The sequence below is a fragment of the Perissodus microlepis genome, chromosome 22, assembly GCF_051167445.1.
Source record: "Perissodus microlepis isolate ML-2025 ecotype Zambia chromosome 22, ASM5116744v1, whole genome shotgun sequence".
NCBI classification, from domain to species: Eukaryota; Metazoa; Chordata; class Actinopteri; order Cichliformes; family Cichlidae; genus Perissodus; species Perissodus microlepis.
The window spans coordinates 14966888-15226358 of record NC_140481.1 but is presented as its reverse complement, the minus strand read 5'-3'; the positions used below and the strand labels follow the sequence as shown (position 1 = coordinate 15226358).

The 259471-nt window shown below is 40.3% G+C and overlaps 16 protein-coding genes, 3 long non-coding RNA genes and 2 pseudogenes across 24 annotated transcripts; 14 read left to right on the top strand and 7 right to left on the bottom strand.

Annotated features, from left to right (window-relative positions):
* Positions 1 to 639: 639 nt before the first annotated feature.
* smarcc1b (SWI/SNF related BAF chromatin remodeling complex subunit C1b) lies at positions 640 to 8938 on the bottom strand. Its single transcript, XM_084919224.1, has 28 exons — positions 8680 to 8938; positions 8262 to 8381; positions 7874 to 7959; positions 7700 to 7781; positions 7518 to 7610; positions 7330 to 7399; positions 7167 to 7236; positions 7005 to 7080; positions 6564 to 6689; positions 6179 to 6261; positions 5984 to 6090; positions 5824 to 5883; positions 5658 to 5686; positions 5428 to 5543; positions 5269 to 5340; positions 5072 to 5185; positions 4633 to 4786; positions 4418 to 4528; positions 3264 to 3323; positions 2869 to 3127; positions 2663 to 2734; positions 2527 to 2573; positions 2339 to 2441; positions 2101 to 2243; positions 1633 to 1767; positions 1327 to 1459; positions 1066 to 1152; positions 640 to 978 (listed from the first exon to the last, which is right to left on the bottom strand). The coding sequence occupies exons 1-28, from the start codon at positions 8845 to 8847 to the stop codon at positions 911 to 913; spliced, it is 2844 nt and encodes a 947-aa protein (XP_084775350.1). The 5' UTR covers positions 8848 to 8938; the 3' UTR covers positions 640 to 910.
* Positions 8724 to 13665, top strand: aste1b (asteroid structure-specific endonuclease 1b). 2 transcript variants are annotated; one of them, XM_084919225.1, is made up of 8 exons: positions 8751 to 8829; positions 9085 to 9193; positions 9473 to 9735; positions 10191 to 10457; positions 10573 to 11576; positions 11672 to 11903; positions 12033 to 12225; positions 12529 to 13665. In XM_084919225.1, the coding sequence occupies exons 3-8, from the start codon at positions 9498 to 9500 to the stop codon at positions 12863 to 12865; spliced, it is 2271 nt and encodes a 756-aa protein (XP_084775351.1). In that variant the 5' UTR covers positions 8751 to 8829; positions 9085 to 9193; positions 9473 to 9497; the 3' UTR covers positions 12866 to 13665. The 2 variants fall into 2 exon arrangements, with proteins under 2 accessions (XP_084775352.1, XP_084775351.1); XM_084919226.1 differs by lacking the exon at positions 9085 to 9193 and having other exon boundaries at positions 8724 to 8829.
* On the bottom strand, positions 13173 to 20878 carry LOC146362769 (kelch-like protein 7). Its single transcript, XM_084919227.1, has 12 exons — positions 20409 to 20878; positions 20178 to 20280; positions 19559 to 19652; positions 19337 to 19461; positions 19087 to 19262; positions 18817 to 18991; positions 17615 to 17757; positions 17106 to 17346; positions 16681 to 16882; positions 16491 to 16588; positions 16189 to 16372; positions 13173 to 15791 (listed from the first exon to the last, which is right to left on the bottom strand). Exons 1-12 carry the CDS (start codon positions 20535 to 20537, stop codon positions 15626 to 15628), a joined length of 1836 nt encoding a protein of 611 aa, XP_084775353.1. The 5' UTR covers positions 20538 to 20878; the 3' UTR covers positions 13173 to 15625.
* Positions 20879 to 21245: 367 nt separating this feature from the next.
* LOC146362768 (uncharacterized) lies at positions 21246 to 23899 on the top strand. The gene is made up of 4 exons (XM_084919228.1): positions 21246 to 21635; positions 21980 to 22061; positions 22167 to 22388; positions 22477 to 23899. The coding sequence occupies exons 1-4, from the start codon at positions 21582 to 21584 to the stop codon at positions 22872 to 22874; spliced, it is 756 nt and encodes a 251-aa protein (XP_084775354.1). The 5' UTR covers positions 21246 to 21581; the 3' UTR covers positions 22875 to 23899.
* A 904-nt stretch (positions 23900 to 24803) lies between these two features.
* hycc1 (hyccin PI4KA lipid kinase complex subunit 1) lies at positions 24804 to 47631 on the top strand. Of its 4 annotated transcripts, XM_084919425.1 has the most exons (12): positions 24804 to 24979; positions 35977 to 36058; positions 36716 to 36817; positions 37202 to 37381; positions 38218 to 38298; positions 38378 to 38493; positions 39158 to 39253; positions 39940 to 40056; positions 40415 to 40502; positions 42649 to 42811; positions 43887 to 44230; positions 45526 to 45639. In XM_084919425.1, the coding sequence occupies exons 2-11, from the start codon at positions 36008 to 36010 to the stop codon at positions 44183 to 44185; spliced, it is 1293 nt and encodes a 430-aa protein (XP_084775551.1). In that variant the 5' UTR covers positions 24804 to 24979; positions 35977 to 36007; the 3' UTR covers positions 44186 to 44230; positions 45526 to 45639. The 4 variants fall into 4 exon arrangements, with proteins under 4 accessions (XP_084775551.1, XP_084775548.1, XP_084775549.1 ...); XM_084919422.1 differs by lacking the exon at positions 43887 to 44230 and having other exon boundaries at positions 24805 to 24979; positions 45526 to 47631; XM_084919423.1 differs by lacking the exons at positions 24804 to 24979; positions 43887 to 44230 and adding an exon at positions 25019 to 25315 and having other exon boundaries at positions 45526 to 47631.
* Positions 47632 to 48591: 960 nt separating this feature from the next.
* tomm7 (translocase of outer mitochondrial membrane 7 homolog (yeast)) lies at positions 48592 to 57046 on the top strand. Its single transcript, XM_084919882.1, has 3 exons — positions 48592 to 48759; positions 54813 to 54861; positions 56670 to 57046. Exons 1-3 carry the CDS (start codon positions 48657 to 48659, stop codon positions 56683 to 56685), a joined length of 168 nt encoding a protein of 55 aa, XP_084776008.1. The 5' UTR covers positions 48592 to 48656; the 3' UTR covers positions 56686 to 57046.
* A 530-nt stretch (positions 57047 to 57576) lies between these two features.
* LOC146362765 (interleukin-6-like) lies at positions 57577 to 58998 on the bottom strand. The gene is made up of 4 exons (XM_084919881.1): positions 58818 to 58998; positions 58591 to 58692; positions 58335 to 58487; positions 57577 to 57929 (listed from the first exon to the last, which is right to left on the bottom strand). Exons 1-4 carry the CDS (start codon positions 58980 to 58982, stop codon positions 57726 to 57728), a joined length of 624 nt encoding a protein of 207 aa, XP_084776007.1. The 5' UTR covers positions 58983 to 58998; the 3' UTR covers positions 57577 to 57725.
* A 15196-nt stretch (positions 58999 to 74194) lies between these two features.
* On the bottom strand, positions 74195 to 77619 carry LOC146362764 (uncharacterized). The gene is made up of 2 exons (XR_014799143.1): positions 77532 to 77619; positions 74195 to 75696 (listed from the first exon to the last, which is right to left on the bottom strand). It is a non-coding gene; the product is annotated as an uncharacterized LOC146362764 (long non-coding RNA).
* Positions 77572 to 125591, top strand: rapgef5a (Rap guanine nucleotide exchange factor (GEF) 5a). Of its 2 annotated transcripts, none has more exons than XM_084918523.1 (26): positions 77572 to 77935; positions 88447 to 88497; positions 90941 to 91047; positions 91603 to 91724; positions 94787 to 94964; positions 100219 to 100300; positions 100437 to 100485; positions 100621 to 100706; positions 104018 to 104197; positions 109678 to 109823; positions 110780 to 110880; positions 114046 to 114124; positions 114226 to 114370; positions 117398 to 117489; positions 117625 to 117655; positions 117906 to 117984; positions 118205 to 118354; positions 118553 to 118650; positions 119282 to 119404; positions 119880 to 120058; positions 120177 to 120267; positions 120348 to 120398; positions 120515 to 120602; positions 120680 to 120744; positions 121446 to 121500; positions 122042 to 125591. In XM_084918523.1, exons 1-26 carry the CDS (start codon positions 77792 to 77794, stop codon positions 122158 to 122160), a joined length of 2691 nt encoding a protein of 896 aa, XP_084774649.1. In that variant the 5' UTR covers positions 77572 to 77791; the 3' UTR covers positions 122161 to 125591. The 2 variants fall into 2 exon arrangements, with proteins under 2 accessions (XP_084774649.1, XP_084774650.1); XM_084918524.1 differs by having other exon boundaries at positions 77573 to 77935; positions 100621 to 100694.
* A 1544-nt stretch (positions 125592 to 127135) lies between these two features.
* On the top strand, positions 127136 to 128298 carry LOC146362762 (uncharacterized). Its single transcript, XR_014799141.1, has 3 exons — positions 127136 to 127468; positions 127734 to 127795; positions 127871 to 128298. It is a non-coding gene; the product is annotated as an uncharacterized LOC146362762 (long non-coding RNA).
* Positions 128299 to 128395: 97 nt separating this feature from the next.
* Positions 128396 to 129904, bottom strand: LOC146362761 (uncharacterized). Its single transcript, XR_014799142.1, has 2 exons — positions 129110 to 129904; positions 128396 to 129024 (listed from the first exon to the last, which is right to left on the bottom strand). It is a non-coding gene; the product is annotated as an uncharacterized LOC146362761 (long non-coding RNA).
* A 3771-nt stretch (positions 129905 to 133675) lies between these two features.
* On the top strand, positions 133676 to 135074 carry LOC146362760 (lactose-binding lectin l-2-like). Its single transcript, XM_084919369.1, has 2 exons — positions 133676 to 133788; positions 134131 to 135074. Exons 1-2 carry the CDS (start codon positions 133701 to 133703, stop codon positions 134562 to 134564), a joined length of 522 nt encoding a protein of 173 aa, XP_084775495.1. The 5' UTR covers positions 133676 to 133700; the 3' UTR covers positions 134565 to 135074.
* Positions 135075 to 143959: 8885 nt separating this feature from the next.
* Positions 143960 to 144419, top strand: LOC146362759 (lactose-binding lectin l-2-like). Its single transcript, XM_084918959.1, is given in 2 exon segments — positions 143960 to 144012; positions 144014 to 144419. Coding segments are annotated over 2 exon segments (459 nt in total).
* A 10926-nt stretch (positions 144420 to 155345) lies between these two features.
* On the top strand, positions 155346 to 157381 carry LOC146362758 (galactose-specific lectin nattectin-like). Its single transcript, XM_084920136.1, has 2 exons — positions 155346 to 155528; positions 155890 to 157381. Exons 1-2 carry the CDS (start codon positions 155441 to 155443, stop codon positions 156321 to 156323), a joined length of 522 nt encoding a protein of 173 aa, XP_084776262.1. The 5' UTR covers positions 155346 to 155440; the 3' UTR covers positions 156324 to 157381.
* A 10868-nt stretch (positions 157382 to 168249) lies between these two features.
* On the top strand, positions 168250 to 168720 carry LOC146362757 (lactose-binding lectin l-2 pseudogene; annotated as a pseudogene).
* Positions 168721 to 174959: 6239 nt separating this feature from the next.
* LOC146362756 (ladderlectin-like) lies at positions 174960 to 176279 on the top strand. Its single transcript, XM_084919390.1, has 2 exons — positions 174960 to 175047; positions 175689 to 176279. Exons 1-2 carry the CDS (start codon positions 174960 to 174962, stop codon positions 176117 to 176119), a joined length of 519 nt encoding a protein of 172 aa, XP_084775516.1. The 3' UTR covers positions 176120 to 176279.
* A 5944-nt stretch (positions 176280 to 182223) lies between these two features.
* On the top strand, positions 182224 to 183392 carry LOC146362755 (lactose-binding lectin l-2 pseudogene; annotated as a pseudogene).
* Positions 183393 to 188854: 5462 nt separating this feature from the next.
* Positions 188855 to 196036, top strand: cdca7l (cell division cycle associated 7 like). Its single transcript, XM_084919664.1, has 10 exons — positions 188855 to 189055; positions 190628 to 190771; positions 190862 to 190962; positions 191271 to 191496; positions 191635 to 191700; positions 192775 to 192957; positions 193322 to 193477; positions 193615 to 193764; positions 194675 to 194811; positions 195535 to 196036. Exons 1-10 carry the CDS (start codon positions 189008 to 189010, stop codon positions 195554 to 195556), a joined length of 1233 nt encoding a protein of 410 aa, XP_084775790.1. The 5' UTR covers positions 188855 to 189007; the 3' UTR covers positions 195557 to 196036.
* A 5062-nt stretch (positions 196037 to 201098) lies between these two features.
* On the bottom strand, positions 201099 to 209694 carry sp4 (sp4 transcription factor). Its single transcript, XM_084919524.1, has 7 exons — positions 209019 to 209694; positions 208666 to 208736; positions 207323 to 207673; positions 206031 to 207231; positions 205145 to 205343; positions 203870 to 204069; positions 201099 to 203574 (listed from the first exon to the last, which is right to left on the bottom strand). The coding sequence occupies exons 1-7, from the start codon at positions 209023 to 209025 to the stop codon at positions 203303 to 203305; spliced, it is 2301 nt and encodes a 766-aa protein (XP_084775650.1). The 5' UTR covers positions 209026 to 209694; the 3' UTR covers positions 201099 to 203302.
* A 22288-nt stretch (positions 209695 to 231982) lies between these two features.
* sp8a (sp8 transcription factor a) lies at positions 231983 to 237574 on the top strand. The gene is made up of 2 exons (XM_084919260.1): positions 231983 to 234698; positions 235202 to 237574. Exons 1-2 carry the CDS (start codon positions 234678 to 234680, stop codon positions 236399 to 236401), a joined length of 1221 nt encoding a protein of 406 aa, XP_084775386.1. The 5' UTR covers positions 231983 to 234677; the 3' UTR covers positions 236402 to 237574.
* Positions 237568 to 257297, bottom strand: itgb8 (integrin, beta 8). Its single transcript, XM_084919259.1, has 16 exons — positions 256650 to 257297; positions 255671 to 255756; positions 251704 to 251875; positions 250771 to 250877; positions 250201 to 250340; positions 249797 to 249962; positions 247160 to 247318; positions 246945 to 247040; positions 246678 to 246770; positions 245504 to 245644; positions 243801 to 244215; positions 243453 to 243675; positions 243227 to 243330; positions 241504 to 241626; positions 240303 to 240469; positions 237568 to 239210 (listed from the first exon to the last, which is right to left on the bottom strand). The coding sequence occupies exons 1-16, from the start codon at positions 256741 to 256743 to the stop codon at positions 239085 to 239087; spliced, it is 2412 nt and encodes an 803-aa protein (XP_084775385.1). The 5' UTR covers positions 256744 to 257297; the 3' UTR covers positions 237568 to 239084.
* Positions 257298 to 259471: the final 2174 nt, after the last annotated feature.

Genomic DNA, 259471 nt, shown 5'->3' with positions numbered 1-259471 from the left:
TAGACTGAAATCTGGTGCCTGTGGAGGCCGGTTGAGTGAACTGAACTGATTCTAGAAACCAGCTGAATTAAACTTTGTGATATGCCCCTTTATCATATGTCGCTTCAGTTTCCTGTTCTTGTCTGGCAGGAGTGGAGTCTGGTGTGGTCTTCTGCTGCTGTAGCCCCTCTGCCTCAAGATTCAACGTGTATTCAGTGATGCTCTTCTGTATAACTTTGTTGTAGTGAGTAATTTGAGCTGCATCCTTCCTGTAAGCTTGAATCAGTCTGGCCATTTTCTTCATTATTACCTCATTATTCAAAGCAGATGAGGCGTTTCCACCCAGAGAACTGCCACTCAATGGAATTTTTTTTTTTTTAACCATTTTTGTTAACTCTAGAGATGGCTGTGTGGGAAGACTACCCCCCAAATTAACTTTAAACTTCAGCAGATCCTCTTGACGATTAGGTGTTTGCGTTAACAAGCCATACACATAATGATAATGATTTCAAAGCTCAAATCACAGGCTGTAATTTAATTTGAAATGATATTCTGGCACATGTGTACCGCCAACATGCCAATGGATTGGAAGGTGGACCACTGCAAATAGCACAAAGTCACAAAGAAACCAGCTGAACGAGGATAAAAGCAACAAAACTGTTTCATAAAAAAGAACCTTTAATGAGCAGAGTTCAGTCTACAGATTTCTCAACTCTGACATCAGAGCACAAACAGTTCACAAAGAGTGGATGAGCTGCACTGTTGAACAAATACACATCAACTGTGTCTACCTGTTTGCGAATCCTTCAGTGTTGAAATGAAACTACTGAAGCGTTGCAGAGTTTAATTGTGAGCAGCTGTTCCAGATGCTTGGTTTAGATTGTAAGAGGAGTGATGTATTCACACCTGCACGTGCTGTTTTCTGATTAGTTCAGCTGTGACTGGATGATGGAGGACCAGTGGGAGCTGGTGCTATCCCATCAGGTTGTGAGGGTGGGTCTGAGATAGTGACAGAAGAACTTTGTGTCAGTACACTCCAAAATAATATAAAATAATAAATCTAGGACAACAGCGGAAAACACTCACACATGCCATTTGGAGCTCCAGGGTGTCGAGGAGCCATTGTTTGGGCATTTCCTCCTGCAGGCATCATTCGGTTAGGAATGGACTGGCCTAGGGAGGAAAAGGGATTAAAATTCAATGGCAGACTAACAGACAGGACTGAACCGATTTCTGTGGCAGTGGATGCACCTTACAATGTGATCATGTTATGGGTTTTATATAAAGAATTGAAGGGTTAACCATATTTATAGACTGATAGGATGCTTTCGGTGTCCATGTTCAGACCTGAATGCTGCATTGTGTAACCCGGCTGCCCCTGCTGCTCCCTCTGCTGGCGAACCTTCATCTCCACCTGCTTCAGCTGCTCAGTGTGGAAAGTCTGTCTTTCCGTCAGCAGCTGCTGCCGCTGCTGCTCTAACTGCATGGGACACACATATGCACAGGTGTTAAGTACTGTTTTTGGTTTCTATGTGGACACAAACCTTTCAGAGATCTACTGGAGTGTGGAATTATAGCTCACAAATGAGCAACAAGACATGGAGTAGTTAAGTAAAGTTTCCCTGTATAATAGAAGACATCGTTATCACTCACAGCCTCTTTCTCGCGGTCCATGATGGTTTCAAGTTCTTCGAAGTGTCTCAACTTGATCTCCAGCTTCTTCATCTGGGTCTCCACCAGCAGAGCAACCAGCGACTTGATCTTTCTCTCTTCTACTGCTGCCAAATGCTTCAAATACAGAGTAAAAAAAGACAGTGATAGAAGACAACAGTAGTTGGTATGGTGGTTGTAATAGCTAAGAATGTAGCACACGAAAAACAACCACAGGAAGTGGAGACAAACACTGGGAAGTATACAGTATATTCTTCATATATCCCCAATCAATTATATGCAAAGTGGGAGAGTTTCCTTCAAGTAACCTTCAAGATATTTTACATCTGTTTTGGTTGCTAGGAAACCTGTGGAATAAATGGAAAAAAAAAACCAAACCCTCCACTTAAGCATTTCTTTAGTTTATATATGCACGATTGGTTGGATTTTAAGCCAGTGGGTGGGCTTTACCTTGGCCTTCGTGGCAGCCGAGGACAGAGCTGCTGCTGCTGCCGTGGCAACGCTGCCCTCCACCAGCTCCAGCTCCATCACTCTCCTCCCGTCGTCCCCATCCCCCTCCCGCCGGCCTGCATTCTCGTCGCCATCTCCCCTTGCTGAAGCGCACACGAGAAAATTTCGTTATTAGAGCCGCTGATGCGTATATGCATACATAAGATGCATATTCACTGTAGCGCACATATTGATGTACCATCTCTCTCCTCAGCAAGTATATTTTCAGCATTTTCTCTTTTGACTCCCTCCACTTTTGGCAAGCTGGGTTCCACCTGGAGCCCGTCAGTCCTGACAGTAACCTGAAATGCAAACACACGCTCAAGTTAAGCAACATACTCCACCAGCACACACAATAAACTCTCTGAGCTCCTACTGGTACATTACCTGATGAAGGTTAGAATTTGGCTCCATTTTTTCTGCATCTACCGCTTCTATAAGATACAAAGCAATAAAATGTTACATTATGACAGCACAGTGAGAGAGTAATGTGCAATTTTGCCTTTCTATATTTCAGCATTACCATTCTTTTCTGGCTGGTTCAACATTTCAGAGGCTTTTTCCGTCGATTCCTCCTGCACTTTAGAAAACTCCTCTGAAAGCAGAAAGCAACAGTCACAACACACATTTCCCCTGTTTTGCAAACATTGTGTATACGATATACTATCTCAGAGGTACTTAAAAACCTAGATTACACAGAAATGAACCTTCTTCCCTCTGTAGTCTTACCCAATGCTGCCTTAGCTGCGGCTGATGCCACACGAGGATCCACCACAGATGCCAGAAAGGCCACGGTGCTCATAACAGGGTTCTCTGATTGGCTGAAAGGCACAGGCTGATATGCCAGTGGACCAAGAGAGGCCGAAGAGTCTTCTAGGTAAGGGTCTTCTATCGGCAGACGGAGGAAGTGGAGGATACATTCGTCCTGCGTTCTGGAGCCCACGTGCTCTGAAACTTTGTTCCAGTCATCTCGGTAAACCTCTAAGGCCTGAGATACGTAGAGGTGGTGATAGAGAGACCAAGACGAACAAGGCTTAAGGGCTTACGTAAAAGATCTCATTACATAAAAGATCTCATAAATAAAAAATGCAAAATGCATGTGACGATAAAGTTACTGGTCTTACCTCTAACAGCAAAAGAGTCTCCTGCTCTGTCCACTCTCTTCCTGCGCTCGCTCCTTTAGTCTGAGACAAGTATCACAAATATGACAATAATTTAAGAATAAAGCCTGTATAACACTGTTATAAAACACATTATGGTCTATTCTATGAGACACAGCGGAAGAGTGTCTCTTTTAAGGAATTTTGAGACTTGCTGTTAAACAAACCTCTCAAATTAAGACGCATCTTCAAGATTTATAACACTCCGCAAAAGTCTTGAGCTACACTTTAATACTTTGCTAGAAAAATGGGATAATGGGATGTGGATGCAGCGATTTATTAAAACATGTACACATGCATGGAAAAACTGACTTTGTACAATTATGATGAGCTTCAAAGTTTATATTTGGTATGACCACCTTTATTCTTTAACACACCCTGAACAGTGTGTGAATGTGAGAGTGAATGAATAGTGGAATTGTAAAGCGCTTTGAATGTCTAGAAAAGCGCTATATAAATGCAATCCATTAACTCTCTTAGGCAGCTTTCTTGCAGTTTCTTTAAGTAGTCTTAAAGAATAATTCCCCAGGCTTCTTGAAGGACATTTAAAGCTCTTCTTTGGATGTTTGCTGCATTTTGTTCTGTTCTCTATCAGGCCTCCACTTGTCCGGTTTGCTCAATTTCTTTAAGGACACACTGCACACCATGCTTTGAAACGCCAATTCATCAGCTAAAAGCTCTTTCAGAATCACCTTGTTAGTGTAAAAATACTATTTTTATGTCTGTCAAGCTGTGTTATCTTTAGCATTTTTCACAGATTCGACCAAAGAAATGAGAACAAATTCTGTATTTTTGCGTCAGGCTGCAAGACACAAAGTGCCTGAAGATACTGGTTGTGTCAGACACAACACTGGTTCATCCCATGAGTTTGGTGCCTTTTTATTATTCATATGTCAAGTGGTTTAAGTGCCTTAAAATGATACTTGAAAAAGTACCCACTTTCGAAAGAGAACTTTGGACAGAAAGTCTGGAGAACTATTTCTCAAGACTTGGCACCATGGAAGCACAACATAAAGAAATGAAAACTGGATCAAGACTTGTACTGAGCTGTAGTTGCTCTTTACCGTAAGCACCATTATAAACTATTTTTTAAAATTTTTGTATTAACAGTGTAGGACCTTAGGGTGTTTCTTGGCGTAGATGTCAGTACGCAGACCAAAGTTTTGGCAGTCTGAAGGTTTCTCTCTGCTCTTTTCTGGGAAATACAACATGTGCTGTGAAGCTGACACCTGCGGAAAAAAGTAAGAGTTTGTCGGAAAATGTTTCACGTGACAAAAACTGTGTTTTAAACTTGTCTGTGCTGAGAGCTTTGCGCAACAGCAACACGACAAACCTGGAGCGGTTTGTGTTGCAGGGGGGCCAGCCCAGATGGCGTGTCAGCGAGTACGTTGAAGTGAGGGGTGGGTGGAGGTCCCATAGGGAGAGGCCTGCTCTCTGCATCCACTTGGTAGTTAATCAAACCCCACTGCTCCAGGAATGCATGAACCCTGGACACAAACATTTGTTTCATATTAATTCTAATCTGCTGTAGCTGGAACAGCCCCTATAGCTCAAACACATGTAAATACATTAACAAACTCAACATGTTTTAGACACAAATACTTATTAACTACAGAATCATTAACGACACATATACCACCTACTGCTCCTTTCCAGCATTAACAGATTTCATTTACTAACACATTCACAGATGAACACCTACACACTAAACCTAATTTAGCAGATGCGGCAGACACACATGACAGCAAACACCCACACGCACAAAGTTATACCTTATGAGGGCACAAACGTCTCCAGTCAGGTTGCGTCTACAGGATGTTGAACTGAGGTATTCCTGGGGGTTCAGCCGGTATGTGTCGATCATGAAGTTACGATATGCCAGGTAGCTGCAAAGGTGTAAAGAAAGCTATACTGAGGCCTTCTCCATCATCTGTAATAGCGGTAAAGTCTAAACATCAGCAGTACTCACATTTCAGGAGTTTTTGACTTGTTCTTCCCATTGAAGAATTCAGGGAGTGCACGTTTCTCTATCGAGTGAATGCTGGACAAGATGCACAGGGAGCTTTTAGGTCTTTTGAATAAAATTAAGAGGTTCAGCATACAGGTAAATGCAAATACATATTTTTACCAGTTGTAATTGAACCATGATGTGTAGCTCGGTATTATTATGTGATGTGTTTGTTCTGTGATGTTTTCCTCTCCCTCTGATAGGCGTGGGATCTCTGCTCTTCCATCCTCATCTTCCTAAAGAGAGATGAGCAATACACAGAGAAATATTACTTTTTCAAATCTGGAAACTAAACCCAAAATTCCTACAATTAGAAACGTTTTAAGTGAGAGAAATGACATCATATTTACCCGTCCTGGGAAATCATCCTCCTGGTCGTCTGAAAAAAAAGACAGTGGTTACAAGGATGTAAAAAACAAAAATCACACATAAACATAAGAATGACATATTTAAAAAAAATATTTTAATGTTTCGAGACTTCTCTGTATGCATTTACGATGGCACAAGCATGCCTACCTAGGTCAGCCATGATCCCTCCTTTCACTGGAGTGTTCTCACTGTCCTTCTTAAGGTTGACTACATAGATTGGATAAGAAAATATTAAACACATTTAAACACTTTAAAGGAAATGTACACATTTTTAATGTGTTTTGGACACTGTCTTCAAGAGTTTCACCATTCTTGGGTAGTATGACCTCCTCCATGTTAGGCACAGGAATCGGGTCTTCCATGTCTTTGGTCAGGTCCTCTTCTGGCTCTTCGTCCTGTTGTCCACGCCTTCTCCTGTGTGTGAGCACACAAATCAACAGTGATACCTTTTGTGACAACCCAAAAGAACAGCCCCTTATTAAAAGAAACACCTATGTCTTACCCTTTCTTTCCTTTCTTCCTGCCTTCAGAGGAGGGAGGGGACGGGGAGCGCCTTCTCTTTTTGGAGGGTGTAGACTTTGGATCCTGTAACAAAAGGTTAAAGGCAGATGGATATAAACTAAAAACGGAATAGAGACTATTTTGAAAAAAAAGAGCAGGATTTGCAACTTTGTATCTGACAGCTGTTTTTCATCTCTACGAGAATTGTCTGAAATGGGAAAAGAAGCGCGTCTGCTTACAATTCTGAGAACAAAAGAATCACACAACAGGATCACACCTGCTTTTTGCAGTTGATTAAACTGTTAACACGTAAGCATGCATTAATAAAAGGGGAACTCCTTCCTAAGCCTACAGACCAGTGCCATTTTTTACTACTTCACACAAACCTGGTCGTCTTGGAGGTGAATACGCTGCCGGAGGAAGACTGGCACATTCCTTTCGTCCACACAGTAGTCTTCCTCATTCATCCATTCGTTGAAAACATCCGTGTCCAGAATCCAACCAGCATGGACCTGGAGAACACGCACGCACACACACACACCCACACAAATTGAATATTAATGAGTGATGCATACTTCTGTATCTCATCAAGTGTAAGAAATGAATACAGAGCATGCTAAATGAATAGGATTCAGTCAGCTGTAAAATTTCTGTAAATTTTTTAGACATTATATAAAATCATCTATTATTTATAGTACGCGTGGTTCCTTAATGTCCCCGCTGACAATCACATTCTGTCTGACAAAGAAAACTGAAGACAAACATCACTCAGTAACTGCAGCAGTAACTAACTCCTGACAGCATGATGTATGTGGTGCCACACTAACCCTCCAGGGCCTTTCTGGATGTGGCAGCTCTTCAACCTCTCCCTCAACATCACTCGATGACAGCCAACTATCATAACTGTAAGAGACAAGAGACGTTGTCACTTCATGCTGGTCAAGTGTTGTGTGTGAGCACCTGTGTGTGTGTGTTTGTGCTTGCTTTACCTGTCAGGGTGCATGCCCCAGTGTACCAAGACATGCTTGTCTTTCCGCATGACAGGACGCATCCATTCATCTAAAAACAGATGTGTATACAAAATGTATTTAAGCTAAGTGGTAGGCATCATAACATCAGCAAACACATATACACATACAAACTTTAACTAACCTTCCTCTGTCAAGGGAGGGCAGGGATATATGTGATGACTGGCAAGCGTTCTGTCCTCTGTAACAGTACCCTGCAGGGGGACAAACTGTGAATCAGTAGCACTGAAATCCAACTACTGTATCAGAGCTACATACATTTAGTCTCACTCTGAGCTACAAATAATCTCCTGCTTATTTGCAGTACTTTACCTGATGTTTGGTGATGATGCCAGTTAGTCTGCCAGCCAGATCCTGATCCAGTGTAGGGTCCAGATATACGACAGGCAATGACATGCAGTTGTTCTGTTGTGACAAATATTCAAGTTCGTGAAGGAACAGTCCTTGGTGTGTATGTGTGTGCAGTTGTGTGTATTGAGATTTGCGGTTTTCACCTGGATCAGTGCTTTTTCAATTGTACCAAACATCTCCACGTTCCTCTCAGTCCTTGATGGATTCTGTAAGTCAAACCTTCGCCTGTGTGAAAATAGGTAGAGAACAAAGAGATATTAAGGACACAGGTGGAAGCAAATGAGATCTGTTAGGGATCGTATTAGGAAACTACCCACCAGCCCTGATCAAACTTGAACTTGTAAGCTGTGCCAAGAATGTGGCAGAGTCCATCACCTGGTCGCAAGTCAAGGAAGCACTGTGCCTGTAGAGAAATCAACAAGGTTTTCTTGTGGGTTTGGGTCATGGACGTGAACAACTTTCATATGTGTGTGTTGTTGTTGTTTTTATCCTCTTCACTATTAAGTGTCACGCATACTTAAAGGCAAGCATTTGCTTCCACAGTTTTAAACTCATCAATCAATAATCAGTCTACTACTACTTTAATACTCCAAGTACACTACAAAGTCAAAGTGAGGCACTTACAGCGACTTACAAGCCAATTCTATCAGGCATTTTAAAGTCACTTGTGACGACAATTGGATAGACAGTGAGAGATAGACTCACAGGCAGCTTGGTGAGTGCAGGGCTGGTAGCTTGTCGGCCAAATGCATCCTCTTGGAACTGGAGAAGCTGCAGGGTGACTGCAGCCAGGACCTGGCAAGATGGGGCATCCGCCAGAACATACTAACAAACAGAGAGGGTTTGAAATTAGATAGGAGTAGAATTTTTATTTATAGTGCCACTCAATACTCTATTATATACACAAGCTTAGGGCTGTATTTACATGTGATACGACTGCGCTAGATTTGCACTTCACGTTTGTATATTTTTCCTTTTGTGCAGGGTCCGCTGACTTAATTTCTCTATATCTAGACAGCCAGTGTGAACACGTAACCGTATGTTTACGCTGTAACCCACTGGACTTGCTAACAGGGAGGGGGAGCGGCTAGCATCTTGCTTAGCTTCCTGGTCGGCTAACTACCTTTTTGTAGTGCTTCCCGATCCACTGTCTCACCACTTCCAGCTGGGCTAAAGTATCCGGACTCTCCCAAAACCTAGCGGACGGGCTGCTGTCTTTTTTTCGGTGTGCAAATGCACCGGGGGTGGCTTGGCTTGTCCCGGGAATCCCGAGGTTTGTTCCTCCGGACATTATGGTCGTAATAAAACGTAATTATTTTTCAAACGTGAGAACAAAACTGGCTAGCGCCCTCGCTAGCGTTTGCGTTCTCGTGTTCCCTCGCGAGAACGCAAACGCAATTTAGCGTAAGGCTTTTCAAATTAATTAAAATTTAACTGTCATTATTCTCTACAGTGTTGTGGCTTTATTTGCGCGTGTTCTTTGCTGATTTTTTATATAGAGGAAAATTAGATATTATCGTGTTTACAGAGGAATACACACGTTTGTTACTAGCCGGGAACTTTATTTTGAAGTACAAGGAAGGAACTGCGCAAGACAGAAAAACACTCAAGCAAGTAAAGAGAAGAAAGTGTCATTGGTTAGTACAACTCGTAAACATTTACTGCTCTACTAAATACGGCTGATTCTGGATGTCATTTGTCGTCAGTTACTCAGAGCTTTATGTTGCAATAACTTCCGATGAGTCATAATTTTCCAGCCGACAGTCTGTGTGTCTGTTACTTCACATTGGAGCGAACTGTGACTCCTGTCATTTTCTGGCAGTTACCTTCCGTTTATTGCATGATTGCACAGAAACTGTCTTTCGTGCATTTTAACCATCGTGAGTACCATTATCTTATACATCATCTCACTCTAGGAACTCGTCCACGCCCTGAGATGTAATGGGTGTCCATGGTCTGACGACCTTTGTGGAGGGGAACAGACACTTCCTACAAGATGTGAAGTTTAGGGACAGTCGGCTCGTTATCGATGGCTGCAGTCTTTATTTCCGCCTGTACTTTAGCCACGGATTGGATCAGCTGCACGGAGGGGACTACGATGCCTTTGCTTCCCTGCTCACCCAGTTCCTCACTGCACTGGCAACCTGTAACATCCAGCCATATGTGGTTCTGGATGGAGGTAAAGATGCTTTATACAAGGCCGTCAAGTTAGGATGTTTCAAGTATGTACTTTTCTAGACATTTAAAAAAGGGGACAGCTTACATTATTTCTTTTTCTTTTTATTCTTTTTATTCTTCTTTTTTAAGTTCTCTGTATTTGGGTACAACATCATCTAATATCTTCAATTTAAGTACTCACCTCATTTAGTAAACATTCCCCTTAATTTCAATAGGACATCTTAACTTCAGTCATCTTTATATTGCTTTTCATTGTAATAACAGATAGGTCTGTAGCTTATTAAATCATTATATCATTGAACTATATTAGATTTTTTTATCCTTTACCTTTTCATGAATGCTTTTGTTGCTTATATCTTTAATCTGCACAAACCTAAAGCAAAAACCACTTTTCACATTAAATATTGCTATAACACCTGCAAACATCTGTTTTCCTATCTTTTTAATTATTATTAGGGATGGACCCCAGTAACAAGAAGTTTGATACTCTACGCCAGCGCCTGCAGTCCAGGATAAAAGAGGCAGACAACCTCTCTCACGGCCGCAATGGCTCTGTTCTCCCCATTCTTACAAGAGACGTCTTCATTCAGATCCTCATCCAGAGTGGAGTCCCACTCATCCAGTGTCCAGCTGAGGCTGACTGGGAGATTGCATGCTTGGCACAAGAGTGGAAATGCCCAGTGCTGACAAATGACAGTGACTTTTATATCTTTGACCTTCCAGGTGTGGGTAGTCTCTGGACTTTAACACAGATTCAAAATAGCCCTTTGGTGGTAACAGTATTTTGCAGTATGTATTTTCTCATGTGGTATCTATCTCAATTGTTTTCTGATCTTAGGAGGTTATCTGCCATTCCGTTTTTTCCAGTGGACCAACCTTAACGGTAAAGCCTCGCAACGCTACATCTTAGCTCGCTGCTACACCACTGCCGGCCTGTGTCGCTTGTTCGGGGGCATGAACCCCGAGTTGCTCCCTTTATGTGCTGTTCTGACTGGAAATGACTACGGAACTCCAAAAGATACTGAAACCCTTCTTTCTCTGTTAGATGCAAGTCTGTTAAGGAGAGGTGGCGGCAGGGGTAAAGGTAGATCACCCCCTTCTCGTATTGAAGGCCTCCTTCTTTGGCTGTCCTCTTTTAAAACTGTGGCTGAGGCCTTAGAAGAAGTGAGCAGCCTAATGGGGGAGGAAGCCTGTAAGGGCAAAAGAGGGCAGAAGGGTGGTCTCGCATCCAGGCTGCTGGCATGTATGCAGGAGTACCATATCAAGGCTCCGAGCTCTGTGGCCCGCTGGTTTTCTGGAGGTAAGGCATTTCAGGGAGGGCAGACCTCTGGGCCGGCACAGCTGCCGGAGTGCCTGTCGACAGCAGCACTTCAGGGTCGGCTTCCTCCCTTGGTGCTTGATGCTTTGGTGATGCGCAGGGTCCTTCTCATCCCGCAGGTGGAGAACAGTAAACTAGCTAGCAGCCACTGTAGTTCTAGAGCCATTCGGCAGGCTGTATACGGGATATTACTGCACAGATCTCAAGATAATGTAACTGAAGGAAGAGTTGGTGGTACACAGCCAATGAAGGGGCCAGGAGGTGAAATACAAGATATGAGGATGCAAGAAAACAGACAGGGAATGAGAGGTGGGAGAGGGCGAGGAGGAAGGGGGTGTGGAGGTAGGGGTCAGAGCATGAATGCAGCATTTAGCAAGGAACAAGCAGCTGGGTCATCAACAGTCCAGGCTCAGGGCGCTCCCATTTCTGTGGAAGAGTATGATCGCTTGGACCTGAACTTGAAGAAGATGGAAGTGGAGGCAGTCCCACTCAGAAACCATGTACACCTGGCTGGACTTGGTCAGGTAAACATTTTTCAGAATCAGTATTTGTTTTGCATCTGTCTGGAGTTAGAAGTTTTCCACATGATCTGATTGTATTTTTCAATATTTTTTTCCAGGCTCCTGCAGCAGTCCGACTTGGTGCCCTGTTACAAGTTTTGGGCGTGAACCAGTCAGCCTTAGTTTCCGTTCCTTTCCACCTGCAGCTGGCTGTAGCTGTGACAGGATTCTGGTTTCGAGAGGCCACACCGACACCCTCACAGCCCCAGGTGCAAGCTTTGGTCCTAGGCATGGTTTATGGAGAGGTCTTCTTGAACACACAGCTTGGAGCTATCCACTATCAACACACTGGTTAGTTGGATTGTATCCCTCCTGGTTTCTTCGACATGGTTAAAAAGACTATTATGCCTTAGTAACATGCCAAACTTTCATTTTCCTTGTCATTACCTAAAAGCTTGTATTTGCTTTCAAACACTGCAGTCCCGCAGCCAAACTGGGCTCTGGAACATAAAGTGTGTGCAGGGCTGGATCGACAACGTGTGAGACCAGGTGAGAGACGGGGAGTAGATATTGGAATGGCTCACAGTTTCAGCCAATGGCAGGCCTGCCTTTGGAGTGCACTTTGTCTAAATCAGCTACTGCTGCTGCCGCTGCCAGAACCTAATCTCTCATGGTAAGTACTGTATGTCAGGGACATACAGTAAAAGAAAATGGTACTCTGTATGCATTAGAACTAGAGGTGCAACCAACAAACAGGAGCTGGCAAGGAAAAAGAGAATTATCTCTAGATTTACATGTAGAAAGCTTTAATTACATTTGAAGTGAGTTTGGAGTTTTTCTGCTAAGCTTACACAAATGGGGTGATAATAATTATATGTGATATCTGTCCACAGTTATACCACGATGGTAAAGAGTATTTTTTTAGAGTACATTTTTGCATCTTTGTTGCCTTGTTCTCACTCCCTGTGTCTCTCAGGTTGTTCAGTGGTACGCTGGTGCACGGCCTCGTCAGGTATCTGAAAGGAGGCCGAAATGCTGAGTCTCTGCTGCCTGGGGGATCTTTGTCTGCGCAGCTCTACTCCTCCCTGCTGAATGCTGTGAGGAACTGCAGTTCCAAAGCCACTCACTCATCCTCAGAATCAGGGAGGAGGGGGAGAGGCAGAGGGCGGGGAGGGAGAGGAAGAGGAAGAAGAGGGAGAGGTGGAAGAGGAAGAGGAGCTCAGGGAGGGGGGAGAGATGCTAATGAGATAAACAACCGGTTTGCTCTCCTTATGAGCGAGGAAGAGTCTGATGATGACGATGAGGATTATTGATAGGGAGACAGAAAAATTAACAGATGGATAAAAGACACTTGCTCGGGGGCCAAATTAAGGAAGGCCTGTCAGTGGTTTACAACAGTTGCTCAGGGAAAAATGACAGCTCTTAATGTTTACCACTGTGTATGTTGCACTAATTTAACTTCCTCTAGTCATAATGTTTAATTGTGCATTGCCATCTCGAGTAATGTCTGTAAAGACATACATTCATATCAGAACATCAGTTTTTCCACAAATTACACAATTTCAGCATCATTATGCATCATGAGCTTTTATCAAAGTAATCTTACTCTAATGAATGCACTTGTTTTCAGCTTCCCAGTTTTATTTACATATTCGAGCACAACATTTAAACAGTTGTCAGTAACATGAGCAGAAAGTTGTATGGCAGCTAATGAAAAAGTCTGGAGCATTTTATAAAATCTTACATTTTCTTCATTTCATTGCAGCTGCCTTATGTTTCACTAACTTGGTGCTCTTATATTTTTAATCATATTTGTATTTGAAAAGGAATGGAAACGTGTTTTTAAACCATCACATTGAGCTATGTGTTTTAATTGTAACTGCTTATAGCTAAGAATAAAATGTTAACGCTTTCTCTTTAAAGGCACAACACAAAGCTACTGAACAGTAAGATGCTACACTAGTGTTAAATCAGCACACAGCCAAGAGTTAAGTACTTACAGATGCTGTATCTACACTTTGACACAGAATATTTTACAGCCTATAAAAAATCTAATTTTACAGTGTTTTGTATAAGGACCAAACAAAATAAAATAAAATAAAATATAAACCCAGCCAGTATTTGACTGGTTTTTCTTTCACAAACTGATTTACACACATTAAAGTCAAACAGCAAAAAAGTTACACCGTAACAAGAAAATGACATGTGAATATACAATATGAAATGCTCACACAGCAGTTCAATGGTTAGCACTGTCCCCTCACAGCAAGAAGGTCCTGGGTTTGAATTGACAGGACCTTCCTGTAAGCAGCCAAACTACAGAAGTGATAAAAAGATAAGCAAACAGAGTAAACCACATAAACTAAGAAAAACATTAAAAAGCATAAGAACTTTTTTTTCGATGAATTTGGGAAAACTTCCCACTGGCCCTTGAAAATTTGCACATGTCCCTCAAATGCTATTTTCTGAGCACTGAAAAAGAAAAGTGTTTAAAATTACAGTTAGGTCCATAATTTGTTGAATAAAGAAACAATTTATGTACTTTTGCTCCTGCACACCACTACCACCACATAAATCAAATAATCAAGATGTGACTGAGGTTCAAGCCTTCAGGTTTAATTCAGGGGGTTTAACAAAAAGTTTGCATTAACTGTTTTGGTATTGCATTTTTTTTTGCGCAGTCCCCCATTTTTTAGAGGTTCAAAAAGTAATTGGACAATTGGCGATCATCTAGTTTCATCACTAGATGAGCCCTGTTCCATTTCAATTTCATGACATGTGACACAGTCATTATATCTAAAGTTGATTCAAAGTCTCAACATTTGTATTTTATAACTCTTCACTGTTTTTACATAATGAGGCCCAAAGAGATGTTCATACTAGTGAAGTATCCAGAAACGCCAAAATACACCTATCAGAGAGATGGCAGAAACTTTAGGAGTGGCTTTTTAAAAAGAAGGAATGCACCAAAGGGCCAAAAAGACCACAAAAGACAACTAAAGTAAACGATGACAGAATTATTTCTGCGGCTAACAAAAACTCCTTCAGAAAATCTAAAGAAAACTATGCTAAAAACATCTAAAAGAGCCTGTACAGGTCTAAATAAATCTTTGGACAGATGAGACCAGGATGAATTTGTACTAGGATGATGGGAAGAGAAAACTATGGAGAAGGAGAAACAGGTCATGATATGAACCGTACCACATCATCTGTCAAAGATGATGGAGGCAATGTTAGTATGGGCGTGTTTGGCTGCAAATGAACCACGGTAACTAGCATTTGTTGCTGCTGTCACACCTGAAAAAGCATCAGTAAAGCATCAGTAAAAGACGTTAATTACTTAGGCTGCCATTTTCAGAGGCTCCAATGTATGAAAATGTAAACCCCTCTGAATTATAGCTGCCAGTCTGATCATCTTGATTGTCTAATTCAAAATATACTGGAGTTATGTACGGAGGCACAGTTACAGTTTGTCCAATGAATTACTGGATCCAACTGGATCCATCCATCCATGCAACATCAAACAAAAATGACCTTACATACACCCACGTATTTCAGCTATGTTTATATGTGAATTAAAACATTCAAAGACCAAAGTTAGAAGCAACATTTCTCTCTCTCATCCAGAACACAGACCCTGTCTGGGCAACAAGATGCAAACAAAAACTACCCACAGCTCATCACCGAGTCCTGCTGCTCTCTCACTGTTGCTGCCATTCACTGAGCAGTAGGTAGAGACAGGTCAACAGTGTGACAGCAGTAGAGTTGTTGGCAGGCTTTTTAACAGGCCTTCAGATGAATATCTAAATCCCAAATTTTAAATCCTACTACCTATCCAGAGAATGGATAGATGAAACTAGTGTCCAGCCCAAAGAATTAGGACATAAAATTTTGGAGTAGCCAAAAGGAAACTGCCTACTTCACTGGTTAAAGAACATAACCACTTTACAGCCTTACCCTTACTATGAGCTCCTTTCTGAAAAACAAGCCCACAGAAATCAGTTCACTGGCTGTCAGAACTGTCGACAAGCATCACAACTCAATATACGAGTACGCTTAAACTACCTCTACTGCTATGAGGATGATGAGGCTGAGGAAGATGATGCGGCAGTGGCTGCAGCATGTGGCTGAGAGTCTATGAGGTCCATGTCTTCGTCTTCGTTGACTCCGCAGGTGTCGACCACACAAATCAGGCAGCTTGTGACGGGAAACGCTCGCACCTTGTTGCAAGTCACCCACCTGAGCGAAGAAGAAAATCAGAATATTTCGATTCAGCGTTTAAACAAGTTACTACTTAACTGTATAGATTTACAGCCTGCGTTGCCCAGGTGACTGAATTGAACAATGTTTTGTGAAGAAATGCAACTCAAATGGTTTGACAGCATGTTTATGAGTATTTTTTTACTAGTATGATTATTAGCTAATACGCTATTACACCTATTAGCAATATATACCCAGCTACAGTAACCACCAAAAACAACTAAGGAATTAATGAATGAAATAGCCAGACCTGAAAATTTAATGAAAATGTCAATGAAGAAGGTGGTCATGCGGTGTTCACATACTACTGATAAAGACTCTTCAGCAGTATCAATCAAATTGTATTATTTGGGTAGTATTCAGTTAATAACCCAACCTGTCAGTATCAGTGTGGTATTCCAGGGTGTGTCCAAGGCGTCCCACTCCTTGGAATCCTGCCAGCACATAGATGATATCACCAACTGCCGCACACTTCACAGTTACACCTCGCCACGGCATAGGTGAAGCGCCACGCCACTCGTTAGTTGCAATATCATAGTATTCAACCGAGTCCAGTCCACCTAGAAACACACACACAGACAGTTGTGCATATGATTGCATATTAGGGCCACTGAAGGTAGGAAAAAAATGACGGGGAGTGCATGGGCGGTATAAAAATCTGGGGGGACGATGAATTACCTATTGCTCCCTGCCCTCCAACAGCATATATCCTGTTGTTTACAACCACCAGTCCGTGGTTCTTCCTGGCCTCTCTCATCCCACATAACTCCCTCCATCTGTGAAAGGCAAAAATTGAGTGGAGCAGGCCAATGGCACTTTAAATGGACACGTTAAGAAGCGTTGTATGTTATATGTTTGTTTGACTCACTGTTGCGTGTTGGGGTCGTAGACCTCACAGTTGTTGAGCACTCTGCCAGAGACATTGTTCCCCACCGTTCCTCCACAAACATAAATGAGCCCGTTGGCCTCCACGGATCCATGGCTGCAGCGCGCCATCAGCATACTTGTTTTGATCTGCCATGACTCTGTCCTGGTGTCGTAGCATTCGAAAAGGTCCAGGGCTGAGCTGCCTGTAGGCACATGTTGGTGGTCAGTCAACCGTGAAGAAATCATTATCTATGCTTTAACAAGACATCTTTACTATTTAAATGTTCCTACTTTTTTAGAGAATGTAATAACAGTAGCACAAACCAGCTTACTTTCCCCATCCCATGTCTGCATCTCTTTGGGTAGTTGCACAAGATCCCAGAGTCTCTCATTTTTAAATCTTTTCTCCCCTCACTTCATGCTTACCTACTTCTGATCCCCCAGATGTATAGATCTTTCCCTGGGCAGCGCAGGCAGCCAGACTGTCGCGAGGTGTGGGTGGACCCAGCTTGGAGTACCAGCTGTCCTTCAGGACGTTGTAGCAGTCCATACGCTTGATGGGAAAGAGCTGTGAGCCACCCAAAATGTAAACCACATTGTCCCAGAAGACAGCTGTGGCGTCACGGCGCTTTTCAAAGGGGCAGCGGATGTCGGTCCAGCTAGAGTCCTGTATGGAAAACCATAGTAAACATTCCCAAATATGATTTCAACAGACCTGACTAAACTCAAGTCTCATAGAGTGTTTTGTGAACCAAAGAACGGATTAGGTGCCTGTAAAATTAAAACCTTTTTTTTTTTAAAAAAACAAAACAATCTTATCTTTAGCTTATTAATTATACTGTAATACTCAAGAGCACATATCTGCACTCCCTTTAATTGTTCTTTGGTGTGATTGCCCCTGTGACTATAACTCATTAGCATTTGCAGCCCGGTACCTTCGGGTTAAAGTAGCGGCAGGACTGAGGCTGTGAGCCACCAAACAGAGCAATGCGGTAGTCGTGCTTCTTGCGTCGTGGCCGACTGCTCTCTCCCAGGTCTTCACGGTCTTCCAGGGAGAGCAAGTGGTAACGCATCCCACCTTGGAGAAAAGCATTGGTTATTTTGTTTTGTGTGTGTGCTCAAGTAAAGCGAGCAGCCCTTTGAGGTAATGAAATACCCAATATATGTTATACATCTATCTTTTGCTATCATAATAATGTATGATGTAGATCATTTAGATTAAGATTCAGCACTTCTACGACTCCAGGGCATGCATAGAATTATCAAGTCTTTCAAGTATTTCACATTTTGTTTTAGAGGGTGTTAGACTTGGATAAAATTGGAGTGAATTTATTTTCCACAATTAATCAAAATGCAATAATCCACAATGACAAAGTAAAAGGAAAGAGTTACGAAATTTCCCATTTACTGAAGTATTCAGATCCCGTATTATGAGCTCTGGTGGAATCTACCTGTTAGTGGTTTATACAGTTTAACTCGTCCCTCTACAAGCAATATAATAATTGGACTGGACACAATTACTAAAGACTCACACCCGTCTGAAAACAAAGAGGTGAAGTTGAGTTGAACTTTCCGCAGACCTGTGAGACAGGACTGTGCCAAAGTATAGATCTGGGGAAGGATTACAAATATTTTTAAAGCACTAAAAGCAGCCTCAGCCATGCTTAAATGGAAGAAATTTTGAATAACTAACAGGCTTCCTGAGTAATGTGAAACAGAGCGTCTTAGTTAAACAGGTGGCTAAGACCTCAAGAGTAGGCCTGCAGGGAGTTCACCAAAAAGCAGCAGATAAGTTCAGTGTTTTGGGGAAAGAAGTCACTGAGCAACTAACCTTCTGAACAATTCTGCTGAGAAAAATTAGAGAAACTTCCAAAAGCAAGGGCTCTAGGATAATTCCAAGTAGACTGGACCCAAGGGTGCCGCACGAGAAGTCTAAATACTTACATATAAATGAGATATTACTCCTTTAATGCATTTATAAAACATTCTTAAAACCTTTTTTTTGCCAGTGTGGACTGCTTGTGCTTTTTTTGTCTATCGACATGAACGAGACAGTTAACTTTGTCTGCTCATTTTGTTCACTTGAAATGTAAAATTTGTACATGCGTGCATGTGTTTTTAATTCCTTCCTGCTCACCGATGACCATCTTGAGGCACTGTGGATTGTCCTGGATGAGGGGCTCGGCCTGGACAGTCTTGGAGAGGAATGTTTTGGAAACCAGTGGAAAGCGAACACACCCCAACACCTCCACCATGTACTGCTTTCTGTTACACACATCATACTTCAGCCAGCGCACTGCAGCATCATAAATCTGAGCACAACGCAACAGAAGAACATGTTAACAAATTTTTGGTGACAGACGTCTTCTTTGGCACAAATATATTTAAAGGATGTATACATGCGTACCTGGGCCTCAGCACGGACGGTGAGTTTGTCCTGGTGCAGCAGATGTGTGAGCTGCGCAACATCCAGTTGCAGAAATTCATCCAATTTATAGACTTCAGTGAAGTGAATCTGAAAAAAATCATCTGCAGCCACCTTCAGCTCTGGACAGTCCATGCAGTCTGCAAGGGCTGAAATGCCTACAGGAGAACAGAACAAGAGTAAGTAAATATCATGTGTAACACAAATGGAAGATTTGTATTTGTGCAATCACCTAGGCAGTTTGTTGCATCAATCTGTCCTTTAAGGAACTCCACACACATCCTCTTCACAGGTTCAATCTGATACTGATTGGCTGCATCCAGCAATGACTGGACATTACTGCTGTTCACGGAGATTCTGACACACACACAAACAAAAAACAAACATGCCTCTCTGAATAAAATTGCTTCTGTTTTTTTTTTCTGTAATAATTAATTTGATACACAATTCTTACCTTGCAGTGTAGATAAATTCAATCAGCAGCTCAATAATCTCAGGCTCAGCACTCCTGAGCTCCACCTCATGGGACATTGACTCCATCATTCTGGCTAGAAGTAAAGAAAATATAACAAACACAAATATAACAAGTGTACTAGCACTACATGACAACATCACTGTCGGTGTGTCAAGATGGGAAGCAGTAATAAATAGATTATGCATAAAAATACATAGTAATCGTTATAGGGGTGGTTATAAACTTTCAGCTTTTGTGCCATCTTTATTGAGAAACGCACAATCAATGTAATTACTTAAATAGACTAATTCCTATGTTTGCCTTTATTAGATTAGGAGTGGGCAGATGACACTAAGTAAAATATTCAGTTTTTCTGCAGTGAGGACACAGCCTTTGGGGTGTGGAGGTGCAATACATGCTCTCCTGGCATCTACTTTTACATATAAATTTCTTTCCTTTTGCTCATTCAACTTTTAAAAGCCAAAAACAGGAATCCACAATTCTGATTATTTATGCAACATATATCTGCATCTACTACCTTCTAAAATATAATAAGAAATCACACTCTTGCTCCCCCAATATGCCGCCATTGGTCTTGGTTTGTGTTTGTCAGACTTACTGGTGAACATGAGGCTAAAGAAGTGGCTGGCAGCAGCAAGCACCACTCGGTGGGCAGGGAAGTGCTTTCCCTGAACCACCAGGGTCACATCACAGAGAGTACCCTGCAAATCACACGCAGTAATCAGGTGTCAGAACAGAGGAAATGCCTAATGTAAAGCCCTCTTAAAGATATTCAGCCTGGTACTTTTGGTTCGTGTTCCCTCTCTCTCTCCCGCACACACACTCACACCTGTTTTCTCAAATTGTTCATGACTCCCATGATGCTGGACAGTTGCCTGTACTCCTCTTTGGTGGCACATTTTCTCTCGCCCTTCTTTTTTGAGCTTGACGCCTTCTCTGGAGAAGCCATCCCCGTCATGTCAGTCTGACTACTTGACGGAAAACGAAGGAAAAAATGAAGGATTTGGCACCAACGCTAACAGTATGACTATGGCGTACAGCTGTAGTCTCTTTGTTGTCGCCTAGCTACAGGCAGTTTTCCTGCAAACCCCGACAGCAGCTTGTTGTGAATGTATGAATTTAAAGGCCGACAACTTCACGGCGGCTTCTACATATGGATAAATTAATTTGTCTGCCAGGGGTTAAAAAACAAAACAAATAAGCACAACGTGTTAGCTTAATTGTTCATTCGTGTAGCTAGAACTCAATTTTTTCTGGTTGTTGTGATGCTCTTCTTCTGCTTCTTCTTTTTCCGTCTTTTTCGCCTTCTTCTGTGGTCTGCACAGACTGTCGTAATGCTGCCCCCTGTAGCCTGGACATAAATTGTATTACAACTCTGAGACCAAGAAGAGTTGTGAAATAAGCCCAGCAGTTCCCTTTGGTTTTCATAAACAGCAGGTGTGAATAAAACATAAAAGTTTCTCTATAGCTCTATAGTACAGTTGGGATACAGTTAATTTCACCTGGAGGAATAATATGTCAGTGTCTCCGAGTAACTGTAGAAAAGGCTGTTTCTTACAGTCATGTCGTGTCTCCAGAATAGGTGGGACGAAGCCTATATAGGTTATAATAGGTTGTGGACTAATTATAATATAGGGGTTTTTTTTAGTCAGGGTGTTTGTTTACTGCACTAGTTATTGCTCTGGTTGGACTTTAGCTGTATATTAACTGTATATTTCTGCGAACTCTATTATTCAGAACAAAACTGTAGTTTTATATCCTATCGGACAGGCATATCAAAGCTGCTTCAGCTTTGCGGCATGCAAAGCGCATGCGCTGTAATAGCTCACCTGTCGTTGCACCTTTTGAATTCTTATCTGTACAACAGTGTAAAATACAAAACCAGGAAGCTTTTCTTTCCTCGACTCTCATGACGCTGACGTCACGGAGAATGCGGACTACAATTGCCTTGTTAGAAATAAGTGACCTGAAAACAAACTGAGAGGCCACAGAGCCGCAGAAAATGTTCCGTTTATGCTGTTGCTGCTTCTCTGGCGATAACTCCAACAACAATGAGGTATGTGTTTATGCGCTGCACTGGGTTTTATGGTGTCTTTATAAGAGCGTAAAGTGGCTTCCTTAGAGTTTAGCAAGGAAACTATACAGCTTCGCTTCGCTCGATTTTTCCATTGCAAGTAAAATGATGGGATCCTCTTAACTGCTGTAATGTAGCATTACTGGGTCTTCACCTAATAATCTACTTTTGTTGGGGATTTGAAACATAATTATTATAATATTGAAGCTGAGTTTATGATCACATCATTGCACTGGTACACATGATCAAATATGCCTAATATTTGTGGCACAAGAAGAAGAAAAGAAAAAACACTATGTAAATAAAACCAACTTTCGCTGTTTCAGAGACGGCCTCTCCTGGATTCCCGACGCTCTGAAGTCAATAGTGCTGAATCCGCCAGGCTGAGCCGTTCATCAGCGGACAGCGGCAAGTCATCTCAGTCTTTTTTTTAATACTTATAAAAATGACAGATGAATTTGATCCACCTGTTTTTCTTGCTGTGTTACTCGTGCTTTCTTTTTTTCTACTCAGATGCACAGACTGTGAGACGGATTGGACGGCTGGTGATGAGGCGAGTGTGCGTGCCTGAGCTGGATCAGAGGTTTTTGGAGATGGCTGAGACCTTCAACAAGCAGCAGGAAGGCTACGAGGCCATGGTGCAGCATATAAGAAACCTCCAGCAGAGCTGTGACTGTTCCCATGATGACACCCTCGCTTTTGTTCAGTGTTTGGGGAAGATTAGAGAGGAACAGGGTGAGTGACACATACTTTTTAACACACGCTACATGGTAGCTGATGCCTCACTCCCTCCCCCATTTTTTAAAAACTCATGTACTTCCAGAACCAACATACCAGGTCTCTCTTAAGATGAAGGGCTACGACTTCTTCCTCAGTGCGGTTCCTGTGAGGTCTGAGGGCGCAGGTGAGGGGAAACCGCTTCCTCCACGTCTGCAAAGGGCTCAGAACGAACTGAAGGGTGCTTCTGACGGCACCAGGATGACCATTTCAAAGGGGACCACCCTTCAAGAGCTTATCGGCTGGTTGCTCCGTAGCCATGATAAAATGGCTGAGCAAGTGAAGAAGGCAGCAGAAACTTACCAAGAACAAGGGAGACTTAGTGAGAACCTGGAGGAGAACATGAGGGAAGTGAGGAGGGCCAAAGAGTTGTCTCAAGGATACAGACAACAGGCCACGGCAGTTCTCACTGAGGCTGCACAGATAGCAGGGGCTCAACTGTAGTGCACATACCTTTCTAAAAGTTTTGTTTTAACTGACAACAATGCGGAAGTACAGCATTTCCATGGGTTATCTCCATAAATATCCCCACCAATCGTATCAAGACTGTCATATCTCCTTTTATTATTTGATTATAATAGAAACGTATAACACTTTAAATAGGTTTAAAGTGTTTTTTTTATTTTGCGTCATTACATTCTGTCATATGTATTGTTAGAGTGGTAGATGCTCATACTTAACCTTGCTTAAGGTTCTAATAATGAACTCTGGATGTGTGTAACTGTGTAAAAGCCAAAAGCTCAAGCTTCAAACTGTGTTAAATATTCCATTTTAGAATTTTTTTTTTCTTCTAGATTTAGCTTTGATGATGTTCTTCAATGTAAATTGTGAAGACTTTGAATATATTTGTGTATCTACAGTGCATAATGCCATCAAAGGTTTCAGAGAATCTGGACAAATCTCTGTGCACAAGAGACAAGGCTGAAAATCTGAATGCACGGGATTAAACGCACAGTCCTGTCATGGAAATCACTACATGGGCTCATGAAACACTTCTAGAAATTATTGTCTGTAAACATGCGTTGCCATGTCATTCACAAATTTAAGTTAAAGGCGTATCATGCGAAGAAGAAGCCATATGTGAACATGGTCAAAAAACCCTGCTGTCTTCCCTGAGGCACTTAACCTGGACTGAGGCAATGTGGTCAGACAAATCAAATCAAAAACAGGGAAGCTCCATCCTCTGGACTAAAGAGACAATTGTTGCCAGTGCTCAGTTCAAAAGTCTCCACTCTCTGGTGGTATGAGGATGTATGGGTGCCTGTGGAATTGGCAACTTGTGTAGTTGAAAATGAGGACAGTAGGTCCCCTTCTTTCCCGAATACATGTAATTTCACTAGCCAACATTAGGGGGCAATGCCGCTTCACTTTTATCTAACAACCGCTCATCGTTTCATACTCATCAGACTTTTAGAAATAGCACCGCAATGACAAAGCTTGTCTGAACTCCAGAATTAAATTTATAAACGTGCCACTACTTTGTGTGTGTGTGTGTGTGTGTGTGTGACTTTTACCAGAATAGGTTCACTGATTTCTGCGAAGCTTTCCCTCAACTCTGCCTGGACTCTGCTTTAACAGATTGCGAACTTCATGCCTGGTATGTTTCCCAGACATGACAGAGCTGATATGATATGACATGAAAGCTCACTGCAACAGCAGCTGAAAACTAAACTGGAGGTTTGTCGTGATTGTGCGTGGGATGTTTTACTGTTTCAATATACGGACTTCTATTAACTGATTAAAAACCGCAGCTTTCCCACTGTTATTAACCTAAAAGCCCACCAACACATGGTCATATGCCATGTTGATAATTAATTTCCAAAAATCCATTGTTCTAAAGGCTATTGTCACATGGTCATTTATTGTTTACCAGAGAGGGACAGTTTTGGAGCAGTGTTTCTGTCTTTGGCTTTGGATTAATTAGGTGTAAAGTGTGATGTAAAAGAGAAGCAACACCAACACTTCCTTTTTTATGAAAATACTCGGCAAATAAAAAGAACAAGGATCAAATAGAGGAAAATCTTGAATATAGGCCGTGGACCCAATTTTAGTGAAATATAATGGTTAAAAATGGTAACTGGATATTTTAATAGTTTACTCATTAACATTCATATATTTAGTAAATAATCAAAATCGATAATTAATATCCTGCAAACTGTATGTTTTCTTATACATACAAATCTTCATTAATACCAGATTTGACAAATCACTTGGCTGTCAGAGAGCGGTGACTGACTGGGACAACCTACCGTGATCGTGGAAATTATTAACTTGCGGTCCTCGTGTCTAATTTGATTGGATGGTTTAGTTGGGCGTGCGGCAATTGGATTATATACTTCTCTCTTATTGGCTGAGAAGCCTGGCATTCAGTGTAGAGCGCGTCCTCTTCTCTAAAAGGTAGTCTGAGTGGAGAAAGTAATGAAGATGGAAGGAGGTGATGTTGTTGAATTATTGAGGAGATTTATGGAGTAGCGAAGTGATAGCCGTTTACTCGTCCTAGCGGAACGACGGAGGACGGTGATAGCAGGAAGCTGATAGATAGCATGCCAGTAAGTAAACAGCAACTTCCTCAGTTTGCCTAGAGTCGCCCCTTAGCTGAGCCAGCTAACTAGCTAATCTGTAAGCAACCGTAGTGACAGCTCGAAGTCATTCAGCAAGGCGATATAGAGAGAGTGTGACGGCTTGGGATTAATTTTAGGTCTCTCCCTCATACGGGCTAAAAAATGCTCTGAAGAGAACGGCGGGAGAAAGCTAATGTATTTTTTCCATTGAGCTAACAGTTCACCGGGACAGAAATTCTCGGGTTTTTTTTGTTTTTTTAAACAGAAGGTGTATAACCAGTGTTGAGGGTGTGAGACTAGCTGGTTAGCAGCGCCCAGGAACAGGTAGGATCCTACTTAAATCAACTAAATAATATGATATGACACAGCAGGCGGGGGGGCTTTCCAACTTATCATAGTAACGACATATTCTTTGCTACCATTTTGCTTCTGTCCCATCAGTCGTGGAGGCAGACTTTGTACCTGTCTTTATCCTGTTTGGTAACAGCTGTGTGCAGGTGTGTGCACTTGTTATTCCTCAGGTGATTTGTGTTCGTGACAGGGGAAGAGAAACCACCACAGACGGGCATATTGGATAATGCGTTGTTGGGATTTTTCTAATAGCTGTCATGTGATGCAGCTTTTCTCCACACCACTCATCCTGTTCTGGGGCTTCCTGTATAGGGGGGCTGGTGTGAAGCCACAGAGCCTTGCGAGTACATGCTCTCAGAAGTTTAAAGCTGCTTGTTTTACTTCTCTGTGACCTTCGCAAAAAAGGCTTCTGCTGTTGTGGCAGGTTTTTGTTTTAGCGTTTAATTCATTGTTGTCCTTTGCTTACCGTGTGTGTGTGTGTGTGTGTGTGTGTGTGTGTTTACCTTTGACCTTAGGCGGAGGCTGTGCCTAGGGTTTGTTGGTTGGGTGCCCTGTCAGTGTAATGTCATTTGGGTGGGTCTGTGTGTGTGTGTGTGTGCGCGCGCAGACACAAGTTTAGGTTTGTTAATGTGTGGCATCCATGGCTGCAAGTGTTTTAGGGCTCTTAATGCTTTTTGACAATGAAGCACAGCAGGTCATGGAGCAGAAAGATCGTGCAGGCTCTGCTGTCATCTGGCATCATGGACAGTCGTTCGTGCCAGAGGGCTCATGAAATTTCCTGGCAATTTGAGCGGTGAAAACTGTTGCAGTCTCTTCCATTTTTTTTTATTCTGTATCTTTTGCACACACAGGCATGGCATGGGTTAAGCTGTATTTTGTACTTATAAATGCCATTATATGTAGCACTTTAACTCCACAAGAAACCTTGAAAATCAAGCTAATTGTATGCAGGAGGCTACAAGTGAGTTGCCTAACTGTAACAGGATGAGCTGAAACAAAGCATGTGGTGGGGAAAGAAAAGGAAGTGTTAAAAATGGAAGGAAAAACAAAACCCTTATTTTAATCACTTGCTGCAGGAGGATGGAGAATTGGAGGGGCAAGATGAGGGATACATCACTAGCTTAGAGGCAAGAGAGGAGAGCGTAGGCTGCTATAAGAGGATTCCTCGGTGTTGGGTCTCTCTCTCTGTCTCTCTCAACAGTGAAAACCACACGCAAACCACAGACTCTGTTGTCATTTCTACTTAGCTACCGGCAGTCCTCAGCTATATGTTTGCACGGATGAAAGAAAATAGAAGCAGAAAAACAGACCCCCGCCTATCCCCTTTCCCCCAAAGCTACATGAAACCTCCTATTGAAGAAGACTTTAGGGGGAGAGCAAGGTGGGAGTCAGTGATGCAACAGAGTTAAGGTAGTCCAAATAAAGAAGATGCCAACAGACAGTGTAAAAGAGAAGTGATATAAACTGAAGAGAGATGTCAAAATAAAATGTTAAAGTCTTCTGAATGGTGTAAATTACTCTTAGCGGGAGGTGGGGTCAAACTGTGAGCTCTGGGCGTGATGGAGGCTCTTTCGTCTTCCCCTTTTTTGACCACAGTTGCACAACCCTGCCTTTAACTTTGCTTTTACAAACCACAGTGTAGATTACAGTAGTTCCTTAATAACTTCTGTTTCTGTTCAGGTTAAACAGTCTTGTTTTTTAGTTCCTCTTTTTGATACTAGTTGCTTAGTATAACAGTTAAAGTGTATCTGAAGTCAGGTGTGGGTAATTTGCTACTGTAGGTTTTATTTTACTTTATTACATTCATTTTTATAGTTGTCTTTCATTCCTTTAGCTTTTCTTCCTTGGTGTAGCAGTGTAAATAGGATTCTCACTGTTTTACTAAGCAGCAGTTTCTGTAACTAAACCCTGTACCACAGGAAAAAGCAGCTGGGGCAGCTCAGTCACTCTTAAAACCAGCCGCTTCGTCATTCTCTTTTCTTCTCCCTTCCATTTAAACGTCCACTCCCATTGGCCTAAACAACTTCCTCCAAAAAAAAAAAAAGAAGAAAAAAAAGGAGGTTCCGATTCCGAAGTATGTGTGTAATGGGAAATGATGTAATCAACAGGCAGATATGTATACACGTGTGTGGGTGTCAGCCTAATTCATTCTCACACTTGGACATGCTTCATCTCTCACCCTCTCTGCTCCAGCTCTCCCAGACACGTGTGTGTGTGTGTGTGTGTGTGTGTGTGTGTGTGTTCCTTTTCTTTTAAATGTGGCTTTTGTATGAAACCATGTGAAGGAAATACTGGGCTATTGCATGTCTGCCTCAGGTGTTGTGCATCAACGCTGTAAGATCATCAAGCTCACAGCAAGGATTAGAAATGTAAACTCAAAGCCTTTGTTTTGAAAGAAGTCCTTGGAAGGAGGAGTCACAAATAAGCTCATTTAGACTGGCAGCCCAGTGTGTGTTCGTGTGTGTGTTTGTTAGTTCAAGACAGTAGTGTAGGTGTAAAAATCACAGGGAATGAGCTGTCAACTTCTGCTAGCTCACAGGAACAGGTTTTGTCAAACCAGACTTTGAATGAACACACTTGCACAGGCACACTTGTACAATCCATGACACATCCTCTGCTGCTTTCTGCCATGTAGCTGGCTCTGTCAGCTTTTTGCATTTCTATGGTTAAACTACTTAACATGTAGGATATTCCTTGAGCTCGTCTAGGTCACAGGGACGTAGCTGTGTATGTATGTGTGACAGTATCATTCCTTATCTCATGTGTTTCTCAGAGGCTGAGAGGTTGCCAGGGGCAACAAACATCGACCCCTGATGAAATCTCTGCTTTTATAACCCCCACCAAGGAAGTTTGGCAGTTGGCATGACTGAGTAAAATCTAGCTGTTTCTTATGAAGCTTAGTGAGAAAACTTTCACTGGGTATATTATTTTTAGTTAGTCAGTTTGCAAATAATCCATTGCTGTGCCCCCACATTTCCATGTGAGAAAGTATTGTAATGTTGTAATGAGCATTGTTGTCACAGAGTAATATTTTAAATTACTAATGTTAGATCAGAGGTGTCTGCTCTCTGAATGTGCTTCTAGTGCAACCTGGTGTCGCACTTCTCTTGAGTTATCCACCCCTTGAGATTTCTTTCATACCAAATCACAGATATCACTATCCCGCTTTTAATTTAGTCATTGATTTCTGCTCTATTTATCTTCCTGGACTGCCCATCTGCAACTCTTCTCCCTTTATCTCACATCTACTTCTTTAGCACATCATCGATTTGTTGCTGTTGCTTGTCAAGCCTGCTCTGCCGCCTTATCTTTGACGCTGGTTTATTCATGTGTTTACTGGTCAGCGTGATTGAGTTGCACAGAGAAAACTCATCAGCTATTGCATCATTTTTGTTCAAGGGTGCTCCCTCCAGTTTGTATTGATTTCTGTCTTGATTAGGGAGCCTGTAATGACACAGAGACCACTAACAAGTTAGCCAGACCTAGATGGAAGGTAAACACCTGCTTAATGACATAATTATGCTCAATAGTGTACTCCCAAGACAATTACATTTCTATTTTCCTCCACCAGATGATTGAGTCTGCCTGCAGTTTGTCAATAGAGGCTAGAAGTCTTTGAAACAGGTTATTATTTGCTGTGTGCATCTCTGTCTCTTGTGGTTTTAACGTAGTTTCAGATTGCGTTATCATTATATCTGTGCGTGTGCGTCGCTATAGCATAGTATTATATGTTGCTTTGTGTGGCGGAGGTGTGGTCCCGGGCGCGGCTGCAGGGGAGGAGTGGTGCAGTGAGCTCAACGGGGCGGTGCTGGAGATGCCGGTGAGAACAGCTGATGGCGATTTGGACTGATGGTTTTTTCCTTCCCTTTTTATAGTGAGACGGAGAGGAGTGGAGGGAGAGGGAAATCAGCTGGGACCGACAGCTGTCAGACTGTGTTCAGTCATAACCCAGGGAAAACTATAAATAAATGTGGAATCTGGTGATAAAGACCTGTGTGTGTGTGTGTGTGTGTGTACCTGTATGTAGTGCATTTCACACTTTGCAATATTATATCGATAAAGGGACATCAAATATCAATATTTTATAAAATAAATAAAATTACTCTAAGAATGCCCATCTCATGCCAACCATCCTGAGATAACATTAGCCAAGCAAAGTTGCATTAAGTCAGCTCAGCTGAAAAGCCAACACACTTTACTTGACAAAGCTACCTCTAATTCAGAGCAAGGTAATAGCTCAGTCACATGAGCAAAAGATAAGATGGCAACCTCTTTGCATCTAGAAAAACAATCTTGTCTTTGTTTTTGTTTTTCCCTATATTCTCTGACCTGTTGCAGTTTGTGTTGAGTAAACGGTTACCCAGAGCTTATGAGCGTTTCACATCCACTACCACTTATGATCGCAAGTAGGGCAGGGCAATATGGCCAAAAATATTTATCATTATATATATTTGAAAATTTGTGATAATGATATAATTAATGCAAGACAAAATACTTTACAACTCCACAACTTTATTAGTGCAAAAAAAAAAACCCATTAATTTATTTTCACTTAAACAAGCAGCTGTTTTTATGTGCATTAAAGCTGTATAAAAATGTAACGGTACAAATGCAAATTCCTTGCTGACAGTTTAACCAAAAGGCATACATATCTTTCGGACCATAAGGTGCACGGGATTATAAGGCGCATTAAGCAAAATAAAGCAGTCAGATAAGTCTAACTTTACTCAACTCATTCTTCTTGCTTCCTCCATTTCTGTACCATTGACTCATTAATGCTGAATTCTCTCACAGCTGCTCTCTTCCCATGTTCTACTGCGTGACTGATAGCCTTGTATTTAAAATCGGCTTCATACGCATGTCTCTTGAAATGTGCAATTCACTTGTATTTTTATTTTTATACATACATATTTCTGTAACTTCTGTCGGTGCTGTGTTTTTTTTGGAACCGAATTTCCCAGAGGAACCCACCCGAGGGATTAATAAAGTCTTATCTTATCTAACAGGTGCCATTTTGGAGTCCTTATACACATACAATCCGGTTATATTATGTTGAAGCGCAGTACGTATTACTCTGTGAGGCTCTTGACTACGGTAGCCGTAATGCTCCGACAATCCATCAAGCGGTGCAGCTTTGTAGCTTACCAAAGTTGTACTAAAACATTTTTTGACAGATTTCTGAGCGCTGTGTACCACACAAAATCGGTTTGAGGTCAGTAAGCAAAACAGAATTCATACATAAAGCCCACCAGATTATAAGGTGCACTGTCAATTTTTGAGAAAATTAAAGGCTTTTAAGAGTGCCTTATAGTCTGAAAAATACAGTAATAACGACAGTCCACTTGCATGTTCTACAAAAAAAAAAGTGCTTTGGTGGCTATCTGACGGACAAAAACCAAACCAGTTCCACATATCTGAAGTTGCACGTTTTTACAAACCAATTCTGGTTCATCCGTTTCATTCACTGATCCGCGTTTTCACTTCTCATTCTCTGTAGCCACTATGCTTTTTCCACCATGTGCGTACCAAAACAAAAGCACTGTGCATGTGCATTTTACCCATATTCTATCGTGATATTTCATTTTCTTGTCATTGTAGCTTGGCTGATAAGAGGCAACCTTTCTGCAAACAGTTGCTGTCTGACTTGGATTGACTAAAATCACTCTCAGAGAGATTGTTTGTTTAAGGTTTGAAAATAATTGCTGTCTAATGTATAAATGCAGATGGATATCCAACATGTTGTCATTAGTCTGAATGAGTCTTTGTTAGTGAGCACAACTCGAAGGGACTTGACGCAACAGGCTGTCAGCTGGTTGCATTCTGATTGTATTCCTATAGAACATTAAGGTTGTTGAGCGCAAATGTAATCGTTAAATATCAATGTCTGCCTATGCAGACAGCAACATATGTCTGATTTCTGATGATTTATCATAATTAATTGTTACATTATCAGAGAAATTGCATGTAATTGCCATCTTGACCCCATTTATTTGCATGATGATATCAGATTGATTTAGTGAAATGTTGGTATTCCTGACAATCTCATTATATCGTGATAAATATTTTTGGTCATATCGCCCTGCTCTACTGATAGGTCAGTACTGTAGATTTCTGGATCACTGTTATAAAATGGCAAGAAATAATAAGCCATGTTGTGAACATGACCCATGTTCACGTTTGCACATGAAGATGAGAGAAGCACAGGGAGGATTTTAAAGCACAGGGTTTTTTAAAAAAAACAACAAAAAAAAAAAACAAAGGGAGCTTGAAAAGGCCTTTCATATACAGTTTATGAAATAACTGAATTAAAAGCCTGTCACGTCTTCATCACACTGGTTAAATGACACAGACGCAACAGAAAAATGGTGATCAACAAGGCCGATATCAGCTGATGCCAATGTTCACCTGGCGCGTCCATGAATCCTTGGTATGCTGATCCTATCTTGAACTACTTGAGTCATAAAGTTGAAAAGATTAACAATGTATGACTGATGTGTCATTTGACTGGAAAAAAAATCGACCTGGGTGTTGATTTGAACATGTTATTCATTCATGGTTTTTTTTTTTTCCAGCCTCCTGTTTTGTAACAGTTTCTGTCACATGTTTCTGTGAAGGCTACTTGTAAGTTGAGCTGGCTACTTCCTTATTTGGCTCTTTGGAAATTATAAATGGCCTCTGTTCTCCATTTCTAACTGGTTATTAGACATATTTATTGATGTGGTTTCAATGACAAGAATAATCTGCATATTAAGGGTGGTCTGACTTCTTCTTCTTAGTATTACTTAATTGCGTGTATCCTTCAATGTTGAGCTGATTTGACTCTTAACCCTTTTCCATTGTCTCTACATTATTATTCTTTCTGTGTATCTTGTTACTGGCCATGCATCAAACTTTGTCACTGCAGGTTCTTCCTGCTGCTGGGATTGAAGGCAGATATATCACATAGATAGGCGGCAAGGCTGGCAGCTGGTGATTGTAGCTTTCACGTGTCTTTTTCTGGAGCCATATGATGCAGATGACATGCCCCAGACGCCAGTGTGGGCACAGTAGTTGGGTTAAAAGTGATTCTGTAGGAGGAGGAAGAAGTCCTCTGACAAGTCTGACTCATCCTCAGTCTAATCACACTCTTTATTTTGTTACTCAAGTTAGTCTGCCATTAAACAGCATATGCTGGCTGTCCTCGTTGTCCTCATCAGTGTTAAAGAGCAGAACAACAGGCTACCACAAAGGACTAATTTCTGTAAATGGAGGCTATTCTGCGTTATAATCCTTCCACATTTTATGAGTCACTGGCTCCCCTCCCCCCTCGTCATTCCTGTCATTGGTGGAGTCCATAAATAGACACCTGGCTGTCATGAAGGGACCAAGCACTGAAGTAATACAAAAAGAAGCATTTGAATGGATGAAAAAGGCATCTGGAGGCAGAGAGGATGAGGAAAGAGAAATGATGTGTGGGAGGATAAGTGGATGGGTAAAAGAGGGACAGGGAAAGGAAGGCACAAAAATCAAATAGCATAAAATGGTAATTTAAAAAAAAAAATAGTTATTTGTGCTTCTTGGGAGATTTTCTGATTAATCTGTCCAGTAATCTATAGAATGTGGGTTTTGTATTTATTTTAAAGAGCATTTCCTTTAACAGAATATGTTGCGTAATGTTACCTTTCAAAGCCAGCCTTCTACCTGAGGTGAAAGTAAAGACATTTTTAATAACCGCTTGTGTATCTTTTCATCTAAGAAGTGAAACATTGGAGTAGTGTTAAATTGAAAATATGCCATCTTCCCTGCACCAAATCTTAGCACATTTTTCTGTGTGACGGGTATGAGCATAAAAGGACTCTTTCCTTCCCTGTTTTTCTTTTTCCTCAGCCTCTTTCACCAGACATACCAAACATGGAATTTGAGTCTGCATTCAGCAGTCAATTTAGCCTTGTACTTGCAGTCTCAGAGTGCGCACACAACGCAGGCACCATTCACTGAAAACACAGGATTCATCAGAGAGGCACAGAGGTGGTATCTGGCCTGCCATGGTCTTACAGTGATAGTCACACTGTAGATTTGGTTAAGGGGTCGTCAACATGTACATATGTGTTGCTCCAGTGATACAAAAAAATGTGACATTTAAGAAGTAAATATTTAAAAATGTGATTTATGCAGATGCCTCTAAAGAGGATGGTGTTAGGCAGACTCTCACTATTGGTTCATTAGGAAACTGCTGCAGGGATTTCCATCACATTAATGGTCATTGTTAAAATTGATTTTTTCCTTCCCACTGTCACCAAGTGCTTGCTCAATGGGGCTATCTCATTGTTGGGGCTTCCTCTGTTATTGGAGGGTCTTGAAGCAACTGACTGTTGAATTGAAGTCCATGACTTTTCACTTACAAAGCCCTACAGATATATCAGCGAATATTATGTATTTGTTGATAATAGGGCATCAGCATTTAGAACAGCCAATAAATGAAAATTCAAAGTAAAGAAGACACATGTAATTAACAATGTTTTGAGTGCTTATGTTGAATAGTTTGTCCACCAAAGGGCATTCGGTGACTTCCCTGTTTGGCAGCACACGTTTGGAATGCCACAAACCTGCTGATCTGAACAGAGTTGGGCAGAGGCTAGACAAATTTGTGACAATAAAATAAGTTTATTTTTTAAACTTCATTCTCATGTTTTTGTTTTTTTTTCACACAGACTCTTAAATAGCAGCACATAACAAATGTATATATGGTTCATGTGTAAAGAGGAAAAAATATCTGCTGATTTAACAAATTTTTAATTGGCAGATATTGATTTTAGTCTTCTATTAGTCAGGGTCTAATTGCATAGACTGTGCAGGATGGGTTTAGTGTGTGTGTGTGTGTGTGTGTGTGTGTGTGTGTGTGTGTGTGTGAACAATGATGCCAGTGATTTAAAAAAAAAAAAGATCTAATTTATAGTAAAACTAACAATTAACCAGTTCCTACTGTATAAGCGTGCACTTTCCTCAGCTTCTCAGTCGGATCCATCCCTTGGTTGTAATATACAGTTTGAATACACCACAATGCTAATTACGAAACTGGTCAACTTAACAAGTCACAACAAGACTTTAAATGGGTGACATCATGAAGACAACAGCCAGCTTTGATGTGAAGTGTATGTTCCCATAGCTGTTAGCGTGGCTGCAGTCTTGTTGATATAAAAGCAAAGTTGTTACATTTGTAAAATGTCTTGTTTACGCAAGACGATTAAGAGCTTATAGTTTTAGGCTCAAGTCTTCTGATTCCCAAAGTGGTGATGGAGTTTTGTGACTTTATTTATATAAAAAGTGAATTAAAACTGGTAATAGGATGTAGTTAGTTTGTGACAGTTCTCATTACTCTGACCTAAATTTACTTCTCTTGTATTGAAGCTTCTGTCTTTTGCATATGATTAGGTAGAGTGAAGATTTAAGATTGGATGGGCCCCATGGGATTTTCTGGTCTTTAAGTGGGCTGCAGTACTCTTGATTTTGGGGGTGGTTGTACTAAACTATTAATAGAACAACACAATCGGACTCACATGTACCTATGGAAGCATTAACATCTAGCATTCATAGTTAAATAGAGGTGTTTCTCCATAGAGAAAATACATACATACATACATACATACATACATACATACATACACAAATATACTGATGTAGATATGATCCTTAAGGAGTCTTATACACTTTTTGTTTTGTTTTTTTAAATTAAACTTAATTAAAATTTGTGAAATTGAGTGAACAAATACTACTGCGTTTTAATTACACCCAAACTGCAGTAGATTTAGAATTGTGGTTAAACTGTCTTTTTAATTTTTCTACAAGTTTCTGCAAGTGACTGCAGGGCATATAGGATGAAAAGGCAACAAATAGGAGTGTGCAGTAGGAGCCATCTGATACTGTTTCTCAACAAAGTGAGAATTAAAATGACAACAAAGGAGGCAATAAGTGAAGAAAGAAAAGGGTGCCATTGGAGTTTCAATAGAAAAGAAGCCACATGCATGGCGTACAGGGTGCTCAGAGAGTGTGAATACTGTGATGGACTGGAACCGATATTAAAAATAACAAACAGGAATGGAGGAAGCAGAGATTTCATTGCATCATGAAAATGTCAGCTGAAGTAGGAGAGGAGCCTCTCCGTCTGTCTGTTTATGGACATATAAACTGTAGCGCCTGTTCAGTATCTGCGCCTGTTCAGTATCTGCATTCAGCCGTGCCATATTTCTTATTCTCGTCAGTGCTTGAAAAGAGAAGCCAGCCAGGTTTCTCTGTGTGGGTGATTTATGATTTTTATTTATTTATTTTTTTCGATTTGTAAGCCTAAGTTGAGAAGGCGGCGCCTGCAGAGGTGTGCGTCTGGAGAGCAGTGAGCGGGAAGGAGAGACTTGCTGTTTGATGTGTAACAGAATTTTTTTTTTTTTTTTTTTTTTTTTTTTCTGAAAGTTACCAAAAATAAAAAAGAAGGCTGATAGATGTAGTGGAGCTTTGTTCAAGTGTGGACTGTTTGTATGTGTTCTGTATATTTGCGGTCATAAATGTTAACATTTATTATGCAGAGTGTATGTTTTTGTTTGTTTTGTTTTAATCAGGGTTTCCTTTTTCTTTTTCCTTTTTATTTTATTTTATTTTTTTAGGTAGAGGTAACTCCACTGCAGATGAAGGAACATGTTGGCTATGGACCAAGGAGTGGTGGAGGACTGGCTGTCAGAATTTAAGGTAAAGCTTCATTTTCTGTATGAAAGTGTTTGTTTAGGCAGGGAAAAAAATACTAAAAAAGCCATTTACCTGTGATCTGTATGCAGTACATACTCTGCTTCTTATTATTGACAGGATTTATTTCACACATAAACAAACACACTTTGAAGTGCTTCGCTACCAGAAAATTGCACGCTCCTACTCAAATATGAGCATTTGCTGTTAGGTGACCGGTACTAGAGCTGCGGCTTAGTGACGAATATTAATGAAGGAGCAGATGAGATTTTTTTTTTTTTCTCCTGTGTGAATGTGTGAGGACCAATCTGCTGTCATGTCTGTAAAGTTGACCTCCTAATATAACCAGCTCAGTGTGACAGACAGTGATTGTGGTTAAAGAAGCTGTCAGGGTCTCTGCAGGATTTCACTGCTATTAAAACGTCATTTCAGAAGCAGCAAAACCAGACTATCAGTCTGCTTTGCTGCTAAATGGCAGATTTTATTAATAAAAAAAAAAAAGGATTGAGATAGAGAGATAGATATATATAGAGAGATATAGCAAATCAGTGTAAATAATATGAATTTGTGTTTGTCTTTTCAGTGTTTGCTTTTCAAACTGAAATGCTGTAAGACCTAAATGTGTAGCATGTTAAACTTCAGCTGGTTACATATGTGTTTCAGACCCTTCCTGACAGTGCCGTCTCCACCTATGCTGCCTCACTAAAAGACAAAGGTGCCCTGGTCCCTGCACTCTACAAGGTCATCAGAGAGAACTACAGTGACGTATGTAGATATAAATCTTTTATTAACTTGAAAATTAGATTGTAAAAGTCTGACCACCCAACCTTTAACCAGTACTTAGTATTTAGTCATGTGTTCAGTCCGACCATTTACCTGCTTTGTTTTTGTTATTGTTATATTTTTGCTCAGGCTTGATAATCTTGTGTTTATGGATGTGTCAGATTTGCAAACACACTGCGTTCCTCAAGCAGTGCTGTGTTTATACCCTGATCTTACCGTTGAACCGTAGATGCTAGTTGCAAAATTTGTTGCAAATGAGTTGGCAGTTCTTGTCTCGTGATTTTTACTTTGTTTTTTATTTTAAATGTTGTGGCCTAATTGTATGCCATGTGTTTTTTTTCTCTTTTGGATATGTGTCCCATGCAGTTACTAGAGCCAGTGTGTCACCAGTTGTTTGAGTTTTACCGGAGCGGTGAGCCGCAGCTGCAGCGTTTCACGCTACAGTTCCTGCCAGAGCTCCTGTGGAGCCTCCTGTCCGTCAGCGCAGCCAGAGACCCCCACACCTCCGGCTGCATCGAGGCCCTGCTGCTAGGCATTTACAACCTGGTGAGGGAGAGGGTGAAGCACTTGTAGCAGTTGTTTTCTAGTTGCAGCGATGAAGCTCACGGGTGATCGGTTTTATTTATTTTTTTACTAGAGGCGAGCTGCTCTGGTTGACGGCAATAAAATGTATCTAGTGTTTTAAGTGCACAGTAAGGAAAAACACTAGAAAAGTCCTTGATCCTTACCAAGTGGAAATTATCATGCAATTTGCCAACAAAGAGGACTTAACTGCTCAACTATTTCAGGGATCTGCGTCATGAGTTTTGAAAGATTACTTTCTGCCCTTTCTGCCTTGTTAGACAGCCGTGACAGGAAATACGGGGGAGGAGTGGTGGAAACAGTGACTTTGCACATATACACTGATGGACAACATCCTTGCAAATGCCTTTTTTCATTTGCAGATAGATGGGAGCATTAGAAGTGATTAAAGTTTGAGTTGTATTTCATCCTTTTCAGCTCCGAGTGATCTATCAGCAAAGTCCACTGTCTCCTCACTTCCTCTCTGAATACCAGAATAGGTCAGCTGTCACTCAGCGTACTGGCTGGTTCCCATTAATCTGTTTGACATTAACATGCACATAGAGGGGCACCAAAACCCCGCGGTTTGTGCCTGTGTGAGCACGCATGCATACATATGAGTGCACACCAACAAAGTGTCAGTAGGGAAATGAGACCCTCAGGTTTATACACAGCCACCCACACATGGCGGATGACTGTGCTCGAAGAGATCAGCACACACTCTTTAGAGGTTTGAGGGCAGACGCAGATGGAAAAAGGGCTTTTTTATTTTTGCTTTCGCCCACATAAGTTTTCCCTCTTCCTGTCTTTCTCTTTCACAGGAAATAGTTGATAAGGATGGACAGAGTAAGGTGTTATCTTTTACCGTCCCTTCCCTCTCCAAACCCTCAGTTTACCATGAGGTGAGTGTGTCCTTCATTCAAAGTTGTGCCACGGTTGTTTCTGCAGAAATGTACTTACATAAACTGTATCCACCTCTAGCCTTCAACTATTGGCTCCATGGCCCTTACCGAAGGAGCTCTAGCTAACCATGGGCTGAGCAGAGTGGTGTACAGCGGGCCTCACCTCCAGAGAGAAACCTTCACAGCACAGAACAGGTAAGACAGTCATGTTGGTTTTAAAATGTGCTTTACCTGTAGCAGGATGTCAGTCTGTTCGTTTTCAAAGTGGCAGCAAACACCAGCTAATTAACAAAATAAGAATGCACATAAAAGAAGATGGAAAATCTGATCAAAAAAGGTACTTTTACTTATTCATTTGTGAATGCATGCTTTGTATTATAGCCTAAAAAGGACATATTACCTTTAATAACAAACTGGCTAAAACAGATTCATGATGACTTGTGTACTGATGGGGAATTAAGCTGCTGCCATGGTTTTTTTTATTTTAGGGTAGCTTCAGCTGTGGCCTGTGGCAGTTGTCTCTGCCTTGTTACATTTAAACTTGTTATATTGCCATTAGGGTTTCTTAAATTATACTAACTGAGATGAAAGACTGGCGGCCATGTTGGCCTGAACTGAACGTCCTCTGCCTTAACCATTTTTAATTTTGAGTCAGTTTAACAAATCGCTTGTTTTCCAGTTGGAGAATTCTTATTAGACAAAAAAGTGGTGCATTTAAAGATCCCACAGAAATATTTTGAATGTTTTGGTTCTTGTTATCCTAATCCTATCATATCCTGTACAGATGGAATTTCAGGTTTTAAGATTTTGGTGTGTCTTACGTAACGTGCCATTTCAAGGGTTTGTTTGTGTTATTGAGATTTGAGGTGCTGACCTTCCTCCTGCTTTGCTACAACGCCGCTCTCAGCTACATGTCCTCCACCTCCCTGCAGTCCCTCTGCCAGCTCAGCTCCAGGTAAAATATATACACATAAACACACACATGCCCACGAGCATTAGCATTTGTAGCATTTGTGGGTCACTACAGCTGGGTCAGACGCACACAAACTGCTTTCCAACTTTATAGCTTGCGTTGCTGAAGTTCTAGGTAATATTTTATGGAGGCAACTTACAAACACACACACCCACACACGCATGCGCGCACACACAACCGCACACGCGCGCACACACATACACACACACACACGTTTGCAAGTTGCTGCTTATCTGATCCTCTTATAGACTTTGCTGCCAGAGAGAGCCAAGATATCGCTATTTGGCAAAGAGCTGCAGTGTACACACATCCCAGCTCAGTAATCTGAGCATTGGTCTGCTGAGCTAAAGAGAAGTCATCGGCCTCGATTTCTGCCTAACTGTTTGCTGTGTTAGCAGCGCTGTACAATGCATAAAGCTTCTAATATACAGGTGTTACCTCATGCTTTTTGACTCCTCTGAAGCTTGTTAGATGCATGGTGTGTGGGGGTGTGGCTGTGGTTTAACTTAGAATCTTGCTTGGTGAGTTTCACATCAGCTCAGCTCACCACACAGTTAAGTAAATGGCTTTAAAGGTGCTGCAGCTAAGTGGCCCACTGGAGTGGTTTCTCTGCTTCCGTTCTTACTCATCTAAGCCTCTCTAATGTGTTTTTATTGGTTATGTACCAGGGTGTGTATTTGTGGTTACCCACGGCAACAGATGCGGCGGTACAAAGGCATTAACGCACGGCTCACAGTTACATCAGAGTTCCTGGTTCAGCTCATCACAGGGATCCACTACGCCTTGTGAGTACAAACGCACACGCCAGCACACAGTGAAAGTTCTCATGGCGTCACAATGTCAAAGTTCAAGTTGCGTTGTTAAAAAGATTCCACAGAGACTGGGTACAGGAAGCTCCTGATACTCGTTAAGATAATTAGTGCAGACAGTTTATGTTCCAAGCTTACATTTTATAAGTGATGTGAAAACGTAATTACAATCTTTTCTGTTGTCTCAGCTAATTTCTTTAAATTGTACTTATTTCAGCATGTCAGATTAAAATAAAAATGATAATAACAATAATCCCTTAATCTGTTTTAGACTAACAAACTGTGTGTGTGTGTGTGTGCGCGCATGTGTGCGCACATTTCTGCCCCTGTGTAGGTGTAATGGTGAAGTTGACCTGGGATCCAAAGCACTGGATGACGTTCTGTATCGAGCCCAGCTAGAGTTGTTCCCCGAAGCCCTGTTGGTGGGTGCAATGATATTTTTCTGCCACTATCACACCTCCTCTAAGTGTGTCTCTGTGTCTTTAAGTGTAAGAGAGAGGGGAGAGCATGTGATGGTTGTGCACATGCTGGCTTCTGGTTTTGTTTCATGCACGGCACAGTATACGGCATTGTCTTGGTGTGTGTGTGTGTGTCAGTCAGAGTGCAAGCAGAGTGTAATCCCACGAGATTATTTACATGCTTTCCACTCTGCTCCGTTAAGCTATAATCCTTGCGGCCCAGAGAGTAGAGGATTGAACCCGCACTTACAGTATTACTACACAGTTCAAGGTGTGCTCCTTCACAACAATCAAAACAAACAGCATTTACACTCATATTAGTAACAGTGGTGATGGTTTATTTTATTTTTTTCCCGTGTAAAGGAGTTGCACATGTGATACTGTGGAAAGTTTAAAATGTCAATTTTGTGTTGTCGGTTTCTGTGTTGCAAGTGGAATACACCAGGTGGCTGCTAGCTTAGCGTGACGTGGTGGCGTGTCCCTCATGAGACCAGTGTGCCGAAGCCTCACAGACAAAAGACATGTTGTGTTGTGATTATGAGTCTTTCTGCCGTGTGTTACGTGCTCGACTGTTAGGAGATTATTAGTGCAAGTGCCCCGTGAGGAGCACTAGGAACAAAGATTATTGTATAAAGACTTGTGAAATCCATTTCAGTGTGAAACACAAGGCTTTGTTTTCCTTCTTTTTATTTTGCTTCTTCCGTTACTTAATTCCTGCATGTCTACTATGTGCAAGTGAAATTATTGATGAGATGTTGTTGGATTAGCCACTTGACAGAACATCAGCGTGTACTTCATGTCCATCCTGTGCTTGGTTGATGGGGTCAGTTTTCTAATGTAGTTGAAGCAGGGATGCTCTGACATAATGTCTGAATATCATATGTTGGCTGATATTGGTCATCAGGAGCAGAGCTTCTCCTGTTTCACATCAGGTTTTTGTTGGCTAAGTGAAATACTTAAAACTGATTTTTTATTATTATTATTATTATTATTATTATTATTATGTTAAGTAGAATACGTTAGTATCAACATCAGCTATCAGCCCAATTGAAGGCTCAGTGTGTGTACATCCTAAGTTGTGCTTGCTATACATTAGTACTGTTTTATTTTTTTGGTTGTTTTTTATGTTTTTTTTTTTTGTGCCCAATAAGAAAAAAACAGAAATGGAAATGAAAGTAGAAACTTTCTGTAATTTTTGGAGCTGTAAAATAGCATACACCTGTAATATCGACAGCTTTGTAACTTAGCTTAAAAACTCAAAATTTGGCAGTGCACAGTAAATCCTCGGCACTTGATCTTGCATAAAAACATAATTATAGTAAACACTTTTAAAATGGTAAAAATTCTGCTTATGTTATTTTTGCACTAATGCAAATTCACACTAGCTTTCGATAACAGTTAGTTGTAGTAAAGCTGCTTCAGCAGAGTTTTATGCCACCTGAGCCTGAATGCAACACGAGACTGCTGTATTCTTCCATCAGTTTCAGTTCACTTCATACTAAGATTAGTGTGTGTAAAGATGTTGGGGCATAAACTTTTTTTTTTTTTTTTTTTTTTTTTTTTAATAAAAAAAAAATGTCTGAATACAGCTGGTGTGAAGTGTAACAGGTGTCTGACTAATGGTTAACCATGACCTGGGACATAAATTTACCATTGCCTTCATAAACCATAACTGTCTTTAAACCCAGAAATTTTAAACATTACCTAAAAAATAAAACTTGAACTTTGAAACGTAAAAGAGCAAACATAGACAACAGGCTGTAGTTTGTCTATGAACTTTATTACATTGTTAGATGATTGTGATAATATAACGACATCTGCTGTGCAGCTAAGGAAGCTTTCTGGCAGAATTGGAATCAATTGAACTATAATTAAATTTAAATTAAAAACTATAATAAAATTATTGGTTTTTGGGTTATTTTTCCATCTTGATGGGTGCATAATTTCAGTGTGGCCTTCATCTGTGTGCTGGCTTGTTGAACTATGCACTCAGTCATCAGAACTTTGAGAACCCCCATGATCTAAGGCTCAATGTCTTTCTCCTAAAATGTGTTACAGAGTAATAGACTGAACTGTGAAGCAGTAAATGTGTGATTCTTGTTATCTCCAGGTGGGTAACGCCATTAAGTCATCACTGCACAGTGCAGCACTGAAAAGCAACAATAAGGAGGGTGCGCGGAGTATTCAGGTGGAGATCACACCTACCTCCTCGAGGATCTCCCGCAACGCTGTTACCTCCCTCTCGATCAGGGGACACCGCTGGAAGAGACATGGTGAGACGCATACACAGGCCTAACGCAAACTTACCAAACAAGAGTTCCTACACGCTTCTCTCATGTTTTAAAAAGAAAAAGGTAAAACCAACAAATGAATTTAACACCAAAGGAGAGAGCAAGAGGTTTAGATCTCATCATGCGCTTTCCCCTTTTTCACTGTGTGACAGTCGACGTGTTGTTGTCATCCCTCATGGAGCCCCTCAAGATCATAGATTGCCCATCCTCAGCTTTCTAACTAGTGCCGTCCCTCTCCGTCTTAGAATCTGCTCATTGAAAACCACCGCTTCCTGTCTGATTTCTGAGAATACTCTTGAGATGCTGGCAGCACAGGGACAGAACAGCCTGCCAGGCAGACAGATTCAGCATGCCACATAAATCAGATCAGACAGAGTGCAGATAGTGTGTTTTTAAAGTAGGATACTGGTGGAAAATGTGTGTGTGCTTATCTTTTGTGCAGTTTCAGCCTTGTGCCGAAGACTTTTATTAATATTATAATGACCACAGAACAAATGAATCAGACTTCCATTACCCTCTAGAGTAAATGATGGCAGCCTCTTTGTGGTGCAGAACTAGGAGAGGGCTGTTCTCTTTTCCCAGTGTAGCTACGTCTGGGTAAATTACAGCCTTGAGCTAGTTTAATAAGTAGGTTTCACATTGAGTCTAACGCCTGCTTTTTCTGTCACAGATCGTACTTTTGTGAGTTTATATATAAAGCTTTTGTTATGAGCAGATGATGGAGGAAAACAGTATTAAGTATTCATTTATTTGCGAGGATGCACAGTGATCTATGAACAGTATTATTTCATTTAAGTGCTGTGTTCGTATTCACTCCCATTTAGCATGTACGTTGACCATGTGTTATGTTCTGATCACTATGATTTGTTTTTTATTTTTATTTTTCTGCCATTACATTGATTACCTGTTTGTCTCTGTGTTTTTTCTGTTGTGTCTGTGATTTTTTTTTTTTTTTTTTTTGTTTTTCATGTACCTCTGCATGAAATGTGCATGTGCGTGCGTGTGTCTATATGTTTGTGTATTGTTTCACTACCCCGTCCATGCACCCACCCACCAGCGGAGAACCAGGAGGTGTGTGTAGACGGTGAAGCTGCGGTGGGGGGCGTGGCCATCCCAGAGATCAATGTAACGGGCGTGAGCGGTGATCGAATGCCCAACGGGGACTCCTTGCGGCCACGCCCCGATGGCCGTTCCCCGACAGACGGCGACATGATGGGTGCCACCTCTGAGGTCAGCATGGACCCCCGAGGTCATGACTCCAGCATACGCCTGGAGGTCAGGAGGCAGAAGTCTGTGAGGCGAATGGTGGAGAATGAGGGTTCTGGGTCAGCCTCCACAGGGAGGAACCAGTACTAAGGTCCTACCCCTCCTTCCCCTTGCCCCACTCATGGGGTAACCTAGGTAACCAATTGTGGGGGTGTGGTCTAAAAAAGCTGCATGATCTCTCTTTTTTTTTTTTTTCTTTCCCCCCCTTTGTACCTGTTTGCGTTGGGTTCTACCCTCCTCTCACTGTGCTGCTCCTCTCATCTGTCTATTAAGCATCATTCATTTTTACTCTCTCCTTTGTGGCTAAAGCTTCTTCATAAAGATCTCCTGCTGGAATTTCTAAAGGGCAAATGAATTATTTAAGATGCCACTGAATAACAGATCAATAACCTAATAAAAAATGCATTAAAGTCAAAGGAATGACATGTGCTTATGATGAGCGAGTTGATGACATTAAAAGCAGAGCATTAATCAGAGAGGGGAATAGTAACGGTGTTAAAATGAGACTTTCCTGATCAGTGAAGGTCACCCCAAAAGCCTATACTCACTGATAAGTCATGATGACCTTGAATAAAAAGACCTAGATATCTTTGTTAGCATATCGAGGAAACTCCTGTGTTTTCGCCACAGTTATCAGAGACCTTCTTGGTCTGTTTGCCTCGACACATTACCCCAGGTTGCACCTGGTCACAGATTACTTCCTTCTGACTGGTAGGTAGGAACTGAGAAACGATACGTTGGTCTTGAATTATGTGCTTTCGCCATGTTTAAATTTAGAATCCAGTGAGTGCATATTTGTTTTGAAGAGGTTAAATCTGAGCACGAAAGACTGTAAGTGTAACAAGACCTGCTTATCTGTTTTTCAGCTGTTCTGGTGTTTGTGTTACAGTGGTAGCATCAGATTAGAAATGTGTTTGTGAATGTGAAGGTGGTTGGAAGCTCACACACAGTTGTGGATGCATGAATTCAAGAAAACAGGAAAAGTTTTCTTGTGTATTTAGAGTTAGTGAAGAGAGAAAAAATATTTAGGGTGTGCCTTGGTTTGCTTCCCTTACTTTCCCTTCATGGTCTTTCATAGGCTTTGCTCTTAGATGCTGTCCTTTCCTGCTTTTGGGATCAAACATGCACTCCTCTGCCACTAAATTACTGACTGTTGTCTCACAGAGCTGCTGGGTCTCTTAACCTGTGTACTGTACCTGGACTTACTGTTTCTGGTCAGGTGGTGAAAGATTGCAGTGTGAGGTCGCCACCTGCTGGACAGTGATAGACCTCCTCTGTCATCCAGCAGCATGATATTGTGCAAAATTCAAACACAAGCCTCTAAAGGATTGATTGGATTAGACTGGATGACAGATGAGATTCTTCACTTTTGACACGTGTGCCGTTTTCTCATGTTTCTCTTGTTTCATCTCCCCCTGTCTATCTCACAGACGCAGTGGATCTGGGTTCCCCGGATGAGCTGATGGATATTTCGGAGGTGGATGAAGGGGTTTGGCCAGGTGGCGCGGGGCCTGACATGACCCCACCCACCATCACTATCAGCAACAGTGTCACAACATTGAACCTGGGGGCCAAAGCCATGAAGAAGTGTCGGCTTGGCGGGCGGACCAGCAAGGACAAGGAGGCGGGCCCTCTAATGCCGGGCCGGGCCGCCAGCGAGAACGCAGAGCTGTCTGTTAAGCGGCTAACGCTCACTTCCAGCCAATCGGTGCCCAAAGCGGGAGCCCTCACCAGCCTGACGCGCACCGCCAGCGCCGTTTTCTCACGCTCCTTTGAGCACGTGGCCAGCGGCAATGCCCCTCCCTCAAGCAACCACACCGCCTCTGAAGCCGGCCGCTACTCCTGCAGCCTGCAGGAGGAAGGCTTGGCGTACTTGAGTCCAGCGCCAAATCACACACAGCGCTCCCCCAGCATTAGCGTTCATCTCGGCTCTGACCTTTGAACTCAAGTGTGACTCTTGACTCATCTCTGATCCTGTGACCCCATACCTGTGACCTGGAACTCCAAGCCATGCTAACTGCAGTTGACTGCAAAAGAAACACTCCAGCTGTTTCCCCCTTGTCACTCCATTTTTTTTATTTTATCCCCCCCCAGTGTCTTTAACTCTCTGTGCTGTGAAATGCCGAGCGCAGTCAGAGGCGTCGAGGACGCCGCTTCCAGCTTTGTCTGACTTTTAGCAGTGCGCTCATGACCTGGACATAACTGTGGTCGTAAACGAGCGTGCTTAAAATTCAAAATCACTAAGAAACTATGTGGAAAAGTACTTCAAAAGTGATCTAATCTGTATTTGTTGCCCTCTGCATGGCTTTTCCATACATCCATCCTTACCGCCCAGGTTTGTTAAAGGGCACGTGTTGAGTGCGCGAGCATGTTTGTGAGTGAGTGTGTGTGCGTTGACTTTATCTGTACGTACAACTGTTTTTAGATAAAAAGGCTGCTGATTGATGAAGTGAAATAGTTGATTCTCCTAGTTGGAACACTGTTTCTACTACTTTTATAAAAAATAATAATGATGATGATAATAATGGATCCCTTCCCATAGCAATACAAAACTGTTCTATTCAGTGTTTTTTATATTTTGGGCTGTTTACTGAATCTTCCTTCTGTTGGCACTTATCAGAAGTTATGCCTGTGCTTTATTCTTCCTAAAGAGAAACAAAAAACCTACAACTAAAACATTAAAAATCAACCAGTATCATTAAGAATCTGGTCTTTATGTTTACAATCACACAGTATTCTCATTAAAGATGGAGAAGCAATATTACCCCTGCCCCACCAACCCCCCCATCCCCCTCGCTCCTTCCTGAACTGCTGTGTATTTGATGGCAAAAATTTAAAACGAAGACAAAGAGGATTTGGGTTTTTAATGGATGATGGCTGTGTGTGTGATTTAAGTATTAAATTTTGCACATGGAAGAACAAATGAGTTGTGTTTTTCAGCGCTGGTATTTTCTTATTCATGAGAAAGTTTTGACTCTCAAACATTGTCTTTCCCTGTAAGAGAAAAATGCTTTGTTGCTCTTTTTTTTAAAGGTTCCAAAGTGATTAAAGAATTTGGTACTTCACAGTAAAGTTCCGCTGACTCGACCTTAACTGTGGAAGATCGTCTGAAGCAACAGGGCATCTTTCCCGTCCTGTGATCCACTCACCATTCCACCTGTTTGTAGTGCTTTAGTGACGTGTTTCTTGTGCCTCCTCTTGTCGTTCATCACTGCACAAGACATGGTGATATTCTCTTGTACCAGCAAACAAATAAAAACTCCAACCATCAGCTAATTTTGATGTCTTAAATCAAGCGTTCATGCTGCTCGACCCCCAAGCAAACTTGTAGTCTGTTGTCTGTATACTAGAGCTGTGTGTCTATAGCGTGGTGGGACAATAATCATGTTTTTCTGTGTGTGGTTTAACAGAATGTGAACGGGTAAGCTGTTGTTGTACATCATACTGTTGTACTCAAGACCGGTTAAATTGGCCTTTCTACGTCTGAAAATAACTCACTGCTACAACTTCTGGGAATAAAGTGTTTCTATATTTCACTTTTCTGCTCTTGTGTTTGTTTTTTCTGCTCGTCACTAAACATCACACTAATAAAGTCACCTGAAACCCTTTCAAGTTTTTATATAAAGCATGCACATACAGGACTGTGACAAGTCTGGAGTCACCCCTCATTTCTTATTTATAAAGTGATCTTGAGCAGTAGCTCTCTAGCCATGCAGGGAGAAGACATGCTGAGGTACACAAGAACTGGACTGAAAATCAGTAGATACTGATGACCCCAAACACACTGCCAGTGTAGTGGAAATATACCTGAATAGAAAAAGACACAACACAATGCTGCCAGTGATGGATTACTAAAGCAGTGTGGGATCATTTTGACAGTGAGCAGAACAAAATGTAGCCAACATCTGGAGAAGAGCTTTGAATGTTCTTCAAGAATCCTTAAGACTACTTAAAGAAAGGACAAGTAAGCTTGCCTCCGAGTGTCTAGGCTGTGTTGAAGAATAAAGGATAAAGGTCCTAGTACAAGATATTGACTTTCAAGCTCTGTGTTTGCCTGCCTTACTGTATTTCAATGTGTCTTTAGGATTTTGTGCATCTGTCAATAAATAACTGCTCCCATTTTTTTTCTAGCAAAACTGCTCCATAGGTACAGTATATAAGTTTAAACCATGTGTGTGATGTGATTTGCTTTCTGCTGATCTTTATGGTTGTCTACATCCACAGTGGAGAAGAACATTGCTCCAAACTATTGACTCTGGCAGGGCCTAATGTTAGTTAAACGGTCTTATCGACTTAATAAAGTTTTGGCTTTAATTAAAGCCAAATCCGCTCAAAGAAAACTGGCATAATCAGTAAAATCATCTCATCGAGAACATGCTATCTGTTTCTAAAGTTAAAGTGTGGCAGTTTAGCATGTAAACTCCAACCAGCCGCCGCTACACGCCCATCCACAAGGAGGCGTCCTATGACAGCTGGAGAAGGTAAGTGTTTAGCTCTTCAACGTCACTTCCTTTTCCCTGCCCTTGGAAGCAGCACGAGACTGTCTGTTCGGGATCATAACATGGCTAAACTGAGCAAAGAGAGCAAACAGCGGCTGCAGCAGCTGTTCCAGTGCGGCCAGTTTGTCATCCGATGGGGTTTTATTCCAACCGTGCTGTACCTCGGTCAGTATCCGAATAGGAGTAAGGGGTATGCGGCGAGATGATGCTAATGCTAACCGGTTAGCTCAGCTTCTTAGCATTAAACTGTATTTTCTTTTGTCCCGGTGAGGTTGACGTGTTGTATTGGGGCCCTCGTTAAAACAGCATATTAAACATAACATGATTAATAAAATGTTGCGAGCCCCAGTTTTATTTTTTTTAAAAACTGAAGTGTCTCTAGTCTATCAGCTATGGCTTTGCTGTACGTTGTAGAGGAACTCATGTAGCATGAACTAATGCTATGGATTTGTATGGCTAACCTGTTGTATCAGCAAAGCTAAATGCTTAAGCAGGGCTCTAGACTAACCTTTTGTCACGGTTGCACTGGTGCACCTAACTTTTTTTCTCATGCGCACCAGCACAAAAGTTAGGCGCACCCAAATTTTTCAACTGCATCGCTTAACAGCGCAGTTTTACATGTCCACTTTTCTTTGGGGGGGGGGGCGTTGCTGTCATTTATAAATGATTAACAATCTTGTCAACACAAAGTTCTTTATTTGGAGCACATTTCTGCAAGAACGATAAGTTACTGAAAAAGTGCTTGTGCTTAAAGTGCGTTGGCACTCTTTGGCAATATTGTAGGCAATGTTAAACTTAATCATCACATCGGCCTCCTCTGACGACCTGTTTGCTGCTGCCTGCCGCTGAAAGGCAGTGAGGAAAGGGGACACTTGGGCAGTGCATTTATCGCAGCATATGTGTTTTCTGGATACGCTTTGCTTTTTGATTGATGGCTCCATGACAGAGCACTGGCTATGAATTTCAGACGGATCAGGCCTTAACTTAACAAAAAAATGTATCAATAGTTCTTTTCATCTTTTCTAATTACTCACAGCTACATCTACTTCTGTCAGGCCTAGGCTACTCACTAGAGCTGGGTATCTTCACTGATTTCTATAATCAATAATAATAATATTTTGTCAAAGCGCGGACCCGATGACGCGTCAGAATCAGTGAGCTTTCGGCTTTCAGCCCCGATGGCGTGTCCGTGTACGGGCCCATAGAGGTCCCGCCCCTGACTATCTCTGATTGGGACACACAATAGTGGCATGACTTTTTTTCTTTTTTTTTTTATTACTGGAACAGCTGGTCACACCGGCCAAAGATTTTTGTAGTTGCACCATTGAAAAATTTGGTTACATTCGTTAGGCTAGGTCTTAATGCTCAATTCCGATTTTTTGATCAAATCCGATTTTTTGTCTGGTTGTTCACACTACAAATAAAATGTGACAGCAAACGTACACTAGTGTGAACCCTCAAGCGGCCCGCATGCGCAAAAGAAGACGTCACACAAACACGCTCTGTTTAGACCCAGACCAAACAGTATTGTTTGACTGATGGCCCTAAATATAAAGACTTGTTTCGGACTTTATGTTTCCCAATTTTGCTTTAAATTATAAAGTTATTTTGTTATTTACATATGGCCTAATAATTATCCCTATTGCTGTTTTAGTGAGGAGTGGTGCTTCAAAGGATAGTTGCAGATTTCTGTCAAAATCTGCAGATTATACAGTACAAATAAAATAACGTTTCTCCAATGTTGTCTTCCCAACAGTTTCACTAACATCAGCTTAGACACTCTGAGGCAAGCTTACTTGTCCTTTCTTTAAGTAGTCTTAAGGATTCTTGAAGAACATTCAAAGCTCTTCTCTAGATGTTGGCTACCTTTTGTTCTGCTCGCTGTCAAAATGATCCCACACTGCTTTAGTAATCCATCACTGGCAGCATTGTGTTGTCTTTTTCTATTCAGGTATGTTTCCACTGCACTGGCAGTGTGGTTGGGGTCATCAGTATCTACTGATTTTCAGTCCAGTTCTTGTGTACTGGATGGTCAGGAAGTGTTCGGGCGCTTCTCCAGCGCTGATAATTGGCGTCTGGCTTGTCAGTGACGTAAAAGACGGATGTAATGTGACATGACCATTCAAACAACAGTCGCTTTCTAAAACATCAGATATGTATCGGATTCAGTACCACATACGAAAGTGACCCAGATCGGATTTGAAAATATCAGATTTGTGCTGTTCAAACTATTATACCATGATCAGATATGGGTCGCATAGGGTCAAAATGTCAGATTTGATGCGCTTTCGCCTGTAGTGTGAACGTAGCCTTTGGTGTTTTTTTTGTTTTTTTAAACCAGTGCTGATAAGGCAGGTAAAGTAAGTATGGAGATGTATATGAGCTGCTCTAAACACGTGTAACATATATTCACATAGGCCGTATATAAATATAAATGTCTCTTCTGAATTTTAAAGCAAAGCAGGCCAAGAAAATATGAGCGATTTTTAAAAACGACAACAACCCAAAAGCCCTCAAGCAGTCAGCAACAAAACGGGGTCTGAATTTTAAAGGCGAAAGGTTATCTCTTTATCTTACAAGAAGACCCAAAACACATCACTTGTCTCTATGTAAATCAATAAGATTTCAAAATTGCCCAAACAGCAAGTTTACTGATATTGATATATCTGGTATAGGCCAATATTGGCTCTTATTTGTTGCCCACTTGCAAACATAACGCCAGCGGTGGAACCCTACTTGAGGTTTTTAGAAAAAGGGAAGGATGATGGTTTATCATGGCATTTACCACACATAGAGTTGATTAGGTGGCCTGCCCAAGTAAAGTAACAGACCCCTGGTATATTTTCTGACTCATATTTTTTTTTACATTTTTATTCTTTTAAATTTGTGGACAGTCCCTTCACTCTTATTTTGAAAGTTAAGTTTATGCTAACCTGCTAGGACTCCCATGTTGTGCCCCCACCTCCGCCACAAATGCATATCATTCTGTTTGCAGCACTTTGCTGACTATGCGAGTTGAGTTCCCTTCTGCTTTAATGACGTAAACTGTGACCTTGTGTGCCTTACGGGTAACACGTCCCTGTGGTAGTAGATTCAAAACAGTTTTTCTTCAGACATTTCTGTGATCCTGAAATAGCTGGCTGTGGTTTGGAGGAGTGTTGGGGAAGACCTGTGCATCACTGTATTTGGGAGCTTTGATGGGGAAGTTGAAACTTTTGCATGGCTGTGGTTTGGATTTTGTGGGGGAAGTTGACACTTGTGCATGTGTGACCATACGCCTTAAGAGATTCCCTCAGTATATTGGAAACACCAACAGTGATGTCACACTTTCTCTCATTTCCCTCCTGCTGAGCCTTTTCTGCATGTGCAACTCATTTACTTGAGGAAGAATAGTCTTAAATTAAATACATGCTGCTGTTGGGTTACCACCATTTTATATATATTTCAAGCAAGTTAAACAACTAGTATATTAAATGATGAATGTTTTCACACTATGGCTATACCACATATATTGTGTCAGATAATGTTACGCAAGAGCAAGAGTTGTGTCAGCCTCCTATGACAATTTGGTGCCTAAACATGGGGCTACTTCAACAGCCTCCAACATCTTTGCAAAAGATACAAGAAAACTGAAAGAGGCAAACGTGTTTCACCACTTGAGGCAAAAACATAGTCGATATGTACTACGAGGCTACAAAGGAGATACTAGCAGCTGGTGATGTACCACCCAAATGGAAAACCATTTACAGCACTGCTGGAGCGATCACTAGTTAAGTTACACATGACAGGAAGAGCAAGTGGTGTTGTGAAACAAACTGAAGTAGTTGTCTGTGAAGGTTCTCAGTCAACTGAAGTAGTTATATGGTGGAAAAGCAGGACTTGACAGTGGGGGAGTCTGGCTAGGCCACTCCATGACCTTAATATGCGTCTTTAGCCCCTCCTTTGTTGCCTTGACAGAATGTTTTGGATCATTGTCATGCTGGAAGACCCACCCACGACTCATCTTCAGTGTCCTGGCTGAAGGAAGGTGGTTCTTTTCCATGATTTTACAGTACATGGCCTTGTTCATTGGACCATCAATGAAGTGAAGTTGTCCTGTACCCTTAGCAGAAAAACATCCCCAAGCATAATGTTTCCACCTCTGTGCCTGACTGTGGGGATGGTGTTCTTTGCTTCATACTCAACATTTTTCTTCCTCCAAACAGCAGGTCGAGTTGATGACCACACCACTTTCTCCTAAACCTTCTCTGAATAATTTAGATGTTCACTGGCAAACCTTAGACTGACCTTTAGATGTGGCTTCTTGATGCCAGGAGCGTCTGTAATTGATTGGCTGTGTGGCATACAGAAGACATTCTGTGGGAGCCCGAATTCTGGATGGGTTGTAGGGGATCAGCATCACAGGCCGCTTTTGTGCTTACATTTAACTTACGCTGTGACACTCCTGTTGCACCATAATACTGCTGCGGATGCTATCGGCACTTTCTTTTAATAAATTCACACTTCAGATTAGGAAGTGTGTCATCAGTGACAGCTCAGTGGGAAATATCTATCATTTACTTCCACTTGTGATTGCTGCTGCCTGCAAGCTGCAAGCGGAGCAAAAAAAAAAAAAAATAAATTTTCTACATTTCCGAAATCTTGTTACGGAAAACTTTCTTGAAATATCGTGATGTAATTTGAAGGCTACGTGGCCCATCCTGGTTTCACACATGAATGAGTACCTTCCTGCACTAAGCTCAAATCAGGACACTCTGGATGATTTCAGAATGAAGGCGAGGGTGCTGAAGGGGTCGAAGCATACAGGAGCTGTAAAGTTGGTGACGATTTCACCGGACACCTACGTGTTCTGTTATCACATGGAAACAATCAGGCATCACTCTGACTTTGCACTGGATAAATGGTAAATGGCCTGTATTTGTATAGCGCTTTACTAGTCCCTAAGGACCCAAAAGCGCTTTACACATCCAGTCATCCACCCATTCACACACACATTCACACACTGGTGATGGCAAGCTACATTGTAGCCACAGAGGAAAGGCTGCCGGACACTGGCGCCACCGGGCCCTCTGACCACCACCAGTAGGTAACGGGTGAAGTGTCTTGCCCAAGGACACAACGACTGAGACCCGTTGCCTACTGGTGGTGGTCAGAGGGCCCGGTGGCGCCAGTGTCCGGCAGCCTTTCCTCTGTCAGTGCGCTATACAAATACAGGCCATTTACCATTTACTGTCCAAGCCGGGGCTTGAACCGGCAACCTTCCGATTACAAGGTGAACTCCCAACTCTTGAGCCACGATTGCCCCACGATAGATTCTGATACACCCGTATGTAATTAAACTTAAACACAGTGTCAGAGACGTCTAAGTTTGTTTAGACCCTGACAGGTCTAAACAAAACAGCCAAAGAAATCAGGTTTTACCCTTGATATTAGGAGAGTGGTAACAGGAGGCTATTTTTCGCCTTCTGGGATCCTCTTATCTTTTTTTTGGAGAATGTCTTGCGTCAGGCTCAACTACTTCCTTGACTTTAAATGAAGGCAGAAGTATTGATATCAGGGGATATGAATTTGTAGTCTTCTGCTGCTTGTGGAATGATCTGATCTAAGCTAGTTTAATGAAAGCAGGATGTTTTGCTGGGTCTGTTTGCATTCTGCTGACGCACTGTAATCACTGAAGTAGCAAATGATTTGCTTCATTAGTTCTCAACAGGACAGTATTTTTACTCACTGTGGCTCGAAACTAGTTATAAACCACAATATGAGTAAAACCGGTGCTCAAATTCATATCTCCAAATTTGAGGGACCACCCCCACCCCCAAAAAAATGCTTTCAATAAGGGGGATTTATGTTTAGATCTTGCCATCATCGTATTTCTTTTCTCATCTTTAAAGTTTCGGTATATTCTCTTTTCCTCTGTCATGTGTGCACCAGCGCTTCAGCACTAATCGAGCCCCACTCATTTGAGCTTTTACATTCAAGTGAAAATAAACCTAAATGGTATGGAGCTGAGCAGTAGAATAGTGCACTTTACATGAGTTATTTACACATTATAAAGTGTACAAAAGAAGTTATGTTCAAGGGGTACAATGTGGTTTTGTGTGGGGAAAAATATTGCACACGAGGACTGCACTGAAATTCAAAACTGTTGGTGTCTTGTACATTTGAGTGTGCCTTACAAGAATCACCTCGTAATTCTTATTTATGGTTTTCACTTACAGGTTTCAAACGAGGAGCAGATCCAGGGATGCCTGAACCTACTTTCTTAAGGTAAGACGAATCGGTCTGAGATGTGTGTAATAAAATAAAGCATCCTACTCCTAGATCCAAAGTCAAATAATACATCGGTTTTTTTTGGGGGGGGGGCGAGCTCCTGACCAACAAGATTTATGTCCAGTCTCATGAAGTAGGGTCATTGTAGGGATTATTCATGTACACTTAGACCATGTACATAAGGATGAAAATACATTATATGTCAAAACAGTTCATTCTTTAAGTAAAACTGCCCATTTAACAAAGTTGAATGATTGCTTGAAGAGAAAAGGATGTGTGATGTCTTAATACCTGCCTTGGAATACTGATGTGAGGCTCTTTTTAGTCCTGTAAGAATCTCTTATCTTTTTTATTTCTGTTTTTTTAATTTCTTTTTTTTTTTTTTTTTTTTAAGAACCTATTGCATCATGTATGGCTTGTCTGTTATCTCAGTATAGATAAACAGGAAAAAAGGTAACCTATATTTACCAGAAACTGAGCTGCTTGTTGCTCCTCCTCTGCCTCCCCAGTCTCAACAGCCCGTTGCTAATAATATCAGTGTGTTTGTTTTTACTTTATATAGAGATTTGATTTTGTTTAAATATGAGAACAAACAAATAATTCAATATGAAATTATGACTTTAGCTAAGCTGTGGTCATTGTTTTCAATATTATAGAAATTAACATGTACATTTAGTGTCTTTTTTAGCATGTATGACGATGCTGGTCAGGTACAGGGATGGCACTGAGAATAAGTGAAAAAAGCAACCTATGTCCAAGGAAGACTTTAAAAGACTTTCAAAAAACTTGGAGAACTGTTGCTCTACACCACTTAAAAAAGTTACAAGAAAGTCTGGCTGCTTGGAAGCAAAATATAAAGAAATGAGAGTCGGCACAAGACTTTTGCACCGTTCTGCAAAGCATTTAAACATGATGTACAAGTGGTATGATAGCAAAATTCTCTATTTTGCATTTTAGTGGATTATCTTAAAATCATGAGACGTAAATAGAAGTGTTTTTTTTGTTTGTTTTCCAGGACTTTAAAGCCCCTTTTCCATCAGTACCTACTCGGATCGACTCGGCACAGTTCGCCATGGTTTACAGGGTTTTCCATTAGGTCATAGTACCTGGTACCATGTACTTTTTTAGTACCTGCTTGGCCCGGGTTCCAACGATCCAAACACATATTAAAATGTGACATCATCAGACTGTATGCCACCGATTGGCTGGTCAGTAACGTCACTCGATGGAAACAACTCTGTGTTCCCCGAGTCTGACAAAAAGCCACGGACCGAGCAGTAGGTTTATTCTTGCCTCGACATCCACCTTTTATGTAGCCTTTGTTTTGCATATTAATTACGTCGCGGGACGCTTTGATGCGTTGCTGTGATGACAACCACACACGCTGCGTAGTACTGAATATAAAGGAAAACCAGTCAAGTCGTGGCCGATCCATGGCGAGTCGATCCAAGTAGGTACTAATGGAAAAGGGGGTTAACTGTTTCATCCCATGGGGGGATGTGGGGTTTTTTTTTGTTTGTTTGTTTGTTTTTTAAATGCACTGCATTCTGCTGAGCTACGCTAAACAACATCCTGTACAACTCAAAATTGTTAAGTTTTCAGGACTTCAGTGTGTTAGCAGCCCATGTAACATAGTTACATAGTGATAGTTGTGATAACGTTTGTAAGCATGTTTTTTTTTTTTTTTTTTTTTTTTTTTTTTTTTTTTGGCAATGCTGTTAATACATCACACTATTATTTCCTCACTATGTCAGTAACATATTTCCAAGGATGTTTTAATATTGATTTTCTTTGTTGTCCTCTAGCTTGCTCTGGGGCTGAGGAACATCTTCACACGACCAATCCCTAACCATCAACCAAACCATGTGACCCACCTGTGACTGGACAAAATGGACTTCTTTTGCTTTCCCCTCTAAAAATAATAATGATCAGATGACATTTGTACATTGTTTCTCACTATCTGTAAAGTAACGATTGGATGTTATCCATTTCCATGTAGTCTGTAACTATGGGACATGTACAGAGATGTGTGAACAGGTTTGTCCCTTGAAATACATGCTGATTGGACTATCAGTTGGAGGGTTATTTTTTGTTAATGCGAAGCACTGATGTTTGTTTCCTGTTTTTTCTTAGTTTTTATTTGTAATTTAACATTTCTGAAAATAAATCCTCAAAGAAATGACTCTTTTCTTCCTTAATATAAACAATCCAGTCGCTTTCATGCAGAAGAAACTGATAGCAAATATTTTACTGAGCAATTATAAAGTTTTGATATATCAAATGTATCAATCTTACATGGTAATGATGAGTCATAGTCATAGATTAACGGGAACATTTTCCGTCCACCTTTAAATGTGTGTATATAAATGTGTTGAGTTGACTGATCTAAATCTAAGTGTCAACATTCATGCAGTTGCAGAATGTGCTGCTGCGTTGAAATGTGTGAAATGTCGGGGAAAGAATAAGTCCTTGCTTTTTATGCAAATGATTTTTTTTTTATTTCAGCATATGCAAAAAAATAAAGTCAGTTGTGTTACATAAGAGATCACTGTACTGTAAAATTCTTTAACAATAAATAGTAATCAGCACCAGAAATGCTAATTACAAGTACAGTGCAAATTGTATTTACACTGCATTTCTCCCGCACAATAGATTTTTCTCTAATAAATAATCTCTACCAATTATAAATAAGATAAATAAGAATAGCACAGCAGGTGATTCTACATACACAGTATGTTGCTGTGGGGCCTGCTATACCCAGAGGAGGTTATGATCTTGAGAAAGTAGGAGTGTCAAAACCATCCAGTTTTCCCTGAGCTATTATTTCATAACTGAATGTAATTTGAGCATTATTCATCTTTTTAACAACTGGTATCCGCTGATTGGTTCAGTTGCTTTTCCATTCTACAAACAGCTCTTTTCCCCTCACTCAGGAATGCTTTGAGGGCTCTCAGGATGCTGTAGGCGTTCAACATGCTGTGGTAAGGATCTGGGCTGTTGACCTCCTTGAGAAGCTGCTCCTCCTCACTGCTGGTCAGCGGTGTGACTTGATTGCTGTTTTTCATCTGTGGGTCAGAAGAGATGGTAGAATGAGGTGTTATTTAGGAACAGGACGCAGAAGTGAAAATGTGACAGTATTAAGATAACAGGCATTCTGGTGAAATAGTGATGTAGTATGAGAGGTGATGTATTTAATTGAGATTTTGTGCTACCTATCACTTCTGCTCCTCTCACATTTACAATAGAAATGTTGTTACTGGGCTTTGTGACAGCTAAAGGCAGAGAAGTCACCTTCTATTGTGAATTTTACTTTTAATATCTGTATGTAGTGGATTATTTTTTTTCTGAAGTAAATCTACTTTATTCTATCAGTCTTCCTAACATTACTGACAGGAAAAACCCAAGAGACTGCTACAAAGTCAAATTTGACTTTTCCTCGGAGGATAGTTAAAGACGCGTGTCAAACCCACCTTTCCTTTGACCATGCCGGCCAGGTCGATCAGAGTGCCGATGTTTGACGGAGCGTCGGAGAAGTTCAAACTGCTGCGGTACTCCTTCTCTACGTGCTTGAGTAAAACCGAATAGATGAGCAGACCCTTGGCCAGCGTCTGGAGACAAGTCTCCTGCACAAAGGAGAGAAGAACAGCCCGAGTTATCGAACTAACCCCAACCCCTCCACCGACCTTTGTTAGTGACAGCATTAGAAAAAGAGAAAGGAGCTCTCACCTTTCTGAACTTGGTAATATTGCAGTGCTTCGGGATAGAGGCGGGGGTGTGGGAGTCCAAAGCTTGATCGCGATTCTCCAGAGTCTGGAAATGGTGCTCAAACTGATAGAAAAGAATTCAAATACAATTTAAATATGCTGGAAGTATTTTAGAGTCCCAGGGGTCCGAGAGAACCCCAATCGGACTTGATGACACCTGTTAATCATAGTTAATGAGCAGGCCCTTACCGCTTTCTCGTATTCTTGAGCTGAGTCAAAGAGTGACCTCCATATATTAAAAGGCTTGACAGTGGACATCTCCGCCTCCTCCGTCTCCTCACCTGAGAAGTCACCTGCCACACTTCCGTCTTCAATCGGAGCGCCGGAAGCGCAGAGAAGCAGAGCGGGCAGCATCACCGCAGAGAAAACGTGCACATCTGCTTGGGGAGACAGAACAAGAATGAACGAACGAATGAATGAATGAAAAGAGGAAGATACGCAGGAAACTCGCGCACCACAGCCTGCAAATTACTTACTGAATATAGAGGGCATGGTGCGCTGCTGGGAAGCACTTGTCAAGTTTCCGCTGATGCTGAAGGCTGCCAGGGCCAGAAGGAATTGGCTTGCATCTGAGATGCGCTGTTTTTATACATTCCTCAGACGAATGGGATTTTCCAATCCCGACTTGCAAAACGGAATTAACAGTAACTGCGTCATGAAGATTTGATGAAGATTATGAGTGTCTTCAACAGGACCAGTTGATCCTTATTATAATCATTATTATTATTATTTAACTTTTTATGAATTACTGTTATTATTATTACTGTTGTTGGTGGTGTTTGATTGCTATTATTGAATTTTTTTTATGTATTATATATTTTATATATACCGGTTAAATGGCACTTTTATAAATAATAATAATAATATATATATATATATATATTGTGTATTTATTGTGTATTTATTATTATTTATAAAAGTGCCATTTAAGTAATTTTTTTAAGCAAAGATTGGAGAAGTTATAAAGCACAGAGAATCATCATGTAAAAAAATCCCTATGATATTTTCAGCTCAAGAATTTAAAGGGAAAATCCTTCTAAAACCAAACATTTGCATAGCAGCATTCCAGTGCATTTAGCTTGTAGCAACTTTATATATCAAATGAAATAATGAATAAATAAATAAATGAATAAACAATGCGTAAATACATACACACATACATAAATACACTGCACAAGCAGATGAAATGATCAATAGATGGAACCCCATTCATTATCTTGTACAGGAATTATACATTTATTTGCATCACATGAAAATGTGTCTAAGCATATAAATGTACAGTTGTAACCAATGTAATGGGAGTTATCTGAAAAAAATACACACTCTCTTGTGTTAGATGTGTGAAAGCAAAAGGAAAGATTAGAGATTCACGAGGTAAAGCTATGATTTGGCAACTACTTAAGTACATTTTGACAATTGGTCTGACAAAACTGGGGTGTCACTGAACATAGTATTTATCAGACAATCAACTGAGTACTAACATGCATTTGAAGTTAAAAGGGGTTCTGCCTTATTTTCCCTATAGAATAATTGTGCCCTATATATCTGATAATATCATGCGTCATAATAAATCAGATAACAATTTACAGAACAGCAATTTTTTCATACCTTTAATACAGTTTGCTTTACAAACTTTCAGCCATAATAATTTTAGAAAGACTTTAAACATTAGCAGTTTGCCATCTTTCATATGTACACATGTAGACTAATAAAATTGGTATTTATTTATTTAAAACATTAACATTTTATTTTGTATTACTATAAAATGGGGATTTCACATTTTCAGTGAAAATACACAGTAAAAATCCTGCGAAATAAAATTGCTTTCTGTCTCTAAGGAAGCTGTGCTAAGTCTAGAAATTTCAACAGAGTGACCTCAGTGAAGTAGCTCGTTAAAGGAAGAACTGCTGAGAGATTTTACTGTTATCACAGACAAGTGTGTAACTAGCATATCCTGAAAATGCAATGATAAAGCATGATGACCTAAATAACACAAATATTTCCCATCAGCAGAATATAAAGGTTGGAAAGTTTAAAACCCATTAAATCATTTAGTGTTTTGATAAGACAAGTCATTGCTCAGTCATGTTCAAAAACGACAGCTTTTCAAGAAAGCCAAACCTTTTGAAGATAGTGGTGGGAAAGATATGTAGCTATGCATCGAGTAGATTAGGCTGTGACTTCACAAAAGGCCACTCAGAGGTTGTTAATGTTACATTAGACTCACATCCAAACTTTTAGGAAACCTTTTGATTTCAGCTTCTGCGGGAGAAAAAGCAATCCAAGATAAATCTACTTCAGATTAAATATAAGCCTTATTTTACCGTCATATTGATATTACACTTTTATTTCCTTTACTGAGTAAACAGTACTGTGGAGTGAAGAGAGAGTGTGGACCCAAATTCAGACACTGGCAATGGACTTAACTGAAACGTGCCTTTAATTGTGGCAGAATCAAAACACAAAAGCGAAGAAAGACAAAGACTAAACTGTCAAAGCCTAAACTGGGAGGAAACTAGAAACAAGTATAAAGAAACTAAAAACATGAGACATGAGACATAGGAAATGCAGCGGTTGCAGAAGATCTGGCAACAAGCAGCGGATGACATGGGTTTATATACGCACAGGGAGGACTAGGAAATGAGACACAGGAGGAGAGCACAGCTGGGAGAAATCACATACAATGAGACTAGGTGAAGCAAAACTGAAAACACTAACAAAGCATGAGACTGTCAAAATAAAACAGGAAACATGAGACAGGCTTGACACTGAAACCAGGAGAAGCACAGACATAAAATGATAACTAGATGAGACGTAACACAAGGAACACAGGGGAAGCACAGAGACAGAAATCAAGAGATGGAGTGATGAATCCAATTAAGAACTTTTTTGGATCAAATCTTCATCAATATAAATAAAAGTACAATGAGGTACAATAGCGAATGTCTACAGCCATCTGTAAAACATGGAGGCTCTGTCATGGTTTGGTACATATCAGACAGTAATGTTGGAGATCTTGTCAAAATTGATGATAAGAATGGATAAAAGTACCATCAGAGTTTGCATAACTGAACAGAAAACACGCAGTGGAGCACTATCAGTCATGGATTAGCCTCCCCAGAACCAAGACCTTAACATCACTGAAGTAGTGTGGGATCATCTTTACTGAGAATAGAATAAAAGAGAGCAGGCATCCAAAGAAGAGCTTTGAATGTCCTTCAACAAGCCCAAAGACCACTTAAAGAAATTACAAGAAAGCTTGCCTCAGTGTCCAGTCTGTGTTGAAGAATAAAGGGGTTCAAGCCAAATGCTGACTTTCAAGCTCATTAGAATTGTACAAACTCTGCTGTTGCCTTACATACTGAATTCCCATTTTTCAAAAAAATCACTGCAACTATTTTCCAGTTTCCTCACAAATAATAAAGAAATGACCAATGGTTCAACTGTCTTCCACAGTACTGCATGAGCCTGTACTTACATCTTCACTTCAGAGATTTGCTGGAGCAAAGTGCTCTAATGGGGTGATACAGTACTATAAGGTCATTAAAATAAGATGGGGCCTGATTATTCAGAACCTTGTATGTGATGAGAAGGATTTCAAATTTATTTCTGGATGTAACAGGAGCCATTGAAGAGATCGCAAGTATTGGAGAAATATGCTCTCATTTTCTACTCCCTGTCAGTATTCTTTCTGTAGCATTTTGGATCAGCTGAAGTATTGTCAGGGAGTTTTTTTTTTAGGACATCCTAATAAGAAATAATAAATGCATGAACTAGTTTTTCAGTGTCACTCTGAGCCAGGACATTTCTAAATTTTGAGATATTGTGGAAATGAAAAAAGGAAGTCCTACATATTTGTCTAATATGCAATTTGAAGGACATATCCTTAAAAAACAATGGCTCAAAGATTCCTCACACTGTTACTCGAGGCCAATGTAATGCTATCCAGAGTAAGCATCTGGTTAAATACCATATTCCCAAAATTTTATGGCCAAGTACAATAACCTCAGTTTTATCAAAATTTAGAGACAGAAAATTAGAAGTCATAGATGTCTTTATGTCTTTAAGACCTTCCTGCAGTTTACCTAATTGGTGTGCATTATCTGGGTTCATGGATAGATAGAGTTGGGTGTCATCTGCATAGCAGTGAAAATTACTTGTAATGATGCTGCCCAAGAAAAGCATATTACGTAAACAGACTTGGTCCCAGCATGGAACCCTGTGGAACTCCATAATTAACCTTAGTGTAGAGGACTCTCCATTTACAAGAACAAACTCTAATTGCTGTAATAAAATATTAGGTAATGAAATAAAATATTAGTATATAAAACACTGTTAAGAAGATCATTTGTAACCTTCACTGAAACTGTTTCTGTACAGTGATTCGCTCATAAACCTGACTGAAGCTCTTGAAAATAATTAAGTTGTTAATTAGCTGTTTTACAACTACCCTATCACGAATTTTTGAGTTAAAATGAAGGTTGGAGATTGCCCTATAACTAGCTAAGACAGCTGAGTCAAGTGATGGCTATTTAAGTAGTAGTTTAACGACTACCAGCTTGAAGCCCTATTGTACATAGCTGATTAACAGAGAAAGATCATATTTAAGATTGAAGCATTATTTAATTGTTGGACTTCTTTGAGCAGCCTTTGTCACGATTCTGGGTCGGTTCGACCCAGCATTCTGAGTTTATTATGTTTTGGTTTATTCTTGGATGATCGTTTTGTTACCTTTGTGATTTGTTGGTTATTATTTGAATTCTATGTTTCTGTTTATTCGTGTTTAAGGATTTGTTCTTCGGTTGTGTCTCACGTTTAGTGTAGTTCAGGTTCCATGTGTTATTTTCTGTCTGCCTCTCAGTGTCGAGTCTGTGTCTTTGTGTAGTGATTTCGTGTTTCCTGTTTTATTGTGAAGGTCTGCGTCTCATGTGAGTGTATTCAGTTTTACCTCCCTTGTCTCATCTCGTTAATTACTCCCAGCTGTGTCCCCCACCTGTGTGTAATCTCCCACTTGCCGTGACAGCCTTGTAGCAGTGGGGTCTAAAAGACACGTTCATGGTTTGGAGAATAATAGAGTCTATATAAATAATGGTGGTATTGAAAGTAACTGTACATAATGTTACATCAGCCTAAAATATGAGACTCATCATCTTATCAGTAGTTCTAATGTTTTTTAGTTGAAATTCTGTTTGTTGTAACACTTTGTTACCTTTTCCCCACAGATGGATAGCTGTTTAGCTGTGCCTTATAATAACATGAAAAACAGGACGTCTCTCTTTGAGGCCTCTGTAATATTTATCTTTCTTCACTTTCTCTCTTTGAGGTTCAATGCAATTGAAAGATTTACTCTTTGTCGCAACAAGCTTACAACAACAGTTACAACTGTTCTCTGTGTTCAAATAAACTAATGTCAGAAAAATTGGTGAATTTTACATTTTTTGTATGTGAGTGTGTTTTATCCTTTGTTCTCTGTTCTTTGAGAGTTTGGCTTAGAAGACAAAAGATTTTCAAATCTGTTCAGTACATTGAAACCTGGCTGGAATATGATGCTCATAACCCCAATCTAGACATGAGCTTTGTTCTTTACATGGAATGTGTGTCAAAATCAAAGATTTAATATTGGCCGTATATGTCATTTCCTTTTCTTTTAATACTTAAAGAGCCCAACTTCCTCCACCAGCGTTTGGTTTGTTTTTACAACTTTCTTTCTTTCTTAATCTTCTCCTTTCATGGACCAATTACATGCAGATACATTTCTTGCATTCACCTCAGCAAGCTGTCTGGAGCGCTTCAGTTCACCAGCTCAGTGTGAGGTTTATAGTCAAAATATGCAATTCTTTCTAATTTTCCCCTGTTACTATATTTGGAATGAAACTTTCCCTCTGTCTGCTGGGATTACTCAGTGGAGAATCAAATGAGAGAACTCCTGAACTGGCTTAAAACCAAACAAACCTAAACAACAGAGTACATGTAACATGCCGTTACATGTTTTTGGCCAGAGATGTTGTAAGAATGGGTTTATTTCCACTTTTGATTGTAGAGTATTTTGGTACTTTCAGTGGACATTCTGAGGCTTTAGAATAGCTCAGTGGTTGTGGGGTCGTGGGTGTAGTTATTGGGAATTGCCAGTCTTGACATTTGCATCCCTAATTTCAAGACACGATTTCATATTGTTAAATCTGTAAGGTTTGGGGAAAATATAACTGCCACAATTCTCAGATGCATTCACCGGGTTTAGTTTACGTGTGATTATCCTGGTTGTTTTTCTCTGGAAAGAAAGTCTTGCAAGCTATTTCTCTCATTTCTGCTTTTTTGTAGTTGTGACCAAAGTCATTTATTTTCTACCACAAAAGTCCACAGCACACCACAGACTGTCTTCTCCTTGGGAAATAAAAAAATCTACATTTTATTTTATCCTTCATCTAAATATTAAACAAGAGCTTATAATGCCACTTATTGCTGTGTTGTAGCCGCCCAGTACGTATTGAGATTATTTGTTTAGGATATGTGTGTGTGTGTGTGCATTTGGAAGTTCTGTACTTTGTTACTTTGCATTTTAAAAGGGGCTTACCATCTGCTACACTAAGCACCTTGGAGTACATTATGATTTAATGCATGCTTTTCCTGCTGCTCCAAGACAACCGTTTCTTATATTTTCTTAGTTTGGCAGTCTAAATCTTATATCTATATATATAGAGAGATATATATAGATATATCATATCTCTCTATATATCTCTCTACATATCTCTATGTGCTAAATGAGGTAGTAGTTTTGAAGCAGTGTATGTCACGTTCAAGCTAAAGACATAGGGACTTCCTGTGTGGTTTGTACTGATTTACATGGAAAGAAAAACTACATCAGCAAGAAACAGGTAAGCATTGTGAGCTAAATTAAAATGAATGAAACAATCTTTGTATAAAACCTGCCGACTAAACCAACCAGGTAACAGTGTCTGCTTTGAAGAAAAAAACTAAAACTAGAATCATATGTACATAAATTATAAGAAAATAGCAGAGAGCAAGTCTCGTGTCAAGGGAAGTGAAACTGTTAAATAATTTGAGACGCTGACTCAATGTTCGACCTTCATGATTAAAAAAAAAAAAAAAAAAAGTCAGTCCTGGGGTCAAGTGGCCCATGGGTGATGCAACTGACGATGCAGTTGTACCTCCTCTTTACATCGTTAAGTCACATGTCATATGTCTAGTTCATGACAGAGGACAGAGGTTGCTAATCCTTGTCAGATTCTCAAAAAACAAAAACAAAAGTAAAAACAAAACAAAACAAAAAAAAAAAAAATTATTATCCAGAATATTTGCTGCCCATCATCTACAAGAATCCTTTGGACGTTTCCTGTCTCTGTCACATTTTGTCTAAAATCTAAAAAGATCAATAAAATGAAAGCAAGGAGTAATGAAATTGGTTGCAGCAAGCACTTTTTTTTAACTTCCCATTTTTTCATTACAAAAAATAACAAGTAAGGATGTGACAACACAAAAGGAAATGAGCTTTCCTTCTCTCGAGTGCATCAATCTGTAAATGCGAAAGTAAACTGAGTCAAATAAGCTGATCTTGGGAAAACTATGGCAGTGGAATGATTTAACTTGAAAATGATTTAACTTGAAAATTACTCATTCACACTCATAGTGGTTTCCAGATTTGCTTTCTTTTGACTAGTCTTAAACCTGCAGCTCCTTCTACTGAAACCACTTTGAGTCAATGTTGAGGTGAGGACTCAAGCTGAAGCTAATTACTAATTATGACGAAAAGAAACATGCATGGTTTATCGTAACATTTACAGTTAGGGACATAACCTTTTGAACTCTACATCACCAAAGTGGATTTTAAATTATACTATTACGCTGTAACTGAAGTGCAGGCTTTAGGTCTTTAATAAAAGTACTGCATCAAATGAAGATACAGCTATTTTTTTTATATACAATCCACCATTTTCAGAGGCCAGGTGAGGCCTGTTCCCTTTTATTTCATGGCTAATAAAGATCTGGAGTTGATTCCAAGTGTTAAAGATCCAAATGGTAGCTGAACGAAGTCCCAAGAAATGACGGTGTAAATCATGGGAGCCATCAGTAAGCTAAAAAAAAAAGAGGGAAAAAAAGAAAAACAAATTTTACCTTTCAGAGAGAAACAAAACAACAACAAAGAAACAAAAAACTTCAGGAACGACAAAATCAATCATCTGCTTCATCCATTAAAAGAATAAATGCACTGGGCAAATCAGCAACTCTAAAGGACCTGAATAACCACTGAAGATCACTAAACTAGTGAGTGATGGCAGAATTATTTCCTTGACAAGAAACCCCCCACAGCAAGTCAAAAAAAACCCAAAAAACTGTTGAGAAGGCAGCTGTATCATTGTCAAAGTCTGAAAGAAAAACAAATCACAAATGGAAATACAGAGGGTTCAGAATAACATGCAAACCTCTGGTTACACTGAAGAATACTTGAGAACAAGAAGGCCAGATTAGACAGAAAAAATCCAAATAAGCCTACACAGGTCTGGGAAAAAACCAAGATGAACATGAGCTAGAGTAATAGTTCATAGTAGAGGAAAATATGCAGAACCAGGGAATGGTGAAGCAGCAGGATGGTTTGTGAAGTGTACAGGGCTATACTCTGCTCAGATTCAGTCAAATGCTGCAAAACTGATCTTACAGCACTTCACAGTGAAAACTGATAATGACCTGAAACAAAAACTGAAAAAAGCAAAAACCAAGAGTTTCTCAAGGCAAAGAAATTGGATTTTCTTCAATGGCCAAGTCACCTGATCTCAACCCAACAGAGTGTGCTTTTCAGTAACTCAAAACAAAACTGGAAATAGAGCCCACAAACAAGCAGCAACTAAAGCTGTCTCCAGTAAAGGCCTGGCTCATCATTTCGAGTGAAGGAACACAACATTTGATGATGTCTATTCGTTCTAGATTTTAAACAGTCAATGACTCCAAAAAAATATTTGTTCAAGTATTAAAAACAATCTTTATGTTTGGAAATATGTTGCAATATGCAATATTTTTAACACTGTGAATTGAAGTTGAAACCCTTCATGTCGATCACATCATAGTTGCTCGATTACAAAAACTGCAGCATTGTGGAAATACTTGGATCTAACTATATAACATCCAGTATCTGTTCAGACAAGTCTATCCATGTTCCATAGAAATAAAATGTGTCTAAATGAGTAAGATCCCCTTTTTTTCCTTTCATTATCAATGAAACTTACATTCAGGGAAATTCAGTTCACTTTTCTTTTGCATTGGTTGTATTGGTTGTATGTGTAAAAAAGTCAAACTAGCAGTCATCTTTAAACAGAGGGGAATATCTGTTTTTGACAAATAATGTAATAGTGAGACTGCATCGACACTGAAATTCCAACATTACGGATCCTGTTCATTTTGATTACCTCACAGTATACAGTATATGGTTGCATTGCCTTACAATAAACATAAAAGTAAGAGCTATGATTCTTTCTCTGCCTGTGAGTCGTGGCTTATTCACAGTAAATATGCCACAAATATCATAGGTGTATTGGGACTAGTTCTAGCCCTCGAAAGTGCTCAGGAGATGAAGAATCTAAATAAAAATATACAAAATACAGTTGTGGTCAAGATTACGTGCACTCATCATGGGCATGAATGTTATGGTAATTTGGAGCTGTTAATGATTTCTTTGAACTGTGCTTTTTCCAGGGTTGAATGATTGTACACCATACATCTTTAATGACTTTCAAAAACAGGAATGGGGTGCACAAGACTGGAGTTTTATTAGGTAAAAAAGAAATTATACATGTAGGCTTAAATGTCTCTTAGGAATTTGCATCTCAAAAATATGCAATCAGCTGCCATAATTCTGTCTGGATATTTGACCAGTGTTCTTGGCATAATTGGCAGAATTTAGAGTTAATTCACATTGTTTGGTTTCATGGCATAGACCCAGGTTTTAAGGTTCACACTCCCTTGCTACCTACCAGAGTCCTCGAAGACACAATAGACTCTTCCTGTGGAGTTGTCTGCTTCCCCCAACTTCCTTACTAGACCCCCACCATTTGTCTTACTGTATGAGTGTGAGACATGTTAAAATCCAGTGGCACCAAGGTATCATACAATAAAATAATGTGATTAAGCGTAGCCCATACATTTTCAATAGGGTTGATGTCAATGCTTTTGCAAACCCAGTTTTGATGTGTGTTTTGGATCATTATCCTGTTGCAACACCTAGCTGTGTTCAAGTTTCAGTTTGCTAGCTGCTGATTTGAAGTTGAGTTATGAGATTTTGGAGTCCTCCTCCTTCATTATTCCATCCACTTTGTGCAGTGTACCAGTGCCACTGTCAGCAAAACTGCTCAAGAACATGATACTACCACCACCATGCTTGACATCTGGTACAGTGTTCTTAGGTTTGAAAGCTCTACCTTTACTCCTCTTGTCATTGTGGCCAAATATATTAGTCTTTGTCTTGTCCATTGACCATCATGTGAGCAGCTGGAAAATTCAGTCTAGTTTGAAGGTGTTGAATTTGGAGCAACGAAGCAGGGAAGCAGGAAGTAAAGGCTGAGCTATGCCAAATTGCACAAGAAATGAAAATCAGCGGCAGCAGGGCTTATGGAGTGTTGAATTCAGTTAGGAAATTGTTGGGTCAAATCATTATCAGTATTTACAACAGTCATAGATTGGCCTCCCTGGATCTCAACATTATTGAATCAGTGTGGGATTATCTATACTGAGAACAGAGAAATGACAAGAAAGCTTGCCTCAAAGAGTTGAGACTGTTGTAGAATAAAGGTGGTCATACCAAATATTGTCCTTTAAGCTATTTAGAATTGTACAAACTATACTGATGCCTTATGTAATGAATTTACATCTGATTGCACGTTTCAACAAATCACTGCACCTTTTCACCATTTTTGTTCTTTGAAGGTTGGCACTCTCTCAGACCATGGTCATGTACATCTGGCTTCCCTGTGGATAGTGATGCTAGTGTGCTTTTAACACTGTGTAGATTTGAGAAAATCCAAACAGTTTTTGTTCCTTAAAGTCACTAAAGATGCATGCTGTGCAATCATTCCACGCCAACATTGTTATAAACACAGTAGGTGGGAACAGTATAAAGTAAACTCATCAAACCCTCCAAAGTTTGACCCAGGGCTCTAAGGAGATGAATTATTTATACAGACAAGTTCATTACAGCTGGCCGAATGTGGAAATTAAGATAACAGATGTAACTGACATTCAGTGGTTGTAATTACTAAGTAATTATTATCTAATGCAAATCATGAAAAGAACAAACAATTTGGTCTTGTCATGATTTATAACATAGCTATAAATGGTCATTTTTAATAAATACATTTTTTTGTTGGTTTACATTTTCACGCTTGGACTGCAGTGTAGAAATGCAGCCTGAAGTGTCCTGCTCTTAAAAGCTAGACATTATTACATGCATACCTCTCAGATAAAACATTCTGGGCACGATATGTGAGTCCTGGTCAGGGTCAGGGTTTATACAGTAGAGTACATGATGGCTGAGCCTGTAAGACTGAACTCTTTACTGCAGTACACTGGGGCTGCTGCTAGATGGCAATCATGTGTAGCTCTAAGGATTCACACTCTGATCAGCTCTCTCTTGAAAGCTGACTTTCCTGAGGCTAAAGGTATGCAATGGACTGTTTGTTTTGTTATTTGCCCACGCTAATACTGCAGCAATATATGACTAAGCTTGAAATTATGTATATGTGAATCTGTTGTACATGTGTTATGTGTTTAATGCTTTCTGCTTCACTAAAATGTTCATGTAAGTGGTTCCTATGCATAAAACCATTCTAGTGTACATTACCTTTAGGAGATCTTGCTGTATTACTAAGTAGGATAATCTTGCCTCTCTAGATATTAACTACGTAGTACTTTGATATTTAAATTATAGAGATGGGGCCGACTAACTAAAAGGAGATCTGGGAATCTGTGGTCAGTTGTTGTTGTTGTTCTTTTTCTTCTTCTTCTTCTTCTGCAAAGTGAAAGTCGAAGAATCTTCCATGGGGATCAAACACAGTTTCAGAGCACCTGGATTGAATTCACTTTTACATTCATTAAAATTCTATTCCAAAAGAATGCATTTAATTTTATTGTGATTTGTTTTTATTATAATTAATTAAGTTGGACAGTTCAAACATTGACAATTCACATAAGTGTTTCCTAGCATCAAAAAAATGCCCAATCACAATGTAGGATGAGGATGTTAGGTTGCTCAGTGACATGCCCCATTCTTGTAAAATTACATTGTTGTTACGATATGGAGAAACATCTTTTTGTTTTCCTTTAAAATACTGCTTAAAATGACTTAAAATATATTTTTTTATCTTTTGTTGTTAACCAAAAAAAACCCTGAATTTACTCACTACTTAAAAATACCATTATTATTTGCTTCTCCTTTTCCTTATATCTTCAGCTATTACCATCTTGCTCTACTGCACATCACACTTTAAATTCAGTAAACTTATATGGTAAACTTTGGGAAATGCCACCGTAAGTTAACGGCTGTTTTATGAGGCTCTACCCAAACTTCAGGGGAAATCTGTCTCACAGTCTTTGAGTTGTTTCACTCAGTTAGGCAGCAGAGTCAGAATTCCTGTTACATCTGTCATGCTGTAAAGGTCAGTGCAGTAACCAGAATGAAAGAACCATTCTTTCAGGGTCTGAGCTTTGCTTCTGTTCTTGTATACATGACCTTGTCTGTCATTTTGTGTTTAGCTCAATGTAACAGTTCTCCCCTCACTCTTCTTTCCTTTGTGATTCTGCTCCATCCTCCATCTTCTCCTTTCCTGTCATTTTTTTTGTAATCGCAACCTTGTTGGCTCTTCTCCCTTTCTCCACCTCTCATCCTTTCCTCTCTCCTCTCCTCTTCCCTTTGTGCCTTTTCCTCAGGCCGCTCTGTTCTTCCTTTGACTTTTTCTTCTTCCCTGGACGGAGAGCTCCACGAGAGACAGCAGAAATTGTATCTCTGCTCAGTTCGCCACAGGCCCTCTTCAATATTTAATCAAGAGTGCATTTGTTTGAAGAGAGCTCTGAATATGTGTGTGAGTGAGTGATAAAGAGAGCTGTCTATCCAGTGTGTGTGTGTGTGTGTGTGTGTAGACACTGCATTTGTATGCATGGAAGGTGGAGTAAGAGATAGAAGTTGTATATTTTTGTGTGTGGTGACAGAGTTGGAATGAAAGGTTTTCTCCGGTCTTGGAGTAATTGGTTTACTATCTCTCCCTGCTCTCGCCCCCTCTTTCTTTTCCCCATCTCCTCCTTTACTCACCTTCCCCTCCCCCTATAATCCATTCTCCCCCTACTGCATCATCACATTATCATGTGCTGTGTAGTACAGTATATACACTACTGTGTGTGTTTTTCTAACACTATATAATCATTTGTATTTGATTTCGCTGCGTGTGCATATATGACCGTGTGCATGCATCAGTGGCTGGTCCCGGTGGTGTCCCCGAGGACGACAGAGAAGCATATTTCATCAGTCTTACCACGAGAAATCCCAAAGTCCTCTTTTCTTCTTTTTGCTTCCTCAGCACATTGAGCAAGCACAGAGTGTTTTCCTTATTTCCTTTTTTGTTGTTGTTGTTGTTTTGTTTTTTTACTATTAGAGGAGAGCACGCTGATTAGCATGCTGTCACTGCGAAACGTACACTGTGGGATGCCACTCTGCAGGAATTTTTTTTTGTTTTTTGTTGTGGAAGGTTTTGATTTGATTGAGCGCAGGCAATTTCTTCCTATCAACTGTAATATCATCTTCTCGGAAACTGTAGTTTCAGAGCCTCTGTTTCAGTGTCCACAAAATGTCAGAAGGCAGCTATCTGAACAATGATCTAAACATGACTGATGGGTTTTCAGTAATTCTGTTTAGCTCGGCTTCTCAGCTTTTGGCTCATTGTGGCGCTCACAAGGCCCCTGATGAGGCGTTTCTTCTTCATTTCGAATCAGCGTTCTTTGTCCACGGAGAAGGGGATTTTACTAACAGATGTCGAAGCTGCTTTCCATTTTCGAGCTGGATGTTTATCTACAGACGGCAGCCTCTCCACAGAGTTCTCATGCAGCAGACATGTGTTTTATCAAGCCTGTGTGAAAACCTGATATAGAGACTCCATCCTGTTCCTCAGTTTTCCTCAGGTCAAAGGTAACGCTTGATGCTAAAATTATTGCAGGCACAGCAGACTGAGTCGCATTAAACTTCTGAATTAAACTTCTGATGGTGAGCTCATACATGAACATTTTCTGCCAGAACTGACTGTCCATAAAGTCTGACATTAATTCACATTAGTGTTTTTGCCATGTATTATTCTCATTACTTTATAGTGGCAAATTTCATTTAAAAAGACGATGTTCGTTTTCATGTATCAATTAGGATACCCTGTAAAAGAAATGTGATGGTAAGTGTACTCTATCTGAGCACTCAAAGTGCTTTCTGCTACGAGACACATTCGCCCATTCACTCACGCATTCATACAGCTCTTTATTCTATGCCCTAAAGCACTTTCTAACAGTCACAGACACACTAATGCTCTGATGGATGAATGGTGAGGGGGAAATTTAGGATTCAGTATTTTGTCCAGGACATGTGGACCAGAGGAGCCAGGGGCCGACTCAATGGGCTTTAAGTGCGACGTAGAAATAACGTGTTCTTTTCCTTCCTTTGGCCCTGACATTATCACAGTAGCATGGTGGATATCATATACATGTCTTGATTATTTCTAGCAGGGTACAGGCCTATTGTCGTTATTAGTGTACTAATCACACAATACAGTGTTCCTTGCTATTCCTACTGTTAAACACCTGCACTCGGGTCTATTGGTTTTAATTGACATGCAGTCATAAAGTAAAAGAAATTGTGACCAACATGCAAAAGTGGAAAGGTCTGGGTAGAGTTTACAGTCCATCATCTGCAAGTACAACGAGTCATGGGGACAGTTGATATACAGCATGTCATGACTGTGCGTCTGTAGGTTTGACATGTGAAGGACTGAAATGCTCCAGCGGGCTTTTGGTCAAAAATAAAAATAGTTTTGATGTCTTTTTTTCTTATTCTCTGTGTGTGCTATTCAGCTGCCAAACATTATACACTGTCCCATTACCTCTAACAGCCATCGTGGTGGTATAATCTGAGTCCCAGAAAGGGGCCAATTATCCCAGATTACACGTTCTATCAAGAAGCAGCCTCAACATCTGAGTTGTACAACTGAAGCCGCAACACTCGAGCTGAACTCTGCTTGGCTTTATGTCGTGTGGAGCATCGGGCTCAGATCCTCTCCTATCTGCTGTATTAATAAATTCATTCTCTTTCATGTCATGTTCAGTTGGATTTTTTAATCAGGTCATTGAACATTAAACAACTTCCCGAGAAGGCTGCACTTTTTAAATACATATAGTGAATTTACTCTTTTCCCCCATGACTCATAAACCCACAAAGAATATCCAGAAAGAAATGCATGGTGTGTAGTGCAAGTAGCAAAAACACATCCTTCTTATTATGATGCAAGTGGACAACAAACAATATTTTACTGCTGGAATTATGAATAAGAAAAGCTTTATTGCCCCATATAATACCAATGAATTTTAAAATGTGTTGAATACATTACAGAGGGTATTACAGCCTTGTTGCTTAGGCCACTGCGCTCCTGTGCAGGCCGAGCCCCCAGGCTTTGTCTCTCATGTGCATGCCACAGAACCAAACATATTTTTTCAGAGATTAATACGCCTTACAATTCATAGTCTATTACAGTACTAGAAGGTACTGTCACCTGCCTACTTATTTCCCAAGGGGTCACCACAGTGGATGGATCCGCATGACTGATTTGGCACAGGTTTTATGCCGGATGTCCTTCCTGATGCAACCATCCCCCAAGTTTGGGTTTGTGTCTCCTCCCAGTCTCAAACTGCCGATCTTTTCATGATTGTAGATCACATAAGGTGAATGTGTGTGTATTTATGTATGTATAAAAGAAAATAAATAAGCATAATAAAATGTTATAGAAACAAACAGAGCGAGAGATCTTTCATTCATTCCTTGGATCTGAAATCGTACTGTTCCAGCAGTTACGGAAATGTGTCAAAATCCTGTTTAATCCAGAAGCAGGCCGGATATTTCTTTAATCTGGATTTTGGTAAGAGTCTGTGACCCTCAGAGCAGCAGCTAATGTTGCAACCTCCTGGGTTAGGTCATAGACTCAGTGTAGTGTTCACCCTCTTGATTGGTGGATTGTTGAGCCCATTATTGTTACAATGACATCCGGTTGATATAAGTCTACTGGCTCATGCTCTTTGTTTTTGGAGCCAAATGACACACAAAAAACTAACAAACAAACTGTAAAGAACAGCGATTATCATGTTCACATTTGAACGTATAACTCATTGGTGCTCTCTCCTGGTAAAACTATGTAATAACAAGCAGTAACTCATCGGGATAATATGGGGTGAGTGTCGCTACAGCTCACAATGTTTGTCTATTAAGACCTCAACAGTAAAACAGCCTCTGCACATCCATAATGTGAATTTTCCACAGTCACCAGATCTCAAGGGTAGTCTACTGGATTGAGATCTGGTGACTTCGGATGCCATTTGAGTACAATGAGTTCATTGTCATGTTCAAGATGATCTGAACTTTGTGGCATCACTTTAAAAGATGGGTACGCTGTGGTTATAAAGAGGTGGACATGGTCAGCAACAGTACTCAGTGAACACTGTGCCAGATGGGCGCAAGAAAATATCCCCCACACCATTACACCACTATCACAAGCCTGAACCATTGACACAAAGCAGGACTGATCCATGCCTTCATGATGTTTACACCAAAATCTGATCCCACAATCTGAATGTCACAGCAGAAATTTGATCCGATTGACAATGTTTTTCCAGTCTTCTACTGTCCAGTTTATGTGAGCTCCTGTGAATTGTAGTCTCGGCTTCCTGTTTTTAGCTGACAGGATTGGCACCTGCTGTGCTCCTCTGGTGCTGTAGCCCATCTGCTTCAAGGTTCAACATGTTGTGCGTTCAGAGATGCTCTTTTGCATACCTTGGTTGTAACAAGAGATTATATGAGTTATTGTTGCCTTATCAGCTCAAAGCAGTCTGGCTATTCTCTGTTGACCTCTGGTATCAGAAAGACATCTTTTGCTGCTCACTGGCTAATTTTTCTTTTTCAGACTGTTCTCCGTAAACACTAGAGTTGGCTATGTGGGAAAATCCCAGCAGATCAGCAGTTTCTGAACACTCAGACCAGGCGGTCTAGCACTAACAACCATGCCACATTCAAAGTCACTTAAATCACCTTTCTTCCCCATTCTGATGTTTAGTTTGAACTTCAGCAGGTCACCTTGACCAGATCTATATGACTAAATGCACTGAGTTGCTGACACGTGATCGATTTATTCATTGATTTCTTTTTTTTTTAATAGATTTTCATCAACGAGGTACTGACGGATGTACCTAATAAAGTAGCTGGTGAATGGAAGTTTTTGGGCATTTCTTTAGCGCTTTCTTCTTGAAATTTTCCATCAAACTCTTTTTTTTGTTCATTTAACAGAAATATACACACCACTTATGCAATATCACTTCAAAGCCAAATGAAAAACTAACTGCTTAGATTTAGTCCAACAGAAACACAAGCTCCGCAGCTGGAACTCAGAAGACTTTACAAATCTTTTATTCTTTTAAAAGAATAAAACTTTAGTTTACTTTTATTGTTGATGACATACTTAATTCTCCTTGGCTTGGAGGAGACCAGTTTTAAAATGTTCTATCACTATTTATTCAGCTTCTCTTTGTTTAGTGTCTCTGTATCTAACTTAAAAATGCCTTGAAGATTTTCTATTGGATGTTTCTCCTGTAATTCTATTGGTTTGTTTAAATCACTCTTATACTGCACCGTTCCTCTCCTATCAGACTTCTGGAGACTATGGGTGCTATTATCACATGTCCATCTATAAATTGACATCTTTACCATTCATTTCGCGTCATATGACAGACTCTATCTCTATGCTTTACAGTCAGGGCCATGCAATCGCTGTGGCACCCAGATTTGTGCCATATATGCTGGAACCTGTCTGAGCTGGATAAATTAATCTTGGGCTCAATTGGATCAAAGATTGAGTTTACAATAGCTAACTTTCCATTTGATTTAGCAATGTTTTTTGTGTGGCACTTTCTGACGAATATTTTTTGATTGTTCACAAGAGAATTTATAATGCTTGTCATGTATTTTTCAAAAATAATAAGTGACATTATTAATCTGTTGCATGCTGTAATTAACGGTGATACACAAACACCATCTCGTTTTTCAGTCTAATAATTGCTATTATGTACTTTTATGGTAGGGCGAACCACATAAGAGACATCATGAGGCAAAAACTTACAACAAAGCTACATGGTGTACCCCTATCGAACAGAGGGGTACACTGGTGTGCAACTCCTGTTGCACGCCGGTGCTTCTGAGAAAGGTTAAGCTGAAACGTTAGGTCAATAAAATATGGATTAAAATGAGGAAAATGCTCTCTTGAATGTCAGCTACCTCGAAAGGCACACCCACACAGGTTCGCTCTGTGGCGGCTCTTTGTTTACCTATCGAAATATGAGCCAGGTAAAGTGGTGACGTAGCCCTACCGGGTGCCGTCTGCTTCTTCTTCTTCCCCCTCCCTTCCCCCAAACACTGCTGTCATTAGCTTTCAAGTTTTCAACTTCTAACAGAAATAAACAGTGACACTATGGTGCCAGCTCCACCAGTCCCTGTGAATATTTCCCCCGCTGTAGACAGGCTGGTGGAGGATGAGAGGTGAAAGTGATGCAATGTTCGTTTGCACCTGTGACACCCCCTCCCGCGGACAACACAGACACACACAGACACACACGAACCTGGCAGCAGCCTACCGAAGAGTAGGACGCTCGAGCCATTGGGTGGAGCAGCGGCGTCGCGTGCTGCGGAATACATTGAGTAGGTCGTTAAGGCTGCGCGCGGTTCGGCTGCAGATGCAGGTCGCTGAGTGGGAGCGCGAGGCGGGGGGAAATGGCGAACAGGCGCGGGCGGCGGTGCACCTTTTGAGGATATAGTAGGCACCGGGAGCGCAGGCAGGCACAAAGGCGGCTCGAGGACAGAGAGGAGAAGTAGAGGAACCATGGAGGACTCGGAGCCTGCAGAGGACGGCTTACTTGCGGGCTTGCGGTGGAACAGGAGCGCAAGAGACCAAGCTCAGCTGAAACACAAAATCCGGGATCTGCCGGGACTACTGAAGCACGGGCTTCACCTGCGGAAGAAAAGCGTGAGTACTTCAAACCGACCGCTGTCTGACTGTCCGTCCTTCCGTGTTTGATGTCTGGTGAAAGGTGGACGGGTTTTATTTTTTTTAACAGTCCCGACATCTCTCCGTGAAGGCTCTGAAGCCGTTTCGTAAGCCTGTCACGACTCAGGTGTTTTTATTTTGCTGTGAACAGCGCTGTCGCAGAGGCACCCAGTGTGTGTACGTGTGTGCGCGCGCGTGCGTATGCACGCTACATCCATAATAACCAGAACTGCTGTTGGACACCATACCTTCACACTCTGGTAGTCAAGGCAACACCACCTCCACCGTATTGACTAGATACACCTACTTACATACACTAAGAATTAGACACGTTTTTATATATATATATATATATATTTAAATATATATATATATATGTATAAAGGAATGTGCGTGGGTTCACTGCTACATAACACAGTTATTTTGATTGCACAGTAATGTTCTGGTAAGTGTAGTTTTTTTTTTTTTCAGTAGAGAAATAAAAAAAAATAATTATGACGAAATGATCATCACAAGTTCTGAGTCCACTGTGATGTATTCATATGATTTTTTCTGTTTAACTGTGTGTCTGCTCACCCAGAAATCAGAGATAACAGCATCAGACAGAGAAAGCATTCATGGGAGGACATAAAAAGAAGTCTGGACTAGCAGCTACTTGCATTTTTGTTTATGTAAATAACTTTAACGATGTATTGGTTATCAAACTAATTTCAAACGATTAAACATCTGATTGAGTCAGGTCTGTTCTTTGACGAATAAGCTATCCTAATATTTTTATATCAAATCAGAATTTCCATCTGATGTATCTTTGAATTGTTTTTTTTCCATGATTGGCCAGCTAAGCAGTAACTGTGACTTGACGTGCCCAACTGTGGCACTAACACACCTGACAAGCCAAATGGCTGATCAAAGTGTCAGTTCTGCTCATCTTCATCATCAGTGGCACCCAGGAGGGGAAAAAGGAAAAAAAATATGTCTCAGAGTTCCCTCCTTAGAGATCAGAGACTTGTGTGCCACCCACTGGAGACAGACATGTTAAAAATATGCAACATTTGTAGTTTAAAGCCACATAGGACCAAAGAGATAAACACTTTGTCATGTTCCATCTGGTCATTTTAACTGATGTTTGAATGACCCACTGATTGGGGCCACTCAGTCTCCTGTTACCTGTTTGTATGATTCCGTTTTCCAGTCAAAATAAATCAGCAGCTGTACATGACAACTGAAGTGAGTCCACTCAAGAATGTTATTATAAAACCACCAGAGAACAGCTGCATTAGAGGGTGGATTTACCTCCTTTTGTGAATTAACCATGCTTTTTGTGCAGTACCCATGAAGGCGAACATAATGGCAGGCTTGAGTAGATGAAGAATCTTTCATTCTCTTCTGATATCTTGGTGTGAGCATTCTATGTTTGTGCGGGTGAGTGTGATGAAGCGTAGGTAAGTAGTGTAAAGGTATGGGTGTTTTGCACAGACTGGTCCTCACCAGGCTCTTTTCAGTCGCCTCTGCTTCACCTGGCATACCCACAATACACTTTATTTTTATGTGCACAAAAAAAATCAAAAAGTTGTTGGATGTGAGGTTCCTGGGATTGTTTTGCATTGCACTGCACCAGCACCTGAGGCACTTGTCTAAAGATGCAACAACATATTTTGTGGCTCAGAGGTGGGTGATACATAGGAATAAGAATGATCTGACCACATACATTAAAAAAAAAGAAGCCCTTGCTATCTTCGTTGACATAAATATATGCTTTTTCTTTAGTTCTGACTGTTTGCCCAACAAAAATCATGCTTAAGTAAACAATCTCCTTCCTGGGAACGCATCGGCTACTTAGTCTCTCGGAGTCACAGCCCATATATTTCAGTGCTTTGGTGTAGCCTGTGGATATATATTTTACATATAAGAGTTGTGGTTTTATCTGAGATTTTTAAAGTTTTAAAAAGCTAGCTTAACTGAGAGTTTTAAGATTGCTTTACAGAGAATGCAACTGCTCATCTGGATTCAACAAAAGCTTGTTAATTGGTGATTGGTCAATAACACTGGAGAGTTTTCTGGTACCCTCCCACAAGATGCACATGTCTTGAGATATTTTATTTTCTAATACGTGTATCTGAAGGCATTCATAACTCCTCAGTATCCTACGTGAGTGTTTTTTTCCACATTATCTGATTCTTTAATGTTGGGTGACAGCTCACAAAGTGAATTGAGCTTGTTGTCCTGTACGGAGGCATCTGTCGCCTAAAGTTGCAGCCTGCAGCAGCCTCACCTTGAAAAATCCTGTCCTGCATTGTACTCTGTTGTGACTTGCTCTGGTATTCAATTATTACTCCTTTATTGGCTGCGATGTGACAGATGCAGGGAGATTTGCTAACACTTTAAGGGCAGTTGAAAAGTCAGTAACCACAGTGCATTGCAGTTTTTCAATAGAGTTTGGCGAGTGGCTAATTGCAACTTGGCAAGTCGATTGCCATTTAATTTTTGTCTTGGTCATGTTGTGTTTGTTTATCAAATGTAATAATCTGTGTTCTTTAGTAAAATATAATGAATGCTGCAATGATTTCTGCCTTTCACAGAATCAAGCCTTCTGTAGTGTTTCAGGCATTCAACCCATGCTTAAAAGCAACATCGGTTCAAAAATCATGGAACTAGACCAACAACTGCATGTGTGGTTCTGCACCCTGATCATTTAATAGCATGTATTATCTCTGCTGACTTGTTCATGTAGAGTCTGCAGGCAGAGACATCCGTTATCTGATGCTACATTCACGTCCTTTGGCTTAATGTTTCTCCTGGTTTGAAACCAAAATAATCCCAATTAAGTTCTTCATATCCTTTTAACAACAGCCTCTTCCGTGATTGTGTTTACTGAAAGTGGCATGTGGGGTGCTGGGACTCCCCCCGGCTCGCCCTCTGTGCGTGTTGAACATACCTAAAAGGCAATGCTGCCAACAGTAATAAGAAAAACTGTCAACTGTTAGTTTCCCTTGAGCCAGATTCTGTGTATTGATGTCAGTAATTTTGTATGGTAATATAGAATTTTCTGCCATAATTGAAGAGGTGCAGAGACTTTGCGTTACATTAGCAGGAGTGCTTTGTATTGCTTGATTCTTGCATTTCCATGTGTTTGCATCCTTAAAGACAGCCAAGGAATTATGCATGCTAACTCTTTACCCCCTTTGAAGGACTACTAGGAGTAACCCTTGAAGCTCTTTTCTGAACTGAGCGGTTTCTGTCGTATTTCACGGGAACTTACAGAACAAAATGACTGAGTGTGCATGAGGAGTTAGTGAGCTTAGCCTCTGCCAATTTGTAGCTATGCTCGGAAAAACCCGTAAAATATTCTAATGGTCATCAAACCAAATTTGGGAGGTTGTTAGATGTTGTTTATGAGGAAAGAGTTAAAGATGGAGGAGGTGTTTTGAAAAAACAAATGTGGAGTGGCATATTTTGGAGAAATAATCTTGTGCACTGCACTCATGTGTTTTTTTGCTTTGTTCTGTGGTTTTGTGGTTGCAGCTTTTAGCCTCGCTGCTAATGAGTTTATGATAGACTACATGCTGGAAATTATACTGCTGCCCCCACGCGATACCAAGTTTTCATATCTAAATGGTACTTATAGAGGTGTGTTTTATAATACAATTGCTATAACAACAATTTGAAAAGTTAAGCCTTTGTGTTGATTCGAACTTGAACTTAAACATTCAACATTTTCTTCTGCAAACTCTGAAGTCAAATATACAGCATTCTGCTTTAGGCGGTAAAATGAGATTATGAAACCTTAAGCACTCTTAATGCGAGCTATCTGACTTTATGATAACTGTCTTAGAGGAAAGCTGGTGATATTTCTCAGAGGATGATCTCATTTCTGCTTTAATATGCACAAAAATAGTGGCTTGTGTTATGTTTTATGTCTTCCAGCCATATTTCCCTTCCATAAGGCATCCTACTTTAATGTAAGTAAGATGAAAGACAACCGAGGAGTAGAGAGGCTCTTAATGGCCACGAACTGAGAAGCATACTAATGTTATATCCAACGTTTATGTTTTTTGTTACCACTTTTGGAGCATTTGACATAGAATTATTAGGTGCAATGAACATATGTGATGTTACGCAAGCGTACGGTTGGGTATTTACCCCAAATAATGATTATGTTGACAAAACAAAGTACAAAAAATTGCAGCCCTGCAGCTCTGTTAATTTCCAAAATTATTTTGGGATTCAAATGTCACACAATACTTTCTTAATTCAGCAAAGTAATAGCTTTAATTTTTAAAAATGTTAGAAAACAGCAGTCTACATCACCAGATGGTCTGGTAATGGTTTCAGAGGGCTACATCAAATCCAGCTAGTATTCAGTTCCAGACTTTGCAGCCTCATGCTAAAAACTGAGTGAATTAAATTTTCCTCCATAAATATATGTTCAAAACACTTTTACTGCAAGGTGAAGTAGATTTTGATATAACTGTGTATTTTAAAGAGAAAATGTCTGACAGTCCTTTAGGTATTTTTATGCAGACTCCATGCAGGTTTTTTCTACATGTTCCACTGTGGAGAGGCTGCTCTGCCATAAAGCTCAGACTGATTGATGGAGTGCAGCAGTGATTGTTGTCCTTCTGGACGTTTCTCCTCTATCCACACATGATCCCTGGAGCTCAGCCAGAGTGACCATCAGGGTATTGGTCATCTCTCTTACGAAAGCCCTTCTCCCCCGATTGCTCAGTTTGACCGTGAAAGGGTTCTGGTGTATCCACGTTTCTTGTATTTAAGAATTACGGATGCCCTCGGGCAGATCTGCGCTTCAACTCCCTCTTGTGTCTGAGCAGTCAGTTCTTTAAACCTCACGCCAATGTGACGCCTTTCTAAATCCATTAAAAGTGTAGAAACATCTCAGAGATTATGCACAGATACAGGGAAAACCTAAGTTATAAGAGTGTAAATACTCACAGGAAACCTTCAAAATAAGAAGAAATTGGAGATTTATAGGATTTTTGATCAGGCAACTAACTCAAGACTGTTTTATTTTCTGTTCTTAGATGACAGAAACAAATACAGACTAACTGAATGCGTTTAAGCCAAAGGTCATGTGCCTGCAGAAGGGCGTGGGCTGTTGGATAGGTTTCTTAACAGATTAACTGTGCCTTTGTGTGCTTGGGTATTTGTATGTGTCTATTGAGCTATAGCTTCTTTGATGTCTTTATTTTGACTTGCTTGTATGACAGATGTGTTGAGGAGTCGACAGGAGCTTAGTGTGTGTGTGTGTGTGTGAGAGAGAGAGAGAGGAGGGTTTGCCAAGCATACTGTGCTACAGCTCTTCACTGTGCTCAGCAATCTAATCTGAGTAATCCATTTCTTGCAGATAATGACCTCGCTCTCTCTCCTCTCTCTTGCTGTATACACACTTTGAAGTCATCACACAGATAAGCGTGTCAGCATGTGCTCTCTCTTTATAGCTTTCATTCATCTTCTCTTCTCTTCTCTGTTATAGGATACAACATGGCAACATATTATATGTGTGTGTGCTTGTTTGAAATACAAATTGAAGCACAGACAAAGAGACAAGAACATAGCAGGCAGTTTTCTTTTTGTGTGATACAGTATGAATGGAACACCTCTGATGCTGGTATGTGTCTGGAGTATGTTTGTGAGAAGAGATGATGGTAGAAGAAACAAAGACTTCGTGAGAGATCTGTATTCACCAGATGAGGAGAAACAGAGATGGAGAGAGAAGATACAAGGACCAGGACAAAAGAAAGTCAGAACAAGATAGCTACAGAGACACAGAAACAATTTATTTTGTCTGTGCGCTTGGCTGGCTGGTGTGCTCTACTTAATCCCCAGTCCAAACAGTGCACAAATACAGGAAAAAAGCTCTGTTGCTTACTAATATAAAGGAATATGTCCACAATGACCTGACATATTTCAGAACAAACAACAACGTTTTACTGAAAATAATGCCAGAGCAGATCAAACGAATACTCAAACCTCACATTTTATTTTGAAGGGGAAAAACTGCTTTTGGACCAGAGATCAGTATATCTGCATAAGGGGAGATAAAAAATGGACAAACTGATTAATGTGCAGACCTTTAAAGTGGTTTGCCATCTACCACTTCTAACGCGTAATGTGTGGCCTAAACTCGAAAAATATTTCATGACACAACTGAGACCTCCACACATGCCAGGCAGCTAACTTGGTTAGCAAGATGAAGTAAAAACTCACTCTTAGGGTAAATGGGATGCAAATTTTGCCAAGTTTCCTTTTTAATAAAGCTTATAGTTAGGGCTGAATCAGTTGACCCTGAATCCACCCGTAGTTATGCTCCAATAGGTCTCGGCTGCTGGGGGCTTCCCATGATGCATCGAATGTTTTTTTTCTACACTCACTTCTTTTCATCACTATGTGTTTATACGACACATCACCCCCAACTGGTCGCAGCAGATTGCTGCCCCTTCTTAAAGCCTGGTTCTGCTGGAGTTTTCTTCCTGTTAAAAGGACGTTTTTCCTTCCCGCTCTTGCGAAGTGCTTCCTCATAGAGTTTGTCTGATTTCTAGATACCAAAAGCATTTTTGGATCGGGGTTAAGTGTTTATGTTTCTGCTGTCAAATTGTGCAGCTGAACTGTACGAGCGGCACGCTATAGCTGACTTCCTTCATTTTTTTGTTAGTTCTTTTTCAACCCCTGAGGTTATGATTAGTTTTCTGAACCCTGTCACCTTTAGAGAGATGCAAACTATGTATTTCCCCTGTTATCGTTTTTGGTCTTAGGTAATCCAACCAGCTTCTGGCTTTAGTTTTAAACTTAATGCCATGAGTAGGAGTGGTATTGATCTTCCCATCAGACTCTCATTAAATAAGCAAAGAAGCATATATCTCAGAAAGTGAATCTATTTCTATAATGAAAAGTAAGCAAGTGTTTTGTAACTTGCATTAAAAATAAGTGCAGTCATACACTGTAGCCCTGAGTGTGTCTGTATGTGTGTGCGAGCCTGTGACATCGCAGACAGTATCATCGCTCAAATGAGGATCTCACACACACACATACACAGCTCCACATCTCACTAATCACCACTCTATTTCATTTTCTTGCAACTCAAAGCCACAGCCAAGCATTTCTCTCCCTCTCTGTCTTGCTCCCTCTACCACTCGTTCACGATTATAATTAAAACGATCTCTCCGTCTCTCACTGCCTCATCTCTTTTCCTCTCCATCTGTCATACTCTCATACTTTCAGAGACTGATGTCAATTGTTCAGCCTTCCTCTTTTCTTCCTTGTCTTGCACATCATCACATTTGTATTTCTTCATCTAGATCTGTCTGCCACAGTTAGGTGCTTTTCATTTGATCAGGTAATGTCTCTGAATCGCTCTGCTTTCATCTGGTGGTTTGGTATCGCCAGCCAGCGAGAAGCTAAGGGCAGCAACGACTGCCTGCAGTTGCTCAGTTCACTGCAGAGGTTTCTGCTGAGAGTCAAACCCACAACTCTGTCAGTGATCCTGCTTCACTGACTGAGCTCCCAGACCAGTTGCACTCATGTTGCAGGAGGTTCTTTTCTGTCTCTTTTTAATGAATGATGGCAACGTGATTGTCATTCTAATACAACCCTGCAGTTTCTGTTTTATCTCGAGAGTACTACCAAAGCATTTTAAAAGCAAATACTAGTATGTGATATTTTCTTACCCCAGATCAACTGATAATGATGCTAAATTGTCCTATTTTTTTAAACCACTAGAAGAAAAATTGTTATTGTTAAATTTGAAAGCAAATCTTTATAAATTGTGTCTGGCAGCAACTGTAATATTTATATGGGATGTGTCTCTATTCAGTTTTACTAACAGTGGAGATTAGGAGAGGGGTGCCACAGTTGAGTGAAACTGAGGGAAGTGAATGCAGAAGAGTACAGTCAGATTTTAATCCACCATGCAATTTCCTGATGGAAGAAATGCAATAACTAGCCATATGAATTCTTCTCATCAAAACTGTTTAAGCTGGGTATTTTTGCATGACATGGTAATATAGTGACCACTTACAGGACCTTTGTGTACTGGAAAATAAGCTTTCAAAAATCCAACACAGACAGCAGGTTTTGCTTTAATGCTCTCCTGTATTTTTGCATTCATTTTGTCCTGTTACACAAGAACTGTATTTAACAGATGGCAACAGGTCATATAGGGTGACGAATTTGAAGTTTCTGGTTCAAATCATCTTAACTGTGTATGGAGGTGGTCAGGAGAGAGTTTGTGTCTACAGCCATCTGTAACAAGGGAGCTCTGCCATAGTTTAGAGCTGTGTTTTAGCCAGTGGTGGTGGGGATCTTGTCAAAATAGTTTGAGGTATGAAAGCAGAAAAGTGCCGTAAGGTTTTGTATACCTGGATAGAAAAGCACACAGTGCAACACAGAAATCAAAATCAGTTGTGGATTGGCCTCTCTGGAGCCTGAACAGTGCTGCTGAAGCAGTGTGGGATCATGTTGACAGAGAACAGAACAAAGGGCAGAAAAAATCCAAAGAGCAGCTTTGGATGTCTTTCTACTGAGCTATCCCTGAAGACTCCTTAAAGAAATGACAAGAAATCTTGTCCAAAAGAGTTCAGGCTGTATTGAAGGATAAAGGTGGCCATACCAAATATTGATTTTTCAAGCTTGTTAGAACTGTAGTGTACTGTATTTCTCTGTATGCACATGTTTTGATAAATCACTGCATCTATTTCTGTCATGTATTTTTATCTAGCAAAATGTAAAGAAATGAGGGTAACTGAAGACTACACAGTACTGTACATAGTGCCCCTTCAGAGCAACAGTCACCTCGAGTTGCTTTTACACTATGACAAAGTCATGACTTAGTGGGACTTGAGTATAATGAAGGCATCATTCACATTATTAGTAACACCTTTGCTCTATATGAAGTGGCAAATACCTAATTTCTTCTGTCTGAGTTGAGTTATTTTAGTAAAAATGAATAAGACAGCCACTTCACCCGGCAGGTAGAAGCTTGTTTAAGCTAAAGTCTCTTACCACACCTTGTTTAGAGAGAGGTGATTTTTCTATAACTGAAGAGTTAACTTCGAAAAACCCCGGGCTACACCAGTGATGATTTAGGTGTGGCATTATAAAGTGGAGTTAATGTTTATGTAAATGGTCATCCTGTCCTTTGTATCTGTGCTTGAATGAGAAATATTTGTAGAGATTTTTCATTTTGACTTCATTTATTTTCTGCTGGTCACTGTTAACAAAGGTTTTTTTGTTCTCTCAAGTGTTGAACAAGCTTTGTCAAAGACTGGGGGAGGTGAATAGTAACAGGTTATGGATAAAGTAACACGTTTTTGTACAATCATTGTGGCGAGGTGTTTTTGCAAAACTAATATTAAGTACTGGCTACATATCTGCAGTAAAGACTGCATTAGAGCAAATGTTTTCATAGTTGGTTTAGTCAGGTTGTACTACAAATGGGAGTTTACTGTTATACAGTAAAATGTAAAACATATAGTAAAGCATTTTTTTGGATTAAGGTGGTAAATTACAGTTTTTTAAATTATTTAAACGAGTTCTAGTGGTTGAATGTTATGCTTGATTAATTCCTGACTTCTCAAAGATGTCCAGTATGGGTATAAAACATTTTAGCTTGTTTTTTTTTTGTAGCTTATTACAGGTGGTTTAATAAATGTATTAAATTAACCTCCGTACCTCTTATACAAAGGGGTCTTTATTCTTTGAAAAGGAACATAAAAAATTACCAGTTGTTGTAATGTTTTATTATGTTTGGATTTTTAAACCATAAGGAGTCATTAACTGTTAAGACCCACTCAAATGGGGCTCTTAGGAAGCAAGACAAGGAGTTAGGAAATGACATCATACTGTACACACTAGAGTGGAACAGAAACTGTGGTCTCTATGAAGTTCGTTTGCGGTCTACTTGATCTAACAATTACTATCAATTTTAATCTATTTTAGGGCTAGTGTGTCAACACGGTCTCAACACTGTTATCTTCCTTCCCTGGCGCCATAATAATCCATAAAGATTAACAGCTTATTTTCTGATTGGGGAAGTAGAGGTGCAGTGGATACACCTAAGGCAAATGCTGTAAAATGGTGTCATGATGGTAGTAAGAAGAAAGGATTTATTGTAGTGTCATTGTTACGATGTGATAAGTGAGCTGGCAGTTGGAATTATATTGCTCAGGATTTGAACTGATGTAGTTTTCCAGGTTTAATGTCAGAGAGAAAACGCTTCTGTTTAAATAAGCAGATTGTGATATTTTTATTAGATAAATTAATAGCCACGTTCTTGAGGTTTATTAGGTTTATTGCAGGAACAGGTGTTAGCATGAAAGCACCCAATCGACTGGAAAGTAAGCTTAAACAAAACCTAGTCTTTTGGGAATGGTAAAACTGGCCTCACTCACCTCACTCATGTTTGTTTAGTGTATTTACTCTGTGTGTGTCATTTTGTGTGTTTTGGCTCTGATGGCGTGTGTTTTGTGTTTCAACAGCAATCACCTGACACTATCCCCGGACCAAGCACTGGACCTGCTGTACATAAGGTAAGGAAACACTCGCACACATGAAAGTGATGTCATACTTTTAGTTTTGCTGTCAAGCAAAAGTGTGTTTGTTTAATCCCAACACAAATTACATCAGTGGGGATATTACCTGAGGGTTTTTCCAGGCTAATTTCACCAACTACACAGACGCGTGCATACACACATACACACACAGCGTTAATTTGAAATTCAAATATGTGTGTGTAGAGCACTCTGAAGACCTCAAAGATTAAATATCTCACAGGAGAAGTTTTCCTTTCAACACCGGGGAAAAAAGAGCCAAAGAAAGAAAAAGTAAAGCAAAGAAATCAACATCTGAGGAGGAGCTGTGGTGTATTCAAAAGCAAATCTGTTACTTGTGCCAAAAAATGTTTGTACCTGCCAGGTTGTTTTGCCCCTCAGTACTTTGTATTTTTTATTGGCTGTATGTCAATATATACTTAATGAAGTCTCCATACACAACATCTGATGTAGTGCCTAAAGCATTACAACACTGAAAACCTTCCCATGAACACCTATGCAAGGAGGTCTTTGAAAGAAGAAGCTGCAGTCATTGCTAGGCCATTTTAAATCTTGCTATGAAGTTTGTCTAACAAACAGGAGGTGAAAACTAACTGAATCTGGTAACTGAAAGCTAGACTAATCAATAAACCTGGCGGGTTAGTTTAGATGATGATGATTAGTCAGACAGTTAACACTGATCTCCACCTTACAACTCTTGAGCTTTGGGCCTCGTGAGTATGGATGAACTGAGGCTATTCGTTTCGCAGGCTTTGATGACATTACCTTGCCCGCCCCCAATGATGATCAGAAATTCTGCTTCGAGTTTAGAAATTTCAAATTCTTCCTTTATAGTTTGATGAACAACCACAAGCTAGTACCTTAAAGTTAAAGGGGTCCTGTTGTGTTTTTGTTTTTTGTTTGTTTGTTTTTTTTCAAAAATCTACTATCACGGTAGTAAATGTTCATATTAGGAAATTAACTCAGACTTCAAACCACTTTAAATGTTCCTTTTCCAATACTTTTTACCTCGTCTGGTCAAAGGACAAATGAACTACTCCTGTAGTATTAGTTAGAATGTAATCAAACTTTCACACAGTGGTCACCTAATGGGTCCTCAGTTTCACAGTATTACCTTCATGCACACTACTTTCCGTTTCATCAAATTCTTGCTCCTGATGTACTGAACAATATTCAGTTCAAACTATTGATGGCAGATCTTGATGTTAACAAGTTTTGCATAAAATGATAATAAATAACTTACTGAAACACCAAATGATGTAATAACTTGTTGAAATGTTGCTTTTCCACATTGTTATGGAGAGTGTTGTCCTATTGGTTGGGTCCCACATTAGTAAGGCACGGTTGTTGCCTGTAATATGGTAATATGGTCAATGCTACGGCATGCTGATGCATTTACATATTTCCACTCTTTATTTGGCCGTGGTTACTGTTGACCATGGACTCATAATACTCCTGAACCTTCATTTAGTGGTTAACTAAATTCAGTTGTCTTGGATATGACAGTGTGCTACACTTCACGCACAAGAATAACCTGTAACTTTGATGGAGCCTTTGTGAGCCTGATGAACTTGTCTAACACTGATGTTCTGGTTTGCTGCTCTTACCTTTGTATGATAATATGACGACAATTATTAAAGTTGCTGTTTACACCCAGGTCTGTCCAGGCACCGCATTAAACCTTGGTTATGAAACGTTAAAATGTCATTGTTCTGTCCTAGTGGACTGTCTTTGTGAAAATTGGTTACTTTTATAAAATTTGTGAGTTCTAGCCAAAAAGAGGTCAAAGTGATCCTGATTTTTTAACCATCAAAACCTAAAAAAATTCTCTTTGAGTCAAAGTGAAGAAATCCTCTCACGGTGTTCATGCGCTTCTCATCTTTTTATAATGCCATTATATGCATTATATATATAGGACTCTTCAGGTACCATGTGTACTGCCTAGTGACTTATCTATTATAAAAAACCTGTGTACACAGCAGCCACAAAGCTGCACTACATAAAAAAGATGGGATAGGGACATAAAGAGAGTCTCTAATGTTGTAACATAATGTGAGTGGAGCCTCATCAGCTTCTAAGTGAGCCTCACTCTGCTGCATGTAAAAGGGAATATGAATAGAACAGAACAAACAGCCCATGTAACCAGTTTAATTGAAATACGGTCTTATTTACGGTAGCATCAATAGCAGGATTATTGCTGAGCGTGTAGACGGTCAATGTTCAGTTCCTGAGGGGGAAAGAAATCGAGCTGTCCTTGTGAGCCAGTCAATGACAGCTGCATGTAGCCACATTAGCTTGTTATACTTAAAAATTCATGTTTAAACCAATACTGAGATTTTTGGCATTTAGTCCTTTTTTTAGTTTTTAAGTTTGCAGGTTTTAAAATTATAACACTATTTTTATGTTATTGTTTGTATGTCAGTCTTGTTCCCAGAGTTTTCCATGTGCTGGTCGGGCTGTGAGGAATGCTTTCTTGTCACATGGACCATACCCAGCGAAGGACAAGATACACCTGGCCAGAATCATACGGTACACTTGTCTCTGTCTATTTGCGTGTCTTTGTGCAGACCTGAATCGATGAGTCCAGTGAAGCATATACACTGACTCACAGTCACTCTTGTGCTCCATCCTTATTGGTCACTCAACTTGTTTTTGCTCTGTGACGAACTAAGCAGGATGTAGATGTTTTGCAGTGAAGCACAAGGTAGTCTGGGAATACATGTACTACAATGGGGGACGTAACGTTACACTGAAATGTATGTAAAATCCATCCAAACATCTTGGGGAAATAATAAATAGATACTCTTAACAATCATTGCACGTACAGTCAGACAAACGCACTTAGAAGCACACATGGACGAGGAGTTTATTTGAGGGAACGCATATGGGAATAGTTCAGTGTTTTGGAGGAAAAGGCTTACAGAGAACTAATGAATAATCAATGGGTATTGACTAAATAAGAATGACAAACTGTGTGCCAAGGGAAGAATAGCGTATGAGTGTGTGTGTGTGTATGTATTATGCATGCTAACACTGTGTAGCCATATTTGTGTGCTGAAAATCTTCATTTGTGTATTTTAACAGGCGTAGCTATGTGGGAGTGGAGCTGGTGCAGTGGCTGTGTGAGCAATGTGTGTATGTGCGCTGTCGGACTACCGCTGTGCGTGTCTGGCAGGTGCTGCTGGAGCTGGGAGTCCTGCTGTCTGGTAAAAACACATACACGCACAAACACTGACCATGCCTGCGGAGTGTACTGCATTTTAACATTGACAGTCACCTTCAACAACAATCTACACATCTTTAGAGATACCAGTTCCAAACAAAACAAAGTAATATAAAAAGCTTCATTTTCTGCTTCAGCCTGATTTTAAATTAAGATCTTGTCAAATGAAGATATTAGAATTAGCTCTCCGAGATAAAACTTCCAACAATTAAATTACACTGAAGCCCCCAATAACCCGAATAATCTCAATAATTATTCTCCCCAAAACATCTCCCTGTTAACAACACCCTGCTAAGCACTGACACATCTACGAGTCTGTTAATCTAATATCAGACTGCTCCATTCATACCCCGCTGTGCCTGGGTGTAAGTGGACTAGTAACAGGGTAATATAAACATTTGTTTGCATTCTTCATCTTTGTAAATTCAGCTGTTAAAGGCAGTAAATGTTTCTTCAGAGGATGAACAGTGTGTTCAGGTGCAGTTCATCAGTCTGGCTAATCCACAGTTACTCATAAAAGGACTTCAACTCTGTCTGCTGTGTCTCTGCTCGTTAACTACAACTTAGACGTGCTCATTCGTTTTTGTCAGTACTAGTTCGATATGAGGAAAAATTCACACACTGCGCACCTCTGCTAAAATTCCACCTACACCATGTGTGACTTGAGTCCCTGAATCCAAGATATCTGGAATTGAATGAGTTTGTGATATTGACTTGAAAATCAAAATGATGTCTCCAAATTTCTTCAAATGTTTTATGGATCTGTGGTGATATGGCATAAAATGTTCAGTTTTATCTTAACTCGCAGTCGTAAATAATCCTGCCAGGAATTCTTTGATTCAGATGTGGATTGACTAAACTGCCTCGAGCCAAATCTCTGGTTACATTTTCATGCAAATCTATACATAACTTTATGAGCAATCATGCTAACAAACAAACAAACAAACCAGACCAATCACACCTCCTCCTCTTTGGCGGAGGTAACAACTCACATGAAGGCGTTGACTCACATCAGTACTTGTCTAGACTTCACTCCGTGTGGATTTCACCCACACAGAATACATTTACAGTGGGCACAGTTGTTGTTTAAATAGCTGTTAAACTTAAAAATCAAATCAGCGTGGCTTAAATAATTTTCTTTCTGGTGGTTGTTTTAAGAGTGTAACAGCCTTTTTTGTTTGTTTGATGCTTTCTTCTAGAAGGCTTTACCGCTGTAGATATTATAATACATACACTTGCTGGCCACATTATTAGGGATCACTTACTATTACCAGGTTGGACACCTATTTGCCTACAGAACTGCACATGCATGGCACATATTTATCAAGGTGGTGGAAACATTCCTCAGAGATTTTGGTCCAAGTTGACATGACAGCATCACAGTTGCTGCACATTTGTCGGTTGCACATACACAATCCAAATTTCCCGTTCCACCACATCCCAAAGGTGCTCTATTGGACTGGGATCTGGTGGACATGATCAGAAACAAAACGTGAGTAGACTCTGGTGTTTCAACGATGCTCAGTTGGAACTAAGGAACCCAAGCTTCAAATGCTCCAAAATCTCCACCAGCAGCTTGATCTGTTGACACAAGCCTGGATGGAGTTAGGGCTGCTCAATTAATCGAATTTTAATCTAAATTACGATCTGGGCTTTCAACGATCATTAAAAATGACTGAGCTGATTATTAGCACCTCCCTCGTGCTTTACTCTTGCGCTGCTCCATGTGGCAAATTGAGCGCACCTCTCTGCGTTTCGAACACGCGTTACAACAATTAAGAGGACCCGAGGGAAGCTCGGAAAGCTAAGCAGAAGTTATTTGGAGAGGAGAGTGACTGCCGTTGGTTGAAAAGAAACGTAAAAAAAAACCTTCAGTGGTGTGGAAACATTATGGGTTCGCGGAGTCAGACGTGGATCAAGTAGACATAGTGTGTAAACTTTGCTACAGTGTCATAGCTGCACCACAGAGCAACACTGCAAAGTTCACTAAACATAGATGTTTACATTTTTCATTTATTTTTTATATTGCAAACATTTGCACTGTTATCAGTATTTGCACACTATTTTATATTATTTTTTGACAATCTTTTAAGCCATTATTCAATACATTGTTATTGTTAAATAAATATCGTCAAATAATCGAGATCTCAATTTCAGTGAAAATAATCGTGATTATCATTTTTGCCATAATCGAGCAGCCCTAGATGGAGTCATGTTTTTTTTTCAATGTTGTAGCATAAATTGAGACTCGTCAGACCTACATTTTTTTTTCAATCTTCTATTGTCCAGTTTTGGCGAGTTTGTGTGACTCAGGCCTCAGTTTCTTTTCTTGGCACTCGGTGTGGTTTTCTGCTGCTGTGGCCCATGTGCAACTCAAGTTTCGATCTGTTGTGTTTAGAGATTCTTTTTGCATACTTTGCGTTATTGAGTGGTTTTTTGAGTGTTGTCTTCCTATCAGCTTAAAGCACTCTTGTCTTTTTCCACTGACCTCGTATTTTCACCCAGAGAACTACCACTCACTAAATATTTTCTCTTTCATGGCCATTTTGTGTAAACTCCAAAGATGGTTGTGTGGGAGAATCCCAGTAGATCGATAGTTTCTGCCTTTCTGGCACCAACAACCGTGTCTCGTTGAAAGTCACTTAAATCAACTTACTTCCTCAATTTGAGGCTGTTTTAAATTCAGTAGTTTAAAACGTGTATCTGATAAAGTGGCCACTGAGTGTATAATGTTTATCTCCACAAAGATTGTACTAAATAATAATCAATAAACAGAACAGCAACGTGCCACATGGCAACTTCTGTTGAGAAATGCTTGAGCGCGTACCTGACTGATTGTTAGCTTTGATTGTGATTTAGGCATAACAATCTTTGATCATATTTATACACTTGAACTATTAATTATATATTACACGCTTAATGAGACAACATGGTTCTGATACAAAAGAAGCCCCCTTTAAGCATGCTGCCAGCATATGTGCTTTAAAAGGTGCCATTGCTTCTTTTTCATCACAGTGTTTGTGTTTCTATTTGTTGTCTCTCCAGTGGACCAGCGGGTGGTGTTTTCAGACTCCAACTCTTATTACCAGTTCAGCTTTGAGGAGTGTGACTCTCCCTCCTGTGAATTTCGTTACAATGAGGGGGAGTGGCCAGAGGCTGTTAAGCTCCTCCTACAACTAGCTCCATATGTCCAATTCCGCTCAGGAGGTGGAGCCAATAGCCCGTAAGTGTCCAGTAAAATCTGATCATGTATGGATTTATAGAAATGCACACTATGTATTGGAAAGCTTATGTTGTAAATCTGAATCACTTATAATTCATAAATATTTAAGTATTGGCCTCAAATATTTTCTTGCAGATAAAATTTTGAATAAAAGATACAAAAATTCATGAATAAATACACTGATCATCATGATACATGTTAGTGGGTGGACTATATTAGGAAACAAGGGAACATTTTGTCCTCAATGTTGATCTCCTAGAAAAGCAGAAAAAATGGGAAAGCGTAAGGAATTGAGTGAGTTTGATGAGGCCCAAAATTGTCGTGACGATTCTGCAGTGGTCCAAGGAAGGAACAGCGGTAAACCAGCGATATGGCCACGGCTGGCCAAGGGTCATGTGGGGAGCGAAGACTGAGTTGTGTGGTCCAATTCAACAGACGCATTACTGTAGGTCAAACTGCAAACAGATTTAGTGTTAGTTCTGATGGAAAGGTGGATGCCTGTCCTGATCCTGTCCTCAGTTTGAAAGTGCCAACAATGGGCGTGTGAACATCAGAACTAGGCAACGAAAGAAAGTGGCCTGGTTTGATGAATCATGTGGATGGCCGGGTACGTGTGCGTCCTGGCAACAGGATGCACACGGAGGCAGTGTGAAGCTTCGGGCAATGTTCTGCTCGGTAACCATATGGGACAAACGTGCCCGATCCATGGGGACCCCCACCTCACAACTTACAGGACTTAAAGGATCTGTTGCTAGAATCTTAGTGACAGATACCACAGCTCCACTGACCTGAAGTGGAAGCTTGTTGCACTAATAAAATATCAAAGCTGAAGCGACAGGCTTCCGGTTTATATTAGGGATTGAGGCCATTTGTCTATTTGATGTACTGTGCAAAGAGACATGTGACTGTGTTTGACTTGGCGGAAATGTTGCAATCCTTGCAAGTACATATCTGACCTTGCAACTCAAATACACACGCTGTCCAAGATTTTCCTCAAATCCCAACAAGGAACTTAATCTCTATTCACTGTTTCAAATCCCCAATCTGCTTATGTGAGAGACGCATCCAGTTGCTGGCGCACACACCTCCGCAGCCCTAGAAAAAAATGAGCCTTCGCCTTTGCACACAAGCTGATGCATGATGCGATCGCTCAAATATGCGAGATGAGCTCTGATGCACGCTTACGCATACAGAAACAAACATGCAGAGCGGTGTCATCCAGAGTTCCCTGCTTTGTTGCTCCGTGTGTGGGGTTCCTGTCGAGGCTGCTACCGAACTCGATGTGTCAGTCAGACAAAAGCAGGGACCAGTGTGTGTTTGTGCGAAGGAACAAGGGAACGTGCCAAGGAAATTCTGAGTAACAACATCAAAAGGTGCATTTAGAGACACTAGAGAGACAAAAAGACAGTCCGGGGGAATTGAATGTCATATTTGAATGTGACTATCATGTATTGCATTGTAGGTACGGTTATTTTCTATACATAATAATGCACGACATGTGCACTCAGACTCCTACCAGGTGCTGGAAGAGTTTATAAATTTGATTTGAGAAAGAAAAAGAAATATATAATTTATTGCATATTTAACATGCTGAATCACTCGTTTATATTTAAAAGACTGTAAATATCCTAAGAATCAATATGGATGTAGTGCCATATTGGCTCAAATAGATTGTAGATTTTCTTTACAAAACTGCATCTGAATAAAATGAAGCAATTTCGTTTTTATAGACCAGATAAAAATGAGATTTTCCATTCAGGATTCTCGCACTGCTACTTTGACTCTGTTGCTTTGTGTCTGTCTTTGACTGTCGCGTCATTTCTCTGCAGGCTATTTCTCTCTGTCTTTCTCTCTTTCTTACATCCTCTGCCCCTCTTAGAGAATATTTGTAGCCGTTGTCGAAAATAGCTGACGTTACTCTACTAGTTGCTTCAAAGTGAGCTGATGAATTGTTAAATATATGACTCAGTTGATATTGATTCTCTTTGTAACTGTAATAAAACATCACCTAACATTACATAATGCATATTTAAAAAAAGATGCTGCAGCAAAATTTAAATTGCAGTCTGGTGTGACTGTCTCCCATGAACCGTTGCGTCATGTGTCTTACCGTTTAATCTAACAAGCGAACAATTAAAACGATACTGGCTGCACAGCCTGAGCTGACCATTGAGTGATTGCTGCTTCAGTAAAGCAAAAGAAGGACACGTCTCTAATTAAATGGGCTTGCTCTGGTGCATCATGTGTAGAAGAGGTTTACTACTTTCATTCAATATTATTCAGTTAACGCCAACACTGTCACTCTGTCTCCAAGGACCTCTGCGTCTCAGCAACATGACACGCTCTCAGGCACATTTTCATCACTGAGATTTGTCAGTTCATTGTTAGTTTTCGCTGTTATAAATTGACAGGAATGTCATGGTTTCAGGCAGATAGCAAGTTTAAACTTGCGACATGAGCGAAACCAATATCGTCATACAAGAATCTTTCTTTGATTAAGTCAGTGAAGTTTTCATTTAATGAGCTTTTTTTGACAACAGCAATTAAAAAAATTGAGATTGGCATCATTCTTTTTCCAAACGCTTTACCTCACATTACATAAAGAGTAAATCTTGCTTATATAGAAATGTCTTGGGTACTCTAGATGCATCAATATATCTCATGCACTGAATATCAACTGCATACAGCTGCCAAATCCCTTGACACAGCGACATGCATATGAGCATCTTCCCAGTGTGACATAACTCAGTATAATAAGCTCTGCTACATTTACATTTAAGGATTTAAACTAAACATTACATTTTGAATATTATGGAGTGCAGTACAACTCAATCTACACTACAGTAGTTTAACAATTTACACAATATTGTGTCAACTGCTCAAAAAGTTAATAAGTTGAGATCACAAGCAACACTAAAAGTGACAAAAGGAGGAAATGTTTCAAAAATAATAATTTATTAGACACTGGATCCCTTTCTTATCCTGCATGACACTGTGCATTTCATATACTGTAACCCGTAGTCCATATACACACTTTGATGTATGAGGTGTTTGTCAATAACAATTATTTTGCTGGTTTCCCCGTCTGTGGAAAAACGCTGTTCTCTGCATTGTGCAGGAGAGGCAGACTTGCCAGGAGCTAAAATATGCCACCGTTTGCCTGAGAGGGGAAAACGTACTTGCTTGCTTTGCATAGTCCTCTGGTACTACACTAGACGATCTATAGCCCTCTCTATTTTAAAAGGGAGGCGAGTAAAGCCAAAAAAGCCAGTCTAGCAGAATAGCGAAGGGTTTTAGCTAGAGAGGAGGTTATTCCAGAGAACACGTCCTCCTTACGATTCACACTCAGTCTGTCGCAGTCCGTTAAAAAGCCTTTATTTCGTTGTTAGACTGGAAAAATTCAGATCATGGCTACATGCGTGTGCGCAGTGTCTACGTTATGTAGTTGTATTATTCTGACTGAAGAACTCTGTGTCAATGATGTGTTTTGGCAAAAAACATGACTGCTCTTTGTGCCGTGCACTCTGATACAATTTGAACAAGGAGGTGACCCATCATCATAATCTCGTATCAATTTCTGCTTTGTGTTGTTTAATGACCGGTGACACACCTCCTACTGCACCTCGTTTTCAGCTCTGGTGCATTCAGGCTCATGGTGAGTCACCAAAGTACCAAATGAACAACAGCAAACAAAATTAAGGACGCTGTTTGGAATAAATTTAGCATTTATCATGGCTCAGAATAGACTTTGTTTTGTAATGGGCTTCTAGATTTGATGGGTAATAAAAATGTAAAGTATGAAACAAACAAAAATGAATAATTTGCTCCTATTGTTCCACTGAGTTTGTTAACAGAAACTAGTAATTCTGACCAATTAAGCTATAAGGAAAGGTTTTCACTCCTTCCAGGCATCTGATGTCCTGCCTGCCAAGTGTCAGGCTGAAGGCTATGCGTTATCACCATCTCTCCTGCTTCTGCATCCACCGTTCTCTTATCAGATTACAGTGTAGACACACACACAAGCACAAATGCACACACACACACAGCCACACAGGGCTTCATCTTCTTTCCTCTACAACTATTACAAGTGCCTACGGCACCTGTTGATAAAATCCAAATTGTATGCAAATTGTGGCATGTGTGTGTACGTGCGTGAGTGTGTGTGTGTGTGTGCTAGAGGCAGGGAGAATATATGTGTGTGTCATGTGGGGGTGAGGCAGTATGTGGGAGACCAATCCAAACAGTGGTTTTGTAAGAGAACATATTAGATGAGAGGCCCTCGGGTGCAGTGTGTCGCCACTGAAGGCAAACTCAGTGCAATCTTGTATTATTACTGAGTTATACTGCAGAGTTTACCCCCAAACAACCGCCTGTTTACCCAAAACACACACACACACACACACACACACACACACACACACACACACACACACACACACACACACACACACACACACACACACAAATGAAGTTAAACCTAAATATATTCACAGAGCACTTTTAGAAAAAAAAAATTCAACAAGAGCTGCACATCTATATGAATTGTGATCCGATGTACTCACTGCCAGTACCTACACGCACACAAACTAGGCCACTTTAACTTCAACAGAAGGGTGTGTCTCCGAGCTGTTTTGCATAAACCACATGAAAAAGAGAAAGGGCCGATGAGAAGTTCCTAATAAAAAACCATGCAGGCCCTGAGGAACTATAAACACAGGATGATAACTCAGATGGGCCGGTACAACTTTAGGGAATAAGATTTTCCCCGTGATTTCACCTTAGCAGTCATGTTTTCATTTAATTTTCATTAAAAATGTTTAGCATTCATAATCAGCTTTATAGAACAATTATGTCAAAACTTCTATTTAATTGTAATTGGCAACTTTGAATACAGGTAAAACAAAGTCACGAAAAAGTCTTGTGCACTTTCACGATATTTTACAATGAGATTTCTCATCGGTTGGTGTTTGAGAACTTGTTGTGCCACCTTAATGAAGTCACTGTAAAATTATAATAAGGTTCCACCACAACAAAGTCAGCTTATTTAATTTATTAAATGGGAAAGTGGTGATGTACCAACATCGCTGCTATTCAGACGAATAGAACCAATTTGGATCTGGCTGTAGTTCTTTCTTATTAAACCAGGGGGCAGTGTAGTGAGGACTTTAAAAAGAAACTTTTGTCATTGTGGGGTGTTTTATTAAAATTTTACGAACCAGTTAGTTACCAGTAAAGGTGTTTCTGTCTCTCCAAGGTCAGAGGAAGACTCTGAAGGCAACAGGGACATCTGCAGTGAGATTCTTCAGATGAAAGCTCTTGAGAGACTCACTTCTACGGTCAGTGTGGCAGGGTCAATACAGCATCATCATCTAATGAGATAAACGTTAGATGAAAACTGGATTATGTTATAGTTCACCAGATGTGTTTGTGTATGTTTTTGTGGTCTAACATCTTCAGTCTTCTTTCTTATAGGTGCAAAGTGAGTTGGCGGCTGCTCTTGCGCGAAAGACACGTAAAGCTTGTAAGTACATTTAGTTGATGCGTATGTGTGTGTGTTACCTTTTCAATGTTTCCACAGTGAGAAGACAGAATGAAAAGGACAATGTCATGTCGTAAGAAGAAACGTGTTAATGTGCTGCTGTTTGATTGGTTACAGTGTCAGAGCAGGACTCTGAGACAGCAGAGTCGAGCCACCAGGAGCCTCGAACGCCCAGCGAGGAGAGCAGTCCGGTAACACACACAGTAAAAACCGTCTCTAACCCCCCTTGTTTTCTTTTAACCATAGTCTTGTCCTTCAATTAATTTTTCAAAGTTCCTTTCATTTAAAAAAGGAATCTGCTCCTTCGACAGTTTGCACTTGCCTGAAGTAGGCCTACAGCCGAATCAGTTTGCGTTCTTGTTGCATTACTGTTAAGAAGCTATTTCAGTGTCTAAATAGGGCACAGTTAACACATTCTAGTAGCTCTTTCAACCCTAATGCAGCAATACAAAGTCTCAACTCAAACACAGATCCCCTCCAACATGAAGAGATAAAAATGATCATTGTTTTGCTCGATCTATCTTTGTCTCTTAAAGGTTGCAGGTTGAATTTATGTAGGGGGTACACATGGGGTTGAATGTAGAAAACAGGGTCATAGCAAAGTGCAGAGGGAGATCTGTTTGGTCCCAACTATGTAGAGCCAGAACTTTCTCTCTATGAATTATTAATTCGGTGGATACACCGGAGAAATGAAGAAAGAGCAGGAAAACAGGAGGAAGAACAGCTTTTAAACACAATTGCACACATATAGTAATGTGTACGGATGGGTGGCAGATTAAAGGAATATCCATATAGCGTCGTAGTGAGGTGCTGGGTCATCATGCAACACTAGAATAGCTTCAGTGCTTTTTAGCATTCTTCTGAAGGTTATTCCCTAGTTGGTAATTTGATGATGGTGGTTTAGAGCACTGTCTAAGGCTAGGCTTATACGTGCTTGAAGACATGCACATGGATCACAAAGAAATAGTTGTTGTCAAGTCTGCCTGGAGGATGCAAGTGTAGTTTGTGGATAGTACAGTTTGATACAACTAGTTTGTGTGGTCACAACAATTTAAGGGCACGTGAAAGTGCATGGTGAGCTGTTCACCCTCTCATAATGAAATTTGTGTCTCTCAAATGCTAAAAATACATTAGCTTGACACCTTGGTCCTAAGCCTCTCCTAGGTGGGATGATCTGGGGTGACTGCAAAGGCCGTAGCATAGTAGGCTTGTAATATTGGTAGTCAGATAATCATTTAGTGCCCCATGCATAGAGACCTCCTGGAGGAGACTACTGCAGTCAAGACAGAAATGCTTCATCATAGGAAAAAGGCACTTTGCATTGAGCCATCCCTCCTAGATGTACACAGAGCCAACGGATCACTTTACTTTTTGGTTTTTGGCTCGTCACACTTCAGCTTGTTGTGATGCCTTGTGATGTGTTAGATGTCTCTATTATTTTCAGTGTAAATGATGATCAATTTGAAAAAATGTAGAGGTCTAAAGCAGATAAAGTATTCTTTAAAGAGTAAAACATATATGTTTAAACATATTTATATTTTGCTTCTGACTGCAGCAATTCTATTATAACCTGTTCAGTTCACTGGATGTTGTTGGTATGTGTTTGTGTTGTGCTGTTGTTGCTCAGTTGTTGCTCCTCTGTGGATTTTTATATTTCACATATACTGAAAAGCTAATTGACAGTGACACGTTCTTTTTACTCTCTTGATCCCTCCTTTTAAATATCAATCCACAAAGTCTAACTGCACAGTGTTATTTTGTTTGAATATGTCGTGTTATCTGGATTTTGGCAGCTTGGAAGTGAGTTCTGGCTAACATAGTAAGCTATTTATGAGACAAGCTCAAATTTTCAGATTTGTTTTGTTGGCCGAGGAAAAAGAGAAAATATCCAAATGAGCCCAAACACATTGTGAATCCAGCCGCTTCGAAGTAGAGCTGTTCTTAACGAGGAATCGTCTTCTCCACTCTCATTCCTCATTCTGCCTCTCACTGACTACAAACGCATTAAACTAGTTTTGCTTTAATTACCAGCAACAAATGAAGTGCATAATTTAAATGAATTAGAGTCATTTGCAAATGAATATAGGCACTAATGTACATTTACAAGTAAATGATGTAGGACTCCTCACTGTGTTGGTACAGTCGTGAATGCTGTGGAAACTGCTATGCAACCCAGGTGGATACAGCGAATAGTGAATCTGATCCAGACATTACACTGATCCTGCAGGAGCTGTTTAGGAGCTGCTGCAGACTGTAGTGGTAACATAGGTGTTGCATGTTAATAAACAAGTACAACTGCAAAACGTATAGGATAACAATGTGAATTTCAACTTTCATTTCCTTTGGCGTACAATTTTTTTTAAACCTATGCAGATATTTTGTTAAACTCAAAAGGCTCTGAAATATGGTGCTTTCTAATTTAGCTTAAACACTTGAAGATCATAGAAAAATTAAAGCAAATCAAAGAAACAGGCGGACAATTCAAGTACACACATTTGTCAGCGTTTTATCTTGGTGTGTCGTTGACAGGAAGCTGAAAGCAGGTTTGCAGGAAGTAGTAAGGGACATGGCACAGGGGTTGTGATATAATGTCTATGTGTACGTGGCTATTCTGCCAGATAAGTGGTGCCATTGGGGGAAGGGGGGGGTGTTTTCCTAGTAAACAAAAATGAGCGATGTTCTGCAGGGGTGTGTGTTACCCTCTATTGGAACATGGCACCGTGGGATAGTTGAGCCCACAGGAAAGGATACCCACCCACCCCCAGCCAAATGAAACATCCCCCCCCCCTCCCCTTTCTATCTCTCTTCCAAGGAAAATAAACAGACCAGGCTACCAGCCACTGGTGATAACCATCATACTAGCACCCTGGGGAGCACACTCACACAGTAATGTTTTCTATTGTCAGGTATATCTAGGGACAAAAGCACTGGTTTCTCCAGAATCCTTGAGCTATTTCAGGGAAATGTGTTCCTGTTTCGTTTTCCTTTTTTAAGGCCATTTTTTATCCTTTTTATCCACTTTCTTATTTCATCTGCCTCAGCTAGACTACCAGGACAGTAGCAGATTTCTGTACTGACTATAGAGGGGAGGAGACAGACACCACACTTGCACCCTAGCACACTATTCTCACACAGACACCCACTCCCGCCCACTTATACTACTAATCACACACTCTCATTCCTTCTCCACCAGATCCTCTGACACAGAGCAGTCAGACTGAGACAAAGAGAAGTTCAGTAGATAAAAAGGAATTAGTGACTGTAATAGATAGAAAAGAATAAAGAGACAAGTAATAATAACAGGGAGAACAAGATTAGATAGAGAGAGCTAGGATTACCACATTTTCTTATCCTACTCACATGGATATATAGGGGCAACAGAAAACTTCTCCTTGTGTGTTTCTGGATTATGACCAAACTTTGTTGACCTCCATTCCTCAAACATACTCTGAGTGTTTCTACAATGTCTTGGGACTGCGGGCTGAGATATGTCTTCATGCCTCCTGCGTTGCAGCTGGGAGGTGTGTGTGCTTTGCGGGACAGCAGCAGCAGCGGCGGCGGAGGGATGGGCACCGTGTGCGGCCGCGAGGAGCTAACCAGCCGGCTGGGGCTGGAGGCCGTGCAGCGGCTGGCCAAAGACGGCTGTCGGCTGCTGCAGAACCACAACTACCGTCTACCCGACAGGAACCAGGCGGTGAGTAGAGAGTGCTATAGTTTGATATTATAGTACATCTTATAGTATCGGCAGGACTGCTGACGTTGTCTTGTGAACTCTTACCATGTAATCTGCAGACAGAGTTGTGGCTGCACGCTTAGTGTGAGTGGAGAGTAATGGACGTCATGCGGTTAATGTTGTCATTACTGTCATCATTTTTAAGCAGGCACACACACCTCAGGTCAGAGTTACTCATGGATTCAGGTCAGGGATCATGCGAGTAAATCCTCCTCAGCACCATCATTATTGGTGGTTCTGTCCAGCTAAGGGATAGGCACGCATGCATGCATGTATTTTCCAGCACGCCTGGCCTTTTTAGACCTTTTCTCAGTACATGAGGGCACAATTCTGCACTGACATGCACATGCCAACTAAGGTTATCACTGAAGATGCCCAGAGCTCGGCTTCATTCAGATCACTTTACTTTAAACATACACCAGTTCTGTAGCTCATCTAAAGTGGGTGTTAATAATGGCTTAGTGCATCGTGATCTCATACTCTTTTTACACGCTGTCAAGTACTGTGTGTGTGCGTGTAGATGTGTGTGTGTGTCAGTTTGCTGGCTAGAGCTTATAATCATTCGTGGGCGCTTGCATGTGTATGTTCATGTGCTGCTTGCCCTGTGGCAGGCTGAGTCAGAGTGGGCTGATAATGAGCGGGGTGTTAGTGAAGTGTTGTACTGTATAATCCTGCTCTACAGTACACCTGAGGGCCGGAAATGAAGGAAATGCAGTCACATTTCACCCTGCATCACCGTGGTTGTGTGTCTGTGTGAGTCTGACTGAAGCCCAGCCTTAAGGATTTTCTAAAGTGTGCATAAATCTAGTTTCATTTCTTGAAAATGTACACAATAAAAATATACTGTATTTTATCATCTTATATATTAGAGGAGGGATGCAAAAGAGAGATCAACTAGACTCCAATCTAATCATTATGCTCTAAACATTTAGGTATAAATATCATTATATCTGTATTTAGACTCTTGAAGGATTTATCTCATGTAACATAAATCTGAGCAAGTATAGCTTTAAGTTAATGTAGTTTATTGATCCTGCAGTCGTGCCCATTTTTTACTTTGTCAGAGTAAACAGAACACTGTTTGGTTATTCCAGGATGTCAAACAGAAATTCAAAGCAGCCTGGCTGTGTGTAGATTTCTTTACATAAATGACGCATCAGCACTGAAAGCATTTTTTCTCTACAAAGTATAATTTATATTTAAGGCGCCTTATCGACAAAATCTTGTTGAAAAGAAAAGTGCACTTGTTCATATACCAGAACACAAGTAGTGTAAGGTGCATTACTGGCCACATTTCTTATTTGATTTATCCATGCCTTTAATATTATAGCATAAAAGTGTGGTGTGACATCCCCAGGTGTTGCTGTATAGCACTACAGTGCAAGCAGTTTAAACTGCATTTGACCAAGACGTGTGTCAGTTTTGAGCCACACAACATAATAAATTATTAAAAACATCTTTTGAAACAAAGATGCTTTGCAGCCCTGATTTAACTCAGTTGGCCTTTTATTCGTAGGTGTTATTGTTTCAGCTCATCGCTCAGCTCAGGCTGCAGAATTTAGCAGAAACCAAAGCTAGACGACCAGCTCGATACACAACAGAAACCATTCTCCTTTTACTGGGTTGTCATGGTGATTTTCTTTTTTTTTTGTGACAGATAAGCTCTGACAAACCAGTGTGGGCTGTTTCCATAGTGATTTAACTCCTGTGTCATTGCATTGCTTTGGGTTTTTCCATTTCTCAACAGTCATTTCTGACTTGCATTTTTGTTACTCTTCCACATTTAATCAGCATTAGAAGTTTCGAGAGGTCCACCTACACAAAGGGTTCTTCAGTGTTACACCATGCACTACACACTGGGCAGGTTTTGGGATTAATGCTTTATGTCCCACTATGTGTGGTTGCACATACCATCTGTGTGCTGCTGACTTAAAAGCATTGTGTGTTATACTCTTATCCATTATTTCCAGGAATCAGGCACAGAGCTATCATAACAAAGATATGGCTTGGTCAGTGTTGACACACACATACATTAGTAGGAACAGGAAAGGAACAGAGAGTGCTTCCTTTAGGCTTTGCATGGGCATCCACCTTTCCTGAGAATGTTACGTCATGCTGTGTGTCTGTGTGTGACTAACTGATAGAAACAGTGAGGGTAAAAGAGACTTTCAAATCCTGTACAAAGCTGAATATATATATAATAAATATATCCTTCATTTTTCACACTCAGATTGAACTCTTTGACCCTGTGACGAGTGCAGCATGTCCCCAGGTTTCTGAGCTTTCTCTTTTCTGTTTCGACTTCTCAAACCTTTCAAGCATGAAGTCTGCACAATTTGGAGACAGACAGGGGGCGAGGGAGCGGGGGGACAGGAAAAATTGGGTGAACGCAGGAGAGCTGGAAGTACAAATGGCTTGAGGAAGGAGCAACAAGAACAGGAAGAAACGGACCGATACACCTGTTAGCAGAGAACAAGTGACTGTCTAAAGAAATGTCAGAAGCTCTTTTTTTCATGCCTTTGAGACATTTCAGAAATGTCATACCCACAGTTTTTACCTACAGTTTTTTTAGTCTATACATTAGAGGTTGATATGTTGGTGTTATTGGGAGTCAGTAAAGTAAGGAGGCATTGAAACAGATCCATTATTTATTTGGAAAGCTCTCTCTTTGTCATTGATGTGTAACTGCCTGAAATCCCCTTTTTTTCCTTTCATATCAGATGTTTTGCTAAAACGCATGGCAGCTTGATTAAAATGTTTCTGTTTTTTGTCTTTTGTAAATGTTGCTTTCTCCCACACTCCTCTGTCTCCCTCACTTTACTTCCCAGGCTCTTGCCTTTCATCTATCGTTTCTTTTTTGTTCTCACTGTCTTTTTCTATTGCATAACTTTCTGACCCCTCCTCTCCACAAGTGCCCTTTTGGATAGTTTTACTTTTTCATGCCTCTGAGTCTTTTCCATGGCTACATTAAACGCTTTTTTTTTTTTTCGCATTTTGCTGTTTGCACTTTATTCTTACGACGTACAAGCGTATGTGAGGTGTTGCGTGCATGTTACTAATTGTCATAGTGTTACTGCTGCAAGTTTTACTTTGCTGCATTTTCTGAAAGATTTTTGATCTTGAGTGTGTTTGTGTTGTCTCACTGCCTTCCTCCATTCTTGGCTCAGAGTTGTTTTTCTTGGCATCTGTGTAAAGAATGTAAGTGTTGTCGGAAAGATCAACAGCTTGCTACTGAATCAGGAAGGCAGAACATTTTCTTCTCCTTTGTTTTTACAGTAGTTGTAATTGGTTACATAATGGGTGTGTTTTTTCAAGTGTATTTCTAGAGCACTTTATTATATATCTGATGGTGTAGAGTGACAGGAAGAGTCAACAGAGATAGAGAAGGGAGACTCGTGATAAAGCCGATCCCAGTCTCTGTTCAGTGCCGTGTCCCCTTTAGACCCTTAGGCCACCAAACTTGTTATCTCGGCACCAGATCAGGGTCGCTGGGCGTGGTGTCTGTGCCAGGCCATAATGTGATTAATGATGGTTTGTCAGATGAGCTGTCACTGCTTTGCTAATATCCTGTTTGCATTTCTGTGTTGTTAACCCTTCTGTATGATTATTTTTAGCATGTTATAGAGGAAATTAAACATCATGTCATTAGGACTATGTCCTTTTATGAAAGTCCCTGTTCTCTACAGGTGGATGGTGTTTTTGTCTGCTTTTCAGGTCTGTGAATTCAGCTTAGTTTAGTGTTTGTGTTTATCTCCAAATTTAGATAAAGTTTAGCCCTAGGGGATTTCACAGTTGCATTCCTTGCTATTTTGGTATGAATGTTTTGAGCCTGACAAGAGTTAGGGGGTGGTGCTCAAGTTTCTTCTGTATAGAATAATTATATCAAAGTTATTACTTTGCTGTGTTTTGGAAGGTCTTAAGGTAACACTTAATGGTTGAATAACTGTTCAGGTGATCAGCCTGATAGAGTCTACTATTCTAACATGTTGGAGGGGTGTAAATCAACCAGCAATTATCATTCCTTTAGAAAAAGAATTAGACACGCTACAGCACACTGGATGTGATGGCTGCTGCTGCACATCTGTGTCACACTCCCATAGAATATGAATCACTGAAACATGTCTGCACACACACACCTCTACACACACACACCACTTTGGGCATATTGTTTTGTCTGACACAAGTCAGATCCCAACTGCTGTCTCTTGGGATCAGACTGATCCTTTTCATCGTACAATACCAGAGATGGTGTATGTGTGTGTGTGTTGCTCTCTGCTCTCTGCAAACTTGTCTCAGTTTTTTTTTTCTAAATGTTATACAGGTATGTGTGTGTTTGTGATCTCAATCAGCTTCAGCAGAAATCTCTATATTTTCACTTTAGACACAGATCGTTGCAAAAGCAGTTACTATCTAATGCGTTGTTCACACTTTTATGAAGCGTAGCACATTTTTTTAAAATCTGGTTAGTGTTGTTTTCAGAGGTTTGGTTTCTTTTTATCAGGCAGTGGAAATGTTCCATCTAAATTGTTAATTTTATGGCCAGCTAAAGAGAAAAAACAGCCTTGCACTGACTCTCTGTGTCAGTTGTGACTGCTGCTCAGTCCTTCTGGCTGGGACAGAGACTGCAGCGAGCATCTGGAGGAGAGACGTCGCTTCTTTATCTATCTCTGCTCTCCTGCTCCTTTGATCTCTCTCTCTCTCCTCTGCTTTTCTCTCTTCTCCTCAGGCTCTTTCTTATTGTGCTCCTTTGTTCACCTGGAGCTCTGTTACTGATACACTGCACCATCATAGCAGGAGCGTGTGTCTGTGTGTTTGTGTGCGTGTATCAGAGTCATGGATCAAGTTGCTGCACATTTAAGGAGCCGGAGATCATTTAAAGCTGACATTCATAGATGTCCTCATTGTAATATAATTCTTGAAATCTTTCCAAAGGCAGAGGAAATGCAATCCGTCCGTTTGATGCTGCCAACACAGGCAGTGTCTAAAAGTGTGGATTAAAACTGAGGTGTGAGTTTGCTTATGTGTTGGAGAAACGCATAATAAGGGCAATATCTGAGAGGTTTACAAAAACTAGAATTGCATGCTAGCTGCTTTCTTTAATAGAATCACACAAACCATATTTTATATAATTACTGTTTTAAATGCATCCTTTGCTTTAATTTTATATTATTTATTGAACACCACGTAGAGACCACAGTTATAAGCTAAAGGAGGCAGTTGATTTGCTTAAATGTTTGGTAAAAGCAGATGGGAAATAAACAAAGTTGGCAAAAACCACAAAGAGTGTTCAAATCCACTACAGAGTACGTAAGAAAGTCACATGGGATGCGTCGTATTGTTCTGTTCTGTCTGAAATCTTGCATCTACTCCTTTAATTGCCTTCCAGCGGTTTTGTCCTTGCCTGACTGTGTGTTATATTTTTCTCAAATTTTCTCTTTTAGGAGGCGGTAGGAAGGGTTTGTCTAAAGGAGAGAGGTCGGGATGTATTGGTGTTGCGGAGAGTGACATCATCAGTGACATCGCCATCGGACAGGCCCTCACCAACATCGTCCGGGGGCGGGTCCAGAGAGGAGGATTGCGACAAGAGGTTGGTCCCTCCTCCTGCATAATGAGGGCCCTCCAGACTAACAATGGCAATGAAAACATAATCATAGCCCTCCTGTCTCTTTTGGGTTTTTAGTTTTTTTCTTTGGGATATCAAGTTGCAGACACACACTTTTGCATATGCAAGCAGAATATCAGTAGGGCTGTCAAAATTGTGTGGGCGTGTGTGTGTTTGTCTAGGATAATGTATGCTTTGGCTTCTGGCAGAGTGCAGGAAGGAGAGAATGGCTTTTTGTTTTCAGCTGGAAGAGGAAAATAGATCACATAAGACTGGTTTACTTCCTTCCATATATCAGTGTGTTTTAGGATCTTATACTGTACGTATAATTACACATCTGTGTTCCTTTCCAAGTGCAGTTCTTCGAAGTTGATTTCTTTGACTTGAATACACATAGCACAACATACCACAGTCTTTGACCTAAGGCACAATGCAGGGAGTGTCAGTGACAGGCAGGTTAAGTGGGTGTATGTGTATGTGTGTGTAAGCAGTTTTCAGTGTTTTCCGTAGACGTTGGTTCTCTGTCAGAGTTACTGTAGGAGCTGTCAGAGAGAGGGTTTCAATCTCTGGAGCTCTCGGCTGACAGGAGCAGACAGCAGAGCAGTTTGCATCCAGAATGAGCGACCCTTAAAGGGCTGAACTGGGAACAGTTTAGATATGAAGATGACCTCTGAGCTAGTCACGCTTGCAGAGGCAGAGGAGGATTTAGATGAAGACAGTGATGAAGACGATGACGATGAAGAGGAGGATAGCAGTCATGATGATGATGATGGAAGCAAGTCAGAGATGTTTGCATTTAATGTTCCCCATTTTCGCTACATTGATGACGACGACGCGGAGGAGAATATGGACGAAGGCAGGGTGGCAGGGTGGAGGAACACAAGTGGTACTTGGTCCTCTTGCTATAGTGAGGAAGATTACTGCAACTCTTCATCTTACAGGTATGTGGTGGTGTCCGGAACGCCGCTTAAGATTTTGGAGCATCTGCTAAGTGACCTACGATTGGATGACCAAAGAGGGGCACCAGAGAACAAGGAGAGCGGTGAGTTTGGAGACATGTAAACACGCAAACACACATTTGATTGTCCTTGAAGCTGTAGTCAGAGGCATGTCTTTGTGAAGAACCATCTACATCATGGCATAAATGTAAAGGTGTAGAGTTTAATTGTAAGTCTTAGTATCTTGTGTTAAATGAGGCCCACACCTCTTGCCAAGGACTTTGTTTCCCAGCTGCACAAGTTACAACACAACCCAGCCCCGATCTCTGTCTCTTTTAATTTCCCCGAAGTTGGGTCAGACCTGTGAGGTATGAGCATTTCCCTGCTGTGTTTGAGCCTGTGTGTGGCTGCATGAGTCAGCCCTCAAACCATATCCAGGTGTGCGTGTATGTGCATTCATTCAGCCATGTCAGTGGCCACAAATATGAGGAGCATTCAGGAGGTTAAATGCTCTAATGGGTTTGTGAAATGATTGCCACGGGGTGCTTTAGGCAGTTGTGCCGCAAATGATTTCAGTGTTAACCGTCATGTCACATTTACACAAACCTTAAGTCTAGCTTATTACATTATGGATTGTTTTATAGCACAGTAATCTTTTACTCAGGAAATCATAGCAATCCTTGATGTAATTAGTTAATCTTTTATCATATTTGAATTTAGAAAGCACTAAAATCATGGTGAAAAATTGTCATTCTTAAATATCAATGGGTCTTGACTTCTTTCCTTCTAATTACATTTCAGAGCCATCACAGATCCCAGGTCCACTATAATAATGCTTTAATCACAGAGGGAGGTCTGGGTCCCGGCATTCATTTTATAAAACCCTGCACTTGTCTGTTAGCATCTATTCTAGACAAGGCTCCTTTATGCATCAGCCCCCTCAGCACCACCAGTTCCCAACAGTCCACAGGGAGCCATCTCACTGAATTGCAGGAAGCAAACGAAGAAAGACGGAGAGATAAATGTGGGAGAGAGAGAAGGAGAGCAAGAGAGGACTGAGATGGTCTTTGTGGAGGAGCTCTGTCTGATATTTATTTAGTGAAAATGAGAAAACACTTGCTTTTTTTATGACAACACAGGGAAAGGAGGAAGTGGGAATGCAAAATTTATCTTCATCTTCTCCCCATCTGTGTGTGTGTCCATGTCTACCTTTGCTTTATGGTTGGTGTTTCCTGAATAAGCACATATGTGTATGTGTGTGTATGCGTGTGTGTGTGACTGAATGCATCAGTATGCCGTTTTAGGTGGCTTAACGGTGCAGCATGTTGAACAGGCTCAAACACGCTTCCGCAGCGATTACCCCAAACACCCCTCACCGTGCACCGTGCACGCACAAAGAGAACACAGACGCAACAAAAACACAGCAGCAGATTAGTGCGATTAGTTCAGCACACACACAGTTTCTCTCTCTTCTTGTTTCCACCCCTTTCTCTCTCACAAGAGATAAAGTGCCCAAGGTCAGAACTCAGTGAGTTATTCATCAGGGTGCTATGTGTGTGTCTGAGCGCATGTGTTTGACTTTGTGTGTGCCAGCGGGTAAACGCAGAGGGCATATGTTGAAGATGAAAATGGATATTTATCATCACAGAGAGCTGGGAGAGGGTGAATGTAGGAGGAGAGAAGTAGCAGGGGGAAATGTAATCGCTAAGAAGGAGAAAATGAAAAATGGGGGTGTGTGGAGTGGAGGAGGGGGTAGATGGGGATACTTTAGGATGGAGAGACAGAGGGTGGGAAACAGGAAAAGAACTGATAAATGGTCAAGAAAGGGCTCCACTTCCTCAGATTGAATAGGAAGTGTGGGGAAAGTAAGTTAACAGGGTTCTGAAAAAGTGATAAGTACTGTCAGACCTGCTTAAAATATTTCTCAAGAGTTGTGTTTTTATTTTTAAAGCAAAGGCCGTTGATAAAATATTAATGCCTCAGCCTATGCTCGGTCTTCTATAATTGATTTCTTTGCTCTCTGCCTGACAGAGTCATATGTGGGTCACACATTTTCCCAGGGAAAGAGTTGACACCACACACACACACACACACACACACACACACACACACACACACACACACACACACACACACACACACACAGAGCAACTTCACAGCACCAACAATGGCTCATTACCCATCTGCCACGAGGGCTGTTTATATTTGGTTCTTACCCATTGATCACCTGCTGAGTCTCACACACACTCTTGGCTTCTGTCTTGCACATTAGTTCGCTCCACTCTGATAAATTTGAGTAGGTTTTTTTTTTTTTGAAGTTGTTTGGAAAATGAGCCAAGAGGAAGAAAAGCCTGACTTGCTCATTGTCATAGGTTTGTTTACATTTTCCCTTGGGGACCCAAAAAACGTGGTGAGACATCAAAAATTCTCTTGACAAAGAAAAATAGCTCAATATTTAGTAAAAAGCAGCTTTGGGTAAAATTATAAAGAAAGTATAATCTGCTTCGTCAGGACTGTGTGGGAGTGGTTGGTGACATAAGAAAGTAACTTTAAACTCCAGAATATTTAAATTAATGTCAATCCAAGTTTAATTATGCAGCAAATGGTTGTCTCAAGGCAGTTTATACTGTAAGATAAAGACACTGCAGTATTCTCGAGAAAACTCTAAGCAGTCAAACAGCTGACTATGATCGAGCACTTTGTGTAGGTGGGAAAGAAAAACTTCCTTTTAAGAGGAAGAAACCTCTGGCAGAACCAGGCTCAGGAAGGGGGAGATCTCCATGTGAGTGGAAAGAGAAGAGTGTGAATGTTTGGAGTTGTAGTTTGCTATGTAGCCATCTGTATCATCATTATTATTATTAGTAGTATTATTAAATGTGTACTGTTAAAAATGCTTTGCTGGGAACTGTGGAAATGGGTTATAATTATCTTTGGATTCCTCACTATAAAGAGACACTGTTCATGTAACATGTGATTATTGCTCCTTTAAGTCTAGTCGAAGGGCAAGTAAAAGAAGAAAATAGGGCATCGAGCTCAAGCTTGAAGATTTATTGTTCGACCTCTCTTTTGTATCTTAAAAAGCTGTAATTGATTTTTAAAGTGAAACTAACTTCTGCTGCTCATCTGGGGAAATCAGAAGTTAATTGAAGGATAGAAGAATATAAGATACTTTCCACATCTTAATCCCACAGATAAGGAGAAAACATATCTTGGATCACTTTTCAAGTAAAGATTTTAGATTTTTAACAATGTTTTTTTCTGTTTTTCAGAAATGCTGCTGGATGATTTCCTGTTAACGTATCTGGTGTTCATGTCCACTCATGACCTCTGTCAGGCCCTGCTGGGACAATATCCTTACAAGGAAAACCATGCATTGATTCAAACACAGTCATATTAACACACACTTGCAGACTCCATATTCCCCTTTGTTGTTCCTTGACCACAGTCACCTATAGCAGCGCACGCTGCAGGGGCCAGGAGGAGGGCAAAGATGCCCTCTTCAGGAAACGTAAAGTACTGCAGCTTGTTTCCCACTGGAGCAGACTCTATAAGGATTTCCTAAAGGAAGAGGAGCACGTCAGGAGCTTCATGAAGGTATGGCCTTCTTCACTATTTCTGATTATATGGTTTTAAAGACATGTTGAGTGTGATCCAGTGTTGTCTTCTCTTAAATGTATTGCTGAAGAATATCAAAAGGCTCATTCATCTTCATTTGTCTCCCTGTCTTCTAAATGAAGTTGTCCTTCCTTAAGTTCTGCATGACTGGACATCAAGTGCTTTTTAGAAAGGATAAGGAGCTTTGTGTATGTGTGTTTGTGCACATGGGTGCGCTTGCTGCGTGTGACGATAAACTGATCGGCGTTCCTGCCTTCTCCCACAAGCAAATCCTTCTTTACTAGATTCATCTCATCCTTCTGGCAAATAATAAAATGCAGGAGTTTCTGAATGTATCGTGAGATGTGTTTTGTATGACTTCACAGAAGAATCCAAAATAACAGTGACAATTATTGTACAATTATTATGCTTTATTCCACATTATAATCTGGAAGCTTCTTCAATTTGTATCACGTATGGATGGGTATCCACACAGGGCATGGTAGTGATTGAAAGCACACACACAGAATCCTAAGTGTCACATAACCTCCCATAACTCACATTTTTCTTCACAAATGCTGCTTGTGTCTGTCTGCGTTCTTGTTATTTTCACATGGTTCGCTGCATCGACTCGGGATGTCTCTGACACCGAAGGGGAAACAGACAAACACACACAACACAATCAAACGTGTACACCCACACGCACACACATATACTCGCACATCACTTGTCCCTCCGTAACCTGACGGCTCCATTGCTCGGTGCCGGGTTACCATGGAAACCAAAGTGGTAGGGTTGGCATGGGTATAATCTCAAATGGAGTGTGTAACCCAGGTGATAGTTGCCTAGTAACAGAGGAACGAGAGGGGAATAGGGACCGGAGGCTACAGTGGGTCAATGACAACGATAAGGAGGCGTCTGGAGATGCGTGTGCGTTTGTGTGGATCCGTGCAAGTTCTGAGAGCTAATTCAGTCGCGTCACTTATTCTGTGGCATGTCCAGGCATAGGTTTAAGTACTACTACACACTGGAAGTAAAGGAGTTAAACAGAATGTATGTGTTTAGGAATGTGGCAGTCTATTCCCAGCATTGGTGTCTGTGCTGCGCCACCTACACATTACACCTACAGTTCAACTATGGAAACACATGCCATGAAGCTCCCGGTGCACAATTTTTGTGTTGATGTTAACACCAGAGGAGATTTAGAGCTCTGCAGTTACTGAGTCAGCGGAGCGTTGTCAATTTTTACACACTATGCGCTTCAGAACTCGGTGACCCCGTTCTGTAATTGAGTTGCTGTCGTTCCCAATCACCTCCAGTTTGTTATAATACCACTTAGAGCTGATTGTGGAGTATCTAGGAGAGAGGGAATTTCATGAGCTGACCTGTTATGACAGTGACATCCTATCACAGAATTTGAGCTCTAAAGAGCTCAAATTCATTGAGCTCTTTAGAGCGAAACATTTTTTTTTTAAACAAATATTTGTAAAGGCAGGCTGCCTGGTTAGGGTTTTGATTTTTATACACATGTGGCAATGAGACCTAAAACACCAGAATTCAAAGATTTTGGTGTGGCAACGTAGTCAAAGTAAAATTGATATTTATACAATTGATATTTTTAGCTCTGATGTGCATCCAGACAAATGTGTTATGAAGAGCTAAGTTATTTAGAAGAGGTGAAAAAAACATATGTAATGGATATTAATATCAGCAGATAATACAGGCTGAGGTATCAGACACAGAATGGGTTATAGATTTTCTTTTTCTCTTTAGTATCTGGGTTTAAAAAGTGTTTAAATGTACAACATAAAGTAACAGATAAATGTAAAATGTTGAACTGATGCTTCCATATTTATTAGACAGCATGTATTTTGAAAAAACAATTACAAATAAAGCAGTTTGGGGTTTGACTAAATGAATCATGACAATCTGATTAAGTTAACTTTGGTTATGGGGATTCTGTCATGGTTTGCCAGGGCAAACTGTAGGGATGTGGGGAAAGGAGGACCCAGAACGCAGGACTCTTCACTGCAAGCGGTGCGTTTATTTACAGTGCAAAAAAAGCAATAAATCCCCGTGCTCTCCCTTTACTCCCGTGTCGTGTCTTCTTCCCGAAAAGTCCCAGTTTAGTGCTCTCTGCTCCTGTGTCTCTGCACTCCCCGTGCTCACTGCTGTCTCTCGTCCCACACTCCTCCTGAGGAAAACAATAGAGGCAGCCGTTAAAACACTTAATCCAAGCAGGAATACACTCACTGATTTTCCAACTAAACTACAAGACTGACGTGAAGTCTAAAGTAATAATCCCGCGCCGGTGGAAGCTTCATTGCTCTCCTAAATAGCTCCCCCGACGAGCCCAGATCATCAGGAGGTGTGTGGCAAGGACTTCAGGTGTGGCCAGTCCTCAAGCAGGGCCACACACACCAGGCCTGAAGTTCCGTGTAACTTGGCCACAGAAAACAGCTACACACACACCTGCCTACATACAAATGTGGACAGAGAACAGTGGCAGTGCAGACGACACACACCAAATGATAATAATAATAGTAATAATAATGATGACAGCAACAATTATAATAATAATAATAATAGTTAATAATAATCCTCACTGCTCACAGATTCATAACTGTATCTTTTAATGTATTTTTATAACATAAACATAAAGTAGTAACAGAAATAAATCAGTGGTCAAAAATACATATGGTTATATATCTATAAGATATTTTTATCAGTGTGTTCTGACGTACAGCTAAGTTTAGATAACTATGGCACATACACAGCTGTTTATTACACAGAGTGATCCTGGTTGTTATGTTGCATTGAGGTCAGTCTTTGTATACATGTGTTTATAAAATGTTCCTCACACTAAAAGCTGTGATTGGCTCTTATGCCTGCTGTGCAATAGAGTGAGGTTAGCACACATTCATTTTTTTTTTCTGGGTCAGACAACCTTTACTATTAGTCAAGAAGTATTTAGCATGAATCATGTGATCATGGATTTTAATAATATTTCCTTTCTCTGTCTGTCAGACTCTGTACAGGTGTGTTTTAGAAGATCTGTACGAGTTCCCCACATTGGAGAAAGACCTGAAGGAGTTTCAGAAACTTCTGCGTCGCAGGCAGTAAGAGACATTAAAGAAGCATGTGATGATGTGTAAACTCATCTGTCTGCCTATAACGGTGCTTCTTTTTAAAATATTTTGACTACCCGTAACCTCCTTCACTCCTTCACTGGTTTCTTTATTTGTTTCTTGCAGCACGGTGGATGACTGCCCTCCAAACCAAAAGGTATAACACACAAATGGATATGAGAGAGAATCTGTCACATATTTAGAAAAAGATTGACTCACATTGGCCACTGTACTTACTCTGACTTATCCACAACAAGCTAAAACAGATGGAGGATCTGTATTTTTGCATTGTTAAATAACACCAGGTGCTGATGGAGATAATATAGGTGGTATCAGTGCCTAATAACATCCAGCACAGACTAGATAAAGCATTTCAAATCTCCATTTGTCCTCCGCTCTTCTCGCAGAGCAAACAAACGTATCAGCATATGAGTCTGAAGGAAAACTGTTTGCAGCTCCGCAGTCCACAGACCGATACCAGAGAGGGTGAGTAACAGACACAGACATACACAATCACTGCCCCAAACTCTACACATTTACGCATAATTACAGTTGTGGAGTGTAATTTGAGTTTGCACATGCAAATTGCTTAAATGGTGTTTTCAGTTATATTTTTGGCAAAAACTAACTGAAGTTTTCTTTCTCCAGCATTTCAGTATTCATTTATTTTAGACATTTACTCTCGCCATGTTTGCGTGTTTTTCAGTTATTTGCTGCGTGTATGTGAGTGCCGACTCCTACCTGAGTGTCCACACGCATCCCTCGCTGGAGGCCCATGAGCTTCTGCGGATTGTGGCTCTGAAGATGGACAGAGCAGAAGAGGACATGGTGCTCGCCGTGGTGTCGCACACTGGAGGTAAATGCGATTCAAGCACAATTCAAGTAGAACATATAGTCAAGATAGTTTTCTAATATAAGCAATATGAGGGATTTACTCCTGCTGCCTGACCTGCTCCTCAAAAATAGCTGTACAAGTCCTCCTAGCTGGGAATCACTGATACATTTTCTTGGCTCTCGTTCATCTCTCTCCTTCTGTCTGTGTTTGTCTCTGAAGAGCGGAGGGTGTTACAGCCCAGTGACTGTGTGTACTCTGAGTCTCTGACCCCACAAGGAAAGCTTGTGGCCTGTCGCAGGGATCTTACTGAGATCTTGGTATGTAAATGGCTGCATTTTTTTTTGTCTTTCTGTAACATTCAGTCTCTAAAAGAAGCTCAAGTTGCAGCTTGCAGGTCCAAAGCAAAACACAGCACACAAAGTTAGTTATTTAGCCTCTGTATCACCTTCTTGGCAAATCAGGCATGAAAATGAGTATTTCACTTCCCCAGCAGACATATTTTCAGTGTTGCAATGAGTCATGCAGCAGCAAACTGGAGAGGCTCAGGCCTGGTGATTGTTATTAACTCTGACTGAGTAGGAGAGTAAAACGTGTGAGCCACAATTATTGTGTGGTTGCCCGACAGTGACAGCTGGACTGGAAAGTGCCGTTTCAGGGCACCTTTGTAAAGGGGCATCATCATCACAGAGTGAGATCTATGTCTGAATGTCTTAGCGGCTAGAGCCTGACTGATTTGTTGGTGGGGCGATATTAGCTATTTGCAGAACTATCGTTATCGGCGTTTATAACAGCTTATAAATGAAAAGGTCCCAGAACAGATGTGGCCATAATGCCACATACACACTGATGGAGATGCAAATTGACTAATGCTCCTGATAGGATTTTATTTCAGCATGCCTTGTCTTTTTGTGCAATAATTTAAATTTCTCTACGGGTTTGTATGTGCAGCCTCCTTTAACAGACAGTGCTGAGCTAAGCAGGAGGCCAGTTCGACTCCTGGGCATCAACACCTGGGATGTGGCAGCTGCCCTCACACACCTGGATTGGAGTCTCTTCAAATCCATTCATGAGGTATCCACTCATACAGATAAATGTATGTGGTGTATGCACAGAGTTTTAAATAAATTCATATTTATGACAGATGCTGCTGAAGTTTACGCATCAGAGTATAAGCAAATGCTCAGCGAGACTTCCTGGATCATGAGCACAGCTCAGCCAGCAGCTGAGTGGCTTTTTAGATGTGTTGTTCTTGTAAAAACTTTAAACATAGCACAGATGAAGAGACACAGGCTCCATCTTGGCGTGCTTTACCATTTGGTACTAGAGTACATTTGAGCACTTTCTTTTTCTTTCCTGGTTTTATATCGTATACGTGAATTGTTTTTGTTTCAGTTTTTGATTTTAAATTCAAAAAAATTAAGCAATAGCAAGATTAGAGTGAAACAAGCGATGGCGAGGTAGCCTCGTTTATAGAGGGAGAACACACCCAAGGATGTGTGTTTCTTGATGTTTTTCACTCACACTCTTTCTTTCCGTCAACATGCAGCAGGAGCTGGTGTACTACACTCTGAGCCGCGCTCCTGGCACTGGCCACACGGCGGCGCTCTCAGTCCTGCTGCAGCGCTGTAACGAGGTCCAGCAGTGGGTCATGTCCGAGGTGCTCATGTGTGTATCGCTCAACAAGCGAGTACAGCTTCTCAAGAAGTTTATCAAGATTGCAGCTCAGTAAGAACAGAACACACACGTGGTCATGTAAACAAAATGAAGAGTATTTTTTAAGCACATCATGTTTTATCTCCTTTTTTTAATAACATTTTTCTGCTTCTGCCTGTGTTGCACACAGCTGTAAAGCCCAGAGAAATCTGAACTCTGCATTTGCCATCATCATGGGTCTTAACACAGCTGCTGTCAGTCGACTCAACCAAACGTGGGAGGTAAGTCTTAACAGAACTGAGTCTGTTCATTACGATGCCTATTTTCAAGTCCAGCTCTGAGCAAACGCTTTCCCTTTCAGAAATGTCCGGGGAAGTTCAAGAAGCTCTTCTCAGAGCTGGAACTCATCACGGTGAGACCTGGTGGACAGAGATAGAGAAACACGTAGAGATGAAAATGTGCTATTCCTTTAAATGCTTCATCCTTTTCATTACTCTGCTTTCTGTTTTCCTCCATCTCTTTTTCCAGGATCCATCTCTAAACCACAAAGCCTACAGAGAAGCCTTCAAGAGGATGAAACCTCCTAAGATCCCTTTCATGCCTCTTCTCTTAAAAGGTACTAAATCCTACACACACGCACACACACACAGAAACACTGAATGAATCCCTAATAAGCCTGTCTCCTGCTTTTAGATATCACTTTTATCCACGAGGGAAATAAGACCTTCCATGACAACTTGGTCAACTTTGAGAAGTTGGTGAGTTTGAGTCATTTCTTTAATGTCTTTCAGTGCCTCAAACCATTTCCATGTGACATTTAAGTATTTTTTCCTTTCAGCTTCTCTAGATTTATTCTGCAGACCTAAGCTTTGCAGTGTAGATGATAACAAGGTCACGATACTTGGATATTTGTATTGTGACAATGAAAGAGTGCAACAGTGAGATTTTGGAAGTAAAAATCACATTTATATTTTTCATGGGGGTTTTGATTATGAGCAATAATGTTGTAATCATCCAAAGCAGACTTACTAAGAGCTTTTTCTGAAATGTCAGTGGAGAAAACAAATGGGAAATTCATGTTTGTGCTCAGGGTCCTTAAAAAAGCAGGGACTGTTGTGCTCTGTAGTTTTTGTTTTGTCAGTATTCTGCAATATATTATAACAATACCAAGTTGCATCTGTGGTGAATACATCATACATCTGATGAAGGCGCCATCTACTATTTGTTGTCAAGTTGACTGATGAAAGTAGATGCTTTGTATTTCCAGAGTACATGCTGAGTGGTGAATCCACCATCACCAAAAGTAAAACGCTGGCCTGTTGAAATGTGTTTGGTTTGTAAAAAGATGGATGTTTTGGACAAAAGAAAAACTATTTGATGTTTACAGTCCACCAGAACAAATGTGATCTTTACAGTTTAATGTCACCCTAATGCAACATGTGTTCTCTTAAACCAACAGCATATGATTGCAGACACGGTGAGAATGATTCGCCACTGCCAAAGTGACCAGCCAGGTGGGTTATGTCATTTTTTTACTGAACTAAATCTTTAGGTTCAAAGTCTCGCTTCTGATCACTTTATAGTGTAGTTAGGAAGGACATCCAATGTAAAACATATCAAACATGCAGGTTGCTGAAGTTTAGGTGCTTATTAAGTATATGGTATATATTTTTCACAGTGTAAACAAATCATATACTTCCAGTAGTTTATAATCCATAAAGGAGCTGTCACATATATGTATGTACTACACATTAGACGTTTGTGTCTATCTATAATGCCATGACATCAAAAAGTAAATATAAATATTAAAAGATAGTTGTTTTTTCTGCTGGAAGCTGTTGTTTATGCTGTTTTCAAATCCTTGAGAAGAATCTGTCGCCATCTGCAGCTGAGTTAGTGTACTGCATTTTTACCTGAGTCAGTTTCTTCCAGTTTCCAAGCAACCATTTCCAGACAGTCTTTTATTTCTTTCCAAGGCTGTAATACAGTCTGTTTGTAGTAAATGTGTGTGTATGTTGTGTTGAATCCACTGATGTGTGTGCGTTTGTCTTTTAGGCAACGAGGTAATTGGGGTCGACAGTGCGGAGGTGAGGGCGAGCGTTCACTACTTGCACATTATCGACAATCAGCAGACGCTTTTTGAACTTTCACACAAACTGGAGCCCCGCGCTTAAACAGAGACGCACACACACACACACACACACACACACACACACACACACACACACACACACACACACACACACACACAGAGACACAATGGTGGAAATGCTGCTGTGTGACGTAGAGGACGCTCTGTACACCACAATGTCACACGCTGACAACAAATTATGCTACCAGCAGTGGTGCCAAATGGACAACAAGGTGTGCTCTGGTAAAAGCCAAACACATGCCAAGAAAGGATTCATAAACTGCGCACGACCTGTGAACTTTCTACAAGAACCGAATCTGCGCAGCGAAGTGGAGATTTGCCAAACGGAGACAGAGAGCAGAGGAGGCTGTAATTAGTTTGTACAGTATCTATTGGACTGAGTATGTCATCGTTTTGTTCTTGTGATCGATCTTTTGTTATTTATTAGCCTGTTCCGCAGGTGGAATTTTTAAACTTTATTTTTTTTGCCGTCACGTCGTCGTGCCCCCTGAGGGGTCAGTAAGGAGTCGATAGCCTCCTCGTTACATTTCAGTTCAGCTACAAACACAAAAGCACCTGTAGAGGAGTGAAGGACCTGTGGCCACAATCGCTACTGTGGGTGCTCTAATCTGATTTTATCTACATGGAACATCTTTGACTTGTGATACATTAAGTCCGCACATGCTGTAGTTATTTAGTTGATGGTGTGCAGCTTTTTTCTTGTTACTGTGATGAGGCAGCACACTTTACACAGCGATACTCACTCAGACTTTCTCTTTGATCTATAGAGTCTGTGAGTCAAGGTGCACTGTTAACAGTGAAGGAAACACTGGACAAGCTGAAGTTTTTTTTTGTCCAACTCCTGTTTGACTTTTAAGGCCGACGCCCTTCGCGCACTCTTCTCTATGGTGTTTTTGTGTGAACAGTTACTGATAACACTGCATTGTGTATATGGACCTACACATTTTTCAGTGCCAAAACTCACGTGGAGTCTTGCAGCACAGATTGTTCTGTGAGGCTCTTGGTTTGTTTGGGAATCCGTGTCTTTTTGTCACAGAGTTTTATTTCCTGGAATAAGGAAAATCTGACGTCCTAGTTCTCACTGAGATGCTGTTTGACTTCATCATGACTGAGTTCAGGTTGTGTGTGTGAGATTGTATCGGGCTTCTGTTGAAACAAGGCCCCAGCACAGAGCTATGTTCTCTTTTTTATGTTTGTTGTTGTGTTTTATTGTGTTAGACAGATAAAGTATTCCAACTCAAGACATAAATAATAGCTTTGTGCCACAGAATTGTGGTTTAATTCTTTACCCCTTGAAGCGCTTTTTCTAACCTGAGTGGTTTCTGTCGTATTTCAGGTCCACTTATAGAACAAAATGACTGAGTGTGCCTCAGAAGTTAGTGAGGGCGGTCTCTGCCTACCTTTAGAAAAACCCAGAAACTAGTCTAATGGTCATAAAACCACATCTTTGTTGATATATGCTGAGGTGTCAGAGGTCATCATTAAGGGTTCAATAAGAGTTAAGAGGTGATTTCGATTAATTCCTACTGACTGAAAATATCACTTCATGCAGAAGTGGTCTCATGTAAAGTCTTTGAAAGATAACAAAGGGAGAGACTGAATAATGGAAGCACAATTACAGAGAATTCTTCTATAATAACACGTGCATGGATGGGATATTTAATTTCGGTTCTTCTATAGATTGTTGAACCTTTTAACTGTGGTTCTCCTAAAGAAATCTACTTTGAATCCAATTAGTTCCCATGTTATGTTGTTGTCTTGTTGATAAAGCCATAAGACGTGAAAAACCCTTATTTAATATTTCCATTCTGTAGAATCTGCCGTCTTGTTACACAAACTATCACTCTGCGAAAGAAATTGACTACTGGATGAATCACAGAGGAGTAATGACAGATGATGAGAAATAGAAATTAAGGGAAAAAAACATACTAGTATTTTCATTGTTTTGTGCCCGATATCTGTTCATGCCCAGCCTGTTATTTCAGCAATACATTTCTGCTGAGTGGGAGGAAACATCCGGAGGATTTCTTCCACATTGCCACACGTGTGTTGCATTGTTTTTGATTCTTCTAAGGCAAGACATTAGGATGAAGTGCAATACAGTAGAAATGTTGCCACAAGTGTCCACCATCATCATTTAAACACTTTCACAGCAAAGAGCTGTTTTTCCCCTCTAGATCAGAACTTTCTTAAAATTCTTGCCACTGTTTTAGTGCCAAAGGCATCGTTGGTTCTTTACAAGAAAGAATGGATGTGAAGGTGAAGAGTCACTTTAAACATAGTTCTTGTGTTATAAGCTGCTTCTCACTGTGCATTAAAGATTCTTTGAAATATACACTCTAACCCTGTGTTGTCACTGAATGTTTTGCAGACACAGCTTTAGTCTGCATTTCATTGCTTTGTATTTATCTCAAGAGTATTGGAGTTGTGTAAAGTCCTCGAGTCCAGTCGTGCTTTAGAGAAAGAAAACTGACATGTTCAGAATTAGTTAAAAGTCGGATTGAGCATTAATCTGTATCCATCTGATGTTTGCCATCATTTGCTGCACGTTGCTGCACTAAACAAATTTAACCTTCTTATTACTCTAATTTGTTTGGCTTTATTTTTTTCTCTTCAAATTTTTAAAGATTCCTTTTTTGGTTGGGGGAAAGCAAGCTGGTGATTCTTTGCCTGGTTGGAGGTGATGAATGAGAGCCATGATCTGTTTGAATTCAGTGTCACATGAAGGCCTCGTGGTAGTCATTTTTACTATTAACCTGTAAACAAAGCGCACATGCACACACACCTCTGCTCGTTGTGTTCAGAGAGCAGAAGTTATTTATTGTAATATATTGTTTATTTATGTATTTCATAGGTGGAAAAAAATGTCTCTGTTTTTTGTGCCATGTCAGGAACTTTAACAGTGCAGAAGAAGATGTTTGTGGTTTGAAACTGCAAAAGAGGGAAAGTAAAAGGACTTGCTGTCACGTTCTGTGGCCACATGAGGGCAGCAGAGGACCAGATCAGAGATCAGATTTTTTTTGTTGTTGTTGCTTTTTTTTTGTTAGCAGTAAAAACTGTAATAGGGAGGAGACCAACAGAGACTCTATGTAGTGTTACTCGGCCACTGTTATGAGTGTCTAAAGTTACTTTTTTTTTAGAACAGTGTTGTTTAAAACCTGTTTGCATGACGAAAAAAACAAAACAAAACCACAATGTTCACAATGCAAGAGAGGACATGTTGAAGGCTTTGTACTATTGTAATATTGTTGATGTGTAAATATATGCCTATGTTTGGTATGTTATTTATCTGTTGTAAATGGGGAAAAAAAAGAAAGTCAACCACAAAGCAATACGTCTCCCTTTGTCTCCCCTCGACCGTCAGACGGCTGAAGTCACGTCTTTTCTAAAGCTGCATTTTACTATGTGAAGATTTTACTGAAAATGAATAAATTATAGGTTTTATGTGACATATCTCCAGGTGTTTGTCTTTTTGTTGGTCGATGTTCGGATACTATGTAGATGCGGACGAGTGAATGTGGCGGCTGATGCGATGACAGTCATATCAGACTCGGTTCAGTGTAATCTCTGAAGTATGATTGATTATGTCAAAGTCTGACTGACAATGGAGAAGTGAAGGTCTTTTCTGGCTTATATTCAAATCCTGTGCAGTTACGCCCAAATGAAGTTTTGTTTTTTATTTGGCGAAAGTGCTTTTGGCCAGTGATATTTCACTAACATTGCACTCACCCTCTACGGAGTCCATAAAAGAAAGCATCCAGTCACATTTGTCTGTAGGATTCTTGGTGACATCCACCTTTTAAATTCCAGCAACACACTTTATCAAAAGTGATGGATTAAATCCTTAACACGATGACCTTGTCTTCTTGCTGGTTCTGGGTGCTCTATCTACTTCAGATGAACAAGAAGTACATTTATTGTGTGGTAACTGTCCCCAACTCCTGGTACATGCACAATGCTGTAACTATGACCTGAGCTGATGCAGAGCTGCACTGTGTGTCAGAGGGAGCCAACCTTGTGTCCATCCAGTCTGGAGGAACATAATTTTATCCAAACCTTGTGTAAGACCTTAAGTGGTGAAAATGTCTTCACTTGGATCGGACTCTGTGACATTCACAAAGAAGGCAGATGGATGTGGTCTGATGGATCTCAAGTCAGCTTTGAATTATGGGGTCAAGGAAAGGAGACCTGTGCACACATAAACTTTGGCCCAGATTTAATATGAAATGACCTTGAGTGTCCAAAAAAACCTTTCTTTTGCATGTGCAACTCGCTCTGCTGGTCGTTAGGAATTTAAAAGAAAAGATATGTCTGATACAACTTACTAATTATGACTGTATAAACTGGGTAATGCACATTAAGACTGCTCAGTAAAGATTCATGTTGTTATGATGTCATGATCCATGATCAGGGCCCTATTTCAGGAAGCCGGTTTAGAAAACTCAGAGTGAAAAACGATACTCAGGGTTGAGTAACCCCGAACTGTCCAACTCGGAATATTCGGTTTCAGAAAGGCTGATAACAATTAGTTCAATCAACGCGGAGTTGCTTTAACCCCAAGTTAAGCGCGCGCACGAGGATACATAAAGCCCTGATTAGTGGAGCACAGATTAAGCGAGTCACCATGGAGACGGAGGGAAAGAAGGCGCGGTCAATGTATTTTACAGCGCTTGAGGCCGAAATTCTGATGGCAGCATATGCCGATAACATGCAAATTTTGCGGAAAAAAAGTAACACAGCCTCAGCTGCAAAAGAAAGGGAGCATGCATGGCAAAACATAGCCGACAGAGTCAATGCGTGAGTGTTAATTTAAACATTGATCTAGGGATTTCCACCCATTTAACACGTTATTTTATTATATTTTATTTTTTATTTTATACATTTTATTTTGTGATGTGATGTGAGCGCAGGTGCAACCCAACAGGCCCCAAACGTTCCTGGCAACAAGTAAAAATGAAATATAAAAATATAGTCCAAACAGGTAAGGTGTAATTGTATTATGAGCCATAGTGCTCGGTCTGTTTGTCCTATGTAAATCAATTGCAGTTAGAGGCTACATTAATTTTCTTCCTGTAAGCACTTATTGAAATTATCTGAGCACATTACAAGTACATATTTGCTTACTCTGTATGCTCAAATGTGACCCGTTATAGCCAACAGAAAAAAAGCGGAGGCCCGAAAAACAGGTGGGGGTCCTCCACCACTACCAATCACAGAGGCTGAGCAGTTGGCCCTCAGCCAAAACAGTGGGCGCCCTGTGGCTGAAGGCATCTCTGCGGGGACATCCTCTGAGTCAATAACCCCGCAAGACACAAGTGCCTACATAAGAGGTAAATTCAAAATAATACATGATGTGCATACATCCTTTCTTCACAGTCACCTTTGCAGTGCTACTCATTCATTTGATAAACTCTTTACCATAATGAATTATTTTGTAGTGAAGTTATTTTCCTACTGATTTTGCCTTCCCTCAGTCTTGGTTGTCTTTGAGAGCATAATGACAATGAAGTGTAAGGTGATTGGTATATGTTTGTTAATTGCCATTTGGTCCCTTGTAAGTTATAAGTGACCTGTATAAACCTCATATTCTATCAGTTGATGGTGATGGTGTACTGCATCTGGTGCAGCCTCCTGTTGAGCCAGACCAACATGCAGTTGTGAGTACTCTTAATACTCCACAGATTATATGAGTTTACAGTAGAACAGTAATGTTGTTAATTTCTTTACTACAGGAAAATAATGAAGAAACATTGACAGCTGTTACAGAGGAGGAAGCAACAGAGACACTTTATGAGGTTTACATCTTACAATGGAAAATATAACAATTGAATAAAATGTGGTACTATAATAAAACCATGGACTTTCTATGTCTCTAACAGAGTGATGATGGAAATGAAGAGGAAGAGGGTCCAGCCACTTCTCCAACAAACCTTTCCTCAGTAAGATGTTCAGCACTGATTTACAACCAACCTAAGTAGGCATGTACTATGAATGTCAATGCTATTTTCTGTGTTTCAATAGCTCCCTGTAAAGCAGCTGTACAAGACCTATTTGATCAAGAAAATAAAAAAAATGCGACTTGGAAATGGAACACTTCAAGCAGCAGATCCAAAAGACCAAGATTGAGATTTTACTGCTGGAACATCAGTTAAGGGTGGGTGAAGTGGTCAGAGATGGACGAATTATTTCAGTGTTTGAACAACATAATAATATACTTATTAATACTTTGTGTACAGGAAATACAGGCGACCAATAAAGCCAGTTGAACAAAAAATCTGTTTATTCTTCTTTCAACATGTTGAGGTGATGGGTCAAAGGAAATGATTGTGACATATGGTGTCTCTGACTGCTCTTCCATCTTGTATGTCCGTGGGAGGGTCAGGATGTTCATGGTTTGGATCACTGCTGATGTTTGGTTCAGAAGGACAGTGTTCTCCTCTAATTGTGGCAATGTTGTGAAGAATCACACATGCCACAAAAATGTCACATGCCCTTTCTGGGGTGACCCTGAGTCTTTGAAGGCACTGGAACCGGGCCTTAAGCATTCCGATAGTCATTTCAACTCTGGCTCTTGTCCTGCAATGAGCCAGATTATATCGCTGCTGTGGGCCCGGTTCAGGGTCAGGGTAAGGGGTAAGCAAATAGGGTAAACATGGATACCCCCTATCACCAAGCAAGTAGCCAGTGAACTCTCCTAAGACAGAAGGATACACTTCAGTTCAAATGTCCCTGTAGCAATTGGTCTTTATATATTTTAAAGTATTTTCAACTCACCATGTCCAAATTTTGTGCTCAGTGTACATTCACGAAAAATTTGTGAGTCATGAACAGAGCCTGGCCACTTGGCTTCCACATTTGTGATAATGTTGGCAGCATCACATATGATCTTCACAGTGCAGAGAACACAAATTAGCATCCATTACTATAATGAAATAATTTGTTAGTTTGAAATGCTACAGGGAACTATGTACCTGTACATTAATGCTGTGGAAAGACTTCCTGTTCACATAGTCTCCTTCATTTACTGAAGGAGCAATGATTGGAATGTGAGTGCCATCTATACAGCCAATCACGCCTGGGAACCCTGAAAATAAATGTAAAATTTAAGTAGTAGTTCAAGTATCACCACATCATGAATTAAGTTTTGTTCATCCTGATACCTGCAATTTTGTGGAATCCCTCTTTGATAAATCTTGTGGGTCTGTGACCGGGGAACACCACAAACGAGTACAGGAGACGTTTCAGTGCAACTGTAACATTCCTGACTGCCCGACAGACGGTAGCCTTGGAAACGTGCTCAGCGTCACCAATATTATACAGAAAGCTCCCGTTTGCAAAAAAACGAAGTGCAATACAAATAATATGTACAGAACTGAGAGAATGTCCGCGATGTGTCACATGAGCAATATTAGGCCTGAGGATGTTATTCAAATGAATTATAGATTGTGCTGAAAAACGGTAACGTTCACACAGAAAATCATCAGGAAATGATAAAATGTCCAAACGCGCTCTAATCACTCTCTCCCGGCGGAGAGCTCTGCGGAGAATTTGGGCTTCAACATCTACTGGCTCTTCAAGGAAGGGGCACGCCATGTCTGACACTTCCTACAGTCAGGTTTCCGACAAAGAGGCGGGGACAGTCAAGGTTAGTTGCAGTAAACCTGCTAGGGGGCAGGTTAGCTTCACGGAGTGTGTCGTCATGGTGACTCACTCAGGCTTCATCTGAACTCGCTTTGTGAAACCGAAGACCCAGAGTTTTCGTTCACTCAGGATATACTTACTCAGAGTTTGCACTAAACCGGCTTCCTGAAATAGGGCCCAGATGTTTACTTTTGTTTATTTGTTTATTTTTGTTTACACATGTGGCTCCTTCCATTAGATCATGTGCAGGTGTGTGCAGCTCTCTCCTCTCTGCTCCAGCTGAAAGCCACCTCGGCCCTCTCGCTGCCTCCTCTCACTGGTCTTATTGTTAGGAATAAATATCAGATGCACGATTTGCATTACATTTATTTACATTTATATTGTGATTTACATTGCATGTTAAATATTGTTCAATATTGTGAGTCCTCCTGAACCCATTAAGACATTTCATATTAAACATCCTGACATTCTGATGTTATCTAACTCCTGGGCTTATGTTCTGTTGATTTTATATCAGGTGAAGCACCTTGTGATTTGTATCTTGAAAGACAACATAAATTTACTTTACTTGCATATTTGCTTAACATTGCTGTGCTGAGGAGAGACTGAGAACGGTGCCTCATGGTGAAATGCTGTCCGCTATTTCCACAACTTAAAGCAGCATAGTTTAGTCTTTGATTCCAAGCCTCCCCCACCCCATCAAATGGTTTTGTTTTTGTCTCTGCTTTGAAACACCAACAGCCCCCAGAATGGAGCACAAGTTATGCAGAACCTCTGTGGATTAAGTGAATGCAAACTCTAAAAGCAAGATGTCTGACGTTCAACAGAAAGTACTGCTGTAGTATTTCCAAAGATGTTGTGTATTTTTCTATCCAGGTATGTATTTTACTATATTAGCAGTAGGAATGTTTCTGGTGACTAATTTCTTAGGGCGTTTTCACACCTGTTTACTCTGGTCTCAATTGGTTAATGAATTTGTAAACTTGTACTTCCCCCCTGGTTAGGTTTGTTTTCAGATACAGAAAAATCCAGGTCAACTCCAAGTGGATTTGGGAGGAGTTTTTTGAGGCCATGGAAGAAGACTTTCGGACTGCCTTAAAGCGATTCTGGCAAACAGTCAGGTGACCCAGGAGAGGGTAAGCAGCAACCACAGTGAATAGTACAGCTGTCGTGCCATGGCAGTTATCCCCGACAGAATTTGTGTCCATGCGTTCAGGCTGAATCTGCCACAATTTGTTCCCTGGTGTTCAAATCATGGAAAAACGTGGTTTGAGAACGTGGTATACTGAGTTTAAATGAATCGAGTTTACACAGACGTGATTATTCTGTTATCAGGCAACGACACTTATCACTTATCTTGGTTGGAATGGAGGCGGAGTCAACTGGATCCCCTCTCCTTGTCCAGCAACAAGGAGCGAGCTCCAGACGCAGGGGAAACTGATCTACCTTTGCAGGACACCTGCCTGAGTCCTGTGTTTTTGTCCTGCTCCAGACTTCGGGTCTGGTGCACAAGAAAAAAAGTCGTGAATATGCAATCATAGAATAATGCAAGCGGGGTCACTTGCAGGTCACCAAATACTGTTCATTATCTGCTGTAAATATCTGGACTCTGTTGTTAGTTCAGGATAGAATAGTTTTATTATAAAAGTCATTCTTGGCAAAATGATATAAAAGTAAACACACATGTACTGTATTGTCACAAGCATTCACTCACCCATCCAAATCATTGAATTCAGGTGTTCCAGTCACTTCCATGGCCACAGGTGTATAAAATCAAGCACCTCGGCATGCAGACTGCTTCTACAAACATTTGTGAAAAAAATATCTCACTCTCAGAAGCTCAGTGAATTCCAGTGTGACACCGTAACAGGATGCAACCCGTGCAACAAGTCCAGTCATCAAGTTATCTTGCTGCCAAATGTTCCACAGTCAGCTATTAGTGGTATTATAAAAAAGTGGACGTGATTGGGAATGACAGCAACTCAGCCACAAAGTGGTAACAGTCCCGGTCTCCCTTCAGGGTTTCCACAAATTCCAAATAATTACCAAACGTTCATGTGAAATAAAGGCTGCTCACCACTCCATATCCACAGGTCCTCCAAGCAAAACCTGAGCACAGGGAGAAGCGGGTTAGACAATGGATTACGGCGAGGAGCTGGGAAACACTAACTATAGCAGTGCAAATATCCAGCAAAGACTGGAACTCACTTCTTTAAGAAGCTGCTTCAACAGGTCAACACACGCGGGTGTGTGATTACCAACAGCTGTGTGGAGACCAGAAGACAGGAACCATGACTGCGTCCTGCTAACACACAAAGACCAGCACACCTGTACACACACAAGAGGTAAAAGTGCTTGCTTCACAGTCAATGAGTTGACTGTCACTTTTTTAGCAATCCTCTTTAAAAACCTGTGTGAGTGATACAAAAAACAAACAAATAAATTAAACAAAAACTGCAAATCTCATAATTCAAAAGAGGACATATTGAAGGATTTGTAATGATGTAGTATTATTGATGCCTATATTCTGTCAGCAGCCAAGATCTATTGCAAACTATCAAAAGATGGATTCAGGGTTACCTGATCCAGCACTAACCATAAACTTTATCAAAAATGAAAATTTAAGCCTAATTTTAAAAGTGGGTGTCTGTCTCCCAAATCCAAACTGGAAGCTGGTTTCACAGAAGAGAGGCCTGCCTCCCTTTCTATTTTAAACATCCTAGAAACCACAAGTAAACCAGCAGCCTGACTGCAACATGCTCTCTTGGGGTGATACTACAGTACTATGGTAATACTACGGTACATGTGGTCTTAAAGCATACAACAATAAAAATGTTAAAGAAAAAATACTTCACAGTTCAATTTGCTGTGAACTTAATGAGTTTAAAAAATAAACTGTGGCATGTGTGAAAGCTTGTGCAAATTTTTACATAAAATCTCAGAATTCTGTAAGTTCCTTAATGTGGCATTTGACAACTATTTAAGACTTGTAGCTAACCCATCTTTTGCTTTTGCTTTCTGTGGAGTTATGTGTGCAAGTCCAAATACTATTCATCCTTATCTGATGAAATAAGATAATTTCATCAGATTAGTCGAGGTGGTTATCTGTAAATACCAGGACTTTGTTCTTAGTCTATTTTTATGTTTTGTTTTTTAGTTTATGATAGAATGCTTTTATTGTATCATGGAAGTTCTAGTAACTTTAGCATTTATTTTTGATGGTCAGGGTGAGCAGCTAGGGAAATGTCCTGACTGAGATATGAAAATGTGTGTGTGTGTGTGTGTGTGTGTGTGTGTGTGTGTGTGTGTGTGTGTGTGTGTGTTGCCCTCACCGTTGTCAGTGTCTGCATTTGGGTCCTCATGTTGTAATTCTTCATAGAAACTGAAAAGCATAATGACATAATAGTGCTGACATTTAAACCAAAGTGAGAAAACAACACATTTATTTATAAATATGTCTTAATAGTTTGTTATTTTCTTATTTACTTTAAATTGTCCTGTCAAAATGAAAGCGAGGATCCTTCTGTGTGGAGGGACGTTGTTCTCTTTATGTTAGATTAACTCATCTGTTTTACTTTTCCTTTCGTAGCTCTGACCTGTCCTGTTTAATTGTTCATGACCTTGATAAGGCTTTTTACCATGCAATAAATATATAACTACATAAAATAAAGAGTCACGTTCTCCTGAATGTGCCAAGAGGAAATGGCTGTTCAACAGTTAAACAATTATGAATATATTTGGAATTTGATTTTTTCAGGCTTATATTTAATGTTATTGTTTATGGTGGAGAGTTTTGGTCTATCTGACCAATGATATCACACCAGCAGTAAAAACACCCACTCAGGCAGCTATAAAAGAAACCATCCTACATAAGGAAGCTTCAGCAGCTCCTCATCATACTGTGAGACTTAAAGCTTCAACATGATCTTGCTCCTCTTCTTGTTTGGTCTGGCTCTGGGTGCTCCTTCTGAGTCTCCTTCTGATGACAATGAAGTGAAGCAACAACCTGGTAACCGTCACATTTTCTAGCTCTTATTTTCCCTTATTTACTTTTACCTTTATTTGTGGTTATTATGTTAGCAAAAGATCATTTTATGTGGATATTTGTTTACCTTATGCTCCTCTTCTTTGTAACTGTGAATGAGGGAAAAGCTTTTGCTGAATGCATTTGACCAGTTGCATTATTTCAACTGTGCAGCCATGATTCTCTGCAGCACATAAAATAAAACAGTTACTTGTTTCAATACCAGCAGAGCATTTTCACCTCTGTTTCTGTGACTCTGAGAAAAAAATCTCTTTTTCTCAACTTTTTAACAGTTTCATCTAGCCCTGAATTCTGTTTTCCTTTCAGGTGAACGGAAATTTCAACTGCAACGTGGAGCCTGTCCCATGTTCTGGTGGAGCTTCAACGACCGCTGCTACAAATATGTCGCCACCCGCATGGCCTGGGCTGATGCAGAGGTCTACTGTTTGTCACAGGGAGCCAACCTGGTGTCCATCCGCAATACAGAGGAACAGAGTTTTGTGAAAAACCTGATCCAGAACTTTGACCATGCAGAGGGACTCACCTGGATTGGACTCAGTGACAAGCATAAAGAAGGCACCTGGATGTGGTCCGATGGTTGTCCACTGCGTTTTGTCTACTGGAGTCCAGCACAACCAGATAATCAGGGAGGAAATGAACACTGTGTTCACACCAATGTAGTATCAGATAAAAAATGGAATGACTACACGTGTGCTACCAATTTACCTTATGTTTGTGCAACACGCATTACCTGTCCTTAGAAGCACCGAACCTTCTGTTCCTGCTAGTACAATGCTACAATACAGATGTGAATGTACACTGTAATCTGTCTTTTTTGTGTCTGTGCAAAAGTTATTAAATTTCACTCACCTTGATTTTCATGAATACAGAATCATCCACTGGTAGCTCTGATGGTGGATCACACGGAATATTTACTCATTGTTTTAATCTCACATCCAATGTTAATATAATGAGGAAAGAGGAAAGAAACACCCAACATCTATATTAAACTTTTTAAAAATTGTTTTGCTGATAAAGCCTTATTAAAATAAAATACAGTCAAACTAACAATAAATTACTTATACAGTGACTCTAACCAGAAAGCGCCAAAGAAAGAGTTCAGCCAGTCTAAATAAGAGATGTTGCTTTTGTCACAGTCCTGGGTCAGTGACCCAGTGCTACTATTATTATCTTTAAGTTTTATCTTGGTTTATTACTACCAGTGTTTTGGTTTCAGTTTTGTATTTTGAGCTCTCCAGTTCTTCTTGGGATGTGACTTCTAGCTCTTAGGTTTTGGTTCACATGCTTCTTCTGTTCCTTGTCTAGTCTGTGGCTGTGTCTCAGTTCAGGGGCTGCATTCTTGCATTTGAAGGCTGATTACGTCACAGCGACGTGACAAAGGCTGTCCAAATTCGAAGGCTGCTCCAAATGCGGCCAACAAATGCATCCCCCTTTTCCCCAGATTTGAAGGATGGGTCGGGTGTATCCTTCATGGCCCAACCTGGCTTTTTATAAATAATGGATTTGTATTAATGTTGATGTTTGAAGTCTGAACACTCCAAGTGCACATGTTTCTAACGTTTGCATTAAAATGTACTTTTTCAGAGCCAAATGTTCCAGTTGAGTTCTGTTAGATCTGCTGTAGAGTTATGATAAAGAGCTGCACATAAAAATAAAAAGGAACACACAGTTATCATCTGTGCATGAAATCACTCACTTCTAAAGACACACTTACTCTTTGTTGTCATTTATACTTCCCAGTTTGAAGTAAGTATGTGTTTAGAGCACAGGATGATCAGATTAAGAGGATATAAATTCACTCTTCAGGGTGAGACTACATGCTTTTGATGTAATTTTAATTTACTGTTTAACATTTAGCTAATTATTGATTTCAATCCAAGCTAAAATGCTGCTACAGACAAGTCACCAGTTAGCAAACTGACTGTTCGGCATACAGATATATTTAACTAAAGACGGCCAACATTAGCTGGTTCACCAAGACAAGACAATATCAGTTGTGATTTTAAATATCAACTCGTGCATGACACAGACATTAAAACACACATACGCACAATTAAGATGTAGCCATGTTTTTTAGCCAGTTGACGTGATGAGGATCAACCTAAACTCCAATTCTGTAATGGAGAAAATCAACACAAGCCAGTTTCAGCAGCTACTTTCAGTAGCCATTGTTACAGTTGTGTGTGTGTTAAGGCTTGTAGACTAATTTTCTAATACTGTTAACGTGTAAGGAAATTGCTATATTTATTATTTACTTGAAACTGAATATCAGATTCCTGATGAAGGCTCTTAGGGTCCTGTTGATCTGTATAGTTCTAGGCATTCCAGGATCCATGTGCGGGGCAATGAGTCGTAGTCTTTCTTGTAGTCAATCCATGTGGTGCCCATGTTGGTCAGTCTGGCTTCATAAAGCTTCAACATGATCTTGCTCCTCTTTTTATTCGGCCTGTCTCTGGGTGCTCCTCTCGAGTCTCCAGCTGATGACAATGAAGTGGAGCAACAACTTTGTAACTGAGGAAAAGAGCCTAAATATAATATAATATAATATAATATAATATAATATAATATAATATAATATAATATAATATAATATAATATAATATAATATAATATAATATAATAATAAATAAATGTCTGTGAGATGGCTATGAGTACTTTTTACTCTAGTGCACTGTAAAATCTAATATTGTGTTTAATTAAAAATATTAAATAGGCTGATAGGCAATTTTTTATCAATTTGTTATTAGAACTAGATTTAAATAAGTTACCAGTACTTTTTATGCAAAAACGCTGAGAAACTCAATTTATTTGAGTTTTCTTAACTTAGAAAAACTAAGTAAGCTGGAAGTTTTGCTTCTCATGGATTATTGATTAAAAGTATTGACACAATCATCACCTCTTGTTTCTGAAACTATGTTCTGGGATAAAACTAAACTTCCCTGAATAAGTGAGGGTTAACAAATTAAATCAGAGTTAAAATTAGAGTTCAACTTTAAGACTACGCTCTTTATGTTGAAATATCAATTTGCTGTTCAGCACTTAACAGTCATTTGAAGTCAAAATAAAATGTTGCTACACAGGCATCAGTTAGCATATGTATATCATAAAGATACATCATAAAGATATATTTACCTAGTAAGCTAAAATTAAACGAGAGGCTGTGTACAAATTAACTGTCATCAAGATCTTGTGATATTCATTTTCAGTATTAACTTTTGTTTTTAAATCCTTTTACTCACTTGTAAAATTTTAAATAACTTGGTGCCCAGTTACCTAACAGACCTTCTCGACGTGTATAGCCCCAAGAGAGCGCCTAACCAACTGCTTTTAGTGCAACAAAGGCCCCGACCAAAGACCAGAGGGGACCGAGCTTTTGCAATGGCCGCACCCAAACTCTGGAATAATCTTCCTATCTTTGTCCGCATGTCAGATTCCATTCAGTCGTTTAAATCACGCTTTAAAACTCACCGGTTCCATCTAGCTTTGGAAGGAAATTAGTTTGGACTTCCACCTGTTCTGCAGTTGTGCTGTGTAACTGTAACTATATCTGGTTTTAATTGTTTTTAACTGGTTTTGTTGCTTTTGTTGTAATCTGCTTTGCTACCTTGTGTGAAGCACTTTGATGGACACTGTCCTTTTTAAATGTGCTATATAACTAAAATATTGATATTGAATATTGATTTTACATGACACAGAAATTCAACCACACTTGACAATTGTTTAACAGTGAGTTTGATGTTGACATCATGGCCATGTTTTTGGCCAGTTGAATGACGCTGAGTGAAGATTGAGTTAGTGTTATGATGATGATCTGCTGTCAAATTTTGCAATCAAAAGAAAACATGTTGGTATTTTAATACCCAATATTATGAGCATGCTTTTTGAACATGAATTTCACAATTCATCAAAGGACATTATGGTTTTTGTAATTCTAATATTTTTGAAGGTGCCTATGGTAAGTATCTCATTAACATTTAGTTTGTTCTGGATTGAAAAAAAATCATAATCTTGTTCCTCGTTTTCTTTCTGTGTTTCCTTCAGCTGACCATGGAGCTAAACTGCTACGTGGAAACTGTCCCACATTCTGGTACAGCTTCAATGGCCGCTGCTACAAATATGTTTCTGCAAGCATGGCCTGGGCTGATGCAGAGCACCACTGTGTGTTTGGAGGAACATCAGTTTGTGAAAGTCCTGATCAGCAACTTTGACCCCACTGAAGGATACACCTGGATTGGACTCACAGATCTCCATAAAGAAGGAGGCTGGATGTGGTCTGATGGTAGTCCAGTGGATTTCACCTATTGGACTTCAAATCAGCCAGACAAAATGGGAGGAAATGAACACTGTGTTCATAAAAACTTTGGTATGAAGTGGATTGACAATCGATGTTCTGAAAGTTTTCCCTTTGTCTGTGCAACTCGCTGTTCTCAGTAACTGAGATTCTTACATATTAAAGAACTAGTAACAGATCATGATCAATTAGAATGGTTACACATTTTGTGATTACTTACATATTCAAAGTAACTAGGTATGTTGAAATTAATGAAATTAACAGTAACTCTGAGTGTACATAGCCTGTCACGTAACATGCAAACAAATTTGTATGTGTAAAAAATGACACCTGTTCTAACCTACATCTGTACAAAGATGACCGAGGCTGCTCTTGGTTAACTAAAAAAGGAAGAGTATGAAGATATTTCAGTTGAGCTGATTCCAATAAAATGAACTCTGTCAACAAGTGGATCTTTGTGTGTTTGTGTGAGGGAGTGATCAGTGGTTGTTTTGGCACAGGGTGCAGCAATATGATACCCTGATAAGTGCTATTAATAACTACTGATCAGTACTACTACAATTTGTAGTCATGATAATTAATCCTTTACAATAGCAGAGAACTTTTATTGTCTCACTTCCAGGAACGTTAAACACGCAGAAAGGGTAAACAGTCAAAATCAACATTTAAAGCCATACCATGATGATAATGCTATTGAGAAAAATCTACTTATTGGCAGCTCCAGAGGTCACTTATTATTTTTCCGCATTATAACAAAATCTGAGCTATAAACTCTAGTTTAGTTGTCTAGTTGTGGCTGCGTTGTGGTCACTAAGGACAGGGCTGAGTTTGATGAACCTGCTTCCAGGATAAAGAACCAAAAAAGAGCTGGTTGATGTGATGACGCCCATCTCCTCCTTTTGATGTCAAATTCTGTAATGGAGAGGAAACTAAAAGGAGCCTAGAAGCCTACATGGTTGCAACAGTGTTTTGTCACTGTTATAAAAGTATTGTTCTTAAAGCAACATAGTTAAAAACCTACAGTGTAAGATGATGATTATGATTCTTATTACTTCCCGTTCTGATGCTGGGTTTAAATTCACCAAGTTATCTTGACAATGTCTACATGCCTAAATATACACAGGTGCCGCCATATGATTGGCTGATTATTTGTCTTAATGAGAAGTTGAACAGCTGACCCTAATACAATCTAATACAATCTAAAATGTCAAAAAAGAGCAATAACTTCCCCCTCCCATCCAATCAGATTTTACTTTGTCACTTCTTGATTCAAAAGGAACATTTTATTCTGTCAAAATATTACAGAAAATAAATTTGCTTATAGTTTTATCACATGTCACAGGAAGCTTATATTTTTGATACTGAATGCAGGTGGTAGATTCAGGGACACAACAAGTGCATTTGGCCAATGATATCACAGCAGCAATGCAAGCAGCCTTTCTGAAAGCTATAGAGCCTAAAGAACTCAAATATAATCTTCTTTCAGTGTTTGGTTTGGCTTCTTGAGATGAACTTGAACTTTCCCTGTTTCTTCAAATGCACTTAAGAAACAAGCTGAGTCAGTGAAAGAGAGTCAAATAAGACAGAGTAAATAATTTGTTTATTTATTTATTTATTCCTCAATAACTCAATCATGATGTCATGAGTCACTTGGACATTGTGGACATCCACGGTTACCACTTCATGCATAATGCACCTTATATGTGCATGTATATGTGTATATATATGTATTTTTAGTAAGTATGGTGTATGTGTGTTTGTACATCTGTGTGTGCATGTACATGTCTATACTTGTTGATACCTATAGACAGCTATTTCTCACATAGTAATAGTAGTAGGACAATAGTGGAAATTTATTACTTGCATATTTCCACAAATCTATATCCATAACACACTCTGGGTATGTGTGTACATAGAACCTCAGCTACTGTTGAATACATTATATTATCTTATTTATTTTGTATTTCTTGACTTTATATTCTGGTATACTCTTTGTATTCTTCTGTTATCTGTACATGAGCGCTGGCAACGCACAAATTTATGATCAATAAAGTTTTATCTTTTCTTATCTTATCTTATTTAATGTCTTAATTGCTTATACTATAGCAACTGACATAATAAATAAAACAATGTGTGGGGCAACAGGAAGAGACCTACATTATCTTATTTGAAAATATTAAGGAAGAAAAATTTTACACTCTGTTTTCTTTTCTTGATTCATTATAGGATATTACAAAAAAAAAAAATCTAATTCTATTCCTTTAGTATTTTAGGTGTAAATTAAGCATTATATTATACATGTATTCAATGCGCTTAAAGCATACAATCTGCAAAGACCAAAGGCATAACGTCCTGTAGGCCCACAGGTTAAGGTGGTTCGAACAATTATGGCAGGTTGTTCAGCAAAGCAGCCCCAGGCTACCAACACCATGTTGGACTGTGGGTATAATGTTCTTTCTATGAAATGCTGGGTTAGTTTTATCCCAGTTTTATTTGCTCTTTCTGGAGGCTCAGTGGTATATAAAACAAAATCCTCCCTTCTAGTTTCTCTTCATTGTTTCAAGTTGATCAGTCCCTTTAAAACATCACAAAAATTGTGATGTACTTTTTAGTAGTGCTGGATTTTAATGTATGTGGTGCAAGTTCCATTACAGAGGCTGCATGCATGTCTTACACACACCCTTCAACACACACCACTGGATATATTTGCTATCTGAGTTTGCAGTAACAAAATCTTTTTTGTTGAAGCTTCTTGAAGTCTCACAGGAGATTGTAGAGAGGTTTTTGTAAAAGGTTTTGTAAGCGTGACCTGAGACAATTCTATGTAATCAGGACAAGTGTCATAATTTCTGGCTATAATAAAAACTACAGTTGTTCTTGTACTGATATTCAGATGCAGACACAAAGGTCACACTCGTGAAACTTCAGTCATTGCACACAATAACTCATGTTTATATAGCATTTCCCACACAAAGGCAATTCAAAGCATTTTACAGAATACAATAAAACAATTAAAGGTAACATCAAAGGAGCTCTTTTAAGTCAATCTGTAATTTGACAGAACGTAATAGTAAAAAACACAGTATGTTGTGACTTCCATCCGCAAATAAAGCCGCTGCCAGTTGAGTTGTTTTTTGTTTGTTTGAAAAGTTTGCAAAAGAAACCCATTCACCCAACCTCCCTGTCATATACGCCAGTGTCAGGTAAATAACATGCGACCACACCCCCATGCAACCACCTGAGGTGCAGGAAAATCTGAACACCTGTGTCACCATAACAAATAAACAAAACATAGATATTCACTTTGGCTCTTACACAGTACAAGCTGTTTTTTAATAATAATGATAATAATAATGATAAATGTTATTTATAAAACGCCTTTCAAGACACCCAAGGACACTTTACAATAGGATAAAACACATAACGAACACATTGAGGGCGATTGTGGCTCAAGAGTTGGGAGTTCGTCTTGTAATCGGAAGGTTGCCGATTCGGATATTCTCGGTCATTGTGTCCTTGGGCAAGACACTTCACCTACTGTTGATGGCCAGGGCTGATGGCACAATATGGCAGCCTTGCTTCTTGCACAGGTCAGCTGTGGCTACAACTGTAGCTTGTCTCCACCAGTGTGTGAATTTGAGAGTGAATGAATAGTGGAGTTGTAAAGCGCTTTATGAATGCAATCCATTATTATTATGGAAAAATGACAAAACGAAGAACAATAAAACAAAAGAACAAGATAAAATTAGTGTTTCTAAGTTTTTCTAAATGTAGTTGTTTTAGTCTCTTTGCACTGGCTCCCAGTCTGTTTTACAAGAGCTTTATTGGCATTTCTCCATTTGGAATCTGCCCAAAGAAACACAATCACCATACTCAGTAACTACTTTCAAGATGTAGTTTTATGGGAGAACCTTTCCTGAGTTTCCCTTTGAATGTCCTCATCACTTTTTTGTACACTCATTTGTTTTTATCTGTTTTTATTGCCTTTGACAACATTTTATCTGTCTTCCTTTAAACTTGATGATTTTATGACATGATTGACGGTTGGGTTTGCTGCCCTTGTGAATTACTTTTTAGCACTGACCTGGAAAAATGCTTAATAAACATTATTTAGACTATTTTATGTTCACTTACAAAAACACATAGTGGCCAGCTTTTGTATGTCTATCTATAAAACATGCCTGTTTTATTAGAAATAGCATAGGACTACAGAGGAGTCGAAATTTTCTACTAATATTTGAAAGGAATTTATATTTACGGATCCGTGAAGCCGACAGTGTGTCTCAAAATCTCAAGTGCACATGTGATGTGATCTGTTTAGCAGTCGATATGTGCACTGTGTTTAATGACCTGAGAACAAACAGGCCTTGAAGTTTCTCAAAATTTTCATGTTCAGGAACTGTGGAATTGAACTTCAAAACTTGTGTGTAACTCCTCAGTTTTTGATATAGACACTCATACAGAGGCCATGTTGTCTTTTTTATTGTTAACCATGAAATGAGTTCACTAATTGTCATCACTAAAGAAATGCTTCCTCCTTTTAATTGCCAGTTGCAGTTTATTTTTATCCACCTTTCTGATTGACTATGATGTGTTTATACAAACAGATAAAAACATATTATTACACTTTAACATGTACAAGCCAGAAAGCTTAAATATTTGTTGCTGAGGGCAGAAAAGAAGCAGGTCGGAGAGATGATGGTCACAAGTTTTATTTGCTGTTAAATTCTGAAATGAAGGGAAACCATTCAGATGCTCTATTTAGCGTCTCATAGGCCTTTATTGCCTAAGTCTATTTAAATGGTGAAGCACAAAAGTCACAATTCATGTTTGATATTTTATTTATCAGTTGTCCATAGAAAGTGTTTTTCTCTTTCACTAAAATTGAATTTTGACAGATTCTTACTGCAGCACAAACCTCCTATAGCATGTTTAAAAACAACAAATTAAACAAAATGAATATATTTGAAATACAATATTACTACCTTAAAGTAAATCCTGCCCATAGAGTGAGATGCCTTGATGGGGGTTTGTTATCTCAGAATTTGCACTTGGTGACCTCCAAGTCAACCATGAACAGTCATCTCTGCTACGTTTCTTTTCAATTTTTTTTAATTGACACTAAGCTGGCCTGCTATAATCAGTTTATTTCTGTGCTGTTATAAAAACGAAAACAGTGTAGAGTTTTTTGCCTCATGTACAGGAAAAGCTCAGATACTTTTATTTCCCCTTACTGGTATACATGTTCAATGATTTTCTGATAAGAAATTATATTTTTATAATATAATAAAAATACAATTGTCTGACTTTTATTGAGTATCAAGCAAATTTATTTGGCCTCCTATGATGTTCTCTGACCTTTGTCTAGACAATGACCAATGATATCTCAGTGATCAGTGAAAACAACCTCTCAGGCAGCTATAAAAGAAACCAGCCCCAAATCTCTGCAGAGACCTGAACATCCTGTAGGAAGAAGCTTCAGCAGTGTAGTTTAGCACTAAGCTCTGTGAGCCCTTAATTTAGTAAGGCCTATATATATATATGAACTGTCATATAAAAGCAATACAATAGTCACTTTTAGTGACACAGACATGTAAACACAAATCTGAATTATTCAGAGTTGTAACTAACTATTTAGTTTTTGTCAGAAGGGCTGGTCAGTTTGAAGTGTGCTAGTGGAAAAAGGGGTAAAAGTGAAAGTTTTTGAAGATTTGACTGATTCCATCATGTTCACTGTTCAGAAACACTTTCAGAGGCATAGAAAAGAAGGAAACCTGCCATCTGGTCTCAAATTTAGGATCTCGGCAGTACAGATCAGTTTAGTTTCTATCACTGATAAAATTCATGATCTTGTTCTTCTTCTTGTTCCTGTCTTCTTCAGAAAACCAGCGATTCAAGTAACTGTCCCCCGTTCTGGTGGTACTTCAACAACCGTTGCTATAAGTATGTAGCTACACCAATGAGCTGGGCTAATGCAGAGATCCACTGTTTGTCACAGGGAGCCAACCTGGTGTCCATCCACACCAGTGATGAAGAGAGTTTTGTCAGATCCCTGATCGGGAACTCTGACCCTACTCAGAGACCCGCCTGGATTGGACTCAGTGATGTTCACATCGAGGGCAGATGGATGTGGTCTGATGGCTCTGTGGTGCACTTTTCTAACTGGCTTGCAGGCGAGCCAAACAACCTGGGAAAAAACGAACACTGTGTGCAAAACAACTTTGGTCCTGTTAAGAAGTGGAATGACGAACCATGCTCTCGTGGTTATCCCTCTGTTTGCGTAAAACGCAATGCTTGTGTTTAGAAACTAAGACACTAATTCAACATTAGAGAGTTAACCTGATGTTATGTTGGCATGTAGCGTCCCTCCACAATAAAATTTAGCAATGTTAATATTGATATATCCTAATGAATATGTTTGTTAATTAAACATATTAAAAGTACAGAAGTGCAAGGCTGGAGTAATGAAATTTAAGGACTCTGTAATACTATATTAAACAGGTATTTTCATCATGCATTTGTTTGTTTGTTTGTTTTTCTGGATAACTTTAAATCAATAACATGAAAGTGTTGCACAGCAATAGCCAGTTAGCATCTCTTTTATTTCATGATTATTATTTTGGTTTCTTTCTTATTTAAATGCAAGAAGAATTCTTTCAAATAAGGAGCTCGAGGACTTCCTGGGCTGTTTAAGTGGGCCAGAGTAGAACAGAACAGCAAATCAGTGCACAGAGGACATTAGAGCCAGTGTCTCTAACACACCCTGCTGTCAAAATATGATCAAAGTAACCAGTGCATAACAGAGTGGTCAGATTCCAAACACACATATTTGTCTGCACAATCAGCTCAATGAGACTTAAATGGACTGGTACTTTTTTAGCACCTTTCTACTCAGTTGAGCTCTCAAAGTACCTTCTACTCCAAAGCTTCAAATACAGCAGCAACTTTGTAATGTGATTTATTTTTGCTGTGACAGCAGAATACTACTACAAGTGTTTTAGGGTTCAGCCATGTAGAAGAGCACTCCTGAGAGGAAAAGATGTTTGTGGTTTGAATTTTCACAGCTGGAATGTAAGTACCTGTTATTTACTTTGTGGCCACTTGAGGGCAGCAGAAGAAAAAGTCAGTGTGATGCTGCTGATGTCAGACGATTGATTAACAGGTGACTTATCAATACTTTAAGATGCATTATGATGAGTTGTTTTAAGCATGTGTGCATGACAAATAACACGTTAGATACTCTGTACTAGTCATATATCTGTTAAATAGTAGTGACATATTATCTTGGAATAATTTATATGTTGAAATTAAAAAAAAAAAAAAATCTACCTTCACATGTTACAATTTATGTGATACTCCCAGGTGATTGAAAGGCTGTGTGTTCATCTTTAAGATCCTGACCCCACCTGGGCAGTGCAGATCAGTCCTGTCAGTGACAGAAAGCATGATCTTGTTCATCTTCTGTTTAGTCTGGCTCTAGCAGCTTTGTCTATGTGAGAGACAGGAAGTGAGATACAGCTTGGTGAAGGTTCTGGTTCTGATACAACTTCAGTGTCTGCTCAGTACTCTGGTGCTTGTCTAACCACAGCCATGACCAGGGCTAATTCAGATGTTGTTAAGGATAACAATATTGAGAAGAAATGAAATGATGCCATGTGTTCTGATATTTTCCTTTTATTTGTGGAACCAACATAGTGCTAGAAACAGAGATACCTGCATATTCAATAATCTGTTCACCTGTGACATGCTCACATCCATGGTCCTCCACATTAGATCCCAGTGTACATTTTTATGTTTCTGTGAACTGTTTCTGTTACTTCCTGTTTACACCACCAAGTCTGTGTCCTCTTTCCTCTGTCCATAAGATACACCAAACACCTTTTTGACATTTTTTCTTTCCACTGAAGTCCCTCCAATACAGGGCACACAATCACTTCATTCAACTAAATAATGATTAGACATCTGAGATTTATGTAACCAGATGTAAACTTGAATGTTTGACTTTTAAAATATGAAACAATTTGATAATATATGTTTAAATCTGTTTGTGTTTAGGTGTAAAAATAAAACTGAAACTTTTTGGGGGGGAAATCCTTTTATAAATGTTAGTACCTTGATTGTCAAAAATGTGCAAAGAGTAATTGATAAAGTCCTTCTGAGATTCAAGTTTAAAGTTTTATTTTGTCATATACAGGTAACAATGGCACATCATTACTGGCAATGAAATTTTTAGGCTCAGAGCCCTCTCAAACTTGCACATAAGGTAGCATTTATAAAGTAAACTATAAAAATAAGGAAATACATATCAATAAGAAAGAGTAGAATAAATAAATACAGATTACCAGCAAAGAAAAGTGGGCCACTGTAGTGCTGAGGTAATGATATATACATGTACAGCGTGTACAGTAATTGTGCCTTCCTCATACAATGCTGTCTGTAGAGGTCCTGGATGGCTGGCATTTCAAATATTTACTCCTTATGCTTTTGAAGTAGAATTTTTAATTTATTATTTAACATTTAGGTAAACAGTGATTTAAATGTGAGCTAAAATGCAGCTACACACAGGTCACAAGTTAGCAAAACTAACTGTTTGCAAATATCATATCAATTGTCATACAAAGGCCCTGTATTAGTCATTTTAAATATTAACTTGTACATGACCGAGACATGAAAACACACACCTCAGTGAATTCTTCAGGGATTTAACAATTAAGATGTAACCATGTTTTGTAGCCAGTTGAGGGCAGCAGTAGATTAAGTGAGTGTGACGAAGATCAACCTGCTCTTAAACGCTGTAATGGAGGAAATCAACACAAGCATATTTTGCTTTACGAGCCATCGTTAAAGTTTTGGATTTTTTTAACAAAACACACAGTGTGTGTGTGGGGTTTTTTTTGTAGACTATTCTTCTAACTCTTAACAGACTGCTAACATATAAGCAAAAGGCTATATTTGTTATTTATTTGTAGTAAACTGAAATAAAAACACATTACTACAAAAAAATCTATTCTAAGATTCATGTGACACATGACTGTTAAGTTAGGTAGAACTTCAAGTGACATGAAGTTCTTGCTGACCTGTTTATCATCTTTGTAGCTGTGCAAAAGCAAAAGCTTTATTCAATTTCATATTATGACAACTACAACAACCACTCTGAAGTTTATAAACAAAAACAAGACACTGGGTGTCAATTTAGGGATCTACAGTTCTCAGCTAACACTCTTTGACTCTGAAAGTGAGTCAAAGGAGTCAGGCTGACTCATGAAGTTCAAGTACACTTCTAGTTTAACATTTGAGAACAGCAGCGCAGCACTGACCTGTTCTTCTGCTGACTGTGTCAATATGACTCATAAACTGAGACAGATTATCTCCAGGAACAGCTGAACAATAGAAGACAATAAATAATCACTACAAGCACATCTGTTCAGCTGTTTTCAGACACTAGAGAGTGACTTGTATTAGCATGTGTACATCATGAAATCTGTTGCTTTAGTACTTATAGTTAGTCAGCTTGTTTGGCCAACCAGTTAATGTTAGGTAGCTATATCTGATTTTATGATTCCACTGGCTGTAGCTCAGGCGGTAGAGCAGGTCGTCCAGTTTTCGGAAGGTTGGTGGTTCGATCCCTGGCTCCTCCAGTATGCCAAGTATCCTTGGGCAAGACACTAACCCCGAGTTGCTCTCTGATGCATCCATCGGAATGTGAATGTGTGTGAATGTAGTTAGAAAGCACTATGTGCATGTTGTATAGAGTGCTTTGAGTACTCCAGGAGAGTAGAAAAGCACTATATAAGAATCAGTCTATTTACCATTCACTACTACTCTCACACTTCCAAACTAATGACTGGCTACATGCTTGAACATTATCGGTGTTTAATGTGGCTGCTATTTTATCAAATTAAGTAAACTGGCCTGTCTGAGCTACCATAGGGCGAGATGCAGGGTACACCCTGGACAGATTGCCAGTCTGACAAAGGACATGTTATTAGCAGTACAAGAATAAAGATTTTACCATTAATAGAAAATTTAACATTAGCTGCACTAGGTAGTTAGTTATAGGTGCAAAAACTCCAAGTGCTGAGAGGTAGGAGGGAATTAACATGTTATTAACATTCAGTCTGGTCTTATTGAGCAACAATGCAAACAGCTCTCCCAGTCCCCACAGACTATGAAGTTTTTAAAGTGTGGAAGCAACAGATTATTAACAACCAGGTCAAATTTATGGGAAACTGCATGATCTGGCAGGGACCATCTGAATGCCCTCCCCGGCTTTCTTAAGACTGACAATGAATAAATAAATAAACAATAAATAATAAACAAACGATTTGTGAAATTTGTTACGTAGATTTCTTACCAGGAATTTTACTAATAACATATGGATTGCAAAATTTTAAAATGCAGTAAATTATCTGCTGTGAACCACTTGTTGTTGTGGATTAAACAAACAAACAAAAAACCCCAATGTAAATACTGGACATTTCTTGTAAATCACTGCAGTAATTTTAAGACCAAAAGGAACTTTTACACACAGGTAAGAGAGTCCAGAGCATCACAGCAGATTCTTTCAATCCATTCGAACAGCTCCAACTCCCCACAGAAAGCCATCCACTTCCACACCTCGGCCCAAATATCACTGTCTGTGCCCTGCTATGATTTAAACACTTTTGGAAGAAATTGACAGAAGGTATTTACATGACACTGTTATGAAAAAAAATCTTCTTTGTACTTTAGGACAACATTACATTTTTTCAGTGCTTTATCATTTTAGTGCTTGTTGTTCAGCTAACGCCATCATTTGCATTACATTTAAACTATCGTCACAGCTAGTGACAAAATAAAGACCTTCCCTCTACATATAGGAAGCAACTGCCATCTCTACCTGTCTGTGAAACTTTCTCAGTAAATGGCATTGGTGTGTTTTGTCCTTTAATAAAATTAATAAAAGAAGATTTATTTCTGATTGCAATCCAGAGTATATTAATAAAACTGGTCTTAAGATATCTGCAAACTTTGTGACATCATGTTGAATTTATAATAAAGTGTAACTTTAAGGATTAGGGTTAGGGCAGCCCTGGCATCGATTCTGTTCATAATTTTTATGGACAGAATTTCTGGGCACAGCCAAGTGGCCGACACTTTCACTTGGGTCTCAGACTCTCATCTCTGCTTTTCATGGATGATGCGCTTTTGTTGGATTCATCGGGTGATGGCCTCCAACTCGCACTGGAACGGTTTGCAGCCAAGTGTGAACCAGTGGAAATGAGAATCAGCACCTCCAAATCTTAGGCCATGGTCCTCAACCGGAAAAGGGTAGAGTGCTGTTGTCCTCTAGCCCTGTAAACCCTGTGTTAGAGAATAAAATTAGTATTAATGTCATGTTAAGTGGGTCTAACTCTTGGCTCCACCTGGAGCCTGCATCCACACCACAATTACCAACCTACAGTTGTTTGCAATTACTTGCAAACAACTGTAGGGTCATAGGAGTAATAAGGCATCCAACACCACAGACACAAGTGTGCCATGTGCAGTTTATTTCCCCAAATCATTAAAAACACTACTGTTGCCATAATTTCCCCAAATCATGGATCATCCCATCTGTTTAATCAAAACTACTGTAACCAGTGACTTTTCTTAAGTAATGTCACTCACTTGTTTTCACACTATGAGCTCAACAGTGATATGATAATGAGCCCAACACTAAGATGTTCTGTAATCACTACACAACCTGCTTCATTTCACTCATGTCTGCCTGTGTGATGCCGAATCCTCCACAAAGACCCTCAGAAAAAAAAAACATTAGCAGCGGAGCTTCCGGAGGTCAGGTCTGGATCAACAGATTCCAGAGGTGCTGCTGTAAATCATGTGGTCAGCCCTCCTTTTCTGTGAAAGGAGTAATACTGATTTTAACACAGTATGTATTAAAATTTTCCCACTGTACTGTGTTACTATAACCAACAAGCAGCCAGTAAAACACAGTTTCCTCCACACAAAATCAGTAACACAGAAAAGTGGCAGCTAAAGGGTCAAGTCGGCAAGGCCCGCCCACACTCATGTGGACTTCCAGTCTCTGCCGTCCTCCTGCTCCTGCAAAACAAGCAAACAAAAACACATACATCCACATTTTTTTCACTGTTTGGGGTGGATTAGGCATTAGAAGTGACTAATCCTAAAATAGTTACCGTCTTCTCAATTTCAAGTCAGTCACACTTGCTCCACATCATCAGTCCAGTCACAGTCCATTCATATGCATTAATACCAATGACATGCATTTGTACCAATCATTGCTGACAGTGGAAAACCGCGCACTAATTTAAGTATCTACTGACAGCAATATTACGTCATTCCAAAAATAAAAACAATTCTTATCGCTTTTGAAATGGATTGAATCGCTCGCTATACAATCCTTTTAAACACAGGATTTACCATCTAATATGGTCAGCGTCCTAGGTAGATGTACTTTTCCTAAGCCATTGTAATCTGGAGAAGCTCACCTTGTATTTGCTCTCAGTAAAGTATTTTATAGCACTTTTACTCCCAATCTTGCAGGCCTGCTTTTAAATCATCAACACACAAAATATCACCCCCAGAGGGATAATACCTGGCAGGTTTTTTCCTAAGTGCACTGTTGCAAAAAAACACAAAACATATTAGGCGTTGTTCAGGACATGTCTAAATATACAGGGAGTGCAGAATTATTAGGCAAATGAGTATTTTGTCCACATCATCCTCTTCATGCATGTTGTCTTACTCCAAGCTGTATAGGCTCGAAAGCCTACTACCAATTAAGCATATTAGGTGATGTGCATCTCTGTAATGAGAAGGGGTGTGGTCTAATGACATCAACACCGTATATCAGGTGTGCATAATTATTAGGCAACTTCCTTTCCTTTGGCAAAATGGGTCAAAAGAAGGACTTGACAGGCTCAGAAAAGTCAAAAATAGTGAGATATCTTGCAGAGGGATGCAGCAGTCTCAAAATTGCAAAGCTTCTGAAGCGTGATCATCGAACAATCAAGCGTTTCATTCAAAATAGTCAACAGGGTCGCAAGAAGCGTGTGGAAAAACCAAGGCGCAAAATAACTGCCCATGAACTGAGAAAAGTCAAGCGTGCAGCTGCCAAGATGCCACTTGCCACCAGTTTGGCCATATTTCAGAGCTGCAACATCACTGGAGTGCCCAAAAGCACAAGGTGTGCAATACTCAGAGACATGGCCAAGGTAAGAAAGGCTGAAAGACGACCACCACTGAACAAGACACACAAGCTGAAACGTCAAGACTGGGCCAAGAAATATCTCAAGACTGATTTTTCTAAGGTTTTATGGACTGATGAAATGAGAGTGAGTCTTGATGGGCCAGATGGATGGGCCCGTGGCTGGATTGGTAAAGGGCAGAGAGCTCCAGTCCGACTCAGACGCCAGCAAGGTGGAGGTGGAGTACTGGTTTGGGCTGGTATCATCAAAGATGAGCTTGTGGGGCCTTTTCGGGTTGAGGATGGAGTCAAGCTCAACTCCCAGTCCTACTGCCAGTTTCTGGAAGACACCTTCTTCAAGCAGTGGTACAGGAAGAAGTCTGCATCCTTCAAGAAAAACATGATTTTCATGCAGGACAATGCTCCATCACACGCGTCCAAGTACTCCACAGCGTGGCTGGCAAGAAAGGGTATAAAAGAAGAAAAACTAATGACATGGCCACCTTGTTCACCTGATCTGGACCCCATTGAGAACCTGTGGTCCATCATCAAATGTGAGATTTACAAGGAGGGAAAACAGTACACCTCTCTGAACAGTGTCTGGGAGGCTGTGGTTGCTGCTGCACGCAATGTTGATGGTGAACAGATCAAAACACTGACAGAATCCATGGATGGCAGGCTTTTGAGTGTCCTTGCAAAGAAAGGTGGCTATATTGGTCGCTGATTTGTTTTTGTTTTGTTTTTGAATGTCAGAAATGTATATTTGTGAATGTGGAGATGTTATATTGGTTTCACTGGTAAAAATAAATAATTGAAATGGGTATATATTTGTTTTTTGTTAAGTTGCCTAATAATTATGCACAGTAATAGTCACCTGCACACACAGATATCCCCCTAAAATAGCTAAAACTAAAAACTACTTCCAAAAACATTCAGCTTTGATATTAATGAGTTTTTTGGGTTCATTGAGAACATGGTTGTTGTTCAATAATAAAATTATTCCTCAAAAATACAACTTGCCTAATAATTCTGCACTCCCTGTATATGAAAAAATAAACCTGTGTTTCTCTTACAAAAAGAAAACAACCCTAACCTAACTGGCAGAATCAGCCTGGTACTAAAACAAAAAAACCCCTAATCTGCCAGAAATCACAGGAAAAGTTTTGCTTTCTGGTGACACAACATGCTGTAGGGATTAGAGCCTGCCATGCAGTGCTGCAGTCACTGCTTCTGTTCATGTTCCCCACATCATATTTACTGGTTGCCCACAAGTGCTCCAGAATATCACACAATTCTGGAAAGTCTGGGGCCAACCAACATAGATCCACGTGCTAAATACACCGAGAAATTTTCCCCCTTTTTTATTAGCAGCTGCACAGTTCACGCAACACTAATGTTTACCATTAAATGCTTCCTAAAAACTTCATGGCAGTGTTTCATCACTGGAATGTGAATTTCTTCCCCAGGCCTGTGCTTTTTACACTCGTTTTTCATTTTCACAGACCCAATCATTTCATTTAGCTTTTCACCCTTTGTTTGTTTTTTTCTCCAAAAGTAAACGTGTAACATGTCATCATGTATTTCACAAAACAAGTTTGTTTTTATGTAATCAGAGGTGTTTATCTGGGTGCAAGCTTCACCCATACATCAGAAACAGGAAACTCATTTCAACCCTCTGCTACATCTTATTCACTTGTTTTATAATCCAGTCATCTTTCCCTGATCTAGTAACAATCAACTAATTTGCATATCAGCTGATAATCCACTAAGCTGACAGGACAACAGAAATGCATGTTCAAAATATTATCACAAAAGAGAATTTCCTTCATACAGTAAATTACGTATGCTGCACCAATCAAGCAGAAAGCATCTCACAATTCACTATGTTAACAACCAAATTTATTGTCTGATCACTGGTTGGTCATACCAAATCTCTCTTTTTTTTCCCTTTCACAAAAGTTAAACTGTTGTCCTGCAACCTAGAGACACTCAACATTTGATAACAAGTGTCTGTTAAATTGACACTATTTTAACACTGATGAGAGATAACAAGCTGATCTTCATTGCATGTGTGTGTGTGTTAGTAGGCAGGTTCAATGGATGTGTGTGCAGTGGAGCTGCATATTCAGCAGGGCATGTCCTTAAAGCTGCATTTCCTTCACATTTCTCTGTTTATGTGTGTTTGTGTGCGTTTTATTTTTACCTTTGTTGCGACTCTTTCTCAACCTCCACAAGACAGACGGCCACAGTTTTCCAACCATGCTCTCTTCCCACTTCTCACAGCTTCTGTCTCTCTCCCACATCTGCAGCAGTTCACGGTTGTGGCGTGTCAGGGGCCCAGTGGGCTGTTCTTCTTCAGCTTTGCCTTATGTCTTTCACTCTTTTCAGTCTCTTCCTTTGCCATTTCAACTCCCAGTATGGCAAATATGAAACTCAGACAGTCTTCTCAAGTCCATTCATACACTGTGATGTCGCTGGTGAACCTCTCAGCTTGTGATTGGGAGCACATGCTTCCATCGACGATTGCATTTGTACATGCTGCTGAACCCTTTAAGGTTTAAGGTAGTGACCGAAAGAACAAGATTGTGGATACAAGCGGTGGAAAAAAGCTTGGTCTGAAGGGTGGCTGGCCTCTCCCTTAGAGATAGAGTGAGAAGTTAAGCCATCCGAGAGGGGCTCAGAGTAGAGCTGCCAGTTGAGGTGGTTCGGGCATCTGACAAGGATGCCTCCTGGGTGCCTCCTGGGTGAGGTGTTCCAGGCATGTGCAACCAGGAGGAAGCTCCGGGGCAGACTCAGGACACGCTGGAGAGATTATATCTCTTGGCTGGCCTGGGAATGCCATGGTGTTCCCCCGGACAAGCTGGAGGTGGCTGGGGAGAAGGAGGTCTGGGGTTCTCTTCTTAGGCTTCCCCATGCCTGGCCCCAGATAAGCGGAAAAAGATGGATGGCTGGATGGATGGATGGATAGTAAAAAAAATGTAATTCTCTATTAACGCCAGTGACTGTGGTGTTTGTAAAAGCATGTTTGTTTTTTTTGTTTTTAAATCTCAAAACTTCATGAACTCGTTAATATGGAATTAAATGATCCTTTAACACTTGAAGCTACTGTAGGTCATGCTCTCCTTCTGCACTCCCGAGCTGCCAGCCTCTCTCACCTTTTCTCTTTGTGCATGTTTGATTGTAGGAATGGAGTCCGCTGTGCAGGTCACCAAATACTACTGACACAAGTACCTGAACTTTGCTGTACTGTAATTTATTGTATCATAAAAGTCCTTCTTGGCAAAATGAAACATTTAGATTAGATGTTAAAACGTGAGCTCTCCACTCCCTTTTTTCATAACAGGAAACCTGCATAAAATTGGATCAATTATGGAAGGCCTACTTAGAGTAACTAAATAACTCTCTATACAGTAGTTTCTATATACAAACCATTTGAAGGCTGTAAAAAGATAGATGTGCACTTACAGTTGTCAGTTTCCACTGTTAGAAATGTTACCAGGAAACTTCAGTAAAGGGATATGGTGGAAGTTCAGATGAACAAAGCTTTAAGACGATCACACAAACCTCTCACGAGTGCCAAATATCTGCAGGACAGTGTAGCTGACACAGCAGTGGTAATGATCTGCTTTTAGATTAGTCTGGTTACTGCAGGGGTTTTATTTTGGCTGCTTTACAATTGCAATAGACACAAGGGTGAAGTGAAGTAAATCTACTAAACCAAAGGTGTTAATAGTTTATCTATTTTGTCATTTACTCCAATCAGACCTGCCACAGCAGTCACATATCTCTGGGTCCAGTACTAAGAGAAGATCCTCTTGATTGTGTGGAGTTCATTCTGTCTTTGTGTAATGGAGCAACTCAGGAGTTTTTACCTGTTAGAGCACTGACCTGTCCTTTTGATTAGTCATTCTGCTGATAACGCCTTTATGGTGCAATACATACAAATCACACAGCAAAAAAACAAACAACATTTGTTCCTGTTTTTGGAATTTGATCTTTTTTTTTCTGGTTTGTGTTTAGTGTGAAAACACCCTCTCAGACAGCAATAAAAGAAAGCAGCTCCAACTCTGTGCAGGAATCCTGTACAAAGAAGCTTCAGCAGCTCTTCATCAAAGGTTGAGACTTAAAGCTCCAACATGATCTTGCTCCTCTTCTTGTTCAGTCTGGCTCTGGGTGCTCCTTCTGAGTCTCATTCTGATGGAAGTGAAGTGAAGCTACAACTTGGTAACCATCCCATATTCTAAATCTTCCCTCCCCTCCTTTATTTCAGCTTTGTGTGTGTGTGTGTGTTTTTATTATCTTAATTACATTTTAGTCAAACACATAGATTTTTTTCTGCATGTCAGATGGGTTCTACTATACTGTATAATTATGATAAAGTCCTGACTGTAAACATAATAAGAGCAGCTTACTTCACTGCATGTTTTAACTTTCACCATGTCAGCTGTGCAGACATGCTTTTCTGATATTCTTCAGAGGTTAGATCAAAGAAAAATGTCAGTCACACTGACAAAAACAGTTATTGTTTGTTTTTCATTTCATTTCATTTCATTTATTGTTGTTCTGACTGCTGTGTCTTCTTCAGATGACCACAGAGTTCAACTACGGCAAGGAAGCTGTCCCCTGTTCTGGTACAGTTTCAATGGCCGCTGCTACAAATATGTGGCCACACACATGAGCTGGGCTGATGCAGAGCTCTACTGTGTGTCACAGCGAGCCAACCTGGTTTCTATCCACAGCAGGGAGGAAGAGGAGTTTGTTAAATTATTAATTAAGAACTTTGACCATGCTGAGGGATGGACCTGGATTGGACTGAGTGACATCCATAAAGAAGGCAGATGGATGTGGTCTGATGGTTGCCCTGTGAGTTTCACCTACTGGGATGCAGGACAACCAGACAACGCTGGAACACATGAACACTGTGGTCACACTAACGTGTTTGAAGCAAAGAAGTGGAATGATAACACATGTTCTGTCAATTTAGCTTCTGTTTGTGCAACGCAGATAACCTGCCCTTAGAAACTCTGGGGTTACAGGGCCCATGACAAAACATTCAAGCACGTATCTGGTGTCACAGACATGCGCTTGCATGTTTCATCAGCACGCATTTAGTACTTTAGATAGGGATGAATGCAGAAAATACACCTCCTCACTGATCTTCCCAGAATTGATTTTAACAATAGATTTTCCATATTTGTAGAAACATGACAAATGTTTTGTTAGCTGTAGCTCAGGTCACCTACTAACTGGAAGGTTGGTGGTTCAATCCTAGTCTGCTCCAGTCTACATGTCAAATATTCTTGGGCAAGATACTAACCCCATGTTGCTCTCTGATGTATCCATCAGACTGTGAATGCGGTGTGAATGTTAGTTAGTAACAATTTAGGAAAAAGTGCTTGGGTGAATGAACAAGTGTAAAGCGCTTTGAAGTCTCAGAGTAGAAAAGCACTCTGTAAGAACCAGTCCATTTACATGAACAGTCAGTCACTTCAACTCTGAGATGAAGAAATAAAATCCTTTAACCACCCTTTAAAGATTGTGGTATAAAAAAAAATTTTTTTTTCCTCAAAACCTTACTGACCTCCATAAAGAAGGCAGATGGATGTGGTCTGATGGTTGTGCAGTAGATTTTGTCTACTGGGATGCAGGACAACCAAATAACTGATGCAAAGAAGTGGAATGACTGCCTGTGTTCTGCCATTTTACCTTCTGTTTGTGCAGTATGGATAAACTGCACTCAGAAACTAAAATTTACATTTTCCCTGCACTGTTGATGCTGTCTGTCTTTAGTGTGTTTTTGCAAAAGTCACAAAATTCCACGAACCTCGATTTTCATAAATGTGGAAACAACCACTGGCAGCTGCACTCAAAGGGAATATTTACTCATCGTTTCAATGTCAAAATTTATGAAAGCAAAGACTGTTTTTGGTGCACAAATGAATGGTTAAAACTGCTCTAAAGTAAAAGGAATGAAAAGCTATAAATGAAAATTCATGATCAGTGCCTCCATTGTGTATCTCTGGGGTTACGAGACACGTCTGCGACATCAGTTACCACATTTCATCTGTAGTAGTTGACAAACACTAAGTATTACAAAAGGAAACAAATGGAAAAACTCAAGTCTAGCTAGGATCTGTTGTTTGGCTTTATCCCAAAACACACACACACACACACAGAGAGAAGTATATCACTGAGGAGGTGAGGAGAGAGGTACAGCAGTGAGTGTCTACAGCCACAGCCTGTAAAGCTAACATCCAAAGAAGAGGTTTGACTGTTCTTCAGGAAACATACAAAGAGGACCACTTACCTACGGTATGCAAACTTATGGTATGTGTACAGCAACTGGTCTACTTTTGCAACCTAAATGGGCTTTTAGCCACTGTTAGCCACTGTAGCTGCCAGTAGTGATAAAGACTCCAAAAATAAAAGCAAAACTAGAGAAAATCAGTAAGAAGGGACAAGAAGAGAGCAACGATTTGTAAAATCACTCCTCGATGATCTTTTTCCAGTTGTCAATTTCATTTGCGCCAAAGTCATGTGAAATGGATTCACAAGATTCATGCTTCCTAAATTGACAGATTAGCAGATAATCTGTGGGAACTGATGATTGTGACATTGAAATTACTTATACATGTGATTCTTCAGTGCTACCATAAATTTTATTTTGTTTAATTTGTTTATTTTGAGAAGTGTAGAAGTGGGTTCACTGAAAGGAAAGAAGGAATCTTCTTGCATGGAGAGGAGGAGGGGGGTTTATTCAGTCTTTGTTTACTGGAGCAGCTCAGCAGTTTCTCCTTTTCTCTTCCCACATAGCAAGCAGGTATGGCCCAGATCTGGTATCAAGCCGGCACTGCTGACTGACTTCTGGCATGACAAGACATATGTCATCCAGATATGGGCCAGGCCTGGCATAGATGGCACTGTCTATGTCATGGTATGCCACATCTGGCTCGATTGTGGTTTAGTTTATGTGGCCCAAGGTCATAGAAAACAGGACTGGCCCGGATCTGGCATCAAGCTGGCACTTCTGACTGACTGGTGTCATGGCAGGGTGTATGTCAACCAGATATGGGCCAGGTCTGGCAATGATGCACTATTTATGTTCCTATTTTTCTATTTTAGTTAGAAGATCCAAATGCCATGTTGCAATACTGTACTTCTATGGTAGCCAATGTTTCAAATTCAGGTTTGACAGGTTTGTGAGTTTACACTTTATCCCAAATCTAGTGAGGGTTTACTTATCTTTGCCAGTGGGTGGCTGTAGCTCAGGTGGTAGAGCAGATCACCTATTGATCGGAAGGTTAGTGGTTCAATCCCTGGCTTCTCCAGTCTGCATGTCGAGAGTGTGAGTGTTAATGTGTATGAATGTAGTTAGGAAGCACTCAGTTAAGAGAAAGTGTCTGATTGGGTGAATGCGGCATGTAGAGCACTTTTAGTAATCTGGGAGAGTTGAAAAATGCTATATAAGAATCAGTCCATTCACCGTCTGAACAGTGTTTTGTCATGTTACTTTTGCACTATTATGCACATGTTGTTATTACATGGCTTGATTAAGGTACACATTAGGCTGACATCTGGGGCCAGAGCTGAAACTGTTCTGGGCCAGTACAGGACCAGCAGTGTGTCTACAACTGGCCCGTGGCTGCAGACAACTTACACATGGCCCACATACCGCAAAGAATGACGGCCCTTTGGTGGCCCAAACCAGGTTTGCCATTGGTAATCCACACATGGGCCAGCAAAGTAGCACCAGTGTGTCTGCAACTGGCCCATGTGTGGGCCACCAAAGGGCCGTCATTCTTTGCGGTATGTGGGCCATGTGTAAGCACATTGTGTGGGCCAGATCTGGGCCATACCAATTTTGCTATGTGGGTTATTGTTCTACCTCTGAGCTGTAAGTTTGATTAATCATTATGCTGATAATGCCTTTTATAATACAACTGATGTCCAACTATGGCCTTTTCAAGGTTATGTTAAATATTCCCAGTGACTTTCTCTCATTTAACTAATTAACTTCTGTAGTTATAATTATTATTATTTTATATACGTGCATCTATGGATTCTTTCTTATCTTTTCTTTTTTTTTTTTCTTAAGAGCATTAGAGCAATAGATAACGCCCACTATCAGAGACTCTGGAGGTGGAAAGAGAGTCTTTAACCATAACCAGGAGTTAAAGTGGGCTGGAAGGATCCTGAACTGTATTCTGGTTCCTTCGATTAATGAGCAGTTAAATCTGATAGGCAGATGAATGTGTGTTACTGGGAATCAGTTAAATTATCATGTACTGCAGCTGAGTGTTGAGTTCACTAATAGAGTAACAAGAAAATAAAGACATCTGACGGCTCGCTTATCTGTGCTGCTGAACTATGTTCTTCTGAAATGCCTTGAAAAACAAACTGAAGAAACATATGAATTTTTTTGTTATTCAGAGGTTGCATGAAAATACTATAACAGGCAGTTTTGTTCAGGCTAAACTAGTTTATACTAATGAACTGTGCTGGGCTGCTCCACTGCAGGGTGTGGTGTTCATGGTCAATGTTAGGCTGTGCATCAAGGGTAAAAGATGTGATTTTATATTTAGAGTGATGATGCTTTATGGTGTCGGTGAAATGAGTTTGTGATACGTCTGCTTATATCTTCTTGAATTCAGCTGAAAATCCTGTCCTTGGGATGGATGGACCAACAAACATTCACTCTCTGCAGAAATCTGAACATCCTGTACAAAGAAGCTTCAGCAGCTCCTCATCACACTTTGAGACTTAAAGCTCCAACATGATCTTGCTCCTCTTCTTGTTTGGTCTGACTCTGGGTGCTCCTTCTGAGTCTCCTCATTGACTACAGTACAGGATAGAATGAAAAGAGGTTTCATGTCTAGTGTTGTTGATGTCATGATGCTGCAGTGCACTCACACAGTGGTGTTGCCAGCGTGGATGTCATTAATAGCCTAATCAGACGTTTGTTGCTGCGGCAGAAAAAAGACGAAGAGGTAATTTCATGACACAAATCCTTGGTGCAGATTTAAAACAAACTTTAACCGAAATATAGCAAAAGTTCAAACTGTTCTGAAATTTGAGGACGTTGCAGTGACTTCTAAAGTGTCCGCTTATATTTTCTAATAATAGTGTCAATAACATTAGTTATTGACATGTGTTCAGTCTGGCTCTGGGTGCTCCTTCTGAGGCTCCGTCTGATGGCAATGAAGTGAGCCAAACAATAGTGGAACAAATGAACACTGTGTTCACACTAACTTGTCGGACTTAAAGAAGTGGAATGATCAGCAATGTTCTGTCAATTTACCTTCTGTTTGTGCAACACGGATAAGCTGCCCTTAGAAACTGAAATGTACATTTAACCTGCACTGTTTATGTTATCTGTCTTTATGTGTTTGTGCAAAAGTCACAAAATTTCACCAGCCTTGATTTTCATGAATCTGGAATCAACATTTGGCATCTGGCAAGGGGTTATTTACTCATCGCAAAGACTGTTGTTGGCATATAAATAAATGATTAAAACGGCTCTGAATTAAAAGGAATGAAAGGTTATAATGAAAATTCATGACCAGTGCCTCCACTGTGCATTTCTGGGGTTACAAGGCATGTGACAAAATGCAAGCACATGCCCGCAACATCAGTTACCCCAATTTCATCAGTACACAATTATTGAAGCTGAGTATATCAAAAGGAGGCAAATGGAGAAAAGCCACTTCTACCTTTATCATTACCAAAAATAACTCAAATCTTATTAAGATTTATTTATTAAGATTTATTTAATTCATTCATTAATTTATTCATTCTAAAAATAAAACAAGACAGGAGTATACCCATGAGGAGGCCAAGAGAGAGGCACAACAGTGAGTGTCTACAGCCATCTGCAAAGTTAAAAAGTTAATGAAAAAAAAAAAAGAAGCTTTGAATGTTCTTCAGGAAATCTGGAGAACCTTTCCTGAAGACTGAAGTCCATACCAAATATTACAAACCTTACTGCACAAGGAGATTACTTGTTTTTATTTAAAGTGTCAGTACATTTCGTCATAGATTTCTTCCTCGTGCATTAGGTTTTATTGAAGTTATCGTCTTGTTTTTATCAGGAAAAAAAAAGGTTGTTGATGGTGTGTTGATGCTTTTCAAAATGTCTTTGGATAGTCAATCTCTATAGTCCTGTCCAGCTCTTCTCAGGTAACAGCCTTTCTCCTGGTATCTCTTACACACTCTTGAGAATGTGCCTGGGACTCACAGCAGACCTTCTTGCAAGAGCATGTATGGATGTGCTAACACTGACTTTCCGGCTGTAAATCCATGTCCCTATTATTTGCCTAGAGAATTCACACACACTGTCATTGTCATTGTTTACATTCCTCCAATCTGACGCAGAGACTGTGAGTGATGTCATCCACGCCACTGTTGCTAAAGTGCAACAGTACCTACTGTATGGAAAAAAAGAGAATGTACACAAACTTGTCATTTGCCAAGTTCATTTGCACCAAAGCGTGTGAAATGGATTCAAAATATTTATGCTTCCTAAATGGACAGATTAGCAGGTAAACTTCAGAAAATGATGTTCATGAATCATACTGTGACGCTTCAGTGCTACCATTGTAGTTTATTTGATTTGTTTTTTTATTTAATGAGCTCCCAGAACTTCGTCTGTATTTTTACATGTTTATTTCTTAGAATTCATGTCCAAAGAGTTGTGCTGACAGATTTCTTTCTTTGTCATGTAGAAAAACAATATGGAACTTCTTCACACTGACAGAAAGGGGAGTTTCACTGGTCCGGCCCACTTAAGATCAAAGTGGGCTGTGTGTGGCCCAAGGTGTAAAATGAGTTTGGGGCTGGCTATAAATTGGGACCCATCAAGACCATCATGGCTCCTCCAACTTCCAGCTTCCAACCCGGCTGTGTCTTTGTGTATTGTGTCTGATAAAGTTTGTTTATCTATAAGGGCTAGAATAGTTATTTGTGTATATATTTTACATATTAGTTATTGCCAAATGAAGCTTTCTGAAAGCATTGAAAGTAGTGTTGAAAAAGGGTTCATGACTCCAAGCTTTTTAACACTGTCCTCTTTGGTGGCATCTAGTGGCCAGAAATATGAAGAGCTAATTAAATGAAATTTTAAATGAAATTAAATGAACTGCTTCATTATCATTTCCCACTCTACGGAGCTAATTTAACAGGTCGTGTTTAGTATCATTTGTCATTTCTGTCTGATATGGGGCTACCACTGTAGGTTTTGGGGTAAAAAAAATGTTTTCTCTATTTATAACATGGCTACGGAGCTACGGAGCCCCGCAGAGGACATGGGAGAAAAAAAAATTAAGACGGACTTTTGCGAGATCTCGCAAAACAAACTCGGGATCTCGCAAAAGTTTTGCGAGATCTCGCAAAAGTTTTAGCCGCATTCTTCGGCCTTCGACCTCCCGTTAGCTTGAAGCTAACGGGAGGTCGAGACCTACTACAGCCGGGAGGAACACCACTTTCCCGGCACATCGTGCCTCGACCTCCCGGTCGGCTTTGAGCCGGCGTCCGAAGAATGTGGCTAAAAGTTTTGCGAGATCTCGCAAAAGTTTTGCAAGATCCCGAGTTAGTTTTGCGAGATCTCGCAAAACTTTTGCGAGATCGCAAAAGTCCGTCTTAATTTATTTTTCTCCCATGTCCCCTGCGGGGCTCCGTACTAAAAAAACCCAGCATTTTTGTTCGGCTTTTCATTTCGCCATTTGTTGATTCACTCAAAGAGCAAGTAACGTAATATGGGTCAAGTGATCAGTTTGATATCAATCTTTTGTGATACACTGTCATATTTACATTATTTGTACAGTACGAATGATTTGCTTTGGTACCTGGTGAAACTTAAACTCTCCTCTGTCTGCCTGGCTGCGCTTCTCCTACAACAAACTCGCAGGCAGCAGCTTCTCTCCCCTTGCTCACATGCGTAAGTGCTGTGCTCAGTCGCCTAGTGCATGAGCTCTGATCATACCAAAATTAGAGGGAATTTACGACTGTGCGCTATGTGCTTTGAATATTGTGTGTAGTTTTTATTTTATACAGTTGTCAGTCAGGCATCTAACTATGAAACAAATTACACTCCAAAAGACCCCGGGCTTCTGAAACAACAACCCGGGCTTAATAAGCCACCCCCCGCTCCGCCGATGCTTCCCGTGAGGCAACCATGAGATTGCTTTGTGAATTTAGATGAATGTGAAGTGTTACAGCCTGGAAACAGTCCTGTGTTCTGGTACAGCTTCAGTGGCCATTGCTGCAGTTATACAGTGTATCGGAATTTCTTTCATTTAGGCATTAATCACATTATTTTATTGTATTAACATGTCTGACACTCATACTGTAAGACAAATGGTGGGGGGTCTAGTAAGGAAGCAGACCAGAGTCTTTTGTCTCTTCGAGGACTCTGGGAGGGAGTGTGAACCTTAAGGTGTGAAACAGCTGTGTACTGCCTTTTGTTCCTGGAGAAGGTATTTAACTGAGAGCCATGCTAGGCTCAGTGAGACTCCGCTGACCGTCTGTCCCGCGGACATGCAGGGCTCCATCAAGCTTGGTTGTCTGTTCTTTGTGTGCTTTGATTAAAGAATGTTAGCTACCGCTCACCGCTCGTCTGCAGGCTTTATTTAAATGGAAAACTTCCACAACAACAGCCAGATTTATGACCTGGGCTGATGCAGAGCTGCACTGTGTGTCAGAGGATGGTTTCTATCCACAGTTTAGAAAGAAGTTTATTAAACTGCTACTCCAAAACTTTGATCCTGCTCATAAACACATCTGGACTGGAATCAGTGACTCAGTCAGGATGGATTTGGGTTAATGCAACTGAAGTCAGCTTTGTTCTTAGAAATGATGGAGAGCTGAGCAACAGAGTATATAATGAGCACTGTGTGCATTTCAACCAGGCCACAGACTTATTATGAAACAACAGCACATTTGAAAACATTCTCTTGTGTTTGCTGAACTCTCGCACTGAGCAGCTTATTATTGATTTAACTCACTGATTTTACATCTGCTGTTCTGTGGTGATGATTAAGTGTGCTTAAGTACAAAAGTGTCAAAATTATATTTCCATGCGTGCAAACAAGCTCAAAACATTTGGATAAAATTACTGCACTATTTTTCCTAATTTAACAATAAAATAAATAAAGATTTAATGTAAATAGTGTAAACAAACCTATTCTATCCACTGCCCTTCATCATTATCATTCACATTCATAGGCAAAAATATTATTGTATCCTAAACAAAAATCGGAGCATGCTGCAGTTAAGACAGAAGAGAAACAGATTTTAAACAAGTTTTATTAAATGTTTAAAAGGACAGTTTTAGATTTATCCATTCAGCTGCAGCCTTGATGGTTTTTAATGGGCTGAGAGCAAGGAAATAATACATGTAAAAACACTTCAGCTTATAGGCTCGTGCAAATTTGGTACAAGGTCAGAAAATACCAATATGTGTCCTGTCACGATCAGATATTAAATCTTATAGAAAATTAAAGTTGCTGTAAAACTGTTTGCATCCAACAGGATAAAAATCAAGTAAACAAGCTGTATGTGTATTTCTATAGAATTTACATTTCTTACTGATTCTTAGGGAAAAATAAAGACTTCAGATGCCTTTGAAATCTCAGACCTTCCTATCAGAGTTATCTTCCAAGCATCGACGCAAACAGAAAGAAATCCTCTTGCATGGAGAGAGTTTGTTGTCTCTCTGTTTGCTAAAGCAGCTCGGGAGTCTCTTCTTTTCTCCTCCTGTAAAAGCTCTGACCTGTCTGTTTACTTAATCAATGCCTTTTATGACACAATAGAATATAATTACACAGTAAAAACAGTCACGTGTTGGTATTCGTTGGAATTCAATGGTCTTTTCTGGCTTGTGTTTAATGTTGTTTACAGTGGAGAGTTCTGGTCAGTTTGGCCAGTGATGTCACACCAGCAGTAAAAGAACCTTCTCAGGCAGCTATAAAAGAAAGCAGCTTTAACTCTCTGCAGGAATCCTGTACAAAGAAGCTTCAGCAGCTCCTCATCATCTTTGAGACTTAAAGCTCCAACATGATCTTGCTCCTCTTCCTGCTCGGTCTGGCTCTGGGTGCTCCTTCTGAGTCTCCTTCTGATGGCAGTGAAGTGACGCTCCAACTTGGTAACTGTCCTGTACTCTGGCTAATCTTTTCTTTATTTACTTTGGGCTTTATTTGTGTTTTTTGTAATTTTAGCACCTTTTAGTTAAACACTCCAAGAATATGTTTTTTATGTTTCTGATGTTTTTTGTTTCAGCAGATACTGTGATACAAAAACGATTATTGTAGGATTATAATATGGATTTTTTTTCTTCCCATACCAGATGGTTTCTCCTAAATCATAGAGTTATGATAAAGACCTTCTAATAAACATGATAAGAGCCACTTTGTTCTCTGTGTATTTCAACTTTCGCCTTGATGGACAAGCTTTCATATTTGACTTTGGCACTATAAATAATCTCCAGAAGGGGATCTGTTAACACTTCAGATTAAGTAGATGATCATATTTTCCTTTTGATGCTTAACTGTGTCGGCTTCTATCTTTTGGCCCAGTTTACTTTTAAAATATAGCGTTAAAAAGTAATTCTCTGTTAATTTTTATGTCATTTTAAAAAAGAAACCGTGACTGTGGTGTTTGTAAAAGGTGTTTGCTGGTAAACATAATAAGAGCAGCTAATTTCTCTGCATGTTTTAACTTTCACAGTGGCAACTGTGCAGACATGCTTATCTGATATTCTTCAGTGTCACGGTTCACTGAGGACTCACACGCAGGACTCTTGAACTTGAGATAAACACAGTGGTATTTATTACACATTTCACCAGGTGTGTGTACAGACAGTGCGGGGAATAGTGCTATATACAAGGTGACAGTGGTATGGGCTCCAGGGGATCCAAGGTCGGGAGGAAAGGGGGAAAACACTCGCTCCTCTTCGGTCACTCACTGTTTGCTGCCAGCCCCTCTCCAATCACTCACGATAAGGAATCCTCTCGGGGTAAACAGGGACGGATCCAGGCAATCCGAGCCACACAACGGGTGCGTGGGCTGAGGGTGTGAATCCACAGTGAGTTCCGCACCAACGAGAGAGAGAGATAAAGAAGAACTAGAGACAATAATGCTACTGATCAGCTACCTGCTGATCCACCAGGCCGTGACATTCAGAGGGTACATCAAAGAAAGAATGTCAGTCACACAGTCAGTCAAACAGTTATTATTTGTATTTCATCAAGTTTTGACAGCTGTGTCTTCTTCAGATGACCACAGAGCTAAACTACTTCATGGAAACTGTCCCATGTTCTGGTACAGCTTCAATGGCCGCTGCTACAAATATGTGGCCACACACATGAGCTGGGCTGATGCAGAGCTCTGCTGTGTGTCACAGCGAGCCAACCTACTGTCTATCCACAGCCAGGAGGAAGAGGAGTTTGTTAAATCATTAATTAAGAACTTTGGCCATGCTGAGGGATGGACCTGGATTGGACTGAGTGACATCCATAAAGAAGGCAGGATGGGTGTGCAGTGAGTTTTTTATACTGGCATGCTGGGCAACCAGACAACGGTGGAACAAATGAACACTGTGTTCACACTAAAGTGTTTGATGCAATTTAGCCTCTGTTTCTGCGACACAGATAACCTACCCTTAGATACTTAAATGTACATTAAACCTCCACTGTTTATGCTATTATCTTTCTTTTGTGTGTTGTGTGAAATTTTCAAAATTCCACTAATCTTGATTTTCATAAAGCACTGGCAGCTGCATTCAAAGGAAATATTTTGTAATTACTTTAATCTGAAATCTCAAAATTTATGGAAGGGAAGACTGGAGTTCCATCAGTTCCTTCTTTGCTGTTTCACATATCATATCTTTACCTTTTCCATTTCCTTTCTGCCCACTGCCCTCTTTCCTGGAAAACTCCCTATCTCCACAGTTATGTATTCTGGACCAGCTGCCTTTCCACTAGCTGCCCTCACTCCCTCCTTACTAAACCTCTGCATTTCCTGATGTCTTCATGTCTCTCTCATTTTCTTCATTCACAAGCTCCTCAAAGTATTCCTCCCATCACTCTCTTAACTTGTTAGTAACTGCAAAGAAGTTTAGTACAAAGAAGCTTCAGCAGCCACTCATCACACTTTGAGACTTAAAGCTCCAACATGATCTTCCTCCTCGTCTTGTTCGGTCTGACTCTGGGTGCTCCTTCTGAGTCTCCTTCTGATGACACTGAAGTGAAGCTACAACTTGGTAACCGACTGATCTTTTGTTATCAATAAAACATCCCAGATTGGCAAAACCGGGTTTTCAGAGGACATGTTGATACTTCAGATTAAGTGGATGTAATGTGCTGAAATACTGACTGCCTAAAGTTAACTAATACATAACTTCTCACGAAATGAGACTGTACAGATAGTACCTGTTATATCAAGGCCCCGTGGTATTCACACAGTGACACAGAATAACAAACACATGTATACATTTTTCAGAGTACTAACAGTGAAGCTTTGTATTGGTCAGCTGAGTTCAGCAGAAGATGGAGACATTGTTACGATGAGCCTTTTCTGTCTAAACCACCACATGACAGTTTCAGTATTTTAATGAAAGTTATGTTGTTGTTGTTATGCTGTTTTTGTTGTTGTTTCAAAAGAAATCGCGAATTTCACAAGCAGCTTTATGAAGGTCTTGTACTTCTAATATTGTTAATATATAATCACGTTCCTCAAAGGCCATCTCCAGGTGGACCTGGTTTCCTGTTTTCACTTATGTCCATCTTCTATGTAGTTCTGTATGAGTAAAGGGGTTTTTGTTTGTTTTTTTACCAAATAAATATGAAGAAGCCCTTTTTGAAGCATATAAGAAAAGGCAGACTGTTACTTTGTGGCACGTTCAGGATCTCAGAGCCACTCTGAGCAGCTAAACTTTGTGACTCTGACAAAAAGCATGATCCTGTTCCTCTTCTTGTTTCTGTTTTCTTTAGATAACCAGAAAGTGAAACTACTGCGTGGAAACTGTCCCATGTTCTGGTACAGCTTCAATGGCCGCTGCTACAAATATGTGGCCACACAAATGACCTGGGCTGATGCAGAACTCTACTGTGTGTCTGAGAAAGCCAACCTGGTGTCTATCCACAGTGAGGAGGAAGAGGAGTTTGTAAAATCTTTGATTAAGAACTTTGACCATGCTGAGGGACGCACCTGGATTGGTCTGAGTGACCTCCATAAAGAAGGCAGATGGATGTGGTCTGATGGTTGTGCAGTGAGTTTTGTCTACTGGCATGCTGCAGAGCCAAGCAACGGTGGAGGAGCTGAACACTGTAGTCACAACAACTATGATACAAATAAGAAGTGGAATGATCACCTATGTTCTGTAACTTATGCCTCTGTTTGTGCTACTCGTGTAGCTTGCCCATAGCAACTGAGAACCTTACATATTCAAAGACTTTCATGTTAATTATTGCTGGATCAACAACTGTACATATCACCAATGTGAAGTCATACCTTAATTCTAAATCTATATGTTATTCTGTCAAAATCTTTAATTTTATCATAGTTTTGTGACATTTTAGAAGAAGCTGAACTTTCTGATATTGAATCCAGGCTGTACATTAAGCTTCATGAATGAATCCAGCCAGTGATATAACGACAGTGTGCATCTCATGATTAAAGCTTTTCGATCTGACTCTGGGTGTGTTCTTGCATTCAAATGAACTTAAAGTAAAGCTACTGAGTGCTAACTATCCCATATAATTTTAGAACTACATATATACAAGATACACAGATGGAAACACAAACAAAACTCACCACTTGTTTCCAAAATTTACAAAGCCTGAGTTTCTTTGCTGTACTGGTCAAGTTGCAGGTCTTTGACTCCAGGCAGGTGCATTTCTCAGTGAGTGAGGCAGGAACTTCAGGTGGGTAATTAGTAAGCAGACAAGACACAAGGGCGACTGAACAGAATTTACAAAAGTCATCATCAAACAAGTTTAGCCAATTTGCCACCATAGTGAAGTCACGTTGTCACAGCTAGTCCTAAAATACACAGTACAGATAAAAGCAATGAGTTGCAGGTGTGTGAGCAAGCCTGGGAAAAGGCGCAGATTATCTGCTCACCTCTTCATCACCTAAGATGCACGGACATCAACAGTAGCTGTTCAGTGGACATCAAAACGTTACAAAACAACTCCTTCAGTGGACCAAAATATGACAGCCAAAAATGACGACATCTGTTTACACAGTGGGACAGGTCATCCAATTAATTAGGCTGCTTTTGAAAGTTTGCAAATGTGAAAAGGGGTGACGACAAACAGCACATTCCATTAATATTAATTATTCAGCACTGTATGCATGAGATTATGATTTGGGGCTGACCCCCCTAAAAGTTTGAACCTAAAATCGCCTCCGAAGTAAAGAACAAAGCTCTTCCTTAATAAATTTTATAGAAAAACTTAAAGAGAATGAGAGCTAATGCTCTTTAATGCAGGGAATTAGCTCGCTCTGTGTTTACTAGAGCAGAAATCATTATGCTGCAAAGGCCTTTGATCATACCATAAATATACAATTACAGCAAAAACAGCCACGTTCTCCTGGAAGTCCCAAGAAAATGTTACTGCTTAAAAACTATTAAGTTCTTTGGCATCTCGTGATTTTCTTTGTCTTCTGTTTTGATTTATTGTGTCCAACGGAAAGCTTTGTGTATTACTAGGAATTAGTTAATTTATTGTGTACTGCAGCCTGGTGTTGAGTCCACTGACAGAGACACTTGCTTGGTAAGGAGAAAATAAGACATCTGACGGCTCGCTTATCTGTACATGATGTGCTGCAGAACTATGTTCTTCTGAAGTGGCTTGAAAAACAAACTGAAGAAACATATCTTTTTTTAAATATCTTTTATGTCTTTATATCTTTTCTTTTTTGTTGTTATTCAGAGGTTGCAGGAAAATACTATAACAGGCAGTTTTATTCAAGCTAAGCTAGTTTATAGTGATGAACTGTGCTGGGCTGCTCCACTGCAGGCTGTGGTGTTCATGGTCAATGTTAGGATGTGCATCAAGGGTAAGAGACATGGATTTATATTTAAAGTGAAGATACTGATTAGTTCAACTCATCAATTTACTTTTTATACCAGCTTTAGGCTCTCAAGGAAATTAGTTTGTAAAGCATCTGCTCATATCTTGTTGAATTCCGACCTTCTCTGCAGGTCAACAAATTATACTACCCTACGTATCTGGACTTTGCTGTAGTTTTATTGTATCATAAAGGTCCTTCATTGGCAAAGTGGAACATTTAGATCACATCTCAAAACGTGAGCTCTTCACTCTTTTTTTGTTACAGAAGGCCAACGTAGAGTCACTAGAAAAACATAGACATGCGCTTTCAACTATCAGCTTTCTGATCGATTACATTTTATATCTGCAAGGAATAAAGTCACACAAAGTTTGAGAATGGCAAAAGCAAATTTTTTCATGACTGTAATTAATAGTGCCAAAGGAAACTGTAACCTAATTTGGGAAAATATTAACAAACTCCTTGGTAACAGTAAGCATAATGCTGATACAGACCTTGAACTTAAATTTGCCAATGAACTGGTATCAGAGCCTCTCAGCCTAGCTACTAATTTAAATGATTTTTTCCAAAGTACTATTAATGAAATTGCACAATTGTTTTCTAATTCTTGTGACCCTCAACAAAATATTGTGAATGCCGACACCAAAGAGGATGTTTCTTCTCCAGATTCAAAGTTCAATATTCAGAAAATTACAGAAAATGAAGTAGAAAATATAATCTCTAAATTAAGAAGTTCTAAAGCAAGGGATGAGTTTGGATTTGATACCAATTTCTTGAAGCATTATAAATCTTGTTTTTTGGTGCCTGTGACCCATCTTATTAATTTATCAATCACGCAGGCAGTCGTTCCTCTGAGTTGGAAGGTGGCAAAAGTTACACCAATTTATAAATCGGGTGATAAAACAGACCCTGCTAATTATCGACCTATTAGCATACTCCCTATCGTTTCAAAGATAACAGAAAAGTGGGTTGCTAACTCTATCATCAAACATCTTAATGACTCCAATCCGGGTTTGCACCCTATGCAATTCGGATTTCGCACTCTTCATTCAACTGAAACGGCTGTCTGTGTTTTTGTTGAGAGAGTGAAATCTTACTTAGACAAGAGCAGTTATGTTGCGGCTGTTTTTCTTGATTTCAAGCGTGCGTTTGACACTGTGAATCATCTTAAGCTCTTGTCTAGACTGTCAACATTTAACTTTAGTAATCACACTGTTAAATGGATACAGTCTTATCTATCAGATAGAAAACAATGCGTGCAAATAAAGAATAGCAAGTCACCCTATCTTTACTGTACGCAAGGTGTCCCCCAGGGTTCAATTCTAGGCCCCCTGTTATTTTCACTTTATGTAAATGACTTGCCTAATGTGTGCAAAAATGTGGACACGATTATGTATGCGGATGATACGGTAATTTTTACGCAAGCCAAAACTGCTGATGATGCAGCCCATCAGCTTTCACTGGCATTACATGATTTACAAAAATGGCTGAATGACTCATGCTTGTGCCTTAATTTTAAAAAGACCGTATCAATGTTTTTTAGTAAACCTAAAACAACCGTGGCTGCAGTAAAAGTCTGCTTGGGTGCACAAGAATTAATTAATGTTGAGGAATTTAAGTATTTGGGAGTGCTACTAGACTCTAAATTATCCTTTAAAAAATACATTAAAAAAGTAGTGAAAACTGTAAATGTTAATATACAGAACTTTAGACATATCCGCACATCATTAACAGACACAGCAGCGATTACATTCCTGCATTCTATGATACTGGCTCATATTGAATATTGTATTACAAGTTGGTCCTATACGAGCTCTGCTGCTATTGGGCCAATCGAAGCATGCTACAAAAGAGCATTGAAAATATTAGATAAAAAACCTTTTTCATATCACCATTGTCAAATTTTAGAAAAATACAAGTTTTTAAATGTTACTAATTTCAAATAATTTAAATCTGCCTGTCTAATATACAAAGTTATACATGGTCTGGCGCCTCCACCAATGAGTGATTTTATTAAACAAAAGTCTAGCAGTGTTGCCGGGTCTCGGCTGACTCGAGCCACTGTTAGAGGTGATTGTGAACTGGCATTCAGGCGGACCACCTTTTCACAGAATGCTCTGTCATATCAGGGAGTGAGCTTCTGGAATAGTCTTCCACTGTCAGTGAGGGAAAGTACAAGTCTACCCATCTTTAAGAGTCACTTAAAAGGGCGGCTGAGGGACACACAAACATGTAATCATGTTTAATAATCATGTTTTATATTGGACGGGAAAAAGAGTTAGTGTATTACAAAAAGGGAAACAACTGTTAGTGCAATGGGTGAACGCAATATCACGATGGTCAGGGCATGTACAATACTGGGGTTTGTGCAATATAATTGATGTGTTTCCGTTATTGTTATCTATACTGTCCTCTGTGTCCACTCTCCTTGTCATTGTTTGTTCTAGTATAATGTGATCACTGTTTTTGTCCTTGTCCAATGACCTGTAAATAGTGTCTCTGTATGTTTTTACTAACTTGTGTTTAACACCAACCTGCCAGAGGGTCTGCAGATGGAAATTAGCCCAAGGCTATAATCTGGCATATTTACATTTGTTAAAATGTTCATTAATATGTATTGCCCCTCTTTCTAAAAAATAAATAAATAAAATAAACAAAAAAATTGTCAGAAATGTCATTTTAAAAATCTTAAGTAAACTTTTATGGTGGGAGTTAAGATGAGAGCTGTAGAAAGCTGATGAAGCTGATGAAGAAAGCTTTAAGGCTGAACTTCACATTTTAGGATAGAAAGCGACACAAACTCCCAACATGAGTGTCGGATATCTGCAGGACAGCCTAGCTGGCACAGCAGTGGTAATGATCTGCTTTAGTTTAAAAGTCTATGGTTTTGTTTAGTTTGGCTTATTTAAGAAATGCAATAGACACAAGGGCATTTAAACATTTGTACACACTGCAAATAAAGTGGCAAAGTACAAGCAAAAATTAAAGATTAAGCGTATAACTCTTACAGTTACATAGACGGTCTTTCTTTTTATTGACTCTGAACAGGCCGGCCACAATCACTTCATTTATATGTGTTCACTGCAATAAAAAGTGTGCATAAGGTTTGTTTTGGATTTGTTTACTGAGAATGATCGCACACTTCTATTTCCTCTTCCTGATATAGTAACCTATTCTGTTTAGCATTTTGCTGATGATGTGATTTTATAATATAATAAAACAATAAATACTCAGACAAACAAACAGTGAAGTTCTCTGGAAAAGGCCAGAGCTCAACACGTGTCAATAAGCAGTTAAGTGATGTCTTTGAGTTGTGGATAATTTTACCCAAACACATTTGAATGAGTTTTGCAAAAAAAAGACTAAAAGTTCAACGATGATCTCATAAATAAATAATATGTCTGTCCTGAGGCTTTTGTTAGAAATGAAGTAAGCTAACAAACACTAGGAAAGAAAAGCAGTTTCATTCATATGGACTTCACTATGAGTTTAATTTCCACCTGTTTTGCTTTTCTTTTTTGAAAAACAGAGCTTACTTATACTGGACCCATCCTACTGTCTCTTTCTCCTGCTGAGGTCCAGTTCTAGGCTCAGCATCAGCTGGGAGCACGTGCACCTGGACCAAACCAAAACATGAAATAAGGAGGGGGGGGAGGCTGACTGGATATTATTGTTGTTGCCAAAAACAAAGCTACATTAATCATCCTCTCTGTTGTAGCTCAGGTCTGTTTTTTGATACTGCAATTATTCGGATTAATATTAATAAGATGTGACCAAAAATACTTTTGTAAACTGCTTAATGTCAGGATTCCAGTTTTCCAGAGTTTTCTAATGACATGTAGCTTTTATTTTGTTCGTTAAAGTCAAGAAAGGATCAGAAGGATGAAGAAAGCTTTCAGATAAAACTGCACCTCTGTGTCATTGGCATTTGGAAAAATGTTTTAAAAGTCTGTTTTCTGTAGATGTGGCATTGAAAAATCTTTCTTATTAAATTTAAATAAGAACAATTTTTTAAAAGGAAATAAATAAACAAACTGCAGTAATCCAAGGCATCTCAAACTTTTTAATAGACTGTAAATATCCAATATTTACAGAAGAATTAAAAAAATGTTTCAATGTATTAAAAATCCACCTATAAACTAAAGGTCCAAACTGTATTATTTAATTTATTTTTATAGCTTTATTTATTTCAACTTTGTCTGCCATAGCAGAGTCACATATCTCTGGGTTGACTACATAGAGAGGATCCTTCTGAGAGGGGGAGTTCAATCTGTCTTTGTTTACTGGAACAGCTCAGGAGTTTCTATTTGGTCCTTCCTGTTAGAGATCTGATTCACCCTGTTTGATTAATCATTATGCTGATATAGCTTTGTGGTACCATAAACATAAATTACACATCAGCTCAGTTCATTGGAATTTGATGTATTTTTCTGGCTCATTTTTAGTGTTATTGTTTAGAGTGGAGTGAAAACACCCTCTCAGGCAGCTATAAAAGAAAGCAGGACCAACTCTCTGCAGAAATCTGAACATCCTGTACAAAGAAGCTTCAGCAGCTCCTCATCACACTTTGAGACTTAAAGCTCCAACATGATCTTGCTCCTCTTCCTGCTCGGTCTGGCTCTGGGTGCTCCTTCTGAGTCTCCTTCTGATGACAATGAAGTGAAGCTCCAACTTGGTAACCTTTTTTTGTGCATTTTTTTTTTTTGTCTTTTTAATATTATTTAGCAAATAATAGATTTTAAATGCACTTTTATCATGTTTCTTGTTTTGTTTTGCTCAGGATAAATTTGTGTTAGTATAATTGGGGATACATGCATTAATTTGGTTCCACGTTTCAAACCTCCAGCAGAACCAGGCTCAGACAGGAGCAGCCATATGTTGTGACTGGTGGAACTTTAGGCCTCATCAAAAAGAAAAGCTTAATATTAAAAGTAGATTATTGATTATCTGTGTCCTTAATCCAAACTGGCTGATTACACATTAGAGGAGGCTTAAAGCGGAAGGCTCTGCCTCCCATTCTACCTTTAATTAACCTCAAAACCACAAGTAAACCAGCAGTCTGAGAGCAAAGTACTCCATTGCTCTTAAAATAAGATGTAGCCTGAGTATTTAATACCTTATATGTGAGGAGAAGGATTTTAAATTTTAATCTGGATTTAGCAGGGAGTTGATGCAGAGAAGCTAATATGTAATGTTTCTTTCTATTCCCTGAAGTACATACAGAAAAGAAGCCTGACACCAGGTCTCTTCAGGTTTCTTCTGTCACTAAAAAACAAATCATGAGCTTTTTCCTCTTCTTGTTTCTGTCATTTTCAGATGACCGAGCAGTGAAGCTGCAGCATGGAAACTGTCCCACGTTCTGGTGGAGCTTCAACGGCCGCTGCTATAAGTATGTAGCTACACCGATGAGCTGGTCTGATGCAGAGTTCCACTGTTTGTCACAGGGAGCCAACCTGGTGTCCATCCACAACACGGAGGAAGAGAACTTTGTCAGATCCTTGATCAGGAACTTCGACCATACTGAGAAAGACACTTGGATTGGACTCAGTGATGTTCACAGAGAGGGCAGATGGATGTGGTCTGATGGCTCTGTGGTACGCTTTTTTAACTGGAAAACAGGCGAGCCAAACAATCATGGAAAAGAGCACTGTGTTACAAACAACTATCATACAGTTAAGAAGTGGAATGACAGCAAATGCTCTTATAACCTTGCCTCTGTTTGTGTAAAACGCAAAGTCTGTGCTTAGAAATTAGGATACTAATTCAGCAATGACATGCTATGGTGACATGCATGGGGCATCACGATACAGAATCAATGTAAACTTTTATGTCTGTATATAAACAGCAATTCACTGAACTTTAACACGAATGCTTAATCAATCATACTGAATATTTACACACCTCTTAATGAGCTCAAAAACCAAGTGATAATTTCTAATAAGAATGTAAAATAATTTTGGTAACAAACATGTTCTGGTTAAAAGTATTCGGATTATATAATCTTTTATATAATTGTATAATTATATAATAATCTACATGCTCACTGTACTGTTAGTTACAGAAGCTTTATGAGGTCTTTTCAAGATAAAAACAAACAAACAAAGAAATTACTAACAAAATATGAAATTTAATGATCAGTACCTCTTTTGTGTAGTTATATGTGTAAACAGTCCATTGTATAACATGCAGCAAAGTCAAGTGATGTTTCTGTGGAAAAAAGTACTTTTGTTTTCTGCCTACACCTGTCAGCAGCCACAGATCACTGAAGCTCACTTAAAGAGACAAAGAATGAAACCACACTTGTTGCTTAATCACTCCAGAAAAATAAAAAATCTTCAAATAGATGACAAACGGTGCATATGTTCTCCTTAAAGATAAAGGCAGCAGTGGAGAGGTGATCGTTTTAATTTCAGATTACTTGTGAAATTAAAAGCCCCAAATTATGTTGTTGCTGAACACTGAAGTACTAAGTCAAAGTACTGGAATTTGGGGTCTCTTTAATACATCTATAAGGACAGAGAGACAGCACGAGGTACGCAGTATTAGTGTGGACGTGTGATTACATCAGAGATCGGCTCTGTGCCCCTTCGTATTTGGTAGATGAGGTCAGGCAGGACGCTCTACGGACTGTGATGTTCGCAGATCACATTGTAAACTGTAGTGAGAGTAGGGAGCAGGTGGAGGAGAGCCTGGAGAGGTGGGGGTATGCTCTGAGGAGAAGAGGGATTAAGGCAGAAGCAAGACAGAATACGTGTGTGAATAAGAGGGAAACAAGTGTAACAGTGAAGCTACAAGGAGCCGAGGAAGTGAAGGATACATTTAAATACCAACCATCCAAAGCTACAGAAAGTGCACAAGAGAGTTGAAGAGTAGAGCGGAGTCAGGGTGGAGTGGGTGGAAAAAGGTGTCAGAGGTGAGGCGTGACATTAAGACAGCAGCAAGAGTGAAAGGGAAGATTTAAAAGATGGTAGTGAAGCAGTTCTCACTACCATGAAGCATGATTTTAGAGATGGTTGCACTGACAAAAGGACAGGAGTCTGAGTTGAAAATGTTAAGATTCTCATCTCATTCTTATCAGAATGGTCAATAAGAAATGAGTACATCAGAGGGACAGCTCAGGTTGACCCATTTAGACAAAATTAGAGAGGCAATGCTTACATGGTTTGGAGATGTACAGAGAGGGACAGGGTATATATGAATATATAGTCATACAGTATGTTAGCAAAATGAGAGTTTATTATACAGATATAGCTAAATTAGATAAGAGTGAATGTCTAACCAAGTCAGGTGGCATACATATTAACTATCATATTAACTGGCATTGTGGCAGTCATTTGTAGTTTTGACTTGTACATGACAGACATGTAACCACACCTCTGTATATACATATATATTACTCAGGCTTTGTCACAGTATCTGTTTTGGGGCTTTTGTCATTTATTTTGGGTCCTCCTTTGAATACCTAACAGAAACTAACCCTATCCTTAAACTGTAGTCAGTGTATTGTAAGTGTCAGTGTATCCATTCAGAAAATCCTGTCTGAATGCTAGGTTTGCATGTTATGCGATGGCATAGCTGCACCAGCAAAGATTCACTAAGAAGAAGAAAAATCACACAAATGTTCAAGGCCAAAAAAAGTTAAATGGAGTAATTATCATGGTTTGGGGCTTTTTTGATTGCTCATGGTCCCTGTTACTTATTTTAAATAGCCTACATTCTCACTTGCCTGAGAAATGTCGCAGGAAAAACCAAAAGAACATTATTCTCATAAGGTCACATAGTTTTTAGATGTTTGATGTTTAACTATGTTGGTTTCTACCTGTTTCTAACTATGGCCCAGTTTCCTTCTAAAAGATCCTTTAAGACTTGAAGCTACTGAGGGTCATGCCCTCTTTCCGTACTCCCTAGCTGAAAGCCTTTCTCATCTTTCCGTCTCTTTGTGTATGTTCAAGAAACTTTAGTAAAGGGATATGGTGGAAGTTGAGATGAAAAAAGCTTTAAGACTGCACTTCACATTTTAGAATAGAAAGTGAGACAAACCCCCCACATGAGTGCCAAAGGACAGCCTAGCTGGCACAGCAGTGGTTATGATCTGCTTTTAGTTTAAACGTTTATTTATTGCAGGGATTTCATTTTGGCGAATTTAAAAATGTAATAGACAAAAGGGAGCTTAAATATTTGTATGCACAGTAAATATTTCAAAGTGGCAAAGTAAAAAAAAGTTAAATAGTCAGTCTTTCCTTTTATTGACTCTAAAGGTCTAGGCCAGCCACAATCACTTCATTTATGTGTTCCCCTTTATAAAAGCTGTGCACAGGGTTTGTTTTGTATTTTTTACTGGAGAGGCTTGTAAATCTCTGTTTCTTCCGGGTACAGTAACCTATTCTGTTTTTCTTTTTGCTGATAATGTGACTTTGTAATATAATAAAACCATAAATACTCAGACAAACAAACAGTCGATTCTCCTGAAAGTGCCAAAGCCCAGTTTAATACATAGTAAAGTAAAATTGCTTTGTGATGTCATTGAGATGTGGACGATTTTTAACCCTCTGTTCCCTTTCTGTTATGGCCCAGGTCAATTTTTGGACTCTGCAATTATTCAGATTAATATTAATAAGATGTAATGAAAACAACTTTTGTGTTTCCCTGTCAGTATTCCACTGTCTCTATATTGTATATATTGAGTCTTTTTGTCGTGATGTTCAGTCTGTGCCATTTATAGAGTTTGCATAAAAACAAGAGTAAAGAAATAAATTAAGAATAGCAATCTGTCTGGGGTGCTCTTTTCATACACTGTAAACATTAAAAGAGAGACAATAGTTAAAATTAAAAAAATATGTTTCAAAGTTGCAAATTACAATACTATAAAAAAAACCACAAATCTACTAAACCAAAGGTTCTAATTGTTTATCTACCTGCCTCTGAACAGGCCGCCGCCGATCACTTCATGTATATGTGTTCACTGCAATAAAAAGTGTGCACAGGGTTTGTTTTGGATTTTTTACTGAGAATGATCGCACACCTCTATTTCCTCTTCCTGATATAGTAATTTATTCTGTTAAGTATTTTGCTGATGATGTCATTTTATAATACAATAAATGCTCAGACAAACAAACAGTGAAGTTCTCTGGAAAAGGCCAGAGCTCAACACGTGTCAATAAGTAGTTAAGTGATGTCTTTGAGTTGTGGATAATTTTACCAAAACACACTAAATTAAAAGGAAAGTCAAGGAGAACATTTATAAATACATTTATAAGCTGCTTAATGTCACAATTTTCCAGTTTTCTAATGACATGTAGCTTTTGTGACAAGTATTTAACAGCTTGTTTGATATCATGATAAATATTATATTTAAAGTGATGAAACTGATTAGTTCAACTCACCAATTTACTTTTTATACCAGCTTAAGGCTCTCAAGGAAATTAGTTTATAAAGCATCTGCTCATATCTTGTTGAATTCAGACCTTCTCTGCAGGTCACCAAATTATACTAAGTATCTGGACTTTGCTGTAGTTTTATTGTATCATAAAGGTCCTTCATTGGGAAAGTGGAGCATTTAGATCACATCTTAAAACGTGAGCTCTTCACTCTTTTTTTGTTACAGAAGGCCAACGTAGAGTCACTAGAAAAACATAGACATGCGCTTTCAACTATCAGCTTTCATTGTCAGAAATGTCTTTTTAAAAATCTTAAGTAAACTTTTATGGTGGGAGTTAAGATGAGAGCTGTAGAAAGCTGATGAAGCTGATGAAGAAAGCTTTAAGGCTGGACTTCACATTTTAGGATAGAAAGCGACACAAACTCCCAACATGAATGTCGGATATCTGCAGGACAGCCTAGCTGGCACAGCAGTGGTAATGATCTGCTTTAGTTTAAAAGTCTATGGTTTTGTTTAGTTTGGCTTATTTAAAAAATGTAATAGACACAAGGGCATTTAAACATTTGTACACACTGCAAATAAAGTGGCAAAGTACAAGCAAAAATTAAAGATTAAGCGTATAACTCTTACAGTTACATAGACGGTCTTTCTTTTTTATTGACTCTGAACAGGCCGGCCACAATCACTTCATTTATATGTGTTCACTGCAATAAAAAGTGTGCATAAGGTTTGTTTTGGATTTGTTTACTGAGAATGATTGCACACCTCTATTTCCTCTTCCTGATATAGTAACCTATTCTGTTTAGCATTTTGCTGATGATGTGATTTTATAATATAATAAAACAATAAATACTCAGACAAACAAACAGTGAAGTTCTCTGGAAAAGGCCAGAGCTCAACACGTGTCAATAAGCAGTTAAGTGATGTCTTTGAGTTGTGGATAATTTCACCCAAACACACTTAAATCAGTTTTGCAAAAAAAGACTAAAAGTTCAACGATGATCTCATAAATAAATAATATGTCTGTCCTGAGGCTTTTGTTAGAAATGAAGTAAGCTAACAAACACTAGGAAAGAAAAGCAGTTTCATTCATATGGACTTCACTATGAGTTTAATTTCCACCTGTTTTGCTTTTCTTTTTTGAAAAACAGAGCTTACTTATACTGGACCCATCCTACTGTCTCTTTCTCCTGCTGAGGTCCAGTTCTAGGCTCAGCATCAGCTGGGAGCATGTGCACCTGGACCAAACCAAAACATGAAATAAGGAGGGGGGAGGCTGACTGGATATTGTTGTTGTTGCCAAAAACAAAGCTACATTAATCATCCTCTCTGTTGTAGCTCAGGTCTGTTTTTTGATACTGCAATTATTCAGATTAATATTAATAAGATGTGACCAAAAATACTTTTATAAACTGCTCAATGTCATGATTCCAGAGTTTTCTAATGACATGTATCTTTTGTGACAAGGATTTAACAGCTGGTTTGATATCATGATAAATATCACACATATCCAACAGGTGTGTATCAATCTGAATGCATGAAAACATTATTAGTGTACTTACTACTATTACTATAATTACTGCATAGAGTAAAAAGTAAGTATTTCTGTCTCTCTCCTTTTGCATACTTGCACAGAGGCAGTCAGGCGATATTCAATATGCAATCAAATAATAAATGAGTTTATTGATATCCATTGATGTCTATATAAAGCATTGTGAGATCACAAAAAGCTTGATAAAGACTAAATGTATTCAAAAATCATGCAGTTTGTGGGGATAGGTTAAGTGACTAATCTAAATTGCCCATAGGTGTGAATGCAGGAGGGAATGTGAGTGCAAATGGTTGTCTCTCTCTCTCTGTGTGTTAGCCCTGCGACAGACTGGCGACCTGTCAAGGGTGTACCCCGCCTCTCGCCGTATGACAGCTGGGATAGGCTCCAGCGCCCCCCCACAACCCTGAAAAGGATGAGCAGAAGCGAATGGATGAATGGATGGATGGTATTCAAAAATCCATCTATAAACTAAAGGTCAAAATTATGTTATTTAATTTATTTTAAAATTTGTATTTACTTCATCTTTACTGGCTGCCATAGCAGAGTCACATATCTCTGGGTTGACTACATAGAGAGGATCCTTCTGAGAGGGGAGAGTTCAATCTGTCTTTGTTTACTGGAGCAGCTCAGGAGTTTCTATTTGGTCCTTCCTGTTAGAGATCTGATTCACCCTGTTTGATTAATCATTCTGCTGATATAGCTTTGTGGTACCATAAACATAAATTACACATCAGCTCAGTTCATTGGAATTTGATGTATTTTTCTGGCTCATTTTTAGTGTTATTGTTTAGAGTGGAGTGAAAACACCCTCTCAGGCAGCTATAAAAGAAAGCAGGACCAACTCTCTGCAGAAATCTGAACATCCTGTACAAAGAAGCTTCAGCAGCTCCTCATCACACTTTGAGACTTAAAGCTCCAACATGATCTTGCTCCTCTTCCTGCTCGGTCTGGCTCTGGGTGCTCCTTCTGAGTCTCCTTCTGATGACAATGAAGTAAAGCTCCAACTTGGTAACTGTCCCACATTCTGGCTCCTCTTTTCCTTCATTTACTCATTGTAGTTTATTTTTTGTGGGGGTTTTCTTTTTTGTTTTTGTCTTTTTAATATTTAGCATACCATTAGATTTTAAATGCACTTTTATCATCTTTTTTGTTTTGGTTTTTTTTTCAGGAGAAATGTGTGTTGTGTAATTGGGGATACATGCCTTAATTTGGTTCCACGTCTCAAACCTCCAGCAGAACCAGGCTCAGACAGGAGCAGCCATTTGTTGTGACTGGTGGAACTTTAGGCCTCATCAAAAAGAAAAGCTTAATATTAAAAGTAAGATTAGTGTCCTGAATCCAAACTGGAGCTGGTTCCACAGTAGAGGAGGCTTAAAGTGGAAGGCTCTGCCTCCCAGTACACTTTACCCTCAAAACCACAAGTAAACCAGCAGTCTGAGAGCAGAACAGAGTATTTAATACCTTGTATGTGAGGAGAAAGATTTTAAATTTTAATCTGGATTTAGCAGGGAGCTGATGCAGAGAAGCTAATATGTAATGTTTCTTTCTATTCCCTGAAGTACATACAGAAAAGCAGCCTGACACCAAGTCTCTTCAGGTTTCTTCTGTCACTAAAAAACAAATCATGATCTTTTTCCTCTTCTTGTTTCTGTCATTTTCAGATGACCGAGCAGTGAAGCTGCAGCATGGAAACTGTCCCACGTTCTGGTGGAGCTTCAATGGCCGCTGCTATAAGTATGTAGCTACACCGATGAGCTGGTCTGATGCAGAGTTCCACTGTTTGTCACAGGGAGCCAACCTGGTGTCCATCCACAACATGGAGGAAGAGAACTTTGTCAGATCCCTGATCAGAAACTTCGATCCTGCTCAGAGACCCACCTGGATTGGACTCAGTGATGTTCACAGAGAGGGCAGATGGATGTGGTCTGATGGCTCTGTGGTAGGTTTTGTTAACTGGAATGCAGGCGAGCCAAACAACTTGGCAGGAAAAGAGCACTGTGCTACAAACAACTTTAGCTCACATAAGAAGTGGAATGACTGCCCATGTTCTCTCAGTTTTTCATCTGTTTGTTTAAAACGCAAAGACTAATCCAAGATACTAATTCAGCAATGGCATGGTATGTTGACATGTATGGGGATTCCACAAAAAAGATAACAATGTAAACTTTTATGTCAGTTTTGTTGATCTGTGCTTTAAATTGATAAAGTATTCCTACTGCTTCTGTATGTATGTAACCATTGAATGACAGAATGTAAAGAATCCACACATGCAGACTTGTCTGTACAACGCTGTTGGCCTAATGACACTTATCAACTTTCACAAAACAGTAACAGGGACTTTTTCATTAGTAGTTTTCAGTGCATATCTTATCTTCACTCAGTTAAATACACCATAACTTATTTATGTGATTTGTTTTTGTTTTGACATCAGAACACTCATACAGTTGTCATCTTTGTTATGGTTAACCATGAAATTAGTTCACTAATTGTCACCATTAAATAAATACTTCCTCCTTTTGTTGTCCAGTTGTAGTTTATTTTATCCAAACACACATTAATGCACTTTTTTGACTACGATGTGTACAAACAGATGATAGCATTTTATTACACTTTGCAAAGCCGATTTATGTGGTGAAACACAAATCAGTTCCTTTTGGAACAACAACTGTAAATAACAACTGATAAGACTGATAAAATTGAGAAACTGATAAAATTGAATATATCAAAAAAATGTTAAATTAAGGTTTTCTCACATCTCTGGGAGGATTGACAGTATTTCGAGGTTGAGATAATAATGAACATTAGCTGTTGTCCAATGACATGAACCCCCTCTCTGAAAGCCATAAAAGAGTCTGTTAACATGTCTCTGCAATATTCTCAGTAATGTTCAAGCTCCAGGAAAACATCAAGGCCTAAATCATCAATAAAAATTTCTTCCTCTTCTCACTGGTTGTGGCTCTGTGTGTTCAGTCCGGTCCTGATGAATGTGAAGGAAAGCTACACTGTGGAAAAACACAGCCACACCTGTGGCTCGATTAGATTGGCTGACAGAAAAGGAATACCTTGGCATTATCCTAAATCCCTTATCCCAGCTTTTCCACACAGGCTAATTATCAAACATTAACCATAAATTATGTATAAAAATGTCAAGTGACACAGGGGAAAACTGAGCAGACGAGGACATCTGGTGACAATTTCATGTCAATAACACCTTTACAAATATATTTACTTAGAAAATTGGTGATGTGTTCAAATATGTATTTTACCCACTGTATATCTGATCAGTTATGATGGCAAGTGTAAATAAATCAAAGATCTCAGTGTCATACTAAGGTGTCATATTAAAAGGAATAGAGAGAAATTGTTCTTCAGTTCCCTTTGCTCCCGTTATGAAGTACTGTTTGTCCGTGATGTGGACGGGGGGACAAATTGTGGCAGGATCAGCCTGATGTTATTTGTATCCCACTGTAACTTTACAGTTTAAAGAGCTAACGTCTCCAAAATTTCAGGTGAGTTAATCATTATAAGAAGTGTTTGTGAACTAAAAATCAAAAATGTGGGATACTGTTTGTCCGTGATGTGGACAGCCCAGCGTGTGCTCCCGACGCAGGGGGAACTAATTCTGTCGTGGAAACCTAACTTGGCACCACCATTGTGCAGGTGAAGCCAAAGGCAAGATATGCTTCATCATTTTTTCTAGTCTCGGGCTTGGAAGGAAGTTGTTTTCGAAGCATATTTGCTAATGCTTTATCTTCTGCTTTGCGTTTGTGTGAGATCCCCGTCATAAACCTGTCTATTATGCTAGCAGTGTCCAAGTATTCTTTTTTTAAATTCATACCTCACCCTCCCCAACCACTGACTTAAATGTCCTTTGTACCCCTTTTGTAAAAACATAGAGAAACGCACCACATAAAATATTGCAAAAGGAAAAGGTTGCCTTATATGCATATTGTATACAAACTCAAAACACACATTTCACCTAAAAATTAAGATGTGCAAATGTGAACAAATCAGCTTGTTAGAGATATTCATCTCCTCTTGAAAAAAACACAACCCCACAAAACAAGAAAACTCCACCAAACACCACAATCATACACAGTAAAGCCAAATTAATAAGTCTTCTCATCAGACATTGATGCTTCTTCACTATGTGACACAAAAAATAGGAGACAGTTTAAAGTTCCATCCATCCATTCACTTCCGCTTATCCTTTTCAGGGTTGCGGGGGGCGCTGGAGCCTATTCCAGCTGTCATAGGGCGAGAGGCGGGGTACACCCTGGACAGGTCGCCAGTCTGTTGCAGGGCCAACACACAGGGACAGACAACCATTCGCACTCACATTCACTCGCACATTCACACCTAGTGGCAATTTGGATTATCCAATTAACCTATCCCCACAAGTTTAAAGTTCATTCATAATAAAAACTAACTGTAAGATGTTTAACTATAATGCTGTCTGTATTATTGTTGAAGTCCTAAATTATCACCTTTAAAGTGTTTATGCTAATAACACTGTGTACAGTAAGACAGGCATGGAGAACAGCACTGACTGCGAGAGGCTTTGAACAGATCACATACTCGTTTCAGTTAAACATATAAGACTTACACAATTATCTACCTAAAATCTATTTATTTAATATATCATCTTATGTACAATTATAATGTATTGTTCATCTCCCTTAAATAAACAGGCAGCCTTAAAGTATGAAATATTCATATATGAAAACACATAAATTTGTCTATTGCCTCAGTGGCTGATAGCGCCCCACAGGCCTCAATGTGAGTTTGAAGCCATTTATAATGTTTAAGCTGTGTAATGTGTAGGCACTCATGATAAACAGATTTTGAATGAAACCTTTTTTATAGGCATTGAAGCCACTGAACCCAGTCAAAGAGGTGGTAATATTAATTTTTTCAGATAAAAAGAGAAGCATTCTGGATATTTCGTTTAAAGACTTCACACCCGAGAGGCATGAATTAGGATTTTTCTATCAATGAGTTTCTGTGAAATGTACCTTTTGTGTTTGTGTTTTTGACTAGATTTTGGCATTGTCTCCCTCTTTTAATGTTCTTGTACTCATATTAACTTTTTATTTTTATCTTTTTTATTTTTTAAATCAACTTATTTGCATTTTTGTGTCCAGAATCTATTTGTACTGTGACTTAACCAATTAGCCAATACCACCTCTTAAATGTCAATTGTTCAGCTTGTTTATTTGTGAAGGTGTGATTGGTCCATTTGAAAAAAATTCAGTTTCTTGTCTTTTATTTAAACACAAACTGTTTCACATTTTACAATGACCCTGATGAAGGCCACAAGCTGGAACGAACTGGTCACATAATAAAGTTGTTTCTCATTACTTTAAAGTGTTGCTGGAGTCTCCGCGTTGTCAACTCATTTTATTTCTCTGAAATTCAAGCATCTGAAAATTCATCTGAAATTCAAGCACTTAACAAACCTTGAAGATATAGTATTAAAATTCGAGCATTTTCAAGGATTTCAAGCACCCGTACGAAGCCTAATAGATTGATCTGGAGGTCAAAGTGGAAATAATTCTATATAGACCTTTTTATTAAAACTATGTTTCATACTGCCATTGTTTGTATTAACAGGATAGAGACAGTGAGAAAATGTTATGTGGGGATTCTAAATACCACGTTACTTTGGACCTCTGACCTTTTCTATAAGGTCAGACTTTCCTAAAATGTTTTTTAGCTTTAAAATGTGCTTAAAACTCTACTGCCTTTGTTTCTAAAAGTACATTATAGTTTACATTTGAATATCATGTCACATTTCACACACGCCACAGTTAATCTCTGATTTTAACTGCAATACAAACGTCTCATAGCATGTTTAAAAACAACAAAGAAAACAAAATGTTTCGTTTTGTTTTGGTGGTTCAGTTTTTTTTATTGACAGTAAGATGGCCTGCCATAATCAATTTATTTCTGTGCATTTACTGTTATTAAAAAATATATTCATGTGCTGTAAAACCTCACAAACTTCTATTTCCCCTGTTTAATTTATTTATTGAGTGCTGGGCTGTTTAAGTGGGTAGAACAGAACAGCAAATCAGTGCATGGGGGACATTAGAGCCAGTGTCTCTAACACACCCTGCTATAGAAAATATGATCAAAGTAACCAGTGCATAACAGAGTGGCCAGAATCCAAACACACATTTGTCTGTACAATCAGCCTAATGAGACTTAAATGAACTGGACTGATACTTTTTTAGCACCTTTCTATTCAGTTGAACTCTCAAAGTACTTTCTACTCCAAAGCTTCATACAGCAGCATTCTTGTAATGTGATTTATTTTTGGGGTTAAGCCATGTAGAAGAGCACTCCTGAGAGGAAAAGATGTTTGTGGTTTGAATCTTCACAGCTGGAATGTAAGTACCTGTTATTTACTTTGTGGCCACTTGAGGGCAGGAGAAGAAAAAGTCAATGTGATGCTGCTGATGTCAGATGCTTTAATTAACAGGTGTCTTATCAATACTTTAAGATCCATTGTGAAAGGTGTTGTTTGAACCATTCCTGCATGACAAATAACATGTTAGATACTCTGTACTTGTCATATGGTATCATGATGTTATCATATATGTCATGAAAATTAAATAAACAACAACAACAAGACAATCGACAAGTCCACATTTTACATTACAGCTTTTATGTTATTGGAAGGTCTTGTGTTGCACAAGTTTTGACTCCTGGAGTGCTATATAAGGACAAAGATTGCTAATTCAAAGTCTTCTATGAACTCAGTCTCTGAATCATTATAAAATAGGTAGCAACAAGACAATATGAGTGAAGGTTACATGAGTAACAACTAGTTTAACTGTCTAACTAAGAAGCTGGCAGCTTCTTTAGCTGAGCACCTGACAGATCTTAGAGCTTCTTCACAACATCATCATCTTTTCTGTGATGAAGAAAGCCCTCTCAGTGCCCGATCTGCTCGTGGTTCTCTTCGAGACCCCCTCATCAGTCTCCACCAGTCCATGAGTCCATGAACTTTCACGACAGCGAAGTCAACCTCAGTGGGTTCCTGATCTTCTGACCTTTTTTCCACATCATTTCACTTCATTTTCAGATTTTGGTGTCCTTGTCCTCTTTCCGTGTCCAAAGGTTACATCAAACACCATCTTTTCAGTTTTCCTCAGTAATGCAAAAAAAAGTTAATAACTCTAGAAAACTGAAGTATTATAAGAGTCAAGAAGAAAAGCACCTCAACATTGTATTTCCCGGTTGTCTTTAAGTTATTGTTATTAATTTATATTCCACCACTTCAGAAAATAGAACTGCGTTAAATATATAGTCAGCAAGAAACTCCTATCATAACGACAAGACACTTGCCTTCAGGCAAAGGTTTCCCTGGCTCTAAACATAGACACACCCACATGCCGTTTTTCGCGCGAAAAGCGGGACTAGACCATTTTGAGTAATGGGGGAAAGTAGAAATACTACTACTTCAAAACATAGATAAACCTTTTTACCAAAACCTACAAATGAGTGAGACCGTTGTGTTTTTATATTAAGACCGTGAGTGGAGTCTCAAAGTTTAAGCAGTTGGACTTAACTATAAATTAAGCAAAAGATCAGCAAATACAAAACCCCCATGTTTTCATTCGCCGGGCTTTTCTAGCGGTTAGTTTTTAAATCCACCTCTATCGCCGAGTCTCATGTAGCAAGATAAAAGTTATTGTTATGCCACAGTCTGGTTATAAACAGAGTAAAATGACCCTCACGTCAAAGGTAAGTCATAGAGCAAATCTCGTGTAAGCGTGGCTTTCTTTTGCCTGTTGGATTTTAGGGTAAAGAAAAGTCCTGCCGAGTCACTAAACGAGATCCAAAGCCGCTAACATTGGTGGCATGGTCGGCCTGAATCACTAAAGTTACCATTCGTTTTCTGAATTATATACAGGCTAGTTCAAAGGTTTCTTTTGTACATGTCATCTGGCAAACCAGCGACTTGATACGTACTCAGCTTCGGATTAGTGTTCAGGTACATTCTGAGTTTAAGGTTGTGGTAAAAATGAGCTGATGCTGGGTTTAGTTTTGTTTTTATGGGGGGGCTTCATAGGTGGGTTCCGGTTTGTTTTTCTGCGAGGTCAAAGGTCAGCTTTGCTGAAGCTGAAAGGGGTTGTTTAGCCAAACAACTGGGACATCAGCTGCTTTCCTGAGACAAAGTTTTACACAGCTCATTAGATGACATAGATTCATTTACAGCACGTAAAATCTGAACCTCTTCCCTACACAAATGCCTGTAAACAGACTTTACATTTGATAAGCTGCCTATAAAATTGATCTTGAAGCAGTGATGCTACTATAACATCTGATTTAAGCTGGTGGATTCTTTTATATTTACTTTATCAGTAATGGTGGAGAGATGTTTTTTCTATTGTAAAGCCCACTTCTCCATTTAAAATTAGGAAATCATAAATATCATATGTAATTTAAAAATATTGATTCTTTTTTTCTTCTTTTTTTGCACAATCAGTGCTTTGGTGTCTTCTCTCTATTTGACCTACACTGGCAAAATGTAGGCACCCAAAGTATGTGAAAAGTAGGGCTTTAAAGAGTCATTCACCTTGCCTAGAGCCAGCTTACTCTGATTGGCTACCCCTCACAAACAGAAGGTGGGTGGTACTTCTACGCTCAGCCACAGATGTGTGCCAGAAACGATCACAGATTTTTCCTTTTTGACATTATACAGAGTCAAGTGTGAAGAAAAAAATATTTGTGATAGGCTTGTATCAAATTATTTTAAATTTTTTACCATGTTAAATATGAGCATCTAGAATACAATAGAATTGAATAGCCCTTTATTGTTATTGTACATGGAGGAGTGCATGTGCAGGAGGAGTAGGATATAAATCGTAAGACGACAGGAATAAATGGCAAATAGAAGAAATGTGTACAATCAAGAGGAAGACAAAACAAAAGAATAGCACAACAGGTCACCGTTAGATCTCTCAGAAGAAAAGAAAAACATCATATGAAGAAAAGGCATATTGATATCAATATTATTATTATTAGCCACAGAAAATTAAGGGACTGGAGAATCAAACAGCAATGCACTGTGTGGAGGACCACACATAGGAGTCTGTCAGGATTGGCGTGCTTTTGGAGTCAGCCTCAAGTGGCAATGAAAGGAACTGGCATGTGCATTTTGGCCTTATTTCACAGATCTGGAAGTTGCCTCTTGTTTTCACCACACCTTTCACATAGTGGAGAAGCTTGTCCACTAATAGCGAAGTAGCTCCCTCTAGTGAAAAATGTTGACTGCAACTTGTTTAATATGGTGCTTTACATATCTGCCAACAGGCTCCATGCTTCAAATCCAAGTATATAACTGCCGAGCTGGCTCATCTGTTCACCCAGTCAGACAGTGAGGAGGACTTTGAAGGTTTCAGTGAGGATGAGGAAGAAGAGGATAGAGGACGCTTTAACAAGCAACTAAGGACCAAAGTATGAAACTGCTAACGCTGTGTTGTTTCACAAAAATGTTACAGCCAAAGCAGAAGTCTGCATTCTTTCTTTTTCTCTGGTTTTCTGCAGGTGGTGGATTCAGAAGAGGACAGTGACATAGACACAGGCTTCCACTCTGATGAGGAGGAGGCCCCACCAGCAAAGAGAAGGAGTCTTTTAGTAGCTCTGAGGTAGGTGCATGTGTAAAACTGGTTTAAGTAAGTTTTGGGTTGTTTTTTAGTTGCTGTTGTTGTTTTTAAGTAACTTGATTAGAGTGAAACTGGGCTCCTTGTCACTGTCCCTAAATCTGTGATTGCTGACGTATCTTCTTTTAATATGCATAAGGTAAAAATATAAAGGCACTATTATTTAAAATGGAAAAAGCATAATGAGCATTCAAATTATCATTTTTTTTGTTTCTCTTTCTGTCTGTTTCATGTCTGTTGTGCTGATTCTGCAGTGATTGGATAGAGACTTTTTTTGAAAACTTTCTCCTCAGGTTTCCTGTCAAAAGAGTGTCTTCACCCAAGAAGGAAACACAAGAGAAAAGTGTTAAAAAGCCAGTCAAAGGAAAATCTCCCTCACAAATATCCAGAGGAAGGCAGAAGGTGAAGCAGAAACAGGATGAAGAAAAGGAGGAGGAGGAGGATGAAGACAAAGAGGAGGAGGAACTCTCTCATAGCCTAAAGAAACGAGACAAGAACATCCAAGAAAACAAGGCCATGGTATTGAACCCTTCCTGCCCTTTCATATTCTGACATCTCAACACATTTACAATAATACAACAGCTTTTTCTTTGTCAGTAGTTCTTAACTTGATTATGTGGTGGTGTTTTTTTATTTGTTTGTTTTGTTTTTTGTTAGCTGGCCAAGTTGTTTGCTGATCTGAGCACCACGATGGCTGACCTGACAGCACCCACCACTCCTCAGGTGAGTATATGTGGCAGTTTCATGTGATGGGAACATAAATAGACAAAAAAAATAAAAATAGTGAAGCAGTCTGGAAGCCCATCGAATGTTGTATTGAGGTCAAGACTTCCAGACAGTGTCCTTATGCAGTAATGACATTATACTGGTCATTGTTACAAATATAGATTAATTTAAAAAAAGCTAATAGCTAATATTACAAGGCTGACTTGCAGTCTGATGATAACCAGCGGTTGTAAAACTGTATTTCAGTAAATAAAATCTCTCACTCGCTGTTTACGTGGAGCTTTTTACCCTCAGCCGTAAAAGGCTGATTGGGAATTGTCGTCACCCTGCTGGGCGGCGTGGAAACCCGAGTTTGTGAATGCGATAAATCTTGAATGAGGTGACGTATGAGTTTCAAAATGATACAATGGATGTATCTACTAAAAATCTAATCTGGGTAACCTTGACCACAAGGCCAGAGGCAAGTTTTTTTTGAAAATCTTGTGAATGCAGTAACTTGAGAATAAAAGTGACGTATTATTTTGAATGGATACCATAGATGTGTGTAGTAGGAGGCTGAGGGGTAGCACTGGCAGCCACCAGTAATTTTTTTTTTTTTTAACCTATAGTACATGCAACCAAAGCACTGTCAAATTTAATGGGTCCATACTATTCAGACTACAATCAAAAAGCAGAAAATGTCCAGCATCAGTTGGTTAAAATTCTACACATTCTTATAAAGATATATTCTCATAGAAATAGATGGAAGTATCGGAAGAGTTTATATTTGGTGCATTCAAACTATGTAGAAATAAGATTATACTTGCTAAGTATATGTCTGTACCAAAGTATGAACCGTTCTTGTAAGTAGGCTTTAAAAACACACACATAATACTAAACAAGAAAACAAATGCAAAACTGTACACTGGTGTGTATGTTTGAGTAAGAGGCATGAACCTCTTAAAAATGTAAAAATATTTTTATAGGTGTTTTTTTTTTTTTTTTTTTCATGCTTTTGTGTTTATTTTGTTTATTTATTTTACAGACTCTGTGTTTTTACTGACAAACATTGTCTTTGCTCTATTTCCGCAGAAGAAGAAACGGCTGTCAGAGAGGGCAACGCCAAAGAAACGCAAGTCTGAAACGGACGTGGTGTCAGAAAGGAGGAACCCGTCGCGTAAGGCTCGTCCTCCCGAGAACTTTGCAGTGGAGGAAAAGAGCGAGCCAGTTCATGTCCGAAGCCCCCGTACTGTAGACATCAAGAGACTGGTGGAGGTACAACACCCAGCACACTGTCTGCTGACATATAGCAACACAAACGCATGGATGAACTCAACAGGAAACAAAGGGCTTTTTGATCAAGCAGGTTATTGAACATTTCCTTGTCTTTAATCTGGACTTGGTACAATTTATAGTTAATGTGATAGCACAGACGTGCATATCATAGTAAATTGTCATAATGACACTCTGTTGGATGTTTAGTTTTGAGAGCTCTGTAGTGGAGTACTGTGTGCACATTTTCCCCCAAACCAATTACTCCTAAAACATCTGCTATGGATTTTATGTATAAAACTGATATTTAGTCAGTAAGGATGAATAAAATTTGTTTGTGGCATTTCACTTTTATGTAACCTGGCAGGTAGACGAGGACCATGTTGGTGAGAAACACAAAAAGAGAAGGAGCCAGTCTTCCAAGAGGAGTCAATATTGTGTGAAGTCGGTCGACGAAATCACCAAAGAAGACCTGGACAACATAGCGTACCGCAGCAAAGACAAGATCTGGGACAAGGAGAATGTGAGTCTCATCAGGCCGTCCTCAGATTAGGGCTAACGGTAGTCTGCAGCAGTGTGTTGTATTCTCAGGTTTCCTGAGTTGGAGCAATTTTATTTCACCCTGTATGTGTGTGTGTCTGTGTGTGTGTTCTCTTCCAGGGAAGCTCATGTCACCAATGCAGACAGAAGACTCTGGACACTAAGACAGTGTGTCGCAGTGGTTTCTGTGTGGGGGCCAAAGGTCAGTTCTGTGGACCGTGCCTCAAGAACCGCTATGGAGAGGACGTACGCACCGTGCTGCTAGACCCGGTTAGTCCTAATCCACGTTTCTCACTGTGGGTTTGGTCTACCCCAGGCGATCGTGGTTTCTTTTGTCTTTCGAATAAGTAATAATCTTTTGGTTGTTGTGATTACATTCTTAAATTATTATTTTTTTTAATTTAGTTTTACAAAAAGTCGCTGCACAGCGATGTGATGCTCGAGGAAGTCTTACATAGTGGACAATGTTCTGAATCTCTTTAAAATCCTCTGTCATCAGGAATTTTAAAATAAAACTAAACTTAGAAGTGAACAGCAGTTGGTACATGCATAGCTCAATGTACAAGGCAGAGAGCGCCCCCTGCTGAAACTTTAATGTAATTACTGGAAAGTCTGAGCACAAAAGGTACAGAATGTTGTAAATTCGACTAAAATATATTAAGGAAAAAATGCTGCTTTGCACATGTATAGGCTTTTTTTTTTTTTTAACATCAAGTTTTCCTTTAACTGATGATCATTGCTGTTAAGTATCAGTTGTAATTTAAGTACATTTACATATATAGAGAGGGAATGGAGATGAGGAATATCTGTGTTAGCGCATAGTGTCCAGCCTGAGATGTTTCTATGGCAGCTGTGCTTCACATTGATCTTGGTTCTTACACTAAGGAGCTCACATGTGGCTCAGATCTGAGTGAGAGCTGTGATTTAAGTTGAGGAGGAGTTCAGCATGACTGGGGGCAAACCGAGGAAGCTTCAACAAACAAAAATCTAACAAAGAGATGAAAGGTTATAGATTTTTCACCAACAATTTGTTACTTATTCTTTATTACTGAGATCAAAGCAGAGACCATTTATATGAATTATTTAATAATTTCCAATAGAGTGTGCTGAAGCACAGAGCCTGAAGAACAGACAATTAGTGACCAACTGAACAAACAGAGTTGGGATCTTTTCTTTGTAGACGTGGTCGTGTCCCATCTGCAGAGGGATGTGCAACTGCAGCCTGTGTCGTAAGAAAGAGGGCCGCTGTGCCACCGGTATTCTGGTCGGTTTGGCTCGCTACAACGGCCACGACAACGTGCACGAGTATTTGGAGAGGTGAGTCTGTGGTTTGGGATTTTTGTTTTGTTTTGAATATCACAAACTGGATTTCCCAAGAAACTGATATGATGTAAAATTATTTTTCTAAATTTATTGACGATAAAGGGCACGAATTACTAAACAGCATAAGTAAAAGGCGTGTGAGCGCAATCCCCAAATAGCGCTCATAGGTGTGGTTAGTTTTACAGCTGATTTACAAAAGTTACACTGTTTTATTAAGTACAGGTGGAGTCGGTTCATTTTGTTGTCAACCACAGAATAATGTTTTTTTTTAATGTCTTTAAATAAAACTGCATGTTGCAAATATTATTATCAGTTTGGATACTTGATGTTGATATTTTATATTATAAAAGTGAAGATTTCCTAAAATACCTCATTTTGATGCTTACTAATTGAGTCTGAATGTGAGCGATTACTGAAACAATTACAATGATTAGCCGACACATGAGCTGGATAGATCGTAAATATAAGTGTTGGGTCTTGTTTGCTTTGTATTTGTTGTCTCATTGATTTTTGGGTGTCTTTGGTTGAAGGCCAGTATGCAGGCAGTGATCGATTCAGTCTTGAGCTCTGAGCACCGTGTGTTCAGACTGAAATTGTTGACGGATCAGTGATGACCATAACCACTGGTTGCAGCCTTTATTCAGCCAGCAGCTAAAAACTAGAGCTGTCATGTCTGATTGTGTTTTTCTTTTCTTTTCTTTTTTTTCTCCAATGCAGTATTCGAAAAGAGCTGCAGTGAAAACAAGAGACCCGATCAGAGGACAGAACTTACAAAAACAGATGATATCCAGGGGAGGAGGATCTGATGCTGCACAGTACATCTACTGTAGAAATCATTTTAAATGCACATTTTTAGGTTTAGAGCAAACTTTACTAGACATACTAAATCTAAAGTTTGTTGTTGTTTTTTTAAGCTGAAGCACCTGTACTGTTCTATGTTTTATATATGCTGATATTTTTTTTTTTTTTTTTTTTTTTTAAGACTGCATAAGATGCAGGGATGCTTTTTCTTTGTTTTAAAGCCAGTACTCACTTTTTACTTGGAGGTTTGTTTTCTTTTGGGTTGTTTTTAATCGTGATGTTGCTTGGACAGCTGTAATGTTTTAATTTTTGTGATTTGGGTACAAACAGAGCCTTTAACACAAACTACTGTTTTAAAACTGAGTTACTTTGCAGCTTTCCTGTCAGTCTACTGTTTATCCTAATAAAGGACATTACTATCTGAACAGTTTGTTGTTTTTTATGCAGTACTATAATAATCATAATCATCATAAAAATAATAATAATAATCTAAGTGTTAGAACAGTTCAACCCTTTTTTGGAATTTGTTTGACATAAAGTTGTGAATAATTAATTTCTGAACCAAGACTCAGCTTCAGTTTGAGGAGGTTTGCTGTATTTAGACTCTTTGTATTTGTAAAAAAATTCAAATGTAGGGCATCCTCAGGTTCTGGTCATGAATTTATGTCTTAGATCACTGATGAAGAAATGTTTACCCCTACGTCCTGACTCACAGTGCAAACATAAATCTGTATCTGTCTGTTGATTTTAAGTATGATCCCCACTCTAACTGCACACCAAAACAAATATCTAATCAGCCAATCACGTCGACTGAAACTCAAAGCATTTAGACACGCAGACATGGAGGAGAGGACATGCTTGAAGTCAAACTGAACATTAAAGGAAAAAGTGACTTTTGTTGATGTCCAATTAGTTTTGGACCATTTCTGAACTGTGTAGATGCAAGTGAAGTGAGTACCTTCTAACTGACCCATAAAGATCCTCGTGGTTCAAACAGTATTTTGATAGGACTTAAGATTAGTTAAGTTAAGACTTTTCATCAAGTGCACCGAGAGAAATTTGACCGTGATTTCCCACAGAGTAACACCATGTCAGTATTTACTGCAGTCCAGCTCAAAGCTGTTGGCTTTTATCTTCAGATGGTGAATTTAAGTGTACGAGAATTATAGAGCATTCTGATCAGTACATTAATTTCAGGCTTATTTTTCATTGGTGGATTTGTCTTCAGCAGGCAGCTGGTTCAAATCAGGGCAGTTGATGACTTGTAGAATCATTTTTTCCGACTGGATGATTAGAACTGAAAGCATTTGTCTGTAGTTGATTCGCCCACATTTCAACTCATCTAACCTATTTTAATGTCTCTGCTTTTAGTGTGTAAAGGTGATCTCCTAATTAACACACAGTGAGTCTTAAAGTGAAATCCACAAAACAGTTCAAGATTAAGAACTATTTTACCTGTACATTTGATGCCAGTTCCCCTCTTTCTCTATATGTCACTCACTCGCTGATACTCACACACACAGAAGATATTCTGCAAATATTATGGTGTTTCCTGCTTGAACTTCAGCTTTGAACAGCTCTGCACTTTGGCTTTCGTGTGAATCATTCATTGTATTTATTATTCAACATTTTTTTCACCAAAGATTCAGCAGTTATAAAAATATAAATCAAACCATTTTTTAAGGAAATGTATTCTGAGGTTTTATATACCAGTTTCAGTTACTGTTGTTAATATGTTAACAGTAAAAATAAGTTTTCTTAAAAATAATAATACTACTGTTATGTTACTTACTGTACTTGATGTCTATAAGAGACTCTTATAGACATCTAAAGGAAAAATATTTTTTAAATATAGATGCAGATTCATGCAGAAATATTGATGAGTTTTTTTTTATTTGATTTTGTAGCGCGAGAACAGACAGATGGGAGTCTCATAGTCAGTCAGTTTCTCTGGGTCTGAAGCAGCAACAGCACAGACTTTTGAGTTTTTGGAAGACGCCCCGTTCTTTCTTCTTTTTCTTCCTGATTTTAAGGTCTTCAGACTTCTCTGGAATATTGATAACAGATACAGCTGACTGAGACATGGATGGCGTTTCAGAAGGAGGTTCCTCACAGGGAACTTTCAAAAGGAGGTTCTTCGCTGAGGGGAACAGCAGGCATTGGCTGACTTTCAGACTTTTTGGCAGGGTCTTTCAGAAGGACATTCTTCATTGGAAAGAACATCAGAAATTGGTGGAGTTTCAGAAGGGGGCTTAAAGATCTTGAATATATTGTTCTTTTCTACATCTGCAATTGAAATGAACAGCACTGGCGCAAAGTTTGCACTGTTGGTGAGTAGAATTTTTGAGGATATTTGTCTCTGATTTCTGTCAGTATGCTGTGGACCATGTCATCTCTGATGGAGCAGGTGAAGATGGCCTGGCTTTCCACCGCTGTGAGAGTTTTGGTGACATGATCCAAAGTGGCCTTTGTGACACTGAAGGAGATCATGCTCAGATTCTGGGAGGCCCTGTTCAACAGGGGGCGAGGAGGAAGCTCCCAGAAGCCCTGCAGGACGCAGGGAACTACCTGTATAACCAGTTCGTGTGCGGTGAGCAGTTTGGTGCTTTGTGCTTCCTGATGCTTCTCTTTCAGGATCTGAATGTAATTTCTCACATTGCTGAGGACTTTAGGTGTTCTGTAGAGTAATGTTATAAGAATGATCTTTTAAACATATTTAAAGAATCACAGAAATATTGAAACACTGTTGCTGGACTATTAAGAATCTCACTGATATTTAGGACGTACGGCCTAAGGAGCATCCACGCTTGAAACTTCATATCCCTCATTTTGTTAATGACATTCACGGCCCAAACCTAAGATGAAAAACACATTTACAGGGCATTTTTTTCTAGAGGTTATGTGATCTCCAAAAGTCTTGTGAGCTTTCTAGTCTCACCAGTTTCAGAAGAGGTTTGGCTTCTTCTTCATCGAAATCATCTAATTTAAACTCTCAAAGCCTTCAAAAGAAAACAAAAGAGAGGTTTTCTCACAGCATTAACTCACTGCTCTCTGAGTGTCTCTTTGCTTGTCTCCACCAAAAGATCTCTTAGATCTTCATGTTTGATGGGATTTAGTTTTCCTGCTGAAGCCTAAGAAACTCCATCATCATTGCAATCTAAAAATAAAAGGAGACATTTGAACACCACCAAACTCAGGTCCTCAGAAATTACCTGATGTTTTATGTTCGTTTTGGTTTGCATGGATCTGGGTCTTACCTGAGCCCTGTAGCCTGGAAGATATCAGCAGGTCTTCACAGCCATGTTGTAAATGCATGTGTAGAACAAAACCTGTCAAAGAAATAACGAGTTACTCATTGTAACTTAAACTGATTGTCAGCTTGTCAGCTTTTAAAACTACATCAAATTCTTTAAACTGAAATGCAGTAAAAACAAATACTGTCACATACCCTGATGGGTTTGTAGATTCCTCTACTTGCTTCCATTGAAATGTTGTAGTTGTATCACAGTCGGGAACAAAAAATGTCAAAAAATTGTGTAATGTAAAATGTAGACCTGAAAATACTAAACGGGAAGGTTTCTCTTGCACAGATGAGCTGTTTGAGCTGCAGGTTGACAGAAATATTGGTGTTGGGGACTAATGCATACGTTTAAAGCCTGGCAGAATGTGGTCAATGCACAGCTTTGGTCATTTGGAGTAACTGGCCCTTTAAACAGTCCAGATCAAAAGTTCCCAGTAGAGATTTTGACCTTCACCACCATGGAGCTGTGGATTTAAAAAATATCTTACACACCGTACTACACTGTACACTGTAACTACTGTACTTCTCATTTCTGCTTCAAAGTCTATTTGGACAATTTGGACATGACAACCATTTACTGAAGTATAAAATTATGCGTTCCGAGGTTTACGTTGGGACCATGGGGTCAGGAGTAAATTAGATTTAGTCACTGTCTGAACCTGAACTAACAAATATATTCATATTTAACACACTTCCTATTGTGTGACAGGAAGATGCTCCTCTTACTCTTTATGTCACTCACTTGCTGATACACACAGACACACACACAGAAGACGTTTTGCAAAAATTCAGTTTTTTATTTGAGATTATTGAGTTTAGGCTTTTAAAATACATCATTCCACTCTTAAAGTGATTTAAAGAATATGAGATTTCAATATTCATTCAGATTTTTCCTAAATCTAAATTTTCTTTGATCATTGTACATGTACAACTTTAAAACTTCGTCTGTGTGAACTTTATCTTATCATGGGTGAATGATTCGATGTATTTCCGTTAAATTTAACAAGCTTCCCAAATATTTCAGCAATTAGAGGATTTCAGCTAAAAAAAAAACCCTATGAAATGCTAAACTAATGGTGCCAAAGCCATACATATACAGGCTACATGTTAAATTATTTCAGCTCTCACAGTGGTCGGTATTACATCAGAGTATCTTCAACAAGAGTTAAGGGGGGGAATCAAGCTCACGTGTTTAAACTACAACACAGTAACCTAACAGGCTGCACCAGCCGAGCCTGAATAAGCAGTTATTTTGTGTGTATCTGGTGTTATTTAGCCCCGGCGAGTGGGGTCAGGTGCAGGTCATCTGCTGGTCCCTCTGGTTACCAGCTTGTGTCATGTGAAAGCATGTTCAGAGGTTATCCTGAGGTCACCGGCTCTCTATACATCTCATTATTATGCAGCATCAGTGAGAAAATTATTACAGCTATCATTTGAAGCTCTAATCTTACCCATGATGATCAGTGTGGGTCTCCTGGTTCTCACTTAACATTACTGGGATTTTTAAGCACTGAAGAGCCACAGAGAGGCTTTATTGTAGAAAATTTCCCCCCTTTCCCCCCCCTCATGCTTCAGTGTGTGATAGGAGAATAAAAAAGTCTGCCTTTGTTCTGATACTTCTATAGCTTATTAGATTAAAATAATTGATACCTACAAAACTTGACAGAAGCACCTGAGGGTGCAGAGAGAAGAGCTGCGAACTGTTTTTGAAGTGCTTCAAAGGAGTGACGCGCCAAAGGTACACATGAGGTGCCAACTACGTGGCACGCTTTGTAAACCCGACAGAGTGACTCGTGGGTGAACCCTCACAGGCTTGGCGCTTGGCTTTGCAATTAAGAAGTTGTTTTTATTTCTGGAGTTTCCATCATCTAAGAAAAACCTCCAGAAATAAACAAGAAGAAATTCATTGATTGTCCTGCGACTCAGGTCGGATCTTCGCAGCGCCATTCCGAAGGCCACAAGTGGCACAAAGAGAAACCCGGGAGCAGTATTTGTTCCCACAGGGAGGGCGGCTACTTCATCATCACCGCTGTCAAAACACAGCCGAGAGAATACCCAGTAATAAGGAGGCGGCACGAGTTATAGCTGTGTGTCTGTGCAAAGAGCACCATATGTAAAAATAAAATAAATTCGCAGTGACTCACTCCCCACTCAGAATCATCAGAGATGAAATGTGAGCCTCACTTTAAGAATCACTTTATTGTCAAGTGTTATGCAGGCAAAGCATCTTTTCTGCTTGTAATTTTTTTCCCTTTTTTTTTTGTTTTTTGTTGACATAACACATTTGTACAAACCAGTTTTAAAAATATCAATAAACTGGAGCCTTTGAGGCTGACCTGCCAAAAAACCCATTATCAAATGTCATGGAGACGAACAAACATCTTTAGAAAAAGATTTACAAATGAGATGTCACTACAAAATATCAAAGAAAGAAAAAAAAGAGAAGTCGTCACACAAAATATTACCAAAAAACATCTAAATTTGTTTGGTATCAACCTTTTTCAGCTTTAAACAATAGTAACTTTTTTTTCTCCTTTTTTTCTTTTTCTTTTTTTTTTTTTGCTTTCTTCTTCTTTTGTTTGTTGATTTTTTTTTCTCCAAAAACACGTTATGGCGCAGAGAGAAAAGAAAACAGAAGAAGAAATGAACAGCGATGGTCAGACATAGAAAGACAAAAAAAGAAAAAGAAAAAAAACAGAAGCACAGAGAATAAAGAAGAGAGAAGCAGCACTACGGCAAAGAACTGAAACATGCTGTACACAACCTCAGAGTCAACGCGCACAAATACAACTCCAGCAAAAAGGCAAATATTACAAATCAAGGATAAATAATAAATTAGCCATACACAGTGGGGGTCCTGTGTGTTAACATACTTAAGGAGGGGTGGGGGAGTTAAAAGACTTGATCAATTTTATAAAATAAAAGCATCTTATTATTTTTTTTTTAATTTCAAATGAATATACGCACTGAACTAACACAGAGAAACACCACCAGAAAACATTTCGTAATATCCACGTAGCTAAACGGCCTGACCGACTCCCACCCAACAGCTCCGTCTTATATATATACCTGCCTGTGCTTTGGTTTGCACTCCGCGTCACCCTCTTACAAGTCCGGAGAGCTCCCCTCTGACTCCGTCCGGCTCACTCCGGAGATCCCTCTGTACGACAGCTTGTGTTAAGGCATTTGTGGTACATCGGTCATGTAGCGGGGTGGGGGGTTTAGAGGTTTAGAGGGGCGGTCATTAGAGCACAGAAAGCAAAAAAAATTTGAAAAGAAAGCAACGCTGTCACCACAGTTACGCCGACCGTGCCGTGTTGTTTTGTTTGATGTAAAACCTTCAAACGCGTGGCGGCGTGAAGTGTGCAGCCGTGATGTCAAAGCCACCCTGTGGTACCAGGTCATCCGGACTACGGTGCTGCCTTCCTTAATCTTAGAGCGAACTGGCTTGTTGTATTAACAAGAGAAAACTTCCCCTGACAATGTAAACATTGTTTCACTAGGATTGTCATTATTACAGTATTGCTTTCACTACACAAACAAAGTTGTAGAAAGCTAGATTGTTTTTCTCTATAGAAACCCTTTTTTTTTTCTAATGGCCACTGCGCCTCAATAGGAATGCATTTTATAAATCTTTTTTTATATGTGCTTTTTTTCCTCCCCTACTCTTCTTTTTTCTTCTCTTTTCTTAGAATTATCCCCCTATATTTGTCATCTGATCGCAAAAGAATCAAACACCTGAATCTTATCTGAGGACTTAAACCTGAACCATGAATAAAAACTCAAATTAGGTAGATCCTTTGCAGGACAGCATGGGAGTACACACTCATTCACACAGCTCACATTTACACCCACCCCCCTCCCAATACTGCCCCTGTTCTGTCACTGATCTGCAACAGCTTTGTACCTTGATTGACCCTCAGCACTGCCTGACAGGTGTGAAGCAGGAACACAACTTTTGTGCATAGAGTTCTGTTGTGATTAGGAAAATGTCTCTCAGTGTCGGGTGGTTTCAAATTCAGCAGGTCCCCTGTCTTGTGCTAATCTGCGTACATCCCTTCCCCGCCACACCTGAAATTCTTAATAGATTAAATTTTTATAAATGCCAAACTAATCTTTGATACACTCTAAATTTCTTTATTTTGTTATTATACGCGTTAGTTTTGTTTTAGACTGTTTATATTTTTCAGGTTTCCCTTCATCGCATGGATCCCTGCCCGTCCCTTTAGAGTCTCTTCGTGAGCGAACCCTTTCAAAATAAGGTCAAATTTTAGAAAAAAAAAGGAAGAAAAAAACAGAGAAAAGTAACCCCTTACAGTCCTTGCAAAGACCTCCAAAAAAACAGGAAGCCAGCCTTCCAGCGAAGAGACGGGAGGCAGGCGCCTACTCAAACTCCTCCTCTTCCTCCTCCTCTTCCTCCAGGTGATTGGAAGTGGTCGGCGTAGCGGGGTCAGAGTCACGCGACAGTGTTGCTACGGCGACAATCTGCGGGGAGGCGCCGAGGTCCTCGGGAGTGTCTTCCTCCATGTCGTCAGTGGTGATGATTGCCACCGCGGCGCTGCTCTTCTTGTTCTGGTGGGTCTTGATGTGCTTCGAGAGGTGGTCGCTGCGCATGAAGCGCTTGGAGCATTCGGGACACTCAAAGCGCTTTTCTCCTGCAACAGTGTGGAGAACAAAAAAGTCAGACTAATGTTTTAAGGAAGACTTTAAAAGAAAGAAAGTAAAGAAAAATTGTGATTCCACCTATTTTTGCAGCGTTTCTCTGCCCTATAGATTATTTGGGTGGTGAGAAAAAACAGAAACCTTTAAAGGTGCCACTTTGGCTTCTGCTGGACATTTCTCAAGAACTGAGGGTAAAATTAAAACATTGCAGCTCTAGTTTGCATTCAGCAGTGAATTCAAATTCAATTCAAAATCACCCTGCATGTCTGTGTCCATGCTTTCTCCCACCTGTGTGTGTTCTCCGGTGTCTCTGCAGCTCGTCGCTCCGGGTGAACCTCTTGCCACAGAAGATCCAGTTACAGACAAACGGCCTTTCACCGGTGTGCCAGCGCAGGTGGGCCCGTAGGTGGGATGTCTTTCCGTAGACCTTCCCGCAGCCCTCCATGTGACAGATGTGCTGCTTTTTCTTTGTGGGATCCCCGCTGTTCCTACAACACAAACTTCTGTTATGAGTGAGGACCAGGAGGTTTGTGTGTGTGTGCTACAGATCAAACTCAAAATACTCCTATAATAATTACATATTTATATTTGTAATTCCATAATTTTTATATTACAAAGCCTTTTGCTTATTCCCCCCCATATACTCTGTAACCCTAAAGCTTTAGCATTACCTGAAAGAGACGCATGCAGGAAAACAAATGTTCTCAGGCAAAGTCCCTCCCCTAAACCAAATAGAGCATTTCCTGTAGTGAGAATATGGCTGTCATGCACTCCTCCTGTTGCTGCGTGTTGTGTTTAAGAAGCCAATTCTCATGACATTTTCAGTGCTTCATGTGTGAAAACAGTTTTAGATATAGTTTTGTGCTTTTGTCTCATTTAGTATGTGCAGATGCATGAATTGTCAAGTTGGACCCCGCCTTCTCTTTCAGTCGTTTGCCTGCACCCCACCCCCACTTCTCCTCTGCATTTGCAAGCCTCAGAAGTTATCTCACGAGCGCTGGGCCCAACTGCCAACGCGTCTGTGTATGTTAAGCAGCGTAGCAGAACAAGGTACAAATTTTTTATGAATCAGGAAGTAAACTTTATGTCTCATTAGCATATATACATTTTTTTTTTTTTTAAACATCATATGGACATGGTAACCAATATATGAGTATGTAAAAATTTCAGCTTAGGAATCATAATCTTTTATTCAAAAGCAATTAAAATTCAATTGCATCTTTTTTTAAACCACTGTTGGTGCATGATATTGAAAATTCTGGAAACAATAATTTTTTTTTCTCAATGTTCTCAAAATTGAGAACATGTAATTTATGGATTTATGGAGAATGAACTGTGTCAGTCTTGTCAGTTTTGTTAATTTGTTAGTAGTAATCAGTACAGAGAGAAAACTGCTGTGAGGTGATGAAAAAAAAAATCTACTACGGAAAGACTTTTAAGTCCAAAAACAAAAAACTGCTTCCTTTGAGATTGTATAGTTTGGATTCACTATAACTTCTGACCCTTCAAAGTCCCTTCAAAGACTAGAAATAATCATGAGTATCTTATGCATGCTTTGCATACCTTCCCTCTCCATCCCTGCAGTTTGGACAAGAGCAGGCAACACGTCGAAGCCTCTTGCTGGGCGGTCCCTCCTGGTCTGAAGAACTTTGCACAGAGCTCAGCTGGTCTGGACTCATTGACGAGCCTGATGCAACATTGCCCACAGTGACAGTCACTGGAGACGACTGAACTTTGACCCCATCTTGACCCTGTGGTTGACCTGGAGGATGATTGAAAGTGTGTAAACACATGATCAAAAACAAGAACAGTTTCTATATTACAACAGAGAAAGTTAAAAAACAAGAACACCTTTGACTACAGGCTGTACATACAATATGGAGCCACCATTATATCTCCCATTGGTTTGAGGTGATCTGCTTTGAAACTTTAGGCCTAAAGCATATGCTGCATTGTCTGTTCTATTCTAAATTTGCTAAACGAGCATATGAACTTCACTCAAGAAGACTTGAAACTAACACTTAAAGCCTTTAACTCTTTAGGAAAATAATTGCTGAGGTATTAAAACAAGTGAGATATAGTATCATTTTTCATAGACTTTTCTACAAACTGATACCAAGAGAGTCACCCTCTGCTGATCACTAGAAAGAATGTAGTTCAATGACTTGGTCTTCACTTTAAAGACAGAGAGGCAACATGCACTTTTATTACAGACTATGTGTCATACACACAGTCTAACTGAGCAAGCAGGAGAGCAGGACATCCTTTAATTCAAGCTTTATAGATTAGTTTGTCATGATATGAGGGATTAGCGCACTGGACTAATATGATATTTTCTCAAGAAATAAAGACTCTCTGTCTCCACAACCCCATTGCATTCACAGTTTATGAAAGTGAGCAGATTGGTGCTGAATACACATTTAGACAGTTACTCTCATAATGCCCTTACCCTGTAGACCAGTAATAGTGAGCGGTACGCCCTGCACCTGGACCCCAGCTGTGCTCAGTCCTGCAATGCTGACCGTCTGCACCCCTGACCCGGGGTTTATCTGGGCTGCACTTAGCGTCAAGGGAGCTCCACTAAGAGAGACTAGTCCCCCACTTCCAACTGCAGTCCCACCAGCTACCGGAGCCAGCGTCAGCTGCTGTGGCACAGCTGTCCCGAGACCACCCTGCAGGGAGACTCCACCGGGTAGCTGCAGCGTTTGCCAGGTGAGCTGCCCAGAGGGTGATAGGGTTGGGGTACGAATAAGGACCTGGGCAGAGTTCGGGAAGGCCTGGATGGGCTGCAAGGTCTGTCCTGGAGCCAGCTGCAGGGTCTGAATGTGCTGAGGTTGCTGTTGGCCCTGTGCCTGACCCTGACTCTGAGCCTGGGGCTGCAGCTGGATCTGCTGCACCAACTGGTGCCCCACCTGGCCCACAATCACCTGCTGAATGGCTCCAGGTGTGTCTGTCTGGTTCTGTAGCCCGTTGGTCTGATTCTGGCTTTGAGAGTCTGCCTCGCTGCTCTGCACTTGGGCGTCAGCTGATCCACCCTCTGATCCAGCTGAAACCACTTGAGCCCCATCAGGCACGCTGTCGCCTTCGGCTACTGCCGTTGTTGATCCAGCTGCAGCTGTGGTAGGAGCCACCCCTGACACAGCTGTTGTCACCAGCTGGTTGCCATTAGCAACAGAGAATGTGCCATCTGCTGATTGGATAAGCTGCACAGCTCCACCCCCTCCGACATTATTGATCACAGGCAAAGCCAGGGTCATGCCACCAAGGTTTATAGGTACTGTGGTCATGACAGGAGTTTGGGAGCCTTGCAGAGTCTGCAGCTGAAGTGGGAATGACTGCGCAGGACGGATCTGCAGTGGAACCGTCTGATTGGCTGTACTCGTCAGGATGGCCTGCTGGTTGGTGGGTTGAATGATAGCTTGGGTCTGGCCCGAACTCGGAGTCTGGATGAGCTGAACCTGCTCGGGAACGGCCCCGATGGACGCTGTTTGAGGGCTGATGTGGATCTGCTGTCCATCTGCAGTCTGCAAGTGCGGGATGACCTGATACTGGACTCCTGCTCCGGCATTGGGCAGGTTCTGAACCTGGATGATCTGAAATTGCTGCTGCTGATTGGCTGCGACACTGTTGGTCCCACCTACTGCCTTTACCTGCCCAACAGGAAAGGAGCAGTAAATCAGTTATGTGGACAAGGATTAAAAATTGATAAAAACATTTGCACAAACACACCACTCCCCTCACCTTACGTCCACCAGGTGAGCTGTCATTAGTTAAGGTGGTGGCCACGGTCACAGCAACAGGTTGACTGGTGTTCTCCTTGGCCATAGTAGGCGCTGCTGTAATGATCTGCCAGCCGTTCCCTGTGAACTGTGCCGGGACCAGTTCTAGCTGCTGGGGCACTAAGGCCTGACCCCCAGCTGTGTCCACCACTATTTGACCCTGGATCTGTCCCGCCTGCAACTGGATCTGACCAGCCTGGACCTGGATCTGCTGGGCCCCTGCTTGGCCCTGTGCCCCCTCTGCTCCCCCCTGCCCTCCGATCTTACTGCAGGTGGCTGCTAGCAGAGCCAATGGAGAGGGCTGAGAGGAATCCTAGAGGAGATGGTGGAGGAAAGGGGATGGAGGAGTAATGGATGGATGGATGGGAGGGGTGAGAAGGGTGATAGGGAAAACAGGAGTGACAGGTGAAGGAAGGACAAGAAGGGAGTCAGGGTTAGAAACATACATTAACAGCTTGTACGCATACACAAAGCAATAGAGTACATGTGCAAAGATAAAAATGCTTAAGGCTGGGGATGATAGCAGGTATCATTGCAAACGCTCACGCAATGATTAATTTTAAATGAATACGCGAAAAAGAGCGAGGGGTGGGAAATAACATGGTGCAGAAAAAAGAAACACAAAAAGCTGAGTGAAAGCGAGAGAGAGAGCTGTCAGTGGAAGTGGGCGGTATTACAGGAAGCGAGTGGGTGGGCATGTGAGAACCACATTTCTGTTTTCTCAGAACACTGGAAGAAAATGCAGCCTTCTCTCTCCTCCCTTTTCAAAGGAACTAGGTCGCAGGCAAATTTTTAATGCTCAACACCTCACAACAGTGCACGGGGAAACAGCCTAGATTTTGTAACAACTACAACAGCAGGAAAATTAACACAGCAGCGATGCTCGTCATGCACATTTAATGACAATAAGATGCGCTCAAGAACAGCTGCCTGGCTCAAAAATAATCTCAAAGATATATATGTATACAACCTGCTGCAGAGAGAAGTTTCACAGTCTTGGGGCCACTTAACCAAAGCTGCAGGTCTTTCAATAATATCCACGTGCAGAATTAAATCATTCTGACCATAATTCAAACAGACAGTTCAAAAAGTATAGCGGCTGAAGTGTGACAGCCGTGTAAGCCTATTCATGAGGCTCTGGGTTGGCTCACTGTAGGGCTGCACAGAAGCAGGAAGTGGAATTCACCAGAGAAACGCCCCCAGAGGTGTCTGGCTGGCTAGGCTGGGAGGGAGGGAGTACATTTTTGGCCTACAGGCAAGGGAAAAGTAACGAACTATAATAAACTCCTGTCTCCTTGCTTTTACCTGTGATCCAGAACTTTTCCCCCTTTTAGATGCTTTCCCTCCTTCAGTTCCAGATGATTCCTTCTTCGAGTCTGTGAGGAAAAGGCAGAAATGAGAATATTTTCAATTACAATATTATCACATGGGGATTACTGAGTACTACAAAGTCCCGAGCAGTATACGGGGCACTGCATGCTGCAAATAAAATCCAAGCAAAAAAAATAGCATATATGGCATCACAGAGGTGATCAATATAGACAGAAGAGAAACCAGTAACCTTATCATCAATATCAAAGGGGCATTGAGCTTCCTATCTGTCAAACGGCTATAAAGAGGGAAAGAGGGGTGGAGACGGGGAGGGGGAGGGTACCTACCACTCATAACGCATTAATATACCGAGAGGGAGAGGGTGTAGTTCACGGTAGAAGGCCGGCCGGGTACACAGGCGGAGGACGGCCTATATGTTCGGCTCTGAGCCGTGGCGGATCTGCCCGTTTGACGAAACCACCCACCGGCCAGGAAGGGCGGTGCCAAGCGCAGGAACAATCAAACAGCCCCAAATAACGGAAATAACAGAGAGAGCGGTGACCGTCCCCGGCCCGCCGGACACCTCACAGATCCGTCGTATGACTCCTTTACCGGATAGACAGTCCATAAACGAACAAATTGGCGGTTGTCAGAGTGATATCCACAGAGAAGTTGGCAGTGTGTGACCGTAGAGGCCCACCCACTTCCATTTAAGCATCAGGACAACACCCTCCTCGCAGCTCCTGCCTGTCACCGCTGTTTCTCACGCCGCACGACGCGGGGACGCCTCGTCGCTGTCCGTCGCGCGCCGAAAACAAACCGTCACCTGTATTGGTATTTTAAGCGTGTTCCCCTTTTTTTCGTGCACAATTGATTTTTTAAAGGGGGGGATACAGGGAGATAGCTGTGGCTTTTGTGGGCGGATGCGCTCCTCCCACATATTCAGATTGGACGACGGGGCTCGGCGTGCGAGGGTCGAGATGGGAGTTGTATTTTGGTGAGGCCTCGCCTTCTCGAACTGGCTAGCGCGAGCGGGACTACAACTTCCGTGATGCTCCGGCTCGTCGGTTGGGTTTGGAGCGGCGGTGTCGGTAGTCATGTTGGTGTGAGAGCGAGAAGGAAGGGCGGTGACTTCTGTGTTGTGGGGGTTGGGCAAACGGGAAAGGAGGTGTGTGTGCGCGCGCCCGTGTGTTTTGTGCACGCGTGTCAGTTTCAGAATGTCAGTAACGGTTAAAAAAATTAAGATAATCAGGGAAACAAACGATTTAATTATTTTGAAATCATTTAAAAGGTGAAAATGCAACAGTGTTGCTTCTAAGCTGATGTACTTCTATTTATTTACCTCATCTATTTCCCCCCTTGTTGTCAACTTTAGATCGTATGTAGTAGAAAATTACGTCATTGCATTGCCAGAGGCTTTAGGAAATTCACACTAGTACAAGATTTGTGTGTGTGTGTTTGTGTTTGGCTGTTGTTATGCAATTGTGAATTGAATATGTGGGTTCTGATTGGCTAGTTCAACAAAAATGGTTCTTCAGACAAACTGAACTTTTGGGATATGCATTATAGCTTCATTCTGCCAATCAGCAGTAATTTTTACAGTGGGGGAAACAATTATTTGATCCTTTTGAACAATTTGTATTTGAATTTGTATGTTTGGTCAGTTGCAAAGAAATAAACAGTCTCTAATTGTTATGAAAGTTTTATCATGGAGAGCGACTACTTGGATACTAACCCCGAGTTGCTCTCCAATGCATCGGAGTATGAATGTGTGTGAATTTTAGGTAGGAAGCACTTAAAAGCATAGAAAACTGCTTGTGTGAACTGAGTGTGAATGTGGCATGTTGTATAAAGCGCTTTGGGTGCTCTAGGAGAGTAGAAAAGTGCTATATGTGACTTCAGCTTGGGTACCTTGATGGATCTGGTCAAAGGAGCTTGCAAAGAAAAGCGTCTGGACTTCTTTAAGTTTACTTGAAGACGTTTCACCTCTCATCCGAGAAGCTTCTTCAGTTCTAAGGTCAAATGGTGGAGAGTCCCAGATATAAACCTAGTGGGAGTATCGCCCCACAGAGGGACAAAAGGACCCCCTGATGATCTTCTAATCGCCTGAGCCAAGGTGTGAAACTGGGTGTGGGTCCCAATCAGCCAGAGTTTCGGGTGCTGACTTTAAGAACGCCCATTTAGGATAGCCGCACGTTTTGAGTGCTTCCTTTACATGTGTGTGTTCCTTCTTTTGTCCTTCAGGCTTAGAGGGAACATGTTCTGCCCGGTGGTGTGCGGCTATCCTAAATGGGCGTTCTTAAAGTCAGCAAAGAGGCACAGAAAAGAAGACCAGACACCAACGAGGGAGGATAAGAAGGACAGACGCAACAACATTGTCATCCCCTATGTAGCCGGTGTATCAGAAAAACTTAGGAGAGTTTTCTCCAAGCATGACATCCCGGTGCATTTCAGACCCAGCAACACGCTCAGACAAAAACTGGTTCACCCGAAAGACAAAACGCCAAAACACAGACTTAACAATGTGGTGTATGCTGTACAGTGCAGCGAGGAATGCCCAGACCTCTACATTGGAGAGACCAAACAGCCACTTCACAAGCGCATGGCACAACACAGAAGAGCCACCTCCACAGGACAAGACTCAGCAGTCCATCTGCATCTTAAGGATAAAGGACACTCTTTCGAGGATGCCAATGTTCACATTTTGGACAGAGAGGACAGATGGTTTGAAAGAGGAGTGAAAGAAGCCATCTATGTCCACTGTGAGCGACCATCTTTGAACAGAGGCGGGGGTTTACGACACCAACTCTCTGCCATCTATAATCCAGTTTTGAGATCCCTTCCCAGACGCCTTAACGCCCACTCACATCCTGGGCCATCTGACCTCAGGAATTCGCATGATAAGGTGGGGCCAGGTGTCACAATGATCACACCCGAAACTCTGGCTGATTGGGACCCACACCCAGTTTCACACCTTGGCTCAGGCGATTAGAAGATCATCAGGGGGTCCTTTTGTCCCTCTGTGGGGCGATACTCCCACTAGGTTTATATCTGGGACTCTCCACCATTTGACCTTAGAACTGAAGAAGCTTCTCGGATGAGAGGTGAAACGTCTTCAAGTAAACTTAAAGAAGTCCAGACGCTTTTCTTTGCAAGCTCCTTTGACTACGATGACCTGGATGACTGAGAACCTTCACAGACATCTTGATGGATCTGGTAAACAGGCTAACATCCCAGACTGCCATAAACCACAGATGTTTAAAAGAATGCTAAGAATCTGAATAACTGATGCATTTAAAAAAGATCATCTACTAACTAAATCACAGTAAATATAGTAATTATTTATTTGTTCATTAAGTGACTTTCTAGAAGCTGGTTGCTTATATAATCCAGCTACAATACACACTGTTTTCTGTTTAGACCAATAATACATAAGCAGTCCATCTGTTTAAGCATTCAGGAGCTGTCCACGAAATAAGAATCAGCCTGGCATGATAACTTTAGCCCATAAAGTGACACTGTTACTACTGTTCTGTAAATGCATCTGGGGTGGTTTCAGGCCGAGGAACAACAGCTGTACTTAAGTGTCTAAATAGAAACAGAAGTCAAGTCTGTCACTCTAGTGACAAAACCTCTTTCAGACTTCTAAACAGTGTGTTTTTAATGCATCTGAGAAGTAGAGGTTTGTGATGAAGCAGAAGGCCTGTATGAGGGCCTTTAGGCCTGTATTGGTTTCTCCATGGCTTTAGCCAGTCACAGCCCTGGTTCACCAAGCAGAAAACATCATTAGCAAGAGGCCAACTGAGGTTATGGCTCTGGCTCACAGGGGAAATATTTAGGCTTATAGACTGGCAGCCAAGGCAATGCAGTTGTCTCAGTGTCTCACCCCAACATAACATCATAAACACTCAGACAGGATGGTATAGAAGTTCCATATCTAGTATTAATTAAAAATGCGACAACTCATCTCTTTTAGTCTAATTGACGTGTTAATAAGTTGTTTCCCTGAACATGATCCTTTTATGCCTTTGTGTGCCTAAATGAGGAAAAAGTGCACAGGTAGACCTAAACCTTTGCATCATCTTAGTATGCACAGACCTCTAAATGTGTAAATAAGTGTCTTACGTGTCTTCACCAGCCTATCTGCTGTGTGCCTGTAAGTTAAACAAACCCGTTCAAACTCTGAAAACTATTGCAATATATGTAACAATCAGAAGTCATTGTTGAGAAAGAAGAGGAAATTGAAAAAATAACAAATGTACAGTAGGATTAAGCATTGTGCTTGGCTTTTTGGCTGTCGCCATCTTAGTTATAAAATAAGTTTATCACTAGTTAGGTAGCCTGTTTAGCAGGGTGCATCAATGATCCAATGGGACATTAAAGGGGCTGTTAACTTTGGCTAGCATAAAACAAAATGACCTGAAGGAAACAGCTGTTTATTAGCACAGCTGAATTCTCAGCAAAAGGTTGCCAGTTGCTTTACGTGTCAGAATGTGTTCAATATATCTCATTTTAAAATATTAAATGGTAAAAGATATCATAAGCCTTCAGCTTTGTTCCTCATTGCTCACACACAGCCACTAAGAGGTTACTGCTTCCCTAACTTTGAAACCCTGATGGTATAAACCAACGTATCTGAGACTGTCTACCATGCTGCGGTCCTCAGGAGGAACTGTTCAGCTGTAATATCAGCTGTTTAGTTTCCTTGTGGCTTTCACAAGTTAACGCTGTTAAAAACACAATTTTCACTGGAGCAAGTCTTTCAGCCTTGTCCATGCATGTAGCTTGCATTTGATAAAGCTTAATTTAGTCCCTGTGTGTCTCATAGACATTCTTAACATGGCCTTTCACATTTGAGTATCATAATGCTGAGACATATCTCATGAACGAGACTTTTCACACTTAGTGACCTACAGAAATTTTGAGAACTTTATTCTTGTAGCATGCTCATACACTTTATGCTTATGTGGTTTCGTTTCCCCTTTTCAAAGGTTTTTATTCTGTTTGTGTGTGTGTGTGTGTGTGTGTGTGTTTGGGGGAACGCTGCAGTCTAAACATATTTTCATAATGAAACTATGTTCACAGGAAAACACACCTGGGCTGGCCTAGAAACATACATGCACACGCACTGTAATTACTGCGGAAGCCACGGCCCTTGTTCCCGCCTCCTGGGCCACTCGGCAAGGCGTTGCTAGGCAACGAGGTCTGCTCGGAAGAAGGGGTGTTGTTATATATGTATGTAAGGTGGTGGTGATGGAAGGGGGTGTGGTAGAAAGAAGGCTGTTCTCTAGGACAAATAAATATCCTGCTAACAGAAAAACTAATATCCACTGCAGTAAAACTCTATGATACAATAAGGCTTTAATTTACAGCAGGTTCAATCCTCGTTAAAATTGTATTTATCATATTTGTCTGAAAAGTCATTGAGTTTCCTGCAAAATTTAGCATTCCTTTATGCTCACCAAAAGACAAATAAATAAATAAACAAATAAATAAATAAAATATCAGCATATAAATAATAAACATTACAGCTAAAGGAATCCACGATGGGAACAGGTTATAAATGATAGTTCCATTTGTGAACATCTGCAACCACTAGATGGCGCCATGTATCAATCAGGACGACAGATTGTGTACTCGGCCTTGCAGCTGTTATCACGAAAGACGTTTTCAGGTTTCTTACAATGAAAAAAAGTTGTTTAAAAAGAATCCGTTGCAAATCAAACTTCTACATTGCAGGTAGAGTCAAAGGTTTTCTGAAGGGTCCTTTTATTTATTTTCTGTTGTAATACAGAGCCACGAACAAAGTGTTTGCCACCTTGTTGATTTCTTAGTTTTTTTCTTACTTGTCACACAGACTAGTTTTAAATCATCAAACAAATGTTCATATTAGACAGAGATAACCAGAGTAATCACAAAATTCAGAATGAAATGATAATTTTATTTATTAAGGAGAAAACATATCTAAACCCACCTGGCTCTGTGTGGAAAAGTAATTGCCCCTTCCCTTTTTTTCACATCACGAATTGACTGTGAATAAGCAAATATTTGGAAAGCTAAGTTCAATTTCACTGGCCACACCCAGGCCTGATTAAGTAGAACCTGTCTGACAAAGTGACGTAAGATAAAAGATCTCAAACAGCAACACATTGTGCCATGAGCTAAAGAAACAGATGAGAAACCAAGTCACTGACATCTCTGTGCTTGTCCTGCTAGACATCAGTGCAGCGTTCGATACTGTTGACCATAATATCCTATTAGAGCGATTAGAACATGCTGTAGGTATTACAGGTACTGCACTGCAGTGGTTTGTATCATATCTATCTAATAGACTCCAATTTGTGCATGTAAATGGAGAGTCCTCTTCACACACTGAGGTTAATTATGGAGTTCCACAGGGTTCAGTGCTAGGACCAATTCTGTTTACATTATACATGCTTCCCTTAGGCAGCATCATTAGAAGACATAGCATACATTTTCACTGCTATGCAGATGACACCCAGCTCTATCTGTCCATGAAGCCAGATAACACACACCAATTAGTTAAACTGCAGGAATGTCTTAAAGACATAAAGACCTGGATGGCCGCTAACTTTCTGCTTCTTAATTCAGATAAAACTGAGGTTATTGTACTCGGCCCTGAAAATCTTAGAAATATGGTATCTAACCAGATTCATACTCTGGATGGCATTACCTTGGCCTCCAGTAACGCTGTGAGGAACCTTGGAGTCATTTTTGACCAGGACATGTCCTTCAACGCACATATTAAACAAATATGTAAGACTGCTTTCTTCCATTTGCGCAACATCTCTAAAATTAGAAATATCCTGTCTCAGAGTGACGCTGAAAAACTAGTTCATGCATTTATTACTTCCAGGCTGGACTACTGTAATTCATTATTATCAGGATGTCCAAAAAACTCACTGAAAAGCCTTCAGCTAATCCAAAATGCTGCAGCAAGAGTACTGACAGGGACTAGAAAGAGAGAGCATATTTCTCCTGTTTTGGCTTCCCTTCATTGGCTTCCTGTTAAGTCCAGAATTGAATTCAAAATCCTGCTCCTCACATACAAGGTCTTAAATAATCAGGCCCCATCTTATCTTAATGACCTTGTAGTACCATATCACCCTATTAGAGCACTTCGCTCTCGCTCTGCAGGCCTACTTGTTGTTCCTAGAGTATTTAAAAGTAGAATGGGAGGCAGAGCCTTCAGTTTTCAGGCCCCTCTTCTGTGGAACCAGCTTCCAGTTTGGATTCGGGAGACAGAAACTATCTCTACTTTTAAGATTAGGCTTAAAACTTTCCTTTTTGCTAAAGCATATAGTTAGGGCTGGACCAGGTGACCCTGAATCCTCCCTTAGTTATGCTGCAATAGACGTAGGCTGCCGGGGGATTCCCATGATGCATTGAGTTTTTCCTTTCCAGTCACCTTTCTCACTCACTATGTATTAATAGACCTCTCTGCATTGAATCATATCTGTTATTAACCTCTGTCTCTCTTCCACAGCATGTCTTTTATCCTGTCTTCCTTCTCTCACCCCAACCGGTCACAGCAGATGGCCGCCCCTCCCTGAGCCTGGTTCTGCCGGAGGTTTCTTCCTGTTAAAAGGGAGTTTTTCCTTCCCACTGTCGCCAAAGTGCTTGCTCATAGGGGGTCATATGATTGTTGGGTTTTTCTCTGTATCTATGAAGCGCCTTGAGGCGACTTTTGTTGTGATTTGGCGCTATATAAATAAAATTGAATTGAATTGAATTGAATCTATCTATTGAGGCGATTGCGGCTCAAAGAGTTGGCAGTTCGTCTTGTAACCGGAAGGTTGCCAGTTCGAGCCATGGTCGTTGTGTCCTTGGGCACAACGACCTACCGCCTACTGGTAATGGCCAGAGGGGCCGATGGCACGATATGGCAGCCTCGCTTCTGTCAGTCTGCCCCAGGGCAGCTGTGGCTACAACTGTAGCTTGTCTCCACCAGTGTGTGAATATGAGAGTGAATGAATAGTGGAATTGTACAGTGCTTTGAGGGCCCCGAAAAGCGCTATATAAATGCAATCCATTATTATAATTCATTATTATCAGTCTCACAACAGTTACAAAGCCATCTCTAAGACTTTAAGACTCCAGTGAACCACGGTGAGAGCCATTATCCATAAATGAAGAAAATACGGAACAGTGGTGAACCTTCTAAGCCAGCCTACCAAAATGACGCCAAGTGCATATATCAACGACTCATCCAGGAGGTTACAAAAGAACCCAGAAGATAATTTAAAGAAGTGCAGGCCTCACTTGCCTCAGCTAAGCTCAGAGTGCATGATTCAACAATAAGAAAGAGACTGGGCAAAAATGGCATTTATGGAAGAGTTCTAATGTAAAAATCACTGCTGACCAAAAACACTCATCTCATATTTAACAAAGAAACATCTGGTTCATAACACATTAACATTTAATTACACTATAGTTGAATTGCGCTATAGTTTAACAGCACATAGCTTTGTTGCATTTGTGTCTATAAAATTTGTTGCTACTGTTGTCATTTCCGAGCATCATAGAAAATACTCAAGAGCCTATTCTTGTGTGCTTTAATGTAATTATTGTAGTTCAGCTTGACTTTCTTTCTGATGAAAGGCAGACTTCATAACCAAACACATAAAGTGTCCGGACACAGTGTAACTGATGCGACTTCATTTTGGACAGTGCAGAATGATTTCAATTTCTTCCTCTGAATTTAATGCACTGTGTTTGTTTGTGTGCGTTTGTACGTATGGGAATGGAATGTTAATATAGTGCATCAGCACGCAAGCACGTTTGCAGGTATGAGTCAGTACAGGCTTGTGTACTGATGTGTGTTGTTTTGCATGAGATCCATGAGTTTGTTGCACACGCATGCAAGCGTAAGTGTGCATTTGTCACATGCAGGCTTGGCGTCAAGATGTCTCTGTTTCCTAAAGGTTAGGCTGTAAAGATGGAGAGATTTATGACTTCTAGCATGAGTTAATGTTTTGGCAGTGGCCTCTGTTGCTCATCTCATTGTGTGTGTGTGTGTGTGTATGTGTGTGTCTTTGTGTAGGCCTAGAATTTGTTGACAAGTGATAACAGATACGCTTTGCATAACTCTCCTATAATGAAATACATGATAGATAGATAGATAGATAGATAGATAGATAGATAGATAGATAGATAGATAGATAGATAGATAGATAGATAGATAGATAGATAGATAGATAGATAGATAGATAGATAGATAGATAGTCATTCTTTAGTCACTCTATGTTCCAGTAAATGTGAACAGGAACAGGTGATATCACTGCTTTGCTATTGCTCATTATCATCACTCCTACTTGTAGTTTTACCCTGTGATGAATGATGACGATGGTGAAGCCATAGACTTAAATATTTCTGTATTTGCTGTTTGTTGAGGAAATGTATCCGGCCGTGATGGCATTTTATTGTTTTACTGCTAACACCATGGAGCATCACATAAGACTGACCCGGACTTGCATGGAGCTCTGCGGAAGTTGGCTTTGTTTTAGTTTAAATGTTAGCTAAATGATTGATGCTTCCTGGTGTCTGGCTTGAGTGGAAGACAGCCAGTATGTCTCATTGGGTGTTGTGCCAGTTCAGGGTGTGGGTGGAATATGCTCCTAACCCGCAAAGAGAAAAACCTTTGTCAAGGTGAATTTTTTCTATGTGACTGGATGTTTCATGGATGTTTTTTAGACCAGTGCTGTTTGAGTTTACCACCCACTCCTTGTTTGTCACTCTTTAAAAAGAAGCAGCTAACAATGCTCATCATCTCTTCAACCTTCATCTCAGGCTGAATTTCCTGCTGATGATCTGCTGAAGTTCAAACCACCGAATAGAATAGTGAAGAAAGGGGATTCATGTGACTTTAGATGTGTCATAGTTGTTGTTTCATTTTAGTGTTTCAAATCTACTGTTTTTTACCTGCACAGTTATCACTAGAGTTTGCAGTGGATGCTCAAAAAAAGAGAAAATATTCGGTGAGCAGCAGTGGTGAGAATACCTTGTTAATGTCAAATGTCAGAGCTGAATGGCCAAACTGCTTCAGGCTGATAGGAAAGCTACAATGATTCAAATAGCCTCTCATTACAATCAAGGCAAGTAGAAGAGCATCTCTGAATGTACAGCAGGTTGAACCTTGAAGCAGATGGGCTACAGCAGCAGAAGACCAGGACAGGAAACTGAGGCTGCAGTTAAGACATGCTTACCAAAATTAGCTGGTTTAAATAGTGTGGGGGACTTTTTTGGTCCACTTTGTTCTTTTTTTATACCAACTGAACATCATTTAAAAACAGTCTACTGAGTGTTGTTGCTCACCATGCCCACCCCTTTATAAACAGAGTCCATTAGTCTTGTGACAGATTCTTTCAGCAAGATGTCACAAAGCTCAACTGATCTCAGATACGAATGTGCCAATAAACTCACTGATTAAGTCACCAGATCTCAATCCAATAGGGCACCTATGGAATGTGGAGGAACAGGACATTCACATCATAGATGTGCAGTGGAAAAATCTCCATCATGTTAGTGTGGACCAAAGTCTCTGAATGTTTCCAGAACATTGTTGGATCTATGCCATCTATGCTAAGAATTAACCCTTTCAAACATGAATTATGACAACCTTTTTTCTTAAGTATTTTTATTCATCTTTAGGCATGAAAAAACATATTTGAACTACTTTTCAAAGATTTTTTTTACATGTCCACTTAGGTGGACAACATACGTTTTGACAAACTAATAAATAATACGCACTGTGTGTTGTGTTTATGTGCAAGTATACCATCAACACTGACACAAATACAAGAAAACAGCCTTTGAATAGCTGTCCGCTGCAGTGACCACTATGAGTTAAAGGGTTAAGGCAGTTCTGAAGGTAAAAACTGGGTCCAACCTGATGCAAGGTGTGCCTAATAAAATGACAGTTGAGTGCATATCTCAACTATGTGTTTAATGTTATTGTTCCTCTCTATTGTCATACGCTATTCTGCAGGTCCATAATTATTTGTGTCTGCAGGGGGGAGTTAAGAATTCAATAATGTCTTTACTGTCTGCTTAGCACAGTAACACAGTGTAATGTAGAAAAAAAACCCTTTTCTCAACCAACTACTGCTGAGTGATTCTAAATAGGGGAATTAAAACAAAATGTTTTCCGTTTTTGCAAAAAACATATGTTTTATATATTCTCATATTCCTTTAATCATCTTTCGATATCTCAGGTTCTGCATTTTTATTGAAAAATGCTGAAAAGATATTTCATTTTGTTTCCAGTACATCAAACTTCAATAAAAAACTGATAAATAGGATTTTTTGTGTTCATTTTAAGTGAATAGCTGCATCAAACTGAATTACAACCTAGTTTTGTTTTTTGTTTGTTAGTTTTTAATCCCTTTTGAATTATACATTTGAACAGTTCGTAAAAATATAAGTACAGTGTTTGTCAGAAATGAGGGAGTGCTCTGGTTCTTTTAAATAAAGAATGAATGACAGACATGATCCGGATACAGAAAGAATTTTTGTGACATCAGATACTGGTTGTCACACCCTGCTAGAAGACTCTGATAAGCCTGACAACAGTCTTTGACTGTAAAACTAATAACAAATTACCTTGTGACAGGCTCGATTACTATCTGTGCATGTGTGTGTGCGTGTGTGTGTGTGTGTGTGTGTGTGTGTGTGTGTGTGTGCATGAGTGTCTAAATGTGTGTCAGTGGGATACAAGTTTGACAGATTCTGTCTGTGCCCAGAACATTCTTCACATATGGTTTAATTGACTGGAATAATAAGGTTTTATTGCTTAAAAGAAAAAGAAAAAAACAAAATAAACGTCTCTACTCTAAAGTATGCGTGCATGTGTGAGTGTGTGTGTGTGATTGTATGTGACTGAGAGAGGTGTGTCCAAAAACAGAGGTGAAGTGTTTCCAAAGAAATACTTCTGCAGTGACCTGGAACACAAGAAAACAGAGCATTGTGCTAATACTTGAGAAGCATCTAATCAGACTTTTAGTATCCTTCTCTCCTGTTCTTGTCCATATCTTGCTGTTAAGTGCTTGTGTTAGGTGTTCTCTTGTTGTGATTTTTCCTGTTTTATTTTGATATTTATTTGTCTCTTTCTTTTAGCTTTACTTCCCGTCTCGGGATCTGTGATTAGTGTCATCTGTGTTTAGTTCCCGACCTGTTTCCTGTTCCCTTGTTGCCTCCTGTGCGTATTAAAACCTCGAGTTTCCTGGTGTTCCTCCTGTTGTCCCCATTGTATTTGGACTTTATCTGCTACCATTTTGGACTATTTCCCTGCCTGAACATATTTTTTTTCCTATTTATTAATTATACCCCTCTAGTCTGTATTTGTGTCCACAACCTGCACTGCATGACACTCCTTTGTTAATGAAAACAAAATAGATTTTACAATTTTACAATATAGTAATTGAGAACAAATCTAATGCAGGATTGCCTTACTTAAAATCTTTTAAGCAATTTTTCAGTGTTTTTTTTTCCAGTTATTTTATGGACATATTGTGTAATTCAGTCAAAGCTGCAATTCCCCCCTTTTTTTCTTCAAAGTGAACTGTTGCCTCGTGCGTTTTCTCCCCACAATCCAAAACATTCTCCTTTGATTGCTTCATGATTTCAAACTGGACATACTGTATGTGTGAATGTGAGAGTGAGAAGCTGGGTCTCTCTTTGTCTTAGCTCTGGATTGGCTTGGATAGTTTTCATACATACATCATATGGCATGATTTTGCATTCATGGTTTAAATGTAACCTTACTGTTTCAAAAATCACTAGAAGGTATTAGTTATAGTGAAATTCTAATCATCAAAAGAGAATATCTTTGAGTTTTACTGCAGCCTGTACTGTTACACAAACTGTTTACTTTTCTGTCTTCAGCTCTTTGCTCCAACTTCAACCATGATGCTTAAAGCCAAACCTACAGTAATTAACACTTCTGTGACTCAGAAGACATCCTCAAAGACCAAATCTGAGTGGCATGTGCAGGAGTTTACTATTATATGTACACATTTGCAAAGGTGATAGAGACATAAAAGATGCACAAAGAGAAGGGAAAAGTCAACCTGTGGTCAGTCTCCAAAACTATATGACCCTGAGAGATCACAGGTCAAAGACCTCCTGAGGAGATGAGATGCTCAAAGATATAACATCATTACAGGAGAGGTAGGCGCAAGACCTTGAACTGAGAGTAAACTCTGAGATGAACTTTGCCCCCGTAAATCATGCAGTACAGCCTAAATTTAGTTCAAATTATGGGCAGATTAAAGCACAAACTCAGAATTCCTTGTTATTATTATTTTTAGTTCAAAGCACTGGAATTGTTTGGCTTTGTTTATGAGATGCATACACAAACGGGAAGTTTTTTCAGCATCGCCACTTGACAGGAAAAATGTATAGCCGAATTCAAAGACACAGAATTAAGCTGCACTGAAAGACTATTAAAGAGGACAGGTCTCATGCTGTGCTTTCAGACAGTGAGCAAGTATGTGTTTAAACAGTCTCTTTGAAGCTAAATGTGAAATGATTAAGTCCACTTAGAAGTCTGCGTGGCTCTTCGGTGTGCGTTCATGTGTGCGTGCATGGAGCTCTTTGAAGATGGCACTCTTGTGAGCTCAGGAAAACCTTTACAGCAGTGCTAAGTGGAGGGTGCAGCACACTATAAAGATCCAAGATAAGTGTGTAATGTGTGTATTCATGAGTTGTGTGTTTGTGTAGTTGAGGCAGGACCTGACATGACTTGCGGGCCCGGTAGAGCTGACGCCAGCCCCTTGTTTCTGGCTGTCTGTATGTGTCCTGAATGACAGCCCAGAGGCAGTGCGTATGTGTGTGGTTAGGTGGGAAAAGAAAGGTTTCATGTTCGACAGGAACCATCAATAAAACAGCAACCGTCAAATCGCCTCAAAACCACCTGAACCTGCTCTGAGAAAGTGTGGAGGAATGTGTCTGAGTGTGTTTGAGAGAGAAGAAGAGCAAGACGGAGAGTGAAAGATAGTAGAGGATGTGTGTTGACATGTATTTTCTCTTCTTTAATTTGTTCAGTGACTTCAGCAGCTCTGATTGGTGGCCATGTAAAGCATGGTTTGCGTGAGGCTGTGCCTCTGCAGAGATTTGTCAGATGCACAGATGATATTTAAGCTTGCCCACATTTCCAGGCAAATCTTGGGGGGCGGGGTCTGCATTTATGTGTGGAATAAATTAACAATTTGTTGCACAGCAATTAGCATGAAAAAGCAAGCGGCTGTTTTCCAGTCAATTTAACATCAGCCATCTCTTAGTGCTTTTCTTAGCGCCTCCCTTCTTCTGCTCTCTCTAGCCTCGGAATTTTATGGCAGGCATTGTGGCGAGTTGAAGCGCAATGATGGGGAGGAGGATGAGCTATCCATGAGCGTAGCGTTGATTGTGTGGGTTTGTTAGTATGTGTCTGTCTCTGTGCATACGTATGTGAGTGGTATTGCATTAAGTTGCACTGAAAAGTGCTTTGGCCTGCAAATCTGCAAGAAGTAATTGACATTTCACAGCAGCAGAGGTAAAAAAAAAAAACACCCTAAAACAGATTCATGCTTTAAAGAATATAATAGTACTTGTAATACAATACTACTACAGCACTGTGTGCACATTATACACTACCTTATGACTTACAAAGTAAGTTAAAGCACTTAAGTAATTTAGACTTTTAGGATTAGTTGAAGAGAAAGCACTCAGAGGACTGCTGCAGTCCCAGTGTGGTGTCATTTTCCATAACTTTTCATAATGAGGTTGTGGGAATTTAACCCATGCAGAGACTACAGAGATGCACTTGCACACAGTTCTCCAAAAAGTCAGCACATAGTCCAAAACCCACAACACTGCATGTAGGTGGTTATTGAAGCTAACTTGAACAAGACCTTCACTGCAAATAAGTTCTGTATCCATTATGACTTACGGTTATAGTCAGTTTACATACTCTCATCATATATATGTGTGTCATGGTCACTTTGGGCTTTTACTGATTTCTTCAATTGTTCTTTTCCAGAGTGGAATTATTTTTACAGCATATATCTTTAATGACTTTAAAAAACAAGAACTGTATGCAGAACTTTGGCTTTATTTAGGATGTTCTCTAATCCACACAGCATGAATACATTACTCCTAATATTTGGATAAATCTCCCTTAGCAACTTTCATCAAAACCAGATGCTTTGGGTAGCCATCATCGAGCTTCTGTCTGGTTATTTGACCACAGTTCTTGGCATAACTGCTGCAGTTCATTTAAACTGGTTAGTTTCCTGGCACAGACCATCAAACCGCTAATTTGTTATGAAGTTGAATAAGTGGAAGAATTTCTCCTCCTTGTTATCACATCTACTTTGTGCAGTGTACCAGTACCTGTTAAAGCAAAACAGTCCCACAGAATGATGCTACCACTACCCTGCTTGGTAGCTGATACAGTGTTTTTAGGTTTGAAGGCCTCACCTTTACGCCTCCAAATGTAGCTCTTGCCAGTTGTTTTGACACTGTCCCCTGGAAACAGTACACAGCTACACCTTTGCAGAACACCTTGGACCAGCGCAGCACACATTCACAATTCACCTATTACCATTCATTAATTAAACTGATAGTGTCTCTTAAGAAAATTTCTACCTATTTAACTTACAGCTCGGTGCTTTGCACTTTTCTGAGGGCAAATTCTACTCTTTATGAAGGATCTGGTTTGTACCTTCGGCAATGTTATTTATATAGCACATTTCATAACATGTGAACATAATGTGCTTAACATGAAAGTAATAATTTCAAAACACGCGTACACACACACACAGTTATTAGGTGTAAGCCTGTGAGAACAAAAACGTTCTAATTGACCTCAGGTCAGCAGGCAGGTTGTTCCAAAGAGCATCACAGTAACTGAAAGCACTCTCAGCACACTTAGATCTAATTCTGGAAACAGATAAAAGATCTGGAGCTGATGACCTGAGAGGTCTAATTGGGTTATAGACAGTGAACAAGTCCGAGATGTACTGGGGGACCAAACCACTGAGAGCTTTATGAACTAATAGAAGGATTTTAAAGGTCATTTTGTGTTGAACTGAGAGCTAGAGAAGCGACTACTCAAATTTTCTGTTGTCCTACTGATGCAGGTTTATTACTGTCTCTTCAAATATTTCCTGGGGGGGAAGATCGAGGGAGAATGACAGTTATCTTTCAAGCCCTTTTGATCAAATTTTGGATTTGTGATCTGAGCTTAACAGACAGGTTAGCATGTAGTATTGCCATAATGGATGAAAAATTCAGTAGTTGCCCTATAGAGTAATTTTCCAATGCTTTCATCCATAACATGGGTCCCAAAGTGATCACCATAAGTACCTTAAAGTTGTCCCTTGCTTAACCCTCTCTCCACAACTTAAAACCAAGCTGTGATCTAAAACTAATCTCTGATGGATCTTGGCTTGCTTAGCTTTTTGTATTGATTTCTGCAATGTTTGTGTATACTGTGAAAAAAGGAGAGAGCTCAAGCAGCTCTTGGGGACTCTCACACTCATAACCTGTATGTACTACCGAAACCATAACGTTCACCTGCCACTTCTTTTAATTAAAAAAGCAAGGAGGAAAACAATGCCTTTTTACTCTAAACAAAAGAGCGATCAAGCACAAGGCTAGGTAGCAAAGGAGAGGGGGCAGGGCTAAGGACGCGGACACTTATACAGCTATACCCCATATACCTTGCAGGTGTCCTGCGTTTAGCATCATTGGGTGACACCTGTAAACTCAGAAGCAGAAGAAAACAACAACAGTAACAGTGATCCGTAACACCAGGTACATTTAAAGTGAGCACATAATTGAAAAAAGTTTAAGGACTGTGTAATTATATCTAAGCACTGAAATCTTAATTAAACTGAAAGCTTAAAAGAGCCAAACTTTTAAATGTCCAAAATATCACTTTATATGAAGAAGTGCTAGAGAAACATATGAATGCTTAGAGGAGTCAGAGTGCTTATGAGCATCAGTAGCAGCAGATATCCGTATCCTAGAGTTTTCCATGAGACTTCCTTTTGCTTTTTTGATGACACTTGATCAAAATAATTTAGGATGCCTTGTATTAAGCTCATTGAGTCATTGATTGAGACTAAGAAGAAGACTAAGATAGGTGCCGTAAACTCGTAAATGTATTTAATTAAGGTTTCCAGATTTATAGAGCTCAGATCTGCACTGATTATACAAGAAGACACAATTACAAAATATAAATCATGTTCAAAAGCTAAAAAAATTATAAATCACAATAAACCTGGCTGATGGTCTTCGCTTTAGCAAACATGCAAACTTAAATTCTCAGAAAGTTAGCTGCTGCGAGCGGTAGTCGTCCAGGTGAGGATGGGAGGAAAAAACCTCACAAACAAGCCTTCTAATGCTGATGTGGGTGTCTACTCAATCACTACTTCCATCAGACAGACAGATGGACTGCTAGCCAACAGGACACACACACACAAGATGACCTAGACCCCCCACGCTGAGGTAGCAGCGATCAGACGCATCAAGTCCATCCATCAAGACTGAAAGTGAAAAATGACGTCTGGAAGTGTATGATTATGCTCCTGGGCTTCAGCTCATCAATCAATGGACGCACATACATTAAACACAGAGAAGACACAAAAACCTGAAAAATGAACATGAGTAAATTAATCTTCTTGTCTGAGGAGTGTCTGTGCGGTGGTGAAGAGCAAGAAGAGGAATGAACAGAGTTATTGGTGAAGAGAACCAAGATCACGGTCAGACGGGATTTAATCAAGGAGAACGAGTTTGTCCGAGTGCTCCTCAGTGGTTGAGTTTGGAGAACAAGGCTGGCTTCAGGACAAACACTGCGGCATCTCAACTCAGACATGTGGCATGTGTGGCATCATGGGCTTTTTTGTTTTTATATCTTCATCCTCTTCTTCTAGTTCTTCTGCTCTTCTGTTTGTCTTCCTTCCACTTTGAAACCCAGGATTATTACTTCACGTGTAACCAAAAATGTTGGTTTTCTGATTGTTGAATGCCACAGGAAACAGATAGTAACAGCAAACCTGAGTCAATAAAGACAAAGTCTTGTTTGCTGATTGTTTTAGGTTTTTGCTACCTTATCACTACATGCTGATAAAAAAAACTTCAACACCATTTGCAGAATGGTGTTACACGTGTTTGAAGCTTAGCCACGATATCAAACACTTCAGGGTAGTGTTTGGGAGATATGCTTCCTGTTAGTTCTGAAGTCAGATTTTGGAGCTGGGTGTGACATCTAATTAAAGTTGACTTCATTCCAGCAGTAGTAGTCGTAAAATAACTTTTTCCCAATAAGACAATGTCAATATGAAGTTGGTAAAACTCAATCTGCCGATGTTTTGACAGACAAATCCTCCCTCCTCCTCTGTTGCTAACACAAAGCTAGCCAAGAACTCTTTAAGCTGAGTGAATGCTGACCCCAGCCCAGCAGCCAGACCCTGAACTTCAACAGGTAACAAACTTATGAGCAGTCAGCCTGCAGCCCCTGTTTTTATCTGTTTATGTTTCTAAGGTAGAATCACTGTGGCAATTTTGGCTGTTTTTCATCTTTGCTTTGTCCCGTTGGTTTTTTGTGCTTTTTACTAAGTGAAAAATTTACTTACCAAACAAACTCAGCAGGTGACTGCTTTGATGGTCTTTTAGTACAATACAGCACTTGTACTGCATCTTAGCTGTCACCACTTATGACCATACAGATGAGGAGGGAGAGGCTATAGAAGATATAGAGTTATCTGCTAATGCTAGCACTGGTTAGCAATGCACATCGTTTTTGTAGTTATTTCCCTGTTAAAATGTGATTTCATGTACACCACACACTGAACAAAAACTTAACTCTGCATAACTTTAAGCCATTGTAGGATTTAAATAAGTTATGCAAACCCTATTAAACCCTCTTGTATTTGCTATGAAGGGGAACTTATCTGTAGAAACAATCAGTGTTTTTATATCAAACTGTAAACATATTTATTTCTGCTATAGATTTTGGGCATTTAAACACAAGAGTCTATGGAGACTGAATCACGTTTACAGCCAGTTAAAGCAGTCATTTGACAAACTGCAGTTGGATCCATTTTCTTAGCCCCAGAGGTTGACCCTTCACTGTGGCCCACAGTTCCGTGTTATTGTTGAGAATCCGCTAATAGTCACACGAGACAGCAAAACTTAACAAACTCAATTCTGCTCAAGCACAAAAGTCAATGTAAAGTCTTAGAGAGAAGCTCAGTGTAGATGATAACTTAAGCCATGACAATAAAACTATTTATTTTAACTCAGATCTTTACTATCTTAAGAACTAAAGGGGAAATTGTGGTACAGCTGTTTGTCAGATGGCGACAGTGTCAAAAACATGTGGTACCACCACTTTGTGGGCTTGCGTGTGCTGTAGTTGGTCCATCAGCCAGCCATGCAAAAGAGCTGAAGTGAAACCTAGTGTTACAAACAATGAAAAGTGTCCACTGCAATCACTGTTTTATGTTTTCATGCTTTTCCCATTCCTTGTGAGCTCCACTATCGCTCCCTTCCCGGTTCCGGTCACTGTCAACCAATCAGCATTTGACCGACAGATGCCGAACAACATGCAGCTGGGATCTTAAAGGAGTGGTTGACAGCACTAACCTGTGGACTCGCTGTAGACACAATTGCAGTACCCTAAAGTTAGCATCCACCTTTCCAAACCTTTAAAAACTGTCATTTAATTAGCAGCAGTGGTAACAGATGGCCTGAGAAAAAACAAAGAAAGTAAAATATGAAACAATTACTTATACTTACTATTTACTTTCTAGAAATCACTGCATCACCATTCAAAATATTTATAAAAATCTATTTATTTATAGTCAATTCCTAGCACAGTTAATTGGTAGACCAGTAGTTGGTTTTTTTTTTAATACTTTAATATTAAAAGTTGCAAACCTGAGGTGACACTTGGGTTATGTACACTGAGATGATGTGAAGACAAGGTGGAGGTCTCTCCATGAGGTTTAAGCTACGTTAACAGAGCGCAGCAAGAGTGTATACAAGCAGTGACCTGCAATCAGCGTACACACTCCCTTTCATCACAAACATCAACGACTTCTGAGAAAAATCAATGAAGACTCCTCCTCCAGAGGCATCTCATTAATATCTCGGTGCGCAGAACAGCTCCTCGGCATAAATCAGCAGCTTTATTGGGAGTAGTTAACAGAGACGAGACAAAAGTTGATGGAGGTGCAGAGAAACTCATAACGCAAGCAGCTTTAGTGAAGACGCTTGTTGAAAAGATACCACTTTCAGCACAACGTGCATGTGTGTGCGTTTTTGTGTGTGTATGTGTGTGTGAGTGAAACTCCGAGTGAGACTGAATGAGAGCTTTTCATCCACTCCAGTTACTAATCACAGTCTCATTCTCTCACACCCTGCATAATTCTCCTCCCCACCTTTATAAATCTTTCTTCTCACTCCACCTCTTCCTGTCTTTCTGAGGGCAGAGACAGCAGATGTGTTGGCAGGTTAAATGACCTCTGTGATGTACGACTTAACAAACCCCGAGCATCCATCAACACTAACCCTCAGCGTGTGTGTGTGTGTCTGTGTGTGTGCGGAATAAAGAGAGGAAAGAGAGTGCTCATAAAGTGCAATTTCAATTCACCTTCATCCCAAAACTTGAGCCAAACAAACTCGGCGGAGGTGTCTACACACTCATCCTCCCAACCTTTCTCTCCTCACTGACAAATCCTCCCTCCTCCTCTTTTTTTTTTTTCTAATTTCATGAATGGGTTTGTCTGCTGGTGTATGTATATGCGCTGTATACATGAATGCGAATGAAGCCGTTCAACAGTGTAATTACATTGGCCTGGATTCCCTCAATCTGCTGCACGGGCTGATGAGAGATGCCCTCTCTGACCCCTGTATGTGCGTGAGAGCGACAGAAAAATGAGGGTAAACTTCTACAGATTTCAGGGCAGCTTATTGTCACTGTATCCACTAACCAAAGGGATAATCTATGAAACCAATGGAAACCAGTCCTCTCTACGCTTGCTTTCCATTACTCTAAAGCACTGGACTTTTTAAGATGTCCTCCTCCGATGACCTTATATTTATCTTTTCTTGCTATTGTATCATATATAAGCGTTAGAATTCCAATAAGCTGCTATGTGAGAGATTAAAAGCATACAAAGGGTAAATGAGTCGAAGAGATTTCGCTATGTACTGATTCTTTATGGGATGGGTTTTTTTCTTTAAAAAAAAAAAAAGAGGGGTGAATCTTATGATTTCATCACAGCAACTCAAACTAATTTCCCTGACTCTGCTGCTACAGTCGTCCATCAGCTCCGTGCTGACAGACAGGCTGCGGACGTGCCCTCTCAGTGGAGTAATTACAGGAAGCCAAGGAGGAGCTGCTTCAGGCACATCCTGGCGCACAGCTCACCTGGATGACTTTTCCTGCACTTTAGAAAAGAAAGTTTATTTTATTTCAACGTCTTAATGTGTGTCCTCACATTGATTGTCGCAAGGTCTGGAACTTATGCTTCTTTTTTTTTCTTTTTTTTAACTAAAATTGAGTGGCTACCCCCTGGTTACAATGAATATTTTTTTGTCATGTTTAGCAGCTTTGTCGTTTGACTCTGTGATTCTCCCGCTAATTGTCTCAGCAGGGCAGCTGACCAAGATGGCTGGCCTGCCCTCTGGATCACTCCTGACTATGCTCCAACCTACAAAAGGAGGAGATGGGGAAGAAAAAGCAAGGAGAAATAAAATACTTCACCCACCCCTCTCCCGGAGAAGTGCCAGATCTTTATTTCACTCTTTTCTCCCAGCTCTTTCTGTCTCAGTGCCCACAAAGTGATTGGAAAGCACACGACAATCTTTTTTTGTTGACGTTCGATGGCGCGTGATAATGCGGTCATTATCGTGGCTAAAGGAGCAGGTTGAGGCTCAGACAGGGTTTCACTGGGGGCCTTTAAAGCACACACATACAAAAACACGCACACACTCTCAGTGTGGGAAAAGAATGCTTCGAAAAGAGGGACAGCTGTTTGGGTGGCTTGTGAAGATGGCGATTAGGTTTAGGGGGAAGATGGCCCACTGTAAACTCCACCTGTGCATACGGCCTTGCCCGAGGCTGTGGGGGAAAGCAGAGCCTCTCATTTCATCCAGTCTGCTGAGAGGTGTGTGTTTTCGTGATTTCGCTGTAATAACTAAAATACCCAAATCCAAAATTTTACAGCTATGAAGCCCAACTTCTAAATTATTTTCTGGGTTTCATTTCAAAGTAGAGTAAGCAAATATTCATTTGAAGCTAATCCAGCATATCAAGTTTATGAAGCCAATTTTAAGTTGAAAGCTGTGACATTGTCCACCACAGCACAGTGGATTTAGCAATAGCTGCAAAACAAACTGAACTAAGAAATTGTAGAAACAACTCAGTGTAAAGTGTAGACGGTATGAAAGAGAACCAAAGACATCACGGTGACACCCACTGCTTTTAGATTTTGCATTTTCAACATGAGCATTTTTGGCCGTCATTATTTTGCTTTTGGTTTCCTGGATCGAGAAGTTACATTAGATGAATGAAAGTGTGGAATTCCCCTTTAACAACTAATGCTAGCGAGATGTCTGTGAAGGTTCTCAGTCATCCAGGTCATCGTAGTCAAAGGAGCTTGCAAAGAAAAGCGTCTGGACTTCTTTAAGTTACTTGAAGACGTTTCACCTCTCATCCGAGAAGCTTCTTCAGTTCTAAGGTCAAATGGTGGAGAGTTCACAAGCGCATGGCACAACACAGAAGAGCCACCTCCACAGGACAAGACTCAGCTGTCCATCTGCATCTTAAGGATAAAGGACACTCTTTCGAGGATGCCAATGTTCACATTTTGGACAGAGAGGACAGATGGTTTGAAAGAGGAGTGAAAGAAGCCATCTATGTCCACTGTGAGCGACCATCTTTGAACAGAGGCGGGGGTTTACGACACCAACTCTCTGCCATCTATAATCCAGTTTTGAGATCCCTTCCCAGACGCCTTAACGCCCACTCACATCCTGGGCCAGCTGATCTCAGGAATTCGCATGATAAGGTGGGGCCAGGTTTCACAATGAACTCACCCGAAACTCTGGCTGATTGGGACCCACACCCAGTTTCACACCTTGGCTCAGGCGATTAGAGGATCATCAGGGGGTCCTTTTGTCCCTCTGTGGGGGGATACTCCCACTAGGCTTATATCTGGGACTCTCCACCATTTGACCTTAGAACTGAAGAAGCTTCTCGGATGAGAGGTGAAACGTCTTCAAGTAACTTAAAGAAGTCCAGACGCTTTTCTTTGCAAGCTCCTTTGACTAATGCTAGCGAGCTTGTTTAGCACGTTACATTCTCAAACTGTATGGGTGCAGCTCGCAAACACACATATCGGCTAATTAGTGCTAATAAAGAGCTACAGTTTCACTCAAAACTAAAGCATATAGATATTTTTGGGATGACAGATAATCCATTAAAAAGCTCAAAAAGACAGCAGCAGCATAAACAAACAAAGGTTGATCGGCCTAGCGGACACTGACCCAGCTGCCTGTACTGGGACACCTGTCAGTCAACATAGCCACGCCCCTTAAACCGTACACACTGAATGCTTTTTGTTTGTTACACATTTCTCTCTGAAACTGACAGCTGGTCATTTGGACTGGCAGGTTATGGTTTCCTAGGTAACCCTATAGGTGGTTTTATGTCAGTCAACGGTATTCTTCAGTCTCATTGGTAGTCACTTCAGTCGCCTACCCAGAAGTTTATTACAGGTCTCGCCCACTTCACATCGCCAGCAGTTATTTCGTTCATGGTTGCTTCACGAAATCATTCACTATCTTTGGTCTCTGTGAATCACCTCTAGTGTTTATGCAGCTCTTCCAGGGAGATAAGATCTAAAAACATTGACCTCACTCAAATTTATTTTAAATACAACAAAGCAAATGTATGCAAGAAAGAAAAAAAAAAAACAAAACAAACAAAAAAAAAACATTCTGGGTTATTATGTCAAAAATTTAATTTGGGATATGAAATTGTTAAATTACTTGAAATTTTTAGTTTCTGCTGAACAAGTCAAAATTTTAAGATATTAAATTGAAATTTTGAAATTCAATTTCTTCACTTTTTTTCCTCTTTTTTGGTGGCACAAAAAATCTTCCATACAAAAGCCACCTGGTTCAATTTACAGAAGAACTAAATTGACTGTAGGAAGTATCATTATTTAATTTAATTTTAAATTAATTTTAAATTAAATTACATTTTAATTTGGTTTTGGGGTAAAGTACCCCTCTAATCTAAGCTGATACACCATGCCATCCTTACTTACTTAAAATGAAAAAGGCTTTGCAGCTGCTTGTCTAGCTTCTCTACATTTTACAAAAAGGTGCAAGTACAGCAGACCAACAATGTATTTGTTATTTTCCTGGAGAATAGTTGTTAGGCCTATAAACTACTAATCTAGCCACTGGTCAAGTAAGTCAATGCATTGTACATCATATGTTTGAGATATTAGTATCTTGGTGTGTTTAAACCATCAAGTATATGCTGAATAATTTCCTTCAAGAAACAAACAACAAACATCTGCCTTAACATTTTGAAGTGTACATGAAATCTAAGCTAAAATGATATATCGGACTTTGCATTGCAACACCAAAAATAATTATGCACACTAGCATCCACTTGATTTAAACTGTGAGATGTGATTAACTTTTCTGTGAGTGTGCAGCTGACTTCATTTAGGATAGTCAAAGCGATGAGGTAAGGGCAGGAAAGCAGTATATCAAGCAAATGAAGAAAGTAGCTTGAATCCTGCTGTTTTATTACATTTGAAATTCAAATGAAATATAAGTGCCTTTGCTCTTACATTAGGTTATTTCTAGGGTGCGTGTGTCATCACAAAGGTTAAACATGCCTGATTTAAGTGTAGGACTATCTATGTATTCAAATAATAAAAGTTACTTCCTCCCACTGTTAGTCTGAGCTTAGCCAAGTGTCTAAATGAGTTATAAAATTAGGGAAAAGAACAGAAAGAGGTGCTTTATTTTAAAAAGTAATTTGTTTTGTGTTGAATAAGATGAAATTGTAGAGGCAGTGATGGTATCCTCCCTTCCCTCCCCCAGGGATGACTGGATACGCCCCAGGGACAGGATGGGACGGACCTGACCAGCCTCCCATTCATCAGCCTCTCCCTCTGAGTGAACTCACAACATAAGTAAAACAAAACTGCGCTTTGCTGTTTTACATGCACAGAAAGCTTCCCTTGTGTATTTTATTGTGTTTACTAGCACGCATTATCTTTCCTGGCCGATGGCACAAAATCCCCTTATGCCAGCGTAGTTGCTTTTTAGTTTATTAAATGTTGCCTTTTTATTGCTAAATTAAGGGGTAACTTCACCCTAACACAGCTTTAAATTCAACTGGCAGTGAATAGGTTTGGGGGATTTTAACTGCTATTTGCCTACTTTGCCTTATCATGGAGCCTTGCGCTGTTCGAAGTCCAGTAACGAAATACATGGAGCATCAAATATAAATACACGTGAAACTTAATGGCATTACTGCTGCTACATTTGTATTAACCTAATGAGGAAATGCCTTAAAGCAGTCACGGAACTATTCACTGCCACTTTTTGTGGCGTTATGACGTGTATTTTGACCAAGTGGTGAGAAGGAAGAACGTTTCTGCGCACTCATCTGTTGCTTCAGTGTCTCCTTTTGAATTTCATGCCTTAAACTTTAAACTATTCTCTCACTCTTACTTTGAAACTATACTCGCTTACAACGTTTGAAATTTATGACGACCCCGAGCACAAATGTTTGGAGACGATGACAGCTGATCTCTGATTGGCCAGCGGATGCTTAGCGCCACTTCAAAGCCACGGGGAAGATACAACTACTACCAAAGCAGTCAGAGAGGAAAACAGACCGATCACGCAAGCTACCGAGAGCACACACAGACACTGACAGCAGAAGATATCACTGCACGGAGTCCATGGCTGCCACACTGCTTGGGGTGAGTTTGCATTTCGACGCAACTTTTGTTTTTCTCTGAATATTTTTTTTAATTTTTTTTGGCAAAAGCAAATTCTTAAAAGGGTCTGTCCATTTGCTTATTCGGTTAATATTTATTTTATTTCCTTTATCTCGTTTAAATGCCGCTGTTTATAATAAAAGTATCGTTATTTAAATTAATCGAGCTTTAGTTGTTTTCCCATCTACATTTTTAGCTTTCACAGCTTGCGCTATTGATGGCGAGATGCTACGTCTAATGGAAAAGTTAAGCGATTTTTTTTAAAGATTATTTGCCCACCATATTTAAAGTTTTATAAGTTACTAAGTTATCCCACCTGCTGTGGTATTGCTGGTTAAGTTAAACAACAACAACAATGTAAGCTTCATTTGTGTTTTGCAGACTGTGTCCAACTCATTTGATTTACATGTTTCATTTTACGCGTGTTTTGCGCACATGGTTTCAGTGGCGTGCTGGCTCTAAATGCGTGCTTTGTGTTCCCGCAGGAGGAGCCACGGTTGGGCAGCACCCCGCTGGCTATGCTGGCCGCAACCTGCAGCAGGATTGGGGAGCCCAGCCCCTCGTGCTCCCCTGCTGTTTCCGAGGGAGCCCCCGGACTCGTCAAAGGGTTCCATCCGTGGAGAAGGAGCTCGCAAGTCACCAGCAACTTGGGTACCTGCCTCACCTCGTTTGGGGTTTCTTCTGGGACCTCCAGGAGTAGCAGGACCGGACTGACTGACTCCTCTAGCGCTTTCACTGTGACAGCTGCTACTTCTTCTTTAGGAAATGATTTTTCGATGTACCAGCCCGCTGTGCCACCGGACAACTGCGTTCCCAATTCCGCACACGCACAGCGGCCCGTGCTTCTGACCAAATTTCCCTCCTCGGTGGAAAGCATAGCCGGGATATATCCGAGGATGCATGCACATCCCTATGATCCATGGTTCAAACCCGTGGGGGATACTGGTAACGGGCCTCCTGCTTGGTGGGATATGGGCAGCAGCTGGGTGGACGCACAGAACACAGTCGGGTTACCCTCTCCTTTGAGCAGCTACACCAGTGACTACAGCTCTAACTTCAGCCCCGGTGCCTCTCAGCACCTGCTCCCCGCGGCGCAACATCTCTTCGACGGCTTCAGACCACCTGTTCCAGCAGCCTACACAGAGCCTCCGGTCACGGCGGCACCTCCTCTCACAGGTTCCCCAGTCGTTTCTTTGCCCCCATCCTCCCGCTCCTCCTCACGGCGCTACTCCGGTAGAACCACTTGTGACTGTCCAAACTGCCAAGAGGCAGAGAGCCTCGGCCAAGGGCGCACGAGTCCCCGGCGGAGGGGCTTGCACAGCTGCCACATCCCAGGTTGTGGTAAAGTTTACGGCAAAACTTCGCACCTGAAGGCCCACCTGCGCTGGCACACCGGGGAGAGGCCGTTTGTCTGCAACTGGCTTTTCTGCGGGAAACGTTTTACGCGCTCTGACGAGCTCCAGCGGCACCTGCGCACACACACCGGGGAGAAGCGATTCGAGTGCCCCCTCTGCCACAAACGATTCATGCGCTCTGACCATCTCAGCAAGCACGCAAGGACACACAGCCCGGAGGACGGCGGGGAGCCGGGGCTCACGAAGGGCACCAGCGACACGGACAATAGCGGCAGCCCGAGCCCTGGACTGAGACTGCACAGCACCGAGGGACAGAGAGCGGTGCAATAATCCACAGAGCTGAACCCGATGAATCCACACGTGGGTTGTTTGCTTTACAGCGTGCCGTGGACTCTAAAGAACTGAAACAGCACTTTATGGATCACTCTGCTTATACCTCATCTGTTATTTGTACCTTTCTATGAAAAATCTTTTACTCATCTGTCGTTTAGTTTTTGTTTTCTTTTTTAATTTCTCTATTGCCTAATTTATTCTGGTTTTTTAATATAAAAAAGGAAGAAAACGAGCCTTTCATAATCCCCTTTTACTTCATTATTATAGTAATTAAATATATAAATTACAAAAAAGTTTGAGTGATTACATTTCTATAATTTACTCGTGTTTGAAAGTCTGTGTTGCACTGGGATTAATAAATGGGGCAATTTTCAATTAAAAACAAACAAAACAACTACTCGCATGCAATAATCTAAGTTTTGTTGTATATTACAATTTGCCTCAGAAACAAAGTCTTAGTTTTCAGTTTGCAGTGATTATCCATAAAACCATAAAAAAAACTACATACATAACAATTCTATTTTTTTAAATTATTATTATTTTTTTAATTTAACAATTTTATTTTATTTAAGTAGGCACGTCTGCACATTTGGCACCTTTAGGTACAAAGAGTTCTGTAGTCAGTGACGTCAGCTGCTGCTTTATGGGGGGGAAAATCTGCTTCAAGTTTTTTGTTTCAATGATGAAAAGATGTTGCTATTAAAAAATGCTGCAAAGAGTTGGAGACTTGGAGTAAATACTCACAGTGAGCTTTAAACACAGTTGTGTAGGTGGAGATCTCCACCTAGTGTTCAGTTTATGCAGTCAGCAGCTGCTTGGATCACATGGGCTTGGACTGTAATATTGAATGCAGGTCCTGGTTATGCAGCAATCTTTTGTTCCACCAATAAAATAAATTAAAATGTAAAAATCTTTGGCACATCTACACAGATATATTTAAACAAACAGATATTAAAAACGTGTAGTGAGTTGTATTCATTAAAACCTACATGCTTCAATTCTGGTGTTGGTCTTCAGGGACTGTCATGGTTGAATATTAAAAAAGTTTTTGCCTATTTTTCATAAAAAAAAAATAATGTACATAAAATTTTGGGCCTCAGGGCCTAAATAAATACAACTAAATAGAATAACAATAAATTAATAAAACACAGTTCAAGAAACAGTTTAAAAACTCTTGCACATTTTTATTGGAATGAAAACAGTCATGCTACACATTAATCGACAGCAAAACTACAGAGAAAGTGCTGTTGTCACTCCGAACATAATGCCCGGTAAGATGAGATGATTAATACCTTATTGCTGAATTCATTTCAGTTTTAGAAACAGAGACAGCTCACAGTATTCACTACCTATTTACCGCTACTCAAATATAGCATAACAAATCAAATAAACATAAAAAATATAATAGAATCATAATAAATATTCATTAGTGTTCCGAGGTTACAGTAAAACAGAGCAGCTAATGCTGTAAACAACATGTTAAAAAAAAAAAAAAAGAGGAACAGGAGTGGGCAAGCAAAGTCTCTCAACAAGTCACGAAACTGGCACTCTGGTTTCAGAGGATCTAATCCTTTAAATTTGCTGAAGAGTGAAGTTCCACCTCTGATCTCAGTACCTTTGGAGCAGATTTGTGTATTAGTCTATACTTGTGAAACAGCAGGTAAATGCAGACATTATTCTGATACAGAGTTCACATTCTCAGGCTTTTGATGATACAACTGCCATTATGTCAGTATGTAAAATATAAATCTATATCCATTGTCATTCCAGTGTTCCAGTGGAGCTAATCCACTCCTCCAGTGAATTAGCTTTAAACACACTTAAGTACCTTTAATGCCTAGAGATCCCACACCTTTCAGTAGTAAAATGCAATTGTTCTAGTGCAAGTCTAACCAGATTATTAACAAAAGACAATCAAATGAAAGTATTCTTGCTTGTCATTACACAATGCCATGATATAACACTAATTTGCAATGCAGCCGATGTTAACAGAAATAAAAACATTAAACGACAAGATTCGACATGCGTGACTAAAATGTAATCACAGTAAAATAAAAGCAAGCTACTTAGTCACTTGGTGTATGCGAGGCAACACAGCTGAGGTCAGTAATGTGTGTTATTTGAAAGAAAATGTCGTACATTACACTGACCACATGGGGGCAGACTAAGACAGGGAGACAGTACTGTCGGATTATTGTAGTCTGGCACAGTCACATGATTTTTTTTATTTTTTATTAATATGTAGTGTTGTCACTATCAAATAAATAGAAAGCATATGTGCACCTGCACCACACACACTCACACATGCACACTCACACATGCACACTTACTCATGCTAGAGTAGTGCATGGCTAAAAAGCGAGGAGTGATCAACTTTCACCCTGTAAAGGTGAAGTAGCTTCCCTGCTCCTACAAAAGGAGGAGAAGAGGTGGGGAATTTGTGCTCTTTGTCTTCATCTCCAGGATTCCCAGGATACTGGCCGCGTCAGTCACACAGTCAATAAAAGTTTGGTCAGTTCAATTAACAAATAAAATCCCGTGGAGGTTTCATAGTTTACTTCGCTTGAGTCTCTACGTACTACGTACCGCTGGTTGAAGTTTTATGAAGGTTAGGAGGCAGAAAAGAAGCCTTGAGTCCAGCTTTGCTTCTATATGTCTCTACTGCCTTTGTTATGACCTTTTATTGCCAGGGGTCACCCAGGGGCATCTTAGGAACCTGAATGTGCATTTCCACAGGGCGATCAGGTGGATGGTCCCTCCTGTAGGTGACAGTCTTCTCATTGGTTGTAGGAATGTATGACAGATCCTGGTGGGGAAGGGGAGGGGGCAACAGAAATATGCAGTCAGTAATATTGGAGTCTGAGATGAACACAGATGCTCACTTCAGAAGACTTCTTCACTATTAGTCCAAAATACTACATACTACGGCTCCCATAATGCTATACAAGTTGCCTTTTCCCCCCACATGACTCCTACATGTCATGTGTGACAGATGTTTCCGTGGATACAGCTTGTGAGTGTTCATATTAGTGGAGAACTCAAAGTGTTAGTCTGTTTAATTGTGATTTATTTCTGGTAAAGATTTGTTGGTAAAGCCAAGATTATAAGTTAAAGGTCATGTTCACAGTCCTTCTGGAGCCTTTTCAGGTACACAGAGGATCTTAACCTCTTAACAGCCACCAGGTCACTGGGTTTGGTTAATGTCCTCCCCTTTTTATAGCATTTTCACCTGCTTCAAACACCCACGTGGAAAAGCTTTTAACAGAAACTCTGTGGCTTTATTTGAAATCTAAATGTGTCCCCTATTTACTGAAAGTTCAGCATGTGGCTAAACATCCTAAACTTAACCCTTGGTGGATATTAGGCAGGTAAACTAAAAGTTTATGTGGCCTTTCCCATGACTGAGAAGTGGAGAGTAAGTCTTTGTTACTCAAAAGCAAAACTTCCCCCTGAGAGTAAAATGTCATAAAAAAAAAATCAGCAAAGAACTGTAAATGTTAACCAGACAGATGGTCCTGATTCTTAAACACAATCCACAATCGCCAGTATCATTAAGATGATCTGCAGCAGTGCCATAAACAGGAATCCCCCTCGCAACCCCTAACCAGTAACCATTGCTAAGAAATTCCCATCTTCCTCTTCTCCAAAGTGCTGTATGTCATTATAAGGTCAGAAAGCTGGAAACTGTAGATGCTGAGCTGGGAGTTGGGAGGAAATGTAAAACACAGCTGTACCTCTAAGAGCACACTCACATTCCTCACTGCTGGTTTCAGCTGCCGGTACTACTTCACATAAATATCCTAATGAACCTTTGCTGCTCAGGGCTCCAGGGACACTTTGGCTCTCGTTTAAAATCAGACAGCACTGAGAAATTCCTCAAGCATATCAGAGAACTAACCTTTCCAGTGCAATGGTACCCTGCATCTTCAACAGTGCCCCCTGGTGACCACCGCCTCTTCTGCAGCAACAGCCGGGACACGGCCACAACCACCAGCCCGCACAACACGGTCAGGGCGCACACGCTCAAGAAAGTTCTCACCAGCCGAAGGCTGCTGCTGACACAGTCTGTAGACACATACACATAAACACACTCAGTTTTACTGTGGAGAGCTATAACATTGTATTGTTCACTGATGGGGACAAGAGTTTGGAGTATTTTTGATCAAAATCATCTTTGAGCAACATGAAAGTACAGATTAAATAAAACTGAAAGTACAGATTCAGCAATATGAAACTGTGCAGAGCTAATCAGGTATGTTTCAGTGGCTCTAAACCCAGGTGTAGGCTGGGTATGGTATGTTTTGGATGTAAACGTTGGACTTGCATGAATGAATTTGAATAAAAGTTACTAAAAAAGGAAAGAGACTGTCCACTGAAAAACAGGGGAGACAAAAAGGCAGTACATAGCAGAGCTACTCATTTAAATGACATATGACACACATACACACACACAGAGCTCGCTCGGCAGCAGCTGTACCACTATTGCGGTACTGAACAGTCAGCTGGCTGTGTATCTGCTGGGGAGCATGTGTGGATGACAGGCTGATTGCTCGACACAAAGAGCCCAAAGATTGCTCTGACATTTTGTAACAGAGTTACCATAGAGACCTGGCTCCTGCTGCACCCGGGAGGAGTGGGTGTGAGCAGGAAGAGAGTGTCCCGTTGGGTGTGGGGGGGTGGGGGGGTGGTTGGAGGGAAGCTTGAGGGGATAGGGGGAGATGGGGGGGAGATGCACAATGAGCAGTGCTGTTCCAAAAATTGGAAAAGGGTGGGGTGTAAGGGTGGCGGGGTGATCTGCAACACTTAGATGTGCAATAATAATGTGTGCGAGACTGAGGGCAAATGTGAACTGTGAGGTTTAAAATTGTGTGTTTGTGTGTATGTGTGTGTGCGTGAGGTGGTGTGTGTGTGTGTTTGTGGATGATTGAAAAGAAAAAATCCATAAAGTGAGATGGAAACTGAGGGGAAATCTAAATTACAGCTGTAACACTGACAGCAGGCTTGCTGACTCAAATACACCAGGGTGCAGTAGTGCAGCAGAGGTATCAACGGATATGACCCCAAGTTAAAGCGTGTGTGTGTGAGTTTTGACTTCATACCTGGTCTTGTGCTAATAAGAAGCTGAGCCTGACCAGACTTCGAGCTGGTCTGAAAGCGATAGCTGTTGCGACAGCTGTCGTTACTGATGTACATGCAGTGAATCCACGTCTCCCCTGCTTGACCTGAAAACACAGCCAGAGAGAGAGAGGGAGCAGTGAGACCCAGACATAGATCCAAGATCCAGAACAAATCCTGGAGGGTTAGTTTAAACAAAAAAATTGATCAGAGTAGTGCTGCTGCAGAGCAAGCTCCTCTTGTTTCAATTAAATTGAATTCAGGTTCGTTTATATAGTGCCAAATCACACAACAACAGTCGCCTCAAGGTGCTTTACACGGTACCCTACAGAATTCTGCAGAAAACCCCAGCAATCAAGTGACCTGCCTGTGAGAGAGCACTTTGTGGTAGGAAGGAAAAACTCCCTTTTAACAGGAAGAAACCTCCAGCAGAACCAGGCATAGGGAGGGGCAGCCATCTGCCTTGATGGGTCGGGGTTGTGAAGGGAAAGAGAAGAGAAGAAACAGAAGCAAAAAGAAAAAGAGAGCATAGGGAGACAAAATACAGACTAAGGGAGAGAGAAGACACAAATGTGATGAATTTAATGCTGCTGCAGCGATATATAAACACATGGGGAGTGAAAAGAAGAGAGTGGAGAAGAAGTGCTCAGTGCATAACAATGTATGACATGAAGGCAACCTTATTTTAGTAAAACCAAATTAAGTAATTGAAGATCTGTGTGCAATGAGAATCTGACTATACAAATCCTCTCAGTAATCTGGGGTCTTGATTCTCGAATAGTGACCAACTGTTAGACAAAGCATTTTGAAGCTAAAGAAACTGATTTTTTAGGAGTCAGTGGAGAACAAAACTGAGCTAAAAGGACAGTGAATAGTAGGCTTACACTCATCAGGTGGTCAGAAATGCAACTCTGACTGTATATGAAAAAGAATGTGATGTAGAGGCAGTCTTTTTAGTGGCCAGCAGGGGGTGGCATCTCTGGTTGCAAAACGAGGTCAGGATACATAGTTATCTATGGGAAACCCAACTTTCCACTTCTTTTATGACTTCAGCAAATGCTTGCCTTGTGAGTTTATGGCCCCTGAAGACAGTTTTAAGTCATACTTAATAAAACATGGTGTTCTTTTTTCATTTCATTCATTTTCAATGATTGTATTATTTAAGGTATAATAGGTGTTAAAACAGGATGTGGTTTAGTTCGGGGCTACCTTGTGATTGACATGTTGCTATCATGCAGTATGCTCAGCTCTCAGTGAAATCCATCTGTCGCTCTGTTTCTAAATAACCAAATGGCTTTGGCTCAAAAATGCAGGCAATAAACTGCCAACATGTGCAACTTACCAAAAAAAGATGAATACAAGCAGCTCTAAGGGTTGCTTGTTAAATAGTAAATACAAAGTAATATATTTCAAACCCAAGAGCAAATTCAAACTGAGCCAAGGCTTTTATTAAAATCAGCTAAATCTGTCATAGCTTCAATTAAAGAAAAAAAAAACTATTTAAGTGTCCAAAAAACTACAAATATGTAAACCTGAACCTGGAGGTTTGTTCCTGTTAAAGGGGAGTTTTTCTTTCCCGCTGTCGCCAAGTGCTCGCTCATATGGGGTCATATGATGGGATTTTCTCTCTATTATTTACTTCGAGGTAATAGTTGTTGTGATTTGGTGCGATATAAATAAAATTGAATTGAATCACACCAGCTCTACCTGACACGTCATCCATGTAGCCGACCAGTGGTGCACAGGTGTGGTTGCACTGTCCCGCCTCTTCTTGGGTCAGACCATGAGAAAGGTGGCAGCCCACACACGTCCTAAGAGGCAAAGCAACGCAAACAGAAAAAACAAATCATTACAGTTTCAACTTCACGCATACAGCTCGATCTGTCGGAGCTCCCATCGTGCTTTGCGGTACCATATATAAGTTGCTAATTACCAGTATGATTGGCAGGTGCTTTGGCATGCAGGGCAACGCTCGCAGAAGTCTCCGGAGTGTTGGGGGTCGTCGCACACGCACTTACCACACACACACTTCCCTCTCCCGCTGCAAAGCAAGCCATTTGATGACTGGCAGGTTGCTGTGGAGACGGGACAGTTGCAGCTATCGCCTGTCCATCCATCCTCACACACGCATTCACCTAGCACACACACACCCCGACCTGAGAGACAAGAGAGAGATGAGAGGAAAAAGCATTAGAGAAGTTAACGAAGAAAAATCGTGCACTAGTCATCTTGACATTTGCAGTATCACTATGAACTAATTTTCAGAGTGTGCCCCGCTTACTTCCACACAACAGCCCTCCTTCATAAGGGCAGGAGAAGTCGTCTAATTCGCAGTATTTCCCGTACACTGCACCGAGCCTGCTCTGCTCACAAACACACTTCCCACATTCGCACACTCCGCGGCCACTGCAGACCACATCAGACCCATCTGCTTTGCAGTTCTTGTTTGAATCCGAGTCCTTCATCATCCCGTAGTTCGGCCTCTCCTCCTGATTGTTGCCATTTTGGGTCTGTTTGCATGGTGACGCGTTGGCATCACGGCACTGTCCCGCCGGTCCACATGTGCACTGACATTTAGAGCGGATCCTCACAACAGTGGATTCGTTGTAACCCACGGGACGGACCATGACTGTCACATCTTCATCTTTACCGTCATCAGGACAGGAGTGCTGGCCAATTGTGATATTGAAGTAGACCTGCGTAAAACAAATGTGTTTATAAAGAGCAGCAGGGGATGTTGAAAGAGGGATAGAGCTGTGTTCTAGTTGTATATTTATATGGGCGGCAAGGTCAGTTGGTCATCTGGTGCACCACCATGGCCCAGTTCAAAAAGAACTACTGTAATATTTTATGCTATGAATCTCATCGATTTAGTGATAGAGTGTCTTGTTTCCCTAGCAACAGCAGGTAGAAATTCCAGTTTCTTCACTACTTTTGTTCACGACTAAATGACCACATCTCATGCCATCCTCATTAGTTAACATGCTAAACTCAGGCCCTCAGTATTGTTGTAAGCATGCTGACATAGACATTTACATCAGAGAGTCTATCTTAAACATCCTCTACACTTACACAGCGATGTGGATTATACAGAAATCATTTTTCTGCACCAAACTGAGGCTGTAAATGTAAAAGGTGTGAATAAGCCAAATCTCGCTGCATGATTACAGAAATCCCTAACAGCTCAAACAGTTGGATAGGAAAATGGATTCTTAGGCTGAATATGAACAATTATTCTGTTGGCTGATGTGGAAAGTTGTGCATGCCAAAGCTTTGAGTTCACAGTAAGCCTTTCTATTGATTTTTATCTCCATTCTGGTAATTGTTTCCATAATTCGTCTCTAATCCACCCACAGATTAAAGTTTCTTTGTACAGTGGAGTAACTCTGTAGAGCAGTGATTTAGTATGCCGAGGTTCAATAAAAGTTTAGAACCCCTAAATGTGACGAAAGAAGTCTCACAGGAAGCTAAGGGGAGTAAAATCATTCCCAAATGCACTGAAGATGCTATAATTAGTGCCAAAGCAAAGGTCTCTTTGGCTGCTACAGTTGAACATTTTGTGAGAGTAACCTCTGATAAAGTCATGCTGCTTAAGTAGAAAAACTACCGTGCACAGCTGAGAAATATCAAAAAGTGCTCTCGGCACTGGTGAAGGTTTCTTTTTCACTGCTGGATAACAGAACAGGTATTAAGGAGTACAAGTCCAATGACCTCATTCTAAATATAAATGTCCTATTTGTCTGTATCGAGGCTCTCGTGTTAGGTGAGGTAAGGATTTCTGGAGGAAAAGGTCACGAAATCACATGGAAATGTTTTCCTCTTAAATACAGTCCGTGTAATCCGCTCAGCTCGGATTATTTACCAAATCTTCTCTGTCACGTAAAGCTCTCAGTGCGAGGGCGTTTGTGTATGTCAGCGTAATCTGATACAACTAATATATGCCTTGTGACATCTCTGGTGGCTCTGACGCTGCTGGGTGTTTACCGTCTGGTCGGGCTGCACCCCCGTGCAACTGTGCTCTGCAGCAGCGGATCCATCGGGGCAGAGAGGAGTTACAGACACCCAGTACCTGCTGACCGCCTTGTCCTCCACCGACACGGACACCACCACCTCTGATAACAACCTCTGGGCACATCGAAAACAGAGAGACAAGCAGCATTACACTGAGAGCCTGATATAAAGAAACTTATTATAGCTTACTGTGCTGACTACAAAGCAATGTAGGTTAAGATAAAAGGGAATGCTAGGAACAGCTTGAAATTTTAATGAACGTAATCTGTGTGAGTGAACAGCAATGACGAAAGAAAGGGGGGAAAAGAGGCTCATTAATTAAAGTTGTCACATGTTGCCTGAAAGCCCTTACTGTCACCCTCTCTTTCTTCCTGAAATACAGGGATTTATGGGAACAAGGAGGTGGGGCCGAAAATAGCATCTTTGTGTTCCTCTCTGATTAGGACACATGGTTTCTGTGGGGATCTGATAGCCATTATAATGCCAGCTTCTGTTCAGGCGGCGCTGTTTGTGTATGTGTGTGTGTTTCTGCACGTATGCGTGGCTGCGCACCCGATTCTGTGGATTCGGCAGATTCTCGAAGCAAACAATGGAGCGCTGTGCCTGAGGCAAGATTATACTCTGCCAACTGAATTAACCCCGTGGTGAGTCTCACTCACCCACACACACACATACAAAACCTTAACCTTCCGTAACCTCAAATTCTCGTCCGTGTTGTTTCCTGTTGTTGTTTTTCTTTCTTCCGTTTTTAGGTCTCTGTCCATCATCAATTTTCCCCAAACTTTAGCACTTTAAGTTTGAGATCATTTAAGATTTTCTTGCATTCCCCGTTTTCGAACTTCAACTTCTGGGGTACACATAAACAGGACGCACTTTTCAAACAGGAAATGCGCTATTACTCAGTCCGCATGATTCAACAAGTCAAGGAGAACAACAAAAGTTCGTGTTGCTTCAGCAGACCGGCAGCAAACTTTGTCTCAACATTTCTGAGCCAGGAATGTGTGGGGTTGTGATTCCAGCTCTCACAGTGCTGCTCTTCTCGTCTCTCCCACCTTTTACTTGTCCCCGTCTTTGTCCAAAGAATGAATAAGACGCTACAAAGAGGACAAAGAGCCTACGAGGGGAGGTGTAGCTGAGTGCTTTGTACCTTGTATGCATCCACCACCAGGTCTATGAGATTCGGAGCCTGGAAGAGGCCTAATTTTCCCAGGTAGGAGCCAGGTAGCAGATGCATCAGCTCCTGGAAAAGGAAAGGGAGACGAGAGTAGAGAAAAACGTAATGCTTTTAAAAATCTTCCCCTCTCAAATGTGCTCCTGAAATGAGCAAGATATGTATGAGTCAAAACTTGAGAATCTGTGGCTGATTGTATGCCTTCTCAGTATATTACTAAGTGCACGTGTAGGGGCACATTACCTCATACCACTGGTATTGCTGCTTTTCCACAGCAAAGATGGAGTAGATATGGTTTTCAAGGAGCTTATCAGACAACTGACCCAAACTGGGATGGTCCTGAAAAGCAAAGTAAACCTCCTGTCACCTCAAAGCCTGTAGTAATTCATCTGGTCCACATTAAAGTGAGATTATGTGAGCTTAAAGTTTGATGCTTTAGCTTTTGTAAGTTTCCTCACCATCCTGGTGCTGCCTTTGTAGATGTTGTCCTCCAGGTGACACAGACCATCGTGTGGCACGACGATCCCTGCCAGCCGGCTATCCAGGGCGAGGTGAGAAGGCTGGTCGGTCATCAGGAGCAACAGACGCTTCGCCTCTGGTCTCCAACCAACAGCCCTCTAAAATGCAGAAAGAAGGCAACATGCAATGTTATTTTTGGCCATTAATTTAGCAAAACTTACATATTTTCATCCTAATACCAAAAAAATTCAAACACAAGCAGAGATCTATTGAACGTCTCTGCAGCCTGTTTTGCAAAGTGTTTTTTGTTACTCCTTTAAATCATGACGGAGTGATGTGGAAAAATGTGCATGCATCACATTTTAAGGATTTACAAGTGTGGGAAAAAATGCAAGGCGAAACATTTTACACATGTGAACTGGATTATTTTTCGGTGATGATCAGGCTTTTCTGTAATGTCCAATTAAATAAAGAACCGGGAGTCTCGATTTTTATGTCTGTGACTCATACAGTGACTCCTTTCTCTCAGCGTGAGAAAATGGGCCAGTGTGCACGTGTGTGTGTATTTAGGGAAACCTAGTGAGCTTATAAGTAGGTCTGGCATAATGGAGTCTATTTCTAGACTGATGACTGGTGTTTCCCTCCGAGATGGCTACTCAGGGGCCCCCTGCATGGTGTGACACATAACCCCCACAGAAGCTATAATGTAAGCAACTGTGAATCTGAGTGTGTGTGTCTGCCATACCCCACATGTGGAGTTAATACTTAGCGGGATTCCTGTGGCAATATGCATTGCTTTCAGGGTGCCACTATTTTTCCAGAAAAGAGTAAACGCTTCTTTTAGATTTGCAGATTTAACACCTACTTACAACTAGAAAACACCCCTTAGATTTACATATATAGCATCTAATCTACCACTTGGTTGGAATGGAATCAGGGTCAATATAATTTGGCTTTTTAACAAGAATTCACTAAAGAAACTGTTTATGTAAAGTAGAGGAAATGAATCATCCATTCTCTTCTGTTTATTCTTATCAGAGTTGTGGTGGATAGACTATCTATCTAGTCTATCTACCATAGGGTGAGAGGCGGGATACACCGTGGACAAGTCGCCAAATTGACACAGGGCTAAATTAATCAACATTAATCAAAAATATATAAATATATAATAAATAAGTCACTGCATAAATATTCAAACCCTTTAAAGTAACTGAACTAATCCAACAGAGCTCCAGCCAATTGTAGTTTCACAGTTAATGAAGTGCAGATTACCAAAGTGCAGTGAATGTGTCTCAAGTGACTGTAGTATAAAGACACCTGTGTGTGAAAGATTCAGTCACAGGTTAATCGGTATTCCTGGCAACAATTACACCATGAGGACAGAAGAACGCTCCAAGCAAGTCGGGGAAAAGATTAGGAAAACTATAGGTCAGCGTACAAGTCACTGAAAATCCCCTGGAGTTTAGTTAAATTCGTCATGACTGGAAGAAACAGCACATGTGTAAATCTGCCTAAAGCAGGCCGTCCTCACAAACAGTGACTGTGTGAGAAGGACACCAGTAAGGTGGGGGCCACGAAGACACCTATGACTACTCTGAAGGAGTTAAAAGCTTCAGCACCTGAGATGTTGCTCAGGCTTTATGGAAGAGAGGGGATAAGTTCATCTAAAAGCATGTGGGAGTCTGGGGTCTCTAGTCTGATGAGACCAAAATCAACTTTTTAAGTCATCACAGTAGACACTTTGTTAAGGTAGCAACAGACATTCTATATATTTTGGCAAACACACCATCTCTGGCAAAACATAAAATGAATACAGCAATGATAGATAAATCCTGAAAGACCATCTGATTCAGTCTCCAAGAGAATTCCAACCTAATACGCGAACCTAAGACGCGAAGCATTCAGGCACGAGCTAGACGGAAATAGTTTAAAGTCAACAAGGTGAGTGTTTTGGAGTGGTTGAATCGAAGCCCAGAGCTCAAGCCAATGGAGAATTTGTTGTTGGACTTGAAAAGCACTGTTCATGCCTGACCCTGTGCAACCTGACAGAGCTTGAGGAGTTTTGCAAAGAGGAGTGGTGTACAATTGCAGTGTCCAGATGTGCAACCATGACTCAGACCTGTCCACAGACTCAGTGCTGTGACAGCATCCAAAGGTGAATTTACCAAATAATGACTTGAATTAAGATCCAGAAAAACAAAGCTGGAGCTGAGTTCAATCATGATGCGGCAAAGTAAAATTTGTCCTGTGCTCTGACTAATTACAGAGCTCTCTGGGCTGAAGAGGAGCTTGTTATTAACACACATTTCAAAAGCCAGAAGTCACAGTGGTATGTAGTGAGCATTAGGGTAACTTGCACTGTGGCGGCAATATAGACAGGCTATGGAGTGACACGTGTAGATGATATTGTTTTAGGGAAGCCTTTGATTATTTCTGCAACCTAAACTAATACATCTGATGGATTATAGCAACAACAATTATGAGAATGCAGGGTTGAGCCGGCACAATCGAGTAAGGGTGGAAAAACTACATTAATTGGTCCTGTGCTGTTAAAACACATCACTAACAGCCTCTGAGGGAGTTTTATATGCATTCATGTATTCATGTACGCAAACTACAAATGAACAAATGCCCACCTGGCAGACCGCAGCTTGCAGCATGGCATCTAGTCCTCCTTCAGGTGTGTCCATGTTACCAGAGATGCGCTGGCGCTTGATCACCCGCGTAAACTCGCTCATATTGCTCGTCATGCTAAGGACATGGTGGAAGCCGTGGGCTGGTCGACAGCGTATTTCAAAATCACTTGTGAGAGACAAAAAATAAATTAATTAATTAAAAAATGAGGTCCTGTTTGCAAGATTTGGAACTGCAGAGCTATTTGTTATATGCTCAGCTTATCCTGATGACAATGTTGCCCCAAGCAACTAAAAAGCTAAATTATGTATCTTTGTATATATTTTTTACATGATCACTGAAATGATGACATCCCTCTTCGAGTGTATCATTGTATCTGCCGACTCTAGCTAACAAATGATCTTACCTGCAGGGATTGTGGATCTTCGAAGGATGAACGTTGATGTAAGGAGAAACAGGCTTGTCCACAAATGAGCCAAAACCCAGCCAAAGGTCTGAGGAGTGCTCCGTCATACGAAGGGACAGAGCTACACCCACCGTCTTCAGCTGTGCAGAAAGCAGGTTGGAGAGGTAGAACAAGGACAGGTAAAGAGCAGCAGGCGAGAAGGGAAGAGCAAAAGAAGGAGGCGTGCAAGAGGATATAAAATAAGAAGATTTGGAAGATGATCCAGAATAAATCAGGCACAATAGACAAAAAAGAAGCTGATTTACTTCCCAATTTCCTCTGCTTCATTTAAAAAAAAAAGTTTAATCTGTAGTAGTTATAAAGTCAGTGTCCATCTCACAGGGCCTACTTACTGTTTATAGATCCTGGTGAGACTTCTCATTTATGCAAGCCTTGACTTAATTATGTTTTTACACAGCAAATAGTTCTTGCAGCTATATTTATATATAGAACCTTCGAGAAGAAGGCGTGGAACAAATCCTCACTGACTCACTGAGCAGCAGAGTGACAGACGAGCATTTTCACACCTACTTGATCAAGGTTTTCCTGCATAGAAGCCGATACATCCACCAGGTAGTACAGGTCCACGGGATAACGCTCCAGCTGCTTCACCGACACTATGAAACTGGCCGCTGAACCTAGAAACAAACACACACGCACAACATAAACTGCAATGAGCAAAAGTTCAAAAATACTGCATGGTGCACTGCAGCACCAGCATCTACGTGAAGCAGAGATGCAGTGAAACATTTGTTAGGTAGAGGCTGGCTGAACTGTCCGGACTGCGAGGCATTTCCCTTTACTCTCACTTTGCTGCTCATCTATATATATATGTGTGTAATTACGAGGAAGGACAGCGATTTCAGTGGAAGGGGACTAACTGCACTGCTATTCGCAGCAGCCGAACCAGCAACCAAAAGCACAATACAACACACACACTCACACTGGGACTGTGACTTCATTTAATGCTTAGGGCGCCATTTCTCCACAATAATGCCTTTATTATAGTTTTTTTTTCCTGAAGGCTTAAACACTAACAGTGATTCTTGAAGCACCCATCTCGGAAACTGTTAACACTTTTAGTCAGTGGAAATTTGAACACCCACCGCTTGGTGCTGTATGCTCCCATACGGCGCTGCAGGCAGTACTCGCTGTGCTGCTGAGCTACTAAATACAGCACCGCATGTGATGTGGATGAGGTCTTATGGCCTGATCCTTAAAGAAGGTGAGATTTTTCACATTGTTTTGTTCCTTTTCTTTCCCGCAAGAACGTTCTTATTTTCTGATATTGCACTGGTGTTCAGCACATTCACAAACTGCCCTGCTGGGCACACAAAATAATCAAAAACCACAAGTGCTGGTCATTTACACTATCGCTGCAGTGGTGTGTTTTCTGCATACTGAACACATTATTAAGAGAGTCTGATCGTTTTTACGCCCAACCCAAGTTATCACGTCATCTACCTGGTCTGAGGGTGATGCTGATGTCTCTTGGGGAAACTTGTGTGCTGCTGATGGTGGCGTTGACCTCCACCTTAACCTCTGACTGCTCCATGAACTCCAGTGCACAGCCCCTCCTGAGCAGGTTAACTGGCAAGTCACAGCGCTGACTTAGCCCCGCCCCATCTAGAAAGTCCTACAGGTGAAAACATAAAGTTCAAAATGGTCAGTTTGCCCTTCATTCAAAATATGCTGGTTTTAAAATCCAACCCTGTATCTAAAACGAGTTAGGATGATGTAAGGAAGAGGGCTTCCTTACTAGTATAATTTGTATTGTGGTAACTTGCACACTTTAGAAGCACCTTTGCACTTTATTAAAAGCACTTTATTGAGCACTGCACTTTAAGGATAGACTTGCACATCAATAACCATTTGCACACAAGAGGTTTAATTATTTATTGAATATTTATTGAGTTATTTAATAATTAGCAGGTGGCCTTTTGCTCCAGGTCCTGCACAGCTGCTCCTCACTGTGAAGTGTGGTGGTTGTCTGTGAGGAAAGGTTGTTACTGGGAGCAAATAAGGTCTACTGCCAAGTAAAACTTAGGCAAGTGTGTGTGTTTAAAGTCTACAGGTAAAAGTGTTGGTGCAAAGATCTTTTCTGTGTCCTCTCCAGGGTGTTTGGGCAAATATTTCCCCAGTGGTCCGGACACCATTTAAAGGTTCCAGGAGAGGCCATGGGTTAAGGAGGTGTGAGAAATCTCTATACATGGGTTTTTGGTGGTTTTTTAATAGGGTTAAGGTATAAGGTTAAAATATAACATATTTAATTATCAGAGAATGATAAATGTATTTATTTATTAACTCAAATTGTGTATTGTATATAGAAGGTGGAATGCTAGAATTTGGTAAACTCACCTGGGAGTAAATAATGGTTTAGTCCTAAACAGCTGAGAGAATTTAAGGCTGCCATTTGTCATTATACAAGAGATTGTTGTTGCTGTTAGTTGATCTACCACTAACTGTCATGGGGTTAGATACATGTGGGCAAATAAACACCTCTTGCTTCCACCATACTTTGTCTCAGTCTTCACCTTCACTGTAAATTCATCTGCAAAAGCTTTGTCACAGGTGATGTGGGAATGGACGGATGAGCAAATAATTTAAACGTGTCCTTGAAAATAGCAAAAACATAATACAACCTGAAACGTCATTGTTTTTGTTCCAAAAAGCAAATTCACTTCCAACAAAATGCTAACAACACTTAAGGTAAAAATGTCTCCAAAAGTTGACAGAGGACTCTTTTTGCATTATCTTGACGAATTAAGCAAAGCCTTCTTTTATTAAACAACAATGAGAGCACATGTGAATTCAAAGCCTGTAATATTGAATATCAACGGTGCCTTTGCACATGTAAGTCACTCACGCCATGTGCACTAATGAATACAAATAACAGATGGCGGATGTTGAGATGGTCTGTCTCTTCTTCAGCCCACAGGAGGCGGCGTCCTTGATTTCCAAAAGGACTTTTGTTTGGTCAATTTTGCACCCTCCTAAATGAGCTTGGGCCCACCCATTGTAACTGTATTTCTGCATCTTGTATAAATCCTTTTTTCTCCTCTTCATTGTGGATAAGTGTGCATACATTGACGGTCTGTTTGTTGGCTGACGTTGGTTTTAAAAGTGCTCCAAAAGCCATTCAGTGATTTCCACTGTGTAATTGAGTGCTGCCTGAGGGCAACAAATCAAGGCCGTTCAATGTTAGATTTCAGCCTTTCTTTCCCCTTTGTTTTCACAGATTTCTCTGGGCTCTACATTATTTTATATACTGCAAATAATAAAAGGTAATAATGGCTTCAGAGTGCTGTTAAAGACGTACTGCCCTTTATCAAAATTACGTAGGATATGTTCCCCAGTTAGTTGGTTACAAGTTCAAATGAAGTGTATGTTTCAAAAAACAACATGTTTGAATTTCATCAATTTTATTTAACATTATAAATTTTAATATAGGAGAGCATTTTTTCCACATGCACAATATCACAAAAGTCTGTAGGGTATAGCTCACTTGCAATTTTAAACTCTATAAACAGAGGATACAAGGAAGCCATGTTTTCGCTGTAATCTCATCTGTATGATGAGCACATCTCCTTCAGCCCGTCTGGAGCAAGAGCGAGAGTAAACAATTTCAAGGTCAGAAGAAAAATTACAGATTTTCTCTACACTTGTGCCGACGTCTCCATCGTCTCCATCAATTCAAAAATGTATGCCTAACACTCTGCGTTTAAAGGCTGTAATCTAGTTAATGTTTAACCCATTAGTTAATTTTTTAACCTTTGCTCACTGTGAAGTATGTAGTGAAAGACTCTGCGGTTCGCTTCACACATGCTGCAGACTCCTGCACACTGACAAACATTCAAAAAAAAGGATTTACTTGCAACACTTCTGGAGCCGTTGGGCAACTTTTGATCCGTTTCTCTTTCTCCTGCGCACCTGCCTGATGTCACAGACGTGCAAAGCCTTCCCTCGTTTATTCCACTCAGGGAAACATGCTATACTGAAACCAGTTTCACAATTAATCAGTGGTTTCATTTTTCATTCTGATTGCTTTCAGTGTGCTTGTATTGATTTTTGATGGAGTTACCCCGACATGAGAGCCATGACTGTTTTTGCTATCGGACCCTTGAAATTACTCATCAGTTTCAAGTACCAGGTGGAGGTGCCTGTTTGGATTTACTCCGGATTTATTCTCCGTGTATTCCAACACAATGGAAATTTGCTCAGTGTTAGTTTGGACAGTTCAAAATGTGATTAGACGCCCTTATTGTCTTCAGATTCTTGATTAAGTTTTCCTAATAGTCAGCTGCCACAACGGCAGAATGTAACAGTGTCATGCCTTATAGCTTTGGAGAGGCTTAGTGACCTTTGGTACTTAAGTCTGTAGCAAAAAAACCTCACAAATACAAGGAAGTGGCACAAAAAACCCCCGTAAAATTACACCCCTAAATATGTGTATTTACACTGTAATTAATCTGTCATGGGCCAGACTGAGTTCAGTCATTTTTTAAAAAGCATGAGGGGGAAACAGATAAGGGATGAAAGAGTGAAAATTAAAAAAAAAACACATGGTTGAGGAAAGCCATGGTCTACAATAGAACCTGAAACTGTAGCAAACTATGTGACCAGGACCTGAACCTGAAACCTGGACTGGATTGTGTGTATTTATGGTGTTCCCTGTGGCTATAATTTGCCCTGTAACAACTCTGAATGCCAAAAAGTTTCAGACTGACTTTCTGGGACTTTCCTTACACAGTCTGTCTTTTCACTGGACTCTGAATATTAACAGCCAAATGTGAACATGCATATTAACAAGACCGGCACTGTTTAATACTTATCCAAGCATGGCTCTGTGAGTTTATATGACCTTGTATGTGTGTGTGTGTCTCTGTGTGTGTAGGAGGTAATGTTTGAGGGCTCACACACACACACCAGTGAACCCAGCCCCACTTGATGATGTCAAGAAGTGTAGGACTTACAGGGTGGGAAAGCACCTGAAGTCTGTAAATGCACACATGCTGACAGTTTGGTCTGGTATTTTCTATCTGTGTGTTGTTACTGGTGTGGCACCAGAAAGCTTTACAGCTCCTCAAGTCTGTTTCGGGGTGGGCTCTTTACGAGACAGACCGACACACAGACAGATAGAGGCATGGGCGGAAGCAGCAATATGTGTAAGTGTGTGGAGACTAAACACATGGATGGAAAAGTGGCTCTGTCTCTGCCTTCTGCCTGAGAAAACGTGCATGGAAACATTCACACGGGTAGCCGGCGCAACTCACACGAGTCATAACGCAGGCCGCCGAGCTCTAACGTGCATATTATATTCACATTTGTGGACTGGATCAAAGCTTTGGTTCATGTCATCTGAGGAATGCTGTCCAATGCCTGCCACGTTTGTCTCTGACACACACAAACACACGTTCATACGCATTCCTACCTCTTTGAAACACCAGGCGCACTGTGGCCCACGGCTGAGGCAGTCTGTACAAGAGGTGATGGCAGGAGACCGACACACGCTGTCACCTGCTCAAGGAAGGGAGGAGGAAAGGTGGAGGAGGCAGAGAGAGAAAAATGATTGCAGGGAAGAAGAAAAAAGATAGGCAAGAGGAGGAGGGAAGAATCTGAGATTAGCATATGAAAGAATGTGTGTGTCAACACTTATTAGCCATGCAGCTGAACCCCTGTGGACATTAGACACTTCTGATGATAGGAGCACCACTTAGCATCTCATAAGAGGCTGTTCAGCACAAATCAGCCACCATCTGGAAGCAGGTACTGGATTTGCTGGAGTAGTAACCCCTCGCCCAACACCAATACACCCATCCATACCACATCTAATTATTAGTCAATCATTTAGTGAGAATGTGCACTCAAACAGGATATGTCTATGCAAGGTTTGCAGAAAAAAATACAGTAAGGATGCAGACTTTACTGAGTGACAAAGAAAGGCTTTTTGTAGTGGAATTAATGTCGCAGTGTAGTGATTTATCTGCTGGAATCTAATTTTCCAGAGTTATTCCAGGGAGCTTCAGTGAGGTTGTAATGTAGGACAAAAGGAGAAAAGCTGCAGGTCTGAGCATCACTAACAGCGCACTCTCACCCAGTTAAAACTGTGAGACTGTGAAGGTTAATCGTCTAACTTCTAATTTTAAATGTTCGGTAATGTGCTCAACAAAGAGGGCTGGAGTGTTACCTGCTACTGCAGTGAGGCTGTCATTACTTCTCATCAATAACTAGTTTGTAACTCCTCCACATGAGACAAATGCTCATTACGAGTCTTTTACGTGACCTCCTGCAGAGACTACAGAGAATGTGGGATGTGGGGGACGCTAGTGATCGCTTGACAGTGATAGCTACAAGATGCAGGCTAATTGCTGAGATGGGATGTAATTAGCCCCCAATGAGCCTCCACTCACCGGCACTGAAGGATTCTCCGCTGAAAGCGACCACCAAACAGCAGAGTAGGAGGCACAGACAGGCGCTGTCGTATGTGCGTAGCCAGGAAGTCATATTATTCTGTCCACACCGGGTAGGAGACCGGAGCCAAGCAGCGAGGAGACACGGGAAGCGGAGCTGTACGGCTACTGGAGATGAACCGGGGGAGACCGGACACCGTGCGTTCGCCGGCGCATGAACAATAACCGCGAGTGCTGGCCCAAGCCGCGGGACATCGTGGTTCACCCAAATAGCCCTCTAATCCCGGAGAGGCATTCACATCGACCGGTCAAATCAGCTTACAAGCGCGCTCCCTCGTGGGCCACGAGAGGAGGTGAAGCAATCGGCGGAGTCACCTCCATCTATTTCCACCCAGCCGCAGGTGTGCGACGCGTCTCCGAGAGCTTCTCACAGCTTCGCCTCACAGCTGATGGTAAAAGTCTCATCCCGGGACAGAGCACAAGCCGGAGTTACACACGGGAGAGCCAATCAGCGCTCAGCCGGCGCGCAACCAACATGCTGAGTGAACATCATACGCCGAGAGCAGGAGAATAACCGTGTTTTAACCACTGCCATGGTAACCACGCCGCTGTACGTACGAGAGAGAGAGAGAGAGAGCTCAGAAGGGGAGGGGGCGTGTGTGTGTGTGTGTGTGCGCGCGGGGGGGGGCTGACAAATAAGGAGAGGAGGAAGAGAGGTGAACAAGGAGGAGTAGCGGTGGATTCCGAGTGTAGCGCTGGTGTTTATGTTGTTTCTTAAGGGAGCCGTAAGGGGGACCGCTGAGCGCGAGGACCTGCGTGGATGGATGATAGTGTGGGGTAGTTGGGGGGGGGGGGGGGGGTCAGTAAAAACCAGAGCTCTCGCAGAGGGGTTCACAGGCTGGTGCTACAGGGGGAGGTGACGCGGTGCGGGGGTCTGACTCCATTGTGCGCAGATTCCAGTGACATAGAGTAACCTCCTCGCCGGCTGCTCCGCTGAAGAGAGCCAAAAGTACTTAGTAAATAACTGAACGTTTTATCCACGAGGAAAACAGCCACGAAGCAAGAAAACACTATCTTTGGTCTGCTCGTATCTGGTGGGGGTCTTCAAGGTAAAAGAAAGAAAGAAAGAAAGAAAGAAAGAAAGAAAGAGACTCCAGTCTTGTCTTGGCTCCTGGCCTCAACGGCGACGGTGAATGCGCCAACGCGCAGCAATAAGATCGCGCTTATCTGTTCTTCTTTGGCCTCCATCTGTTGCTCAGGAGCCTGGAGCAGACCCAGCCGGCCTCTCCTCTCATTCATTCATCCATTCATTCACATAATTTGTCCAATGGGAATTTTTGGAGTGCTGACACCTCCCCATCCACACTCCAAGCAGTCACCCTCAATTATGATAATGATGCAAACACACACCCCACTGTTTTCTAAGTGTGTGAAACATCCCTGAAAAGCAGCTTCCACGCAGTCTCTTTCTTTCTCTCTCTCTCTCTCTGCCCAGGCTCAAGTCTCTCCTCTCTGCAGGCTGAAGGTGACAGCGACGGTTTCGTGGTGACCAGAGGGCATAAAAAATAGAGGTATTCACTGCTGAGCAAACTTGATAATGGACTCCAGTGTAAACAGGTCCTCTGCCCTGGTCATCAGCACTGGCCTACATCACTATCTTAATGACAGCTGTCATTGTTAACCCGACACAAGCCACTCTTCCTCCGAGTCATTCCTCCCCCACCTTTCCCACCTCCACACCCTCCTCCCCCTTCTCTTCCCTTTCTTCTTCCCCTGCTATGTTTGTGTTAGCAGTCGGCTGGGCTTTCCATCACGCTGGTCTGGCCTCATCGTTCTCCAAACACACACACACACGCACACACACATGCATGTGTGCACAAACACATACATACCATACTCTATTTTGAAGCATCTCAAACACCTGCCCAACTTTCTTTCTTTCTTTCTTTCTTTCTTTCTTTCTTTCTTTCTTTCTTTCTTTCTTTCTTTCTTTCTTTCTTTCTTTCTAAGTGGTCATTCTGAGAGTTCTCAGTGATTTTCTCTCTGAAGCCTCGCCCTCACTCTCCATTCAGCCTCCCATTCTTTGGATAAGCTGATGCGAGGACAAAGTAAGGGGTCAAATGTGAGAGGGGAGCAGAATGGGGATTCTCATGCATGGATCCAAACCAGCCACCACAAGTGCACAGAGTGACTGACGTTTGGGGAGATTTGGCACAAATTTTTCTTTGTGTTTCTAAATGTCAGCATTTTGAGCCTTTTGTTATCGAGTGGAACCAAACAGCCACACAGTCATAACAAATTTGCATTTCATCATGATTTAACACTCGACAGTCTAATCTGAAATCCCCTCTCACATTTATATGTCAGCATTTGCCCTTTGGTGAAATGAATTCCCCCTCAAAAATCAGAATCACCTATCATCGCCTTCCTACTCATTTTTTTTCTTCTGATGCTGAATTGTTTTTTGTTTTGTTCAATTTTATGTTAGGGGAGGTGGAGGAGGAGTTGAATCTCAAATTTCCGCTTCTATCAAAATGTCAGTCTAAATAAGGTATTATGTAAAGCAGAATCAAATGTGCCTACTGCTATTATTCACACGCTGACAGCAGCCACGTTTCAGTTTACGTCTGGGAGGTCTAAAAATAGGAAGACCTACTTCTGTTCCTGTTTTGAGTGAATCAGGAAATTTGACATAGAACTGAAATTTTTTGAAGTCATAAAAAAACTGTGTTTTTATTTCACTGTCACACTCTGATCTAGTCTTTTGTTGTGGGTAACCACTTGATTATTTTTAATATGAACAGGAAGCTGCTATGTGAACT

Bases quoted from the DNA above. Each gene is read 5' to 3' on its own strand.
- smarcc1b (XM_084919224.1), bottom strand. From the start codon at position 8,847: ATGTCCGGAGGAACAAACCTCGGGATTCCCGGGACAAGCCAAGCCACC. The intron at 7,081-7,166 runs GTAAAGCAAGCA...TGTCTCTTACAG, and splicing joins TGGGGCATGCACCCTGACAG to TTATGATAGTTGGCTGTCAT. The intron at 4,787-5,071 runs GTATAACTTTGT...GTTTGTGTCCAG, and splicing joins GACGTTTGTGCCCTCATAAG to GGTTCATGCATTCCTGGAGC.
- aste1b (XM_084919226.1), top strand. From the start codon at position 9,498: ATGGGTGTCCATGGTCTGACGACCTTTGTGGAGGGGAACAGACACTTC. The intron at 10,458-10,572 runs GTGTGGGTAGTC...TTCTGATCTTAG, and splicing joins TTATATCTTTGACCTTCCAG to GAGGTTATCTGCCATTCCGT. The intron at 11,904-12,032 runs GTTAGTTGGATT...CAAACACTGCAG, and splicing joins TATCCACTATCAACACACTG to TCCCGCAGCCAAACTGGGCT.
- LOC146362769 (XM_084919227.1), bottom strand. From the start codon at position 20,537: ATGACGGGGATGGCTTCTCCAGAGAAGGCGTCAAGCTCAAAAAAGAAG. The intron at 19,653-20,177 runs GTAAGTCTGACA...CTTTACTTCTAG, and splicing joins CTTTAGCCTCATGTTCACCA to CCAGAATGATGGAGTCAATG. The intron at 17,758-18,816 runs GTGAGCAGGAAG...CTTTTCTCCAAG, and splicing joins GTGCCTCAAGATGGTCATCG to GTGGGATGCGTTACCACTTG.
- LOC146362768 (XM_084919228.1), top strand. From the start codon at position 21,582: ATGTTCCGTTTATGCTGTTGCTGCTTCTCTGGCGATAACTCCAACAAC. The intron at 22,062-22,166 runs GCAAGTCATCTC...TTTTCTACTCAG, and splicing joins CCGTTCATCAGCGGACAGCG to ATGCACAGACTGTGAGACGG. The intron at 22,389-22,476 runs GTGAGTGACACA...ATGTACTTCCAG, and splicing joins GAAGATTAGAGAGGAACAGG to AACCAACATACCAGGTCTCT.
- hycc1 (XM_084919422.1), top strand. From the start codon at position 36,008: ATGTTGGCTATGGACCAAGGAGTGGTGGAGGACTGGCTGTCAGAATTT. The intron at 37,382-38,217 runs GTGAGGGAGAGG...TCTCTTTCACAG, and splicing joins TGCTAGGCATTTACAACCTG to GAAATAGTTGATAAGGATGG. The intron at 38,494-39,157 runs GTAAGACAGTCA...TGTGTTATTGAG, and splicing joins ACCTTCACAGCACAGAACAG to ATTTGAGGTGCTGACCTTCC.
- tomm7 (XM_084919882.1), top strand. From the start codon at position 48,657: ATGGCTAAACTGAGCAAAGAGAGCAAACAGCGGCTGCAGCAGCTGTTC. The intron at 48,760-54,812 runs GTCAGTATCCGA...TTTCACTTACAG, and splicing joins TCCAACCGTGCTGTACCTCG to GTTTCAAACGAGGAGCAGAT.
- LOC146362765 (XM_084919881.1), bottom strand. From the start codon at position 58,982: ATGCTGCCCGCTCTGCTTCTCTGCGCTTCCGGCGCTCCGATTGAAGAC. The intron at 58,693-58,817 runs GTAAGGGCCTGC...CTTTTCTATCAG, and splicing joins CTCAAGAATACGAGAAAGCG to TTTGAGCACCATTTCCAGAC. The intron at 58,488-58,590 runs GTGAGAGCTCCT...TCCTTTGTGCAG, and splicing joins ATATTACCAAGTTCAGAAAG to GAGACTTGTCTCCAGACGCT.
- rapgef5a (XM_084918523.1), top strand. From the start codon at position 77,792: ATGGAGGACTCGGAGCCTGCAGAGGACGGCTTACTTGCGGGCTTGCGG. The intron at 77,936-88,446 runs GTGAGTACTTCA...GTGTTTCAACAG, and splicing joins TTCACCTGCGGAAGAAAAGC to CAATCACCTGACACTATCCC. The intron at 117,656-117,905 runs GTATAACACACA...CTCTTCTCGCAG, and splicing joins ACTGCCCTCCAAACCAAAAG to AGCAAACAAACGTATCAGCA.
- LOC146362760 (XM_084919369.1), top strand. From the start codon at position 133,701: ATGATCTTGCTCCTCTTCTTGTTTGGTCTGGCTCTGGGTGCTCCTTCT. The intron at 133,789-134,130 runs GTAACCGTCACA...TTTTCCTTTCAG, and splicing joins TGAAGTGAAGCAACAACCTG to GTGAACGGAAATTTCAACTG.
- LOC146362758 (XM_084920136.1), top strand. From the start codon at position 155,441: ATGATCTTGCTCCTCTTCTTGTTCAGTCTGGCTCTGGGTGCTCCTTCT. The intron at 155,529-155,889 runs GTAACCATCCCA...TGTCTTCTTCAG, and splicing joins TGAAGTGAAGCTACAACTTG to ATGACCACAGAGTTCAACTA.
- LOC146362756 (XM_084919390.1), top strand. From the start codon at position 174,960: ATGATCTTGCTCCTCTTCCTGCTCGGTCTGGCTCTGGGTGCTCCTTCT. The intron at 175,048-175,688 runs GTAACCTTTTTT...TGTCATTTTCAG, and splicing joins TGAAGTGAAGCTCCAACTTG to ATGACCGAGCAGTGAAGCTG.
- cdca7l (XM_084919664.1), top strand. From the start codon at position 189,008: ATGCCACAGTCTGGTTATAAACAGAGTAAAATGACCCTCACGTCAAAG. The intron at 191,701-192,774 runs GTGAGTATATGT...CTATTTCCGCAG, and splicing joins CAGCACCCACCACTCCTCAG to AAGAAGAAACGGCTGTCAGA. The intron at 194,812-195,534 runs GTGAGTCTGTGG...TCTCCAATGCAG, and splicing joins GTGCACGAGTATTTGGAGAG to TATTCGAAAAGAGCTGCAGT.
- sp4 (XM_084919524.1), bottom strand. The intron at 207,674-208,665 runs GTAAAAGCAAGG...CATCTCCTCTAG, and splicing joins GGAAAAGTTCTGGATCACAG to GATTCCTCTCAGCCCTCTCC. The intron at 204,070-205,144 runs GTATGCAAAGCA...TTTGTGTTGTAG, and splicing joins TGCAGGGATGGAGAGGGAAG to GAACAGCGGGGATCCCACAA.
- sp8a (XM_084919260.1), top strand. From the start codon at position 234,678: ATGGCTGCCACACTGCTTGGG. The intron at 234,699-235,201 runs GTGAGTTTGCAT...GTGTTCCCGCAG, and splicing joins TGGCTGCCACACTGCTTGGG to GAGGAGCCACGGTTGGGCAG.
- itgb8 (XM_084919259.1), bottom strand. From the start codon at position 256,743: ATGACTTCCTGGCTACGCACATACGACAGCGCCTGTCTGTGCCTCCTA. The intron at 246,771-246,944 runs GTAATGTGCCCC...TTCCTTTTCCAG, and splicing joins AGCAATACCAGTGGTATGAG to GAGCTGATGCATCTGCTACC. The intron at 241,627-243,226 runs GTAGAGCTGGTG...CTGTGTTTTCAG, and splicing joins CTACATGGATGACGTGTCAG to GTCAAGCAGGGGAGACGTGG.